Source organism: Diabrotica virgifera, chromosome 5, assembly GCF_917563875.1.
Source record: "Diabrotica virgifera virgifera chromosome 5, PGI_DIABVI_V3a".
Lineage (NCBI taxonomy): Eukaryota > Metazoa > Arthropoda > Insecta > Coleoptera > Chrysomelidae > Diabrotica > Diabrotica virgifera.
The window spans coordinates 52,948,625-53,236,982 of NC_065447.1; the positions used below are offsets into that span (position 1 = coordinate 52,948,625).

Here is a 288,358-nt window from a genome sequence, read left to right on the forward strand (position 1 = left end):
TAAAGCTAACATGGACCATAAGATACCTACGGCGAAGAACAAGCCGAATTCCGAAAAGTCACATACCTAATGTCTATACTACAATCACAATAAAGATGCACTAGAAATAAACAAATCAAGACACGTTGAATGTTACGAGCCGAGCAGCACTCCCAAATCATAATTTACAATATATCATAGGCGAAGTAATATAGCACTAAAATCGGCCTTACCTCCGAAAAATAAAACGACAAGGCGGATCTTAATTATTCTTTTTGCATTCGATTCTTGAATACACCAGGAAACTTTGTGACCCTAGCCATGAGATAATATTGAAAAACTGCATACAAAAAATGCATTCTTAAAGGGTATCTCAAACGAACAATATGGATATTAGGAGGAATAATAATATTACTAATTAGGAGGAATAATAATAAGTCTTGGTAAACAAAGATGTTTATTTTTATACATTGGTATTTTTTTCTTTCCTTTTAAAATTAAAAAAAGCTGTATCTTCGCCAGTCGAATGTATTTCTTTAACATTTTTGTTATCAAAGTTATTCCAAACTTGTTCTTCGCCACTACCAAATATGCAAAATATTATGTTGGTGATTAAAAATATAAAGAATGTAATCCAGAAAATTGTTCTCCATTCTTTCAGTGTGTGCTAAAACACAAAAATATAAAAAGTGTTATGTAGCATAAGAGAAACATGTTTATAGTGCAAAATACAGCCATTATTATTCCTCTTCATAAAGCAAGAAACCCATTATGAACAGCCAGCACGGCACAGCCCGGCACGGCACAGGACAGTCCAAATTCATTTGTATAGTTTTAAATGCAACGTAACCCATTATGAGCAGCCAGTCCGGCCCGGCACAGGCCAGCACGCAAACGGAACGGCCGAAATTCTCCGAGTAGAATAAAATCCGTTTGAAAAATCTAGTTGAATTATAAACATATTGCCTTACTACCGGTAGTCTCCAAAATGATTGAGAGACTCATAAAAGCCCGACTTATGCCCTTTCTCGTTGAAACAATATTTTATCACAAAATCAGTTCGGACTTTTAAATAATAAGAGTACCACTGATGCCATGTTTTCTGTACTACATGAGGTTTACCAAGCACTGTAAAATAATCGTTTTTTATGACAAAGCTTTTGATTGTGTAAATCACATTTTGATAAAAAAAAAAAATAAATTTCTACGGAATTCGAGGTATTTCTTTGAATTGGTTCCAATCTTACTTGTATAATAGGAACCAACTGCTTAGAGCAAATGATATACTCGTAGACTCTAGAGTAGAAAAAATTGTATGTGGGGTATAATAAAGTTCAGTATTGGTTCCTCTACTTTTCCTTATCTTTATTAATGACATCACTAATTTAAAAATCGATATAAAATTTTTTCCTTTTGACTACTACATTTTTTGACTTGACAACTATAACTTCTGATCTACTTCCAATAAAAACCTGGTCTGACACTAATTTACTCTCTCTTAACGTAGCCTAGGTATGATGTTACTAGTTTACTCTTTTTTAACGTAGACAAAACAGTAGCATTATCCTATAAAGGAGCTGTTCAACGCTTGCTTCTAATAACAGCCAGATCAGTACCGTTGATTCTGTAAAATTTCTTGGCATTTTTTAGACAGCAACCTAAGTGGTCTCTTCATATCGATTTTTTAAGTAGAAAACTAGCCTCAGCTTCAGTGGCGTAGCTGAAGATTGAGGGGCCCCCCGCGAGAATTTTTTGGGCCACCGTATTATACACATAACAACTAATAATAATATAATTACTAAAATTAATATAATTACTCTCAATGTGTAAATGAAAATATTTGTCCTTTATTTAATACGTGTTCATCAGATAGTGTTTATAATAGATTTTTTTGGGAATAGACATGAAAACCTCTTATACATGTCTCTTAGTCCGACTAACCTATTAGTAAGTTGTTTCAATTAATCTAAATTACGTTGTAAACATTAACTTTTGGTTTTGGTTTCTAAATGGTTTTGCAACAAATTATTTTTTTCGTCGCAGCCTGAGCTTATCGTAACATTTTTTATACGTTTTATCCGTTTATTTTTAAATTCCGATATAATACCCCACTAGTTCTGCTAAAGTTTAGGAAAACGAATTTCTCATTGCGAAGAAAACGAAGATTATAACGAGTTTTTTCAAAAAGTTGAAGGGCGACCGTTTACTCTGCCTTTTCAGATTGCAAAAGGTTTGATGTTAGATTAATAATTAAGTTAAGTATTCTAGATTGACTAGTACTAACCTTATAAAATGCTACTGCAATAAGAAATACTCTTCAAAATTATGTAAGTGTAAAAGGTCGTACGTATTGTTCAACTCTAACTGCCATAATGCGACAACATGTGAGAATAAACACTATTTTTTTTATTTTACCTAATTATTAAATTATTAAATCTAATCTAACAAATTACGACATTTTAATAGCTTATTGGGGTTTGACTAGTCAAACCCCGATTTCATAAAATTAAATTTCGACCTTTGCCTGACCAACTTAGTCTCTCCTAGGTTTGACTAGTCAAAGGCCGAAACTGTAATTTATTTCGGGCTTTGACTAAGACCGTCAGTCAGACCTGAGAATTGCCTAGTCAAACCTAGGAGTGCCTGAAATTCGGACTTTGACTATAACACATACATTTAAAAATTTCATTTAAAAGGCTTTCTGCTCTTTGGTCTAATATGCGAATAAATCCCAAAAAACTTTCAACAACTTCTCCTTTGAAAGGTAAATTATTTTCGTCGCAAGCTGTTTTTACATAACGGAAAATAAAACTATAGTCCTGTCGCCAGGGGGGGTACAACGGCCTTCTTAATTCAGATGGACTTACCCAAGTTTTTTTTATGTATTTTGACCCGTAGAACACGAATTTTTTGAGTAACAGTTGATCCGGATGTCGATAAGATTGTTATAAACAAAGAAGTTGAGGAATCACATAACAGCGATTTCTCGCAAAACAAAACATTTTTTTGTATTTTTTGGGCCATTCTAACCAAAAAATGTTCCTACAAATTTTTTCGTAGGATGCATAGTTTTCGAGATAAATCCGGTTGAACTTTCAAAAAATCGAAAAATTGCAATTTTTGAACCCGAATAACGTTTGAATAAAAAATAAAATAGCAATTCTGCTTACCGCCTTTAAAAGTTTAAGTAAAATTATATCTGTTTTGAATATTTGCATTGCTAAAAATTTATTTTTTGATTGTTAAAAAAAGCTGTAAACACATAGTGTTTCCCGTGCCTAATACATGCGTTTTAATGCATGCTACTTAGAAATAGCCCCGCTTGCACTTTTACCTCCTCTACGTACTCGTTCGATTTTAAATGAGAAATCATTGAAACATCACTCAAGCACTAGCTGTTTATAGCTTTGTTTTAACAATAACATAATACATTTTTAGCAATACAAATAATTAAAACCGATATAATTTGACTTGAACTTTCAAATGCGGTAAGCAGAATTGCTATTTTATTTTTTAATCAAAAGTTTTTCGGGTTCAAAAATTCCAATTTTTCGATTTTTTGAAAGTTCAACCGCGTTTATCTCGAAAACTATGCATCCTACGAAAAAATTTGTAGGAACATTTTTTGGTTAGAATGGCCCAAAAAATACAAAAAAATGTTTTGTTTTGCGAGAAATCGCTGTTATGTGATTCCTCAACTTCTTGGTTTATAACAATCTTATCGACATCCGGATCAACTGTTACCCAAAAAATTCGTGTTCTACAGGTCAAAATACATAAAAAAAACTTGGGTAAGTCCATCTGAATACAGGAGGCCGTTGTACCCCCCTGGCGACAGGACTACTAAGCTGATCCTGTTTTGAAATATTATCTTGAGTGGTATCAAGAATTATTGAATAAATAGAACTTTTTTAATTAAATTAATCAAATTTCAGTTTCCTGAGCCAGCAAATTTATAACTTCGTTTTGTATTTGTACTACATCGATTAATTTAGCTAAAACAGGATCATATTTAGCTAGTAAAAGAACCACCGACAAAAATTACCTTTTTGGGATTCACTTTCATCTAAACTATCAACATGTCCACGAAACGCTAAATTGCACCCAGAAAGAGTAAGAGTTACGTAAATTACTCGCTTCATTACTTCCTTCCAAAATTGCAAATTCCCTATTTTGATGCTTATTAGGAAAATATGTTTTGGTCCCCAATTTAAAGAAAGCAGAAGTATTAAGCTTGAAGGCTTTAAGGGGCCCCTCCTAACGTCGGCCCCCCACGCGCCTTGCGGGCCCTGCGGGCCTGTCAGCTACGCCACTGCTCAGCTTCCTAAACAATAAAATAGGTTTCGAAGGAAATCAATTTAGCATCTTCCAAAATAACATATTTTTTTCTTTGTTCGAGTCTAATCTTCCATATGATCTTCCTTTTTGGGGTTCTGGTATAGCTGCCCAATCCGATGTTATTTTTAAATTACAAAAAAGTCTTTATTCACTATTTTAAATTTTAGATTTAAATACATATCAAAATTATAATAATTCACGGATCTTAGATTAATAATAAATAACTTACGTTTTCAGTTAAGGTTCCTGCCAAATAGGGTGCGATTATTCCAGTAATTGCACCAATTCCATTAACCAATGCCATTAGGATTCCTGCATAATTCGGAGCTAAGTCTAGAGCGTTCACTTTTTTGCTACTATAGTATGCTCCTAAAAATCCCATAGCCATTGTAAACATGGTCACAGTAAAATATCGGTGACAACCGGAATAGGAAGCTGCCATGATAAATATGCCAGGTCCCAGAGAAGCTTGAAAAGAATTATTATTTATGATCCAGTAGTTAGTTCTCATATTATAATATTATGTAATATTCTAAGAGCTAGAGCCGAAAAATCATCGTCATGAGTAATATGGAGTTTGGCATGTGAAATGTGTCTATTGTATATTGATAATTATGACCCCTTTCAGGCTGACACCTCAGTGGATACAGGAAGTAGCAATAAGGGATGAAAGGGGAAAGTTAGTGTAGTATTTAAAGGTTCTCACCTCCTATTTTGTTAAACCTCCATCGATTTGCATGAAAATTGGTAACTAGTTAGAGCATACCCCAAGAAATAAAAATGATTTGGTGCCAACTTGCACTTTTACCCTGGGGGTGGATACCACCCCTTCTCGGGGGTGAAAACTATTTTATTAAAAATAACCCCACAAATCGATAGAGGGACAAATTATAAGTAAAATTTGTTACAAAGAAGATAATGCTGAAACTGTAAGTGTTGATCATAAAAGGGAAAAAATTCAACATGCTCTTGTGTTGGAAAAGAAACCCTCAAACCACTTAGAGAAAAAAGAAAACCTTTGATGATTGTAGTATAAATTCTTGAAATTAGGGAAGAACGAAGAAAACAAAGCAAAAGACATGAATAAATACAAAGAAATTAAGGGACACTTAACCAAGAAAATGCAAAAGGCCAAAGAGGGGTAGCTCTCCGACAGATGCGAGGAAAAAAAATTTACACAAGAAATCGAAGAAATGACAGCTCCTAGAAATACCATAAGAACGAATATATTTAAAACCGATAAAAAGAGGATATTATTACTGACGTGAAGGAGACATTTACGTCCAACAACCATTTCATGATGAGAGAAGAACAATTATAAGAAACTACAAAGGATACTGGACCACCAATATTATGAGAGGAATTCATATATGCCATCAAAAAAAAAAAAAACAAAAAATGGCAAATCTACTGGACCAGATGATATGACTATCGAATTATCAAGGTTCATTAATAAAGATGTTATTGATGTAATCGTTGAACTCGTTAATCTAATATATCAGACTATATCAGACCATACTCAGACAATGGCTGCAAAGTACTTCAAAAAGGTCAAGTGCAACAAACTGTAAGAACAATAGCGCTAATGATTCACATACTTTTGGAACATTTTTGAAAATAATACACAGCAGAATTGTTAAAATACTTGATTATGAAGTTATACTAAAATTCATAATCAACATGCACTAGAAATAAACAAACCACGACACTATAATGTTACCTAGCAGTAGCACTCCCGAATCATGATTTCCAATAGATAAACTTTGTAAATCATGATTTGGGATTTATACAATGTATGTACATTGTAGAAGAAGCGCAAGAAGAAATAGAAAAATTTGTCGAAAACAAGTTACAAGTTGTTATAAAAGCGAAAAAATTGACAAAAATAAACGAAACAATGTGCGTACTAAAACTGAACAACCGAGAAAAAGCAGACGTAATGAAAAATAAACACAAACTAAGACATGTCAAAGGCCAAAAAATATTTATACGTCATGATTTAATAGAACAAGAGAACAAAATCCAGAAAAGCCTACAAGAAATAGCAAAAGATAAAAGAAACCAGAACAAAAAGGTAGTAATGGGGTACCAGAAATTAATTATAAATGGCGAAAAATTTATATGGAATAAAAAGAAAAATACGATTGAAAGTACGAAGACTCTTAATGATAATTCAAAAAACTAGTGGAACATATACTGGACGGGAACATGGAGACGACCAGCATAAGAAAAGGAAAACGAAATATGATAAAAGGAAGAGCGAGCACATGGAAAATTGGAACATGGAATATTCGAAGTATTTACGGAAAAGAACATGATTTAATAGAGGAATTTGAACAAGCACAACTAGATATACTAACAGTATCGGAAACAAAGAAAAAAGGCAAAGGCGAAATTAAACTTAATAAAGGTCATTTAATGATATATAGCGGAGTGGAGAATAAACAAAGAGCTGCAGCCGGAATAGGATGCATAATACATGAAAAGCTAATAAATAGTGTAAACACATGGGAGGCAATTAACGAAAGAATATTAAAAGTAGAACTAACAGGCATACACGGAGAAAACTGGATAATATTAGCCGTATACTGACCAAGTGAAGACGAGAATTCAGCAATAAAAGATAAATTTTGGGATGAACTAACAAGAATTACAGAAGAATGCAAAGGAAGAATATTAATTGCTGGAGACTTCAACAGCAGAGTTGGTAAACAAGATCACAAATATAACACAGTAATAGGTACACATGGGGAAGATACGAGGAACAATAACGGCAAGAGATTGCTTGAATACTGTCAACTACATAATCTAATAATAACAAACACACTCTTCGAACATAAAAATATCCACAAATACACACGGGAAGTTATAAGCAGAGGAGAAAAATCAATAATCGATTATGTAATAGTGGAAAAAGACTATAGGGCAAACATTACCGACACCAAAGTACGAAGAGGTGCAGAAATCAATAGTGATCACTATCTGGTGGTAACAAAAATTAAACACTAAATTTTGAAGAACGAGGAGCAGAAATTAAATAAAGAAAGAAAAGTAGAATTTGAATCAATAAGATCTTACAAGTTGACAGAAGAAAATGTGAGAACTAAATATGAAGAAATAATAAATCGAGAAATTGAAAAAAGGCTATTAATAATGAGAGATGCAGATGTGGATCAGTTATGGAATAGTATAAATGAAATTATTATTGACGCATCCAAGGAGGCCTGCGGCGTAAGTAGAACAACTAGCAACAGGAAACAGACATCATGGTGGAATGAACAAATTAAATCAGAAACAAAGGAAAAGAAAAGAAGATGGAAAATATACCTTTCAAACAAAACAACTGAAACGTATGAAAAATATAAAGAACAACGAAAAATAGTAAAAAATATGATAAAAGATGCAAAAGAAGAAAGTTGGAAACAATTCTGGGAAAAACTAGAATCAGATAGTAAAAGTAACCAAAAGCTGTTTTATAAGACCATGAAAACGTTAAGAAGGGGAAAAAATACAGTTCAATTGACAATTAGAGACGAAACAGGAAACATTTTGACACAGGAAGAAGAAATAATGGAAAGATGGAAAAGGTATTTTCAAGAATTATTATCAACTGAAAATGAAACACCACATTATACCATTAACGTGACAAATACAAGAGAAACCATAGAAGAAACGCAAGACACTGCAATAACATGGGAAGAATTTACACAAGGATTGGCAAAAATGAAAAATGGAAAGTCACCAGGGCATGATAAAATAACAACTGAGATGCTAAAATATATGGGAGTACAAGGACAACACATATTATTACAATTAATAAACAAGATATGGAAAGCTGAAAGAATACCAGAAGAATGGAAGATCTCGTTGATACTACCCATATTTAAATCTGGAGATAAAAAAGAATGCAAAAACTATAGAGGCATAATGCTCTTATGCTCGGCGATGAAACTGTACGAACAAATATTACAAGAAAAGCTGACAAAGATAATCGATACAACATTAGCAGAAACGCAAAGTGGCTTTAGAAAAGGAAGAAGTGTGCAAGATCACATCTTCACTATTAAACAGATCATTGAAAAAACGAAACTCAGAAGAGCAGAAGCATATTTTGCGTTTATCGACTTACAAAAAGTGTTTGATCTTGTTCCTCGGCAAAAAGTATGGTCGCTCCTAGAACAAAGAGGAATAGCAACCAAACTAAGGAAAAATATCGAATGTCTATACAAAAATACGACGAATTATGTTATAACTAGAAACCTCAAGTCAGAAAATTTTATAACAAAAGATGGTCTAAGACAGGGAGGAGGACTAAGCCCAACATTGTTTACGTTGTTTATGGACGAAATAATTAAAAAATGTAGTCAGAAAACAAAACACCTATTTGTAGGATACAAAAACTTACAACCGATCGAAATATCAGAATGTGCTTTTGCAGATGACATCGTTATAATGGCAGCAAAAGAAAAGGACCTACAAGAAAACTTACAAACGTGGAGTGAAATATTAGAAGAAAGTGGCATGAAACTAAACCTAACAAAAACAAAAGTGATGGTAATAGCAGAAACTAAAGAAAACGTGAGTATACAGATCAATGGTATACAAATACAACAAGTTGAATGCTTCGAATACCTAGGTGTAAAAATTGAAGATTCAGGTCAACAAGGTTTAGAAATTGATAAACGTATAGAGAAAGCAATAAATTCATATTATGCAATGAACACAACTTTTATAGGAAAAAAGGAAATAGCGCAAAGTACAAAAATGAAAGTATTTAAGGCAATCTATAGACCCATACTCACCTTCGGTTGTGAATCGTGGACATTAACAGAGAGGCAGAAGAGCAGACTACAAGCGACGGAAATGAAGTACCTAAGAAGAGCGAGAGGAATCACAAGACTTGACAGGGTAAGAAATGAGCAGATAAGGGAGGATCTGGAGGTGGAATCAATCTTAGAATTCATAGAAAAAAGACAAATCAGCTGGTGGGGACATTTACAAAGACTAGATGATAGAAGACCGGTAAAAATGATTTGGGAAGCGAAAGTAAATATCAAGAGGAAGAGAGGAAGACCAAGAGAAACATGGGACCAAGCTATTGGAAAAGTTCTACAAAAGAGAGGCAAATCCTGGAAAGAAGCAAAAGTATTGGCACAAAATAGAAGTCAGTGGCGTAAATTTGTACACAATATCTAAGTTATTATTGTAATCCCGACACCAATAGGTAGAAGGGAATTTGATTATAGATATATATATATATATATATATATATATATATATATATATATATATATATATATATATATATATATATATATATATATATATATATATGTACATTGTAAATCAAGAATCGGAAGTGCTCCTCGTAACATTCAACGTGTCTTGGTTTGTTTGTTTCTAATGCATCTTGAAATAAACTGAACTATAGTAACACACTGTTTGCCAAGAATGCTTACTCTGCTTGAATGTACTGGTCCAGAGATGCATAGACATGAATCAGGACATCTACTTATGTTTTGTAGACTTTGGAAAAGGCATTTAATAAGGTTCAACATAAAAACCTGGTAGATATCTATATTAAAAAGTAAAAATATTGATAGTCATAATATAAAAATTATATCTAATCTATATTTGAATCACATGGCCAAAATAAGAGTTGACAACCAGAACACTCAAAATATAAAAATAAAGAAAGAAATCCGTTAGGGTTGCATACTGTTTCCAATACTGTTCAACGTCTATAGTGAAGCGGTATATTTAAAGAAGCTCTATCAGATTAGATAGAAGCTATATCTATCCACAGAGACATTTCGAATACCTTATCAGAAATACATGATCATAATCAGTAGATGTCAACATCCAATTGATTATTGAGGATACTGTGATTAAGAGTGATGCCTACAAATACAAACACATACAAACCAACAAAAGAAAGTAGATGAGAAGCAAAATAAGCTGAGAATAGAAACAAGGTATTGACATACGAAACAAAGGACATAGAGAGAGAAAAGCCCTGCATGTGAGCCCAGTCTCACATAGAATCGGAAGACATAATTCGTCATATGGATTCCAAAATGAGTCCCTTATAATAGGGCTGGATCCCACCTACCAAAAAAAAGTTTATTAATAGCAAGCTGAAAATTTGTTAATAGCTTAGCGGTGTCTAGTCGGACAAACTTTGATGACTAACTGTAATGTATATTTAGGATAGGGTAAGGATACTTTATTTTGAGAGGATTTATGGGTCGCCCCCAAAATCGATAGTGCCTAACTTCACGTGCAACTTTGATAGGAGAATTTAAAAAAAATATGCAGTGAAATCCAGATCCCGTAATTTTTTTAGCATTATGAAGTGAATACAAAGACATACATATTTTTATCTACTCTATGTCATATTATGTATAAGTTTTTAGTTTGTGAAAACTGTCATTATAGATAGCAGTGCGAGAAGGGTTTAAAGTGTGCGTGAAGTAACAACGTGTTTTAAATGGGATTTACTTTTTCGTCCTACACTCTAATCAAAGCCTTAAAAAATCTATATGAAAATTCTACATCACAAGTAAAAATTGGCAACACAATATCTACAAAGTTAATCGTTAACAAGGTCTGCGCCAGGGCTGCTGTATTTCACCAACTTTGTTCAAGATATATGTTGCAAAAGCACTAAACCAGTGGAAACGTAAATGCCACGGTATGGGTATAGACCTCGGAGAGGTTTGTTTATATACCTTACAATTTGCTGATGACCAAGTCATCATAGCTAATGATAAAGACGATCTACAGTATATGGCAAGAAAACTAAAAGGAGGAATATGAACAGTGGGGCTTGGGAATTAATGTGGAAAAAACTAAATACCTACCCATAGGAGCTGAGTTATCCAATATCGAACTAGAGGATAATGAAGAAGTCACATGCTGTAGTGAATACACGTAACTGGGAGTAATCTTAGATAGAACGGGAAAAGACGATGAGGAAATAAAGAAAAGGGTAATACAAGCTAGAAGAACAATTGGCTGCCTAAATGGAATACTTTGGAGCTCCGAAATAGGAATACAGCGAAAATACAATCTCTATGAAACATTTATTAAAAGCAGCTTATTTTACGGCGCAGAAACTTGGAGAATAACCGAGAACAACAGGAAAAAATTAGAAGCTGTAGAAATGGATGTATTTAGAAGATCGTTAGGTATATCCCGTAGGGAAAGAGTTCGAAATGAGGAAGTAAGACGATGAATTGGAATAGATGGTTACTTAACAACAGACATTGAGAGAAAACAGTTGATTTGGTATGGTCATGTTCAAAGAATGGAAGACACAAGATTGCCCAAAAAGATTATGCAGTAGGTACCAACAAACCGCAAAAAATGAGGAAGATCCAAAAAAACATGGAAAGAAGGAGTAACCAAAGCAATGAGTACAAGGGATCTTAGAGATGGCCAATGGGATGATAGAAGGACGTGGAAGTTAGGCATCGGACAACGTCGAAAGTCGTTCAAAAACCGATACATACATACATTTACTTTTTCGCACTGTTTTTGGCACAATTTCATATAATTAATCAAATATCCTTAACTTTCGCGTTGTCATGATGATGACATAATGAGCAATAAATTACAAAAAAAGTTTTGACAGTTTTGTGGTTTGAAAGAAGTTAGAATTTTTAAAGGTCAAAGTTCTAACAATTGTACAATAGAAATGTAATATTATAACAATGAAATAAAATATTATATGAAACTGTGCGTGAAGTACTTTTTGCGAACTTACGCGATGTATAGCACTCGCGCCGCTGTCGCTCGGGCTCTAAACATCGCGTGCGTTCGCAAAAAAGCATACTTCACGAACTGTTTCATAAATAACTATTTTTTGTAATTCCATCTTTAATTTACCCTGCACTTCTCGTAGACTTACTGCCGATAAGGTAGAGTCGTTATATGTTTTGGATGGCGCCCAGGATTTGCATACATTTTTGTCCCTGTTTAGGATTACGGTCCTTTTCAGGGTTTGCGGTTGAATGTGTTTGTGTAGGCCGTAAAAGCGAACAGTCCGCACAAGCGATGGGAAAAAGTGTTGTGTTGGCTTTCAGGATGCTGGACGGTATTTGTCCATCAGACTGTTAGAACCAGAGAAGAGAGAGTGGATGGAAATGATGTTCTTTCCAAAGTGTATAGTGTGTGTGTATGTGTGTGTGTGTGTGTACTGTCCATGCTTTGCCGTCGACCACAGACCACCTAGAAACCATTTTATACTGTAACAGGCATGCAAGCATGAAACTTTGCTGTATTGGAACACTGCAAGAGCACATTCTGGAGCGTGTCATCCTGACAAGTTTATGATTGTGAAAACTAGCAGGTTATTTTTAAGTTCATTTAATAGAAAACTTTATATAATATATGAAAAATGTTTTTCGGGCAGATATGTTGGGCATTTTAATAAGTCCGACACGTAGAACATGGCAAAGGACAGGAATTATGTTGGTGGTAAATAGCAGTCTGATTTTTGCGAGGCTTTAATAAAAGGGTAACAAATTAATTGGAAGTTCTGTCCGACAAATTACATATGACTTTTTCGTAGTTTGACCTTCGAAACCTGTAACCTGTTCCACAATTAAAACTTCCCCTGTTCTAATGTTCCCGTACATCAAAGTTGGTCTGACTAGACACCGTTAAGCTATTAACAAATTTTCAGCTTGCTATTAATAAACTTTTTCTTGGTACGCGGGATCCAGGCCTATAAGTGTTTATCTGTATGTATATTGAGTGCCTAAAAGTTCGGATCTTCTTAAAGTGTGTTTCAATTCTATCAAATCATTCGATTCTATATGTTATCGGTATAACGAGATTATTGAGAGGGTAACGCTACAAGTTATTTTTCCGTCATCAGTCTGTCATAAACTAGTAGTACCTACTACAATCAATTGCAAAAGTTATGGAAAAATATATTTTTTACGGATTTTGGCAGAAGATACTTGCAGAAAAAAAAAATGGTTCAAAGTCAGGTTCGAAGACTATCATTAAAAATGGTAGAAATAAAGGAAATATTTAATTTTGCTATCTTACCTATTGTGGTAAAAAATTTACGGGCCTTAGTCACCGTCATACGTTTCGAGGAAATTAACCAGTCGCAAAGCCATCCGGAGCCCATAGAACATAACCACATAACAAGGTATGGTACTGAATTCCAAATTCCGTTGTCTTTGACATTAAACTTTAACACGTCGCTCATGTAAGATGGTAGATCTGTTATCATCGTATAAAAGCCCCAGTCGTGGCCAATTTGAGCAATAACCAGCGCCCATACGGGTACTGAGGTGAAAATAGATCTCCATGGAATGCTGTGCGATTCTACTGATATAGATTCTGAAAACAAAATTGCGATATACAGTGCGCTGGAATAAGTGTTACCCCCCTTATTAACTCTTTTATTTTTAGCACTTAAGCAAAACGTTTGAACAGGTCGATTTTTAAAATTATCATAGTATATTATACCATCAATGTTACGAACTTTATGCGGTCCATCTTCAGGTGGCAGGCATAACTTTGATTTTTTTTTTAATGGAAAAGTACATCATGTGACACCTCATTTAAAAGTATCTGAAATACTGATTACTCGCATTTTTATGATTTTTGTGGGCGCAAAATTTCGGTCGAATTATTTTTAAAGGCAATCATTTTTTTCGAATCCTGAGAAAACTAAAAAGTATTTTTGAAAAATTTAAATGCAGAATGAAATATTACAGTACTATCAAGGGTCAAGAGTCCCTAAGAACTTTTATAATATTTATTTTAATAAGTCACAGGGGTGAAAAAAAGTGAAAACTTAGTCTGATTTTTAATTTCAAATATATAATTCAACAGAAACTTTTTGTTTAGTCTAAAGTACTTGAGCCCTCCGTAATAATGTAACATTTCATTCCGCGTTTAAATTTTTCAAAAATACTTATTAATTTTCTCAGAATTCAAAAAAAATAATGCGTTTAAAATCGACCGAAATTTTGCGCCTACGCTCTCAAATAGGAATAAAGTATTATACATTTTTGTAATCAGCATTTCAAAATGTTTTAAGCCTGTCACCTGAAGAGGAATCGCGTAAAGTTCGAAACATTGATACTATAATATACTTTTAAAAATTGACCTGTCAGAGCGTTTTGTCAGACGGTTTTAATCATTAATATGTGTTTTAACTGACGACATGCGATACGTGAGGCGGTCATGTCTTATTAGACAAGGCGAAAACGGCGGGTTCGTTAGAAAAAATATTCCCATGAGATTTTTTTGCATAATCACATTCGTGAGACATCCCAGAATAAGGTTCACAAAGTCGCCCATGTGAAAAGTGGTCCAATTTTTTTTTAATATTTTTTTTAATCAAATTGTAAAAATCAATATTTTTGGCCCGTACTAATTTTTGTTAGGTTTTTTGGACCATTCTGGACAAAAAAGGTCTGTCTCTTATAATTTTTCTCGAAAGTTGATCGTTTTCGAGTTAAAAACAATTTAAAATTAAAAAAAACGAAAAATGGCGATTTTTAAGGCTTAATAAATTGGTTAAAAGTTATTATTATAAAAGTCACAAACATGACTAAATCAAAGTTTAAAGCCCCCTACAAGATCCTGAAGAAATTTTTGTCATAATTTTATTAATAAGCTGTTATTTTTAAGTAATAATAATGAGCGCCAGCACGTATTAGGCGACCGTCTATGGTGAGTGCGAGAGAGATGCCATTCCGGCAGTATAATGGCATCTTACTCGCACTCACATTTACAGCCGCGTCAATACGCTCTTACGGCTTAGGCCGATCGTCCATTGGAAGCGTAGTCGCGCGACTCGAAGGTAGCGCGTATACGCCCGTATAGAAGCGACTAATCCTTACAAATAAAAGGCCACTAAACAACATCCACTGCAAACGACTTTGAACGACCGGGCTCGGCCGACCACAAGCGACTGATCCCTCTAGAATGGGATTAGTCGCTGGTAATCGCATGTTGATGCTACATTGGTTTGCAATAAATATATGTGCAGGTATTTTTGATATTGTATTAATTTTCGATAATTGTGTTATTTTCGATATGAAAATTGATAACGAAAAACTGATTAGTGCCGTTTATGAAAAGTCTCCGTTGTGGGACAAAACGTGAAAGACACAAGATATCATCCACGTGATGTTCAAAGGACATTGTGGTCGAAAGTTGCAGAAGAAATAGGTGCTAGTGATAAGAGTTTTTAATATTATTATTTTATAATACAATATAATTACAATGTCAACGAAAAATAAAAAAACAGAGCGTGGCACTTGCGAGTGCCGACAGAAGTGAATACTTCTTATAGTTTTAGGATTAACAAACTCTCGAAAGAATTTTTATTTGAAATTTTTACAATAATAAACATCTTACATCTAAACCAAGTAAATATAAAGTTCTTTAAATTATTTTTATTAACAAATTACTTAATGTTTTTTTTTATTTGGTGAAAAATGTAATTAAATACTGATAAAGTATAGTAAATATTTCGTGTAAATTTGAATCGCCAACAATATATGGAAGAGTCGATTCCCGCTAAAGGGCCATTGTACAAAGGTACAAACCTTTTTTTTTTAAGTTGTTAATAAATAACATACATATTTGTGTAATAAATTATTCCTTTCAAACTATGCTTTCTATGTATATTTTACACGCTATTCACAAAAATACACCTTCTTTTGATGATGACAGTCAGTTTGACAGTCGCGAACTAAGTAGTATACAGTCGTCTGCTGCAGTGGATGATACCAGTCGCTCAGTCGCATGATCGCACATACACGGACGTATACGCGCTACCTACGAGTCGCGCGACTACGCTTCCAATGGACGACCGGCCTTATTGTTAATAATTAAAAATAACAGCTTAGTAATTAGTTAATGACACAAATTTCTTCAGGATCATATAAGTGGGGCTTTAAACTTTAATTTAGTAACTTTCTGACTTTCATAATAATAACTTTAAACCGAGTTATTAAGTCTTAAAAATGGCCATTTTTGCGTTTTTCAAATTTTATATTGCTTATAACTCAAAAACCATCAACTGTAGAGAAACATTACAGGAGGTCTTTCTTGTCCAGAATGGTCTAAAAAACATAAAAAAATTTGTCCAGACCAAAAATAATAATTTTTGCAATTTGATTAAAAAAATTGTTAAAACAATTTGGACCACTTTTCTCGTGGGCGACTTCTTGAACCTTATTCTGAGATGTATTACAAATGTGATTATGCAAAAAAAATCTCATGGGAATATTTTTTCCAACAACCTCGCTGTTTTCGCCTTGTCTATATCACACCATTAAGATATAATTATTTCCTATATACAGTGCGTCCATAAAGTAACGCATAAATTCATTATTTCGTAAACCGGAGATATAAAGGAAAAATCCCGAAACAGGTCGATTTTGATTTTTAAATTCCGGTTTTTTGGCATATATATCATACTAGTGACGTCATCCATCTGGGCATGATGACGTAAGCGATGATTTTTTTAAATGAGAATGTGGGTCATGTGATAGCTCATTTGAAAGGGTATTTAATTCTCTATTCCCTAATATAAACATTAACATATTTATTTATACAAGGTGTTCAAAAAAACATTTTTTTATTTAAAATAATTGAGACAAAAAGAAGAATGTAATTTATTTAACTCAAAATACGTTTTACTGTTGTCAGAAAACAGGAAAAAATGTTTATTTGACAAATAACTATTGTTTTTCGCTTAAATTCAATGGTAAAGCTGCCACCCACCTGTCTGTTGGCAGTTTGAACATTTCGTTTGACAAATAAAATTTTTTGCTGTTTACTGACAGTAGTAAAATGTATTTTGAATTAAATAAATTACATATATTCTTCTTTTTGTCTCACTTATTTTAATTTAAAAAATGTTTTTTGAACACCCTGTATAAATAATTATTATGTTAATGTTCATATTTCGGATAGAAAATTGAATAACCTTTTAAATGAGCTATCACATGACCCCTATTCCTATTTAAAAAAATCATCGACTACGTCATGACGCCCAGATGGATGACGTCACTAGTATGATATATATGCCAAAAAATCGTAATTTAAAAATAAAAATCGACCTGATTCTGGATTTTTCCTTAAAGTCGCTGGTTTACGAAATAACGAATTTATGCGTTACTTTCTGGACGCACTGTATAGTGCCAAAAGAGCAGTGTTCAAAAAAATCTGTGTATTTTACCTCTCGATTTTAAAGAGCATCCACGTATGTGAACACACCAAATCCGTACTTACACTCAAGGAAATTCCACTCCTTATATGTGTCAAAATCAGAACTGTTTATGTTATGTGCGTTACTGTTTTTTAAAGTTTTGTTAACAGTTATTTTTTTTTTGTTAATTTGGTTTTGTTTCAGTTAAAACAGTTAAAACATATGTTAAAGGGCAAAACCACCTATTTTCTTAGTTTCTAAAGTTATCAGGGACATTTAAAAAGAAAAATGTTCAGAAAACATAAGACTATATTACAATTTCCATATATACCCACACTTATACTTTGTCCTCCCTACAGGATGTCTCAAACTTAACATAAGAAAAACATTTCTTTTCTTTCACCCGGTATACATTCAAAAAACTAAGTTTCAGTAGACCTTTGCCCAACTGTGTAAATACAAAAGAAATCTCTAAAATAATAAAGAAAATTAGCGGAATCCATTAATCTGTTTAAGAAAAAATCAACTATGAAAATGAGCATAATTTTCTATATCCCTAACTTATGCCTCGCAGTGTATATAAATGGTATTCAAAAAGCAATATTCACACCCTCATCTATCTCACCATTCCCAGAAGCGTTTATGGCTCGTCAGTCGGACTTTGTAAGAAAGACGAAAGCAGAGAATATTCCTTCCATATAAAGGTGGTTAATACAAAACCGTGCAGTCATACACAGACTAGTGTACTCTGGATTATAATATAGAAGCAACCTACCTGCTTAACATTAATCTCCCCCTTTCCGAAAGGGATAATTTAAAGACTTTAATACTGAAATTTGTTATATTGAAATTTCTAAGAATTTAGATTAAAAAACTAGTATTATTAAGGGAGGGCGGGAAAGGCAGTATTTGTTTTTATTTGACTCAGAGTTGGACCACCATCTACAGATAGCTATTTCTGCATCTCATGATTCATCAGTGTAGCTATGCAGTCACAACTCTGAATCAAAAATCAAGAAGCCTGTCTTTTAAGGGAAATCACCACGATGTAGTAATTGCACCTTTGAGACTCAAACTCAGATTTTTGAGTACTTGAAACTGTCTTTCTGCACTTTTTCCTAGACGAAAAGGGAGTAGATACGTGATCATTGTCCTTTCTGCTTTCTTCTATATTCGTCATATCCGTGCTTATAAATTGTTAAAGCCGGAGATTCAGAATATAACCAGAAAGCAGTTTCTTTCGACGAAAAGTCTTGGATTTAAAATATTGTTTATTGTTTTATTTCAATTATTTTAATTGTTTTATTACAGTAAACTTTGCATCTGGGTCTTTGAGTCGTCTTCCTCGTGGTATTATCAACTTTTAATAATAAATTATTAATGTCAATAAATCAATACTCAATTTAAAAATGCTTAATGCTGATTTACCACATTGGCTTCTCTTTTTGTAGCTGTACGCACATCATTAAAAATTAGAATTATTGTGATAATGATATATTTTAATATTTTATGATGTTCAAAAAAATCAAAACCAGGTGTTTTCATGCAAAAATCAAAACCTGGTGTTCCTAGTCACTCCACCAAGCAGTGGCGGCTCGTGAGTTTTACAATAGGGGAGGCTCTAACTATAAAAAATCTAGACAAATTTGCACTAGCAAAAAAATATACCAAAAAAAGTAATTTAAGGCTCCATTTGTTTTTGACCATTTTTATTTACATTTCACCTTACGGGGGCCCTCCCTCTTAGGAAGCGTTCAAGTATTACGTAACGCGATTTTTGAAGATTTTTGACCCCCCTCCCCCTACGTAACGCACTCTAATGGGCGTTTAACTATTGCGTAACGCAATTTTTAAAGATAGTACTATAGACAACATCTTTACTTTAAGAGAAATACAAGCTGAGAGCTATGAATATAATAAACCAACAATGGCACTCTTCTTAGATTTTAAGCAAGCTTTTGATAGAATAAAAAGAAAAGAAATATATAAAGCGTTAAAAAATCTAGAAGTTTCACCAAAAATAATAAGAATGATAAAGCTTACACTTACGAAAACAGAAAATAAAGTAAAAGTAAATAACAAACTAACAGAAAATTTCGAAGTGAAAGAAGGAGTACGACAAGGGGATCCGTTGTCATCACTGCTATTTAATGTAGTATTGGAAATGATAATAAAAGAGGCTAATATTAACAGATCAGGACATATATATCACAAAAAACATCAATGTTTGGCATTCGCGGATGATGTAGTAATTCTATCCAGAAGCAAGGAACAATTAAAAGAGGTAGTAGAACGACTAGAAAAGGCAGCTCGAGAAAAAGGACTTTATATAAATGAAACAAAAACTAAGTATATGGAATGGACCGACAAAAAATTTGAACAAGGGCAATATTTAATGATAACAACGAATGAAGGAACAATGTATAAATTTGAAAAGGTAGACAGATTTGAATATTTAGGGACCTTATTTTCTAGTAAACCAAACATCCGGGATGAAATACACAAAAGACTAATGTCAGGGAATCGTTGCATGTATGCACTCAATAGAATACTCAGAAGCAAAAATATATCCAAAACAGCTAAATTAAGAACGTATAAAACTGTGATACGACCAATAGTTACGTATGCCTCAGAAACTTGGACTATGACAAAAACCGAGCAATCAATGTTACAAGTATGGGAAAGAAAAATACTTAGAAGGATATTTGGGGGAAAAATAATCAACAATCAGTGGACACGAAGAACAAACAAGGAATTAGAAGAATTGTATAAGGAGCCTAATATAATTGCAGTTATAAGATCACAAAGACTTAGATGGTTAGGACATGTCCAAAGAATGGTCCAAGTTAGAATGCCTAAAATCATGTTAAGCGCTACAATAGGTGGTAAAAAGAGAAAAGGAAGACCTAGGACCAGATGGAGCCATGAAGTTAATGATGACCTGAAGTATCTCAATGCAACCAATTGGAAAGAAAAAGCGAAGAACAAGCAAGAATGGAGGAAGATTGTAAACCAAGCCATGAGCCTGCTTGGCTCGAAGTGCTAATGTATATATATATATATATATATATATATATATATATATATATATATATATATATATATATATATATATATATATATATTTGTACAAATATTATCGACCGTACTGTGTTAAATAGTAATGTTTGAATAACGGCAATTCGGTCAGTTGAAAGAAAACTCTATTTGTTTTAAGTCTCAATATTTCGTCACTATTTGGTGACTGTTTTGGCTTTTAGGAAAACCAAATGGAAAATATTTAATAATAATAACTTACCGAGATTTTCTTAGATTTTCTTCGTGTTGTTAAATGTTGAAGCACTATTTTCGGTGGCATTAAGGAAAATGAAGGATGGGATAAAAGAAGGGAACTTACCGAAAATATGTTGTCTGGTATCGTCAATTTGTCTCACGGAAAACACACACAAAATCAAATTAAAATTGTCAAGGTGTACTATACGTTCCGACCGTATGTATGTTAACGACTGACTGATTTAACATAAAGGACAGAAGATTATGCTTACTTAGAACTGTGTTGCCAAGACGTTCCCGAATTAAAATAAATGAAATATATATTCATATTGGCGCAAACATAGCCCCCGCCCTGAAAAACCCATTTTTCAGCCAAATCTGTATGCAATTTGTGCCGAAAACACAATAAAAAAAACTAGTTCCAAATAAATACTCAAAGGACCAGGCATAAATTAATATACCAAAATTTTCAGAGTTAATTACCGTAACTCAAAAAAAATAATCGAAAAAAAAATAAATAAATTCTAATGAAAAATACCTATAACTATATACAAAAGATATTACTGTAAATTTATTGATTCGGAAGAGGGCATAACTTCAAAACTGGTCGTGTAAATGTCCCTTTCGAAGTTTTTACAGTAACATTTCTAACAACTCCGTCTTTACCCGGATGAACCTCAGTAACAATGGCCAACGGCCAACAAAGTGTAGGTACATTGTCTACCTTTAAAATAACAACCGTTCCGATTTTAACATTAGGCAAATCTATATTCCATTTTTCTCTAGTTTGTAAGGTAGTCAAATATTCCAAACGCCACCTTTTCCAGAAATCTTGCACCATTCGATCGATTAACTGGAACCTATCTAACCGGTTTATATTTAAATCTGTTAAATCGTCGGCCGGCAAACTTCCTAACGGTGTTAAATTTAAAAAATGTGATGGAGTTAATACCGATATTTGAGATGAATCAGTTGGTCGACGACAAAGAGGTCTCGAATTTAAGATTGCCTCTATTTGAATTAATAGAGTATTTAACTCTTCATATGTTAACAACTGATCCCCTATGACCTTATAGAGATGCGACTTGGCGCTCTTTACATTACTTTCCCAAAGACCCCCGTGACTCGGACTTTGTGGACTTATAAATTTCCATTCCACACCGTTCAAATTTAATTCACATAACAGTGCATTTTGATATTCTTCCGAACTAGCAAACCGATTAATTTCACTTAAAACCGTTTTCGCACAAACAAAAGATGATCCCTGATCAGAATACAAAACCTTGCATGGGCCCCTTCTTGCTAAAAGTCTTTTAAATGCTTGCATAAAATGTGGTGTGCTTAAAGAACTCACCAATTCTAAATGAACCGCTTTTGTGCTTAAACAAACCGCTAATAAACAATACGATTTATGAACCGCCGCATTACGTTTTTTACCTAATGTAATATTTATTGGCCCAAAATAGTCAACCCCTACGTGTAAAAAGGGTTTAGTAGCAGTAACCCTCGATACCGGTAAATCTGCCATGAGCGGTGTCAAAATTTTCGGTTTATTTCTAAAACAACGATTGCATTTAAAAACCCGATTTCTTATAAGATTTCTTGCCCCAAGAATCCAATACTTTTGACGCAATAAAGCTTCAAGCAAATATGCCCCCGTATGCATATAAATTATATGATAAAAATCAACAATCCGTTCAACTAACGTTTCTTTTCCCGGTAAAATTAGTGGATGTTTTCCCGAAAAACTAAGGGATGAATTATTAAGTCGTCCCCCCACCATAAGTAAACCGTCTTGTAAAAATGGCCGTAATTTCTTAAGCTGTGTTTTACATTGTTTGTTTTCTTTTATCATTTTTATTTCAGTTTCAAAATGTTTTAACTGAATTAACTGAATTAAATAACATTCTGCTGTTCTTAGCGCAGTAGCCGTAATTAATTTTTGCACAGGAATTAATTTTAACAACATTAAAACCCGAACCGTAATCCGTAAAATTTTATGCCAGCTAGAATGACGTTCAACCAATTCAAGTAAGGGATGAATTTTTTCACCCTGCTTCTCCTCCTCAATAACCAAAACCTTAACCTCCGAAATATCCGATTCTAATATTGAAGAAGGCCAGTCCGATTCCCGTAATTTTATCCAACTAGGACCTTGTAACCAAAGTTCATGATTTATTAATTGTGAGGGTGTCAACCCTCTTGACAAGCAGTCCGCGGGATTATTTTTACCTTCAATATGTTGCCATGAAATATTAGGAAGGTTTTCTTTAATTTGCTGAACTCGATTAGCTACAAAAATATCTTTGGTATTTGCCGAAGTTAACCAACTCACCACCGTGGTCGAATCAGAATACGCAACTAGTTGTGAAATATGAGTAAGTTTGCTATAATTTTCAAATATTAATTTCAGCAAAGATGATAACAACAAAGCCGCGCATAATTCTAGCTTCGGAATGGTCATGGTCTTTTTTAAAGGTGCACATCTCGATTTTGCAGCAACCAGTCTCACACTCACTTCACCGCTAGAATTTACAACCCTTAAATAAACTACCCCACCGTAACCGTCTTGACTTGCATCCGCAAACCCCAAAATCATAATCGGAACATCCCTCATGGCTCCTACATGTCTAGGGACCTCAAATTTTGAAAAATCTTGCCATTCATTGGATACCTTTTCCCATGATTTTTTAATCGTATCCGGGGGTGAGTCATCCCAACCCAATTTTAGTTGCCATAACTCCCTGATCATTAACTTTAAATGCAAAATAAATGGAGCAATCAGACCAATAGGATCATAACATTTTGCAGTAAGAGATAAAATCTTACGTTTTGTACAATTTTTATCGGGGGTGGTTAACCTATAGTTCAAAACATCCCTCTGCGGATCCCATTGCATCCCTAAAACTTTAGTCTCCGATTTAAATGTAACCGAATTTTGTAAACGTTTTTCCAGCGGAATTTCTGATAACAAATTGTCCAAATTAGTCGACCATTTAACTAAGTCAAAACAACCACCTTTGAAGAGATTTACCGATTGATTATATAATTCTTTAGCTTCAATTTCGTCCGGAACACTCGTTAAAAAATCATCCATATATAGCCCCGAAGAAATATATTTTTTAGCTAAAGGATAATCTTTGCCATCTTCATTTATCAATTGCTGAACCGTCCGTAGCGCTAAAAAAGGTGACGACCTTAAACCGAACGCAACCACCGTAAATTCATACGTTTTTATTTCCTCGTTTGGATCAAATCTCCATAATATTCTTTGAAACCGCCAGTGATCTTGTACTAATTTTATTTGTAAAAACATCTTTTTTAAATCCGAACTCAATGCTACTGGAAAAAGCCGAAAATTTATTAATAAAGTGCATATGTCCGCCTGCAGTTTAGGCCCGCTATGCAATAAATCATTCAAAGAGACATCACTGTCTGAAGGGCAAGATGCATCCAATACGATACGTATAGGTGTACTTAAACTCTCTAATTTTATTACAGGGTGATGACTAATATAATAGGATAAGTCACAATCTTCTTTTTCCAATAATTTTAAGTATCCTTGATCCAAAAAATCCTGCATAATTTTATTGTAATCCGCACGCAAGCTGTCCGATTTTGTTAACCGTTTTTCCAAGGTTTTTAACCGATTTTCCGCCGAAACCCTTGAATTTCCCAAATTTTTTGGTGAACTTTTAAAAGGTAATGCAACAGTAAACCGGCCCGATATATCCCTGGAAACCGTGGTTTTATAAATATTTTCACATTCTATAGCGTCTAAATCCGGAATTTCCCGTTTTGGAACCTGCTCTAATTCCCAAAATTTTGTCAAAATTTGTTCAATCGATGTTTCTTCCCTTAAAGTGAGCAAATTTATGGGAGTGGAATATTCCGTATCCACCTGACCCATAATAACATACCCGAACGTTGTTTCTAAAGCCGCCCCTAAACCTGAAGAACTCAAAATCCGATTACCGCCGAAAAGAATAGGAAAAAACTGCGCACCGATTATGCCATCGATTGATTTAGGTTCAAAAAACTTATCGTCCGCTAATTGTAAATTTTTAAATTCCGATAAAGTTTGCAAATTTAATTTCGTTTTTGGCAATTTATCTGTAATATGATCAATAACTAAAGCTTGAACATCGTATTTTTTAGTCTGATCAAAACGCGAAGCGATAATAATGTCCGTTACTCCCCTTACCGACTGAGAGTTTTGTCCCAAACCTTGTACCGAAGAATTAATTTTTGTATATCTAAGACCTAGTTTTTTACAACATTCCGTGGTCAAAAGATTACACTGACTACCGTTGTCCAAAATAAACCGCGCCGTTGCATTTTGTAAAGGACTATTTAACACACATACCGTTACCGTTGCTAATAGAACCGTTTTTTCCTGATTTCTACTCAAAAAACTAGAATTTTGAAACGCACAATTAACTGAACCCGAATTGTGGTTATTGGAACCCGTTTCTGGAATACCGACACCAGAATTTGGTTGATTATTTTGATTATTTTCTTTCGCGCCCCTTATTTCCGGTTTTCCTGCGCATAAAAGAAAATGATGATTCTTGGCACACTGGGCACACGGTCTTTTTAAGCACTGTCTTACACCATGTGACTGGGAAAAACACAGAAAGCATAAATTATTATTTTTTACCAAATCGTACCTTTGTGTAGGATTCATAGCCTTAAATTTATCACACCTACCCAAAAAATGTGACGATTTTTTACATAAAACACAAAAAGGCATTCTGTTATTGTTTTTATTCTCATGCTGGCTTACAAAAAATGATTTCGAATTTTTATTTTTATGATAGCCACCGGAGCTAGCCTCTTGTGAGTCACTATTATGCAAAATTTTTGTTTGATCCTTAACAAATTTAATTAAATCCGTGTAAGTAGGAATAACCGTTCCGCGCATGTGATTTTCAAAAGATTTTACCGTTTCCCTGTCCAGTTTTGAGAGTGCATGATAAAGTAAAATAAAATCCGTTAAATCCGGGACATCCAACTTTTTTAAGGCATTAACCGAGGCGTCAAAGATTTCTAAAAAACTGTTTAGATTTTTTTCAGATTCCGATTGCAAGGATTTAAAATTAAAAATTTGTTGTAAATAAGTGTTTGCTAACAACCTTTTATTATGATATTTTTCTAAAAGTGCTTTCCATAACGTGTCATAATTATCCCCAGAAGTAGCTATTCCCGCACAAATACTAAGGGCCGATCCCTTTAAATGTGAAACCAAAAGCCGAGCCTTATCTGCATCCGTCAGCTGGAAATTATCGTGTACCAATGGTTTGTAAATCGAATAAAAAGTTTCCCATTCCTTTGTTTCCCCGTGGAAATCTGGAATAGTGATTTTTGGCAAAAGACTGTGTACATTACACTGTTGTTGTGTACTTTGCTGTAAAGTTGGATTTACAATATTGGTGCTTGGTTTTAATTTTGTATAAGCCGCCCTTGCTTCACAACACATTTCGTTAATAACAGACATCACCTGAAAATCTGGTTTATAGTTTTCATCAACGTCAAACCCGACTGCGTTGATTTCATCCAAAATTTCGAGAATTTCTGTCCTTGTCGAATCCATCGACTGATACAAGTTTGTGAATTTTTTAATGGTGTTATCCGTAGTTAAGTTTTTCGATAAGTCATATAAAGTCTGAATGATTGTATAAAGCGTTTCTTTTTTAGCCGTTAATATTTTAAATTGCCTTTCGTAAGTAGTCATTGTTACTGAAATCAATCCGCAAAATCAGAAAAAAAAACAAAGTCTACTTTAAGAAAACTGTAGCATATAACAAACCAGGTCTGAGTATAAATTTTGAATAAAATTAATTAATTATAGAGATTTGTTAAAAAACAAGCCTTCCGGGCAGTTATTATGCAAACTCTTTATTTTGTTTCGAACCGTGAATCAAATTTAGTATTTGTTTACAAAATAATTTTTATTCATACATCCGAATTTTTCCGTAACCGATTGAGTCGAAAAATATTCACGTTTGACAACACCGCAAATATTTAAAAACCTAACTTCTTTCACGCCCGAAGCCTAAGTTGTTCCGAGAAACAAAAACGATACAAATACAAAATCAGCAAAAAGTTATCACAGAGTTTTTTTTTTTCGATACGTGCCGACATTAAATTTTACCGAACAATTTGTTTCTAAATAAGAATATTATTATTTAATAATACAAAACTAAGCAAAGCAAACTGTAAACCTACGCTGAATATCCAAGCTCGAAATTGACCAATTATGTTTTGGCTTTTAGGAAAACCAAATGGAAAATATTTAATAATAATAACTTACCGAGATTTTCTTAGATTTTCTTCGTGTTGTTAAATGTTGAAGCACTATTTTCGGTGGCATTAAGGAAAATGAAGGATGGGATAAAAGAAGGGAACTTACCGAAAATATGTTGTCTGGTATCGTCAATTTGTCTCACGGAAAACACACACAAAATCAAATTAAAATTGTCAAGGTGTACTATACGTTCCGACCGTATGTATGTTAACGACTGACTGATTTAACATAAAGGACAGAAGATTATGCTTACTTAGAACTGTGTTGCCAAGACGTTCCCGAATTAAAATAAATGAAATATATATTCATATTGGCGCAAACAGTGACTTCTTCAGGAGAAAACTGCAAATTTATTAATATTAGACATGGACAAACTTAAATATTTCGATACTTACAACTATAAGAGTAAAAATTTAAATTTCTTTAACATTATTTTGAAAATTGATTTAGAAAATGACAGATTTTATTTTGACTTATTGGGGAGTTATGGTAACTGCAATATATTTTATATTAACAGAATGTTATCTGATATATACAATTTTTAGTGAATAGGTCAAAGTAAAAAAGGAAATTATAAATTTACGAAATTTTAAGGTGGAAAGGTAATAGTAGAAAACTAAGAAAGGACCTAGAGTAAGTTAAATTGATTTATAAAATGTAATTGATGGTACTTCATGAGTTAGTGTAAGACTGGTATTTAGAAATTTAAATAAAATTGAGGTAGATTAACTATTAGAAGATAAATTGGGTAATTTGTTTATTTAATATAAAACAAATTACCCAATTTATCTTCTAATAGTTAATCTACCTCAATTTTATTTAAATTTCTAAATACCAGTCTTACACTAACTCATGAAGTACCATCAATTACATTTTATAAATCAATTTAACTTACTCTAGGTCCTTTCTTAGTTTTCTACTATTACCTTTCCACCTTAAAATTTCGTAAATTTATAATTTCCTTTTTTACTTTGACCTATTCACTAAAAATTGTATATATCAGATAACATTCTGTTAATATAAAATATATTGCAGTTACCATAACTCCCCAATAAGTCAAAATAAAATCTGTCATTTTCTAAATCAATTTTCAAAATAATGTTAAAGAAATTTAAATTTTTACTCTTATAGTTGTAAGTATCGAAATATTTAAGTTTGTCCATGTCTAATATTAATAAATTTGCAGTTTTCTCCTGAAGAAGTCACCAAATAGTGACGAAATATTGAGACTTAAAACAAATAGAGTTTTCTTTCAACTGACCGAATTGCCGTTATTCAAACATTACTATATATATATATATATATATATATATATATATATATATATAATATCATTTTTAAAGATTTTTGAACCCCCCTCCCCCCACCTGCGTTACGTAATACTTGAACGGTCCCTTACCGCATGCTTGCATTGATAACTGAGATGTAGAATAGCTTTTGTAACTAATAATAATATTATTATTACTAAAAGAACTTTATAAAAACAGGATTAAATCTAAAATTAACGAAATTTTTCGAATTTTGAGTCATAATTACCCCACAACGATAGAAGTTCCTTGTAATTGCCGCGATTAATGGAATAATCATCACTTTCATCGTGTCTGCGAAAAGCTAATTCTTGCGAATCCAAATATAGTGTTATATCGATAAGTCTTTTTAAATTCATCCTATTCTCCAAAACCTGATAATTGTAAGTAATTATGGCCTCTTTTTGAACTGTATCTAAAGCAGTTACTATATTTTGTTTAGCAAAAAGTTTTAATTTACACAAAAAACTTTTTTCCTCTTAATAGACCCGGTTAACCAGTCCCATTTATTATACCAGTTAATATTAAATGCACGATTTTGACGATTACCTGAGGATTTAATAATAGTTAAATTTGCCTGTGGTCTTTCTAAGGTTTTAATAATATAAGCTTTATTATAATACATATACTTAAAGTATTAAAATTATTCATTTATATACATTTTATATAAACAAACAACGGTACGTAAATTGTAAAAATAACCTTACCAAGCCAATAACAACACAAATAAAAATATATGAAATACAAAAATTCACCAAACACTAATTAAAAGAAATAAAATGATAAAATCACACCAAGAAATACCCTGACTATTAACTTCTTTATAGAATATAAGTAAAACCACAAGTTAGCCTAATTCTGGTTTTGCCTCCCTTGGCATATATTTCTGGGTAGTTTGACGTAAAGCGATATAATATTACGTTTCTCTATGGAGTATTATTGTACGCATAGGAAACTATATCGCTGGTTTCGAAACGTTTGTCGTAACTTAGAACACAACGGAGTCGAGTCTGGCTTCTACCTCCCTTGGTAGGGATATGAGGAGCTGCTCACAGCGTACAGGTGGGCATATTGATGCATTCCAGATGCGTTTAGTTACAAAAGTGTGCAATAATTTTACACTTTCTATTAGTACGAGCGCTTGATGTTTCTCGTGATTCAAAATAAACAAACAGTGACATTTCATCAATAATTCTAGAAATATTATGTCCCAGATATGACATAAAATGTGTAAAAAAAATATGGGGAGGCTAAGCATCCGTTGCCTCCTCTGACGAGCCGCCACTGCCACCAAGTGGGGTGAAAGGGAACTGTATTAAAAACTATTGTGTTCCAATTCGTACATTTGTAGGGTCAATAGAAATAGGTAAAAAGTGTAAGGTGTAAAGTAACATACCAAATAAATATAAAGTTTGTATTGTTGGAAAATAGATTGTTGAAATGAAAAATATTTTTTAAACTCTAATTTGGCATTTTTCTCTGAAATACTATTAACCCGTTTCTTTAATAGTCTAGGAAACTTGTCTTTAGCTATTGTGGATTCATTCCTACCTGGTCCTGTTTTTCATTCGTCAACTATTTTGCTCCACATAATCTTCATGGGTCTTGTTGCGTCTTGACATACATTTAAACTTTTTGGCCAGCAGTTCTAATGTTTGCAGAAAACCATATAAATATTTATTTAAAATTTACGGAATCCACATTTGGTCCTTCGAGCCGGATGCTGATAATTAGTGCCCATAATAATTGGAAAAATTGTGTTCAATAATACCACGCATGGTTGAGAACCCTGATAGAAGTTTGTTTTGGATTGGAGACGATAGCTAACCGCTAGAAACACGTTTTGCAAGGCATGGTTCTTTCTATTCTCTTTGTGTGGATCAATATAATATGTATAATTTGTTGTTAGATAAGATATTGTTTCGTTTATACTTACTCTATGGAGATATTAGATAAAAAAGTTATTTCTAATATGTGGGGTGAATGGCAACATGGTCAATATTATGTTCCTATCCACCCCACATATCTCAAATTCATGAAGTGAACAGTAATAAATTATTGTTAACAAAAAAAGTTAACAGATAAATCAAAATATCTTCATATTATATTGTTGTAAAGGTTAGAATAAACAAAAAACAATACTCTTCAATCTATTTTGACAGACATTTTGTACTTACTGAGAAAGTTTTTTAGGATGATAAATATCCTCAAAATTAACGACTTTGTGATATATTCAGTGATAGAGACGTTGGTAGTAAATTTCCTGATATAGAGAAGAGAACGCATATTCTTGGAAGCTATTCGGATACCGTGAGTAGTCAAGGGTTTGCGATGTTTTGGCTTAATTGCAATTAAAGGAAATGCTTTATTGAAGATACAGACAAGCTTATCCAAAAAAGCACTGAAATTATTATCCACGTCCATAGCAGGAAAGCGCCACTCAGAGGTTAAGCATAAATTTTGGAAATTACGAAAGTTCCGGGTGGAAAAAATCCTGCCTAAACGTCGGGTTTTCGAGGAGGGTTTGCTCAAGATATTAAACTTCGTATAAACTGCTTCATGATCAGATAGTCCAGCATTAATAATTGTAGAGTGGACATCAAGGGGTGAAAAATCTGAGACAGTATAATCAATTATGGTAGATAAAGTTTTTGTAATCCTTGTAGGAGAATCAACGTGCATTGTTAGACCATACGATTCAAATATGTTGACCAAGGATATTTGTGTAGCACTAGCAGAAAAAAGCTTTATTTCTGTTTTTATAAAAAGTTTCTAACATTAAATTTAAGCAAGTTACGCTCAAAATAATGTTGGTCCCTTTTGTTTTGGCAAAAAAAATCGGGAAGACCACCCCCTAATTAACAACTTAAATGAAATTAATCGTTACCGCTCCACAAATTATTTTACTTATGTTGTGTTTATATGATCTGTAAGTTTCATCGATTCAAAGTGCTTATTTTGGAAAAAATTTGGTTTTAAAATAAAATTTTTAAATATTTTAATTTTGAAAAATATGCTTTTTTTTCAAAATAAATTAAAAATTGTTAGAGATAGCAAAAATCTCGAAAAACAAAAAAAGTCCACATTGCTTTTCTGAATATCATGTATTTTTTTGTTTTCCTGTTAGACAAAAATTGATTGAGATTTGGTGTTTCTAAATTTGCATACATTCGTGGTAAGTGACTCGTTACCCCTTTTAACTGCAGCCCTTTCAAAAATAAGGACTTTGAACAGATGAAACTTACAGATTATATAAACAATCCATACACGGGTCAAGAAACTTGTGAAGTCGTAACGATTAATTCATTTGAGATACTAATTAAGGGGTGATTTTCCTGATTTTTTTACCAAAAAAAAAGGGATTAACTTTATTTTGAGCGTAACTCGTTTACGTTTGATGCTAGAAATTTTTTTTATAAAACAAAAATGAAGCTTTTTTTAAACACTTTAAATAAATTGTAATGAGTTTTCCCCTAAATGTGCTTCATTTTTGGTTATTTCACGTTAAAATATTCCATTTGAAATTTGACGAATATGAACCTATTTTTAATTAGCTATAACTCTGCTTCTACTAGGTACAGAACCGTTGTATATACACCATTTTTTAAAATTTTTTACAGGCTATATTTTTGCTATAAATGTTTTTTCGAGAAAATACGTACTATTTGAGTTATTTGCAAAAAACCGTCTAAAAGTGTGGTTATTTTGTTGAAAAAATGAACATATTCACTGGCAAATAACTCGAAAATAATTATTGAATTAGTGAAAAAACTCTATAAAACAAAAGTTACTTAAAATTAGTCAGTTTATCAATTTCCGGACTTACTTTGGACGAATACTTTTTCATCCCCAAGAGGGGGTGAAAAGCACCCCCGGTGCAAAAGCACATATCGGCACAATATCACTTTTTTTCTTTGACTTGTTAGCTATGTGTACGCCAAATTTCATGTCAATCCAAGCGGTTCCTTAAAATTTAGAGGTTTTGCAATATTTTACCGTTAAAGAACGGACTATAAAACAGAGCGTTCAAAAGTGGAAGTAGTCCAGGGCGGATCTGTTTTGAGATGGACGTTGAGAGGTGACTCATGAAAGGAAAAATTCGATTTTTTTATTCGTTTTTTGATTATAACTTTAAAACTATTCATTTCTGAGAAAAGTTGTACTGACATAAAAGTTGCGTAATTAAATTTCCGACAATATACAATTGTTTGAAAATTTAAAAAATAGTCACCCTTGTTGCAAAATAGCAATAATTCCGAAAAAAAAACATACAAAAACAAGTATTCGCATTTTACGTTTTTCAACCATTTATGCTATACTTAGGACCTTCATATTTTACCCAGAAAAACTTTATGATATAGTAAAACAGCACTGTAAATTTCATTAAGATCGGTTTAATAGATTTTGCAAAATAAATTTTGCAATACAGCTTTCGCAAAAAAAATTAATTTTTTTTAAATGTTGTAGGACTGAAAATAAAGCAGATAGCAAGTTGAATTTTTTTTTGCTTGTAGAAGTGTACTGTACCTTTCCTTTGCAATTTGCAAAATTAAAATCGATTAATTACCACGGCGTCAGGAAATTTTTTAAATAAACATTAATTTTTGGTGCTACGCGCAGGACAGCGGTGTAGAATTCACACAAGTTTATTTCCACCAAAATTTCTTCCAATCTTTATCTAATATATTATTTTCTTACTCTATATTTTGTTGTATTTTAATATTTTAATTCCACAAAAATCAAACTAATTTTATTATTGTTTGTGAAATATTGTTTAAACAATTGCATATGTTTAAAAATAATAAACTTTTATTCTCTAAGTTAAAATATATCAACAAAGAAAGTTTTTGCTAAAAAAGTGGTATTTCAAAGGATAGAGTATGTGTTTTTATTTTGCAATAAACAAATTTATTTATTTATATCGAAATATAATAAAAATTAAAATGTATCAATCATTATCAAAGGTCATTGGAATGCCCAATCAGAGCAAACTCTCCGCTGTCCTGCGCGTAACACCAATAATTAATGTTTATTTAAAAAATTTCCTGACGCCGTGGTAGTTAATGGATTTTAGTTTTGCAAATTGCAAATGAAAGGTACAGTACACTTCTATAAGCAAAAAAAATTTCAACTTGCTATCTGCTTTATTTTCAGTCCTGTAACATTTTGAAAAAATGATTTTTTTTTGCGAAAGCTTGATTGCAAAATTTATTTTGCAAAATCTATTTAACCAATCTTAATTAAATTTACAATATTGTTTACTGTATCATACAATTTCTGTGAATGAAATATGAAGGTCCTAAGCTTAGTATAAATGGTTGAAAAACGTAAAATGCGAATACTTGTTTTTGTATGGTTTTTTCGCAATAATTGCTATTTTGCAACAAGGGTGACTATATTTTAAATTTTTAACCAATTCTATATTATTGGAAATTTAATTACGCAACTTTTATGTCAGTACAAGTTTTCTCGGAAATGAATACTTTTAAAGTTATAATCAAAAAACGAAGAAAAAAATCGAAATTTTCCTTCATTTTTTGACATTTGGATTATTTAAACAATGTTCCGGACCTTTTTGAGAGGGAGGATAACTCAAATATTATTATTTGAGTTATTTTCAAGCAATTTCTGAAAAAAAATTTTAGTCACCTCTCAACGTCCAAAGGTACTAATATTTTTACAGATGCGCCCTGGTCTAAAGGTAGTTACATAGCTATATAAAGTAAAATTATACTTCATTAGCTTATCATCTATCTTTAGCTAATAAAGATTGAAATAAATAAGTTAAAAAAAGAAAAAAATACCTAATTCACTTTTTAGGTAACTGAATTCCTCTTTGGTAATAAACGGGTGACTAACTGGATCCGAGTAGCAAAATATCTGCCAAAATATATGCCATATAATTCCCGCTGCTCCAAATACGTAAAAAACAGAAGTCCAAGTTCCTGTAGCATTAATTAAGGTTCCACTTATAAGGTTGCTCGATATCGTTCCTACAAAAAAGGTTATAGTTATTTGTTTCCTTTTAAATCTAACAAAAAATTATTACAATAAAAAAATAAGCTGCCTAATAGAACAAATTTTAAGCATGTTTAAATGGGATTAACTTACAATGAAAACAGCTCAAATTGAATACCTCGGTAGATCATAAGGAACAGCGAAAGATACGGACTGCTGCAACTAATCTTACAGGGAAAAGTAGAAGAAAAACTAGGACCAGAAAGGGGAAGGATTTCCTGGCCGAAAAATCTGTGTACATGCTGTACGTGGTTCAACACGACAACCACAAATCTTTTCAGAGCAGCAGTGTTCAAAGTACAGATTGCCATGATGGTCGCCAACATACGAAACGGATACGCAGTACAAGAAGAAGAATCTACAATTGATTGGATTCAAACTTCAAAATTCAAATTTATTGGATCGTCACACTAGTGTTTTACGTTTCTAGTTTACAAGAGCTTGCAAAAAATATGTTAAACTTAAAATTGAAAAGTAATTTAATTTTTTAAACAATATATACTCACGGACAAAAATATTGCATATTTTATCTTCAATCGTGATTTATTTTTGAAATTTGAAATGTTAAGTATTTTTTTATTTATTTATTTATCTATTTATTTTATTTATTTATTTATTTGATGCATTTTAATTTATTAGAGATAAATAAATGGTTAAAAATAGCTTTTATCACCGAATATGCAATATTGTAGCAAATTAACAAACATTGCATAGTATGGAAAGTGTGCTTTGGCGACTGAACAATTCTTGTTTTGTAAAAATGTCAGAATATGTCAGTATCCATCAGTCGACTGTTTCTCGTATAGTAAAGCGATTCAATGATACTGGGGAAGACAAACGGCGACCTGGTCAAGGACGACAAAGATGTACAACGCCAAGAGATGACCAATATTTAAGACTTAAATCGTTGCGAAATCGTACACTTACAGCTCCTTATCTCAAAAATGAATTACTGATCACAAGACAAGTTAATGTAAGTGTCAAAACTGTGACTCGAAGACTCAAAGAGGTTGGTTTGAATCCAAAACGGCCTGCCAGCGTTCCACTTCTTCTACCACGACATGGTTGCACTTTGCAAGAGCCCACGTTAACTGGAACGAACATCAATGGAGAAGAGTTCTTTTCACAGATGAAACGAGGATAACATTATGGAAGCCAGATGTACATGATCGAGTATACAGAAGGTCTGGGGAACATTTCGCAGAATGTAATCTTATACAAAATATCAGTTTTGGTGGCTGTTCCATAATGTTATGGGGTGGCATTAGTTGGGAGAGTCGTACGGAGCTTATTGAGGTGAATATTTGAATAAATGCTGACTGGTACATACGGTACATCCTTGAAGAGCATGTTTTTCCTTATGCCGGCTTCATTGGGTATGCTAACTTTGTGCTAATGCACGTACACATACTGCAGGAACAGTCATACAATATCTTGAAGATGTTGGGGTTGAGGCTCTAGACTGGCCACCAATGAGCCCTGATGCAAATCCCATAGAACATATATGGGACATCCTAAAAAGGCGTATACGAGCAAGAAATCCAGCTCCAAACTCAATTGCAGAATTAATAAATGCTGTACAGGAAGAATGGAATCGACTTCCGCAAGAAACCATCCAAGATATTCTGCGGAGCATGCAGGCAATCACTAGAGTTAGAGGAGGAAATACTAGGTACTAAATTGGTGCAATGTTGCCGTAAAAAATTGTTCTATTGTCGTTATTGTTTGTTTTTCTAATTAAACGTTATAAGCAAAATCAGACTATTTCATTAATTTCTCTACAAACTAGTTGTGATTCTGCAATATGCAAGTTTATTGACAATAAATATACGTAGGATAGTCCAGCTTAACTTATTTGGCAATAAAAAGTACAAAATATGCAATATTTTTGTCTGTGAGTGTATTATCTTCTTTAATTTTTATACATTCTAAGTTTATTTTCGCCTCAGGTTCGATTATTTTTCATTTTCTTCAGGACCTCTTTTATCCCTGATTTTAGTATATCGACCATTAATCTGATTTTGGGTGTAATTATTCTTTTTAACTACACCTAAAAAAAACGTTTCCATACCAAGCTTAAAACCATTACCGTGAAATGGGGTGAGATTGATCAATTTTAACTTTATTTGATTTATATTTTAAACGTTTTTGTGATTGTTCTATATTTAAACACTTCACGTGTTATATTAATATCTAAAGAGTAGTGATTTAACACTAGTTTTGTTTTAATTGTTAAGAAAATCAACTTATCTCATAAAAAAGGGTGATCAGTCTTAGACCCGTGACTGGGGTGAGATTGATCATGACGATTTTATAGCATGAAGCAGTAGTGCTTTTAAATAGAATATGATCAATCTTAACCCTGACTAATTTGGTCAGACCGTTTTTCGAATTTTTACAAAAAGGTGAGATTGATCATGCGGGGTGAGAATGATCACACTATTTGTATTGTACTATTCTTTATTTATACAAAAAAAAAACAGATTTTAACAACTACAAATGTAATTCAGAACAATTTATAAAAAAATAAAATTTGATTTAACATTCTTTTATATTAATTTCTCCGCGAAAATGATATTTTTGTATCCGATCAGAAATCGTCTCAAGTGTCGGATCTGGTAGTAAGACAACTACTTCCTTGAAGGAAACAGTGAATATGTCATTTTCAATTATTTTGAAAATCTTCCTCGATCCTTCTGATTTAAGGCCAAAAAACTTTTGACGAACATTCTCAAATCCATTGCACTTAGAGGATAATATACCCAATCTGCACACGTTAAAATGCTATTTATAATGGTTACTTCTTCTTCATATGTGAATACAGATTGTCCACCTGTTTTCTTAATCTTCCTTCCATGGTACTTGTTATTTAAAGTTCCGTAGGACAATTTGTATTTTTTGCGGCTTTTCTTAGCGATAATCCATTTTCCAATACATCGTGCAACGCCTGTAACTTGTTCTTCATTAAAATTGCCATACGTTTTACTGCCTAATTGTTTTTGTACGTTCTTCCCATTTTGATTGATATTCTTAAATCTGTAACAAAAATTATAAATTAATTTCTGAAACGTACGTAACGTGGGGTTAGATTGATCACTTGATCAATGTCACCCCATTCAATATTATCCGCCATCTTAAAAAAGCTGGCGTTAATTAAAATGCTAGATGCTTAAAATTATTATTACAGAACCATATAAAATAATTTTAGAACACTAGAAATAGCGAACTTACCTCTGTTCTTCCTCTACCATCAAAAGTACACAAACTATAAATATAGGCCAAAAATTATGGTTAATTTCAAAGCCACAGAACTTCTTCCCAATGCCAATTGCAAACTAACAACGACGTGAACTGATCATAGTCAAGATCCAAGAAATGAATAACGCCACGCCCAGAAACAATTTTACATTGTTGTCGGTTGTATCTACATATATGTGATACAACGACACATGATCAATGTTACCCCGGGAGATCAATCTCACCCCATTTTACGGTACTTTTATGTGGTAATTTTTCTAAAAACTTGGCAAAATAATTATTAGGTTAAGCAATGAAGCAGTAAAAAGCACAAAATCTACCAAATTTTTGCAGTTAAACGAATCTTACTAGAACTTTTTGCATTAGATTTGTAAGAGCTTTAGGAAACTTTGTTAGTGGAGTCACTGAAGGTGGATATGAACTATTACCTCCGATTTCGTTGAACCTTCATCGATTTGCATGAAAATTGGTGAGTGGTTAGAGGATATCTCAAGGAACAAAGGTGACATGGTACCAACTTGCGCTTTTACCCTGGGGGTGGATGCCACCCCTTCTCGGGGGTGAAAATTATTTTATTAAAAATAACCCCATAATTCGATAGAGAGACAAATTTCAAGCATAATTTGTTGTATAAAGATATTAAAATAAATCAAAACTTTTTAAGTTATTAAAGATCAAAGATTTTAATTTTTCTTGAGAAAAATGCATGTTTTTAACCAATTTTTCATCAATAACTCAAAAAGTGTAAGTTTTTACAAAAAACTTATTATTATCAAAATTGAATCTAATAAAAAATGAAATAAACCTCTTACTAGAAAAATCTTTTAATGTTAATTAAAAGTGAGTTATAGATAATTGAATGTATATTTTTTTCGGCGAGTAAAAACTATAAGTATTCAAGCTGAAATAACGGGACATTGATGCATTTTATAACATAAACTTATTAAACATTTGTCAAAGTTCTTAAAAATATCTATCAAATGAACCCCCCCAAATTTTTTTCAAAATTTATCTTTTAATCATTTTTCCAAAAAATGTTATGGTTTTTCTTTAATAACTCCGTTCGTGTTTACGATATCAGGTTCATCTAAAAACTGTTTGCAAGTTAATTCCAAGTGCTATTTAAGCACGTTGAACCTATTCTTCTAAACCCCTTACTTTTTTAAAAATAAAAGGTTAATTTGCCCCGGTTGCATGGTTCACACAGCACAAATTTAAGATTTAAACGTTTCTATCTCGGTTATTTTTCACCCTATAGAAATAGTAAAACAGGTAATATATTTGACACAGAAAAAACTAAAATTTCGTTATATATAATTTTTTACGTATATTGAGTATTTTTGGAGTATTATCAAAATAATAAGAGAATTACAATAATTTTAAAAATTATGATTTTTATAAATTATATCTTTTTTTTCAAAAATATGCACTCTAAACCGGTCAAAATGATCGAAACCATTACTTATGCTAATATAAAGAAGTTTTTGTAAGGATTTTTTCCTAAAAAATTCGAAACGGTTCTTTTATTTTCATTATAACTTACTACTTAAATTTGACGCTATTACCTTGTTCTGAAGCTCATTTGATAGGTATTCTGAAGTACTTTGACAAATGTTTAGCAGGAATATTTTATACATTGCATCGTTTTCCCGTTATTTAAGCTTCAATACTTAGATTTGAGTACTCGTCGAAAAAAATACGCATTCAATTGCCAATAACTCACTTTGAACTAACATTAGTTTAGTTCTTTATGTAAGGAATGCATTCAATTTTTTATTATCTTTAATTTCAGTAATAACAACTTTTTTGTAAAAGCTTATAGTTTTTGATTTATACGTGAAAAACCGATTTAAAACATGCATTTTTTTACGAAAAAATAAAATCTTTGGTCTTTAATAACTCAAAAAGTGTTGATTTATTTTAATAACTTTATATAACAAATTTTGCTTATAATTTGTCCCTCTATCGACTTATGGTATTATTTTTAATAAAATGATTTTCACCCCCGAGAAGTGGTGGCATCCACCCCCAGGGTAAAAGCGCAAGTTGGCATCATGCCACCTTTGTTCCTTGAGGTATCCTCTAATTACTCACCAATTTTCATGAAAATCTATGGAGGTTCAACGAAATCGGAGGTGAAAACCTTCAGTGACTGTACTATGTGAACAAAACTAATGATGAAACAAAAAATTGCATTACTGGACAATGCATTTCGAAGTGATGAAAAACGATAAATTTGTAATTCGGAAATAATTTACGGAAATGAGTTCAATTTTGCTACTTGGGGTGTTTGGGCACTCTGAACACGAATATCATGACGGCGATGGTCTCCAACGTATCTGGTGCCCAGAGTGGGCCTTGTCTCCTGGAGTTTTTTTTGGAAATTTGATACAAAAACAATGCAAATTCGTTTTTTGATGATTTTTGGGGTAGCTGAACACTAATATCATATCGACGATAGTCTTAGAGGCACCTGGTGTCCAGGATGGGTCTTGTTTCCTGGAGTTTTATAAAAAGTTAACACAAAATCACTGCAAACTCTTAACTTGGAGGATATTGGGATCTTTGGTCTTCGGATGGATCTCTGGATGGTCTCCGAGGTACTTTTTGCCCAAGACGGGCCTCGTTTTATGGAGTTTTGTGGAAATTTGATACAAAATCAGTCCAAACTCATTACTCGAGGGTATTTGGGGTCTCTGAACACTGATATCATATAGACGATGAACTACGAGGTACCTTTTGATCAGGTACAACTGATTTTGTATCGAATTTCCATAAAACCTCAGAAGATGATAATTTTCCTTGTCACTAAGTGCATCGGAGACCGTCATGACATTCGTAATAGGGAAGTTCAAAAACCCCCGATTATATCCTATTATTTCTGAAATACAAATTTATAATTTTTTATCAATTCGAAATGTCCTTGGGAAATGTATTTCCCTTGTTCAATAATTCAATTTTTATTTCGCCATCATAATAATTGTTCACAGTTTCTTAAGGCTCTTACAAATCGAATGTAAAAAGTTTCATTGGGATTCATCCAACTGCACAAATTTGGTAGGTTTATTGCTTAAATTTCTCAAATAAACTTTATTAGATAAAATTGTTCATACCAATTTGTCCTCCAGCAAAAACTAAAGTACCAATTTTAGCTCTTTCTGAAAGCGGAATCCATTTTGACAATAAATTGTTAAGTGCGGGATGCATTACTCCCTAAAACATTTAAATTTAACGATAGAGTTTTAGACACTAAATATTGTAGGTATAGGTACAAATAACAGTTATCTAAGTCAATGTCAGAATTTCCTCTTTTTGTATCATACTTATCATTATCATGAATTATATTTATATAGTGCAAAGTATTCCACAGTAGCGACGAGTGACTTTTTCTAAAGTGTTACCAAAACCAGATGTAAAAAATCTTATTTAAAAAAAAATATTTTGAACCTCTCAAATATAAGTTTTTTGTTTTCAATTCTGTGGGATAAAATTAAACAAATCACTATTCTCAAATTACATGTAATTATGTTATGTAAGTAAAAGGTATAACAATAGAAAATAAACAGATTATTCTACCATAAAATTAACATAAAAAATGAACAAGTAGGAAAAAGAACATATTTTGAAAACTGTTGTTTATATTTTAAGTCTTCCATTTTCAATATTCCCATTATTTTGCTCAAAATTATATACAGGGTGTCTGCGTAACTTGGAACCATATGGGAAACTTTTTTAATATCAAATTTACGAAAAAAAGTCATTCCTTATAAAGTGCTCTGCATAGTCTAAAACCTAAGTTGCAATCATCAGATATCAAATTTTGTCAACAGTATACGAGGTATGTCAAAAAATATGAATTTCGCTCAAGAGCAAACTACCTTTATATTTCAAAATATCAAAAAATTTTATTATGAAAAGTTATTTGTAATTAAAAACCATACTCAAATATACAATAACAGCCTTCTACTTGAAAAAAAAAATTCTGAAATTTTCCTAAATTACCGATTCCGAACATCATTTTTATTTATTAGACATGTAATAACTCATTTATTAATAAATTTAGGAAAAAAAGTTATTCTTCATAAAAATATGTGCATAGTCTAGACCTCAAGATGCAATCATCAGTTATGCAAGTTTGTTAATTTTATACGAGGTGTATCAAATAATATGAATTTAGAAAGAATTCTTTCTATATTCTTTCTAAATTCATATTATTTGACACACCTCGTATCAAATTAACAAACTTGGAAAACTGATGGTTTTATCTTGAGGTTTAGACCATGCACAAATTTTTATGAACAATAAGTTTTTTTCCGAAAATTATTAATAAAAGAGTTATTACATGTCTAATAAATAAAAATGATGTTCGGAATCGGTAATTTAGGAAAATTTCAGAAATTTTTTTTTCAAGTAGAAGGCTGTTATTGCATATTTGAATATGGTTTTTAAATACAAATAACTTTTCATAATAAAATTTTTTGATATTTGGAAATATAAAGGTAGTTTGCTATTGAGCGCAATTCATATTTTTTGACATACCTCGTATACTGTTGACAAAATTTGATATCTGATGATTGCAACTTAGGTTTTAGACTATGCAGAGCACTTTATAAAGAATGACTATTTTCGTAAAATTGATATAAAAAAAAGAATGTGTGTACTTTGTACGCACGTAAGAACATATTCTTCTATTATATAATAGGTAATTTAAACGAAGTAAATATATTTAAAAGGTTATTTGTACTTATTTTATTTAAAAATCAAACTAACTTTCTTATCTACCACTTTCAAAAAAGAAGAAGAAATCTATAAAAAAAATAAAAAAATAATAAATTTCTTGGGGCTCGAACCCACTTCACGTCTACCGCGCCGTACGAAAGTTGACGCCATTTCAATCTGCACCAAACTCTCGTATACGTCATGTGGGAATATACACAAACTAAACGTTTACACCATAAATTTATATGAATTTAATAAAATTATTAGTTTGATTTTTGTCGAAATAAAATACAACAAAATATAGAGTAAGAAAACGATATATGAGATGAAGATTTGTAGAAAGTTTGTTCGTAATCAGATTATGTAAACTAAAGCATTGCCTACTAATAGGTAACTACATTATTTTGTTTAGATTTTCCAAATAGATAGGTATTGAAACTATTAGGTATTTCCAACTGAAACATTTAGAATTACGTACCTGCGGCTTTTCAAAACTATTTAAAAAGTCACTATAATTATAAATTTGATTTTATTTCTGTCCACACATCAATAAAAACTAATATTATACAATATTTTTGTTTACCGATAACCTCCATATTGAACAATTATTGACAGATCATTTCAAAATTTCAACACCCAATCAGAGCCCGTATAACCACTAATACCATACTGTCGGTGTGCGCATGCGCGGGGATCAATCAAATTTTACCCTCAATCGATTCGCCGCTAAAGAAGAGTATCTTCAAAAAGTTTCCCATATGGTTCCAAGTTACGCAGACACCCTGTATAAAAAAAATGTACAAGGAGAATGACTTTTCAAGTACCTAGTTGATCGACTACGCAGCGACACTCTTCCATGTTTAAATGCACGCACATTGTAATCTGTAATAGGTACTAAACTAACGTTACTAAAACAAACAATGGTAACAATACTGATATACACAGCGCGCCCACACCGCGCCGTCGCTTGAGCTGTCGCTCCTTCAAAATTTTCAGAAACGAACCAATCCCGAGCGATAGCGAGGATCATCCTTCGTAACCACGATCAAAAGTGGTAACAACGTGCAACTGATTCACATAAAATCGTCAATATTTTCGTGCGTCTAGTTGGCTATTTACTGAATTAGGTACTATTAACAAATATTTCTGTTGGTAAAAGATATAAATGGAATTATTTCATAGTAGTCGTAAAATATTTATTTGCAAGATTTTTAACTGTTACCAATGGTAACAGTGGTTACATGGAAGCTTCTCCAGTGGTATTCTCCTCAGATTAATAGTAACCATAATATATCTATTACCTGTGCTAATCCTATTATACTTCTCCATACTACCAGTATTATCCAGTTTCCATTGGTGGTTACTATAACCCATGGTGTCATCAATGTTAAAACAGACGAACAGAGTATACTCAGTCCGAGAGAATTTTTTCCTCCAAATTTTTGAGCTAGCAAACCTCCTGGAATATGGCTAACTGCATATCCCCAAAAGAAAGAGCTAAGGATGATACCTTTTGTCGTTTCATCCCAATGATATAAATTTGTTGGGACCTATAAAATAGTCTCGTAAATTTAAGGTGTAGTGTAAACGTTAAAACTGACTAAAAAACATGAATTGATGAAATACATATTATGACGGTTTTGTTATAATAACAGGTGAAAATATACAAATATTAATACAACTTAACCTAAAGTGAAAATAAAAATAAACGGTGAGTTAATAAACAATATAAGAAATGACGATGACACGGTGATCCTTGCCAGTAGCAGACGAATTACAAAAGGCGATGGAAAGGAGTAATTCAGTTAGCGAGGACTACAGCCTAAGCCTCAATTTCAACAGGAAAAAAATGGAAGCTAATAAGCAAAAAGCAACAACCTGCTCGATAGTTACGTATAAACAACATACTAATTGACCATGTAGAATCTTATGTATAACTTGGCACAAACGTAAATTCAAAATGGGAACAGACCACAGAAATTAGGGCCGAGACTAGAACGAGCTAGAGCAGTATTTAACAATATGAAAAAGCTCTTCATAAGCATTGATTTCTTCCCCTAAAACTATGGCTAGTTAAATGCTACATTCTTCCGATCTTACTATATGGTGTGGAGGCCTGGATGCTAACAGAGACGCTCATGAAAAACTAGAAGCATAAGAAATGTGGGTGTACCGACGCATTCTTTGTTTATACTGGACCGAACATGTCACCAACATAGAGGTAATCCACAGAATCGGAAAAGAGAAAGAAATCGTGAGCACAATGAAACAAACAAAACTTGAATATCTAGGCCACTTATTGAGACACGGTATGTAAGTATACCGTCTGCTGTAATTGATTGTCCAGGGGAAACATTGGTCGAACAGGTCGAAACAGACAGGGCACTTGAAGAAGAAAAATTAAAAGTAAAACAAGCAATTGGACTTTGTAAGGACTAGGTTTTTACTTAAAGTGACCGAAAGTAGAACCAGAAATCCGTTTTTGAACTCTTCGTGTAACTTTTCATCGATTGATATACGATTTCACTAATTTTAAGTCAATATTCGAGCTCGATTTTTCAATACACGTTGATTGATATCGCATGTACTATTTCTGCGACCATAAGTTGTAATTTCCGGTTACATCCACCTTTTTTACCGGAAGTGATATAAAAGCTGGAAGTATACAGGGTGTAACGAAAATACAGGTCATAAATTTAATCACATATTCTGGGACCAAAAATAGTTTGATTGAACCTAACTTACCTTAGTACAAATGTGTATATAAAAAAAGTTACAACCCTTTGAAGTTACACAATGAAAATCGATTTTTTCCAATATATCGAAAACTATTAAAGATTTTTTATTGAAAATGGACATATGGCATTCTTATGACAGTAGCATCTTAAGAAAAAATTATAGTGAAATTTGGACACCCTATAAAAATTTTATGGGGGTTTAGTTCCTTTAAGCCCCCCCAAACTTTTGTGTACGTTCCAATTAAATTATTATTGTAGTACCATTACTTAAACAAAATATTTTTAAAACTTTTTTGGCTCTTAGTACTTTTTCGAAAAGTCAGTTTTTATCGAGATATTTTGAATATTTTTCAAATCCACCACATATTTGTATATGGTTAAGTACGATTATGGAGACTTGGTAATAATATGAAAATTTATGTATGATTTACATTTTTAGGTATATTTTGAACCGTATTAAAAAAGAAGTCATATCTCGATAAAAGTTGCCTTCTCGAAAAAATACAAAGAGGCAAAAAAGTTTTAAAAACATTTTGTTTAACTAATGGTATCGCAGTAATAGTTTAATTGGAGCGTACACAAACATTTGGGGGGTTTAAAGGAACAAAACCCCCATAAAATTTTTATTTAAACATATTAAAAAAGAAGCCGCAACTCGATAAAAACTGCCTTATCGAAAAAATACTAAGAGCCAAAAAAGTTTTAAAAATATTGAATTTAACTAATGGTACCACAATAATAATTTAATTGGAACGTACAGAAAAGTTTGGGGGGGTTTAAGGGAACAAAACCCCATAAATTTTTTAGGGGGTGCACAAATTTCACTATAATTTTTCTTTAAGATGCTCCTGCCATAAGAATGCCACATATCCATTTTCAATAAAAAATCTCTAATAGTTTTCGATATATTCGAAAAAATCAATTTTCATTTTGTAACTTCAAAGGGCTATAACTTTTTTTGTGTGCATATTTGTACTAAGGTAAGTTAGGTTCATTCGAACTATTTTTGGTCCCAGAATATGTGACTTAATTTATGACCTGTGTTTTTGTTACACCCTGTATATTTGTACTAGTCTTGCTAAGACGCGTCGAATAATATATCGCTTAAAATCCGAAAACCGAAAATCAAAGTCTCAAACAAAAAACAAAAAACACATTATCCGAGTCATTATTCGTTCTGAAGAACTTCTCTAGCCAACTACATAGACGTAAATTCTATTAACGTAAATCCTTACATCAAAGAATTAAAATACCTACTATTATTTAAATACTATGCAACTTAACATAGTAATTGCGTGAATATATTGCTCTATATTAAATCATATTGGCCTTGAACATACTGAAAAAGTAGATCAGTTGGCAAAATATAACATTTTCAGGGGCGAGGAAGTATTAAATGATATTGGACTTAAAAAAGAATGTATAACCATAAGTAAAGCCAAGCTCCAGATTAACTGGAAACTTCAATGAAATCAATACTGTCTAAATCGTCCAACAAGGTACACTTCTTTCCGGCCATGCCTGTTATCCAGCACATTTATATTAAAATCATTTTTTAATACAGTCGGATTTGTGCGAAAATTGCTATATAATAGAAAATATGCAAATATATTTTTTGCATGTAACAAGAATGTGATACAAAAGAAATATATTGAACCTATTGCAAAAAAACCAGTGGCGTAGCTGAAGATTGGGGGCCCCCCGCGACAATTTTTGTGCGCCACGTATTATAAACATTTACTAAAATATGTATAAATGACAATATTTGGCCTTTCTTTAATAAGTCTTCATCGGTTCGTGTTAATAGGTTTTTTGGGAATAGACATGAAAACCTATTATACCTTCATGTCTCTTAATCTGCAATATTACATCTAAATTTACATTGAAAACATTAACTTCAAAACTATTTTTGCTACAAGTTATTTTTTCGTCGCAGCTGAGCTCAGCGTAAATTTTTTTATACGTTTTTCCGTTTATTTTTAAATTTCGGTTTAATCTCCACTATCCTGCTATTCCTGCTGCTTCTGCTAAGATTTCGGATAACGAATTTTTCATTTCTCGAAGATTATCACGAATTTTTTCAAAAAGTTGAAAAACCGTAAACTCTGCCGTTTCAGATTGCAGAAGTTTTGATGTTAGTTGAATAAAGTTATGACTTGCCGTCATATTTTCAACATGTAAACAAGTCAAATCCACAGCTCAGATGTTACCTGGAGCAGATTAGCTAAATATTTTGAACATCCACATTTAATGTAGCATTTTAAACCGATGAGTTTCTTTGACGGACTTCTTTTACTGGACTTTGACCCACATATTTTTGTTAAATAAGATCTTGGTGGTTAGCATGCACATTGCACGTAAGCACTGATGATGACTGGTAAACCAGTCGAAAACTAGTTATGTGATTTTGATGTGGCCCTTTTGAGGGTTTTTAAATATACCTTTTATACAGGATTTTACTGTTTTTTGAATAAAGTTAAGTATATAGTAAATGTTACAATAAATGATTGAGAGTACGTCTGTCTTTTACTTCATTTACTTCATTTACAGTCGGAAAAATGAAAGAATACCCATGAACGAACATATAAAACACGCTGTATTTTCCTGTCACCGTGTCACACAAAAAATTGGCCAGCGCAAGTACATGTAATAATTATTGTTACATGTACTTGCACTGGACAATTTTCTTTGTGACACGGTGACAGGAAAATACAGCGTGTTTTATATGTTCGTTCATGGGTATTCTTTCATTTTTCCTACTGTAAGTATTTTATATTGAATAGTAATGTTAACGGCAAATTCAAAATTATTCATATGCTCTAATAATGCATTAGCTTTTAATTTTTCATAGTTTTTTGATAGGAATGAAATTTTCGTTATAAATATCATTACTTGTCGGAAAGCTCGACGCAAAGCCATAACAGTATGATGTCTGGATGACCACCGGGTTTCACATAACATTTTTAAGGTTGGCAAACGTGATGAATCAAAGTGATAATAGTACATACGTAGTACATTCCATCTTTTAATACTTGCACTAAAAAAACATATAATCTCTTAATTATGTCGTAAAAAACCAACTCCTGTACCTGTACACCAGCAACGGCATCATTCAACACTAGGTTCAGACTATGGGATGCACATGAAGATAGGAAACTGTTTTTTTACTGTCAGTTATGCACCTTTGTATATACACCTGTATACAGGGTGTTTCATTAATAATTGTCCATATAGTAACTGGAGAAACCTTAGCACAAAATACGAAGATTTAACCTAAAAGACTTAAATAAAATGTGGTTCCTTACTGAGTTACAGGGTGTTTTATCTAAAAATTTAAAAATTATTTTTGCTCAGCATTTTAAAACTATTCGACGTAGCCTTTTCATACTTGGTAGGAAGTATAGGTACTGCACACTCTACTAAACTACGTTAAACAAAACTTTTTTTGGCTATTACCAGAGGCGTACGACGGGGGAAAGTGAATGGTTGACCATTTCCAAATTCTACGCCACTAGCGGAATTTCTATTTTAGTCCAATATTTGGATTCTCCAATACTTTCTATGAAAATAATGTACTCTACATTCATAACCATAAAGTCATTACTTTTCGAGATATTTGAAGTTGAAAATTCAACGGCATATCTATTTTATATAATTTATTGTGCCCTTTCATTTTTAACATCAAATATCTCGAAAAATAATGATTTTATCGTTACGAATGAAGAGTATATTATTTACATAGAGAGTATTGGAGAATCTAAAAGTTACGCTAAAATAGTAGTTTTATCAGTGGTGTCGAATTTGAGAAAGGTCAACCATTCACTTTTCCCTGTACGCCTCTGGTAGTAGCCAGACACGTTTATTTAACATCCAATAGTAGGGTGTATAGTATCTACACTTTTTACAAGTATTGTAAGGATATTTGAAATACTTTTAAAGTACTGGGTACAAAATTATTTTAAATTCTAAATCAAACATACCTATTACATAAATATTAAATATTTGTATCCAGTACTTTAAAAGTATTCGACATATCCTTACCATACTTGGTAGAAGGTGTAGGTACTGTAGACCGTACTAAAGTATGTTAAATAAACCTTTCTGGCTACTACCAGAGGCGTACGACAGAGGAAAGTGAATGGTTGACCCTCCCCACGTTCTACGCCACTGGCGGAATTACTATTTTAGTGCAATTTTTCGATTCTCCAACACTTTTTATGTAAATATCATACTCTTTATTCGTACCGATAAAATCATTAGTTTTCGAGATATTTGAAGTTAAAAATGAAGGGGCACAATACATTAACCAAAATAGCTGTGCCGTTGCATTTTCAACTTCAAATATCTCGAAAATTAATGACTTCATCGTTACGAATGAGGAGCACATTATTTTCATAAAAAGTATTGGAGAATCCAAATATTGGACTAAAATAGCCATTCCGCCAGTAGCATAGAATTTGAAAAGGGTCAACCATTCACTTTCCCCCGTCGCACGCCTCTGGTAATAGCCAGAAAAGTTTGTTTAACATAATTTAGTAGTTTGTACAGTACCTATACTTTCTGCCAACTATGAAAAGGATACGTCAAATAGTTTCAAAATGCTAAGCAAAAATAATTTTTAAATTTTTAGATAAAACACCCTGTAACTCAGTAAGCAACCACGTTTTATATAAGTCTTTTAGGTTAAATCTTCGTATTTTGTGCTAAGGTTTCTCCAGTTACTATATGGACAATTATTAATGAAACACCCTGTATACACCACTCATAACGCTTGCCCCATCATACCTCTTTCCTCTGCAGTTGTGTACGGAAAGGTGCTTTGATTGTATAAATTTTAAAATTTCATTTACAGGATCTTCTGCACTTTGGTCTAATATGCAAATAAATCCCAAAAAACTTTCAACAACTTCTGCTTTGGAAGGTAAATTATTTTCATCGCAAGTTATTTTTACATATCGGAAAATAAAACTAAGCTGATCGTGTTTTGAAATATCTTGAGCGGTATCAAGAGTTATTGAATAAAAACAAATGTTTTCAATTAAATTAATAAATTTGTTTTCAGTTTCTTCAGCCAGCAAATGTATAACTACGTTTTGTATTTGGTGGCTCAAGTAATTTCTTTAAGTTATTGTTTTTATCGGTTAATTTAGCTAAAACAGGATCATATTTAGCTAGTAAAAGATCCACCGACAAAAAATTACCTTTCGGGATTCACTTTCATCTAAACTACCAACATGCCTACGAAAAGCTAAATTGCACCTTGCACCCGGAAAGAGTAAGAGTTACGTCATCATTACTTTCTTCCAAATTCCCTATTTAGATGCTTATTAGGAAAGATGTTTGGTCCCCAATTTAAAGAAAGAAGAAGTATTAAGCTTGAGGGCTTTAAGAGGCCCCTCCTAACGTCGTTCCCCCGACTTGCGGGCCCTGCGGGCCTGTCAGCTACGCCACTGAAAAAACCCGCATCTTCTTATGAACAAAATGTATCTCTGAACAAAATGTCAATCTTTAGGACTCTTCTAGGTTTTGCCCTGTAAATTGTAGCTTTATCTTAGGTCTAGTTTTAAGTTACCTTTCTTTTCCCCTGGTAATAATACCCTTTGTCCCGTGGTCTACTTAACTTTTGGTTAGTCATCCTGAACGATCCCTGGGTGTGAAAAGTTTTTTCAAACCACCATACTTTCAGCTACAAGACGCAAGATTGTAGGACTCTGTTCTGATTTTTCCAATGTATTGATTCTTATTTTCTTGTGGTGCTGTCTCCTTTAGTTCAGGTTAGCGACTACACTTGCAAATCTGTCCATATCCAATGCGGTTATAAACTATAAACGAAGATGTTCAATCAAGGCCTGTCCAGATCTGATATTATTAAGCCATGAAATCTGGCGCCTATCGGGACCCCGATTTCTTCAATCATCTCCTGGATATTCAGTTGCACGAGGTGGTACTTTTCGTTTTTCATTATGGGACCCAAGTAGCTAAATTTTCTAACTTTGACGATTTTTAGCAGCTCCATATCTGCATCTATTCTCCTCAGAACATTTTCGTTACTGGTGTAGGTTGTCCAAGGTATCTTCAAGATTCTCCTGATACTCCATGTTATAATAATATTAGGCACGTACCTTGAGATATGTAACTATGCTAAATAGGCCGGTCGAAACAAGAAGCAGGGGCGACCTAAACTCAGGTATCTAGATGATGTGAAGAAAGATTGAAGACAGATTGGATTAAGGGAATGGAGACACTCGACAGAGAAAGATGGAAGAATGTTTTAATTAAAGCAGATCAATATTCATAAAGGGCTGTAGCGTCAACTAATGATGACCTTGAGACACATAACCGACACTCCCACACCTTTAAATACTTAGAAAATAAATTAACATATATCTTACTTCTTCAGTTAATATTTGATGATTAGAATCTTCATCTGGACAAGCATCTGGATCGATATGTGCATTTTCTCTATATAGAACCATCTTCGTTATGGCAATATTAAGGCACACTCTTAGTGTGTATGCTATTACAGATGCAAGAAAACCCATAAAACCCAAAACATATCGTTGTTGTATATATTTCACTAAAAAATAAATATAAAATATTAAAATTAAATTGTGTCTATTAGTCACCAAGTAACATTGTAAAGAAAAGACACGTTATTTTTGAAGGTAAAGTGAATGCGTAATTGCGTATAATTTCCGCACCTCTATTAACACGTTATTATAGTCCATGTGGTGAGACCGCTCCCGTCTGAAAAACATTTCTAATTCGGCTTCTCTGCGGATTCATATTCAAAAATGTCCCCTTTAAACAAATCTGAAGGGTGCCGGACGGAAATTTTTGGGCAGAAATTGTTTAAACAATTTTTTTAAACAAATACATAAGATTACCTTTTATTGCTCCAAAAATATATTTTTAGGTTTTTTTGGGTCATTCCAAACAAGAAAGGTATCTCGTGATTTTTCTCAAAAATTGACAGTTTTCGAGTTATAGGCGATTTAAAACCTAAAAAATGCGAAAATGCGCATTTTCGAGGCTTAAAAACGCATATTTAAATTAGTATTTTTAAGGGTGCCAATAACTTGGATTAAAGAGGAGTGCACGCTAACGAACGCTGCTGAGGACGCCTGAACTGGTAGAAACAGCCTGTCCAGCGGGTGTGCAACCCTCTGAATCGAAAACAAGCAAAACCATCATTTATTATTTTTATTTCTTTACTCGGATTTGAGTCCTGAAAGTTCCTCTTCTGTCTTTTTTCCTAGACGAATGAAAACGGAATGTGATCCTTTCCTTTTCGTTTTCTATATTCGTCGTCTGCGGTCTTATTAATTGAAAAAGTCGCAGATTAAGGATGTACCAGAAAGAACTTTCAAAAGTCTCAGATTTAAATTACTATTTACCATTTTAATTTTTATTAAATTGGTGGATTCTGCATCTGAGACTCTTCAATTTGTTATGAGATGTCGTTGTTTTGCGTCCTAATGGGGAATTTGAATTATTTTTCAGATTCCCTTTAAAATGATGGTCCAGATGTTTTTCGATTCAGAGGAGTGCACGCTAACGAACGCTGCTGAGGACGCCTGAAATGGTAGAAACAGCCTGTCCAGCGGGTGTGCAACTCTCTGAATGGAAAACAAGCAAAACCATAATTTATTTTTTTTTATTTCTTTACTCGGATTTGAGTACTGAAAGTTCCTCTTCTGTCTTTTTTCCTAGACGAATGAAAACGGAATGTGATCGTTTCCTTTTCGTTTTCTATATTCGTCGTCTGCGGTCTTATTAATTGAAAAAGTCGCAGATTAAGGATGTACCAGAAAGAACTTTCAAAGTCTCAGATTTAAATTACTATTTACCATTTTAATTTTTATTAAATTGGTGGATTCTGCATCTGAGACTCTTCAATTTGTTATGAGATGTCGCTGTTTTGCGTCCTAATGGGGAATTTGAATTATCTTTCAGATTCCCTTTAAAATGATGGTCCAGCTGTTTTTCGATTCAGAGGAGTGCACGCTAACGAACGCTGCTGAGGACGCCTGAAATGGTAGAAACAGCCTGTCCAGCGGGTGTGCAACCCTCTGAATCGAAAACAAGCAAAACCATCATTTATTACTTGGATTAAAGTTTAAACATTCCTTTTCAAGATTCCGAAGAGTGATCGTGTCTAACTTCAGTTTAGACCGTAGTTTTTTAATTGTTAATTATGCGTGTCCATCCGGATTTTTGCCGGTGCGGCGCGCACTATTTTCAAAAATCTCCTATTTTCCTTCGAAAAACATTTTTTCTAGATTCTTTGTGACATTCTAAGTAAAATAAGTTTCTTGACATTTTTCTCAAAAGTTACTAGTTTTAAAGTTGTAAGCGATTTAAAATGCAAAAATGTGTTTTTTTGCCATTTTTCGGATTTTAAATCGCTTATAACTTTAAAATTGTTAACGTTTTAATTGTTACACATAAAGTGTTGTAATGTTAAGAAACTTATTTTATTAACAATGTCCCAAAGAATCTAGAAAAAAATTTTTCGGAGGAAAATAGGAGATTTTTGAAAATAGTGCGCGGCGCACCGGCAAAAAAACTGGATGAATACGCATAATTAACAATTAAAAAACTACGGTCTAAATTGAAGTTAGACCCGATCACTCTTAGGAATCTTGAAAAAGAATGTTTTAACTTTTATCCATATTATTGGCACCCTTAAAAATACTAATTTAAATATGAGTTTTTAAGCCTCGAAAATGCGCATTTTCGCATTTTTTAGATTTTAAATCGCCTATAACTCAAAAACTGTCAATTTTTGAGCAAAATCAAAAGATACCTTTCTTGTTTAGAATGACCCAGAAACCTAAAAATATATTTTTTGGAGCAATAAAAGGTGATCTTATGTATTTGTTTAAAAAATTGTTTAAACAATTTCTGCCCAAAAATTCCGTCCGGCACCCTTCAGATTTGTTTAAAGGGGACATTTTTGAATATGAATCCGTAGAGAAACCGAATTAAAAATGTTTTTCAGACGGGAGCGGTCTCACCACATGGGCTATTACACGCAGAATGTTTTTTTTATAAAAGTACATGCCCCGTCGCAGTTTGTCTCCTTATAGGCCAGGGTAATAAGACAAAAATGTACCCTGTTCGTGACACTTCAGAAGCCAGGGTACTGAAGCGTTTTTTCGACAAGTAATACCTATAGGAACAACTTGTACCTATTTCCTGCGTAGGATCTGGCGGCCATTTTTATTTATAAACAATTAACTGTCAAAAAATGGCATTTTTCCCTTTTTTTTAAAATCAATGGAAAACAATGAAACTTATGATTTATTTAGTACAAATATCTTTGAGATTATGGAAAAAGCTTTAAAATGACATATTACAATGTTTGATATACTCATTTATTGTTAATATAATTGCGAAAATTTCGGAATTGCAAAAGAAATTATTTTCGCAATAACTGCTGTAAAAATTAGTGTACAGGTTTGAAATTTTTGTCAAATGAGGGTTATTTGGTGCTTAACATGTGATAAAAATTTAAAAGCGATTGATTCAATTGTTTAAATTTTATTCGAATTGTTTTTCTCAGAGAGCATTTTTTTGCAGTAACATAAGTCAGAAAAAAATAACGTTAGAACCATTCCACAGGTGTTAAATGGAAGAGCATGAGCTATATTTTCAACTTGGTTTAGAGAAAGCGAATAAAAAATGCATTTATTAGTAATAAATAATTATGCAAAAGTATGTAAATCTTTCCTTATAAACTTTTTGAATAACTTTTTCCAAAAAAATTAACTTTTTTTACCCTGTTTTAAGTGCATAACTACCAAGTAATGTTATTTATATCATAATTGATTAAAAATTGTAATAAATATATATAATTTCTTACATAACAAAATAAAAAGTTTATAAGGAAAGATTTACGATACTTTTGCATAATTATTTATTACTAATAAATGCATTTTTTATTCGCTTTTTTAAACCAAGTTGAAAATATAGCTCATGCTCTTTCATTTGACACCTGTAAAATGGTTCTAACGTCATTTGTTTCTGACTTATGTTATTGCAAAAAAAATCTGGGATAAACAATTTGAATAAAACTTAAACAATTGAATGAATCGCTTCGAAATTTTTATCACATATCAAGCACTAAAGAGCCCTTATATAACAAAAATTTCAAAGCTGTACACTAATTTTTACAATAGATATTGCGAAATTAATTTTTTTTGCAATTCCGACCTTTTGTCGCAATTATATTAACAATAAATGAATATATCAAACTTTGTAATACGTCATTTTAAAGCTTTTTCCATAATCTCAAAGATATTTGTACTAAAAAAACCATAAGTTTCACTGTTTTGTATTGATTTGAAAAGAAAGGGAAAAATGCCATTTTTTTTGACACTTAATTGTTTATAAATAAAAATGGCCGCCAGATCCTACGCAGGAAATAGTTACAATTTGCTCTTATAGGTATGTCGAATATACCTGTCGAAAAAACGCTTCAGTACCCTGGCTGCTCGAGTGTCATGTAAAAATCCTTATTACCCTGGACTATTATACTAAAGCGGTTTAAAATTAGCCAAAAATTATTAAAATGTGTAAATTCTATTTCAAAAGTCTTTTAGTAGGTATTCCGTATTAGAATTAGTATTGTTTTTCTCTTGTTTTTGAATTCTGAATTAGATTTGATATTGTTATTCTGTATGATTTATTATTTTTGCTTCACCAGCATCACTATAATGAAACACATCGTCACCTAACTGGTCTAACGTACTATGTAAGTATGTACTGGGTAAGTGTTTCGGGAAAGGCCACATGGGAGAAGGTCTGAAGGACGCCCGAGAAAAAGTTGAAAAGATGCAGAAGCTCCAGAAGATCTGTAGGAGATGGAAGTGAGACCATGGAAAATATTAGCACAGGATTGAAACCAATAGAAGGCAATAGTAAACGCGGCAAAGACTCACGAATAGTTGTAATCCTATTGATGATGAAAAGTGACTTTTACATTCAATGTAAGACTTACTTTTTTAATATTTCCGTAATTTTTGTTGTATATATAGCTTTGCTCTATCATTCTGATGCTCTTCAATTTCTGTAATTGATATTAGCAAATTCTCACATTTTCCCATATTTAAAGAGATATTTGTAAAAATACATGAGATTCTTCATTATTCTTATTAAACAAATCTACACCATCACTCTCACAATATTTATTTTTCTACTTAAAAAATTGTATTAAATTTAACTACTGTAATAGTGTTCCTTTTATTTATGCAGTAATTGAAAAATTACTGTGGCATTGTTGATGTAATGATACGATATCTACAGTGATCCTTCAAATGTTTGCCCCTCAAAATTATTCTCTGAATTATTACATTTAAATTTTTAAAAACTAAACTGAGCAACTTGTTGATAGTTTTTATGACGTTTTAGTGACGTATTCTTCTTGTTGTTTCTTCTGTTTAAGACAGTGATTCTCAACCTGTAGGGCGCGCCCCCCTAGGGGGTCGCGCTTCTAGTAATGGGGGGCCGTGAGCATATCAAAGAAAAAACAAGAACAATATTGACTAATTTACTAAAATCAAATCAAAACAAAATTCTGAAAAAATGAAAAATAAAATACACATGAACACTGATAAGGAGCTATAGGTAAAGCGGCGTTCAGACACAGCGATAAGTCCACAGCAACTAGTTGCGAAGAAGTTGCTGTGATTTGTTGATGATTGAAACGCTATTTAGACGCTGCGATAAGTTGATGTGGATTTATCGCGATGTGATTGACCACAAGTTGAAGAGGGGAGCATTGTGTACATTATTTTAGACCCTTCAATGAATTATAACTTGTTTTCAACTCACTGTATAAATAAAAATAAGCACAACGGCAATGGTTTATTAATGCCATATTTTTTTATATATTGTCAAACTTTTTAGAAATGATTGATATTACGTATTTACTTTATATCTAATAAAGGGTGAGTTAAAACTCAAGTACCTACATTATTTTTTCAGTAAAAAAAATTTCTGAAATGTTCCTAATTTACCGATTCCGAACATCATTTTTATCCACAGAGAACGGCAGTTCTCACCAGTGGCGCACAACACCCCTACAAGCGACACTATATATACACGAAATTTTCGATTTTCTAAACCTGACTGCATTGAAAATTGGGCCACATCCCATCTTAAAGAATAGGAAAAGACTCGTCCATCCATATGTCATATCTCCATTTTGGTCCAAGGGTGTGGATTTTACGGCCCTTCCCATTTAGAGTCTGTTTTTCGTTCTCGTCCCCAAAACTACTAAAAATTTAAAAAACTTAAGCCCGACCTTTGCGGCTTCTGATAGCACAGATCATTACCTTTCCAACGCATGTTTAATTTTGAAAATCGGTTATACCATTCAAAAGTTATCGAGCTAAGAAGTATGACTTAATTTTTATTTAAAAAAGGGAAAATGTTTGTGGATATGTATGTATGTATGTATGTATGTATGTATGTGTGTGGAAAAGTTATACCGATCTGAATTTTTTTTTCTGTGTTTCAAGAGGGTGTGAGGGCCGATTCAGAACCGGTCTAATTTTTGACTTCTGACTACCGGTAAGCCAGCTAGAGGACTAGATAGATACAAAATAGCATATTTTTTGGGCGTATATATCTTAGGTTCAAGGAGAGACAGGAAAACCGCAAATACACCAAATTAATAGGGATGAGTTAAGATTTTAAACGGTGCTTAAGCGATCAACCTGAGACATACACACTGCTCACCATAGCCGAAAAACTGAAAAATTAAACGTTGAAAATTTTGGTTTTTCGACAATTACTCAAAATTTCAACCTACGAATTGCGCCAATAACTGAGCGTTTCTAGGAGGACTCAGGACGCGTCTAACGGTGTATATCTCATATCTGGGAAAATTCGAATTTTTTAGTTATAGGCTTCATAAGTATAATCAAATCTATTTCTTATGGGAAAAACCGTTTTTCAAGCTCAATAATTCCTGTAATACGTTCAGTTATCATACTTGATCTTGGATGCATCAGATACTACTTGTCAATACGTTTTAAAATTATATTTAGTGATCAACATCGGTTCAGCCGTTCAGAAGTTATAGAGCTCCAAAAGTATAATTAGTCGAGGAACTGAAACTTTTCACTTCGCAATTTTTAAAGAATGGATCGATTTGCTTGAAAATTTGAGAATAAGTAGTGGAGAGTCTAAGGATCAAAATCTGTATGATTCCGAAAGACGCTTTTACCATGGGGTGGTTGCCACCCCGTATCGAGGGTGGAAATTTTTTATTATATTTTGACCGCAAATGTTGGTAAAAACATTAATTGTAAGCAAAAAATGTTTTATATTTTTTTGATAAAATTAATAGTTTTCGATTTATTGGTTATCGAAATTTAGTTTATATCGAAAAAATCAATGTTATTAATCAATCATGGTTTATGTACTTGTAGTGGTTACGATGCTAGTTTGATTGGGCAATCCGAGTTCATTTGCCGGCCATAATTACATAATTATTAGGATGGCTGGGATATGAACTCGGATTGTCTTATCACTGGTGTCGTAAGTTCTAGATCATTTGGGAGAGATTGCGACCAAGGTTCTCGTTCTCAAAACTACCAAAAATTTCAAAAATATTAGTTCGACCTTTGCGGCTTCTGCTAGTACTGATCATTACCTTTCCAACGCACATCTAATTTTGAAAATTACCAGAGAACGACAGTTCTCGCCAGTGGCGCACAACCCCTACATGCGACACTATATATTATATACACGAAATTTTCGATTTTCTAAACCTAACTGAATTGAAAATTGAGCCAAATCCCATCTTAAAGTTTAGGAAAAGACTCCTAGATCCATATATTACTTCTTCATTTTGGTCCAAGGCTGTGGATTTTACGGCTTTTCCTATTTAGGGTCTGTTTTTCGTTCTCGTCCCCAAAACTCCCAAAAATTTTAAAAACTTAAGTTCGGCCTTTGCGGCTTCTGATAGCATAGATCATGACCTTTCCAACGCATGTTTAATTTTGAAAATCGGTTATACCGTTTAAAAGTTAGCGAGCTCAGAATTAGAACTCAATTTTTATTTAAAAAGGGGAAAATGTTTGTGGATATGTACATATGTATGTATGTATGTATGTATGTATGTATGTATGTATGTATGTATGTATGTATGTATGTATGTATGTGGAAAAGTTACACCGATCTGATTTTTTTTCTGTGTTTCAAGAGGTTGTGAGGGCCGATTCAGAACCGGTGTAATTTTTGACTTCTGACTACCCGTAAGCCAGCTATAGGGCTAGGTAGATACAAAATGGCAAATTTTTTGGGCGTATATATCTTAGGTTCAAGGAGAGACAGGAAAATCGCAAATAAACGACATCAATAGGGTTGAGTTAGGTTTTCAAGCGTTGCCTAAGCGATCAAGCTCAGACGTACACACGGCTCAGTATAGCCAAAAAATTGAAAAACTAAACTTTGAAAATTTTGGTTTTTCGACAATTACTCAAAATTTCAACCTACGAATTGCGCCAATAACTGAGCGTTTGTAGAAGGACTCTAGGCTAATCTAACGTTGTTTACCTCATATCCGGGAAAATTAGAAATTTTAAGTTATACGCTTCATAAGTATGATCAAATCTATTTCCTATGGGGAAAAACAGTTCAAGCTCAATAATTTCTGTAACAACTTTAGTTTTCATACTTGAACTCAGATGCATCAGATACTACTTGTCAATACGTTTCAAACTCATGTTTAGTGATCAAAATCGGTTAAGCCGTTTAGAAGTCTTAAGTTAGAAATGTATAATCCAATTAACTATTATTCCCGAAATGGTTTATGTAGTTGTAGTGGTTACGACGCTAAATTTGATCTGTAACGGATAATCTGAGTTCATTTACCGGCCATCCCAATATTTTTATTTATTCTATTTCGACTAGAAAAAAAATCTAGTATACATTCGATGGTCATTAGATCATTTGGGAGATAATGCGACAAAGGTGACCATTTATAAAGCTTGACGTGTAATCGAGAAAAATTGCATTCAACTTCATACATTTAATTTGTATATAACTTGAAAAACTCCTGATACAAGAATAAAAAACCGCTAAACGCCGTAAAAATGAGTGGCGCATACAATATTCCAGCTACAAAAGATCTGATATGAAAATTACGTGGCGCGAAAATGTATTTTCATTTTGATGCAAAACAAAATTCTAGTTTTATTTTAAAAGATTTTTCCATAATATTTGCTAAATTTGAAGTAAACGCGCCACAAAAGAGTAAATTTGATACAGTTTGAATTTTGAAACTCTTTTGTGGCGCGTTTACTTCAAATTTAGCAAATATTATGGAAAAATCTTTTAAAATAAAACTAGAATTTTGTTTTGCATCAAAATGAAAATACATTTTCGCGCCACGTAATTTTCATATCAGATCTTTTGTAGCTGGAATATTGTATGCGCCACTCATTTTTACGGCGTTTAGCGGTTTTTTATTCTTGTTTATTAGACATGTAATAACTCTTTTATTAATAATTTTAGGAAAAAAGTTATTGTTTATAAAAATCTGTGCATGGTCTAAACCTCAATATGCAACCATCAGTTATCCAAGTTTGTTAATTTTATACGAGGTGTGTCAAATAATATGAATTTAGAAAGAATTCTTTACGATGTGTGTCAAATAATATGAATTTAGAAAGAATTTTTTCTAAATTCATATTATTTGACACACCTCGTATAAAATTAACAAACTGGGATAACTGATGGTTGCATCTTGAGGTTTAGACCATGCACAGATTTTTATGAAGAATAACTTTTTTTCCTAAAATTATTAATAAAAGAGTTATTACATGTCTAATAAATAAAAATGATGTTCGGAATCGGTAATTTAGGAAAATTTCAGAAATTTTTTTTCAAGTAGAAGGCTGTTATTGCATATTTGAATATGGTTTTTAATTACAAATAACTTTTCATAATAAAATTTTTTGATATTTTGAAATATAAAGGTAGTTTGCTCTTGAGCGAAATTAATATTTTTTGACATACCTCGTATACTGTCGACAAAATTTGATATCTGATGATTGCATCTTAGGTTTTAGACTATGCAGAGCTCTTTATAAAGAATGACTTTTTTTTCGTAAAATTGATATTAAAAAAGTTCCCCATATGGTTCCAAGTTACGCAGACACCCTGTATAAGTATTTTATCTTTGAAAATGGTGGTCTTCCTTTTCTATACGTTTTTTTAGTTTTAAAAAGGAAAAAATAAGATAATTTTGCAAATATTGCAAATATTTTGAAAACATGGAAATAAATAATTATACGCTTTTATAGACCCCCTGTTTAAAAATAAATTAAAAATTGGTCCACTAGAAGATGAGTTAATTGAAATTTTCAAGTGCGTCGCTATTTTGAACGCGGGTTTTCATTTTTGAAACGGCTGAAATTGCTAACCCGCCACTGTCTCTCGTCATTTTTCGCTATTTTTAAAGTTTAAATCGACATTTTAACCAGATTGCAAGAAAAAGGTGAGACCCCCTGTTTAAAAATAAATTAAAAATTGGTCCACTAGAAGATGAGTTAATTGAAATTTTCAAATGCGTCGCTATTTTGAACGCGGGTTTTCATTTTTGAAACGGCTGAAATTGCTAACCCGCCACTGTCTCTCGTCATTTTTCGCTATTTTTAAAGTTTAAATCGACATTTTAACCAGATTGCAAGAAAAAGGTGAGAATTTATATCTACTAAGTACTTGAGAAAACAAAGGTGTTTGTTTAAAAACAGACCTCAAATTTTCATAACTTCGGAACTAATTAACCAGTTTTAATGTTTCTTTTAAATATGCGTTTTCGCTGAACTCTCTGAAGCATTTTTTGCTGAAAATTAATAATGGTAGGGGAGCCCAAGCGAAGATTTTTGCAGTTACTGGAGCGCGTCAGATTATCATATGGGAAGAAACCTGGTGCCCTGCAGATGTTAGTGATGTTGATTATAGTTACTTTCGAGTAATCGTTACAAATCGATACTTTTGTATAAAGTAATCATTTACAGTATTCGTTACTTTGATTACTTTTGTTACTTTTGTATTTGAGTACCGGTAATCATATCGAAAATCGTATTTCTCGGTAGACAGGTATTTTGTATAGTACTCCAGGCTGTGGGTGAAAAATAGGTCGATTTCAGGATATAATTCAGGAATTTTTGAAATCTATCAGGTGTGGTAAAGGACGATGTCAGGAATAACTTCTACTAAAATGTGACCAAAAATATTGTGAGCTTTTTTTGTTATTGCGATTTTCATTTGTTAAATTTGCAATTTTTAAAAATTTTTAATTTTGCAGCTTAGGATATTGATTCTAGGGAAAAACTTTTTAACAGAAAGTTGTAGTAAATTAAAAAAAACCTACATTTTGAGCTATGGTAAGTTTAATTTCGTTTATTGGTTATTGCAACACAGCCTGCGAAAGGTCCAAAATGGCCGTTTTTTACAATTGCGTTATTTATTGTACAAATAATTTATTTTATTTTTTAAAGCTTTAAAATGAAGATCTTTCAATTCCAAACATAAAAAAAAATTGTAAGGCCGGATTAACGAATTTGTTGCTTAGATATTATAAATTGTTTATTCCAAGAGGTCAAATGTCGAAGGCTATAACTTTTTGAAAAAAAAAAACGTAGAGAGTTGATGAAACATCCAATCTCCTTCTAAAGAGTTATATTTTCATATTCTGATGTAAGTAAATGCGTAAAATATTTTTAAACTTCTAATTTTTGGGTTTGAAAATAAGGGGGCAAATTTCGTTAAAAACATTTAGAGCTGAAGCGGCCCTTTACATCCTATGAGTTTTTAACTTACAGATTATTGTTGCTAAAAAGGAAACGAAGATTCATAAAAAAATAAAAAATTTCTACAACCAACTGAAGCCGAGATATTTGTTTCTTTTTTCTTAAATCGTAGTGCCTTTATTTACAACAATTAAGAAATTATTTTACAGTCATTGACTAAAGAAAGACTTATATTATCCTAAATTAAAAATAATTATAAAATATAGTTACATTTAATTATTAAAAATTATTTTTAAAATCGATGCTTTTGCGAGCGTCCGAATTTTGCAAATCGCCCGGCTCTCTTCAAATCCGCGCGCTCGGAAAATTTTTTCGTAACTTGTATTAAATTTTGACCGAAAACAATTTAATAATATTACCATTATAATATACAGTATATTTACCACTGTATTTGTTTTTCTTGATAAACTTTTATATGTGAAATCTCATTTCTGAAGAAATAATATTACAAAAATGATACATATATATGAAATATATAACTATATTTTTAATTTTTTCATTGTTATATAAATATAATAATAATAATGTTACTTCTTATTATACAATATAAAACTTTTTCTTCTTGTAGTGACTATCCGTTTTGAATGTTGGCGACCATCATGGCAATCTGTACTTGCACACTAAATCGGTACTGCTGCTCTAAAAAGAATTGTAGTTGTTGTGTTGAACGACGTACGTAAATTTTCTAGCAAGGTAATCCTTCGCCTTCCTGGTTCTCAGTTTCCAAATGGGGTTTGCAAAATTGCCATGATGGTCCCCAACGTCCAAAACGGATAGTCACTACAAGAAGAAAAAGTTTTATATTGTATAATAAGAAGTAACATTATTATTATTATATTTATATAACAATGCAAAAATTAAAAATATAGTTATATGTATCATTTTTGTAATATTATTTCTTCAGAAATGAGATTTCACATATAAAAGTTTATCAAGAAAAACAAATACAGTGGTAAATAAACTTATATTATTAAATTGTTTTCGGTCAAAATTTAATACAAGTTACGTAAAAATTTTCCGAGCGCGCGGATTTGAAGCGAGCCGGACGATTTGCAAAATTCGGCCGCTCGCAAAAGCGCCGATTTTAAAAATAATTTTTAATAATTAAATGTAATTATAGTTTATAATAATTTTTATTTTAAGATAATATAAGTCTTTCTTTATTCAATGACTGTAAAATAATTTCTTAATTGTTATAAATAAAGGCACTACGATTTAAGAAAAAATAAACAATTATCTCGGCTTCAGTTGGTTGTAAATTTTTTTTATTTTTTTATAAATCTTCGTTTCGTCTTTAGCAACAATAATCTGTAAGTTAGAAACTCATAGGATGTATAGGGCCGCTTCAGCTCTAAATGTTTATAACGAAATTTGCCCCCTTATTTTCAAACCCAACATTTAGCTCGGCTTCAGCTGGTCGTAGAAATTTTTTATTTTTTTTATAAATCTTCGTTTCCTCTTCAGCAACAATAATCTGTAAGTTAAAAACTCATAGGGTGTACTGGGCCGCTTCAGCTCTAAATGTTTGTAACGAAATTTGCCCCCTTATTTTCAAACCCAAAAATTAGAGGTTTAAAAATGTTTTACGCATTTATTTACATCGGAATATGAAAACATAACTCTTTAGAAGGAGATTGGATGTTACAACAACTCTTTATGATTTTTCTTCAAAAAGTTGTAGCCTTCGACATTTGACCTCTTGGGATAAACAATTTATAATATCTAAGCAACGAATTCGGTAATCCGGCCTTGCAATTTTTTTTATGTTTGGAATTGAAAGATCTTCATTTTAAAGCTTAAAAAAATAAAAAAATTATTTGTACAATAAATAACACAATTGCAAAAAACGGCCATTTTGGACATTTCTCATGCTGTTTTGCAATAACCAATAAACGAAATTAAACTTACCATAGCTCAAATTGTAGGTTTTTTAATTTACTACAACTTTCTATTAAAAAGTTTTTCTCTAAAATCAATATCCTAAGCTGCAAAATTAAAAATCTTTAAAAATTGCAAATTTAACAAATGAAAATCGTAATTAAAAAAAAAACACAATATTTTTGGTCACATTTTAGTAGAAGTTATTCCTGGCATCGTCCTTTACAACACCTGATAGGTTTCAAAAATTCCTGAATTATATCACGTTTTTTCACCCACAGCCTGGGGTATAGGTATTCCGATATAGCAAGTAATCATTTACAGTATTCGTTACTTTGATTACTATGCTTTTTCTCATGAGCATCTTTCAGTGCGTCACAGTTTTTCGATTTCATTCTAACGCATTAAATTGTATGCGACAGAAAAAAACGCACGTCGGTGATTACATTCCATCGGTGACATTTATAACATTTATTCTAGTTGTCAACAGATGGCACTATAATCGAAAAAAAAATTATTTACGAATTATATAATATATCTACGAATATAATCTGTACAATTTATAAGACTATACAAATCAAAGAAAATACCATTTTATAAATGCAATAAACACAATTGATTTGTTTTTATGCCAAATTGCAAATAAAATGTGACAACTGTTAGATTTAACTAAAATGTCATGTCACTAAAATGTATATTGTCACGGGCTTACCTTTTTCTCTATCATTTGTGACGCACTGAAAAATGCTCATGAAAAGAAGCATATGATTACTTTTGTTACTTTTGTATTTGAGTACCGGAAATCATATCGAGTATCGTATTTCTCAGTAGGTAGGTATTTTGTGTAAAGGTATTCAGTCACATTCTCGTAACACACTCGATAACACTCGTAAAATACCGGTCCCGTCCGTTACTCGCTGGGATACGATTGGTATTTTTTTATAAAAAGTAATCAAGTGTACTGGTTGTAGATACAATAGTCGTTACACGTTCTGATATCAGAGTAATCAAAGTAATCAAAGTAACGATTTGCCTCTGTGTATAGTAATCGTTACTTTCGGTATTCGTAAGTAACGAGTACTTTGTAACGAATAGTTACTTTTTCAACGTTACTAGCAGATGTACCTCTACCATATATTAGCTCTTAACCCAGGAGATATCGTTAAGGGGGGCCCGAAAAAAAAATCTATTTTTAAAAATACTCGAAATTGTCAGATTAAGATAAGGTAAGTTAAGGACATGCAAAACAGTGTATATTTAAAAAATCTGACGATTTGAGCGGGGTGTAAGGAAATGGGTGAGTTAAAAAGTTTCGCAAAAAAAGCGAATAATTCGCGAAATGAGCGTTAGATCGAAAAACTAAAAAATACGCTTTCAATATTTTTCAAAAATCTATCGAATGATACCAAACATGACCCCCCACGGAGAGGGGTGGGGGGTAAATTTAAAATTTTAAATACAAATCCGCGATATTTCGCAAAATAAGTATTAGATCGAAAAACTTCAAAATACACTTCATTAATATTTTTGAAAAATCTATCGAATGATACCAAAAACGACCCCCTACGGAGGTGAGATGGGGGGTTACTTTAAAATCTTAAATAGGAGCCCCAAATTTTTATTCCAGATTTGGAATCTTTGCGTAAAACTAAGCAACTTTTATTCGAAACAATTTTTAAATTATGGATAGATGGCGCTATGATCGGAAAAAACGATTGTTGGAAATGGAAAATTAATTAGAAAATGGGAAGTCCCCACTAAAATGGAAAACTTTACTTTTATTTATTTTTTTTATTTTAGGACCTACTCTTCACAACCCAATAGGTCCCAAAGCGCTCGAGTGATTGCACATTTAGCATACTTAGCTCCCCTACCATAACTTTCTTTCAAAATTTAGATTGCAAAATTATTGTGCGAAACCTACTTAATCAATTGTTCTGAAATTTTATATAATGTAGGTATTTTTATATTAACATTATTTTCTGCGTAAATTTTGAAGGTTCTGTGTGGTTTTTAAATGTCTCATAACGATTATTGAAAAACCATTGATTTTTGACCACACTTTAACGGTTTTTACTAATTTTGCAATAACATTAAATATTTTTTTAACTTGCATGAATTCTATCTTGTATGTAATTTAATGGGCTGGATAGCTCAGGCGGTAGAATATCTTCTCTAGAATATCTAGATATTGTGATGCTCCCAAGCCGGTCCTGTCATTCTGGAGACTTCGAATTAGCCGAGAGGGATTACCCTTTTTAAAGGTGCGGGGCAAATAAAAAACTTGTTTACCCATATTTAATTTATTCGATTCCTTCCAGAAAATACTAGGTTAACTGTATATGGTATAAAAAGAGAACATTTTTAATTAGCTCTTCAGTCATTGATAAAACCGTGTCGCTTAATTTTGAATGTCGTATTTTTGAATGTACGTTTTTAGCGGGATTTTTGACTTGTAAATCATTTGTAAATAGATAATTACATAAATGTACAATACAAATTAGACATTGTAGTATTTTTAATAAATTAGATATTAAGTCAAAAATGAATAACCATTTTCAATTTCGTTGCAACACGAAACTACAGCCGCATTATATCCTAGTCCACTCAGAGAGTACTGCAAGCACCTCTATCGGTTTCGAAACTTATTAGTCTCTCATCAGGAGGCACATATGCTGCCCTCTATGACCCAACCAGGACAAACCCCGGCGTGCAGTTACGAATTGCAACGAACGAAATGGCAGGGATACCCTAGCGGCAACTGCTAGCAACAGACTAAGTTTTCAATCTAATGGCACATAAAACAACATCAAAAATGTTACTCTACATCCTACCAGACTGAAAACAATGGGAGCCTTCTCTGGTTACACCTCCGAGGCTTCTACAATTTGCAAGACGTAACGGATGCTGAGACTAAAGAAGATGAGGGAATTTTACAATTTATAATTCACGTCCCATCTGTTCAGCGCGGTAAAGTTCCAACTAGAATGATTCCCTTCGTACTCCAATCAGATTAAACATGTAAATAAAAAATGAATAACCATTTTAAATTTCGTTGCAACACGAAACTACAGCCGGTGAGAGACTAATAAGTTTCGAAACCGGCAGGTTTGGATTGGACTAAGATATGATGCGGCTGTAGTTTCGTGTTGCAACGAAATTGAAAATGGTTGAAGGGAACCATTCTCGTTGGAACTTTACCGCGCTGAGCAGATGGGACGTGAATTATAAATTGTAAAATTCCCTCATCTTCTTTAGTCTCAGCATCCGTTACGGCTTGCAAATTGTAGAAGCCTCGGAGGTGTAACCAGAGAAGGTTCCCATTGTTTTCAGTCTGGTAGGATGTATAGTGACATTTTTGATGTTGTTTTATGTGCTATTAGATTGAAAACTTAATCTTTTAGATATTAAGTGTTTATTAAATTAAAGTGTTTGTAAATGAAGGAATATAAAAGTAAGTAATCTTTTAAAAATAAGTTAGTAAAAATAAATAATGTTAATAATGTAAACTCATGTAACAGTATTTTTAAAATATTTACAGGCCCCAAGTCGACTGTCAGAATAAAATAAGTAACTTGATTACCTAATAATAGGCGGTTGAAGCTTAGCACTGGATAAAACTGATAAAAATTCTAGATACTTACTATTTTTAAAACATGAAATTATTAGATCTTTTATATTATATTGCACTACGATTTTACTACTAAATATCTTAACAACTTAATATTTCAAATTACCAAAACAGCATTTTTATCACAGCAAATCAAGAAAAATTGCAAAATCAGTAGATAGTTATCTTAACTTTAGATTAATGGGAAATGTTAATAAGATGACACAAATATTACTTGAAAGTTCTCATAAAAATTGATAAAGCAAGTACATGTTTTTGCAAATCGTTGAGTACAAAATTCTATGAATGGTTTTAATGAAGACCCAAGAGGATGAAGACTTTGACTTTGTAAAAAAAGTTACAAGGTCTGACGAAGCAAAATTTAGCAAACATTATTGGACATGGATTATTTAATCGACATAATTCTCATTTGGTGCACAGATGATACAGAAACGTCACTGGGAAAATTTGGTGTGGAAAATAGGAACGAGCGCGGTGAAACTTTACTTACCCAGGCAACCGAATGACGTCAAGAACGTCGAGGAAACGTCAGTTTTTGGTAGAATATACACACGTGGTTGAACATTACGTCATATCGACGTCTTTTGTAGGTGATTTTAAATACGTAAGATTAATGACGTTAAAATACGTTTAAAAGACGTTTTCATTTCAGACAGCTTAAGTCTGACGGGTCTGACGTCACGAAATTGGGAGGAGCCACTTAAAAGTTACAAAACAAAGGTTATGTTTGTAGCGTCGTTTCATTTCATTGTTTGTCTTGTTGTATTTTGCCTATTTTGGATTCATTTAGATTTTGTTGGCTGTTTGTTTGTGTATTTCTTAAAACTTTTGTTTGTCTTTTGTGAATTTTATAAATTTACCACAATGCAAAATGATTATTTAAGGAAATTATTATTGGAAACTCAGCAGATGTTGGAGAAAGGTAAGTGAAACAATTTTTATTTACTATTCATTTTTCCCTGATATTTATCAATAATGATGAATGTTGCAAGCAATAACATTATTTCTTTTATTGTTTTAGATATTCATTAAAGCTGAAAATAATTGGAGATTTAGATCCATATACAATTCAGTCATCGGAATTGGATTTTACAGTAAAGTTAAAGTTATCCCAAAAATCACTATTATAGATGTTTATACATATCTGGTGGAGTCTCACAGTTACTACTCTAAGTAGCAGATGAAAGCATATAAAAGCCTTCAGGCACATAAAAGCCTTCACAACTGAATGTGTTTTGAAAGTTGGAGTAAAAATTGTTAATGATTTCTATATTATTGTTGGAAAGGTAAGCCTTTATTTTATTTATTCGCCATTAAGAAATATATGAATAACAGTATTAGTGTCTTTTGGATAAATCGGTTTTAAATATTAGATTTATTTACGTTTATATATCTGTATGAAACCAGACATATTGTCGTCCTAATTTTTAAACTGTGTAACTCCATATTTCTGTGAAAATGAGTTTATTACTGCCATTTATTTGAAAAAATCCCTACTCGTTTAAAAAAGGATGCACATGCATATTTTTACCAGAAGAGTAAATAGTGACATCTTCGTATACACTGTATCTCCCTTGCGGCAAATTTAGTACAAAAACTTTGTAACTCCCCAGTTTGTCATACCACACGACTGACCTCACTGTTTAGAAAGTGATATTTTCAAGAAAAAGTTGATGGTAAATAAAATATTAAATACACTCCTTAAACAATATAGGTTCAAATGTTAGTGATATGTGTACCTATCTATAAAATATTCCATTTTAGCATCCTATCTTTTAAAATGGGAGATACGTAGTATTCACATTAGTCATATTTAGAGAAATAATTTTTTGTGCCTCTGTAAAATGTGGATAAATGGAGTTACGCAGTTTACAGATTAGTTAGACGACATGTAATTGCTATGATAGAAAAGAGAAGATTAAACAGTCATGATTGTTTGTTCTAAAATTATAGGTTTATTCTAGCATCAGTTTCAAACGGTTTGAAACCATCAGCGAATAGTCGACCAGCGCGAGTAGCGGGGATAGCACTGGTGACTGTATTATGTTCTCTCACTGACCAACTGTTTGCTGACGGTTTCTGACTAGTTTGACTGTTTTCTAGAACAAACCTATTATTATATGAATGTCGAATGTCTGATTTTAAAATATTCTCAGTCATTGTAAAGAACACAAATACTCTAATAAAAATAAATTTTTGTAGTTGAAGCATTCCCACAAAGATAAAATATTTTTTTAGGTGAAGCATTCCCAAAAAGCTAATGCTAAACCACTAAATGCTTGGGTGATAGCCAGTTCCAATGGCATAGCAAATGCACATTGTTTGTGTATGGCCGGTAATAGTGAAGTTTGCAGCAATCTTATTTGCAACTGAGTATGCCCACAGCAAGACAGAAGAAGAAGAACCCAATGAATGTACAGATGTTACAGCTATGTACATTCTCTGATGAGAAACTAATGAGTTTTGAAACTGTTCGGTCAGAGTGCTTGTTGCGCTGTCTAAACGAACTGAAATATAAGACGGCTTTGGCTTCATGTTGCAGCGATATGAAAATGGTTAGTCATTTTTAATTATAATGTACTTCTTCATCATGAGTATTTATGTATAGGACTTTTCATTCACAGTCATTTGTTTCGAGCTTCTGTCATTATCACATAATATTAATATATCTACGTCATACGTTATTGATATATACCAATGATACAAACCAAAGACGTATGGCGTAGATATATTAATATTATGTGACACATGACAGAAGCTCGAAACAAATGACAGTCGATGAAAAGCCCTATTAGTCTTTTAAGTGTGTATTATCAGATATCACGTGTAAATTATTTTTATCATTTTAATTTGGTCATTACAGTCCCTTAATCAAAAAATATATTTTTCAGGTGTCTGTAGATCTTTTTGTATGCAAAAATTTGTAATAATTATTTAAAATCAATTTGAGGATTATAAGAGTATGGAAATATATGTGAGAACACAGACTGTTAGGAAGCTCTCATACCAAAAGCGATATCCGATCGATATATGTAACACGCAACATCCCATATAGTCCAGACTGTATCGTCGCCCCCGTTAGGTAAATTATTTTGATCCGTCTTTTTTTGCACAAACGTTTTTACTTAAAAAAAAGGTCCTTATAACAAATACACGGTGCCGGGAGGTGCCGCGGTCGGATAATTGTTTAAACAATTTTTTTAAACAAATTTAAAAAATCAATTTTTTCACTTCGTACCAATTTTTTTAGATTCTTTGGGACATTATGAGCAAAAAATCTCTTATGATTTTTCTCTAGAATTAATTGTTGTCGAGTTATACGCGATTTAAAATTTGAAAAACACGAAAATAGTTATTTTCAAGGTTTTAACTCTGTTAAAAATTATTATTATGAAAGTCAGAAAGTGACTAAATCAAAGTTTAAAGCCCCCTTACATGATCCTGAAGAAATTTGTGACATTAATATATTAAAAAGCTGTTATTTTTAATTATTAACAATGAGCGCTAACAGCGTATTGAGGCGGCCATCAATGTGGGTACGAGTAAGATGCACCATTGGACTGCCGGAATGGTGCATATTTTTCGCACTCACATTGACAGCCGCCTAAATACGCTTTCAGCGCTCATTGTTAATAATTAAAAATAACAACTTAGTAATAAATTAATGACACAAATTTTTTCAGGATCATGTAAGGGGACTTTAAACTTTTATTTTTTCACTTTCTAACTTTCATAATAATAATTTTTTCCGAAAATCGGTCAGGAATTTAGATATTTTTGAAAGAAACGTTCGATATTTCCTTATACTTAGCCATTGCCTGGAAATGAAAAATAACTGTACGAAAATGTTATTTTCCACCCACCTCTACCGAAAGTATACTTTTCCGGACCTGATTGTAGGGAGCAAAGTTGTACTTTTCCTCCCTAGGGAGGAAAATATTTTTCCTCAATAGGGAGGAAAAGTAAAAGTGGCGTCATAGTATTTCATTCATGAAATATAACTTATTGAACGCCCTGTGCAATATCTTTTTTTATTACTTAAGTATCTATACATTTTAACGTTTATTTATAAAACACCCAGTAGTTTGCAGAATAGTAAAAAACAGTAAATTGTTATTTTGATTTAACAATGTTTACATTAATAATTTGACTTATATTTGACAGTTGACAGTTATATTGTACCTACTTGTTAGTTTTAGTTTTAATAAATTTTGTTGGTTAGTTACATAAATAAATTAAGTAAAAATGAAAAAATGACTTGTTATTTGAGGAAGGTGGAAAAACCATATGTATAACATGGGAGTAAAGTGCCTTTTCCCCCCTTGAATGATTACTGCCCTCCGCTACGCGTCGGGCAGTAAACTTCATTCTCGGGAGGAAAAGTAGCACTTTCCTCCCTTGTTATACAAATAGCTATTCCTTACTATACATAAGGAATAGTATATTGTACAACAGGGAGAAATATGTCATTTTCTCATGTGTTGTATACTGTACTTTTTCTATGGATGCGGTTGTGTCATGACGTCATGAGTTTAAACTTCAAAATTGAATAATTTAGGTGCTTTTACGTATATTATATACATAAATTGAAATAAAATACATACACATGTAGTTATTTAATATTCTTAAAATTTATATATTTACCTTATTTATTTAAAATTCTAATTAACAGTTATTTTCGAACAGTTTTGAAAGGTAATTCCTGGTAAGTTTTGCTCCAACACATTTTATTTGACAATATTAACTTGTGCTTGTATTGCGCATGTTACCATGGAAACGGCGATCATATATCGTCGCCTTAGTACTATAACTTAATAACTCCAAAATTGATGTTTTTGAGATAACTAGTTCACAAGATGTATTTTATTTGCCTCCATATTGTGTAAAAACTTAATAGCTCGCTCCAAACGGGTTAAGTATTTATTTATGATTGACGAAAGTTGATAAAACTCAAATGCCCCTAACATTCAGTGCTAAAAGTTGACAAAGATAAGTTATCAAGCTATTATTTAATCGAAATAATCGTGAATACGACATACACTGAATGCTATAACTAGATAACTCGAGTTATCTAGTTGTAGCACATGTTTTTCTGAAACCATTGAGCTTACCACATAATTGCTATCTGTTTATTCGGTTCATTTTAATGCAAGAATTCGAGAATTGTTAGCAGATCTGGTAACCCCCATGGCAGGGGGCTAATTTTCAACAAAATAATGTATAAAATATTAGTTGTGTTAAAAAGTTCACTTATATGCAACTTGACACAACATGCGACATTACCAAATGTTAACATTATGGTAATGCTAAAAGTTGATAACTTTAATTTTTCATGGTTTTTTCCATATTGGAAAACAAATTTGCACCGTATTCCCAAATAGATCAGTTGCCAAAAAGTTAAGGAACAGTATTTGAGAGCCGCAGAGTGAATTCCGTATTTTACCAACATCATGGTAGCAGCACAAATATCTTTAAAATCTTTAAACTCGTTTATCTCAAAACTACTAATTTCGTGTTATCAAGTTATAGTATTAAGACGACGATATGGAAAACCGTACGAGAACCCGTGAGAAAAAATATTTCCCACTGCAATGGCCGACTTTTCTCACTGCATAAGAAATTGTTCGTTTTGAATGTATGTAAGTAGTGAGAGAAGTTGCACATTGTATAACATCCATAGAAAAATCTTTTTTCCTTACAGCAGATTCAGAACAAATGTATTATAAGTACTGTCAAAAATACGCAAATACGTCAAATTTGACAATTCAATATTTTTGTTTCTATAGTTACAAAACATGTACTTGGTGGCATCAAGAATATTTGAGTCAGAATATGTCTATTTGAAAATTTTAACATATTTATTTTAATATAATTTAAATGTTAGATTTTCGAAAAAATAGTATGTATACCTTGCAGGAAAAGCAACATTCCCGGACTCTGTATTCCCTTGTCTCGGCTTGCGCCTTGACAGCAATCTTTACATCGTCCGGGAATGTTAAGCTTTTCCTACTAGGTACACAATGTACTATTAACCGAGTTATTAAGCCTTAAAAATGGCCATTTTCTCTCGTTTTTTAACTTTTAAATCGCGTATAACTCGACAACAATCAATTTTAGAGAAAAATACAACCGACTTTTTTTGCTTATAATGACCCAAAGAGTCTAAAAAAATTATACCTACGAAGTGAAAAAATTGATTTTTTGAATTTGTTTTAAAAAATTATTTAAACAATTTTCCGACCGCGCCACTTCCCGCCACCCTGTGGATTTGTTATAAGGACCTGTTTTTGAGTAGGTTTGTACAAAAATACGAATCGGAATAATTTACCTCACGGGGACGATGACATAGTCTGGTCTAATATGTTTCAACGGTTAACAGGCATCCCTTGAACGCACTTAAACTAAAATTCCTAGAATTCCGATGCAACGGCGATCGGATTCTCAAGAAAAGGGCAGTAAAGAGTGCCCAGATGTGCAAATGTGTGTGTTTGGAATTAGGGCGTAGAATATAATTATTAGGGATAATAGGATAAATTTATTTAAGTTTTGAGATAATAATACGTTTATTTAATTCAATTTTTTACAATGATTTGTTTACAGTTTACTTACAAAATAAACGTAAAAAAGTCTTAAAAGGATAAACGTGCTTGTTGACTTATCTATCTAATGTTTACAGATTAATACCTATTTACAGTTTTTTGACAAATCATTTTTTTAGAGATTCTAACTATGTTGGACCACAGACGTTCGGATACAATTAGCGTCTCTTTGCAAAGACAATGACGTCGACTTTGCAAAGTAACAAGACACTTACTCAACACACACACTACACATTACATCTGAGTTAGTGATAAGTTATCCAATTACGTGGCTAAAGGTTCTAGTTCTAAATCAAGGCCAGAATCAGAGAAAAAAAACATGTTATTTTCTAGTATAATTTAAATTTATTAAATTGTTACACAGATCCCATTTTTCTTTAGTCCAAGTAGTAAATAATTTTATATGTTCATAATAACATAATCTAAATCTTTCTACTTAACGGTGCAAGGTGTTTAAAAAATAAATTTCATGTATCTATATCATATACAAATCGTCTCCACTCTTGTTTATTCTTAGCCCTTCGCTTCGCTTCAGTCCAAGTTGTGTTCTCTCTGTTCTACAATGCTGTTTCTTATTCTATCGCGTCTTGTAATTCCTTTTACTTTTCTTGGGTACTTCATGGCCATTGAGTTTATTCTACTTTTCGATGATTGTGTTAGCACCCAGCTGTCATTACCATAGGTAAGGATTGGCCTGAAGATCGTTTTATATACCTCTATCATTGTCCTCATCTTGCCTCATCCTTGCCTCATCCTGCTGCTTACTCCTTTTTTCCAATGAATGCTCTGTTTAAGCTGTAGTAGATTCTGAACGGCATGGTTATCCTTTCGTTGACTTCTTCTTCTGATCTTCCTCCATTTTATATTTTCACACCCAGGTATTTATATGTTGTTACTTGTTATAATTTCTGGTTATTTATCTCTATATTTACTTGTTTATCCTCATTTCCCATGACCATTATCTTTGTTTTCTCCATGTTTATTTTTATATTTCTTTCTTTAATAATATATAAAAAAACAATTTTTATATAAATAAAAATTTGTGATATTTTTAAAGTTAATGCTGACGGTAAAATATTGCAAAACCTATAAATTTGTAAAGAACCCTTTAAAATAACATGAAAATCTCTCATAGACATATGTAAGTAGGTAGCATGTGGGGCAAGTTTCATCCCTTCCCGAGGGTGAAAATTATACGTTCAAAATAAGGCCGGAAATGGATAAACTACGTAATTTTAAGCAATTTTTGTTCTATAGCATTTTTTCACTAAGTTAAAACGTGTCGAGTTTTTGAGAGTAAATATGTTCATTAAAAAAAAAACACATTTTTATACGGTTTCTTGCAAATAACTCAAAAAGTAAGTAATTTTATAAAAAAAAACACTCCTAGCAAAAATGTTCATGTCTGTTCATGTAAAACAATTGCTGGACTATGAATAATGTTAAATGCATTCAGTGGGTGCGTCATCGACGCATTTTTCTTTCTTTTCTCTGACATCTTCTTAACAATTGCCAAGCTACAATAACATCTTTTTCGCTTGAAGACATTTCAAATACTGATTGATATTCGGAAGTTCCAAAATTGGCACGCTCCTGTATTCTACATAATGATAAAATGTGTTATGGGACGTTATCTCTGTTGAGTATAAACAGATGTACGCTATTATGAACTGTGCAACATTTTACGTATGAATTTTATTGTATGTGTTGCATTTGGTCTGAGAGCTTCCTTATAGTTTTGTCCTATTTTTTATCATTCAATCGTCTTCCTTAAAATTTATAAATATAAAGCAGATAGTTTTCATTGAAAATCAATATATTTGGTCTTATTTGTATGTATTCATTTCTGACTAAAGGTACGATTCCGACAATGACTGCAGACGGCAACTGCAAACATCAGTTGCAGTTAGTTCTCTGCGTTATGGATGTTACTATTTACTTTGTACTATGTATCTGTGTGAGACTGATTCCGACATCTGACTGCAACTGCTGTCCCGCAGAACGACAGTTGCCAATAATTATGCAAATTAATAGTGCAAAATAATGACGTCTGTCATGGTGACAACTCTAACTGCCGTCTGCAGTCGTTGTCGGAATCGTACCTTTAAAGTGTGTGGTATAATTATAATAATTATATTATATTATATTACTTAAATGGCTTAAACTTAAGTTTTTTATTAAATTGTGACTTAAATGTTTAATTTGTTAATAAATTATTTATTAGTTTATATGTTGTTTCACTTTTGACACAGTAAATACTTATAATATGTATAAAAAGTGAAAATTCTATGTATGTTATGTTGCATTGAGGATATTGTAATTCTATGCATTTTAACGAGCCTTCCATTTGGTTTTACTTAAATGGAAAAATTGCAATACTAACAATGCCCATACGAATAATTGAATGGGTCTGCCGAATAACGTTGTAAGCGCCCCATGGTTTGTTTTTGAGAAGTCAAAGAAAAAGTTTTAATATTGTGATAATGGTGAGTTTATACATTTTAAGGGTTGGTAATACAGTTTTTAAATACAAAATACAAACTGTATTACACCTTTAAAATGTATAAACTCACCATTATCACAATGTAAAACTTTTTCTTTGACTTCTCAAAAACAAACCATGTGGCGGACCCATTCAATTTTTATATATTTCTAAAACCATAAAATAAAAAATTAATCTAAAAAACGACGCAAAATCGACGTAAAAACTACTTTTTTCATATCACGTATTTAAAACGTGAATTATGGTACGACAAATCGACGTATAAACTACGTTTTTCATATCACGTATTTAAAACATGATAAAATTTACGTGAATTGTGGTGAGACATATTCACGTGATTTTCGACGTCGAAAAAACGTGATAAACTGACGTCGTTTGGTGATAATTATGACGTCTTTTCAACGTTTTGTAAACGTTGTTTGGTTGCCTGGGTAGTTTCCTGCTAGAAAAAAATCTATTCCAAATGAACAGCTTCTTCTTTAAAAAATGACATCGGAGATGGACGTGGCAGAGCCCGAATGGAACAACTAGGAACGAGATCGATTTTATGATCACTGACAAGAAGCAAATCTTTAAAGACGTTACAGTTCTAAACCATATCATTTACACATAATGTAAATGGTATGGTAAAATAGACCTTGGGAAAGAGAGATACCGTATGATCAAAAAGACGTCGACAATAATTACCTGGACAGAGCCTAATAATATACATAATTGCATTTGAAGGACATATCAACAGGATTCTCGAAAGCAATAAGAATACAGACCTAAATGTTAACAACCTTAATGGCATTACAATAGAAGCTATAGAAGAGAGCCACAAGATACACTGCCAAAAGACATCACATAACAAAAGAGTAAGTCCCCTAACACAAGCATTAATGGAAGAGAGGAGAAAAATGCAAAGTAATAGAAGTAAAGAACACCATGAACTTAGAGACATAAGTAATAAAAGAATGTAAAAATCTATTAGATTAGGACGGACAACCGAAAACATAAAAATTAACAAATGTCAAAAAATAACGAAATTAAAGAATAGAAATGGAAATATCATCAACAGAGATGAATAATTACTAAGGGTAGTAGAAGACTTATATCGATACCTAAACTCCAAAACCTCTCAACTGTTTCTGTTCGTTTTTCATATTTTGGTCTCTTTTTATATAGTATATAAAGACCAAAATAATTTTGTAAACCGAACAAAGCCAGTTAAGAGGTTTGGAGTTTAGGTATCGATATATAGAACTATACAACAGCCAACAACACCATGTCAACAACCAAGGATCGGAATTTATGCCTGATATCTCAACAGAAGAAGTAAGGAACGCATTGAGGAAAATGAAAAGAAGTAAAGCCTCGGGACAATATCGCTTCTTCTTCTTCTTGTGCAACTCCTATCGGAGATTGGAAATTATCAAGGCTACCCTGACCTTGTTTACAGCTGACCTAAAATGTTCATTAGTGGTGCAGCCAAACCACTCTCTCAAATTCCGCAACCATGACATTATTTTACGGCCTGGATTCCGTTTTCCTTCTATTTTTCCTTGCATTATATTTTGAAGTAATGCGTATTTATGACCTCTCATCAGGTGACCCAAATACTCGAGTTTTCTTCGTTTTATCGTTAACAAAATTTCTGGGTCTCTTCCTATCCTTCGTATTACTTCAAGGTTTGTGATTATTTCAACCCAACTTATCTTCAGCATTCGACGGTAGCACCACATCTCGAAACTTTCAATATTTTTTATGTTGTTCTGTTTGAGAGTCCAGGCCTCTACACCGTATAGTAGCGTGTTAAATACGTAGCCTCTTAGCAGAAGAATTTTCTCATCTTTATGAAGGTGGCCCTGGCAATTTCGATACGTCTTTTTATTTCATTGTTTTGGTCTCCAGTTTCGTTTATTAGTTTAGTCTCCAGTTTAGTTCGTAACTTGATACTTTTTCAATTTAAATGCTATTTATATTAATATGTGCTGGTTGTGTCATGATTTTACTGAAGACCATATACTTGGTTTTTTGATATGTAATAATGTTTATGCCATAATTGTTGCAAGCAATATTTATGTTTGTAAGTAATCGTTGTAATTCTTCTAATGTTCTTGCAACTAGTACAGTGTCGTCAGCGTATCGAATATTATTTACAACCTCTCCATTGATTACGATTCCTTCATTTGTTTGCAAAAGGCTTCCTGCCAGATGCTTTCACTATATACATTAAATAGCAGTGGTGACAAAATGCATCCCTGTCGTACTCCTCTACGTTTTTCTATTGCTTTTGATATCTCATTTTCTATTTTGATGTTAGCTTTCTGATTCCAATATAAGTTGAGAATTATTCGCACATCTTTATTATCTATGTCTTTTCTTTCAAGAATGTCTCTTAGCCTATCGTGGCGTACGCGGTCAATATTATCGCTATAGAAGCCATAAAGATTGAAGGAGACAGACTTTTAATCAACATAAAGAACTGTTCAACTTATGTCTGCATCAATGTAAAACACCTACCAGATGGCATAGTGCACTTAGCATCTTATTACACAAAAAGGGTGTTCCAACAGACCTTGAGAATTACCGACCAACCAAACTACATCTACAAGTTATTCACAAGAATAATACCAATTATACTGGAAACAAAATTAGATTTTTACCAACCTAGAGAACAGGCAGGCTTTAGGAAAAACTTTAACACTAACGACCACCTCCGCTGCATTAAAGGAATTATAGAAAAATCCATCGAATACAACCGACCATTGGTCCTGGCTTTCGTAGACTTTTGCAAAGCATTTGATACTATAGAAATTAACAGCATAATGAGAGAGTTGAAAAAAAAAAATCGTATAGAATATCGGAACTCCAAACTGATAGCGAACATTATATGCAATAATGCAACCATGACCGTCCGACTACACAAAGATACCAAACTTATAAAAACCAAAAGAGGGATTAGACAGGGAGACACGTTATCTTTTAAACTCTTTACGGCTGTACTGGAACATGCTTTCAAACAATTTAATTGGAGTGGGCCTAAGGAATAAATGTCGACCGCGAAAGACTTTCCCACCCGCGATTCGCAGACAACATAGTTCTTATAACAGACAACTTAAAGAGATTAGCACTATATTTACTAAGTTAGATGTCGCCTGTAAGAAAGTTGACTTTAACGTAAATAACTGTCATAGAGCGAGTAGCATGGCTAAAGTGGAATTGAGCGGGCCATGTAGCGAGAATGAAGAAGAGCTTGTTGTTTATTGTTTATAATTTCACCTCACGAGCCTCGTTATTAAGGGATATATCGTTATTCAATGGAAACTAAGGTACATGCAGCCAATATGGACAAGCAGGCAATATGGCCACTTCCTTATAACTCGGTAACTACCTTGAATTTGAAGTAGATGGCGCAATAGATATAAACAGTATGTTCGCCAAATACGACAGTCGCTAGCTAGAGTAATCAGTCTTAAGCCGAAATTGTGAGTGTGTGCTGCATTACAGAAGAAAATAGTGTCTCGTAAGTGCGTCATTATAAAAGTGAAACTTATTATATCTCTTTTTACAGTAACAATCACGTAAGTATTTTTTAAGTAGATATTACGTTTAGATTGTGCAAAGGTACGACGATAAATGAGTGCAGTTATTTTTTGGATAAGTTTATGATAGTGCCTTATATTTGAAAAAACAGTTGATTTGGTTCATGTGAGCAATATGGCCATTATCGATAGACAGCAATATGGCCATGGCCATATTGCTATGTATTTACGTATTTTTTTATGGGAAATAAGCCACAATTTTACTAAAAAATGAATTTATTAACGTTTCGAAGCCCAAATCGGGTTTCGTTGTCAAAATACAAAATACTATTAAAATAAAACAAACATGTTGCTAAGTAAAAAAATTCTTCTAATAATTTATTTAATCTGACTCATTTATATTGGCAATTCAGACGTATATTATACATTTTAAAGTAGAAGACTTTAAAATGATATCGCCAATATTTATGAGTTGCGTTCCTGGGACGACTTTACTAAAAGATAGTTCATTCGATTACATGAAATCAATCCCAACTCAAGAATATCCGTCGCAAAAAAATCATAGCATGTGATCTGTCTTTAAAAAGACAACCAAATGCAACGATGACAGTAAAATTCTCGCGTTAGAGATTCCGTAGTAAATCACGAGGGAAAACCAGGAAAAAACCTCGTGATACTATCCTGACATCGTAAGTATTTGGCCTTACATTTAATCTACCTTCAAAAAACTAATACCAAATTCTGACTTTAATATGTTTAAATTATAAATAATATTAATATTACATAGATATACAATAAGTAATATTAAAATATAAAATTTGTACTAACTCGATATGTTATTGACTTACTAATCGTGGTATTTTCTTTCTATTGACTTCTTCTTTCAGTATGGGTAACCACATCCTACTGCATTCTACCGAGGAATTTTGGCTCTATCATATAAGGATTTAATGATTCCCTTTTTAACGTTGATGTTGTGATTTGATTTGTAATTGAGATATCTGTTGGTGTGTGCTGGTTTTTTGATCATGATCATGATCCCTTTGAATTCCCATTGAATCAAGATGATTCGGGAAAGGTTACAATTTCATAGGTCAAATTTATTTTTTATCGAACAAGACATCGTAAGTATTGAAGATTTGCTTTTTGGAATGATATCAAATTCTGATTTTGATCGAATTACTTTTAGTTTACAAATAATTTATCAAAATTCATACCATAAACAAAGAAATATGCATTTAAATAAATTTAATATTCTTTTAGAACAAAATAGTTTACATGCTTTTGATAACCTAAATAGAAATAATGACATATTAGCGACAGTTGTCAATCTATCAAATAGAAATTTAAATGCAACTGAAAATTTAGTATTGTCAAAAGGTTTAAACTATGCTGTTACTCATCCATCTATTCCAAAATTAGACATAATTAGCTCAGTGGAAAAAATATCCCAGTGTTTACCAAATCATGAAAAAGAACAATATAGGGTACTATGTAAACTTGAATTGGAAAAATCTAATAAAATTGAACAGAACATCAGCAACGAGGAAATGAAAGCTTTAAAAACTTTAAAAAATGATGACTCCATAACAATCCTACCAGCAGATAAAGGAAATGCAACTGTAATAATGGATAAAATACAATATGAGGACAAAATTACAGATCTAATTACAAATGGACCTTATACCAAATTAACGAAGGATCCAACGAAGACACTGGAAAACAAAATTTATAAAACTTTATTCAAATTTAAAAATGATCTAACGTACTATCAAAGAAAATTAATGACACCTCATTACAGTAAGACACCACATTTTTATGGAGTGCCGAAAATTCATAAAGCGAACATACCACTTAGACCCATTTGTAGTACCATCAATTCTCCTTGTAGTGAACTCTCAAAATTTTTATTAAATATTATAAAACCATTTGCAAATAATAATGACACATTTATAAAAAATACACAACATTTTTTAAACAAATTAACAAATATTGAATTTAATCCAAATAATATTTTAGTAAGTTTTGACATAAACAGTTTATTTACAAATGTGCCATTAGATAAAACTTTAAACATAATTAAAACGAAGTTAGAAAATGATAATACATTGACAACTAGGACAAAACTAAATGTATCAGCTATAATGGAGTTATTGACATTATGTACTAATAATACCTATTTTCAACTAAATAATGAATTCTATAAACAAAATTTTGGTCTAGCAATGGGCTCTCCTTTATCTCCATTATTGGCTAATATATTTATGGAGGATTTCGAAACTAATATCATTTCTAAACAAAATTTAAAACCCACAGTATGGTGGAGATATGTAGATGATGTGTTTTCAATATGGCCTCATAGATCAGAATTGTTGGATACATTCCTGAATATTATAAACGATCAAGAAGAGACAATAAAATTTACAATGGAAAAGGAATACAATAACACTTTGCCTTTCCTCGATGTTTTAGTCTCAAAGAAGGATACTGGATATGAGACTCAAGTGTATAGAAAACCAGCACACACCAACAGATATCTCAATTACAAATCAAATCACAACATCAACGTTAAAAAGGGAATCATTAAATCCTTATATGATAGAGCCAAAATTACTTGTTCTAACGAAAATTCATTTTTAGAAGAAAAACAATTTTTAACATCTGTTTTATTAAAAAATGATTATCCTTTATCGTTTATAAATAAGGAATTGACAAGATTAGATCGAATAGAACAGAACAACTTAGAACGAGATCCTACAACATTCACAAGAAATAATACGAGGAAAATAACAATACCATATATAAAAGGACTATCCGAGAAACTTAAAACGATAGGAAATAAATTCAACATTTCAACAACATTCAAAACAACAAACACATTGAGATCTATTTTATCTAAAACTAAACCTAACAATGAACAAGAAAGAACAAAGAATTGCATTTATAGAATACCTTGTGAATGCGAACAATTTTATTTAGGTGAAACATCAAGACCATTAAACGTTAGAATAAGTGAACATCAGTCTTATATTAAAAACAGAGAATTTGATAGATCTCAGATATGTCAACACGCATGGGATAATGAACATAGAGTTCAGTGGAGAGATTCAAGTATAGTCCTGAAAGAATCAGATAGTAAAAAGAGAAAAATCAAAGAAGCGGCTCTAATTATGCTAAATGAAACCAATTGTGTCGCAAATTCCTCGGTAGAATGCAGTAGGATGTGGTTACCCATACTGAAAGAAGAAGTCAATAGAAAGAAAATACCACGATTAGTAAGTCAATAACATATCGAGTTAGTACAAATTTTATATTTTAATATTACTTATTGTATATCTATGTAATATTAATATTATTTATAATTTAAACATATTAAAGTCATAATTTGGTATTAGTTTTTTGAAGGTAGATTAAATGTAAGGCCAAATACTTACGATGTCAGGATAGTATCACGAGGTTTTTTCCTGGTTTTCCCTCGTGATTTACTACGGAATCTCTAACGCGAGAATTTTACTGTCATCGTTGCATTTGGTTGTCTTTTTAAAGACAGATCACATGCTATGATTTTTTTGCGACGGATATTCTTGAGTTGGGATTGATTTCATGTAATCGAATGAACTATCTTTTAGTAAAGTCGTCCCAGGAATGCAACTCATAAATATTGGCGATATCATTTTAAAGTCTTCTACTTTAAAATGTATAATATACGTCTGAATTGCCAATATAAATGAGTCAGATTAAATAAATTATTAGAAGAATTTTTTTACTTAGCAACATGTTTGTTTTATTTTAATAGTATTTTGTATTTTGACAACGAAACCCGATTTGGGCTTCGAAACGTTAATAAATTCATTTTTTAGTAAAATTGTGGCTTATTTCCCATAAAAAAATACGTAATTATAAAAATGCCACAAGGAAATAGCTTCAGAACAACATATTGCTATGCATACATTTTCCTAATAGCGTATGTATCATACCAGTTTTTTTGTAATGTTTTCTCTATTGTTTAAGGAATAACGATGGGTAGTATTCGCTCTAGAGGCATAAGAGGGCAATGGAGTGAAGAAGACAACCCAAGCGCTTCAAGCTGTGAACGCGGGTATGTCAGTAAATAGGGCCCGTACAACTTATAATCTACCAAGGAGAACCCTTAGGCGCTATGTCGAGCAAGGTAAGACAGGAAAAGCCGCCATGGGTCGTAAACCCATCTTAACTCAAGAACAAGAAGCTGAATTAAGTAGAAGAATCATTCGGTTATCCGAAGTAGGTTACCCCACAAACCATACATACTTATAGACGTTTCACGACCATGTTAATCTTTCGGATCGAATTAACGCCATCTCTTGATTGGAATGGGAACTAAATTGACAAATTTTAGTTATGTGAGAATTTCAGATTATAAATTTTGTGGTATTTTTGAAGAAATTTCGCAGGAAATTAAAACAACAGAAAGACAATTCAATGTTTTATTCCATATTTTACTGAAAACTTCAAATATTCCAATTTGTTTTCAAAATGCTAAACACTACTCTATGTGTCACATGAAAGCACTGATGTGTATCGAGTTGAATGAAAATTTTTGAAAGAATCTTGTACATAGGATGATTGTTTAGATAAATATTACCTTATATCTTTTACAAACTTCCAGAATATATAGGTCCGAAATGTTGATGACACACTTGTCCATTGGAATAAACTGTTTCAGGATCTATTATATTGTTTTTTTAATGTGGAGAAACACAACACGGGATGATCAATGTAAACTGAAAATTCTACTCATAAATATGGAGAGGTTAATACACTTATTAAAATTGTGATTAAATCTAATTAAAAACGTAACACCACTATAATAAAATAATTAAGCCACAAACTGTAAAATAAAAAGTAAATAACAAATTAATTTAATTGTCAACTGTCAGTTGTTAAATAATGACAAAAGAATTGACTGACAGCGACATCTCTGGATTGGAATGGTAACTAATTTGCTGTCTTGACCTTGACAATTTACGTGAAACGTCTATGAGTATGTATGGTTTGTGGGTTACCCGCTAACTGCAAGTGTACTTCGTCGATGTGTTTACCGGTATACCAAGTTGAATAATATTCCAAATCCTTTTAGAGAAGAAAAAGAAAAGGCTGGGCGATATTGGCTAAAGGGATTTATGGAAAGAAACCCTCAAATTCGAGTTAGAAAAGCACAAAATCTAAATCCGGCAAGAGCCCAAAAACTAAACAAATTCATTGTGAAATATTTCTCCACGCATCCAGACGAACGTTCAATTAGTAAGATGCGTTTTGGAGGCATATTTTCAGCTGTTTGGGATAAAACAATGACAATGTCAAATATTAAAGCAGGCTTCAGAACAACAGGGATATATCCTCTAAATCGTGAAGCAATTCCAGAGATTGCATTTGCTCCAAGCACTGCAAGTCAAAATCAGGACCAAGAACCTCAACAGCAACAGCAAATGTCTCAAGAAACAGTTCCATCTAATATATCTGGTTTATTAGAGAATAAGGAAAATAATGTCGATCGCTCAATTTCTTTAGAAGCTGGTCCATCCACATCTGGTGTAAGATCACAAAAGAGAAACGGTACTAGAGCCAGAACTTGTACCCATGATGACAGCAGCAGTGATTCAGACAGTCATTTCAGTGTACACGATGAATCTAGTAACTCTTATTCTGACGAAGAAATTGTACAAGATCCTGCCTTGAACGAGAACAATAAATATCTAGAGCACCAAAACCACAATGTAAAATTTTAAATGAGTCTTGGTATTGTAAACTCTGCAGGGAAGATAGACAAGCAGATATGCGCTTATGTGTTAAATTCAAGGCTTACGTCCATGAGGAGTGCATGGGACTCACTAAAGACGATGTCATAGAATTTTTCATGTGTCCAGATTGTGGATAAAAATTTCATTTTTATGAATAAAAAATTTGTTTTTGCAGTTACCCTATATTGACCTGTCATAATAAATTAATTTTTGAGCTTATGTTATTATTTTGACCTTTTATTTCAATTATTCCCGAATAACATTTTTTTGTAATTCTGTACATAATGAATATTTTGTATGGCCTTATTGCCATACACCCGGTTGGCAATATGGCCAACTCATATTATATCTTATATTACTCATTATTTTTGTAACGGTTCTTACGGTTGAATTTTAATTACTTAGAATATCTGTCTAATGATGTAGTTTATACTATAGCATATCAAAAGTTTAGAAAAACTGAAAACATTATTATGTAAAAAAATAAAACGTATTAGCATGGCCATATTGGCTGCATGTACCTTACAATTTTTTTCAAAATTTAAAAAAAATCTAAATATCTCGTATCATTTTTTCGTATACTGTTCTTCTTTTATTTCTTATACTTTCTGCTCTTGGTGTTCTAATTTGTTTTCTGTTCTCACTCTGTTATCCACGTATCTTACTAACCTGGTCGAAGTTTCCATCAATTTCATCATTATTTCTAGTTTGTTATTGTGTGAACTATTTGTGTATTTGTTGATCTTATACAATTTTTATGACAACAAATAATATCTCTTCTTTATCCTACTCATTTAGTGCAGTCACTGAAAGTTTTCAACTCCGATTTCGTTGAACCTTCATCGATTTTTATGAAAATTGGTGAGTAATTAGAGGATACATCAAGGAACAAAGCGCTTTTAACCTGGGGGTGGACGCCATCCCATCTTGTGGGTGAAAATTATTTTATTAAAAATAATACCATAAATCGAAAGAGACAAATTCTAAGCAAAATTTGATATACAGGGTGTCCAGAAACTCTACCGACAAACGAAGACAGGAGATTCCTCAGATAATTTTAAGACAATTTAACCCAATTCATCTAGTTCGAAAATGCTTCTTAAGGGAGCTAGAGCTCTTTGAAGATGGCGTCATGAAATTAGTTTTTCTTAAATACCTCCAGAACGCTTCTATTTAGAAAAACGAAAATTGGTATGCTTATTTACTTTTCAGAGCTGAATCGATTCCATCCATTGCAAATTTCTAGTACCGGTCATAGGCGTCCGTTTTGGGCAGAGCAACGGGTATTTTATCGCATATCTTTTTTGTCCTTAACTTTTATGCATTTTTGACACCGGATTATTAAACTGTGAGGTATTTTAGTACTAAAAAGTACTCTTGATTTAAGTCGGTAGGACACACCGTTTTCTAGAAAAATCGATTTGAAGGTTTTTCGTTTTTGGAATTTGAAAAAAAATTGAAAGAATTTTTCAACAAAAAACGAAGTATTTTACCAACATAAAGTAAGAGTAACTTTTAGTACTCGAATACCTCATAATTTAATAATCTAGTGACAAAAATGCTCAAAAATTGAAGACAAAAAAGTTATGCTATAAAATAACTGTTGACCTACCCAAAACGGACGCCTATGACCAGTACTAGAAATTCGCAATTAGTGAAATCGATTTATCTCTGGAATATAAATAAATGTACCAGTTTTCGTCTTTCTAAACAGTTTTTTTTTTGAATTTTTTTTTTATTAAAATAGCGAAAAATTTTCAAATCGATTTTTCTAAAAAACGGTGTGTCCTACCGATTTAAAACAAGAGTACCTTTTAGTACTAGAATACTTCACAATTTAATAATCCATTATCAGAAATGCATAAAAGTAAAAGATAAAAAAGTTATGCGATAAAATAACCGTTGCCTTACCCAAAACGGACGCCTATGATCGGTACTAGAAATTTGCAATGGATGGATTAGATTTATATCTTGAAGATAAATATGCGTACCAATTTTTGTTTTTCTAAATAAAAGCGTTCTGGAGGTATTTAATAAAAACAAATTACAAGACGCCATCTTCAAAGAGCTCTAGCTCCCTTAGGAAGCATGTTCGGACTAAGTGAATTGGGTTAAATTACCTTAAAATTATCTGAAGAATCTCCTGTCTTCGTTTGTCGGTAGAGTTTCTGGACACCCTGTATAAAGGTACTAATATAAATCAATTATTTTTAAGTTATTAAAGATCAAAGATTTTATTTTTTGTTAAAAAATGAATGCTTTAAAGCTGTTTTTCACGTATAACTCAAAAACTATAAGCTTTTACAAAAAGATATTATTACCAAAATTGAGAATAATAAATGATTTAATACACTCTTCACTTAAAAAGCTAAACTAATGTTAATTGAAAGTGAGTTATGGGTAATTGAATGTAAATTTTTTTGACGAGTACTCAAATTGAAGTATTAAAGCTAAATAACGGGAAAAGGATGCATTTTATATGCATATACCCACTTTACATTTGTCAAAGTACTTCGGAATACCTATCAAATGAGCTCCAGAAAAAGTTAATGGCATCAAAATTAAGCAAGTTATAATTAAAATAAGAGAACCCTCTCGAATTTTTTAGGAAAAAGTGAAAAATAAAACATACGCCATTGCTACAAAAAATAAAATTTATATTAATCTTTACAAGAATTTCTTTGTATTAGCACAGTAGAGAGCGGAATATATGCAACACAACATTACCAAAATATGCGCATATATATATGCATTACTTTTACTCAGAGCTGGATTTAAGGCAGTGGGGGCCCCTGGGCAGAATTGGTGTGGGGGCCCTACCTCCTACCATTAAAAAAATGTTGATCTACTTTTATAAATATATTTTTAAATAATAAAAAATACAAGAGCTGTACCTTGCTACAGTAAAATATTAAAAATAATAGTAAGATGTATGGTTAAAGTCCGGGAACTTTTCGAGATATTTTAATTGAAATTTTCTTGGTTATGTGGGACATATCTAGTTGCATTAAGACATCGTGGCCAATGCTCATTATAGAGAGATGATTCAAATACTCTTGGCCTATCGTAGACCGAAGTCGATTTTTAATTAACTTAAATTTTGAGAATGATCTCTATCCACTGCAGTTAGTTAGTATCAGAACTAAATATAAACAAAGTGTCACCTCAACATTTGGAAAAGCATCATTCATATTTTTTTCTTTTAGCAGTTGGTACATTTGAAGTTCTTTGCTTATATTTGATGAGCTGATTCCCTCTTTAAATGAATTGAAGAATCTTACAAACTGTACCAGATGGGCACACAAGTTTTCATCTAGATGATTGCTATAAATGTTGGCAAGTTTAGTGAGTGAGCTTCAATTTCATTGAGAGTAAAATTTTCCAATTTTCCAAAATGATGTAAAAATCCAAAATTGGAATGAGTAGACAGCCTCTGACATAAAGAGCTAATGAAGTGATCTATTATAGCGATAAAATTTTGAGTTCTAAACTTCTCTGATGTTCTCATATCTTTCGAAATTGTCACGTCTTGACTGTATAATTTATTTAAGTGATCTAAGTGCTGCCACTCCTGAATTAAGGTCAATATTTGGATCTTGAAGAATACGACTTATGCTGTTTGTCCTCCCTAATATCCTCTCTGTTTCCAGTAAACACATTCGATTATAGGTACAAACCATTTGCAATGCTACGAGTATTAAATTGTTGCTCATAGTCTTCCGACATTTTGGATAATGCTCCTTTAATCTGATTATAACCTTTAACTAGTTCTTTTGCGGCATCGCCTCCATGATCATCTAGTAGTATTTGTTCTTTTAGTAACAATAATATTTTTGCCACGGTCTGCGTTGCTGTCGCTTAAAGACGCAGCTTTTAAACATTCTGTTAACAAGCTGTATACCTATAGATATATGTAGAAGACGTGAAAAATACATATTGTTAGTTCTTCTAAGTTGCAGTTGCAGCTTTTGAAACTAAATTTAGAGAGTGGGCGACACAAGGAATCCACAACTCCAAGATATTAAGTTACGTATCCATACGTAGGTGCTCCGTGCTCGGTGTAGAACCTCCACATAGTGGATACGTTGGTGCTCGCCCCACGGCTCACCCTCTTTTATTTGGATATATATATGGATATGTACCTTTTTGTTCTATAATTTTAGCCTGAACACCATTGTATTTTCCACTGATTACTGACGCATTAACGTAGGACGGTCTCCTACAGTTTTTCAAATCGATATCATGTTCTTGGAAAAATGTCATTAGAGAATTAAATATATCTTCTGCTTTATGACCGCGATTTGGCAAAAATATGGTAAACCTTTCAAGAGGACTGAAACCTTCTATGTAACGAAATATCACAGTTAATTGATTGGTATGAACTGAATAATATTTTGACTTATTATTCCTTGAAACTATTTCATTTAATATCTACGTTTTGACCCATCGGATGTACAATTTCCTCACATAATATGGTTGATGAACGATAGTTGACATGTCCGCTTCCAGGATTTGAATATTTATTAATATGGTGCTTCAAAAATTGATCATATTCAGCTAATAACTGGAGTATTCCCAAATAATTTTCATTTTGTAGTGATGAACTCGACAACTCATTTTCGCTGCGAAATGCTAAATCTCGTTCATAAATAAACTTTATAACACTAAAATTAGTCTTTGAGTATTTTCTAATAATTCTTCATTGCTTCTGCCTGTTTTGCTATTTCAGTATCAATAATCAATACAATATGCCCAATTCTTTCGTGTGCTTTAGACATTTCGTGATCCATAAGCCTACTATCTGCATGTTTCCAATCATTTCTCTGTGGCTAAAATGTGTACGAACACTAGATAAGAATTTACAAACGAAGCAATACACTCACCCGGTGGAAGGTGAAAAACATAACCATGAACAATGTATTATATTCACCTATTCTCCTTCATTTTATACTTGAGATACATTGTCGATGTCGAGTTCTTATATCTCCTGTCAATATCTGTTTAAATGAACCTCTTATGTTTTGCTTTGTGGAGGCCCCCGAAATGTTGGGGCCCCGGGCAGCTGCCTAGCCTGCCCCCCCTTAAATCCGGCCCTGCTTTTGCTACAAATATGCAGGTATTTTTTCTAAATTTGTCTAAATATGCAAATGCATATTAAAAATACTCAAAAATAAAACAATATATTAAGTCGTAAGATCTTCAGAAAAGTTGCCTTCAAAAATACGTACAACTTTCCTCAAACAATCGAAGCCCTCATTTTTTTCTAAAACATTTTTTAATTTATTTCTAATTGTAATCCCTGTATTTCCGGGAATTTTTTGACAATGAGCAGAAAAAGTGTTAACAAGATTAACCGAATCACTTAATTGTAAATTCTTTTGTTCTAATGACTTTATTAGATCTGGTAAAAAACTAAAATTAACTTTTATGAACATAAGTTCTTTAGCAATTTGTACGTTACTTAAAGAACAAAGTACGTTACTTAAGCTGAAGAACAAAAACGGAATTGTCTACAATTTGATGGATTTTTGTATTTTGATGCTTCTCTCTATGTCCGTCTTATAGAAGTAAAAGCGAATTTGTCGAATAAAAACACTCTTTCCAGAAAAATTTCTTTTGTGGGACATGATGCTTTTGTTTGTCAGTTCCTCATTTAAAAAATGAAATGTGAAAATAAATGTAACTTACGATTTTGGAACAGGCCTTGCAAAATACTTTGTCTCCACTTAGCTTTAACTCGGGAAAACACTTTATCCAAGCATTTTTTTGAATAGTAGACATATTTAAATTTAATATATACCAATCACTTCAAAAACTACTTTAAACAAATGTTGGCCGGAAACTGACAAAATAATTATTAGACCCTTAAAAGCAGATAGGTACCTACGACTTGCTACGCTAATAAAATAATATTTTTCTGAGAACACCCATAATTGTTAAATTCAGGTAGTAATGGGAAAGTCCAGATGAGCGATAGATAGATAAATAACGAGCTCGTTCATATAGAAGTTATAAAATTCCAACTAAGAGAGGAAAATTTTAAACTTTTATATAATTTATTTTTAAAATATGCAAAATAAATCGTGTTTAGCTTAAATATGCAATGTTGTGTTTGCTGTCTGAAAATATGCAATATATGCATCTATATGCACTTTGCATATATTCCGCTCTCTAAGCATAAGTAATGATTTCAACAATTTTGATCGGTTTAGTATGCATATTTTTGAAAAAAAGAAGATATAATTTAAAAAAATCAGAATTTTTAAAACTATCGTAGTTTTCAGTTTCTTTTGATCCACGTCCAGGGTAAAATCGCAAGTTGGCACCATGTCATCGTGTTCCATGAGATATCCTCTATAACCACTTACCAATTTTCATGCAAATCGATAAGGGTTCAACGAAATCGGAGGTAATAGCTCATATCCATATTCAGTTACTGCACTAATCCTGTTTCCCATTTTTCTTTTCCCCTTTCATCGTTGAAATAATCTTAATAATATCTCGATAATATTTTGATTGTATCATTTTATTTTTTGTTGACTGGTTCACTCTTTGAATTAGATTATTATAATATGTAGTTACCGCGTTCCATTTCTCGGGTGTTGTCTGCTCAAAGTACTTTGTACTTTATTGCTCAAGAAAGTCCTAAAGTTAAACATCTTCTGTTATATTTGAATGATTTTATTAATAAAAATTTTAAATCAATATAAAAAAATAATAAATCCACATTGCATCATTACAAAAAGTTTAAATTACAAGCTAAATAAGGTAAAATTATAAATTAAATATGTTTAAAACAATATGTAGTAAAGAAAAGAGAGACGTTCTTACAAAAAATTATTTATTAATCAATATGGTGGTATGGAGACGATATTTATTGTCGTTTTCTGTGCTACTTCGATTGATAACTTACTTTGTTTTTCGGTAGATGGCCCTAGTTCATCCGTGACGTTTCTTTCTTTGCAATTCGGAAAGGCCCAAAGTGTGGTACGTGGAAGAATCTGAGAGAGGAGGATATGGGACTACTGATGAGGGGGAAACAACCCCCGAAACCGGTGTAGACTCTTCCTGCACTCTCAGATTTGACCATAGTATTATGCAGCTGCTGCATTTTCGTGTTGAAAAGAAATTGAGAATGTTTATACATTTTTAATTATTTATTTTACAACTGACGACCGGTTTCGCTGTCTATACTTTGCACAGCATCTTCAGGTTCCGGTTAAAGTAAAATTAAATGTTTCCGGTATATGGAATGAATATAGTAGTAGTCAATATCATACCTTTTCTGTTCACTTTGCTAAAAGAAGGGTTGGTAGAGGGATAGATTTCACTGTAATAAATTAACAAAATATTGTCAGGATCTTGAGGGGAGTGAGGGTGGAAGAAAAAATTCATTTGTTCAATTTCAATTTTTTCACAATCAGATCACAACTATTGCATACCCGACCAATCTTGTCTAAAAATTGCACACCCAATTTTTACATCTATAAGTTCTTGAACATCCTGAACAACATTTAATAACCCTATATAAATAAAATCTATACAATTAATAAAAATAACATCAAATTATATATAACTAACAATTTTCTTTTTTCTCGGTTTAATGTCGTATTTTCTTACTAGTTCCACCATACCAGGGCCGGATTTAAGGGGGGCAGGGCAGCTGCCCGGGGCCCTCACATTCCGAGGGCCCCACAAAGTTCCAAACTTAAAAAAATCAGCACATTATTCACATAGAATAATTTTTGTCAATCAATTAACTGTAATATGGAAGGTTTCTCTCCTATTAAAAATGTATTTTTGGCAAATTACGGTCATAAAGCAAAAGATATATGTATTTAATTTTTTAATGATATTCTTGCAAGAAGATGATATCGATTTGAAAAAATCCAGGGGACAGTCCTACGACAATGCGTCAGTTATGAGTGGAAGATACAATGGTGTTCAGCTAAAATTTAGATAACATAATATCTTGTCGCCCACTCTCTAAATTTAGTTATTAAAGCTGCAGCTAAGTGTTGTCCTGCTGCTATAGAATTCTTTGATTTCTTGGAAGGACTGTATGAACCCTATGTATTTTTCACTTTCTCTACATATAGATACAACTTGTTAATCGAATGTTGAAAAACGTATTTAAGCGAGAGCAACGCCGGCCGACCGTGGCAGAAATATTATTGTTCCTAAAAAAGGAATTAAAGGCGGCACTTAAATCAATTAAAAAATTTATATTCTTTTAAGGAATATTTCAGAGCCTGAAATGACAACATCAGAGAAATTTAGGACTCAAAATTTTATAGCTGTTATAGATCACTTCATTTCCTCTTCAAGTCATATAGGCTTTCGGCCATTCATTTCGGAAATCCATTCATTCCAATTTTGGATTTTTACATTATTTGGAAAATTTAACTCCCAATGAAATTGAAGCTCACTCACTGAAGTTTACCGACAATTATAGCAATGATTTAGATGAAAAACTAGGTGTCGAACTAGTACGATTTGTAGAATTTTTCAATTCATTTAAAGAGGAAATCGGCTCATCAAATATAAGTAAAGAACTTCAAATGTACCGACAGTTAAAAGAGAAAAATGTGAATGATGCGGTTCCAAACGTTGTAGTGACACTTCGTTTATATTTAGTTATGATGGTAACTAACTGCAGTGGAGAGAGATCATTCTAAAAATTTAAGTTAATTAAAAATCGACTTCGATCTATGTAGGTCAAGAGCGTTTGAACCATCTCTTTATAATGAGCATTGAACACAATGCCCGCAACTAGACATGCCCGACATAATCAAGAAATTTTCAGTTAAAAACTCTCGAACAGTACCCGGACTTTACCCATACCATAGTCATAACAACAATTTGTCTATTGGTAGGAGGTAGGGCCCCACACCAATTCTGCCCAGGGGCCCTCACTGCCTTAAATCCGGCTGTGAACCGTACTCCTCTCAAGAGTTTGCCAATATTTTTAGTACGTTCTTTAAAGGTGAAATATTGCAAAACCTCTATATTTTAAAGAACCACTTGAATTGACATGAAATTTGGCATACACATAGCTAACAAGTCAAAGAAAAAAAGTGATATTGTGCCGATGTGTGCTTTTGCCCTAGGGGTGAGTTTCACCCCCTTTTGGGGGTGATAAATATATGTTCGAAATAAGTCCGGAAATGGATAAAATGACTAATTTCAAGCAACTTTTGTTCCATAAAGTTTTTCACCAAGTTAATAGTTTTCGAGTTATTTGCGAGTGAATATGTTAATTTTTCTACCAAATCACCACGTTTTCAGACGATTTTTCGCAAATAACTCAAAAAGTTAGAATTTGGTCGGAAAAAAATTCTTATTAAAAATATAGCACGTAAAAATGTGAAAAACATGGTGTATATATTAGGTCACTATACCTAGCAGAAGCAGAGTTATAGCATAGCTAATGAAAAATAGGTTCATATTCGTCAAATTCCAAATCGAATATTTTAACGTGCCATAACCAAAAAACGAAGCACTTTTTTGGGGAAAACTCGTTTTAACTTTTTTAAAGTGTTTAAAGAATTCTTATTTTTGTTTTTTAAAAAATTTTTTAGCATCAAAAGTAAACAAGTTACGCTCAAAATAAAGTTGGTCCCTTTTTTGGTAAGAAATCGGAAAAATCACCCCCTAATTAGCATTTCAAATGAACTTAGCATTTCAAAATGAAAAAAGCATTTTTTTCAAAATTAAAATTTTTAAAAATTTTATTTTCATACCAAATTTTTTCAAGATAAGCACTTTGAATCGATTATACTTACAGATCATATAAACACAACATAAGTTAAGTAACTTGTGAAGCGGTAACGATTAATTTTATTTAAGTTGCTAATTGGGGGGTGATCTTCCTGATTCTTTTTTGCCAAAACAAAAGGGACCAACTTTATTTTGATCGCAACTTGCTTACATTTGATGCTAATTCTTTTTTTAAACAGAAATAAATCTTTTTTTAAACACTTTAAAAAAGTTGTAATGTGTTTTCCCCAAGAATGCTTCATTATTTGGATATTTCACATTGAATTATTCTATTTGGAATTTTTCGAATATGAACCCATTTTTCATTAGCTATAACTCTGCTTTTGCTATGTATAGAGACCTAATATATACACCGTTTTTGTCACTTTTTTATAGGCTATAGTTTTGATAAGAATATTTTTTTCGACAAAATGCTTACGTTTTGAGTTATTTGCGAAGAACCGTCAAAAACGTGGTTATTTTGATGAAAAATGAACATATTCACTTGCAAATAACTCAAAAAGTATTGATTTGGTGAAAAAACTCTATAGAACAGAAGTTGCTTAAAATTAGTCAGTTTATCCATTTCGGGACTTGCCTTGGACATATATTTTTTCACCCCCGAGATTGGGTGAAACTCACCCCCAGGGCAAAAGCACACATCTCCACCATATCACTTTTTTTCTTTGACATGTTAGCTATGCGTATGCCAAATTTCATGTCAATCCAAGCGGTTCTTTAAAATTCACAGCCAAAACCTTGAAAGAATGTACTATTTGTTAATTTATTACAGTCAAATCCATCCCTCTACCAACTCTCCTTTTAGCAAAGTGCAGAAAAAAAGTATGATATTGACTACTACTGTATTCATTCCTTATACCGGAAATATTTAATTTTACTTTAACCGGGACCTGAAGATGCTGTGCAAAGTATAGGCAGCGAAACCGGTCGTCAGTTGTAAAATAAATTGTTTGTAAGAACGCCTGTCTTTTCTTTACTACAATAGTATGGACTCACACATGCAACCCATTCATTATTTAAAACAATTTCTTCATAAAACATTTTTGAATTATATAGTAGAGGATCAGATATAAGGTCGATTTGCACCGATCTGTTTAATGGGTAAAAATTATTGGATATGTAATTTAGCATGTTAGCAATTACAAAAAACAAGGGCTGCCCGATCTAATCTTGTTCTAACTATAATTAATTATTAATTAAAAAATGTCGTTTTTTTATTAATTAAAAAAAATTTGACCCGGGCAGATATTATTTCAAATTTTTTGGATCATTCTAAACAAAAAAGATCTTTTGTAATTTTTCTCTGAAGTTGATCGTTTTCGAGTTATAAACAATTTAAAACTGAAAAAAGAACGAATGATGACAGTTTTTAAGGCTCAAAAACACAAGTAAAAAATATCATACATTAATCATCAAGTACCTATATAAATTCAAGTTCAAACCTTTTTCTATCAGGTTTTGATAAGAATTTTAGCCATTTTTATTCTAAAACATATTTTTTAATTGTTAATGAGGAAGGATTCTTATGGCGAGACGGGCATTAACATATAAAAACAATGTTTCAGAATGGAATAAGTCCAAAAGACTTATCAAGAACTGATATAATAAGGTTTGAACTTGAATTTAGAAACTTCGTAATTTCAAAAATATTATTTTATACTTATGTTTTTGAGCCTTGAAAATTGTCATCTTTCGTTCTTTTTTCAGTTTTAAATTGTTTATAACTTGAAAACGATCAACTTTAGAGAAAACTTACAAAAGACCTTTTTTGTTTAGAATGACCTAAAAAATCTGAAATAATATCCGCCAGGGTCGAAAATTATTTTTTAAATGTATAAAAAATGTCATTTTTTAATTATTAAGTAATTAATTATAGTTAGAACAAGATTAGATCGGGCAACCCTAGTTTTTTGTAATTGTTAACATGCTAAATTACATATCCAATAATTTTTATCCATTAAACAGATCGGTGCAAATTAACCTTACATTGTCGTATCTTAGACTAATAGCACAAGCGATAATCTTGAACTTATGTAAAAAACAAAAATTTGGAAATACTTTTAAAATATGAATCCATCTATATGTTTACAATTTTTCTGTTTTTTCTGTTGACTTAATATCAATTGCCACATCGGAACTGGTATTTGAATATTTCTTCATCATCTCATATTTTTCAGGATCATTCCATGGTTGTATTTCAGCAGTACCCCATATACAATAGATAATTGTTGTAATGGTATAACAGCCAAACGTCATCCAAAATACAATTCTCCATTCCAATAATGTATGCTAAAACAATACTATATTAAGCAACGAGCATTTAATGGTGGTCATTATGATGAACATATAAACACCAGCAAAACCAAGTTAATGATCATCAGCAAGCAAAACATAACTGGAGCAAATCTGTGTGTAAACCAAATGAGAATTGAACGTGTCTCACAATACAACTATTTGGGAACTATAATCAGGCCCGGCCCTAGGGATTTTGCCGCCCTGGGCAAGATAGGCGACCGCATCCCACCCCCGCTTTGGTAGACCCATGACTCCCCCCCGCTTTGGTAGACCCATGACTCACCACCTTCCTTCAGCGACCGCCAACTTAAATCACGATTGTACTTTTATTGACTTTGTGCTAAATTATTTAGTACGCCATTTTCCACTGTATTTGAATGATACACGCTTAAAAATACATATATTTGCAATATTTTCATGAAATTTTACTATATTACTATTATTATATTAAAACATGCTTTAATATCCAAAAACTCACTATGCATATCCATAATTACACACTTACTTTTCTAAGTAAGTACTACTCTTTTTATCTTGGCACGAGAAAGACTTTTAAGTCTTTAATAATTCTCAAAGATCCAGGGATTCCGCGGATTTGTGTTCAATAGAGATTGTCGCTAGTGAACTCAAACGTTCCTGGGGACATAGTTGATCTTAAGTAATTTTTTATTAATTTTAGCTTTGAAAAGCTTCCCTCTCTAGAGGCCACTGTCACTGGTAGGGTTACAAAACTCTTCGAAGCAACACTAACGTTGGGTGCGAAATAAAAATCATACTCTCTAATCATTTTCAGTGTCTCTAGAGGTGTACTCTTGAGCTTCACAATCGTGGAAAATACTTTGAGTGTATATTTTAGATCAGCATAATTTAAATCTTTTGACTCATCAAAAGTTAAAGCATCACTTAAAACATTTATCTGATAAATCACTAGCAGTCATATGCTTAATTTGGTTTATGTCGTACAAAAACTCAAAAATTTCTCCATGGCTATTAATTTGCTGAAATCTGTCACAAATAGAAGTCAACATATATATCGTGTCTCTAGATCATGGTCCATTCTTTCATTATCAGCTTCATAGCAGAATTGTCTTTTCACTTTACTCTTTCTTGATGTTAGTGTGCCTCTGATTTTCGGGTTTTCAATTTCTAACTTTGATGGAACTCTTTTGCGTCTGTCAAATAGTCCTAGAATTTTAAATCACTTCTGAGAAACTTAAAATGGATTTTGGTTTTTCTAATAAACTGACAGCTTGATACACTCAAATTAATATCAATACTCTGCAGTGATTTGCTGACTACGTTGATGTGAAGTAAAATGTCATGCCATACCTATTACCACAGAGCAATGAAAAGTAAAATCATGTGTTTTATTTTTAAAACAGCTTGCCTCATGAGCAACCATTTTATCGTTGGTTTTATTGACAGTGATTTCTACAACAGCATAGATTTCTTCCAGGTAGATTTCTTAAATTTGGTATCTGATCGGAGTAATTGAATCAATTCTCATCTAGTTCCCATCTACATAGTTTCGGACAAAGGTTTCAATGTTATGCTAGAAAGATTATTTTTAGTATAGCCCAACGATGAATAGATGGTGAAAAAAAGTTGTAAATTTTTGTGACTAAGGAAAAGAAAGAAACTGCAATCTGTGAGACACCAGCATCGTTCGCGACTTAGTTGAGTGAATGGCTAGAACATGGGTCAAAAACTTCTTCCCTTTCATGTTTGCCCCATTATCATACCCTTGTCCTCTCATATCGTCCAAAGGTATTCTCAGTTTCAGTTCATTCAGTTTTTGCAAAATAACTTATGTCAGCTTAGCAATAAGCTTCAGTCAGATTTTTCAAATTATTATATCCATTTTCAGTAAATTTAATTTTAAATGAATTCAGTGAATTTAATTTAGTTCTGGTCCCATTATTATTATGCGAAGAAGAAGGCAGTGTTGTCGATTTCCCGTCGAATAAACCTTCCATTTGTTATTGCTTCGCTTAATTTTTTATAATATTAAAAACATAATTTATTATTTCTTCAATTTCAAAAATTGGCTGTCCTCTTAAAATTGCCGCCCCTAAATTCGCCGCCCTGGGCGGCCGCCCAGTTCGCCCACCCCTGGGGCCGGGCCGGACTATAATCAATGAGTCGTGGGACAATACTCAAGAGATTAAATGTCGCATCGGAAAGGCAAAAAATTAAAATCTTTACTATGAGCTCTGTGTTCAAGAGCCATGACATCACTCTAAAAACAAGAATAAGGCTCTTTAAATGTTACGTGTACTCAGTGCTTCTATACGGAGTAGAAAGGTGGACATTGAAGGCAGAAACTCTATCGAAACTTCAAGTTTTTGAGCTATGGTTGTACAGAAGGATCCTGAAGGTACCATGGACAGAAAAAGTCACCAATGAAGAAGTACTACGGAGAATGAACACAACCGCAGATTTAGTCAACATCCTGAAGGGCCATAAGCTGCAGTCCTTGGGACATATAATGAGGAATCAAGACAGATACGTGCATTTTACAAGGTAAAATTTAAGGAAAAGTGCCCCAAGACAAAGAAGAATATTCTGGTTTGCTAACCTAAGAGCATGGTATAGAAAGACCTCAACACAACTATTCCGTATAGCAACCAACAAAGTCATCATAGCCAGAATGATTGCCAACGTTTGGAACAGACAGGCACCCTAAGAAGAAGAATTATGATGCGAATATGGGTGGTAGGACATGAGCCGGGTAGTGGCGAATGTTATAAATATAGAATAGGAGCTTCCTAATGGCAATTATGAAGCTCGTAATGCGAGTGGTATATATGATTTTTTCTACGTAAAAACCGGAACCAAATATTCGACCTCGACTTTTCAATACGCGATAATTGATATATCACATGTATTATTTCTGCGACACTGATGTTTTATTGGACCCCGCCTGAAAATACAGACCACTTTCGTGACATCATTGACCACAATCTGCAACAAATCAACGACGAAACACAGGTCGAAGTTCTAAACGAAAGTATCGTAAATGCGATTAAAGAAGCGGAGAAGTTGTGTTATCCTAAAAGAAAGAAAAAACATGAAAAAATAAGTCTGAACACTAAAAATCTTATAGAAGAAAGAAAAAGGCTGAAGGACAGGTATAGCACAAACTACGCAGAACTTACTCATACTCAACTCAGTAAAACAATAAATAAAGAGATCCGAAAAGACATAAGGCAACATAACATGAGAGAGGTTACAAGGGTGGTAGAGGAAAATAGAAGTCTGAAAGTTCTAAGACACAACATGTCCACAGGAAAAAAGAACATACAAAAGTTAAGAAATAAACTAGACGACATTGTGACTGATAAGAAAGAAATAGTGAGAACAGTGGAAGACTTCTACAGACAACTTTATGAAACAAGTGAATCCGATGAAAGACGTCCTTTACCAAAAATAGAGAATCAAGGCTCAGAGTTAATGCCGAATATAACTATTGGCGAAATTAAAAATGCACTTCAAAAGATGAAAAACAATAAATCCCCAGGTGAAGACAAAATAATGACTGAAAGCATAAAACTAGGAGGAAATAAACTTTTACTAGCAATTGCTAAATTATTCAATAAATGTCAGTGCGAAGCGATAACACCGACGCAGTGGAACAACGCAGAAATCGTCTTACTCCATCAGAAGGGAGATATCAGCGACCTTAGAAACTACCGACCCATGAGCTTGCTGTCACAAGTATATAAGCTATTCATAAGAGTTATTACCAACAGACTAGGAAGTAAGTTGGATTTCTATCAGCCCAAGCAGGTTTTAGAGCAGGATATGGCACAAATGATCATTTACAAGTAATTAAGAACTTAATAGAAAAGAGTGTTGAATATAATAAGCCATTAGTCCTGATATTTGTTGACTACAAAAAAGCTTTTGACACCATAAGTCATCAAAAAATGTTAAAAATCTTAACAGAGTGTCGTATAGGTCATCACTATATAAACATGATTAAATAAATCTATCAAAATGCGACAGTAAGCGTGAAACTGTCAGATAAAAAGATCAACGCATTTAAAATAAAACGCGGAGTGCGACAGGGAGACACAATTTCGCCAAAATTGTTTACAGTATTAGAGCATGTGTTTAAGAACGCAAATCTGAGTGAAAAGGAATTAATATCAACGGAGAAATAAATAGTCATTTTAGATTCGCTGACGATATTGTTCTTTTTGCTGACAGCATCAATGATGCAGTATTGCAACTGGAGAAACTATACCTAGCCTCCTTACAAGTTGGATTAAAAATCAAACATACAAAAACGCAAATCATGACAAATCTTTTGTTAAGCGAAAAGATTTCAGTAAATGGCATGCCTATTGAAGAAACCACCTCTTATAAGTACTTAGGGCATGAGATACGCATAGGAAGAGATAATCAAACGTGCGAACTAAGCCGCCGCATAGGACTCACTTGGGTGGCATTCGGCAAGCTGAGCTATGTCCTTAAGTCAGAACTGCCTATGTGTCTCAAAATAAAAGTCTTTGATCAGTGTGTGTTGTCAGTACTTACCTATGGTGCAGAAACTTTAACAATAACCAAGAAAGTAAGAAATAAAATTTGTGTTACCCAAAGAGCCATGGAACGCCCAATGCTAGGCATTTCTCGTCGGGATCGAATTACGAACACGGAGATAAGACGGAGAACAGGAGTAACGGATGCATAGAAAGAATGATGACCCTAAAGTGGAACTGGGCTGGACACATAGCTAGAATGTCGGATAACAGATGGACACAGCGAATAATACACTGGAGACCAAGACAAGAAGCATATCGAAGTAGAGGTCGTCCGCCAACCAGATGGTCTGATGACATAAAACAGATCGACAAAAACTGGATGCAAACACCACAAAACAGAAATGCATGGAAAATACTGAGGGAGACCTATATCCAGCAGAGGATAGATCCGGGTTGAACGATGATGATGATGATGATGATGAATGTTTTACTGATTACAATTTTTTAACCGGAAGTGATATAAACACCGGAAGTGTAGGTGTATTTATTCTCGTCTTGCTAAGGCGCGTCGAGTAATATATCGCTTGTCCTATTTCGGTGACTATAAAGCAGTGCAACTCTGGAACCAAACGTCCGAGGTTAAGCTACTCACCTTTAATACCAACCGTGAATGATAAACTCTCATTCGGCGCTTCATTTGTCATTAGGTATGTCAATTTTAACAACGTAGGCGTTATATTTGGGACAGAGAGAGGACAGTGGACAGAGACTAATATTTACATGTGAATAAGCTGTTTATAGAAGATTCCTATTGACTGATAACAGTAGTAATTTACCCTGAGTAATGACAAGCATGAATCCGGAAGTATATATGTATTTTTGTTTTTATGTTTTTTGGGGTTCATAGGGGGTAGTGAAGCGCAACATAAGATGCTGTTTCTAGTTAGCATTCTCTATCCTCTCCTACTCAATCCCTATCCTCACCTCCACGAAGTGCAGCTTGGGCTATACGGGGGAACCCTGGAAAACCTGAGCAACCTTGCTGGAGATTGGGTAACCAACCCCAATAGAAGGCAAGGTCAGGGCCGACGAGGAAGGGAGAAATGGTCCTCCGAAGAGGGGGTTGGTGAGCAAGGTTAGCAGCCTACCTACTGTAAAAACAATCAACGCTCATAGAACCGAACAGAAGCCTCAGAATTGGACGGATACACAGATGACGACCCACGCAAAGAAAAGGACAAAGAGACCAAATAAACTACGAATTGGCACTTGGAACATCGCATCGTGGAACAAAAGGGAACAGGAAGTTGTGCAGGAATTGGAGCTCCATAACAGTGATATATGTGCCCTGAATGAAACAAAAAAGAAAGGGAAAGGAAATGTCAATAAGAACAAATTTATGTTCCTGTACAGCGGAGTAGATAAAAATAAAAGAACACAGACAGGAGTAGGCCTTTTAATGCACAATAAATATAGCAGCAGCATTCAAGTAATAAAATACATCAACGAACACATGATGCTGGTTTGCCTTATACTTCACCACACGACACTTAATATTATCCCTGTATATGCCCCAGATAACAACAAAAACAAGGAAAAAAAGATGCTTTTTATGAACAGCTCCAAGATCTACTGGACACCACAATAGCCGGCAGTAAAACAATAATTCTCGGCGAGTTAAACGCCAGAGCCGGCAACAAACCTGTGGCTGGAGTTACACAAAGATTTAACGAAGAAACGCTCAACGACAACGGAGAAAGACTCTAGAACTTTGTTTATTGAATAACCTCCGAATTAACAACACATAGTTTGACCATCCAATACAGCATAAGATCACCTGGCCAGATACAAGAGGACGTAACTCTATGATTGACTACATTATAACAAACAGACAAATACACTCCAGGGATATAATAGATGTGCGCACTCTATCGTCCGCCAATGTAGGATCCGACCATGGTCTGGTACTAGGGAAAATAAATATAGAAATCAACGCACAACGCAAGCGAATTACAAAAGTCGAAGAAAAGTTAAACATAGAAAGCTTAGAAGACGAAGGGACACAAAACTTGTATAGAAACAGACTAACAGAAAAGCTAAACAGCCATAACCTAGAGACTAAAAAGGATATAGAAGAAACCTGGAAAACTATTAGAAAAAGTATCCTACAAGCAGCAGAAGAAGCTTTAGGTAAAAGAAAAGTCAACAGAAATAAACGGAAATACAAAACTCCATGGTACGACGAAAGGGTGAAAGCACTAGCAAATCAAAAGAAACAAGCTTTCCTAACATACAAAAGAGTGAAGACACCTGAGGCACGAGACGACTACGTGACAATCAGGAATAGAGTAAACCAAGAAATAGATAACATCAAAAAAGAACACTGGGAGAAATTTACCAAAGATATGGAATACGACCTCTATGGATCCCAGAAAAAGGTGTGGAAGATGATAAGGAGACAAAAAGCAGAAATGAATGAATTTGTACAGATAGATAACATTACGGAGACACAATGGACTGAACATTTCACGAAATTATATGGAGAAGGAGAAGAAGAGAACAGAAAAATAAACATTAATGAAACCCACGATAGAGTACTAATATCAGAAGAAGAGCTACAAGAACGAATAAAAACATTAAAAAATAGAAAAGCACCTGGTCCTGATAAGATAAATAATGAACTGCTAAAATATGGAGGAGGAACACTACTCAAATGGCTCCTAAAATTATTTGTCGATATAATAAATATCGGTCTCCTGCTACCGATACTCAAAAAGGGAGACTCGAAAAATCCTGAAAATTATAGAGGAATTAGTCTGATGAACAGAACATTAAAATTGTTGACGGCAGTCATAAAAGATAAAATCGAGGAAAAAGCGAACATGGCAGATGAACAACAAGGCTTCCGGAAGAACCGCAGCACAATAGATGCAATTTTTATTATCAGGCAAATAGTAGAAAAGTCTATTGAATGTGGAAACCAGCATACATGTGCTTTGTAGATTTAAAAAGTGCTTTTGACAGGGTGAGGCGAAATGATATCTTAAATTTATTACAAGCTGAACAAATAGACCACTAGATAATAAGGCTAATTAATGAAATTAACAAGAACAACAAGACCAGAGTTATAATGTCAATGGTAGAAACAGAACGCATAGAACTAAAAGGAGGAATCCGCCAAGGAGACTCGCTCAGCCCATTGTTATTCAATATGGTGATGAATCAAATAATTCACGAAGTAAGAAAACGACATGGATACCACATGGGAGCGCATAAAATCACGATACTATGCTATACCGATGATGCAGTACTAATTGCTGATAACGAGGATGATCTACAAAGGCAGCTCTACACAGCAAATAAACTTAATATGAGAATATCAGTGGAAAAAACTAAATGTATAGGTAGTGATAAGTAAAGAGCCGCGTAGATGCAAGTTAGAAATAGACGGTAAAATTGTAGAACAAGTAATGAAATTCAATTACCTAGGAGTAGAGATCACTAGTGACAGGGATATAAGAACAGAGATCACAACACCAGCAACAAAAGCGGCAAGAGTAAGTGGTTGCCTCCCAGAAACCATAGGGAGAAACAAATATCTGACCACGGAAAGCAAAATAAAAGTATACAAGACAACAGTAAGACCTATCCTAACATATGCAGCGGAGACAAGGACCAATACAAGAAAGACGAAACAACAAATCAACAATATCGAAATGAAAGTACTAAGATCAATAGCGGGCATATCATTAAAGAGACAGACAAAGCAACAGAAGTATACGAGAACGATGCAAAATTCAAAATATTAACAGGTGGATAAAAACAAGAAATAAAAACTGGAACGGACATGTAAACCGAATGGAACCAGATAGATTAGCAAACATCTGTAAAAACAACAAGCCGTATAGCAGAAGACCCGTTGGAAGGCCGCCGAAAAGGTGGAAAGACAATGTACAGTCAACAACAACTGAAACAGAATAAGAGGCAGACAAACAGGAGTAATCCTAGTCGCGCGAAGAAGAAGAAGAAGGAGAAGAAGAAGAAGAAGTTTTTATGTTGTTAGTGCGTGGAATAATATATAGTTTGTACTATTTCGGCGACTTTAAAACAGTACTTCTGATTGTAACTCTAAAACTGGAAGTATGAGGTCAAATTTCTCATCTCTAATACCATATTTGGGGTTTAAGCTCTCATTTGTCACCTAATTTGTCATTATATCTCTTTTCATAATGAAGGAGTTATATTCGCGGACGGACAGACATGCATGAAACCGGAAGTATATATTTGTTCTCGTCTTGCTAGGCCGCGTCGAGTAATATATCGCTTGTACTAATTCGGTGACTATAAAGCAGTACTTCCGGTTGCAACCCTGAAACAAGTTTTTCTTAGCTCAAATATTTCTTATCTTTAATACCATGATTGGGATATAAGCTTTCATTCGATGACTTGTCATTCTATGTGGTATGATGGAGTAGTTGTGTTTACAAAGTCTCTTGGACAGACGGACATGGATAATTTAAAGGTTTCACATTATTTTCGAAATGAGCGAAAAAAATATATTAAAGTAGGAGAGTAGAAATACACTAAACAGCAAAATTAACGCACAACCTTAAAAATGGGATATTATTGATATCTTGATTTTCTAAACCTGTTGTCCGAATTTAGTGATTTTTTTAGTATGTTATAGCCTTATTCTTTAAGAATATCGATGTAGTAATATTGTTGCTGGACAGGTGAATGTCATTGTATATCAGGTGTAACAATCATAAAGTTCGGAACACCCTGTGGAATATTCTAGCATTTAAAAAATATTTAAATTAAATCTAACTTGTAGCCTTACGCTTTCTTAACATTCTGTTTTTTGACTCATTCTTTTATGTTGGATAATAAAAAAGTTAGGTACGTTAACAACCAGTCACGTTTTTTCTTAATAAATCCTCATTTTCTGCTTAGTTTAATAAACGAGCCTAAAAGAGGCTATGAGAAATTAACAATTTGATAGATGCCAAATTGCTAACAGTTAAAAAGATCTGGCTTGTTGTGAAAATTAGTTGATTTATTATTTAAAATTTCAATTAGGTCCGTAATTTTTTTTTCTTGTTTGGTGACAATGGAACGTACTACATGTAATTTGACCCGTGATGAGTGGGTTCAAGTAGTGACCTTACACAGCGAATGACTTAGCAACCATGCTATGGATAGGATGTTTTTTGCATTATAAAAATACATATTATCTCTTTTGCTTGAACCCATTCACCAAGGGTCAAATTTCTTTGTGTAGCATTTCTTTGTGTAGCACATTCCATAGGAAAAAATTACGGATTTAATAATTGAAACTTTAAATAATAAATCTACTAATTTTCACAACAAACCAGACACTTTTTAACTGTTAACAATTTGAAATCTATCAAATTGTTAATTTTCCATAGCCACCTTTAGGCTTGTTTATTAAACTAAGCAGAAAATTTAGATTTATTGATGAAAATCAACGCTAGTTGTTACCGTACCAAGGCTAGTTGTTAACGTACCTAACTTTTATATCATCCAACATAAGAGAATGAATCAAAAAACAAAATTTGAAGAAAGCCTAAGGCTACGATCATGTTTTAATTTTAATATTTTATACAAGCTAGAATATTCCACAGGGTGTTCCGAAATTTGAGAAAAAAGCACAGTATGATTTTTACACCTGGTATACAATGAAATTTACCTGTGTAGCAATACTATTACTACAACTATATTCTTAAAGAGTAAGGCTATAACATACTAAAAAAATCACTCGAATCGGACAAGAGGTTTAGGAAATTCGAGACATCAAATATGTCCTATTTTTAAGGTAGTGCGTTAATTTTTCTTCTTCTTCTTGTAGTGCCTATCCGTTTCGGATGTTGGCGACTATCATGGCAATCTGCACTTTGCACACTGCTGCTCTGAAAAGATTTGTAGTGGTTGTGTTGAACCACGTTCGTAGATTTTTCAGCCAGGAAATCCTTCGCCTTCCTGGTCCTCGCTTTCCCTCTACTTTTCCCTGCAAGCCAGTTGCAGCAGTCCATATCTCTCACTGTTCCTCATGATGTGACCGAGGTATTCGATTTTGGCTGTTTTTATTTTGATTAACAGCTCTTTTTCTCTTTTCATTCTCAGCAAAACACCCTCATTAGTAATGTGGTCGGTATAAGATATCTTCAGGATTCGACGATAAAGCCACATCTCAAAAGCCTCAATTTTCTTGCAGGTGGCGTCTGTGAGAGTCCACGACTCAACTCCGTACAACAGTATAGGAAATATATAACATCGTAGTAATCTGACTTTTATGGGTATCGACAAATCATGACATTTGAACAACTTTGCCATTTTTTGAAATGCAGATCTTGCTTTCTCTATCCTACATTTGATTTCTATAGAATGGTCCCAATTTTCATTGACGTTCGTACCAAGGTAGGTGTATGTTTTTACTCTTTCTATTTGTTGACCATTCACACTAATTCGTCCAAATTGCTGTTCATTCTTAGAGATCATCATACATTTGGTTTTCTTAGTGTTTAGTGAAAGTCCGTATCTCTGACTGACTTCTGCGATTCTGCTCATTAACTCCTGTAGGGCTTCAGAACTGTCAGCGAATACCACAGTGTCGTCTGCGTATCTTATGTTATTGATACATTCTCCGTTAATTCTAATTCCGGCTTCAACATCATCCAATGCTTCTTGCATTGGGGAAAGATGAGGAAAGATTTCCTCAGAGTAGATGTTAAACAGCAGTGGGGATAGTATACATCCCTGACGGACCCCACGTTTGATTTTGATATCCTCGGATTCTCCTGCCTCGTTCGGATAGATGATGTTTGATTCCAGTACAGATTGCTGATAATCCTTAAATCACAGGTGTTTATTCCAATATTGGTTAATATCTCCATCAGCTTGTCGTGCTTTACTGTATCGAACGCTTTATGGTAATCAATGAAACATGCATAAATATCGCAATTCACGTCTCTACATCGTTGAAATAGCACTTGTATACTAAATAGAGCCTCTCTTGTACCCACTGCATTTCGAAAACCAAACTGTGTTCGGCTGATTTTTTCTTCGCACAGTCTATATATCCTTTGATGTATAATTTTTAGAAATAGCTTTAAAATATGGCTCATTAAGCTGATGGTTCGGAAATCACTGCAGGATACGGACTTTGTTTTCTTTGGTAAAGCAACAAACTTCGACTTCAACCATGCTTTTGGTATTACTCCGCTTAAATATATGTCGTTAAATATTTTGGTTAGGCGTTGAGTACCGTCGGTGTCAAATAGTTTTATGAGTTCAGCATATGCATTGTCAGGTCCAGGAGCTTTGCCATCTTTTAGTTGTGATATTGCTCTTTCCACTTCACCTGATGTGATTGGTAAGTGGTCATCACATATGTAGGATGAAGGTTGTTCGGATCTAGTATCATCAAAAAGTTCCTGTATGTATTTTGTCCATATGCAGATTTCTTGATTTCTGTCTGTGATGATATTCCCCTGTGGGTCTCGCAATTTGCTAGCTGTGTTGGATTTCTGAAGACCAGCTGCTTGTTTCACCTTTTTATGCATGTTAAACGTATCATGTTTTTGCTCTAACGACTCTATCTCTTCACACTGTGATTTTAACCAATTTTCTTTGGCCTTTCTTATTTCAGTTCTTATTTGTCTCTGAATCGTGTTGTACATTATTTTGTTGTTTTTTGATTTTCTTCTTTCTTCCATAAGTTGTAGTATATTGTCGTTCATCCAACTTTTTCTCATCTCTTTCTTTTCTATTAGATGTTCTTCTCTGATGTTGTTAAAGGTTTCACATATATTTTGGAGTGATTCTTCGGCATTATATGTTTGCTCCATATTAATTAGCTTCTCTGAAAGAATCTGTGCGACTGTCTCTTTTGTTTTCTTATCTTTTAGTATTCTCATACCGCACTTTTTGTTGCTGTTCTTTTTTGCAACCTTCTTGAATCTAAACCTAAATTTACCAACAACAGGAACATGATCTGATGATACGTCAGCACCGGGGTAACCCTTAATTTTTCTGCTCAGTGTATATTGTTATTTATGGCGCAAGTCATTTTCAGCATAAATACTTTTCAGCAAATTTTTAAGGAAAAAAAATTTCATGGTTATTTAAATGTTTGAATAATCAAAAAAGAAATAAGTACACTTACATTTTCTGTGAGAGCCCCTGCTAAAAACGGTGCTATTCCTCCTGCTATAGCTCCCATGCCGTTGACAACTGCCATAACAATTCCTGCATAGTTTGGCGCAAGATCTAAGGCGTTTACTTTAAAACCACAATAAAAGGGTGCTTTGAAAGCCATGGCTAACGTAAACATGGTAACAGTTAGATTTTTGTCACATCCAGAGTAGGAGGCAGCCATTGAAAATACTGATGGCCCCATAGAAGCTAAAATATATGCATTCTTATTTAAATCTGGTCATGCAGAAAATACTTTCCGTTACCAAATTAGTTTCAATCGTATCGAATTTTAATTCTAGTTGCTAGAAACAAAGAAAACGCCTAACAAAGATACTATAAAAAATTGCTAACCAAAAACCGGCCCCAATTTAAAGAAACAGAAAATCTAAAGCAAGCTTAGATCATGTTTACACGGTCGAAGAACTAATAAAAAAAACATGACCAAAACTAGATCCGTCTATCTGGCTTTGGTAGATCTTAATAAGGCCTACGACTCAATACCTAGAACCGCTATTTGAAGCAATGGAAGGCATATAATTCCATGAATATTTACACGAATATTGGCAAGAATGACAAAGTAGCTGTCACAACGGGCAATAGGATATGAAGTCCGTTTCAGACGTCAAACGGGCTGCTCGATATCCCCTACCCTGTTTAAAATTTTCTTGTAAAAACCATGAAACCATAGAAAAGAAAGTGCAAAGGAATGGATATGTCAGTAAGAAATGAATACCAAGATACCCTAAGGGTATCTCACAGATAACTAGAATACCTTAAGAAGGCCTATGACTCAATACCTAGAACCAAGCTATTGGATCCAATGGAAGACACCGAAGTTCCACGAATATTAAAAAATCAGGGAAATCACTCAGCAAGAATAACAAAGTAGCTGTCACAACGGGCAATAGGATGTGAAGTCCATTTAAGACGTCAAACGGACTGCTACAGGGCTTCTTCACATCCCCTAGTCTGTTGAAAATATTCGTGGAAAAAACCCTGAAACCGTGGAAAAGAAAGTGCGAAGGCATGGGTATACCAGTAAAGAATGAATATCTGTATAGCCTAAGTTTTGCAGACGTACAAATAGTGATCGCACAAGTCGAAGATGGTCTCAATAGCCTGGAATATACAAAGAATGAAATGGACATACATAAACCTAAAGAAAACTAAATACTTAACAGCGAAGAATACAGAAATAAAACAGCTGAAAATAGACGAACGTAAATAAATCAAAGGAACATACAAGTACAGTGCACAGATTCTAAACGTGCCTGTGGGGGATGGCGTCCATGTGCCGTATTATAGTCGGTGTATGAGAGAGAAAGTATTTAGGTTTCATAATATCAAACAATGGAACAAGTGAAGAAGATATAAAAAATAGATTAGGACAAACAAGAGACTGCATACGAAAATTGAACTCATTACTATGGGAAAACATCAGTATAGAAACAAAAAGTAAAATATTGTTATGAAACTTACTTTACTATTTTATTATTTATGTTTTTAGGCACTAAGTTTAATTTAAATAAAGGAAGACTTACTTTATATTATTTTATTTTACATCACTTATTTCAATTTATTTAAATACTTACAAATAACTCAAACTAACACATCTAATTTATTTACAAACTCAAATTTATGATTTTACTAACTAAACATAATAATTCCGATAACTAATACATTTAAAAATACACGGCGCACAACTCGATTCGAATACAATAATATTATTACGCGTCGATCACTGACTGGTCTGCTGAGGTAATTTCTCTTCTTATATACTTTGGTAGCGCTCGTCTCGAATGCCGTGGTAAGGACTCGTATTCTCTTGTAACGACCCGAATCTTCGATCAGAAATAGGCCAGATTGTGAGCAGCATTATAAATAGTGACACATTGCCCCCTCCTTAAAAGATGGTTCCTCCTGGAACCTTGTCGGGACTGGAACTGGATGCTGGTATCTGCAACTAGACCCTCTTTTACAACTCCCAGTTGTATAAAAGTGACAGGGGACTGTCTTCGCTCTGCACCAGTAACTATGCGGATTGCAACAGACTAACACCTGGACCTCGGTGTCTTGAAAAATTTCTTCTTCCATATTTCGGATAACTCTCCAGTCTAATTGGCTGCATTCTAACTTTGGCATGGCTAACTTTTGCACGTCGGACTCCAACACGTGCTCTCTCAATTGAATTAATGCATCCCATACATCTTAGTAGGTAGGTTGGTCATGGGCAGTGTCTTTTGTTACCAGATAGAATAGGTAACGTGATGCATCTTGGAGTTTCAATGCTTTGCCAGGAACTGGCAGTTGGCATTGAAGTTCTGCAACTCGACCAAACTTTCTTCGAAAGGCAGATGCCAACCCTCGTGCGTCTTTGATACCGGCTGGGATGGTATGGGCCAGTGAATAGTCATCGGGAAGTGCGAGTAGATCTCACTTTTCTTCAGTGGTAACACCACGTCTTTCTTTACCGGTACCTCCGTAGGCCCCCATGAACTCTTCAAACGTGAGGTCAGGTACGGCACCAACCGGTTATGGTGGACTATCATCGGCTTTCTCCTAGGAATCTTGCCTATTCGGTAGATAACGTCATTAATTTTCTTGACAATGAGGTACGGGCCTTCCCAGAACTGCTGCAACTTGGGGGAACAACCTGTTCGCTTCTGTGGGTTATAAAGCCAGACTTTGTCGTTCTCCTTGAAAGATCCCTTCTCGGCTTGGGTATCGTATCGTTTCTTTATTCGGTCGCTAGCGATCTGAAGATGGGAACGGACCAACTCATGTATATCGTCCATTCTTCTTCGCAATTCATTCACATAATCCTCACCAACCACATCTTCTCCAGCTCGACATCCAAACTCTAGATCACAGGGTAGACGCATCTCACGTGCAAATAGGACTTTTGCTGGTGTTTGGCCCGTTGATTCATTAACAGCAGATCTATAGGCCATTGCGAAGAACGGAAGGTACTGGTCCCAGTCTCGCTGATGATTGGACACCATCTTTGTCAAATACTTGCCGACTGTCTTATTCATATGCTCCACCATTCTATAAGATTGCGGGTGATAGGCCGTGGTTCTTGTCTTCTTCATGCCTAGTCTATCACAGATTCCCTGAAATAGATCGCTCTCAAAGTTCCTTCCTTGAGCACTATGGATCTCCAGAGGCACTCCAAATCGGCTGATACAGTCTTTGATTAGCACATCTGCAATAGTGGCGGCCTTCTGGTCCGGAATCGCGTAGATCTCAACCCATTTCGTAAAGTAATCCATTACGACCAACATGTATTTGCATCCATTTTCACTTTCTGGAAATGGCCCGGCGATACCCAAAGCTATTCTTTCAAACGGACTTCCAACATTGTACTGCCTCATAGGAGCCTTTCGTTTTCGGCAGGATCCGTTACTTGATAACACCATGACAAGAAGTGTCCTGACTTATGGGTGTAAAAATTGGATAATAAACAAGAAAACTAAAAACAAAATGATTACAACAGAGATGGAATTCCTGAGAAGGAGCTGTAGAGTGACAAGGGGCAAGCGCGGCTCCTCCTTAGGGTCAATTGGTCAATGACCCCCCTAAAATAATCTCATAAAAATACCAATTTTATTAAAAATATCTTTTATCTAAAACTTCACTCTGAAATATAAAATTCTCTCTCAGCAGTCTCCATTGGCAAAACAAATATAATAGATATAATAACGTCGCGCCTCGCGCTATACACAAGCCCGTGGCTGGGCCGTATTTTAAATTGTCTATATACAGTTCTTATGGCTTATGGACAAATGCATGTAAAATAGAAAAGAGACGGCAGATAGCAATTTCGTGGGCGAGAGTGGGAGTGACCTTTCCGTCGTATACCTCTAGTAGAGTCGACGGCCTCACGTTTAGTTAGAAAACAAGATGAGTGTTGTTGACGAAATAATTGCCTTAAAATCTGCTGGAACACTAAATTATGAACGGCGGCTTGAGAAAAAAGAAAGTGGTCGACCAAAACCAAACATGAATTTAAAACAAACAACAAAGGATAGGGGTAAGGACATTCAAAGATATTTTAAAGAATCAATGTACAATTTGTGTGATTGGATTTGTGGCTGCAGTGTGAGAAATGCATTTTTTTGCTATCCGTGTTTACTGTTTTCGAATGACGCTGTATGGGCGAAAAATGGAGTAACTGACATTAAGCATTTAAAAGTGAAAATTACAAAACATGCCTCTTCAACTACTCATATAAATTCATCAATGAGTTACGCAAGTTTAGGACGTGTTAACATAAGACAGCAACTTGATAGTGTATATCGTAAATCTGTGCATGACTTTAATGAATTGGTATCTAAAAATAGGTATATTTTAAACAAACTAATCGACTGTGTAAAATTTTGTGGAGTTTTCGAAATTGCATTGCGCGGTCATGACGAAAGTGACAGCTCCAATAATCGTGGAATTTTTCTGGGCCTTATCGATTTTGTTTCTGAACTGGATTTAATGTTTAAAGAACACATTGAAAAAAGTACAGTATTTAAAGGAACATCGAAAACAATTCAGAACGATATTTTAGAATCAATGTTAGCCATTGTGCATACTCATATCATGAAGGAGATTGGCCAGACAAATTTTGTGGCCATTCAAGTAGATGAGACCACAGACAGCTCCAATAAAACGCAGATGATTATCATATTGCGATATGTATTAACTGGTATTGTACATGAAAGATTTTGGAAATTTGTTAACCCCCTAGGTACTACAGCACAACATTTAACTAATGTAATATTGGAAGAACTTCAATTATTAAAAATTAATGAAGCACCTGAAAAATTGATTGCCCAAAGTTACGATGGTGCATCAGTCATGAGCGGTAAACTGGGAGGAGTACAAACAAAAATTAAAGAAATATACCCAAATGCACACTTCATTCACTGCTATGCCCATCAATTTAATCTTATCCTCCAAAAAGCGGCGAGTCAACACAAACCGATAAAAATATTTTTTGCAAATTTACACGGATTTTCGTCCTTTTTCGGCCGATCTCCAAAACGTACGATGGTTCTGGATAGAGTGGTTAAAGTAAGGCTACCTAAAGCTGCGCCTACTCGATCTCGATGGGCTTTCAATACAAAATGTGTTGAAATTGTATACACTTATAAAGATGATTTAAAATCTTGCTTAGAGGAAATTATTGATGAGGAGCAAGATGGTAACAATATAAATCAAGCAACTGGTTTAAAAAGACATTTGGAAGATGAGCATTTTTTATTTTGGTTAAATTTTTTCCATAAAATAATGCCCCATGTTGATATATTGTTTAAACAATTGCAAATGCGAGACATTGATGTTATATCTGTCAAAAATTGTATCCTGTCTTTTAACAACAATATCCAAATAATTAGAAATACTATTTTGGAATCAGAAGTACCAAGCACATCAACAGCAAAAAAAAGAAAAACTACTGCAGAGGATCCAAAGCGACGAACTGCACTTGAAATTTGTGATATTATTATATCTGAAATAAATCACAGGTTTAGTTTCAATGATCATCTCATGATTTCACAGTTATTCTACATAGAGAAATTTGAAGCATACACTACCAACTTTCCGCAAAATATTTTAAAAATGGTGACGGCTAATTATCCCACAGTGAATATTTCCAAACTAAAATCGGAACTTGAAGTCTTATATTGTCGTGAGGATTTTCGCAATAGTGCTGGTGCAGTAGCCATACTTCAGCTTTTTATTAACATGAATTTGTCTGAAACATTTTCTGAAGCAGTGAAGTTATTAAATATTTTGTGCACACTCCCTATGACAACCGTGGAAAGTGAGAGATGTTTTTCTACTTTAAAAAGAGTAAAAACATTCCTGCGTAATACGATGGGACAACCTAGACTTAGTGCCTTGTCTATGCTGAGCATCGAGAAAACGCTTGTCAAGAGCATTCCAAATTTCAATGAGAAGGTCATAGACTATTTTGCAGAACTAAAGGATAGAAGAATTGACTTAAAATATAAAAATATTTAAAGTAAGTTTCGTTTTAATAAATTTACAATTTATTATACTATAAATATTCCTATCTATATATCAGTCAATAACCTGTTCATACCATTTTTCCTATATTTTTTAAAAGATTTACTCTAAAAAAAGACAAATTTAATTTTCGGAAAACTAGGGTAAATAGTATTGAGTTTTATCTAAGTCTGTATTTTTTATCTAAAATATAAATGCTAAAAGATCTTTTAAATACTTTAAAAAATCAACAGTTTGAAGTTTTCAAACCAAAATGACCCCCCTGAAGATTGACCCACGAGCCGCCGCTGACAAGGGGAGATAGAATAAATAACACAGAGATTAAGAAAAGGATGGGAATGAACTTAGATATAATAGACTATATAGAACAGAAGAGATTAACCTGGTATGGACATATCAAAAGAGCAGACAAAAAACGGCGGATAAACAGAATAACAGAGTGGAGCCCGATAGGAAAAAGGAGGAAAGGCAGACCCCGAAAACCTTTCAGAAATGATGTGGAAGCAATGGAAAGAAGAAACCTGCAGAAAGGGGACTGGCAATACAGAGAACTGGAGAGAACGGTTGAGTGAAGTAATACAGTGATAACTGTGGAAATCCTTAGTATGTACATATTTCGTTTGGATTGTATTGCATTGTCTTTTTTGTTTAGTGCATTTTTTGTATTTGCCAGTAAAATATATTTAAGCTATCTAAATAACAAATTATTAGGCAAAGTTTTTCAATCCTAATAGACATTAATAATATGGAAAATTATTAAAAATATTACTAAAAGATTTTTAAATTGAAAACTTATTGGTCCATTTCCCTGGTGACACCTCCAAGGTTTCTACAATATGCAAGCCAGATGGATGCTGCAGTGAAGACAAAAGGGAAGGAATTCTACACTATGCAATTCACAACCCCGTCTGCAGCTTGGTAAAGTTCCAACGGAAAATGGACCTAGTTACTCTATAGGAGTAATACTAATATAAAAATAAAAATTTATACCATTTTTATTCTGAAGCTATTTTCTTGTGGCATTTTTACAATTTTAACTATTTAGAATGGGAAATAAGCCACAATATTATTAAAAAATGATTTTTATTAACGTTTCGACGCCCAAATCGGGTGCCGTTGTCAAAATTTTTATTCAGTTGCAATGCGAAGGCAATACAATCTTATCTTTCACTTAGAATACGGAGCGCAGTCCAGCACTCTGAATCGACGATTTTCGACTCTTATTGGAGTCTCATCGGAGAGACGTAGGCCTGCTGCTCTATACTCTAAGTGACCAACACTGAGAGTTTATCCCCCACACCCCGCAACTGACGTGAATGGATTAGGTGACTAGCGTCATCTGGCAATTGAAAGGCAAAGTTTTTCAATTCTAATAGCGACATTAATAATATTGAAAATAATTAAAAATATTACTAAAAGATTTTAGTTGAATTTTCCGTTGGAACTTTGAACTTTACCAAGCTGCAGACGGGGGCTGTGAATTGCATAGTGTAGAATTCCTTCCCTTTTGTCTTCACTGCAGCATCCATCTGGCTTGCATATTGTAGAAGCCTTGGAGTTGTCACCAGGAAAATGGACCAATAAGTTTTCAATTTAAAAATCTTTTAGTAATATTTTTAATATTTTTCAATATTATTAATGTCGCTATTAGGATTGAAAAACTTTGCCTTTCAATTGCCAGATGACGCTAGTCACCTAATCCATTCACGTCAGCTGCGGTGTGGGGGATAAACTCTCGGTGTTGGTCACTTAGGACTTAGAGTATGTATGGAGCAGCAGGCCTACGTCTCTCCGATGAGACTGCAATAAGACTCGAAAATCGTCGATTCAGACTGCTGGACTGCGCTCCGTATTCTAACTGAAAAATAAGATTGTTTTGCCTTCGCATTGCAACTGATAAAAATGGTATACATTTTTATTTTTATATTAGTATTACTCCTATAGAGTAATTAGGTTCATTTTCCGTTGGAACTTTACCAAGCTGCAGACGTGGGTTGTGAATTGCATAGTGTAGAATTCCTTCCCTTTTGTCTTCACTGCAGAATCCATCTGGCTTGCATCTTATAGAAGCCTTGGATGTGTCACCAGGGAAATGGACCAATAAGGTTTCAATTTAAAAATCTTTTAGTAATATTTTTAATATTTTTCAATATTATTAATGTCGCTATTAGGATTAAAAAACTTTGCCTTTCAATTGCCAGATGACGCTAGTCACGTAATCCATTCACGTCAGTTGCGGTGTGGGGGATAAACTTTCGGTATTGGTCACTTACATTATGGAGCAGCAGGCCTACGTCTCTCCGATGAGACTCCAATAAGAGTCGAAAATCGTCGATTCAGAGTGCTGGACTGCGCTCCCTATTCTAAGTGAAAAATAAGATTGTTTTGCCTTCGCATTGCAACTGAATAAAAATGGTATACATTTTTTTAACAAATTATACTTACAGATTATAGTAAACAATTTCCTCGCGAATGTGATTTTCAGGTATTTCCTAGTAATAAGAAAGTCACACAACCATCCTGAGAACATTGAACAGATCCACATTACCAGATAGGGAATCGAATTCCAGATTCCGTTATCCACAATACTGAATTTTAAGACGTCACTCATGTAAGTAGGTAGATCAGTGAGCAACGTGAAAAATCCCCAGTCGTGGCCTAATTGTGCTGCCACCAAGGCCCATATGGGTGGAGAGGTCCAGATAGCCTTCCATGGAGTAGGTTGTCTCTTTTTTGAGACTGAATCTAAAATGGGGAAAATATTTACCCGTTTGTAACTATTTGTTAGTAATAAACTAAAAATTATAAAATACTGGTTCTTTATAAAATTTCGGTTCTAAAGTGGTTTTAAAAATTAAATTTTTAAATAAAAAAACTGTTAGGCCCATAAATGGCCGTTTTGGTGTGTAAATTTCCTCTTCACGACGGATTTGCTGGAAAATTTGAATTAACTTCTCTTGCTTCTCTTATCGTCTACTTGACTTTTGGACTTGAGCCCAGGGTTGCCTTTAGTTGGGTGATGAAAGCCATCCCTTCTCCGGGGTGAAAAACATACGTTCAAAATAAGTCCGGAAATTGATAAACCGACTAACTCTAAGCAACTTTTGTTCTATAGAGTTTTTTTTACTAAGTCGATACTTTTTGATTATTTGCAAGTAAAAATGTTAATTTTTCATCAAAAACACGCTTTTAGACGTTTTTTGCAAACAAATCCAAAAGTAAACATTTTATCGAAAAATTTTTACAAAAATATTTTTACACTTAGCAAAAATTTAGCTTATAGAAATAAAAATGGCGTATGTATGAAGTCTGTACACTCAGTACTACCCAGTAGAAGCAGAGTTGTAGCTCATGAAAAGTAGGTTTCTTTTTAACAAAAAAAAAAACTGTATTAAAGTGTTTAAAAAGCTTTATTTTTATTTTTTTAGCATCAAAACTAAGCATATTACCCTCAAAATAAATTTAATCAATATACTAGTCAATACTTTATGTATTGATTACATGATCTCTAAATTTAACCGGTTTTAAAATGCTTATTTTTGAAAAAAAAAGACAGATTAAAAGAGATGAAAAAGTTTATATTAAGAATCGGGTTTTGTAGTTTTGTGCAAGTTAAAAAACGAATGGCAGCTTTGAAAACCTTAACTAGAAAAGAATAGTTGGTGATAAATCGATTACGAATTTAAGATATAAGACTTACTCCCTCATATTTTTATTCTCTAAAAGTGACCCTCGCATAATACGTGGAACATGTCATGTAGCTACAAGTTATTTTTTTTCAGTGCGTCATTAAATTCGACATATAGGATTTTAAGAATGTCGACAATCATTGCACAACATTTTAATTAAATATGACTGTTGTCAGAATATTTATATTTATAAAAACATCAATATTTATACAAATATTTGCCAGATAATTAATGTGTAAACTATTTTAATGTACAAATAAATAAATATAAAATCAAATTTCGCTATACAACGTCCGAATATACCAATGACATAAATTATTTATATTTACGTCGCTGAAAAATATTAACCTAGAAATTACAATTATCATTTTAACCGCTGATATTGTAATAGTACTGTTACGATCGATTATTTTTGTGTCAAATTATCTTTATTCGCAATATTAATTGGTTATCTATTTAGTGTATGAGTAGAGGAGTAATCGCCAACTAATTATACATCTATAAGTATAGGGTCGTTTTAATATGCAAATACCCGTCAACGAATACATAATTTTCAAAGTTGTATGAAAGTTGTATGTATAATAATCAAGGAGCTAGGTTTTTTGTGCCATTTCCAACTCTAATGCGTTAGAGAGAATTCGGTAATCTATGACGCATTGAAAAAAGGGTTTGGGATGAACTGTATTTTTAATTGTATGTCCTCGTTTTTCTAATTGGCGTGTTGTGTTTAACATAACCTAACAATATAAGTAATTTATTGGGCACTAATTTTTAACAAATAAAACATGATACTAACCTATTTTGGTTTTTAAATATTCGAGTTCTTTTTCAGTTATAAATGGATGCGTGCTTGGTTGTGAATAGCACAGAAGTTGCCATAAAATACACCATATCACCCGTGCGGTACCAAAGAAGTAAAAACAAGAGCTCCAGTTCCCTGTTGCTTTCATTAAAGCACCACTGACTACATTGGTTATTATTGTTCCTGAAAAACGTTACATTTTAGCTAATATGAATTTACTTCAATTATTGTTTACATGCGTCTTTCCCTCAAGGGGCGTAACAGAGGCCCCCGCAGCGTAAAGCTTGCGGAGGGCCCCAATCGAGTAGGGGCCCCATCTTGTCGTCTGATATTATGTACAAATCTGTTATAGGGTATATGATTTTACTTTGTGTGTTTAAATTTAAAAACGTAAATTTCTAAATAGGCGTATTCGGCAAGTGAATCATCTCATATCTAGAAACTTAATCCTTTCCGGTCTCAAGAACTTTTATGGGTGGCGACAATAAACTATAATGCTTTGTACGTGAGTATTGAAAGATTTGAGAATTGCAATTTGTCGAATTTTAGAACAATATTTCTAAATCTAGAAATGGGCTTTCTCTTTAATCTTTATCTACCTGTTTAGTTTTCGATACAATTATCCAGAGGCGTAACAGAAGCCGCTTGCAGCATGAAGTTTACGGGGGGCCCCAATATGTCAAGGGACCCATCTTGTCTAATATATGTAAACATGTGTTGTTATATTATTTGCATACATACGTTTTTTAAGCAGTGTAGTATTGAAAATGAAGTTTTCCATCCGAATTAATAAAATTGTAGATATATTCGCTGATAGTAGATAGTGCACGAAGAATGTTGTTCATCTCATAGAATAATACTAATGTAATCATTTAGTAATTTTTTTCTATTTTGTTCTATACCAATAAAGATGAAAAATGTAAGTCGTCATAAACAATCCATGAATACACCAATAGCTCAGTAAATGACAGTTTTGGAGTAAAATTATCAGCGTCACAACGGACGTATTTGCTTGACAATTTGGATTTAGGTTCTAGTTACACTCCACTTCAAAGTTGGATTTATGCCGTTGGTTGAAAAACATACGTTTAAAATAAGTCCGGCAATGTATAAATTGAGTAATAAAACGCAACTTTTGTTCTATAAAGTTTCTTTATCTATGTTAATAATTTTCAAGTCATTAGCGAGTGAAAATGTTTATTTTTCAACAAAAAAAAAACAATGTTTTCAGACGGGTTTTCTGCAAATAATTCAAAAATAAGTATTTATCGAATTAAATATTAGATAGGTATCGAAAAAATATTTGTAGCAAAAGTGTAGCTTATAAGATACAAAAAAATGGTGTACTTATTCATGAAGACTATCGACACAGTAAAAGCACAGTTGAAGCTCATGAAAAATTATTATTATTCGTCCAATTCCAAATCGAATATTTCAACCTAAAATAACCAAAAAATGAAGCAATTTTCGGGAAAAACTCATTAAAACTTTTTTTAAATGTTTCAAAAAAAGCTTTATTTTTATTTTTTATAAAAGTTTCTAGCACCAAAACTATACGAGTTACGCTCAAAATAAAGTTGGCCCCTTTTTTAGTAAGAAAATCGTGAAAATCGGCCCCTATTTCGCACCCCAAATAAAATTTATCATTAGCGCTTTACCATTTACTATAAATATTTATTGTTTATATGATCTGTAAGTTTGACCGGTTCGAAGTTCTTATTTTTGAAAAAAATTGGTTTCATATTAAAAAAAGTTTTTTATTTTGGAAAAATGCCTTTTTTTCAAAATAACTTAAAAAGTATTAGTGATACGAAAAATCTCACAGAGTAAAGATATGTAGGTCTTGCTTTTATAAATATTGTGACTCTATTTTGGTTTTCTGTTAGACAAAAATTGGTAAAGATATGGCTGTTTAAAATTTGCATATATTCGTGATTAGTGACTCGTTCAAGCCCTTCAACTAGAACCCTTTTAAAAATAGGCACTTTGAACCTATAAAACTTACAGGTCATATAAAAAAGTTAGGTAATTTGTAAGGCGATAATGATTAGTTTCATTTGGAGTGCTAAATAGGGGGAGATTTTTTACAATTTTTTTACTAAAAATGGGATTAACTGTATTTTGAGCGTAACTGGCTAAGTTTTGATGCTAGAAACTTTTGTAAAAAATAAAGCTTCTTTTAAACACTTTAAAAAGTTCTAATGAGTTGCCCCGAAAAGTAATTAATTTTTTGGTTATTTCACGTTGAAATATTCGATTTACAATTTGACGAATAAAAAAAACATTTTTTTATAAGCTAGATACATTTTTGTTAACCATATTCTTTTCGATCGAATACTTACTCTTTTTTACTATTTGTGAAAAATCGTCTAAAAACGTGGATTTATTGTTGAACAATAAACATTTTTACTCATAATTAACTCGAAAAGTCTTAAGTTAACCACTTCGGTGGTGACACTGAAAATTACACGGTATCGCCATATTTTACGTTGATTTACTGGGCTGTAACACATATAGGTATTTGTTACACATGTCGCATTTAGTAATGTTTTAAAGGGGTGCCCCGACGGAGTTTGTTACACCACTGTTTCCCTCAAGAACCAATAAATACTAAAGCGGAATGAAAACCTGTTAGTTAAAAATACGCATAGTATATCACTTATAAAAGTTCAGGTTAAAATAGAGAGTAAACGCGTACCCGGAAGAAGAAGACACTCATGGCTTCAAAACTTACGCCGATGGTTTGGACTAACATCGATCGAGTTATTCAGAAAAGCTGCAAATAAAGTTAAAATTGCTATGATGATAGCCAACGTCCGCAACGGACAAGGCACATGAAGAAGAAGAAGATAAAAGTATAGTATTTTCCAGACCAAATGACAAAAGTGTCATTCGTAAATTTAGCAAGGTGCAAAGACTGGCTTGCTTTAAAATCACAGAGGCTCTAATAGTGTCACACTAGTATGCGAGTTCCAGATTAATAGTAAATACGCGGCAATATAAGAGCCGATGAACGTACTAGAAGAACATCAAGTATAAAATACAGACTGTGGTCTAAAGCCAGCTGTGAAAGTGCCAAAAAACACCGAAAAATGCATGAATCTAAACACAACATAACTTTCACTTAGAAATTTTCCCAATCAAGCACATGGCAAAATATAATGGACAAACAAACGCTAATAGGACTAAAGTTCTGCAGAAAACAATAATTGGAATCAGCTTAGAACCATAACAGGTTTCTTTACTGGACATGCGCCAGTTAAGGGACACCTCCATATAATGGGAGTATTTCATGTAGACTTAAGCGGCAGACTGTAACATAGAACATGAAACAGTTGTCACAAGTAAGCATGTGACATCCGTACTTATTTATAACAACAGTCAATCATATTTTGCATGACTGCGTTGGGCAAATCCCAGATGGCAAATATTTTTGGAGACTACTTAGGGCCGGTATTTCAATAGCTACTTAAGCTTTTGCTTAGCTAAGCCTGTGTCAAAAGTTAAGAAGCTTAAGCCGGGTGCCGTATTTCCATCATTTCCTTAACTAAACTGATGCTCAACTGTAAAGTTAATTGGTTTAGTACCTCTGAATACGTCAAAATACCAAAACTAACTGTTCTGAGGTAAAAACCACTACTGTTGACGTTTAATTTTATCTTGTCATCGGTATCAATGTCATTTACTTCACTTAATTTTGTGTACATAGTGCATGTGTTGTTAGTTTATTTTATTGCCGATATTTTCTCTGGTTATATTGTTATTGTTATTTTGCATAAGCAATAGATCCGTCTTTGTAATTTTGTTTATTGGATATATTCCTTAAAATGTCAAATTCGAATGTAAGTTTATTTTTGTAAAATAAATATACCTACCAAGCTGTAGAAATAAATAATTTTCATGTGCCTACACCTTCCAAAAGTAGTGAGAATTTTAATAATCGTTATTACGATTAATAAATTAATAGATTAATAGATTATTTAATAATCTAATAATAACGTTATTACTCAAAAGTTGGTTTTCAAAATAACTCTCTAATTAATAATCTATAGAAATAACCTCAAAAAACAGAAAACAAATTTTAAGCAAAGGCTTAAACCAACTCGTGCGCGAGCTTAAAATTATTTGGTTTAAGCCTAGGCTTAAGCCTCAAATTGAAGTGGAAATACAGGCATCTAAGCTTAAGCAAAGGCTTAAAGTAAGCTTTGGCTTAAGTGAGGTTGGAAATACCGGCCCTAAGTGACTCCAAACACCAAATGGTACCAATGTTCTGGAACTCTAGAAGCCGGTACAGGTTTGTAAAATTCTATAATGGGTATCACGAATGAAAAGATGATGCGCAATAAGCCAACTGGCTGAAGCACCCCCAGTTTATAACACAAGACAAAAAGGGACAAGAAGGCTAACTTAAGGGAATACTAGGTACATATCTTAAAAAAAATTGAATATCTTTTTTTATTATCCCGGTTCTTTTATAGCGTTCTCCGCCTTCCAGTTCCTAGTTTCCAGCTTCGTCGGTCGTTGCATTCGCCAGGGTTCGCCAGGGTTCCATTCGCCAAGGTTCCTTTCCAAAATAGGTATCCAAAATAGTTTCTGCCTTACTTTCTTTCTTCTTTCCCTTGGCATCCATTTTAAAATTTGTTTTGATAGAGAGGCGTCGTCCATTCTTTCTATATGACCATACCAGATCATCATCATTTTAATTTCATCTATGATAGTTGACTTGGCTCCCATTAATATGTCTGATTTGGTCATTTTCTATTCTTCCAAGCCTTGATTTTCTTCTTCTCCAGAAGTCCATTTCCAATGCAAGTAGGCGTCGTTCCAGGGATTTAGTTAATTGCAATATTTCACATCTATAGAGAGAGAGAGCATTATACTTTTAAAGATGGAGTTAAAGATGATATGGTGTCTTTGATTTGATAGTTCTTATGACCATGGATTGAATTAAATATCTAAGTTTTTAAAATCACATTGGTTGCTTAGATTAGTTATAAATTTGATTAACCTTTTTTACTTCTATATATTGAAAATGAATAGGTTAGTTCTTTTAACAAAATACTTCAATCGAGAGTTTATGATAAAAAATAAACTAAATCAATTTAACTTCAACAAATTTATCAGATCTTGCTAATAAACAAGACTTGTTAAAATAAAAATTGTTAAAAATCCTACCATTACTTTCCACATAACAATGATGTTCGCATCATGTTCAAAGCATATACTACCAACATTCGTCGGAGTATATTCGTTTTAGTGTATGCGTAGTACAAGCATAGAATGTACCTTAAAAAATATTCTAAATTTCATGTACTTTTGCATATACTCCAAAGAATATTCTCGTACCGAATATACTGAGCACATTCGTGTATGTACTATCTCGTAATATTCGTAAAAGTTTATTCTTAGAATATACCCTTATCGAATATTCTTAACACATACTTATAAGTAGATACTTTTAAAATAGGTATCTAAAAAATAATATGTATGTATAGGAAGTAGGAAGAATAACTTCGTTATTTTTTTTAATAATAAAATTAATAAAATTTATGTATGTAGTAGTATTGGACGAATTTCATTTCAAAATTTTTGTATGGTAAAAAAGTTTAAACATTAATTGTATTAACGTTTATTATTAAAAATTCGTTTTAATAATTGAAATGACTTTACAATTTCGAGTTTATCATGAGTATTTTTACATCGTTGGAATTTGAATTTAGGTACACTCAATTCAATATGGGCCATTCCAGCACCAAAACCCACAACCAAAGGCTTTGGTGTTGCCAACCATCGAGTAAGCATTTTCCGTCAACTTACCTTAAAAACTCCCACTTTTATAAAAAAAATTTTCTCCTGTTTACAAAATCTGAGAAGATAGGTATGTTTAATTATTTTCAAATGTTTTGATTATTTTGAAATAATTTTTAAATAATTAATAGTTGACTTTTTCCTTTTATCACCTTTTATGTTAAAAATTCCCGCAAACAGGGAACTTTCCCTCCGTTTGGCAACACTAACCACCGATACCGATGCACCGATGTTTTGTTCGGTGACCAAACAAACTGCAAACGGCCACACGGCCAGTCTTTTAATACCTGGATAAGGATTAGAGATAGGAAACAATGAAACGAAAGTAAAATATGAAAACGAAAACAGGCATTATTTGTATATGTATCCATAGATAAGAGGGTGTCTTATCTATGCAGTGTTAAGGATGAAGACGAATGATAAAGTACTATTAGGACTAAAAAACATACATAATCTCTTTATTTTGTTTGCGGTGCTTCAAAATATAATCTATTTTGGTAATTCAATATTACTTAAATAGTAGGTATCTAGGACATATGTATAAGTATATAAATTTTAGTTACTCATACATAGTTTAGTTTAGCTAAATATTATATAATAATTTATATAAATAACTAAAATTTATAAATAATATGTACTTACTTTTTAAGAAATATTGTAGAATGTAGATACTGACTACATTCTCATATGTAATTAGAATATGTAAATATAATAGATATTTGGTAGAACCAGTAGAACCTAAGATGAGATTAGGTGATGCTGAAAACATACTACTTCTGAGCAATATAGCACTTTCTTAGAACATTCTTTAAAATATATTCTTCCCATACAAAGATGTGCGGTAGTACGTTCTAAGTTTATAAATATGTAGAAAGTTTATAGCACTTCTATGGAATGTTCTAAAAAGTACATTCTTGGTATATACTGAAAAGAAGTGCGGTAGTAAGTACACTCTAAGTGTATACATAGAACGTTTAAGTACTGTAATGTAGTATATACTCAGTATCTGCTCTGCACATTCGCAATGGTCATTACGCATATTCTCGGTATGTACTTTTTCTGAAAAGTATGTTCTATGAATCTACTAAGAACATAAAATTGTTATGTGGGTTAATAATGGTAGGATTTTCTTAGAAAATCATACGTCAAATAAAACGTTAATCTGACGTATGATCATTCATTCATATGAAAAACATAAAAACAAATTAATTTGTAAAGACAAAAACCATTAAGTATATAATTGTAAATAAGTGTTTTAGGTCGATTAACTTTTAGTATATATACCTACTCCATGCAAAGATAAATGATTAGGTGTATTTCACAATATAGTAGGTAGATAACAATCATAAGTAATTTTTTTGATTTTGCCGCGTCTCAAAGATTGTACAGATAAAAAAGGACAAGATAATATCAATAGTGTCTATTTTTATCCTTTTTTGAGTGGTCATATCCTTAAAATATGATTTTATCTCTGAGTTTTTGGTTTAAAAATAGTATCAATGAGTAATAGGTACAGATGTTATTGTTATCATTGTGTAAAATTGGTCTGATTACGTTTAAGGGTCTTTTTTATTATTCACGTAAAGATATCCAGTAACACACGTGTTACAAAAATATTTCTTATACTTAATATATTTTTTAGTTTTTATTCTTTGAACAGTAAAATTTCAGTTTTTTATACGTTGAATGTTATTATTAAATGTCGTAATAAGATGTTCGCAACCCCACAAATTCGTAACGGCGTTTTTCGTAACGCCTTCAATTCATAACGGCGACACTACGTAACATCGACACTTCGTAACTATAACTATTCGTAACGGTATAATTCGTAACGTCAAAATTAAATTATTCTGTTTACTGTTGTTAATGTGGAAACTAACTTTTATTACAGTTGCAATAATTTGAAATTAAGTTTTATCAACTTAACAAACCAGAATCAGGATAAACATTTTTAACATATTTCATATTTTGTGACATTTTGAAATTTTTGAAAGTTTTATTACTATAAGTCAGCGGTGCTCAAACAGTCGACCGCGATCGACCGGTCGATCGCCAAAGTTTTTGAAGTTGATCGCGATTCACGGAAAAAATGCACATGGAAAATGTGGAGACTGCGCTTACTTGTGTATAATATGAAGTGTCATGCACTTCATGAAGTGCATTATCACCCAAGTAAAATGAAGATGAAAAACATATTTAATTACAACTCTCTGTAGTTACAATCTTTTATCAAATAGAAATGTGAAATATAGTATATTGTAAAACAAGTGAGAAAAAAGACATATTTCTCACGAGGCAGAAGTTTGTTTGTACGAGGCGAGTGCCGCAAATTAAGCGAGGGAGAAATATGTCATTTTCTTATGTGTTGTACATTGTACTTTTTCTATGGATGCAGTTTTGTTAAGAGTTCAAACATCAAAATTAAGTAATTTAGGTGCTTTTAGGTATATTATATGCATAAATTGAAATAAAATACATAATATACAGGGTGTCCCGAAAAGAATGGTCATAAATTATACCACACATTCTGGGGTCAAAAATAGTTCGGTTGAACCTAACTTACCTTAGTACAAATATGCTCATAAAAAAGTTACAGCTCTTTGAAGTTACAAAATGAAAATCGATTTTTTCAATATATCGAAAACTCTCAGAGATTTTTTATTGAAAATGGACATGTATCATTCTTATGGCAGAACCACCTTAAAACAAAATTATAGTGAAATTTCTCCACCCCATAAAAAAATTATGGGGATTTTGTTCCCTTAAACCGCCCCCAAACTTTTGTGTACGTTCCAATTAATTAATTATTGTGGTACCATTAGTTGAACACAACGTTTTTAAAACTTTTTTGCCTCTTAGTATTTTTTCAGTAAGCCAGTTTTTATCGAGATGCGGCTTCTTTTTTACTATATTTACATAAAAAATTTATGGGGGTTTTGTTCCTTTAAACCCCCCAAATGTTTGTGTACGTTCCAATTAAACTATTATTGTGGTACCATTAGTTACACACAGTGTTTTTAAAACTTTTTTGCCTCTTAGTCTTTTTTTGATAAGTCAACTTTTATCGAGATGTAGCTTCTTTTTCAAAATATACCAAAAAATTTAAGTTATAAATAAATTTTCAGATTATTAACAGGTGTCTATAATCATACTTAACCATATACAAATATGTGGTGGATTCGACAAATATTCAAAATATCTCGATAAACACTGGCTTATCAAAAAAGTACTAAGAGGCAAAAAAGTTTTAAAAATATTGTGTTTAACTAATGGTGCCACAATAATAATTTAATTGGAACGTACATAAAAGTTTGGGGGGTTTAAGGGAACAAAACCCCCATAAAATTTTTATGGGGTGCACAAATTTCACTATAATTTTTTTTAAGATGTTGCTGCGATAAAAATTCTTCATGTCCATTATCAATAAAAAACCTCTAGGAGTTTTCGATATATGAAAAAAAATCGATTTTCATTTTGTAACTTCAAAGGGCTGTAACTCTTTTTGTGTGCACTATTGTATATAGGTAAGTGAGGTTAAATCAACCTATTTTTGACCCCAGAATCTGTGGTATAATTTATGACCAATCTTTTCGGGACACCCTGTATATGTAGGTATTTAATATTCTTAAAATTATGTCATTTATTAAAAATTCTAATTAACCCGGGAGCAGTCGCGCTGACTTTTGTTACGTAAGCAGTCGCGCGTAGAGAAAAAATCTCACAATACGAATTTAAAACAAATTTCTATTTTATAATATTTTTATTTATTTGTTATGCTAACTATATTTCTAACAATTTTAAAACTAATTGGCTCTCACCAAAGACATAAATTCCACAAAAACAAAATAAAAAAATAAAAAAAAATTCCTGCGCAATACTACAATCTTTCTCAAGGCACTTACGAGTGGAAATTTAGGTTGCAAAAGTTTTCATCAAGTTATCACGGAAAAGGATAAAATGTTAGATTTTTTCTAACGGCGCGACTGCTCCCGGGTTAAGAGTTATTTTTGAACAGTTTTGAAAGGTAATCCCTGGTAAGTTTTGCTTCAACACATTTTTTTTTTGACAATATTAATTGTGCTTGTATTGTGCATGTTACCATGGAAACCGCGATCATATATGGAAAACCGTACGACAACCAGTGAGAAAAAATATGTCTCACTGTAATAGCCGACTTTTCTCACTGCATGAGAAATTTTTCGTTTTGAATGTATGTAAAAAGTGAGAGAAGTTGCACATTGTGTAGCATCCATAGAAAAAAGTTTTTATTTTAATTTTTTTACTAGCAGTCGATCACTGGACGCTTGCAGTTTATGTGGTAGATCCCATGCAGTGTAAGTCTGAGCACCACTACTATAAGTGATAATTCAGGATACAAATTTAAATTTACACAAAAATAGCAAAAATATGTGTATGAAATATATTTAAAAAGAAGTGATCTTAAAAAAAGTAATACGTGGCGGTCTCATAAAAAAAATCACGCAGTATTCGAAGAGAATCCCTGACCGTTTGACAGGTTGCCTCGTCCTGCTGTAACCATTGTTGATATTAAGCTTGAATCATTTTAGAGATATTTTCCGTATTACATAAAATAGCACTCCATGAAAAAAATTTTTTGTGCAAAACTGAGAACCATTCTGAAGCACATAACATTAACACGACATTCACATACGTGATAATGACGTTCGGAAACCACTCAGTACTTTTCGTGTTCAGGGACAGTAGATAGCATATATTAAAAGGTGAAAGAACATTATATAGTCCAGAGAAATAAGGTTTTTGTCGGAACACTTGAGCAGCCAGGTTGCAAATAGATTTTTTGGGTACTATATACCTAATACATTATAAATACAAAAATGCGCGAAAATTACGATTAATTATTATAAATACGAGAAATTTAGTTATTAACAAATAAGGGTCAAAAATGGCAGTTTTTTCGTTTAAATCGCTACAGGTAAAAATAGGGTAATTATATAAGTTATTTAGAGTATTTGTACTTTAGCAGATTAGCCACGGTTTAAACTGGCTCTTTTTTAATTTTGATCCGATCATTTTTTGCTTCGGAAATTGCAATATAAAACTAAAATTTCAAAAATAAAAAATGTGCTATAACTTTTGCAAAAATAGCCTTATGACTTTCATATTGCACGAAAAGTTGAGTCAAGCATTTCATATAATACACAAAAAATTTTAAGACGATTCGTCAATTAGCTTAAATTTTATTCAATTTGTTTATCGCAAAGAGCTTTTCTTTGCAATGTTATTGTTCAGAAAATAATATTGACATAGCAATTCTGTGGAAACCACATGCAAGAAGAATAGTTATATTTTCAAAGTGTTGAAAAAAATCAATAAAGAGTCGTTTTTATCATTCCGAAAAAGTTTAGAAAAATAGATTCATTTTTGGCTTATAAACAATTTGAGTAGCTTTGTTAATATTGACTATAGAGTAAATCAACTTTAGGATTTCAAAAGCTGGTATTTTTACACGAATTTTCAGAAAAAAACTTTTTGCTTAGCTTAATTAGGCTCAAAGTTAGCCACTTTTATTATTTAATTCGCAGTTATTTCTATATACATCAAATTCTCCTGTAGCAGTGTTAGTTACCATACTCCTCAGAAAGGGCTTGGCCGATGTTTATGAAATTTTCCACCTACAGTGGAACCTCGATTATCCGTCTCTCCATTAACCGTCACCTCTGTTAACCGTCAGGGTCGGTACATAAGTTGTATTCACTACATATAAGTAAAAATTAGTCATAAATTTATTTTGTTTGAGCATTGCGATAAGTCGATAAGCTAAACGAAATTAGCTGAAATGTACAGTTTTGCTATCACCATATTTTTAAGGCTGAATTAACTGTTTTGTTTTCGTGGCCTAAAGATGACATAAAAGAATGTTTAATTTGTGATGAGGACGCAAAGCTATTTCGCCAAAGGACCCCACATTCTGGGAAAGGCCCGATGGCAAAAGGTCAGTTGGTCGACCAAGAAAGAGATGGAAATACGCAGTAGCCAGTGACCTACGCAAAATGGGAGTACAGCAATGGGAAATAGCTGCTCAGGACCGACAACAATGGAGGGAAATAGTAAACGCGGCCAAGACTCACATAGAGTTGTAGACGTAGAGCCAAATGATGATGATGATGATGACGCAAAGCTATCCATTGTTGACAGATGATGAAATCTTTAAAATGGCAACAGAGGCGGAGGAAGCAGATTCAGAAGCTGACACAGACTTAGAATTTGACGGTGGCGATGTCGATGATACTATTGCAACTGACAAAAATTGGCGTAGAGAAGCTGTATCGCACATGCAACAATTCATCGAGTGGTATTCCCGACAAGAAGAAGCCAATAAAGTAGATTACATGATGTTACGCCGATTAAGAAATTCAGCCGTTGCAAAATGTTACGCAAGAGTAAAACAAACAAAGATTCAGAATATTTTAAAACAAATTGATTCGATTGTACGAACACAAGTCTCTCTTATATTGTCAAACAAAACATACAAATAAAATTTGAGAGCTGTATTATGAATGTTTGATTTTTTTTATTGTTCTGTTAACCGTCTTTTCGATTATCCTTCATACCCTTGGTCCGGTGCCCTGACGGATAATCGAGGTTCCACTGTATATCCTATAGGACGGAGAAGAGGTTTTAATCTATTTTTTATACCCATAAGTTATAAGGGGGTTGCCCCCTGACATTTTTTTTATTTTTTTGAACAAAATTTTCTATTTTAATTTTATATGATGTAGAACTAAAAAATACATACAACCCTTAATTTTCACTCTTTTATCACCAACCCCTATTTGTTAATAGCCATCTACATATTTACATCTATAAAATTCTCCTGTTACAGTGTTACTTTCCATACTCCTCCGAGACCGCTTGACCGATTTTTATGAAATTATATATTATATTCGGTAGGTCTTAGAATCGCTCGTAATCTATTTTTCATATCACTGAGTGACATGGGGAGTTCCCCCTAACATTTTGTAATGTTAAGTGGGGATGTCTGTACATAACGTACTCTATAAGACTACGAGTACAACATACAAATTAAAAAAAATATGATCAAAATCCACCAACAAGCTCCGGTTATATTAATCGCAGCATATTTTTGCAGAATCAGTTTCATTTTTTGAGTGCACGGATTTTATTAATTCCCCTCCACCGACCACGAATTAATTCCGTTCGGACGCCATTTTTAAAACTTTATTAACCACTCTGTTGAGGTTCAAAGTTTACTCAAACATTTACACATAAACTATATATCTTTAACTTCAAAATAGCTCAAGTTAGGCTGCTTAATTGTTATAAACAAAGTAGCCGTCAATTAAATAAAAAAAGTGGCTAACTTTGACCGTAATTAACCTAGGTAAAAATATTTTCTTTAAAAATTCGTATAAAAATACCAGTTTTTCAAATCCCATTGTAGTTTTAGCCTATAGTCAATATTAACAAAGTTATTCAAATTGTTTATAAGCCAAAAATGATTCTATTTTATTAAAATATTTTCTGAGTGACAAAAATGACTTCTCAATAATTTTTTTAAATGCTTAAAAAATATGACTATTCTTCCTTCACATTGTTTTCACAGAATTGCTATATTATTATTATTTTCCGAACAATAACATTGCAAAAAAAAGCTTTTGGCGATAAACAAATCGAATAAAATTTAAACTAATTGACGAATAGTCTTAAAATTTTTTGTGAATTATGTGGACTGTTTGATTCAACTTTTCGTGCAATATGAAAGTCTTAAATTCATTTTCGCAAAAGTTATAGCAAATTTTTTATTTTCGAAATTTTAGTTTCATTTTGCAATATCCGAAGCAACAAATGATCGGACCAAAATTCAAAAAGCGCTATTTTAAACCTTGGCTCAGTTACTAAAAGAAAAATATTATAAATAAGATATTTTACACTATTTTTACCTGTAGCGATTTAAACGAAAAAACTCCCATTTTTGACCCTTATTTGTTAATAACTAAATTTCTCGTCCAAACTGTGACGGGCATTTTTGTATTTATAATGTATAGTACCCAAAAAACTCATTTGCAACCTGGCTGTTCAAGTGTCCCGAACGCATCTAAACATTCCGTATATGTATTTGGAACATAGGAGTTTTCTATTGGTTCGTTGCAGCACGCGGTAATATTTTAACCAATATTCGGCGAGGTTCCAAATGCATATACGGAATGTTAGTCGGTCCCAAATTGATATACGGAATGTTAAATATCGTACACCGAAAAAGATAAGTTTTTTTTAGAGTCTTTTAAAAGGAGATTGATTTTAAAATACTTGTTACTCTATTATTAAATAAAAATAAAACAATTATAGTATTTGGAATGTTATTTGGTGCGAAATTCATATGCGGAATTTTAATTATTCGTAGACCAAAAAATGGGACTTTTTATTAATCAGTTAAAGGAGACTGATTTTAGAATACCTATTTTATTAACGTATTATTAAAGAAAAATAAAACAATGATTAGGTACTTATTTGGTGCGAAATTCATAAATGGGATGGTATAGATTTGAGAGACATATTTCTTTATTTGACTAAGGTTTCGCTTTCTCAGAATTTTTAATGACTTGCACGTGTTGTTAAGTATGTTTAGATATGTTTCAGCTATTCAATTATTCAATTCTGTTGAAGTTTAGGGCTGTGTGCTATCCTTAGACAAGGAAAGAGAGGTGCTATCAGACGAAAATTAAAATTAACTTGGTTATAACGTTTGCGGTTGTGTTTTAAATATTATTTATTCTATAAAATATTGTATATTTAGCATTACGCTATAATTACTATTTCCGCTAATTTTATTATCTTATTTCTTTCATTATTCTTTCTCAAAAACGAAACAACGTTAGTATCTTTCGCGGTACCTGTTCCGTACTTGTCCAGGATTACTTCGCATGCGCACTTTAAAAAAGAGCGTTCTTTTTATTAAAGTGCGCATGCGATTTTTAAAGTGCGCATGCGAAGTAATCCTGGACAAGTACGGAACTGGTACCGCGAACGATACTGTTGTCATTCGAAATGCACATTCAAATACCAGGGCTTTACCCTGTCACAGCTGTTTCTCGTCTATGCGGCAACAAAGTGCACCCTCATTAATTAAGTACTTTATCAGACAATTATTGTGTCAACAACCCACCTAATGCATCGAGATTGTTAACTGCAATAGTAGACGCCAGACCATAAATGATTTATCGTTCGGTCATCTGGACAACTGGTCATCTGGACAACGGGAAGAAAGATAACAAACCGTTTGTGGGTTTTCTATATCAGTCACTAGCCAAGATGTGAACGATAAACACATATACCGGCTCGACCTTCCGAGAGACTAAAAACGAAACACATTTTCGTTTTAACAATAAAAATTACCATTCGTTTGTACACATTATTTCTTGGTCGTTTTATTACATTTATTTTAATTAAATTCCGCAACTCACCCATCGGAATGTATATTTACATAATAGATTTGCCAAAAAGTTTTAAATACATTGTAATCAATGAAAATAAGTACCGAGTCGACATTAGAAATGAAGAAGACATGAATAAATGGCTAAATGAATACAAAAGTATTTTTTTTTCAAGCTGGAGAGCTACACATACGAAAAAAAATACTGCTCACTATTTATGCAGGTAAGTTCTTATAATATAATATTTGATGAAATATAAATAATAATATTTTATATACATACAGTGCACTGGAATAAGTGTTACCCCCTTATTCACCTATTCACCCATAACCAAAACGCTCAGACAGGTCGATTTTTAAAACAATAATAGTACTTATATTATAACATCAATGTTTCGAACTTTACGCGAACCCTGTTTTATTTTTATTTAATAATACTGTAACAAGTATTTTAATATCAATCTCCTTTTAAAAGACTCTAAAGAAACTTATCTTTTTCGGTGTACGATATTTAACATTCCGTATATGAATTTGGGACCTATCTTTTTCCGTGTACCTACGATATTTAACATTCCGTATATGAATTTGGGACTGACTAACATTCCGTATATGCATCTGGAACCTCGCCGCCTATTGGTTAAAATATTACCGCGTGCTGCAACGAACCAATAGAAAACTCCTAGGTTCCAAATACATATACGGAATGTTTAGATGCATCTGGTATATTTTTGCCTTATTTCCCTGGTGTAATATTTTATTGAACCTTCGATTAAATTTTAGGTATGTGGAATGTATTCGGTACACTAAATAAAATGTGATTCAAATCTCCTATTTTCTACTACTCAGTACATAGATTTGAATTAAAAACTTTAATTCTTGAAAGATGTACAGTGAAACATTCATGTCCAAACTTCATTCTTACTAAGATTATTATTATATATTCGAGGTATGAAAAATATTTGTCTGTAAAAGTAATAATGTCCAATAGGTCGTACATATCAGCAAAGAAAAACATGATAGCTTGAAAGTTTTTTAATTACAGATATCTTTTATTTCCTGGTATTAATTATATACCTATTACATCAACTTTTACTGGTGTCGATAACAGATAAGTTAATTTCCGTACTTGTCACTCTTATCAATGATTTTGTAAATCAATACATTCATAATGATTCACGGTATCCATAAGAATGTATAAATTAATTCCTTATTAGTAAAAAACAATGGAAAACACTTATCAACAGACATCATAATCAATCAGCCAATTGTGTCCACTACTGGACATAGGCCTCCTCAGTTTTGTCCACTGTTCTCTACACTGGGCTATTTGTAGCCAGTTTTTCTCTAATTTTTTTACGTTGTCGGTCTATGTAGTCGGTATTTTATGTAGTCGGTGGTCGTCCTTGGATGCTTTTATAGTTTTTTGGCCTCTACTCCATAATTCGTCTTGTCCGCCGTCCATCTTGTGTTTTAGCTAAGTGTCCTGTCCACTTTCCCTTAATAGTCGTGATTCTTTCCATGACGTCCCGAACTACTGAGCGTTGCCTGATTTATTGGATTGTCAATAATGGTACTCCAGAGAAATAAGCAAAATTTAAGGTGGACTCAGGGCTATTATGGTAATGACAAGAGGAACTCAATAAACTGACGGAACATTGTAGTGTCACACTGGTATAGGTTCCAGGTCACAGGGGAATTACGGCAATAATAAGAGCTGATGCATTTGTCAGAAGACCGTCAAGTACAAAATATTTCGGTCCAGAGCTGGCGTGGGTACCATAAAGCATTCTCCAGCACCGGGAAAAACTTGGATCAGAACAAAAAGAACAAAAACAAGCAAGAGTCAGTTGGTTCATAACAGGTTTCCTCACTGGACATGCGCCAATCAAGGGACATCTACATACAATGGAACTATTTCATAAAGAAAGCAAACCTTGTAGCAGAGGACCTTGAATAGTCAACCATATCTTGCATAACTACAAGGCATTAGATCGCAGATGGCAAACATTTCTAGGAAAGACTAACCTACACTTACTCAAATATGTGGTACCAACCAACTAGACCTGTTTAAGCTGGTAAAGCTTATAGAGGTCTGGAACTATTTCAACATATAATAATTGTTATCAAAATTTAATAAATATCTTACCAATTAAAGATCCAGAAAACACCAAAGTCCCTAATTTTGCTCTTTCTGACAATGGTACCCATTTTGACAGAAGTGAATTAATTGCCGGATGGCTTGGACCCTAGAAATAGTATTACTTTTGTTAAAGTATGAATTTTTGTATTTTTAAAATTTTTCTAATAATTTAATTTTCTCTGACTCATTCATATTATTTATAATTCAAATATACACAGAACCAAACTTATATGGAATCATCTGATACTTCTTATCATTATGTGCGAATTTAAAAAAACGAATAAACTAAGTCAAACAATATTTATTTTAATAGTTATTTATGATATAAGTGTTAAAAGTACACGTTTAAGTCACGCATGTGAAAGTTTGCAGAATGAGCGAAAGCGAGTTCTGCAATTCACATGAGTGCCTTAAAAATGTACTTTTTAACACGCATCGCATATCATACAATATTTTTTCTACAAACGTAATTACAGGACAATATCTACAAAAACTTTTACTTGAACTTGACTGACATTCCAATTTTATATTTTTTGGCATTACATCAAAATTGCATATACGGTCAATACGAACTGCAGTGCCTTAAATTTTTTTTAAAGCACTAGTGCCGTAAAGTAGCATTTTTAACGCTCGTATGGAGTGCTAAAAATTGCATTTTTAACACGATTGTAGAAAAACCAATTTAACAACAATTAAATAGAACAATAAAGTATTTAAAAAAACAAATTAAAACTAGTTGTTTTTAAAGTCAATAGCATAAAAAATTTCAATGTAAAACTAATAATGTTTAAATTGGTTTTATTAATTTTTTTTGTTTTTTTTTTGGTAGTCATTGTTATCACCTCTAGTCCTTATGCAAGCTTCAGTTTGCGTGGGCACGCTACTAATTAAATTATAAACATTTTGTTGTGGTAGGTTGCTCCATCCTTCAAGAGCAGCTTGTACTAGCCGTGCGGTGTTTCGTGGATTATCCCGGCGAGCTCTAATTTTTCTTTTAAGCTTATCCTACAAATACTCTATCTATAGGATTAAACTCGAGTGAGCAAGCAGGACACTCCAAAAAAGGGATACCTTCTGTTTCAATGATATCTCTAGTCACTCTAATGGTGTGTGGAGGTCCATTATCACGCAAGAAATTTTCTCCTGTTGCACCTCTTCAGAGCTTAACTACAGGTTATCAACATACCTGTGAGCAGTTAAAGTTGATCGGATGAAAATTAAAGGAGTTTTTTACGGATTCCAATTCCTCTCCAGAACATTACACTTCCCCTTGTATATTTGTGAACAGATCTGGTAGTTTTCGTTCTTGTTTGCCTTTCTCGACCTTTAAGTACACGATTACGTGGGTCATCTGATTTTACACAAATCCTGACTTTTTCTGAAAATAGCATATTTTGTCAATTCCCAATGTTCCAGTTTTGGTGGTGAAGACACCAATTTAGGTGATCAATCTTGTGCTGCCTGGATAACTCGGGAACCCACAACTGTCTCCTGCTGTATACTTCTTAGCACGAACTCTTCTTCTTATAGTTTCAACTGAAACAGTTACACCTGTAGCTTCCAAATGCTGCCTTTGGAGCTGCAGGTGAGAAATAGTTGGGTGTCTTCCAGCTGATTGGAGAATTAAATGATCGTGGCGAGCCGTTATTACTCTTTGGCGACTTTCCCTTGCTTTATTTTTGAGCTTTTCTAGTTCCTGTTACCTAGCATAGGTTTTGGACAGAACGCCCTGCATTACGTCTAGTTCTACAGCTATGTCCCTCTGAGAACATTACTTGCTCCACAAGACCAATAATCTGTAAGTTCTATAATAATTTATATATTTATCTGTAAGGTCTATATAAGTAAGTTCTAGATAATAGACTAATAATCTATAATTGTAAGTTCTATAACCCCACATTAGGCATATTTTCGTTTTTGGAAGCAAAAGTAAGTTTATTTATTTTCGTTCAATTTTCAACTTAAGCAAATAACCTATAACCTATATATAAATATTTTCAATAAAAACCTTTATTTTTCGCAACAATAACAAGTTTTTTCAAAAGAAATAAATATTAAATTGAAGAGTCTCAGATGCAGAATCCACCAATTTAATAAAAACTAAAATGGTACATAGTAATTTAAACCTGAGATTTTCGCGTTGAAAGTTCTTACTGGTACATCCTTAATCTGCATTTTCAATTAATAAGACAGCAGACGACGAATATAGAAAACGAAAGGGAAACGATCACATTCCGCCTTCATCCGTCTAGGAAAAGGACAGCAGAGGAACTTTCAGTACTCAAACCGAGTAAAGGAAATAAAATAATAAATGATAGTTTTGCTTGTTTTCGATTCAGAGGGTTGCACACCAGCTAGACAGGCTGTTTCTACCATTTCAGGCGTCTTCAGTAGCTTTTATTAGCGTGCACACCTCTAATAACCTCGCTAATAAAAGCTACTGAAGACGCCTGAAATGGTAGAAACAGCCTGTCTAGCTGGCGTGCAACCCTCTGAATCGAAAACAAGCAAAACTATCATTTATTATTTTATTTCCTTTACTCGGTTTGAGTACTGAAAGTTCCTCTGCTGTCCTTTTCCTAGACGGATGAAGGCGGAATGTGATCGTTTCCCTTTCGTTTTCTATGTTCGTCGTCTGCTGTCTTATTAACTGAAAAAGTCGCAGATTAAGGATGTACCAGTAAGAACTTTCAACGCGAAAAGTCTCAGGTTTAAAGTACTATGTACCATTTTAGTTTTTATTAAATTGGTGGATTCTGCATCTGAGACTCCTCAATTTGTTATGAGATGTCGCTGTATCGCGTCTAATGGGAAGTTTGAATTATTTTTCAGTTTACCTTTAAAATGATAGTGGAGCTATTTTTCGATTCAGAGGTGTGCACGCTAATAAAAGCTACTGAAGACGCCTGAAATGGTAGAAACAGCCTGTCTAGCTGGTGTGCAACCCTCTGAATCGAAAACAAGCAAAACTATCATTTATTATTTTATTTCCTTTACTCGGTTTGAGTACTGAAAGTTCCTCTGCTGTCCTTTTCCTAGACGGATGAAGGCGGAATGTGATCGTTTCCCTTTCGTTTTCTATATTCGTCGTCTGCTGTCTTATTAATTGAAAAAGTCGCAGATTAAGGATGTACCAGTAAGAACTTTCAACGCGAAAAGTCTCAGGTTTAAAGTACTATGTACCATTTTAGTTTTTATTAAATTGGTGGATTCTGCATCTGAGACTCCTCAATTTGTTATGAGATGTCGCTGTATCGCGTCTAATGGGAAGTTTGAATTATTTTTCAGTTTCCCTTTAAAATGATAGTGGAGCTATTTTTCGATTCAGAGGTGTGCACGCTAATAAAAGCTACTGAAGACGCCTGAAATGGTAGAAACAGCCTGTCTAGCTGGTGTGCAACCCTCTGAATTGAAAACAAGCAAAACTATCATTTATTAAATAAATATTACTTTGAAATACATGGTGATTCCATATAAGTTTGATTGTGTGTATATATATTGTACATTTTAAAGTAGATGACATTAAAAATGATATTGCTACATAGGCGTAACCAGGATAATCCTAAGGGGGGAGTTACAACTACTGGAAGGTCTCCGAGGGGTATGGTGTTAAGCGTATAGAGCTCAAAGTACATCCCAATGGGGGGGGGGGTTATAACCCCCAAACCCCCCTGGTTACGTCTATGTATTGCTAATATTTTTAAATTGCATTTCTGGGACGATCTGATTGGAAGATAGTTCATTCGATGAACATGAAATCAATGGTAACTTAAGAATATCCCTCAGAAAAATGACAGATTCCGTGGTAAGTCATGTGAAAAAAAGAGGAAAAAAACCTCATCATTATACTATTCCAACATGGAAAGTATTTGAGTTTACTCGCAATATTAACACCAAATTCTAATTTTATATAAATTATTTTAAAACAAATGATGTTTTGATCCTCGGTATGGTATCGGCTTGCTAATAGTGACATTTTCTTTCTATTGATTTCTTCTTTTAATATGGATAACCAGATCCTACTGCATTCTGCCGAGGAATTTGCGAAGCAGTTGTTTCATTTAACATAATTAGCGCCGCCTCTTTGATTTTTCTCCTTTTACCCTCTGTTTCTTTTGGGACTAGACTTGAATCTTTCGACTGAACTCTATGTTCATTGTCACATGCGTGTTTACACATTTGAGGTCTATCAAATTCTCAACATTAATATCACAAGAGAGGGAGAATAAATTGACAATAATGAGAAAATTTGTGACTATTGTCGATTGGAAACAAGTTTAAGAAAGAAAATGGAGCAATATTTTCTTATTTATTTTTACTATCGTGTGATATTCGATAGATTATTTTTTAATACTTACATATAAAATTCAAGTCTTTATATAAAACATCACAATCCCAATTAATGTAACACACATTTTTCAACTTGTCAAAGCGAACAGCACAGTTTAGCAAATATTTATACGAAGATGTTAATAACATATTAGTTAAAATTATTTATAAATACGGTTTTATTTATAAAATACTCTTACCGAAGTAAACTCGAGCACTTAAAATTGTCCTCCTCGTGACAATTTGACATGATATGCAGAACTAAAAGTATATTATGGATATTTTCGGGATTATGGGGATCGGTACAAAGTTTCGGCTCCAATGCTATTTATATGGGATCCATTTTTTTCGAATCCTGAGAAAACTGATAAGTATTTTTGAAAAATTTAAACGTAGAATGAAAGATTACGTTTTTACCGAGGGCCGAAAGTCCCTGAAAACTTCTATGTCTATTTTAATAAGTTGCAGGGGTGAAAAACTAAGAGAAAATGTAGTGTGATTTTTAATTTCAAATATCTTGTTTAAAATAAACTTTTTATTTATTCTAAGGGACTTTCGGCCCTCGATAATAATTTAGTCTTTCATTCTGCGTTTAAATTTTTTTAAAATGTTTATTAGTTTTTTCAGGAAAAATGGACACCATGTCCGTGGAGATATTTTCCAAATCGAATATTCATTGTCTTTGTCATACAACGCACTGAGTCGAATAGAATATGGTGACAAGACAGTGATAATTTTAAATATTTGAGATGGTATCGGAAATATTTTGAGTTGTTGATTAACTAATATTGATAGTGTATTTGATAAATAATTGATTTAAAACGTGAGCTTAATAAAAAGTTATTTATTGGTTATTATTTATGGAAGATCCAGATATTTTGAGCAAAAAGAAATAGTGGGAGTGGCCTTGATAGACCTCACATCGGCCTATGATACGATAAACCACAGAAGCTTGCTAACTAAGATCTATAACACTGTGCTTGACTATGACCTGGTAAATATCATTAGATCACTGTTATGTAATAGACGCTTCTACGTTGTGCTAAATGGAAAGAAGAGCAGATGGAGAACTCAAAAAAATGACCCACCTCAAGGAAGCGTTCTAGCGCCGTCCCTATTTAACATCTACACCAACGACCAACCAATGCATCCCCAGACTGAGAGTTTTTGTTTACGCTGACGACCTTGGTATCGCCGTAAAGGGGAAAACACTCACACAAGTAGAGTCAACAATGGAAGAGGCTTTAAACATGATGTCAACTTACTACAAACAAAACTCATTACAGCCAAACCCTACTAAAACATCAGTATTCCATTGCATCTCAACAACCATATGGCGCATGAAAAACTGAATGTTTCTTGGGAGGGACAAGGAACATACTGATAGGCCCAAATATCTTGGAGTGATACTAGACTGGTCACTAATGTATAAATTCCACTGTCGGAGCACAAGACAAAAGGTTTCTACGAGAAACAACCTTCTCCGGAAACTTGTAGAAAGCAAGTGGGGTGCAAACCCCCAGGTCTTAAAGTCAACATCTGAGGCCTTATGTTTCTCAACAGGGGAATATGTTTGTCCCGTCTGGGGTAGATCTAGACACGCCCAATAAGTCACCACGGCCTTAAATGAAACATGTAGAATAATTACCGGTTGTATGAAGCCTACCCCTCTGCCCCTACTGTACCGGGCAGCTGGATTCGCATCACCAGACGACCGTAGATGCGCCTTACAATATGTGGAGAAGTTCAGGCAAACTTTCGACGAAAGGCACCAATTATACGGGTTTGACGAACCGCCAGGAACCAGTCGACTTAAATCTAGGAAAAGGTTTATGAGAAATGTCAGCGTCGAACCACCCGAACTGTTCTCCCTACATCCAGAACGACCTAATGGAATGAACCTGGACTGAAGAACCTGGCGAACACTCAACCGCATACGTACAGGTGTTGCCCCTGTAAAACAGAACCTTATTAAAAGGGGCATCAAGACAGATAACGACGCACTTTGCGAATGTGGGGAAATACAGAACGTAGAGCACCTAAGAGTATGCAGACTTTGCCCATCACAGTGCACCCTCGATGATTTATAACTCGCAAATACAAAGGGTGTAGACGTAGCATACTAGGCAGAAAAACTGTAGTCAGATCCAGACACGAAAAAGTAAAGTAAGGAAGATCAAAGCAGAAAATACACCAGGATATATTCTGTGATCCAAATATTTTGTTGTTAAAGATGATCAAAATTGTAAGCGTTCCATAGTAACAATATATTATTAAAATTCACTTTATCGCTTTTCCTCTATTCAGGATTGGGTATTAGGTAGTCTTTGTTATACAGTATATAAATTATTACAATCACTGAATACACAGTTAGAGAAAAAATTATCATAATAATTAACTGAATTAATAATTATTTAAGCAATTATGCTAGTAATAGTAGTTATGCAAGAACATTAAAAAGCCATCTCTTTAAAGTTAATGATGACATTGTCAAGTAATGTTTACATATCCATACCGGTGATAATGTTACCTACTAAGTACACGTAATTTGCCGTGTAAAGACAGAAAAAGTAGGGATAGCCGTAATACATTTGCGCCTACACTCTTAAATGAACACCTAATTGTCAAAACTAGGAAACTGGTTGCAATTAAACAAACAATCTACTTAAAATTATTCCAACTGTAATAATGTACGGTAGAATATTACCGCTGTAATAATAATCTGAGTGAACAGAATTAAACACGTGATGAAAAATCTTACTACACGATTGGAAGTTAAAATCGTTAAAAAATAATATATATATATAAGAGATAATTTGATAGATCTTAAGATTTGAATGAATTTTGTTCACAAATTTGAAATATTTTGAACTCACCTGTGAAAATCCAATCAAAAATCTCAAAGCTGTCACAACTCTCCAGTCTCCATTGGATGTAACAGTCAACCAAGGGGTGATAAATGTGATTATTGAAGCCACTAAAATTCCAAATAGAAGAGTATGCTTTCCTCCAAATCGTTCTGCTAGCATTCCTCCTGGTATGTGGGTAAATATGTAACCCCAAAAGTAAGCGCTGAGAATGATACCTTTGGTACTTTCGTTCCAATCGTATGTTTCTTTTTTATGCTGTAACGAATAAATGAATGAAAAGACAACTACTAATAGATGGGGTCTAGAAGTGAATTTAAACAAAACCGAATACATGTGCATTGGAGGAGAACAAAAAGATATCATATTAGATGGCATCACCATGATAAAGCATTGCTACGACTTTAAGTATCTAGGTATCAATATTTTGCACAATGCAACATTAGACAAAGCCATAATAGAAAGAAATACGTCAAGTAGAAACGCCATCATAACGTTATGCAGTATTTTATGGGACCAATCTATCGGCAAAAGAAAATATAAAGAGGATATATGAGACCATTGTGAAAACTAACTCTATACAGATATGAGGTATGGCCGCTGAATGAAAAAAAAACTGGCAACGCTGAGAGCAACGGAAGTAGATTTTTGGATAAGCGCAGCAGGAAAATGTAGAATAGAATGGATTAACAATGAACGCATTAGAGAAATAATGGTAATTAAACGAACAATCAAGGATGACCTATCAACAAAGCAACGTATCTGGGTGGGACATACAGAAAGAATAGATGGAACAACGAATACCGAAGGAAATGCTAAAATGGCAACAAGAAGGAAAGAGAAAACGAGGTAGACTTAGAAATAGTTGGAGCGAAGGAATAGACAAAGAGCTGGAGAAAGAAACATAATAGCTTTTGTTTAATGAAAGATCAGGATTTAGAAAAATATTGCATGACCAAGTGCCTGGGATAGGGTCTAGTCTTAGAAAGGAAAAATGAAAATAATAATTTTAACACTTACTTCTAACTGACCCAGAAGGGTATTGTTCACTTTTATTGTAGCACATGTATTAGGATCACCTTGAGTCTGTAGTGACGGTACCATCTGTGTTATCGCAATATTCAGTACCACCATGATGGTGTAATTGGTAAATGTGGCAAAGAATCCCATAAGTCCTAAAACGTACCTCTGGGGTATAAGGTTTACTAAAAATAAAGAAGAAAAGTTGTAAAGAAAGTAGTTCATTATAACAAATAGTAAAAGCACTACTCATAAAGAATTATTTTTGTAAAAAACAATGAGAAATCTTAGATTCGAAAATCTAAAACATCTATCGTTGGAACCAAGAGTCGGTGACAACCTGAATTCGTACCTTCTAAAATCTGCAAGACCAAGAGGGGTGTTAGACAAGGATGCGTGTTGTCACCTGACTTATTTAACATTTATAGTGAACATGTCATGAGGATGGTTTTAGAAGAATGGGCCGGTGGAATAACAGTAGCTGGTAGGAAAATCTCCAATTTAAGATTTGCTGATGACACTACACTTATAGCAGCAAATGAGCAAGAAATGTTTGATCTCCTGCGAAGCGTTGAGTAGAAAGCAATAAAGTTGGTCTAAAAATCAATAAAGCTAAGACAAAAATAATGGTGGTCGACAGATCCGACACTATTCAACTGACTAACATGTTACAAGAATACCAGATAGTAAACACATTTGTCTATCTCGGGTTTTCTTCTTCTTAAAATTCTCTCTCCTATCGGAGGTTGGATATCATAATGGCTATGGTCACTTTGTTGGCTGCTGCTCTGAACAGTTGTAATGAACTACAGTTAAACCATTCTCTAAGGTTCCTCAGCCAGAAGATGCGTCTTCTTCCTATGCTTCTTCTTCCTTGGATGCTTCCTTGCATAATAATTCTCAGCAACTCGTATTTTTCTCCTCTGGTAATGTGACCCAAATATTCCAGTATTATCTATATAAATCTGGGGTCTAGTATAACTAAATATGATAACTGTGAAGCAGAATTTCGGAGACGTATTGGTACGACAAAAAATGCGATGAGTCACCTAACTAAAGTTTGGAAAGACAGATCTATCTCTCAAAATATCAAGATGAGACTGGCGAATGACCTTGTATTCTCAATATTTCTACACGGGGCAGAGACTTGGACTCTTCGCGCATGCGAGCGCCAAAAAATTGATGCCTTTGAGATGTGGTGCTGGAGAAGAATGCTGCACATACCTTGGACAGGATAGTGGAAACGCTGAAGAACGACAGGATAGTGGAACAACAGGAAATACAACCAGGAATATTCATAGCGAGAGCAATTATTTCAAGTAATAATCCGTACATCAAAATTTTGAACACAACCTACGAAACAGTAAAAGTAGAGACAAATGCAATCAAAACATTAGACATTAAATTATTCAACATATATAGACTGATCAACGACAGCAAGGATAGAAAAAATGAATTACGGGAATCACTGAAGTTAGACATTCCAGAATACATACGCGATAAACTAGTATATTTATGCGAAGATTATTCAGATATATTCGCCCTAAGGCATGACATGCTAACATGTAACAACTTCTACGAACACAAACTGAGAGTTAAAAACCAAACTCCGGTATATATTAAAAACTATAGGACACCTCATGCACAAACAGAGGAATTAAACCGACAAGTACAAAAACTATAGTCCAGGGCGCATCTGTTTTGAGATGGACGTTGAAAGGTGATTCAAATTTTTTTGCAGAAATTGCATGAAAATAAATCAAATAATAATATTTGAGTTATCCTCCCTCTCAAAAAGGTCCGGAACATTGTTTAAATAATCAAAATGTCAAAAAATTAAGGAAAAATTGGATTTTTTTTTCGTTTTTTGATTATAACTGTAAAATTGTTCATTTCCGAGAAAAGTTTTACTAACATAAAAGTTGCGTAATTAAATTTTATACAATATAGAATTGGTAAAAAATTTTAAAAATAGTCACCCTTGTTGCAAAATAGCAATAATTGCGAAAAAACAGTGCAAAAACAAGTATTCTCATTTTACGTTTTTAAACCATTTATGCTATACTTAGGACCTTCATATTTCACCCAGAAAAACTATATGATATAGTAAAACAATACTGTAAATTTTATTAAGATCGGTTCAATAGATTCTGCAAAATAAATTTTGCAATCCAGCTTTCGCAAAAAAAATTCATTTTTTCAAAATGTTACAGGACTGAAAATAAAGCAGATAGCAAGTTTAATTTTTTTTTAAATATAGAAGTGTCCTGTACCTTTTATTTGCAATTTTCAAAATTAAAATCGATAAATTACCACGGCGTCAGGAAATTTTTTAAATAAACATTAATTTTTGGTGCTACGCGCAAGACAGCGGTGTTCAATTCACACAAGTTGATTTCCACCAAAATTTCTTTTAATCTTTATCTAATATATTATTTTCTTACTCTATATTTTGTTGTATTTTAATATTTTAATTTCACAAAAATCAAACTAATTTTATTATTGTTTGTGAAATATTGTTTAAACAATTGCATTAATGTTTAAAAATAATAAACTTTAGTTAAAATACATAAACAATAAAGTTTTTGCTAATAAAAGTGTTATTTCAAAGAATAGAGTATGTGTTTTTATTTTGCAATAAACAAATTTATTTATTTATACCGAAATGTAATAAAAATTAAAATGTATCAATCATTATCAAAGGTCATTGGAATGCCCAATAAGAGCAAACTATCCGCTGTCCTGCGCGTAGCACCAATAATGAATGTTTATTTAAAAAAATTCCTGACGCCGTGGTAGTTAATCGATTTTAATTTTGCAAAATTGCAGATAAAAGGTACAGTACACTTCTATACGCAAAAAAATTTCAACTTGTTATCTGCTTTATTTTCAGTCCTGTAACATTTTGAAAAAATGATTTTTTTTTTGCGAAAGCTGGATTGCAAAATTTATTTTGCAAAATCTATTAAACCGATCTTAATGAAATTTACAGTATTATTTTACTGTATTATAAAGTTTTTCTGGGTGAAATATGAAGTTCGTAAGTATAGCATAAATGGTTTAAAAACGTAAAATGCCAATACTTGTTTTTGTATGTTTTTTCGCAGTTATTGCTATTTTGCAACAAGGGTGACTATTTTTTAAATTCTTATCCAATTCTATATTATAGGAAATTTAATTAGACAACTTTTATGTTTGTACAACTTTTTTCGGAAATGAATACTTTATAAGTTATAATCAAAAAACCAAAAAAAAATCGAATTTTTCCTTCATTTTTTGACTTTTTGATTATTTAAACAATGTTCCGGACCTTTTTGAGAGGGAGGATAACTCAAATATTATTATTTGATTTATTTTCAAGCAATGTCTGCAAAAAAATTTGAGTCACCTCTCAACGTGCAAATGTGCTAATATTTTTACAGATGAGCCCTGGTCTACTAAGAGACCAAGGAATAATAGAACAGTCCACATCAGAATACAACAGCCCAGTAGTGCTGGTACCGAAAAAAGCTATAGATGGAAATAAAGCATGGAGATTATGCATATATTTTAGACAACTGAACAAGAAAATAGTCACTGATAAATTTCCTTTACCAAGAATAGACTCGATATTAGATCAACTAGGAAGAGCAAAATGGTTTTCAGTTATAGACTTAATGTCAGGTTTCCACCAAATACCATCAGAAAAATCATCTAGGAAATACACATCGTTTAGCACGGAAAATGGAGCATTTCAATTTACCAGATTACCTTTTGGAATAAACGTGAGCCCGAATAGCTTTTCAAGGATGATGTCAATAGCATTTTTAAGATTAACACCAGACAAAGCATTTCTTTACATGGACGATATAGTAGTAATAGGAATATCTGAAAAACATCACCTAGACAACCTGAAAAAGACATTCGAGACATGTCGAAAATTCAATTTGAAACTTAACCCAGGAAAATGTCAATTTTTTAGAAGAGAAGTAACATATTTAGGACATGATCTTTCTCAGGAAGGAGTATCACCAGACAAAGCGAAATATGTAACGATTGAACAATACCCGACACCTAAGACAGCGGAAGAAACAAAAAGATTCGTAGGATTTTGTAACTATTATAGACGTTTTATTCCAAATTTTGCTGAAATATGCAGACCACTCAACAGATTATCGAGAAAAGGAGTAGAATTTTTTTGGTCAGAAGAATGTGAAAAAGCATTCAATAAGCTTAAATCATCTCTGCTGAAGCCACCGTTCCTAAAATATCCAGATTTCAATAAACAATTCATCCTAACAACAGACGGATCCAACGAGAGTTGTTCAGCAATTTTAAGTCAAGATTATAACGGAACAGACCTACCAATAGCATACGCATCAAGAAGTTTCAATAAAGGAGAATGTAATAAACCTAAAATCGTTAAGGAATTACTAGCGATTCATTGGGGAATTAATAATTTCAAATGTTATTTATATGGAGCATCAACATTTTTAGTAAAAACGGATCATAAACCACTAACACATTTATTTGCGATGAAAGAACCAACTTCGAAACTTACAAGGATCAGATTAGATTTAGAGAAATACGATTTCGAAATAGAGTATATAACAGGGAAAAATAACTACGCAGACAGTCTTTCAAGAATAACATTACATCAACTAAAGAACCTATACATAGACAATACCCATATATTAGCTATAACACGAGCTCAAGCAAGAGAAAAGAAGAAAGAAGCAAGGCAAACGAAGGCAGAAAGTGAACTCGCACTACAGCCAGAAGCCCCCAAACAGACAGTAAGGAAGGTACTAAATAATTTAGAGGCGCATAGACTACCAATTTTGTCTTTTGGAGCAGAACTAATCTCACCAAGGCTGAGCATTAGGGTCAAAAACAAAATAAAATGCAGCAAGAGCATAGCCGCAGGATTCAATCATTTCGATTTAAACCAAATGTTGGCACAGCTTGATAAGCTGGCGGTAGAGAATGCAGTACGTAAAGTAAAAATATACGTAAACGATATTATTTTTAAAGTGTGCACAATTGAGGAATTTATTAAACAAGGAAACAAAATATTGAAGAATGTAGAAATATACATATGTGAAGTACCAGAAACAATAGAAAATGACAAAGAAAAACACAGGTTAATAGAAGAATATCATAATCACCCGATGTTTGGAGGACACGTAGGAAATAATAGACTAATAAAGAAGCTAAAAGCAAGATTTAGATGGAAAAATTTGGAAAAAGACGTAAGAAAATACGTCAAACAATGTCATAAATGTCAAATTAACAAACCGAAAAGAACACATGTCGAAGAATTCGTGATATCGGACACTTCTTCCAAACCATGGAACATAGTATAAGTACATAGATACGATTGGTCCATTCACTAAAAGTAGCGAAGGTAATAGATACTGTATAACAATGTTATGTGAACTTACTAAATACGCGGTCAGTATACCCGTGTGCAATAAAGAAGCAGAGACAATAGCCCGAGGAATTTTTGATCATTTTATACCAACATATGGACTCATGAAGCAAATAAGAACATACCAAGGCACAGAGTATAAGAATGAAGTAATGCAGGAACTAACAAAGCTACTAAAAATAGAGCACAACTTCTCAACGGCATACCATCCACAGTCCATTGGAAGTTGCGAAAAACTGCACAGAACATTACCCCTAACGCGTATCATGGTTACACATCGTTTGAACTGTTATATGTCAGGAAGGTTAACCTACCAGAAGACCTTACACAGGAGATTCAACCATGTTACAATATAGATGCTTACTACAATGAGTTACGCTACAAACTACAAAGCGCACACGAGAGAGCTAGAACCTTCTTACTAAAGCACAAAAAAGAGCGACAAGAAAATAATAAGCTCAAAGCAACACCACAACACTTTAAAATAGGAGACCTAGTCCTGGTAAAAAGGGAAGAGAATGGTAAGTTTGATAGTCTTTATATAGGTCCCTTCGCAATAACAGAGGTAAATAACGTTAATTGTAAGTTCAAAACAGAAAACAATAAAATCAAGGAAATACATAAGAATAGATTATATGCTTACTGTCCGAGGACACAGTGAGTGACAGTGAAACGGGAACAGTGTTGGTGTAGAACATTTTTTGTACCTTACTTTATTTACCAATTAGTTATAGGAAATAAATATTTAATTTTGTATCGATTAAAACACAGTAAACAGTTGGTGGCGATATCAAACAACAATTTTCTTCCTTTCATGTAGTCAGAAAATTTCCCGAAGGGGATGGATGTAAGGGTTTATCAACATCCAAAATTGAGATCAACACATATTCATTTAATTCTTAAATGTACTAGAAACAAAACCAAAACATACACATTTGTTTACATTTTAGTAGGTCACCTAGATTTGTTAGAAGCACCAGTCGACAATATTGCATAGTCAACTAATTCATATTTTCGTAAGTCATGGTCAAGCTGAGTCGACAATATAAACAAACTACATGTTACAAGTTTGTTTATATAAACATGAAGGCATGGTGATTCATTCTAATTCATTCGTATTATTAAAAATATCATTCTTAATCCAGATGCACTAGCAGATGGTTTTACCGTGAGCACTTCAACTATTTACTGTGGTCTTTATAGTTGGTAATAAACAAGTAGTTATAAATATTGTTTAATTCAGCAACCCCTATTGGTAGGGGGTAACTACCCCCAACTACCCTAAGATGTTTCCCGAGGATGCATACCCGCATAGAATGATTGATATGGCATATTTGTGACTACTCATTATTTGCTTTCCAATTGCAAAGAAATTCTACTCCATTTACAAACAAATTCTTCTGAAAATACAGTAAATATTTTGTTTTTGTTTTGTTTAAGTTAAAAAATACCAGCTTACTTTGTATATCCAGCATTTAGAATAAACACTTAGTCAGTTTTAAGGCATGTATCTACTATGTTTGCGCTCCTCTTGCGTTCCACGCTCCTGCAACTGCCCCACATAGTGGATACGTTGTCCCTTCCCGGACCGTACAAGAGTGCGCGCTCCGCCTCTTCGCTCCAATCGGTGGCGTATCCATTGGAGCAGTTGCAGGGAGCGCGGAGCGCAAGAGCTTCGCGGACATAGTAGATACGTGCCTTTATACAGGCATACCTGTTTTTGGTTTCACCCATTTGTGCACCCCATTATGAACTCTCTCCGGATCTAACAAATCAATCAAGCTTTTTTTAAAAAGCTTCTTTTAAGTATTTTCAATATTTATTTAAAAAAAAAAATGATCACAAATTTAAAATAGTTATTTATGAAACAGTTCGTGAAGTATGCTTTTTGCGAACGCACGCGATGATTAGAGCACGAGCGACAACGGAGCGCGTTGTCATGGTGATGACATAATGAGCAATAAATTACGACAAAAGTTTTGACAGTTTTGTGGTTTGAAAGAAGTTAGAATTTTTAAAAGTCAAAGTTCTAATAATTGTAGAATAGAAATAAATTCCAGTGACGAAGAGTTACAGTTTTTTTATTTGTTCATCATAGAACAAATATTGTATGAAACTGTGCGTGAAGTACTTTTTGGGAACTTACGCGATGTATAACACTCGCTCCGCTGTCGCTCGTGCTTTAAACATCGCGTGCGTTCGCAAAAAGCATACTGCACGAACTGTTTCATAAATAACTATTAATTGTTTATTAGCTCAAAATTCAATAATTATTAATGAATGACCCTAGGGTTTCCTAATTAACAAATTATAATTTTTTAAAAATGCATCTAAAATTTTGAATGCCCTTCCATATCTCATAAAATTTTCAACTATTTGAAAAATTAAATTTTGGACTTTATCATTTTGAAAATTATTACATTTTTTCAAAAGAGTTATTGAAAATATTGTGCACAAACTATTTAATCGATTTTATTGAAATTTTCTGATTTTATTGAACATCTTATTAGGACTTTTTCACCAAGTATGAAGGACCTGTACTACAGGTATAACAAATCAAATTACAAAAAGCTTTTTTCAACTATTTTTTTGTGTTTTGTCATGTTGAAAATTATTCTAAAACCAATAGTTGCTGAGATACATGGGAATAATTTTTTAAATATAATCATTAATTTTGAGAGCCCACTTTTGAGAACCCATGCATAGTGACATTATTATTTTTAGTGATACTTAGAAGATTTATGTGAAAAACTACGTTTATATCCCACCCAAAAAAGTCATTAAAGAGTCCGTCTGGTCTAGTGGCAATACTGGTTATTAGGGGAGAGTTGGATAAAACGGGATAGTCGGATAAAACGGGATACCTAGCCTAGAGACCCAACTAGTGCTGCTATCAATCGAACAATAACTGGAACTTGTTACCAGTCGTCATTTCAACATTCTCAGTTCGTTTTAACTCGAGGCCACTATTTGATGAAAAGTTGTTGTGTTTAGAATTGTTTGACTCTATTTTTTTGGCTCTTCGTATTTTTAAGTGCCTTGTTTTCTACATTATACTGCCTACATATATAAAGATATAATTCCGGTGACTATTACATTTAATTAACCACTCATTAACGAATATTCTCATGTGTAGACTATCTAATTTTACTTTCACATTTAGGTTGCAGCCATTTTTGTTTTTAAAAATGTCTGAGTTGGACAAAACGGGACACTTATAAGTTGGATAAAATGGGATACAGTTTCATTATGTCCCGTTTTATCCATCTATTATTTGTTGGCCTATTAATTTTTTAAATAGAGATATGAAGCGTCTTCACATATCACAGAAAAGAACAACATATTTTTACGTGACTTTTCTTCTGATATACGAATCAAGTCCTAAATAAACGCTCTTATTTCCCATTTTTGCAATAAAACATAAAATATTTTGCATTCTGACTACTGAAGATATTGTTCTTTCAAGGCTAACTTTTGCTTTGCAATTTTAGGTCTACTTAATTATACTTTTTAGATAATTTTATACAAAAAATTCAATATTGCCAACCTATCCCGTTTTATCCAACCGTGGTATGCTAAAACGGGATGTGTAAGACTTTAATAAATATTTTTTTTACCATTTTCCAGTCATTAAAAAGAGCTAAAAATATTTTTGTGTGCTTCAATAAATGTTGTACTACATAAATGTAGTAAAAATAAACAAGAATGGTATCCCGTTTTGTCCAACTCTCCCCTACTCTCTAAGTTCAGTCTTCTGAAGCTGAAAGAGTATTTTAGCGTGGCTATCAGAAGGTTTTAGTACCATTTTTGCTTGGTGTGAGCCTAAAATTATATTGCATCACTAAGCTGCACTAAACTGCTTTTTCCATTTTAAGACATCTTCTATATCTTTATAATATAAAAATATTTTTTTTAATACTTTAATGCCAGGCTTGTTTTTTTTTGAAAATATTTTTAATCATTTGGAAAATTAGCTTAGATATCAATACTTACATAATATAGAAATTTTCATCTTCAATTTGTTATTACCTAGCTAATACTTAAATAAAGATAATTCTCACTTGTTCAACTAAAATGCTCGCAGAATTGAAAGTTTTGTTTTTTATTGAAAAATCGATATAATTACCATACGTAATCTGGAAACTAATTTGATTATCTATATTTATTTCATTAATGGTGACAATATTTGCGTTGTCTGCTACGAATCACAAATCGTTTGTTTAATCTGATAATTATACATAGATGACCCAATTACATGATCAATAACACTATTTTAAAATCTAAAAAAAAAAAAATAAAATTTAAAAGTTTTAATTGATAAATAACGGAAATGTATTTCAAAATTTGATATTAGTATGAATTTTAATATTTTATTAATATAATAAGTCTTACAGTTTTGAAAATTTTTGGGATGCTTTTGAATGTTTCGTTTAACGAAAATATAAGGTCTGTTATTAGTAATATTTTTTCATAAAAAAATTTCAAAAAAGCTGAAACATCAAATAAAGTTATTTTCAAACTTAAATTGCTTCAATTGTGGCTCATTCCCAGATAAAATAGTACACAAATCCGGTATGCCAGTCACAAACTTCCAAGCCTGAAGCCTCATCATGAAGAGATGGAAAATCAGGAGAGATAGAAGAGTACGGGAGGGGGAGGGGGAATGAGAGCCACCTAGGAGATATTTTTATTTAAACTATACTATAAGTAAGTTTTTAAACAAATTTGAAAAATTTTATAAGAAGGTTTACATGCATATTTTTCTTATATGTGACATTTAAAAAAAAAACTAATTATAATAGAATTTATTTTAAAAATTAAAAAGAAAATTATTTGGCTCTCATTACCCCATCATGTGGGTGATGAGAGCCACCAGTTATTTTAATAGTAAAACTAAAGATAATTTCTACCAAATGCCATATAATAAACGGTGTGTGTGTGTGTGTTTATGTTTTATTGGCACTGGTTTAAGCAACCAACTGGCCAGTCAATGTGTTTTAAATTCTCTCTTTTACAAAATATATGCTTAGTACCTAAATTTAAAACTATTACTACTACCTACTAAGTTTTTTTTACTCTGTTTTTTTATTTTTTTTAATATATTTTTTAACAATTTTTTTTGTATTATATTTTTTATTTTTTTTATTTAGTTTATTTTCTTTTGTTTTTATGTATTTTTTGTATAATTTTTTTTACTACGCTAAGACCTAAACACGATTCAATCTCTCGGAGGTTTAGATCTTCTTAGTAACTTTTTATTTTATTTTATTATTATTTTCTTTTATAATTTTTTTTATTCTTTTTTTTCAGAGCTTTAATTTTAAACAATTAACATGGTTGTATAAAATTTTATAAACATCTAGATTGTTTGATTGTAAAAGGTATATAAGATTAAAAGGAAATTGTACATTAACTTGAACTAGATTGGTATAGAAATTTGATATTTCAATAAAATGTAAAGGATATTCTAACATCATGCTGTAGATCAGCTAGCTCTCCACATAAACATTCATCATTATCTACAAGTCCTATTTATAATCAAGTATATTCAAATGGGAAATAAGCCACAATTTTACCTAAAAATGATTTTATTAACGTTTCGACGCCCAAGTCGGGTGTCGTTGTCAAAATATTTTGTAGACTTGGGCGTCGAAACGTTAATAAAATGATTTTTAGGTAAAATTGTGGCTTATTTCCCATTTGAATATATTTGACTATAAAAATGCCACAAGAAAATAGCTTCAGAACAACAGTCCTATTTCTCTTTTGTAGACTGGAGTCAGAAAGTCTACATATAATAAACTAAATCTAAGGAAAATGATAAAAACAAGAACAAAAATGATCAAAAACTCTAATTCTGCTTCTTCATTTTCTGGTCATCATCATCTTTGGGTTTTAAAACTCTTCGTGAGTCATTGCCGCGTTTAATATTGTTTTCCATTGGTTCCGGTTCTGTGCTACTATTTGCCATGGTCTCACTTCCATCTTCTCTAGGTCTGCTCTGACTGCATCTCTCCACCTTATTCTAGGCCGTCCCGCCGGTCTTATACCGTCTGGTCTTTTCCAAAACACATTGCTAATCAGTCTGTCGTCATCCCTTCGTACCACGTGGCCTGCCCCATCTTAGTCTATTGGCTTTTATGTATCTCACGATGTTTCCCTGCCAGAAGAGAGTCTCTAATTCATTGTTGTATCTGCTCCTCCATTCACTTGTCACACTGTCTCTGCAAGTACCATATATAACTTGCAGGATTTTGCGTTCCCATACTAAAAGTTTATTAATTTCTTTCTTTCTCAACGTCCATGTTTTTTCATTTTCTGATGATGAAGCAAAAATCTGTCAATTTAATTTTTTTAGTGGTTTTATCATTTTTTTGTTTGCTCTTTCTACTAATTGTTTGGTATTACCATATTGTACCACCACCTTAGTATTACACCACTTTACAATATTACTACCACCTTGGTAAAACCATTGTATTTACCACATTGGGGTAATGGGAGTTACAAGGGCTCTCATTACCCCAAGGTGCATTTTTTATTTAAACTGTTTAAGCATTTTATGCAAAATTTCTCAGAAAATCAGATGTGATGCAATGAAACTACATACTTTTAAGAATCTACAGTAATAAACTAATTTCAATGTGACAAAAACCAGCAATACTAACGGCGCCAATAGTTACCACGTGTCGCTAGAACAATATTGCACAATTTCACTCAACTTCGGAGAAAACTTTAAAACGAACTGATTTAAATAATCGCAATACCTATGATCCACCACAACTCAAGATCAACCTTAGAGAGCGTTCAGCAGTTATGTTAAGGTATTCAATATTCAATCCCTAAAAATAAGGTGGCTCCCATTACCCACTGGCTCTCAATACCACCATCTCCCCTAACACCTCAATAAAAAAGGATGTGTGTGTACTTTGTAGAAGTTATACTTCTATTATATAATTTCAAAGAAATAAATATAATTAACAGGTTATTTGTATTTTATTTAAATATTAAACTAACTTTCTTACCTACCAATTTTAAAAAAAAATTATTAAAACAATACCACAAATTAAAAAAAAAAGAATATGAATCGTCCGGGATTTGAACCCGGGACCTCTCGATCTCCGGTCGAACGCGCTACCACCGAGCTAAACTGCCTTTGCTTTGACAGGTTACAAGATTTCTCATACTGACAAATTTAATAGACCAAGTGAAGTCTACAAAAATACTTTAAATATACTTACTATTATTATAAAATATCTTATTCCCGAGGAAGACAAATCCAAAGACACAAAAATTATAATAAATAATACATTTACTAAAAACACTAATATATCCTTTTAATGACTTATTTGCGCTGACATCGCTGATACATATATATATATATATATATATATATATATATATATATATATATATATATATATATATATATATATATATATATATATATATATACAGGCTATACACTCCGTGCGGAGTTGGAGCCACTCTTATTGAGCTCATTGACTCATTTATTGTGGTGAGTCACTCCACATTCTTTCTTCTCTCAAGTTAACGAGTCTAATCTAGGGTTCCTCTTTGCGTCCTCTGTTATTTTCCTCCATATATCCCGGTCCTGTATTTTCTGTCTCCATCTTGGCACTTCCAATCTTTTTATGTCCTCCAATACCTGGTCTTCCTTCCTGCTTTTTGGTCTTCCTTTCGCCCTTGTTATATTTGGGTTCCACATTGTAACTTTTCTTACATCTTTTTCTTCTCCCATTCTTCTTAAGTGTCCATACCACCGTAGTCGCTGGGTTTTTATAGCTTTCACTATGTCCTCACCTCCTAGTATGTCTCTTATTTCTAAATTCAAGAGCCTTTCATAATCTCCGTACACTGTTTTCTTTGGTCCATAAATTCTTCTTACCATTGTTCTTTCAAATATTTTTAACATTTTTTCTTCCCTCTTTGTTAGGCTCATGGTTTCTGCCCCATATATCACCACTGTTCGAATTGCTGTTCTGTATACTCGGATTTTCGTAACCCTGCTGATTTTTTTGTTTTTTAAAATACTTTTGTACTTATAATATGCTCTATGACCCGCTTGTGTTCTGTTGGTAATTTCTATGTTTCTTTCATTTTTGTTGTTAATTGTGACTCCTAGGTATTGAAAATTACTGACTATTTCAAAATTATAATTCCCGATTTTTATATTTCTTTCCTCTGTATCTTTGTTTTTCCTCTCTATTTTCATGTATTTAGTTTTCTCTTCATTTATTGTTAAGCCTCTTTTCACCGCTTCCTTTTCAATTTGTCTGGTTATGTCATCTAAGGTTCTTTTGTCTCTCGTCAGCACCGCTAGGTCATCAGCATATGCTACTATCTGGACTGAATTGTTGGTGATCGTCCCATTGAGTTTGCACGTCTTAATTATGGCGTCTAAAGTTATGTTAAAGAGCGTAGTTGACAGCCCATCTCCTTGTCTTACTCCTGCATTGTATTCGAATTCTTCTGTTGTTCCTTCCTGCGTTAATACGGATGCCTTTGATCCTTTCATCGTCATTTCCACGAGTCTTATCATCTTTCCAGGCACTTCTATATTTCTCATATCGTTTACTACTTCTGGCCTCTTAATACTGTCAAATGCTTGCTTGAAGTCAATAAAGAGGATATGCAGCCACATGTCATATTCATAGAATTTCTCGACTGTCTGAGTCACTATGTGTATGGCATCTACGGTAGATCTTCCTTTCCTAAAACCATTTTGATAATCCCCTATTTTTATATCTGTATGCTCCATCAATCGTTTATTTATCATTGTGGTCAAGATCTTATAAACCACATTTAGAAGAGTAATGCCTCTGTAGTTTTCACAAACTTTTGGGTTTCCTTTTTTAAATATCGGAATAATTAACCCTTTTTCCCATTCTTTAGGCATTGATTCTTTTATCCAAATCTGTTTAATCAGGTTATACAATCTTTGCTGTATTGCTGTCCCTCCATGTTTAATCAACTCATTAACTAAACAGTCTGTTCCCCTGCTTTATTTTGTTTTAGTTGGCTTATCACTTCGTTAAATTCTTCTGCCGTTGGTATGTTTTGTTCAGGCCGTTCTTCTTCTGTTATTTCCAAAACTTCATCTTCATTTGCTTGTATGTTTTCTTGCGTTAAGAGATTTTTGAAATAATTTTGCCACTCTTTCTTTTCTATTGTTGCCATATTTAATGTTTTATTTTGCTTGTTAATATATTTATACAGCTTGCCGTTGTTTTTTGTGTCTTTTTCCAGTGCATCCATGGTTTCTTCAATCCACCTCACCTTTTTGTGTTTTATTAGTTTTGTGGTATCACCTCTGATTTTTTGGTATATTCTGTAATTATCTGTGCATCCCGTTCTTAACCATTTGAGTCTTGCTGATTTTTCTTCTTTAATATTTCTTCGCACTCATTGTCGAACCAGTCATTCCTTTTCTCTACATATTTTCTTCCTAGCACTGTATTTGCTGTGTTTTCTATACTTCTTCGTATATTTTCCCAGTCTGTTTCAATGTTTTCATTTTCTACATTTTCCAATAGTTGTTGTTCCATTTCTTGTTGATATTGCCGTTTCTTTGTTTTTAACTCTTCTATTCTCCATCTTTTCCTTTTGTTTTCTTTTTTCTCCATATCTATCATTCTTAGCTTAAGCTTTGCTTTTACAAGGAAGTGATCAGATCCCACATCCGCGCCTCGATATGACCTTACATCTTGGATCATTCTTGTTCTCTTTTTATTTATTAGAACATGATCAATTTGGTTTCCTGTATTTCTTCCTGGAATAAGCCATGTTATTTTATGCTCTAGCTTGTGCCGAAATTTAGTACTTACTACAAACATATTCATATCTGTTGCTAGATTGCCCATTCTTGTCCCATTTTCATTTGTTGTGTCATGTGCTGTTTCTTTCCCTGCTACCGATCTCCAATGTTCCTCTTTACCCATCTTTGCATTGAAGTCTCCTAGAATTATAAGTGTGTCATGATTTTTAATTTCCTCACAGAGCCTTTCTAGAGCTTCATAAAAAACATCCTTCTCTTGATCATCGGCTTGTTCTGTGGGTGCATAGATATTTATAATTGAGATATTAGCAGCTCTATTCTTTATCCTTAAATAAGATATTCTTCCATTTACTTTTTTAAATTCTAATACATATTCTCTCCATCTTCTACTTATCATGAAGGCTGTTCCATTTCTACCTTGTGTATTTTCTCCTCCGTAGTACATTGTGTAATTTTGCTTGTCGATCCTGCCTTCTCCCTTCCACCTCAATTCTTGCAATGCTATTATGTCTATCTTATAATCTCTCATTTCTTTTGCTACTTCTTCCATTTTGCCCATGGCTGGCATAGTTTTTATATTCCACGTTCCTATATTTATTAAACCTTTCAATTTTCTATTTCTATTACTTTTCGGTGCTCTCTTATTCGTTTTCCGTATCCACGCCTGGTCATTATCCTGTACATCCACCCTTTGACCATCACTTGCTAGTTTTTTGGGTCTGTTTTAGTAAATTTCCTTTGTTGTTCATTTAGCCGATCACTCTCTGGGGATCGTTCACTTGTAGAGCGTTTGTAGTATTTTTCTTTTTGTTCTTGTTCATTAAAGTTTTCCACTGTATAGCTCTTGTCATTTACAATTAATTTATTTTGTCTGAGATATGCTCGTTTTCCATTTTCTCTTGCTTCTCTGAGATATGGTAGCAGCATTTTTCTTTCTTCTTGCACCTTTTTTGAGAAGTCATCAGATATCCAAATATCGGTGCCTATTAGCTTTTTTGATTTTTCGAACACATGTCTTTTCTTTGCCCAGTTTTGCAGCTTTATTAGAATTGGTCTGTTTTTGTTTGCTTTGAATACTCCCAGTCTACATATTTCTGTGGTGTCAGTTTTCACATTGACCTCTGCTCCGATGTTGTTGAAAACTTTCTGTACTTTATCTTCCACCTCTCTCTGTGTTTCGTTATTTATGTCTTCTATGCCAACACATACAATATTATTTCTTCTTATTTCTTTCTCTACTATATCTAGCCTTTTTTCTTGATTTTTTATTATTTCTTTTAATTTTTGATTTTCCCTTTTGAGACCTATTATTATTTCCGAATTTTTATCCATTTTTTCCTCCATCGTTGTTAATTTCGCCTGGATTATCGAAAACATGTCTTTAATCTCTTCCATGTTATCGATTTCTTTGTGCTTTACAGCTGGCGCCAGAAAAAAAACACCCTCGGTTCAACCCCGCGGAAGAGTGCTTTCTACCTAATGAACGTTTTGACTATTATTTTGAATTTTTTAAGCCCTGACCTGTTTAGATCTCAAAAATTTTGAAGTGATTATTTTTACTTTTGTACGACGGTTTTTATCTCTATTATTACTAATCACCTTATCTTTTTATGAATAAATTGGGATTTAATGACATGTAATTTGTATTAATTGCTATTTTTCTACTGTTTCTACTGTTCTCTTGATCATAAAGAAGTATAAACTTTAAAAAGCATAGTTCATCGGGACAGATGATAGCACCCTGAAGGGTCTCTGCTTATAGTGTAGGCAAAGATCCTGCCTTGCATTTCGACGTTGGGTCGTCAAAGGCTAGAGGAATAAAATTTTGATTAAACATTACCTGGTCCTCCTGGTTAGGGGTTAAGGCAGTGGGTCTGCAGCTCATCACTAAAAAATATCAATTGATCCACAGTCTGCTCCAAGCATAGATTTTATGTTCATTACTGAGGTTTTCCATCTTTTCCATCTTTTCCGATTTGATTTTTGTGTTTTTTATTTGGGCTACTCCACGTTGATTTTCCCAGTTAAATTATAGAATACGTTCTCCTCAGTTGTTTTTAATGCCCAAGCAAATGGCAATAACATTTTCAGTTTTCCGACCTTAGCGTTAAAGTCTTCATGTAATCATACTTATATAGGTACTGGCTCCTGTTCTTCAAGAAGTTTTCTATCTTATAAATGTCATCAATGTCTTAATCTGGGCCATCTGTTGTTAGCATATATACCTGAATTATATGGAAAATTTCTGGTTTTCCTTCTGTTATTTATACGAGTTTATTGTTAAGATACTGTTTTATATTGTCTGATAATATTGCCTCTTTTTTAATATTGGTAATTGATTTCACTACTATACTTACAAAACATGCAATATTTTACTTTTAAATTAGATTTAACTGAAGAATTTGTTATTTATGCTTGTATAAAGTCTAAAAGGAATACTTTATGTTTCCGTCAAAAATGATCTAGGTTCGAACCTTTAGCAAAATAAAAACAAGTAGAGAACTAAATAAAAACCAAATATAATCACACTTTAGACCCTATTGCAACGTCATAAGACGTTGCAAAAACATCTGAGACACCTGCAAAAACTTTTAAGAAATATTATATAAACACATTTTTGATAAGTTTTGAGTACTTTCTATTTTAAGACAATCATAAATATAATTTTAAATATTAGTACATTTTGTTTTAAATACTGAATGAGTATTATTGCATTATACAAACATTAATCGATAATAATTATATTAAAATCACCAGTATAATTCAAATGTAAATTAAATAAAATTATCTCAAACTCAAACAATACCAATTAATTCTTAAGAGCAAAGCCATTACGAATAATTTGTTAAAATCATTACTCCAGGGTAATAAGCTAGAAATAGACCATGTTCGGGACACTCAAAGATCCAGGTAGCTGACTACTTTTTTAGATATTGTATACCTATAGGATGAAAACCTACCTGTTTCCTGCCTAGAGTTCGCGTCCGTTTTTTAATTATTAACAATTTAGTGCAAAAATCGCGATTTTTTCGATTTTTTGCACTCCATTCAAAAGCTAAATAGTTGACATAAAATTACAAAATTTAATTTTTTAGAACATTAAAAACCTTCAAAATGCCGATTTTTGACAGTTAAAAGGTTAATTTGTTGCTACGCAAACTGCAAAATAAGTGAAAATTGTTATTTGTTAATAACTTTTACTAAAACTACCTTAGAACTTTAGTGTTTCACCCAAAGTTGGGTATTAAGGTACTTAACAAACACTCAAAATTTGAGACCGATCCATTAATTAGCTTAAGAGTTATTCTAATTGTTTATCCCAGAGACCTTTATTTTGCAATAACATAAGACAGAAAATAATGAAGATAGGGCAATTCTGCGTATGCCAAATGAAAGTAGAAAACTGATGTACTAAAATGTACAAAAAAAAGATAAAAAATTATCTAATATAGTCAAAAATCCTAATGCAAATTTGTGAAATTTTGTAGTTTATAAACATTTAGAGTAACTTTAAAAATATTGTCCGTAGAAAAAATCATTTTACATATTAGAAAAGCTGGTATTTTACACGAATTTTTAAAAATGTAGTTCAATTGGCGACTAGTCGTGGTAAGTGAAGGGGGAGCTGGGAGCAATTCTGCGTATGCCAAATGAAAATAGAAAACTGATACTATACCCCATTCCACGAATATACGACCCTCTTGGATTATCGCGACGAGTATTTTACTGTGCAAAATATGAAGAACGAAAGTAAATTGCAAATTATATTGTTGTTTATTGGAGTAATTATTAGAGCAAAATACTTTCGTACTTTTTATGTTGCACACTAAAATATTCGTTGTCGCGATAATCCAAAACAGTCATATATTCGTGGAATACACCATATAGAAATGTACTAAAAAACGATAAATAATGATCTAATATAGTCAAAAATCCTAATGCCAAATTTGTGAAATTTTGTAGTTTAAAAATATTTAGAATAACTTTAAAAATATTGTCCGTAGAAAAAGTCATTTTACATATTAGAAAAGCTGGTATTTTACACGAATTTTTAAAAATGTAGTTCAATAGGGATGTTCACAAAAAATTAAAAAGTCATTTCAAACATGTAAAACGGTTAAGAAACACCCTAGGAATAATTGTCCAAAATTTCAACAAAATTGAAAAAGCCTTTATATAAAAAATCTTTATTAGAAATCTAGCATTATTTTAAATTTCAAGAACGCTTCTCTATTGGCCTGACGTCACTAGTTGCATACCCCAAGCGCGCGCCATTCTCATAGTGTTACTGTTTACCTGTTTGACGTTTCAGGTCATTTTATTTTGTTCTCTTCTTGTTTTATCAGGGTTAAAGTGGAGTTTTATAGTGAATTTGTTTAGTTTAAAGTGGATAGACTGTTTGTAAGGACATATTTTGGGTTTTACAAAAATAAACAAATAAAATGGAAGAAGGTTTTCAGAAAGCCGATTCGTATAAACTACCGACTGTACTGTAGATGTAACAATGGTGTATGATTTATTGGCATCTTGTAAAAAAATAAATCTACCACAGCTTTACTGAGTGTATATTCCATATAATTTTCCATGTCTTCTTTAAGCTAAAAAAATAAATGCTTAATAGTCCACAAAAAAAAATAGAGAAAGTTGTATGCATGCATTGTACGCATGCATATTGTATACATACATTGGCTGGTTATTACTTTACCTTGGTTAGGTGTATTAAAAATATTTTTATTCTTCATGTGCCTTGTCCGTTGTGGACGTTGGCTATCATCATGGCAATTTTAATTTCATTTGAGGCGTTTCTGAATAACTCGATCGATTTTTGTCCAAATCGTTGGCGTAAGTTTTTAAGTCATGAGTGTCTTTTCTTCCGGGTCCGCGTTTGCTCTCTATTTTACCTTGCGTTATCAGTTGGAGTATACGATATTTATCATTCCTCATGATATGACCGAAATATTTAAGATTTCGTTTTTTAATTGTAAAAGAGATTTTTTTTGTTTTCCCATTCGACGCAATACCTGTACGTTGGTGTGGGTCGCCCAGGATATTTTGAGGATACGTGGGTACACCCACATCTCGAATGCCTCTAGCTTTTTCATTAATGTTTCCATTATTGTCCAGGCCTCTGCGCCATATAGCAAGACCGGAAATAATAACATTTTAGCAGCCGCATTTTTAGTGGGAGAGATATTATGTCGCAATGGGTGAAAATATTTCTCATGCATGTTGTTAAATGTTGCTATGTCCTTTTCAACTCTAGATCTTATTTCGGTTGTTTCGTATTTCGAGTTGACAACTGTTCCAAGGTAAAAAATATTTTTGAACTTGGGTATTATACATTTTCATTTCAACCAATCTATTCACTAAATTATTAATGATTTTAATATAATATAAAGTCATACCTACATCCACATGTAGTTATTTCAAGGTTTACTTTTACTGTATGTATTATTAGAATCCCGTTTTTAGGAATATCCCAGTTTAAGGAATACAAATTTGAGGTCCCGAAACTTTTTCATTTACTCTTTAAGGGGGTAGGTGCAAAATCTTGGTCCAATTCTATTTAAATTCATTCATTTTTTTCGAATCCTGAGAAAACTAATAAGTATTTTTGAAAAATGTAAATGCAGAAAGAACAATTACATTATTACCAAGGGCCGAAAGTCTCTGGAAAACTTCTATAATGTTTATTTTATTAAGTTAGTTCTTTAAGTTAGTTATTTTAAGTTCTAGCTGCAACAAACCATTTCTTTTTCTGTTTGAAATTGGCTGGAACGGTAATAAAAATCTTGTCAGAACTGTTTTTTGATGTATTTACACACCCAGGAACAAAACACCACTTATTTGGCTTTATTTTTAATAATTAAATACGTAAAAAAATGCGCATATTCAAATACACTGAGTAAATAAGTATACAAAACTAGTCGTCGATCAAAGACGTTATGACTGCTGACGTCACAGACCGTAGCCTCGCTGCAGGGTACCGTTTTTCTAGCCTCCAAGAAAATCAACATTATGAACTCATTTATCTTAAAAAATATACATTTTTAAACAGTTTTATGATTGTTACGTTTTTATATACCTTGTAATCTATTGAATTTAACTATATTTAAAAATTAGTGAACATCCCTATTGGTGACTAGTCGTGGTAAGGAAGGGGGAGCTGGTTCAAAAACTAAAAAAAGCAACTTTAAACTGCTATCATTTTCTATATCTCGGGATCTCCTGAATATATTTTGATCGTTCTTTTTTTAATTTGTATGTAATTTTTCTGTACATTACAAATATGCAATTTGTCTAGACATTTATTAATTAATAAACAGTCTACTTTGTTTAAACAATTTTTGAAAAAATAATTTTTTCCCAAAAAATCCATGATTTTAATCATACTATCCCTATTAATCATAGAAAAAGTTAAGGTATACTTTAATAAATAAATTATTTTCAATAAATAATTATATAATAAAAATCATTTATTTATTAAAGTGTACTTTAACTTTTTCTGTGATCATTAATGATACTAATAAATTTATAAACAAATTGCATATTTGTAATGTACGTAAAAATTGCATACAAATTAAAAAAGAAAGATCAAAATCCATTGAGTTGATCCGGAGATACAGCAAATTAAATTGGTTTGAAATTGCTTTTTCGGTATTTTAACTGGATTGGTAGGTTCCCCCTAGTAATCGTTTGCACTACATTTTTGAAAAATCGTAGAGTGTGCTGTGAAGGTATAATGTTTGTGCAAATTTTATAAGAAAAAATACAAATCCCCTTCTTTAAAATGGCATTAATGAGATTCTTTAATTATTATAAACAAATTAGCTGTGAATTAAAAAAAAAAAACATATGGCTAACTTTGTCCCAACTGAGTCCAGGCTAAATTTTTTGAAAATTCGTGTTAAAATACTGTCTTTTCAATATATAAAATTATTGTTTCTACAGACAACATTTTTAAAGTTAATCTAAATGTTTAAAACTACAAAATTTTAAAAGTTTGGCATTAGGATTTTTGACTATGTTAATTATTTTTCTACGGCCTTGCTAAACCAGCCACTTTCCCGCACGCATTTCGTTTCCGAAAGTTGCACTTTTCCGCACGCGGCGTGCGGAAAGTAAATTTTCCCGCACGGCGTGCGGGAAAGTAGAATACCTTGTAATATGGCATTGTAATATATTATAATACATACAATAAACTAATATTTAGATATTATTTACTAATTTGTTTCTAATGTATCTTATTGTGTTCATGTTTTAATGAAATTAACGCAACAATTCGATGAAATAAAATTATTTTGACATAATATTTTAAAGTCAAATCAGTAGACAATTACAATGGCTTTGAATCGTCGTCATGGAAACCAATATCGTCGTCGTGGTATCCCATTATATTGAAAGTTTGGCTTTGACAACCTTGTCAAAGAATTAATTTGTGTATTTTCACTCCTAAATAAAAATTGATATTATGACTATTTTTTGTGGCTTTTTTCCAAACGTATGGCCCTAGAAAAAATATTGTTCCTAACTCATGCGGCAAGTGCTCGACTCGACTGCTTGCCCGAACTCCGCTATCGCGTCGTTTGGGTCAACGAGAGTCTCGTGCGTGAAAGTATCACTTTCGGCACTAGTTAGGAAAATAACTATTTCCACCTACCTCTACCGAAAGTATACTTTTCCGGACATGATTGTAGGGACCAAAGTTGTACTTTTCCTCCCTAGGGAGGAAAAGTAAAAGTGACGTCATGGCATTTCATTCATAAAATATAACTTATTAACACCCTGTACAATATCTATTTTCTATTACTTAAGTATCTATACATTTTAACGTTTATTTATAAAACACCCTGTATTTTGCAGAATGGTAAAAAAGAGTAAATTGTTATTTTGATTTAACAATGTTTACATTAATAATTTGACAGTTATATTGTACCTACTTGTTAGTTTTAGTTTTAATAAATTTTGTTGGTTAGTTACATAAATAAAGTAAAAATGAAAAAATGACTTTTTATTAATTTGAGGAAGGTGGAAAAACCATATGTATAACATGGGAGTAAAGTGCCTTTTCCTCCCTTGAATGATTACTGTAAACTTCATTCTCCGGAGGAAAAGTAGCACTTTTCTCCCTTCTTATAAAAATAGCTATTTTTTATCTTTTTTTAATACATTTTGATACTATCACTCTTCTACTTTCATTTGGCATACTCAGAATTGCTCTATCTTTTCAGGTTTTTCAATGTTCTAAAAAACTGAATTTTGTAATTTTATGTCAACTATTTAGTTTTTGAACGCGAACTCTAGGCAGGAAACAGGTAGGCTTTCTTCCTATAGGTCTACAATAACTAAAATAGTAGTCAGCTACCTGGATCTTTGAGTGTCCCGAGAAAATACTTATTACCCTGGACTACATCTAAAATCATCATCATCCAACCTTCTGCATTTAAAGTTGAACATAGGCCTTCCCTAATTCGTTCCAGTTATGTCGGTCTACAGCTTCTGCAGACAATTCACAGTGATTCTTTTAACCCGGCAGTGGTCGCTAAATAAGATTTTCTCTGACGGTTTCAGAAAATTGCACACAACTTTTTTTCTGGGAAATTCTAAGCGCTGAGGTTCCTTCTAATCTCCTAACTATCCCTTCTCGACAATCTAATAGACTCGTCCGCTCAGATAATGACTCAGTTGATGTAGTATCACCAGATTGCCGATTCAATGCGCTTCATGTGAGAGATTCTCTCATCGCGCGACCCCCGGCTCCCCCACTGTGTATAAAAATTAATTTTATGTTGGCACTTAAAACCTGAAATAATGTAAAAAAATTTAATTATTGTCATCAACCAATTTGTATAGGGCATTCTTGTTATACTTGTGTGCTGTGCCGTAAATTATGAATATTCGGAGATTGATTAATATCGGTTTAATTCCGATTATTTTTTTTTGTATTCTATTATTATCTATATTCTGTTATATCATTATTTTCGACCAAGTGCCAGAGACTAACGAGTCTCGCCTGAGTTAAGAAGAAGATCATTATTTTCTTATTATTAGTTAATAAAAAAAGTTTAAAATCTGTTTTAGAAATTTTATTTTGTAAAAAAAGGCAAAATTTGGTTATGTGAGAGAAAATCTCACGCGCGACCACTCGCGAAATACTCTACCTAGCGACCAATTCCGGGTTAACGTCGTATGTCAGATCGAATTGATGATCTAGATTTGCACACTGAATTTTTTGGTCCCCCATCCTTCATTCATTCTGGCCCCATGGCCCGACCAGTTGCACTTCAACCATGAATGACTATGTCATCTGTATTTTATATAGTTATTATTGTAATACACAAATTATTTGGCTTCAAGGCCATAGTTTCAACCTTTGTCCAAAAATAGACGAACGGCATTTTTTAAGTAAACACTTATGACAAACACTTCAAACTATAATAAAATTAAGATGAATTGATCAATCGGTGAGTATCATATTTATATTGAGTTAGATAATACAATCAACTCCGCCGTTGCCTGGTCCCAAGTCCAGGATGAGAAAGGAGGAGGGTTAAGCAAGGGACTAACTATTCCTTCTTGTAAAAAAAAACATAGTTATGAAAACGAAGCACATGCCTCGAATAAGGACGGATCTTTTAAGACGACAAAAGCGACGACAAAGGACAATGAATATAGGAACCTGGAACGTACTAAGCCTATATCGGCCTGGAGCCCTAAATCAGGTGGTCAAAGAACTCGAATCCAGAAACATGGACATAACTGCCTTACAAGAGATTAGATGGTCTGGAGAAGGCACACTAAAAACTAATAAATCAGTAGTATTTTTCAGCGGAAGAGAACGGGAACATCAATTCGGCACTGGCTTTATAGTCAGGGAAAGTCTTGTGGGGTCAGTCTTAACTTTCAAACCCGTTAATGAAAGACTCTGTTATATCAGACTCAAAGGACAACTACATAACTATTCCCTAGTTGCTGCCCATGCGCCGACAGAGGAAAAGAAAGAGCATATAAAAGATAACTTCTATGAGAAACTAGAGGAACTGATAAATAATCTACCCAAACAGGACATGCATATTATCTTAGGAGATTTCAATGCAAAGATTGGGAAGGAAGCAGCGTACAAACCAACAATAGGTAGCCATAGTCTTCACGATGTCAGCAACGATAATGGAACAAGGTTAATAGACTTTGCAGCGTCCCACAACCTACTAATAAAATCGACAATGTTCGAACACAAGAAAATACACAAACAAACATGGGTCTCCAACGACGGCGTCACAAGAAATCAGATCGATCATGTTCTAGTAGATGCCAGGAGGGGTAGTAACTGTCTAGGCGTAAGAAGCCTAAGAGGAGCTGATGGAGACACGGATCATTTTCTGGTAAAAGCGAAGATAAGGACAAGAATAGCGTCCAAAAAAACACACAAGAATATACCAACACAATTATGGAATACCGAAGTTCTACGTAATAAGGAGACAGAACAGAAATTTCAAAAGACTATAAAAATCGCTCTAACACAGACAGAAGACTATAGCAACGTAGACTCAGCTTGGAAAAATATCAAATTAGCTCTGACAAGCGTATCAGATGAAATACTTGGACACGAAAAGAAAACAACAAAAAAATGGTTCGATGATGATTGCCTGAACTCCATAACAGCAAGAAATATGGCTAGAAGGAACGTGCTACAAAACCCCTCGCACAACAACAATGAAATGTATAGACAAAGAAGAACAGAGACAAGAAAACTAATGAAAAGAAGAAGAGGGAGTATCAGGAACAAATAATCAGAGATATAGAAGAAAATAGAAAGAACAAACAAGCGAGACAGTTCTTCCAAGGAGTTACAGATATCAAGACCGGGTACCAAGCAAGAACAGGAAACTTCCTTCAAAACGACAGCGAGCAGCTTATCACTGATGACAAGGAAATCCTAAAAACTTGGAAGGAATACTTCTATCAACTATTGAACGACCAATCTAGCAGAAATACATCAAACATAGGGGTACATACAGCTGAAATAGAAGACCAATACCCGACATACGAAGAAGTAATACAGGCAATCAAAAAACTTAAAAATAATAAGACACCAGGTAGCGATGATATACCCGCAGAGTGCTTAAAACATGGAGGAGAAGCGTTGTACAGTTCTATATACAAGCTAATTCAAGACATTTGGCGAGAAGAAACAATGCCAGATGAATGGAAAGAAGGAGTTATTGTACCAATACACAAAAAAGGAAACAAAAAGCAATGTATTAACTACCGGGGAATAACACTCCAAACACCACCTACAAGATCCTTGCAAATATCCTGCTAGAAAGAACCAAAACATACACAGAAGAAATCGTTGGAGATTATCAATGCGGATTTAGACCGGGCCGCTCTACTATTGACCAGATATTCACAATAAAACAGATAATGTAAAAATGCTGGGAGTTTGATCGTGAGCTTCATCAGATGTTCATAGATTTTAAACAAGCATTTGATAGAGTATGCAGTGCTAGACTGTGGACAGCGATGCAGGAACTTGGCTTTCCAAAAAAACTAGTAAGGTTGATACGGATGTGTATGGAACGGTTACGATGTAAGGTGAGAGTTGGACAACAATACTCGGAGACATTTGAAATAAACTTTGCTTTTCAAAAAAACTAGTCAGTTTGATAGGGATGTGTATGGAATGGGTACGATGTAAGGTGAGAGGTGGTGACATTTGAAATAAACCATGAACTAAAACAGGGAGATGCACTTTCACCACAACTCTTCAACTTAGCTCTGGAGCACATAATCAGAAATGCAAGGATCGAAAAACCGAATACAGTATTTCATCGAGAAGGACCAAACTTACTACTGGCATTTGCAGACGATATCGATCTAATAGGAAACACACGATTAAGGATGAAGGAGACTTTCGTGAGGTTCGAGAAGGAAGCAGAGAAGATGGGGCTCCAAATCAACGAAAACAAGACGAAATATATGTATATGAGCCGCAATAACCAAAGCAGAGACAGAATCGGTCAGAACATCAGTGACTTTAACTTACTGACTAACAATAACTGAAGACAATAACGGATCACAAGAAATAAACAACAGGATTCAGGCCGGCAACCAATGTCTTTTTGCCCTCCAAAACCTTATAAAATCGAAACAACTAACAAGACGTACGAAGATACAGGTCTATAAAACAATCATACGACCCATTGTGATGTATGGAAGCGAAACGTGGACGATAATAAAGGCAAACGAAGAGAGACAATGTATTTGGGAAAGAAAAATCTTAAGGAAGATCTTTGGTCCTGTGCTGGATGGGATGAAGCATCAGGACAATATAGGATAAGAACTAACAAAGAGCTCGAAGAACTTTACCCAGACGCCAACATCATAAAAGAAATGGAGTCCAGAAGACTCCAATGGGCAGGAAAACTCAGAAGACATTCTGACGAAAGAACAGTAAGGCTGGTATGGGAAGAATGGAACCCATACCAAACTCATCTGGAAGGGGACCACGTGGATGCCTCGACTCCGGTGGCGAGATAATATAGCAGGAGACCTAAGCACTATGGGCGTGGAGAATTGGATGGAGGTTGCTCAAGACAGAAAACAGTGGAGGTCTGTTGTCGAGTCGGCTAAAACCCACGAAGGGTTGTAACGCCACGGAGTAAGTAAGTAAGTAAGATAATACAATCGTCTGGGATTAATAAAGGAGATCACGTTGCTTAAAGAAAGTATCCGGAGTTTTATATTTTTCCTAGTTTTAATAGATTTCCTTTTTGTAACATTTTAAGACAAAAGTAATGCATCCAGTAGGTTGTACCGATAGTAGGATATAGACAAAATCGTATGACAACACCATCTGTCAAATATTGTTGGTTGTAAACAGACTTAAGATTTGTGAAACAATGTCGCAAGTAGAAAAAAGAAAAGTGGTGGAATATTTGTACATATAGAAAGGGTGTCCGAAACTTTAAAAAATTAGTGCAATTGACTAAACTTGGAAAAAGTGCAGTGTATGAGACAATAAAGAAGATAAAAAATGGTATACTTATGAGAAATAGACCGGGTAAGTTTCGGGTAAACCGCGTAAGATTCGGGCAAACAATTTAAATGCTTTAGTGGCTTTAGGACGACAAAATCCGCGCCTAGGGTTTCGAAAATTAGCGAACAGATTTGGAACTCAACGAAGAATAAAAGTGTGCCCAGAAACTGTCCGCACGTCACTGAAAAAGAAAGGATACATATCAAGGAATCCAAAAAAAATCCCTACAATATCACTTCTGCAAAGGCAACGAAGAATAGATTGTTGTCAACGATTTCGAGAAGATAACTTTAATAATGTCTTTATATCTGATGAAAGTTTTTCCAGCTTGGTGCAATTCATCTAAAAGTCCTATCAAGAGAAAATGTTACCGTTCAAATTTCCAAATTTCCCACTAAAATAATGGTTCGGTGAGCAATATCTCAGCGTGGTGCTAATATTGTGATATCCTAAATGGTTTTCTTCTTGAAACGGCTCATGTTTTATATCCAGAGGGGAGGCGTTTTCAGCAAGATAATGCAAGATGTCATACTTCTGCTTATACTTAAGCTTGGATGCAAGAACACGAATTGGCAACAATTCCGTGACCAGCTGCATCTCCAGATCTTAGCCCCATTGAAAACATATGGGGACTGATGAAGATTGAAGTGGAACGAGCAACGCCACGAGATAAAGAAGGTTTTATTCGGCCAGTTTTACAGGCCTGGAACACCATTACCGAAAATTATGGCCTTGATCTAGTTTCGGGTGTACCTGGACGTTTAGTTAAGTGTTTAGATTTAAATGGAGGTTGTGTAAGTAAGTAATGAGATGAATTATTTGTTGAAATTTTATATTTCAAGTGACATAGTCCATTGAAATGTTACATTTAGGGTTGCATTTCGTAGAGGAGTCAATTTTATTTTTTTAATGTATAGGGGGGTTCAGTAGCAGCTTAAGTTCAAGATTTTGGGGTCGCCACCCTTGTCCCCCGGCCGCCACATTGGAAAAAGGGGTACAAAGGGCTATCGCGCTGTATCTCCTAAACTAGCAATCCTACAGAAAATTTAATTACACATAAAATGTAGCATAGTAAATTTTCTACAATTTTATATCTATTACTTTTTATCTTCAAGTGACCAACAAAGAAGTTATAAACAAAAATAAGAGAAAATTTTGTAAGACGTTTCCTTTTGGACGTTATAACTTTTTTTCCGTTCATTTTACAATAAAATAACATCATAGCGATTTTGTAGAGGATTTTTCAATGAAAAATTTTCACTATAAAGTTGTTTAATTTTATTTATAATCTAGGTTTTACAGCGCTCCAAACTTGACCAGATTCTCGAATTCTCATAGGAATACAATAGAAATAATATTTTTCTATCCATATAATATTAGGCGAACGGCATCAACCGTTATGCCGACCACGAAAATCAAATTTAAGGTGAATGTCCAATTTTGGTCTATTTTTATATTTTAGAGGTCGCTGAATCCGAATATGAAGTTTATTTTTATCTAGATGTAGTGGAACATGCTCAAAAATCAAATTTTATACAAAATATCCAAAAATCAATTTTGATGATTTTTCAAATTTACCTCGCTGTATTTTTGGTCGCTGTAAATATTTTCTTTTGAAAATTTTACTGCGTCATCTCTGAAGTATGTAGATAACAATTAATTTGTCCAAAATGTTTAAACACATTAAAAAAGAAGTTGTTAATTTTTAAACATTTTGTCATCATATTTCGTTAGTTTCATGTTTACTTAAAAAAGTTGAGTGACAAACTTTTTAATTTATAATTTTAACCAACACAACAATAAAACATATTTCATGAAGAAGTTTTTTGGAAAATTTTAAGTCAAAATATACAATAGGAAAAAAGTTATGTTACTTCATATACAAACGGCACACTCCAAAAAACGCTTAAATCTCGAGATCCTGACCACGGTGTGGTGAATGGCTAATTTTGATCATACTTTATGATTTTGATATCAAAAATTGTTTTATGCTCTTCTTAAGAATTTTGCATTTTGCGGTTGCGTTATTCTTCTTCTGAACCGGCGAATTTCTCCTCAAACAAGTTCTTGGGCCTTTTCTATATATGCTTAGGGTTATAAGTTTTATAGTTTGGAGAAAGGTCAAAAACAGATTAATAATAGCATAGGAATGTTAAAATCATAATAAATTGTATGAATAAAAAATACATATAGATAGAAAAGTAAGCCTAACTTTTGTTTTTATTGTATCCCTATGAGCATTCGAGAATCTTGTCAAGTTTGGAGCGCTGTAAAACCTATATAAATAAATAGAATTAAACAAATTTATAGTGGAAATTGTTCGCTGAAAAACCCTCTACCAAATTGCTACAGTGTTATTTTATTTTAAAATGAACTGAAAAAAAGTTATAACCTCCAAAAGGAAACTTGTTAAAAAATGTTTACATATTTTTGGTTATATCTTTCTTGTTGGTCACTTGACGATAAAAAATAATAGAAAATTTAATTTGCTCCATTTTGTGTTTAATTAGATTTTCCGTAGGGTTGGTAGTTTACGAGATATAGCGCGAAACCCCTTTGCACCCCATTTCCAAGATGGCGGCCGGGAAACAAGGGTGGCGACCCCAAAAACTTGAACTTAAGCTTATATTGATCCCCCCTACACATTTAAGAAATAAAATTGACTCCTCTAACAAATGCAAGGTATGGCTTAAAAAATGCAACATTTTAATGGAGTCGTAGAAATAAATGGCGTAAAATTATAATTCTGCTTTCTTTTTTCCCGATACTTTCTAGGCGGACTATATTTAGGCATCACACTATCTAGCTACGGAAAGCTCGAAACTGAAGTGGAAGATCAGGTGAATAAAGCAAACAGGTTGCCTGAATGAAACAATATGGAGAAATAAAAACATCGGAAAAGAAGTGAAAGGCAGAATTTACAAAACAGACATCAGACCAATAATGACATACACGGCAGAAACACGACCTTATACAGAAAGGACAAAAATAATGCTAGAAACAGCAGAGATGAAAACACTTCGAAAAATCGATGGTAAGGATCGACTGTGGGATAGAGCTAGAAGTTCAGATATATGACAGAGATGCAAGGTGGACGTTAATAACTGGACGAAAAACAGAAGAGTAGAATGTAATGACCATATAAGCCGAATGACAACAAATAGAGTAGTAAGGACGGCGAGAGACGGTTCTCCAATAGGAAGACGATCAGTGGGAAGACCACGAAAAAGATGGAACGACAACTTACTGGTGGCACATTGAAAAACAGACAGAGTCATGTCTACATAAAAAAAAAGAAGAAGAAGACGTTGTTACGTGTATCATTCATTTTACAATTTTTATAGTAATAATACTCCAGCTGCTATATTTTTGTAGCGATTGGATGTTAATACAAGTTTTACGATATAGGTACACGGTGTAATAAACAGTTAGGACTTAAATTAAACTAAATTTGTTACAAAAGAGCTGGACTGAAACTAACCCAACTTAGTACAAAGCCCATACAAAAGTTACAGCTCTTTGAAGTCTGATGTCGGGCCACCTCGCCGGATAGCCCAACCTAATTTTTAGGTTGCGTTTTGAAACATATAGTCCATGTGGTGAGACCGCTCCAGTCTGAAAAACATATCTAATTCGGTTTCTCTGCGGATTCATATTCAAAAATATCCCCTTTAAACAAATCTGAAGGGTACCGGGCGGAATTTTTGGGCAGAAATTGTTTAAATATTTTTTTTAAACAAATACATAAGATCATCTTTTATTGATTCAAAAAATTAATTTTTAGGTTTTTTGGGTCATTCTAAACAAGAAAGGTATCTTGTGATTTTTCTCAAAAATTGACCGTTTTCGAGTTATAGGCTATCTAAAATCTAAAAAATGCGATAATACGCATTTTCGAGGCTTAAAAACTGTGTCTTGAAATTTTTTCAAAAGTTACTAGTTTTAAAGTTATAAGCGATTTAAAATGCGAAATAATTATTTTCCTAACTAGTGCGGAAAGTGATACTTTCACGCACGAGACTGCCGTTGACCCGAACGACGCGATAGCGGAGTTCGGGCAAGCAGTCGAGTGCGGGAAAGACACTTTCCGCATGAGTTAGGAACAATATTTTTTCTAGGGCCGTACGTTTGAAAAAAAACCACAAAAAATAGAGTTATATTGTCCTTTTCATGATCATTTTTCAGTGCGTAACAAATGATAGGAAAAAGTGTAGGTCCGTGATAATACACATTTATGACATTTATTCTAACATGACATTTTAGTTAAATCTGACAGTTGTCACATTTTTTTGTTAATTTGGAATTAAAACCAATCAAATGTGTTTCTTGCATTTATAAAATGGTATTTTCTTTGATTTGTATAGTCTTATAAATTATACAGATTATATTTGTAATATTATTGTCTAATTTAAAAAAAAATATTTTTTTTATTATGGCGCCATCTCTCGACAACTAGAATAACTAGAATTTAATGTTATAAATGTCACCGACGAAATGTAATCACCGACATGCCTTTTTTCTGTCACATACAATTTAATGCGTTAGAAAGGAATCGAAAAACTGTGACGCACTGAAAGATGATCATGAGAAAAAGAATATCAATTTTTATTTAGAAGTGAAAATACACAAATTAATTATTTGACAAGGTTGTCAAAACCAAACTGTCAATATAATGGGTTACCACGACGACGATATTGGTTTCCATAACGACGATTCAAAACCATTGTAATTGTCTACTGATCTGACTTTTAAATATTATGTCAAAATAATTTTATTTCATCGAATTATCGCGCTAATTTCATTAAAAAATGAACACAATAAGATAAATTTGAAATAAATTAGTAAATAATATCTAAATATTAGTTTACTGTATGTATTATAATATATTATATTGCCATATTACAAGGTATTTTACTTTCCCACACGCCGTGCGGGAAAATTTACTTTCACGCACGCCGTGCGGGAAAGTGCAACTTTCGGAAACGAAATGCGTGCGTGAAAGTGGCTCTTTTAGCACGGCCGTAGAAAAATGTGTTTTTTGTCATTTTTCGGATTTTAAATCGCTTATAACTTTAAAACTACAGTGGTACCTCGACATACGAGGGTAATTCTTTCCGTATCCTTGCTCGTATGTCAAATTGCTCGTATGTCAAAGCAGTTTTCCCCATTGAAATTAACTGAAATGTCATTAATCCGTTCTAGTCCCAAAAAAGTCACTTTAGTTGTTTTTGTTTTTAGATAGTGTTTTTAAATAAGGAAAATGTTTTTACAAGAGGAAACATTTATTTACAAATAACAAAAATTCATACATATTCTGTAAAAACATAAGAAGAAGTGAGGTGCTTATCGAAGCACTTAATTTTCGTCAGTGGTCTTCGCATTTTTCGTCACACTTTGCTCATTTTCATCTGCAGCTCGTTTAAAAAACTGTCCAAAGACATTTGTTTCTTCCTCCCTTTCATAAATTGCTTGTGCCTTCTCACATATGATGCTTTGTGTTAAGGTTCCTCCTTAAATTTACTTCTCTGTCACCCAAACCATCATTAGTTTCTCCATCTTTTCATGGAGAGAGGTCCGGAGCTTGGAAATTATTGTAACGCCCTTAGCTGGCATTATACCCTTTATTACCTACTTCAAATTAGAAGTAGGTAGTCAAAAGGAGGCATGAATTTTAATAAAAAGCGGTTGCTCGTATGTCAAATTTTGCTCTCATCTCAAAGCAAAACATCGCTCACTCGGCGGCTCGTATCTTAAAACACTCGTATATTAGGGCGCTCGTATATCGAGGTACCGCTGTATTAACTTTTGAAAAAAATGTCAAGAAACTTATTTTATTTAGAATGTCCCAAAGAATCTAGAAAAAATATTTTTCGGAGGAAAATAGGAGATTTTTGAAAATAGTGCGCACCGCACCGGCAAAAAACCGGATGGACACGCATAATTAACAATTAAAAAACTACGGTCTAAATTTAAGTTAAACCCGATCACTCTTCGGAATCTTGAAAAGGAATGTTTAAAATATAATTCAAGTTATTGCCACCCTTAAAAATACTAATTTAAATATGAGTTTTCAGGCCTCGAAAATGCGTATTTTCGCATTTTTTAGATTTTAAATCACCTATAACTCAAAAATTGTCAATTTTTGAGAAAAATCACAAGATACCTTTCTTGTTTAGAATGACCCAAAAAACCTATATTTTTTGGGGCAACAAAAGGTGATCTTATGTATTTGTTTAATAAAAATTGTTTAAACAATTTCTGCCCAAAAATTCCGTCCGGCACCCTTCAGATTTGTTTAAAGGCGACATTTTTGAATATGAATCCACAGAGAAACCGAATTAGAACTGTTTTTCAGACGGGAGCGGTCTCACCACATGGACTAATATAGATTGTACTTTTGCTTTATTTATTCATAACTTGATAATTTCATCATAACTCACATCAGGGATTTTGGTTAGGCGTTGAAATTAAGAAGTGTTGCTGGCTAGATGGTTGGCAGTTCCCAAAGTCCATAAAAGAAAAAAAAAAACTCACATTAGGTCGATACCGTAAACAAAAGACCTTGTCTAAATAAAAAATTGCTTTAAATACTAAAAATGTTACATATCTGCTGTTCATTTGTTCATCTCTGCTGACTCTACGGGATCGAACAACATAGTATAAGAGCTGTGAGACATTTTTGAGTAGGTATTTTAGGCAACCTGAAAATTTTTCAGGTGACTCTTCCCTGATAGCCTAATATAAAAATGCCGGTCTGGCTGGAGGGTAGCGGTTATTTTCCCCAAAAATCCCCCTCAAAGTTAAAAATAAGGGTAAAAATTGTTATTTCAAAAAAGGACCACGCAACACTTCTTATGGAAAAGTGGTCCCGGTCAAATTTGATGAAAGTTTGGTCAATGATTCTTCTTGATGTGTAGATTAAAAAAGTCCATGGCACCTGGGTCTGAATAACTACTATTCTCGAGTTACAGCCTTCTGAAGTTATTGGATTCGGGTGCTCAGTTTACGTTAAGTGCACTAATTCACGGTCAAGTGAACGAAAATGTTTATTATTAGAAGAAGAGAAACTCATGTTCGTCGTACATACTTGCGTGTTGTATATGAATTTGTGGTCAAAAATAGTTGGATCGTATTTTAGTCTTCAGAAAACTGAAGAAGTGCGGTATAAAATGTGCTGCTAGATCGATATAAGCATTATCATGTTTTCATGAATGCTTCTCAGTTATGCAATACCAGCAAAACTGCAGTTCGGCTTTATCTTTAGAAAACTACTGAACAGTGGCGGATTTAGGGGGGATAGGGGTAATCCCACCGGTAACATGTTCCAGAATTAATGAAATAACTTTAACGAAAATGAACGAGATGGAGCCATCAAAACACATTTATAACCAAAGAGCGGATAGTTTGACGAAAAGACGTTAGCCCAGAGCACGGGCGCCCATATAAAAATTTTTAGGGGGGTGGCAAACGTGAAGATGTTGCACATTATATTTTGTATACTTTGAATAACCATATATAATTCAAAGCACCCGAAAAGCCAGGGGGGTCACGCCCCCCCTGCCCATGGGTATGGGCGCCCATGGCCCAAAGTACGATTTAAGGACCAGAGAAGAGGAGTTACGGGTATTAAGAGTACGAAATTGGAAAACCAAGGCGGAGGATAGAATGGAATGGAAACTGTTTCTCGAACAGAACGAGGTCCACCAGGGGTTCTACAGCCAATGATGATGCAAGGCTGTGATGATGAGCTTTTTAATACAAAATATTATGGAGAATAATTTTGTAGGGTTATTTTTATAACAACTATAATATTCTTACTTAGGTATAATCATAATATAGAAGAAATGGTCAATGGAGAAGGCTTCATAATCATGATTTTGATAACTTTCCTGTTTTCGACTTAGACTACCTAAAAGACCTTACGATTAGGATATATCAAATTAAACTGGCACCATCTTACATACAAGATAAAATAATAAGAGAAAATGACGAAGAGTTTTAAATTGATGAGAATATGGATAAACCGGGATTCATAAGAGTTCGAATATTTTCTAGGTTTCGGCAAGCTACAAAACACCAAGTATTCATTTCCTATACGATTGATGAAGATAATGATGAAGATGAGCCTCTAGAAGAACCGATTAACGGGTACTACTTTACCTGTCGATCTGGTGAGAGAACTGTAGGTACTTGTGCTCATATCACCAGTGTGTTATGGTTTTTAGGTTTTTAGGCTTTGCAAGACATCAACCCAATGTTAAGTATCCTGATAGGTCGTTAGTTAACACGACGTATGATGCATCTAACCGAAATCAGCAAAATGTTAACATACGAATAGTCGAAGATGATTTAAACTCGATTTTTCCATAGACAATTGTAATTAATATTTAACATTTACAAACTACCATTTACTTTGTTTTTTTTGTATTGAAATCAAGTCCATGTTCTCTACCTGTCTTATATCTGATATCCGGGACAAGTTTCATGTTAACTAATGTATTTTTTTATGTTTCAACAATTTTTTCTTTAATTATTCTGGAACATGTTACGAGTGAAATTACCCCCATCCCCCTAGATCCGCCACTGTTCAGTAGTTTTCTAAAGATAAGGCGGAACTGTAGTTTTGCTGGTATTCCATAACTGAGAAGCATTCATGAAAAAATGATAATGCTTATATCGATCTAGCAGCACCTTTTATACCGCACTTCTTTAGTTTTCTGGAGACTTTTCGGAGGTTTTCTGAAGACTAAAATACGATCCAACTATTTTTGACCACGAATTCATATAAAACACGCAAGTATGTATGAAGAACATGAGTTTCTCTTCTTCTAATAATAAATATTTTCGTTCACTCGACCGTAAATTAGTGCAGTTAACGTAAACCGAGCACTCGAATCCAATAACTTCAGAAGGCTATAACTCGAGAATAGTAGTTATTCAGACCCAGGTGCCATGGACTTTTTTAATCTACACATCAAGAATTATCATTGGCCAAACTTTCATCAAATTTGACCGGGACCACTTTTCCATAAGGAGTTTTGCCTGGTCCTTTCATTGATATGACTTGAAAGTAAATTTAAATATTAAAATGTAAAGAAAATAAACAGGCCAGGCGACTTGAGGGCAATTTTAACTCTGCAAGATACTTGCATAGGCGCCCCAGGATTATTTTCAGGGGGTGCATCTGAACTTCAGAAGATTTCATTTGAATCTGTACATACTATTAACGAGTATAAAATATACAACTATACATGCATAGATATGTACATTCCTTCTGGACAGGGAGGTGCAATTGTTATTTTGACAGGGTATTTTTTAATCTTAAAAATTTTTCAATTGCCATTTGATCAAACAAATTACGATTGCATATAAATGAAAAGCGCTATAGGTAAGCAGCAGTGTGAGAAAGAGCGTATACCGATAGCTGCTGTTTGCGTCCTCTGTTTTAGCTGAGCGAGTCCGTTCGCTCGAGAAAATCACGTGACCTGGCGATATCCATGTTGTTGTGCCTCGAAACGTTAGAGTAATTATTATATATTATAGTTTTTTAAGTAATTTTTCTTAATTAAAGGAAAATAATACGTACTATACAATAGATTTTGCAAATAGGATAAAAAAAAATTATTATCATAAATATGTAGGTAGAAAAGTATAAAACTATAAACTATATTAATTCTGTGTCCGAATCTTGTACTTCTTCTTCAAACTCCTCATCTGAGCTTACTATTGATTCCTCTCCTAAATGATCTGTAAATAGTTGTAATATGTATTTAGAATTAGTTCAAAATTAATCAGTGATTAATTAATTGAGTTGCTACGTATTCTCTGTCCTTTGTTGCCAAAACTTGCCATTGTTGAGATGTGGTGTTATCGACTAATGTAAAAAATAGCATGGACACAACACTTAACAAACACGGAAACATTAAGAAAGATGAAAAAGGCAAAAGAAATACTCAACACTATAAAGGAAAGAAAAATGGGCTAAATAAATATACATTCTCTTCTTCTTCGTCAGACTCCCCTCGAGAATCAGATTCTTCTACCTGATCTGTAAATAGTTGTACATAATATGTATTTAGAATTAATGAAAAATTAATTAGTGATTAATTGATTGAGTTGCTACGTATTCTTACTTATATAACCAATGCTTAATACTTTTCCTTATATAACCAATCACATTACGTTTTTTATTTCTTAGTATATGACCAAAGTAGCTCATGTTTCTTTCCTTTATAGTGTTGAGTATTTCTTTTGCCTTTTTCATCTTTCTTAATGTTTCCGTGTTTGTTACGTGTGTCCTTGATATATTTAACATTATCGATAACTCAACAACGTCTTTCTTGAGATGCGCCCGTGATTGTCCAGGCTTCGACTCCGTATAAAAGGACGGAGAATACGTGGCAACTCAACTAATTAATCACTAATTAAATTTTAATTAATTCTAAATATATATTACAACTATTTACAGATCATGTAGAAGAGGAATCTGAGTCTCGAGGGGAGTCTGACGAAGAAGAAGAGAATGAATATTTAAGCTCAGATGAGGAGTTTGAAGAAGAAGTACAAGATTCGGACACAGAATTAATTTAGTTTATAGTTTTATACTTTTCTACCTATAATATTTATAATAATAAATTTGTTTTTTCTATCATATTTGCAAAATCTATTGTATAGTACGTATTATTTTTCTTTAATTAAAAAAAAGTTACTTAAAAAGCTATAATACACAATAATTACTCTAACGTTTCGAGGAGCAACAACATGGATATCGCCAGCTCACGTGATTTTTCTCGAGCGAACGGACTCGCTCAGCTACAACAGAGGACGCAAACAGCTATCGGTATACGCTCTTTCTCACATTGCTGCTTACCTATAGCGCTTTTCATTTATATGCACGCGTAATTTGTTTGATCACCTGGACGTTGGAAAATTTCACCAAAAAAACCTGTCTTTTTTAGAATATTTATTTTTAATATTAAAAAATACCCTGTCAAAATAACAATTGCACCTCCCTGTCCGGAAGGAATGTACATAGCTATGCATGTATAGCTGTATATTTTATACTCGTTAATAGTATGTACAGATTCAGATGAAATCTTCTGAAGTTCAGATCCATCCCCTGAAAATAATCCTGGGGCGCCCATGCAAGTATCTTGCAGAGTTAAAATCGCCCTCAAATCGCCTGGCCTGTTTATTTTTTTTATATTTGAATATTTAAATTTACTTTTAAAGGCACGTCATTGATATTTTTTGTAATAACAATTTTTACCCTTTTGTTTAATTGGGGGGGCGATTTTTGGGGAAAATAACCGCTACCCTCCAGCCAGACCGGCATTTTCTTATTAGGCTATCATGGAAGAGTCACCTGAAAAATTTTCAGGTTGCCTAAAATACCTACTCAAAAATGTCTCACAGCTCTTGGACCAACAGGTCTTTTCTATTGTAAATTTACATATTGTTTATTTGACTTTAAACTGTATCATGCCACGTTTTTGGTTAATACAATGCTATTTTTACAAAAAAGTAACAAAATAAAATTTAAACTTTTTTATCTCGTATACTGTGCGGACAGATGTATTGGAACCGCATCTTGCAGGTAACAGTGGTCATCCAAAGTTAATACAAACGATGAATATAAGTTTAGATGCTCAAGAAAAAAATCACTGTAGCAGCTATTGTATACTATTACTATTATTGTATACTCCAATGGTAGTAGCTGTTAAATTAGAAGTATCTACCATGATGAATTGAAAATGATTCAAGGAACATTCCCAGCACACAGGTTTGAGCCCAGTTACGTGATGATTACGTTAAATTTACGGTAAATTTCAACGAATACGTAACTCGGTGATTTATGACCGGAAAAGAACGTATTTCAGTGCCAAATCATTCACCTATATATTAGTGCTTCCTTTATACATGATTGACATTAGAAAAATATAAAATCATATTGACGAATATAGTACATTTTTTGTATAGTAGGTGTGAATGTCGGTTACATCGCAAAGGTACGTTTATTTCACGTAATAATCACGAAATAGGAATAACTTCCTTTGGTTAAATTTTGAGAAATATTTTGGAAAACAAAATTTCACAACGGTGTTGGATAAATACGTATCGTTTGAATTTTACTCACTGTATTTTATGGACGTCGAAAAATTAGATGTATTTCGCGTAAAAGTAATGTAAATAATACCAATATTTAAACAAAAAGTTTATGATTTCGCTTTTAAAATCACTTAGCATAACTATTTCAATCCAACCTTGATTTGAAGCTAATTTTGCTATTTGTTTCTTTAAAAATATCACAGGAGCTAAAATGATGTTGAGTCTAATTTTCAAATCGCGCGCTGTGATGACGTACTACCAAGCCTTTCTCTTCCTTTTAATACTATCACGTGACTGCGGTACGTGACTAAATTAATCGATTTATTCGTTTCAATAAAATTATTTTTTTTATATTATTCTAGTATTGAAATAGATTTTTAGTAAGACCAATTAGTTAATAGTAGAAGAAATGTAGAAACAAAAAGAAAATACGTAATACCTACTAATTTAAAGTAAGTAGAATGGTTTAACTGTAATTTAAAAATAATCGATTTTTATAATCGATGATCATAACCTCTAATCTAATATCAGCTTCTCACATTTCTCACAACAAAAAGTGAAGTGAAAGTGAAACGTGAAGAGCTTTATTTCCCTCGTTTTATTTTAGGCGGGTTTATTTATAATAATGTCTTTCTTATTAACGTTTAGCTCACTGCTCGAGGGTTGAAGTGCCGATGATGCAATTAGAAAAACCAAGAAAGTGTCCTCCTCGAAATAAAAAGTGACCTGTGTTGTGTTTTGTGTTGGCAAATTTTTTAATGTGTCTTTAGGTTGGTACCATTTTTGGTTCATTATCTTGTATAATAATTATACAAGACAAATGTTTTAAACTTTTAGAGACAAAGTCTCTAAATTCTACTAAATAAATACATTGTTAATACTTTATATGCTTGTTTTATTTATATCATATGAGGATAATAATTACGTGATTCATAAGTTAATTAAGGTCGAATTATTTATGTGAACCGAGGACTTATCTTTCACGTGAATACTAATATATACATTCCCTAAAAGATACGTTAATCAACACGTATTTTCAACGTGAATTTCCCGAAACATTTTATTGCTATTTAAGGTAAATAACACGTCTATTGAAGACGAGTTGATCACGTAATTTAAAGACGTATTTTCAATGTGATATTCCAACCAAATTTTCACGTGAAATTCAAGTAAGCAATTTACGTATATTAGTGACAAATGTACTTTAAAATTCACGTAATTAATACGTCGGTCTGTTTGCTGGGTTAGCTTCATCCATATCACTTAACACCAGTGTAATGTAATGAAGATTTATCTATAAAAGTTAGGTGTTGCAATGTTCGAAAATACTCTAAATGTCAATTTAACTTAAAATCCTTCTTCTTCTTGTAGTTCCCTCTCCTATCGGAGGTTGGCTATCATCATAGCTACCCGTATCTTATTGGCGGCGTACCGTATATTAAAATCCTACTATCCCGTTAAGAACCACCATCGATACCAAACTTGAGCAGGGCATTATTTAACTCCGTGGCAAATTTAAATGTTTCATAATAATTTGTGTTAAATTTTACATACACTCTAACTAGATGTTCTTGTGGTCTTCTTGAACCTTTATTGGTGTGAAAGTAGTGCGAAAGAGTAGTGTGAAAAACTCCAGCCAAGGGGTGATTATTTATGAAAAAATATTGACAGTTTACTATGTAAGCGTGTATTGAATTTTTTTTACAAGCTAATGATTTATTTCTGATATCAAAAGATGTTGTCAATTGTTCTATATAGTAATTGTTTCAGATGACTCGAGAATTGCTTCTTCTAGTTGTAAGTTTGTACTTCTTTAGGGAAGTTAGCTGTTGTCTACTAAATTTACTATTTTGTTGTAAATTTTGGTGAATGTCTGACAAGAAAGATTTTTGTTAAACATTGAACGAGGAATTTAAAAATGATTTTAATTTTAAATATCTTTGTGTACCATTTTTTTAACAATTTAGTGTATTACCCATATACGCGTCAGTGATGAATATTCTAGTGTAAATTTTCTAGTGTAAAATGTTTCAGCACGTTAACAAATTAAAATTTCAGAACGTTTTTGATCTCATCAGGCCATCATCACTGAACAGTTCATACATTATAATACAATTTATTGTCTCAAAAGTTAAAATTGTCGCTTCAATTATAATTTTTAAGACATTTAATATATTATAATCTAAAGCAGTGTTTTTCAATCTTTTTGATTTCGCGACCCCTTTACAGGTTGAAATATTCCGGCGACCCCCTGGTGTCATATAAAGCCAAAGAAATAAGTTAATTAAAAACTACATACGTTAGGTAATAATTTTTTCCAATTTTGATACATTTAGCTGTTATTCACGCAGGCCAACAATTAAAGAAAAAAATAACATTTTGCTTTGCAGTTTGACGAATCTACAAATGTTTCCGACTGTGCACAGTTTGTAGTATTTGTGCGCTTTGAAGCAGATATCATGGAAGAAATATTATTTTGCAAAGCACTTCCTGCAAACACTACTGGCCACTGTTTGTACTGTACGATATGTTTTTAGAAAGCACTTGCGACTACAATATATTATATTGATTGGAAAAAATATATCGCTATTTGTAGCGATATATAGCGCTAAAGCTATGACCGGCAAAAATAGCGGACTTATTGCAAATTGCAAAATAAAAACGACAATGCCAAACATATCCTGGACACACTGTTTTCTTCATCGACAGGCTATTGCTGCTAAGGTAGTACCTTTTGATTTACATGACATGCTCAGGGAGGTAATTTGTAAATTCTATCAAAGGTAAAGCTTTGCAAACTCGGCTATTCACAATCGTTTGTGAAGATATTGGCTTGTTTCGTCAAAATCTCTGTTATCACATAGTCAGGTGGCTATCCAAAAGAAAGGTATGCCTAGATAAGAGTTCTGTAACTGAAAGCTGAATTGTTAATATTCATACATGATGCAAAATCTAAATACGCTTATCGTTTTTCTGACCCTATTGGCTTTTGAAATTTAGATCTTTTTAGCCACTTTAACAATTTGATCAAGAACCTTCAAGGAAGAGAAGAGAATATTTCCACAGCTAAAGATAAAGTAAAAGCATCTCACGAAAAACTACGTTTGTGGTCAACCTCTCTGCAAAACAAAATATTTGAGTCTCTTCCATGTGTTCAGAAGACTGATGAAGATAATGCAACAGACCAAAGTTTTGCAGTATCGGCTCACATTCCTTGCATCATTCAGAGCATGCATAATTTACAAGAGCAACTTTTGACATACCTATTTTCCAGACTTGCACTCTGAAGCTTACAATGGGAGTATAGGGATTTTAAACCTTCTTTTGGACAAATCAATACATAGATCTGGCTGATGACACCAAAAAAAAAATTAAAGAATGTCTTCTAGATTTAACTGCTGATGGCATGCTTAAAATGAAATTTTATTCGTAAAGTGTAGACGTATTTTGGATGAAAAAAAAAACATCAATATCCAGAGCTGGCAAGGGAAGCTATTAAATTATTAGTGCAATTCGCCACTTCATATTGTGTGAACTGACATTTTCTTCAATGGTAGACATTAAAACTAAAAAGAGAAATAGACTGCAATTAGACAATGATTTTATTATTAACCTTTCAAAAATAGCACCACAATTTGATAAACTTTTGAAAAACACACCAGCACATCCTTCCCATTAAAATTGTCTTTTAAGAACCTCAACTTTTTCTTTCAGTCGGCGACCCCCCGAGAAAGACTTCGCGATCCCCCGGGAGGTCGCGAACTACAGATTGAATAACACTGATCTAAAGGTTACTACACCTTTTCAAGTGGCTACTTTCAATTGTTAACAATATGTTGATGGTCTCCAAAAATGTTTTGAAATTTTAATCCGATTGGAAAATTTTTATTTTTCTAAAAAGATTTTTTTTAAATATAATACCATTTTACACTAGAATCTGTTTAATTCACTGTTTTTTAGAAAATGGTATATATAGCCAACCACTGGGTGTTCCCCCTTTGAGAAGTAAAATTCTTAGTCCAGTCGGGATATTATTCACAGCTTCATAGCAGTGTTATAGTAGAGTTTTCAAATGCATCCAAGTTTCTGTAGATGATCATGAATTTGGTCTTTTGGTATTAATCTCTAATCCCATTCGCTTACTGTATTCTCCGATTATAGTGACAAGTTGTTGAAGATCTGCTATATTGTCACAAATTAAGACAGCATCATCAGCATATCGCATGTTGTTCATCAATACTCCATTCACTTTGATTCCCATCACTGCATCTTCCAAAGACTCTTGAAATATGGCTTCCGAATAAATGTTAAATAAAAGAGGGGAAAGCACACATCCCTGCCGAACACCCCTTCTTATATGTATGGGTTTGGATATAGAATTTTCTATTTTTCATTGTGCTGCCTGATACCAGTACAAGTTTTCAATGCATCTTATATCTTTTTAATCTATATCAAGCTTCTTAAGGATCTTGTGATGTTGGACACGATCAAACGCTTTCTCATAATCTAAAAAGCACAGGAATATGTCCTTCCTCTGATCATAACAATTTTGGACCAACACCTGTGTTGCTACTATTGTTTCTCTTGTTCCTAAACCTTGCCTAAACCCAAACTGAGAATCACTGGTGCCCCATTCATATTTTTTGTATAATCTTTGATGTAGTAAGTTTAAGAATACTTTCAGGTGTGACTCATCAGGCTAATGAGTCTGTGATCCTCACATCTTTTTGCATTGACTTTTTTTGGGTAGGGGAACAAATGTAGAGAGCAACCACTGTTGAGGATAGCAACCAGTTTCATAAATAAAATTAAATATTTTATGTAGTGCTGAAATTGCCCTTTCATCCAGTAGTTTAAGTATTTCTGAAGGGTTTGCATCTGGTCTAGGTGCCTTATTGAAAAAATTAATTGTCTTATAATAAGTCGTTATAAATTTTACATTTAGTCGTTAATATGTAAAACAAATGTTGGATGGTTGTCGTACTTCAATACGTCATTTCATATTTGACAAGTACTACAAAATTTATGCTGTAAAATCTGGATATCCGAAAATATTTGTATATGTAAGTTGGCTGAACAGTTTCCAAAATGTAAAATTGTAAATTAGTTTGGAGGTCTAAATGTCACAGTTTCCACCATTTATATAACCGTAACTGAATAAGTACCATGTGTACCTAATGTTCGAATTGGCTGGTGGAAGCCAAAAAATACCAATTAGGAAAAATAACTCAAAAATTAGGTCGTAGATATCGTGTAACTCACATGACCGTTAATCGAGGACTAAGAAGGAGAGGACCTTAATATCGAAAACGGAAAAATTCCCGAATAACACTGAAAAATAATTGAGCAGAATGCCAAGATATTATCGTGCTTTGTAGAAAAGTTTACGATAATGGCTGGTAAGCTGAAAACGAGAAAAGTCGCAACAGCGGATGAAAATAGACTTTTAAATTTAATTTTTCTACAACCGTGTTAAAAATGCAATTTTTAGCACTCCATAGGAGCGTTAAAAATGCTACTTTAAGGCACTAGTGCTTTAAAAATTTTAAGGCACTGCAGTTAAAAGTGAATTGTCAAATTGTGAAACGTCAAAATATTTATATTTAATTTATTAACATTAATATTAATAGTACAACTTGTTAATGTGGTTTGAAAAATTTTAAAACAAAAATAATATATAAAAAAAACACATAATAAAGTAATAACAAAAAATAATAAATAAAAAAAAGAAAAAGAAAATAGAAACAAAAATAAAAAAGAATAGAAAAAAAAAGAAGTAAAAAAAGTGTTCCGCACAAATTAAAATATATGTTAAAAAAACAATAAAATAATTAAAAAAAACAAATAAAAAAAAGCTACACAATGTACCAATGTATCTATAAAAATAATATTGTAGAATGTACTTATGTTTATAAGAAATTTATGACTATGAATCTGCAATCAATCACAAACAAGTCTGGCTAATTGGCTCTGCCAAAGCCATTTTTCAAAAAAAAAAACTTGCGCCATTTGAAATAGGTGGTTTAAAAGGTTTTTTAAAATTTAATTTAAACTGTATTACTGCATTTTTAACACGTTTGTAGAAAAAATAAGATTATGTAACGGTATAATATTTTCGCTAAGAATTTTTAGACATTTTCCTCGAGTGTAGACAACCAGTTCTACCTTTTACGGGTCATAGGTTTCATGGTTTCAGCAATTAACAAAAATATTGTATTTTATATATTTATAACGTTTGTAGAAAAAATATTGTATGATATACGTGTTAAAAAGTACATTTTTAAGGCACTCATGAACGACGTTCTACACCTTCGTTGCGGGGTATGCCTCTCAGAGGAAAGGGGGGAAACTTATATGCAAGCGAAAGTTGGTAACAATGCATTTATAGCAGAATACTCAAATCATATGTTTCATTACTGAATTTTTTATAAAAATAAATTATAATAAATTACGGAAATTACGGAATAAATTACGGAATTAATTATAATAAATAAATTAAAAATAAATGGTACGGTAAACAATCCTCATTTTTTAATATGTTATTCCTTACAAAAAAACCTTTAATTAAAGAACAAATAATTAAAAATCGTAAATTTGGGTCAAAAGTTATTAACTTTTTAAAAATTCCCTTAAGAGCCCATGTTAAAACTTAACTTTGACTCTTAATAGTAATTAAACGGCACGGTAAAACAATTTTTAAAAAATCAAGTCTTAGTTTTTTGAAGTAAACTATAACATACCTACTAAAATTTCATGCAAATCCTTAATTCTTTGCCGAAGGTGTAGAACGTCGTTAAATTGTTTTTGTATTTAATTATTTCTTAAGGAACTCTCTCTTCAGTCTTAATCCATCGGAGGGAGTGTAGTGGTCGTCGTAGCATCCTGTATGATGCGTCTCCATAGATTTCTGGCTCTGTTCATTTATATTACGTACATCATGGATAGGTCTTTTGAAACTTCCTGTGATCTGCTTAATCCATTTTGTTGGAGAACTTCCTCGTGGACTTTGCCCTTCTACCTTCCTTTGAATGATAAATTCTTCCATATTGTATATGTTTTATCTTATGATATCTCCAAAATATTTTAATTGTTGTAGTTGGATTATCTCACAGATTTTTAGCTAGATATATTTATTTTATGGTTGGTCCATGGAACTCGCAAACTTCTGGTCCAGCAGACCATTAGAGTGGAGTATATCTTTCTCCATTCTAGTTGCCTTAGTGTCTAAGATTTGCAGTCATATGTCAGTAGGTACTGGAAATATTAATGAGTTGACCAATTTCACTTTTAGGATTTTTGAAATATGGGTATTTTTATATTCTGGTCATATTTTCTATAGCAAACTTAGCTAGATCATATCCACGAATCTCCTCCGAAAGTGTCCCTGTGTTTGTGATCAATGATTCCCCGATACAATAATGGATATACAACATCAAAACAGTCAATTTTGGTTACATGTGGATGATTGTTGTGTTGCATATCCACTCATTATTTCTGTCTTTGCTACATTTTTAATCCCAGACCAAACTTTTTATCTCTCTCATTTAACCAGCTATATGAAATCAGTTAGGTCATCTTGGCTGTTGGCAAGGAGGGCTGTATCGTCTGCAAAGCATAGGTTGTTTATTTGGCCATTTATTGAGTTGCCTTTTTCGCATCTTTCAAGCGCTCTTGTCGTACTATGCTCTCCGTAAGAAAAGGATACTAGAAACATCAGAAATAAAAACCCTTCGAAAAATCGATGGTAAGACACTATGGAAGAAAGCTAGAAGTACAGATATATGATGGAGATGTAAGGTGGAGAACGTTAAGATCTGGGTAACGACAATTTACTGAAGGCACATTGAAAAGACAGACAGTTAGGTATGTCTACAGAAAACGTAGAAGAAGAAGAAGTAAATATTAAAGTTGTAGAGATAGTATACATCCTTTTCTGGCACCATATTCTGAGTGGAATTCATTTGCACGCATGTAAACCACTTTTACTGATCCACTTGTATGCTTGTATATATCAGTTATGAGTTAAACAAGATGTTTGGTACGCCCACTTCTTAATTATAATCAGCCATAAATGATGCCATTTGACTTTGTCGACCGCCTTGGCGCAATATATGAAGCGAGTATATAAAGGAATATTAAATTCTCTGTACTTATCGATTATTTGTTTTATATTCAAAAGGTGTTCTCGTATTCCTCGACCTTTGGCAAATCCGGTCTGCTCTTCTGGTATCTCTTTGGAGAAAAGTTTCCAGCCTCTCATTGATGATTTGAGCATTACCTTGCTGGCGTATAAGATAAAAGAAATAGTTTTATATTTATAGTTGTCGCACTTACGGTATTTACGCAAGCTGCCTCTTTGTATATTGTAATAATTATGGATTACGTCCAATCAGCGGACGATTGTTAGCAATGATAAGGTGTGATAAGGTGAAACATTTATGTTTTGATTTCTTTTGTTTCCTTGAGCATTTCTGCTGTTACTATATATCTGGGCTTCCTGCCTTATTTAATTTAAGTTTACTGATGAAATGTTATGTTACTAAAAATATTGTTTGAATATCTTACCATGTTATTTAAATACTTCGTTAATATTTTTCGGAAAATTTTTGTTATGTATGTTATTTTTAGTTTAAAGCTATTTTAAGTACTTATGTAATCAGTCTGTTTGCTTGACTACGCATCCTTTCTACTAGTACGTGCTTTTCAATAGTTTTGATGCCGTTAAATGCAGCCTATTACTTCAGTTTAAGGCTGCATTGTTATCAGTTTATACATATAACCTTGTTGGCAGGCCCGCCGAGAGGGCAGTAGAGCCGGAACATTTTACCAATGCATTGCGATGTAAGGGGTTCGGCGTCGATCAAAGACATGTTCGTGCTCGAAAAGCGTCTCCATTGTAAATATATTTACTATTTTACTTTTTTTGCTCTTTGCTTATTGCCGGGGCCAGTTATTCACCTTTTTCTGGGATCAGCTCATCCATCTCGGCGGCCCTGTTTATCCCCTCCCTCGGCGGGAGCACAGTATAAAGAGGGACAGTAGAACCACTCTCAGAAAAAAAAATTTTTTTAGTACAACATTAAGTGAAGTAGTCCGGTGCCAGCCACCGGAGGAAGACGTGCCAGCAGCGGAGCGGAATACCAGCGACACAGCCAACGAAGTAGGAGTGGCTCGACTGTGAACTTCTCAGTTCAGTCTTGAATGTAAGCAAGACAGCAGTTGAGCGCTTCTCACTCTCTGAGGCGAGAATTAGAGGCAAAGGCCGATCGACTGGATGTGGTGAAACCTAGGGAATTTGATTTTATTGGATTCTCTGCGACGCCACAGCTAGAGATCGGTTAGCAGAAAAAGTAAAGCGGGCTCGACGTGAGCCCGCTACGGGATTTCTACTGTGCCTCCGTAAGGGTAGACACTGCAAGGTGTAGTTCTTTGGAATCTACATCGGGCAGCCCCGGCCCCTAGGTCAGTAGAACGAGAACATCAAGAGGATCCCGTACTTAGTTCTGTCTGGGTACGTGAACAACCACGATGGGGACAGGGGGAAACCAACCCTGAAGCCGAGCTGGTGTCGGGCCAGTCGGCGGAAAAAAGGTTCGCCAAAATTAGAGATTCCCCCCCCCCCAGACGATTGATCGAGCTAGGTCTCGATCACCCCCCCTATGGCCACTCCGCCAACACATGAAGATCCACGCAAAGTGGTTCTTAGCCTATTACAGAAAGAACAAACAGATGAAAGCGAAGAGGAAACCGAAGAAGATACCGAGATGAAATCCGAGGAAGACTCCGAAGAGGACACCGACACCTAGGACACGGAAAATGAAGCCCCCAGAAAGGCAGAGAGAAACAACTCCCAGAGAGAAAGAGCAAAAAGGGCTGAGAGGAAGGTGGCCTTGCAAAAGCTCGAAACCCTGTTTGCAGATCAGCACGATAAGATAAAAAAGCATGAAGAAGAGACAACCCGGCATAGGGGCGAAAAGGAGCGACTAACTGCCGAAATCGAGCGACAAAGAGAAGAGATGGCGAAGATGTTATCCCGGATGGACGACCTGCTGAAAGAGTTGAAAGAATCTCGGAAACTGATAGAGAAGCAACACCAACAGGAGAAGCAGCCACCAAAGCTACCGAGGCCACAACAGGACAAAAACCCAGCGACCAAAAAGCCACCGCCGGCTGAAGAACCCACCACTGTCGCGAGGACCAGAAAGCCAGCCCCACCCCCCAGAGCAAACCACAGATGGTGAGACGCCTACCTTGAGACGCTCTGGCGATTCAGAGACAGAAGACATGGAAACAAACGAAGAAACCACCGTGTTGCCCGAACAACAAGCAACACCTCGCAGAAAGCCGCCTGTAATTAAATTACAGAGCGTGAATGAGACAGGGGCTATCCTCACCATAGCCCAAAAATTAAAAGTCTACACGACAAACAAAATCTCCAGTAGTGGCAAAGAAACACTCATCCAGGCGAAAAGCCTGGAAGATTATAAAAAAAAATGGTGAGGATAATAGAAGAATACGCAGAGGCACACAAAGACAAGAGGCTACAATGGGTAGCCTTCCCAGTAGAAGTGGATATAAAACCCAAAGTGGTTTTAAGAGGATTTCCCTCAAACACCATCAAGGAGGAAATCCAAGAAGAGATGGAAGTACAACACCAAATAGTCTGCCAAGCAGCTAAGAATATGACTACAAGAGCCGGCCCCAAAAGGAAACTACCGATGTTCGTACTGACTCTGAATCGCGAGGACGTAGAAAAGGCTAAGCATCTGTGCCACATGAAGGTAGTAGTAGAAGATCTACGAAAAGCGACAGGGCCAACGCAGTGCTTCAACTGCCAGGGCTTCCACCATGCACAGAACGCGTGCCACAAAGACCCCAGATGTGTGAAATGCGGAGAAGATCACCCCTCGAAGCAATGTAAAAGGCCAGAGAAACAAAGGCAACCTGCGCCAACTGCCACGGAAGCCATCCCGCAAGCTACAGAGGATGCCCTAGATGTCCAACCTGGAGCAGACCACCACAACAGAGGCCACAACAGCAGACCAACAGACGACAACAGGCAACCGGAGTCTCCTATGCCAAAGCCACACAAGCCAATAACCAACAAGCCACCACAGCGATCCTCCCAGACGAAGACTACCTAGTCAGACTAGTCACCAACATAGTGACCAAGGTAGTCCAAGAAGTCATCCAAGATACCAGACAGACGATCAGGTAAAACCAGTATACAAACAAAAAAACCAAAAAAAAGGCGTAAGCCACCAAAAAAATCATAAAAACAAAAAAATCATAAAATTCTTGAGTTCCAAGCCATTGGACCGAGCTCAGTGGGGCTTGGTACAATGACTTGGGGCCCAAGCAAACAATTTTAGTTCCGCGGATAAGTAAGTAAGAAAATAAAGGCATAGAGCGCATCACGCTGGCCTAGTTTTTGCATTCGATTAGGGTACCACATTGGAATCTTATTACCCAGGATTCCATTGTGAAGAGCATTTGGCTACGATAGTTGTGCCCCCATCGCGCATCAGCGTGCTATAGGGGGAAAGGGATGGCCTGGGGCATTGGAGCGAGGTGGGGTGATCCCTGTTTTTAAACTCGGGTTAAAACACCTCGCCCCAATGAATTTGTTACACCCGAATGTACTTTTTTCGAAAAGGTGGACATCTCCCACAGGTCGGGTTGAATCCAATTGCTTGCTTGCTTGCTTGCTCTCCGAAAAATTGGAAGTAAAATCTGTAGTCGCGCATGGTGACCGCGCAATGTTCTTCAAAGGACTGAAATTGGTGCAAATACGATTTCCTTCAATTTCTTCTGTATAATTTTTTTCGTCAGATCGACATTTAGCGTATTAAGGAAAATAATGAGAAATCATAATTATTGAATTATATCGTTTATTATTAAGAGCACACAGTAGCGATTAACAGGTAGCAACAAACGCTGTCCAAGATTGCGAAAGTTCTGCGAACTTTCAAAAGTGAGGCAACAGTGCGTCGGTAATTCGACACTGACAGTGACGTTTACTATCAAAAACAATAATTTTTATACACATAGGCGCGAAATGTTGCCAACTCAATGACGTTTGATTTCTTGTTATAAAAAATCGATTTTTAGTATTTCCAATTTGACACAAAATCTAGGCACGGGATAAAAAAGTTTAATTGAAGAAAGTGTATTTTTTGTCTTTCTTAATGGCGGTACAGGCTCCTTTTTTGGAGCTAACAATATCTATCTCTCGGATACTAACATATTTCTGAAATTGGGCTCTGTACCGCCATTCTTTATTATATTACGAATATGTGTCCCAAATATCTCGACAAAATATTCAAAATTAGAGCCGCAATCTTCGAACGCGTTTGTTGCTACCTGTTGATCGCTACTGTTTGCTCTTAACTTTATGACATGAATTCACATAAATAAAAATGGAGAGAATTATATTTTATACAATTTATCTCTTTTATTTTTTTATCTCGACAATTTTAATGGTACGGACTTAAATTGTTGTAATGGCGCTTTTCTATTGTTGTAGATTATTGACTGTGAAATCGGGATATCGATCTTTTTTTTTTACCTATTTGCCTTTATTTCTTGCCTTCTACTATTTCTGATTTGAAGAATCTTTTATCTTTCTTCATAGCACGTTAAATGACCGAGATATTCTAGTTTGTGACAAATTATGGTTATGCTTATTTACCGATATTTTATCGTTCGTGTCAAAACTTCTTCAATAAAAACTCTGTCTATCCGAGAAATCGTTAATATTTCGAACACCTCGAGTTTTTTCATCGATGAAAACCAGTGAAATACAATGTTTTTAAATGTATAAATATTTGTGTGTATTTTAAATTTTAATTCTAGAATATTTTTAAATTATTTACATATTAAATAAAATTAAAATTATAAAAACTTAAAGATAAAATATGTTGGTCTTATTATTTTAAAATCGCTTGATACGAGCGATGCATTTTAATATATCTATTTAAACAGATTCTTTCTTTAGATCATCACTAGAGCTCTTTGTAGGACACTTTTCATCTGAACCACAACTCGAAAGATCATTCCATGGCTGCAACTCTCCACTACCCCAAATGCAGAATATAATGCTGGTTACGACGTAAACTGCCCCGGTGATCCAAAATACTAGACGCCATTGCAGCAATGTGTGCTAAAAAAAGATTATTTTGTTAGAAAATTATATATTTAGTGTAGGAAACAGAGGTTGAACCTTGCAAAATGGACACAAGTCCGGTTTGATTTTTTTTTTCTGGTATATCAAGGCGTGCTTATTATAAGACTAAGTTTTTCTTAAAAAATTTCGCCCCGGAACCCTCTTTTCACCCCTTTAAAGAGGGTAATTTGTGGTTTTTGCGGAACGTAGCCCTACCTGTACCTTTTGCAAAAAATTTATTTTATAGAAATATGAAGAGGACTATATTTTCTACGATTTATTTCCCAACAGCATATGTTTCACCCTATTTCTGTCATCTAGCTTCCAAGTAACAAAAGGCCTTAAACAAGGGTGCTGCTTATCTCCCATTCTTTTCAATATATGTACCGACGGTGCTCTCAGACTTTGGAAGCAGAAATGCAGTGGTATGGGTATACCAATCGGAGACATAACATTATACACTTTGAACTACGCAGACGACCAGGTGGTAGTTGCCCAAGATAAGGAAGACTTAGAATATATGACAAGAAAATTGATGGAAGAATACAGGAAATGGGGTTTAGAGGTAAACATAAGGAAAACACAATATCTACACATCGGTAACCAAATACAACAAGAGGACCTAGATCTTGACGGAAGTGACTACATCAGGGGTTGTACAGAGTATATATATCTAGGGATTAAATTAACAAATAGTGGAAGAACGGAATCCAGTATAGATGATAGAGTGACGAAGGCTAGAAAGGTTACTAGAGCCCTAAACCCTGTCTTATGGCAACATAACATAAATTTAAATACAAAAATGAGGATTTACGACGCTATTCTGAAACCAATTTTAACGTATGGCTCCGAAGTGTGGCAAATGACAAAAAAATCAGAAAATAAGCTGCTTACTACTGAAATGGATTTTTTTAGAAGATCTGCCAGAATATCGAGATGGGACCATGTTCGAAATGAACAGATCAGAGAAAAAGTAGGTAAGCACAAAACAATAGTGGACGAGGTACAACGAAACCAACTTACTTGGTATGGACACGTCCAACGAATGGGAGATGAAAGATTACCAAAAATTACAATGAGATGGATACCGCCAGAAAAACGGAAAAAAGAAGGCCACCGACCTCCTGGAAACAAGGAATTACAAAAGCTATGTCAGAAAGAAATCATCAAGAAAGAGACTGGCTAGATCGACAGGCTTGGCGATTGGGTACCGGAAGGCGTAGAACGCTATAGAACCGGTTATATATATATATATATATATATATATATATATATATATATATATATATATATATATATATATATATATATATATATATATATATATATATATATATATGTTACACTTGAAGTTTCCGCGGGAGCTATATGTGCTTTCTGTTGTTTTCCGGGTTTGACTCCGCGTTGAATAATTTTGGTTTTGATAAAAACAGTTTACTTCAAGCAGCAGCGAGAAGCGGAACTACCTGACTTGACAATGGCAAGTGAGATCTTGCCGAAACGTCGTCAAAATAATGGTTTTTATCAAAACCAAAATTATTCAACGCGGAGTCAAACCCGGAAAACAACAGAAAGCATATATATATATATATATATATATATATATATATATATATATATATATATATATATATATATATATATATTAATGTGATATTCAAAGATCGGTGTGCTCAAAGCAATTGATTAGATAATTAATTAATTAATTAAATTTAATTTTAATGATGCACTTATGATTTAATCACACTATTTAATGCTCTAATCTCAGGGTTTTATATTCTCGTGCTTCCATATCTCCTTTGCTTTACATATGATAAATAAGGTCAAAGACTAACGGAATAAAACACATATATGGTACAAAAACATCTATTGAAATAAATTCACCCTCAAAATATCCTCTAAAAATAATATCTCCTATTCTGATTATTGAAATACTCCTACCACTATCTAAAGTACTTATTGAAATTTGCGTTATGAATAATTCTACAAAAAAAAATAAAACTGTCTCTCGGATGATGAGTTGTCCAAATTCTTGTCTCTAGTCGCCTACAATTTACTCTTAGCAGCCCCCTATGTAGTCAGCAATCTCGCAACAAACTATTGCAAGCCTATTGTCATCAATGACCCCCTACAGATGCACGTATCTTTCAAACAACAATGCTAGCCTTTTCTCCTCTCAATAAACTGAATCTATTTCTCGTTCCGGCATGCAACGGTGACTCTTGGAATATAAGTAGAACAATATAACTTACAATGCTTTACGTGATGAGCCTCCGTCAGGACACTTATTTCAACAAACTCACAGCTATTCATTTATCTGCCTTACTACTTCAGGAGACTCTCAGAGATCACCACTATTCGACTTGACGATCATTTAACAACTATCGTCTAGAATCACATTCGTTTAAAGGCCAGCACTAAACAGTAACGTTAAAAAAATTATTCTACCGTAAAATTAAATTATGTAAAAAATTATGAAAGTCCACTGACAACGATTCCAAAGAATTAAATTCCAAATTGTCAATGTCAGATTCAACACCAACTTTTCCTACCATTAGAAATTTCCTAAAACTAATTACATGCCAATCGGTTTTTAAGGAGATTACATTCATTTAAATTTCTAAATACAATTGTTCCCTAACCCGGTCTCATTGTCCAAACACATAACCACTTCCTTATCATACTAACTGTACAAAGAAAATACTTAATCCCTATTTAAATTTTGTTTACCTACGGCCATCCAAAGATAATTGACTTTCATTTCTTCGAAATGAATTTTGGTATATTTTTATTATATGTTTTAACTTTTCTAAAATATTAAGGTCGAAACCATATTAATTCAAATTTTACATATCTTAACAACTCCCCGCCATTTGATTTGCCGAAAAACTCTGTTATTTATTTAAATGACACAAGTTTTTTTTAGGATCAAATTATTCCATTATGTTACCAAACTCTACTCATGATACTTATAAATGTCGTGAATGTTAAAAATACCCCGTATCTTGCCTGTCTCTATATGCGCTAATTCATAACTATTTACCCCATTTTCCGTATTGACCCTATATGGACCTTCAAATACCGGCATCAATTTAGCACAAATACCATTTTGTAAATTGGACACCCTTAGTGCCCTCACTAAAACTTTATCCCCTTTCTGGAATGTAACCGGCCTTCTTCTTCGGGTCCTCTCTTGCCTTTGGAGATATTTCTCTCCACTTCGTCTCAATCTTCGTTGAACCACCTCGATCACTTTTTCGTATTGTCTGGGGGCGGTGTCTTCCCACGGTCTCGTAGGCATTGTTCCTTTCATTACATATAAAGGCGTCTCCTTGGTAACCGTATTTGGTGCACAGTTCAAATACGTCTCTATTTCAAACACTTTTCTGTCCCAATGTCGATGATGTTCTTCCGCAGCAATTCTTAGAAATTTTGTGACTTCTTGTATAAAACGCTCTGATGGGTTGCTCTGTGGATGTCGGATGCTTACAAATTTTGTATTTATGCCTCTCTCTCTTAATTCCCCTTTAAAACGGTCGTTCCTAAAGTATGTTGCATTGTCCAACAAAATATTGTCTGGTCTTCCCACTGTTTCGATAAAATCGTCTATCTTCCGAAGTATTTCAGCTCCTTTCGTGGTTCTACATGGGTACAGTTTTAAATACTTTGAAAAAACATCCACCATAACTAATATGTGTTTATTCCTCTGTGTTGTTGTTATTAAATCGCTCAACATATCAATGGCGACAATATCCAGTTTCTTCCGAGCTATGACGTTTTTTGTGATGTTTTCGTTTTTGAAATTCTTACTTTTACACTTTCGGCATGTCTCGCAATTTCGAGTCATCTCTTTGGCTATTGTATAGTCCTTTCGACAAATGTAGTTCTCCCTGAACATAAGCCACACCTTCCTGCTTCCAATGTGTCCGTTGTCACAGTGTAATTTTGCTAAAACTTCTTTTGCCATCTGTTCCTTGATTACATATAGTTCTCTACCATCGACCCTCTTAAAATATAAGTTATCCTCTTGTTCGACCCTTTGCTTTTCTCTTTCATCCAGTTGTTCCTGATTTTCCCTGATCTAAGCCAAAGAAAATAAGCCTGCTTCTTCTCTCATTATGTTCATGCCAACGTGGAGAGTTTTGTGGTCCTCTTTGCGGAATTGTTCATCTCTCGTCAACGCATCAGCCAAGATATTGTCAGTTCCTTTGATATATTTAAATTCAAAATCATACTCTTGAAGTAAAAGAATGCCCCTATGAATTCTATTATTTACCAGCCTATTTTTCATTATATGTATCAAAGCTGCATGGTCTGTTTCAATGGTGAATTTTGCCCCTAGTAGGTAAAACCGTAATTTATTTACACAAAATAACACACTGGCGAACTCTAATTCAGTAACGCTGTACTTTCTCTCATATGTTTTGGTTACACGGGAGACAAAACAGATTGGCACCTCTACATCGTCTTGGATCTGTGATAACACCCCTGCGAATTTTGTTATGGAAGCATCGGTCCGGAGAATGAAAGGTTGATCATATCTTGGGTGGTGTACTCTTACAGCTGTGGAGAAAGCTCCTTTTAAATTTTTGAAAGCCATTTCTTGTTCCGTTCCCCATTTCCACCTAACATTTTTCTTAAGTAATGCTATCAACGGTATTTCTTTTGTGCTGATGTCTGGTATTAGTTTTTTGAAATAGTTTACCATTCCCAAAAATCCCCGCAATGTTTTTAAATTGGTTGGCCTAGCGTAGTTATTTATAATTTCGATTCTATCTTCTGCAAGACTAATCCCTTTTGTGTCTAATTTGAATCCTAAATACAGTATTTCCTTTTGGAAAAACTGACACTTTTGAATATTTAATTTCAATCCCGCTTGATCCAGTTCTTCTAGCACAGTGTGAATATGTCGTAGATGGCTTGTTATATCTGGTGAGAAAATTAATAAATCATCTATGTAATGTACAACAAATTCTCCATGCCTATTTAAGATTGTGTTCAATGCGCGAACCAAAGCAGCGCATGCACTCTGTAGGCCAAATGGTACCACCCTAAATCGGTATACCACTCCGTCGATCGAAAAAGCGGTATAATTTCGACATTTCTCTGCCAAAGGTATTAACCAAAAACTATGTTTCAAATCGATTTTGGAAAAAATGTGTGACCCTGTGATTCGTCCAAATATGGCTTCGATGTTCAAAGGCGCTTCGTATTGCGCGATTGTGTGTGAATTAATGTTTCTTGCATCTAAACATAATCGCAAATCACCACTCGATTTTTTAACGCATACTATCGGGTTGATATATGGAGAGTCACATCTTTCTATCACCTTGTCTTCGATCATTTTTTCAATTTCCTGTCCGACGCTTTGCCTGTATTTATACGGGATTGGATATGTCTTGGATTTAAAATTTTCTAAGTTTTTAACTTTAAAAGAATGTTCATAATTTTTAGCCACTCGGCTTTCTTCATTAATCAAATCTCCATAATTTTCTAGAATCTTCTCTACTTCCTTTTCCATGTTTTCTCCACATTTTAATTTTCTTTCATCCTCATTTTGTTCGCATGTATTCACTGTCCATAATATTTCTTCATAAAATTCTGGATTCTCGTCCATTATTGCCATTTCTTCTCTGTCCTCATCCTTTATTTCTTCTTCTGTTTTTTTTTATCTTCAATTTCCATTTGGTATCCCGAGCACCATGTTTCTACTGCTTTCATTTCTCTTATGAGAACTTCCTTTTCTTCCTGCTTCCTTTCTGTTTTATCGTCGATTGCCGACAATTCTTCCGTACCTTCGATTTCCTGTCTTTCTCTTGTATCCACCTTGTTTTCCTTCTTTCTTTTTGAACTCTTCTTCTTTTTCTTCCTTCTTTTTTTTTTTTGGTTGATTTTTTTCTTGTACTTTCGGTTTTTCCTCTACAGTCATATTGATTTCTTTATGTTTTTCCTGTTCATTTATCTTTTCAACAATTATTTTCCTATCTATTTCCATTTCTTCTTCTATGTTGTCTGGTTCTGCTCTGATTTCCAGTTTATTCTCCGAAAAATTTATGGTGATATGTTTTTCACTCAATTCATCAATTCCCGCTATCATATCATGGTTTAAATCTTCGATCACCACACATTGCATAATATAGTATTTGTCTCCCACTCTGATCCGCACTCCCAAACCTTCATTTACTGTCGTCAATTTTTTGTTGTTTGCACCCACTAAAGCAACCCTAGGAATTTTATACACAAATCTGTCCAAATTTAATTCTTTTACTAGTTTCTTATTGATTAACGATATCTCCGATCCAGAATCAATCAAAATTTTAATCGCTTTATGTTTTATAAATGCATCTAAGAATATTAAATTTGAATTAGAACTTTGTCTTTCATTTCCCGCCAACTGTATAAACTCTCTCGGATGACAAAATATACCGGAGAGTTGTTTATGTTTGTTCAGTGGATGCTTTATTGAAAATCCTGTCTGGATTCATTGCATACATCTTCTTCCTCGTTTTCTATTGTTACATGATTTATCTCCCTTCTATTTTGTCGTTGGAAATTCTGATTGTTTCTACCGTCCCTTTGTTCGTTCGTATTCCTAGTCGGAGGATTTTGTGCATCTCTGTTTCTGTTGTGATTTTCATATGTTCTATTTTTTGCGTGATTCCTGTTATCATAATTTTGTTGTCTATTGTAATTTTGGTATTCTCTCGGCCTATCTTCGTTTGTTGATTGGGCATGTCGGTTTCTCTGGTCATAATTTGATTGATACCTTCTTGCCGGTCCATTATATTGTTCATGTTGTCTTCTGTTTCGCATTTCTCTTCTTTTTGCTTCCCTTACTTGAAGGAATTGGCACAAACTATCAATATCTTGATAGTTTCTCAAAATCACGTGGTCCTCCGGCGTTTCTTCGAAATGTCTGCTTATCATTTCTACCAGTTGTTCGGTAGAGTATTTGTAGTCTAGATATTTGGAATTGTTATATATCTGCAAAGCATATCTTTCTTCCGATATTCCCATTTTCTCGTGATATCTTCCATTCTGTAGCTCTTGGTTGATTTCCCTCTGTTTAACTTTCCCCCAGAAATAGTTGAGAAATTTATTTTCGAAATCTGTCCAATTTTCAAACTCATCTTCTTTACTTTCATACCATAACGCTGCTCCTTCTTTCAGATGGTTTCTAATTGTTTCTTTGCAGTCGTCAAAATATCTAATATGTTGCAATTTGGTTTTCAAATTTTTAACAAATGGTACTGGGTGTGTTTTTCTAATATCCCCTCCAAATTGTATTTTCGCGTCGCTTGTACCAAGGATAATCATTTCCCTTCTTTCTCCACAATTCTGTTGATTCTTGAGTTCCGCAATTTGTTTTTCGTTTTGCTTAAATTTTTCTTCTATTTCTCGCCTGTCTTCTTGTATTGCATTTTCAAATTTGCTTTCTAACTGTTCTAATTCCATCTTCTGCACAGTCTTAATATCCTTCATTTTAGTTTCTATTTCTTCTCGTTGCATCTTCAGTTTCCTTTCTGTTTCTTCTCTAACTTTTTCTAAACAGGCTTTCACTTCATTTTCATATTTTTCCAAACGCTTTTCCAATTTGCCATCATTCTCTTCCAATTTCTGTTCTATTCTCTGTGATATTTCTCTTTGTGTTTCTTCCATTTTTTGTTGTGTTATTTCCATGGCTCGTTTTGCTTCCTGTTGATTTTTCTCTATTTTTTGTTGTGTTTCTTCCATGGCTCGTTTTGATTCCTGTTGATTTTCTTGCATTGTCCTTTTTGTTTCCTGTTGATTTCTATCCATTTGTTGTGATTGGAGTTGCATCAGTTGCAATAGTTTCTCTATTCCTGTTAATTCCTGTTCTTTTCTCTCCATAATCGTTGTATCTCCTTCATTACCCAATCCTTCTTCAACAATTTTTTCCTCTTCTCTGTTATTCTCTCTGCTTTCTTGCATTTTGCTTTGCCTCCTTGTGGTCGACATGTTGTTTCTTTTTGTTACTGTTTTCTTTGTCCCCGCCAAATGTGAAATTTTACAACACTCTATAAGTTGCAGAACACGACAAATATTTCTCCCCAAATTTAATAAATTTTCGCCACAAATATCAAATATGCAATCAGTAAATTTCAAAATAAATATCAAATGTACGATTGGTAAAAATATTAAATAATTCAATAGCAGTAAATATCAACTACCTACGATCAATCCATAAATCAAAAATATTTTTACACCTGGAAAAATTGTCAAATTATCTCTGGATCACCTGTAGTTATTCCTTATCTCTTTCCCTACCATCAAATGCAAAGCTGCGATATTTTTTAAGCCACCACGTTCTGGGCTCCAGTTAATGTGATATTCAAAGATCGGTGTGCTCAAAGCAATTGATTAGATAATTAATTAATTAATTAAATTTAATTTTAATGATGCACTTATGATTTAATCACACTATTTAATGCTCTAATCTCAGGGTTTTATATTCTCGTGCTTCAATATCTCCTTTGCTTTACATATGATAAATAAGGTCAAAGACTAACGGAATAAAACACATATATGGTACAAAAACATCTATTGAAATAAATTCACCCTCAAAATATCCTCTAAAAATAATATCTCCTATTCTGATTATTGAAATACTCCTACCACTATCTAAAGTACTTATTGAAATTTGCGTTATGAATAATTCTACAAAAAAAAATAAAACTGTCTCTCGGATGATGAGTTGTCCAAATTCTTGTCTCTGGTCGCCTACAATTTACTCTTAGCAGCCCCCTATGTAGTCAGCAATCTCGCAACAAACTATTGCAAGCCTATTGTCATCAATGACCCCCTACAGATGCACGTATCTTTCAAACAACAATGCTAGCCTTTTCTCCTCTCAATAAACTGAATCTATTTCTCGTTCCGGCATGCAACGGTGACTCTTGGAATATAAGTAGAACAATATAACTTACAATGCTTTACGTGATGAGCCTCCGTCAGGACACTTATTTCAACAAACTCACAGCTATTCATTTATCTGCCTTACTACTTCAGGAGACTCTCAGAGATCACCACTATTCGACTTGACGATCATTTAACAACTATCGTCTAGAATCACATTCGTTTAAAGGCCAGCACTAAACAGTAACGTTAAAAAAATTATTCTACCGTAAAATTAAATTATGTAAAAAATTATGAAAGTCCACTGACAACGATTCCAAAGAATTAAATTCCAAATTGTCAATGTCAGATTCAACACCAACTTTTCCTACCATTAGAAATTTCCTAAAACTAATTACATGCCAATCGGTTTTTAAGGAGATTACATTCATTTAAATTTCTAAATACAATTGTTCCCTAACCCGGTCTCATTGTCCAAACACATAACCACTTTCTTATCATACTAACTGTACAAAGAAAATACTTAATCCCTATTTAAATTTTGTTTACCTACGGCCATCCAAAGATAATTGACTTTCATTTCTTCGAAATGAATTTTGGTATATTTTTATTATATGTTTTAACTTTTCTAAAATATTAAGATCGAAACCATATTAATTCAAATTTTACATATCTTAACAATATATATATATATATATATATATATATATATATATATATATATATATGAAAAAACAAAAGATGTAGATCTTTGAAACACACTCAGTGATCAAAAGATCCACAGGTACTGGTTTGGACGACCACTCGTACGAAAACAAACAAATGAAATAGAGAATGCGGAAAAATCCCCTTACGAACAATTAATCTTAATTAATCCCCTTACAATTTACAAAATCCCCGAAGTAGTGGATGTGTGAATTGTTCGTAAGGGGATTTTTCCGCATTCTCTATTTCATTTGTTTATATATATACAAGAATAAAAACCCGCTAAACGCCGTAAAAATGAGTGGCTCATAAAATATTCCAGCTACAAAAGATCTGATATGAATATTACGTGGCGCGAAAATGGATTTTCATTTGATGCAAAACAAAATTCTAGTTTTATTTTAAAAGATTTTTCCATAATATTTGCTAAATTTGAAGTAAACGCGCCACAAAAGAGTAACTTTGATACAGTTTGAATTTTGAAACTCTTTTGTGGCGCGTTTACTTCAAATTTAGCAAATATTATGGAAAAATCTTTTAAAATAAAACTAGAATTTTGTTTTGCATCAAATGAAAATCCATTTTCGCGCCACGTAATATCCATATCAGATCTTTTGTAGCTGGAATATTTTATGCGCCACTCATTTTTACGGCGTTTAGCGGTTTTTTATTCTTGTATCAGGAGTTTTTCAAAGTTATTTATAAATTAAATGTATGAAGTTGAATGCAATGTTCCTCTATTACACGTCAAGCTTTATAAATGGTCACCTTTGTTGCATTATCTCCCAAATGATCTAGTGTCCATCGAATGTACACTAGATTTTTTTTTATTCGAAATAGATTGAAAAAAAATTGAGATGGCCGGTAAATGAAGTCGGATTGCCCGTTGCCAGATCAAATTTAGCGTCGTAACCACTACAACTACATAAACCATTTCGGGAATAATCGTAAATTGGATTATACTTTTGTAGCTTAAAAACTTCTAAACGACTTAACCGATTTTGATCAGTAAACATGAGTTTGAAACGTATTGACCAGTAGTATCTGATGGATCTAAGGTCAAGTATGAAAATTGAAGCTACTACAGGAATTATTGAGCTTGAGAAACCGTTTTTCCCACAGGAAATAGATTTTATCATACTTATGAAGCCTATAACCTAAAAAATTCAAATTTTCCGGGATATGAGGTATACACCGTTAAATTCGTCTGGTGTACTTCTATAAACGCTAAGTTATTGGCGCAATTTGTAGGTTGAAATGTTGAGTAATTGTCGAAAAACCAAAATTTTCAAAGTTTAGTTTTTCAGTTTTTCGGCTATACTGAGCCGTGTGTATGTCTGATTCTGACGGCTTAGACACCATTTGAAAGCTTAAGTCAACACTATTAATTTGATGTATTTGCGGTTCTGCTGGCTCTTCTTAATCCGAATATATATACCCCCAAAACATATGCCGTTTTGTACCTACCAAGTCCTATAGCTGGCTTATGGGTGGTCAAAAGTCACAAACTACACCGGTTCTAAATCGGCCCTGACTCCCTCTTCAAACACAGAGGAAAAATATCAAATCGGTTTAACTTTCAAACACACATACATATATATCCACAAATATTTTCCCTTTTTTAAATAAAAATTAAGGCACATTTCTAAGCTCTATAACTTTTGAATGGTATAACCGATTTTCAAAATTAGACATGCGTTGGAAAGGTAATGATGAGTACTGTTAGAAGCCGCAAAGGTCGGACTTAAATTTTTGAAGTTTTTGGGAGTTTTGGGGGCCAGAACGAAAAACAGACCTAAATAGGAAGGGCCGTAAAATCGACACCCTTGGACCAAAATGGATGGTTGACATATGAATGGGTGAGTCTTTTTCTGAACTTGAAGATGGGAGTTGGCACAATTTTCAATTCAGTCAGATTTAGAAAATTGAAAATTTCGTGTATATAATAGTGTCGCGTGTAGGGGGGCGTATTTCTGCGCCACTGGCGAGAACTGCCGTTCTCTGGTAATTTTTTCGATATAAAACTAACAGCTTCGATAACCAATAAATCGAAAACTATTAATTTTATCAAAAAAATGTATAATGAACATTTTTTGCTTATAATTAATATTTTTACCAGCATTTGCGGTCAAAATATAATAAAAAATTTCCACCCTCGAGATGAGGTGGCAACAACCCCATGGTAAAAGCGTCTTTCGGCATCATATAGATTTTGATCCTTGGACTATCCACTACTTATTGTCAAATTTTCAAGCAAATCTATCCATTCTGTAAAAATTGCGAATTGAAAAATTTCAGTTCCTGGACTAATTATACTTTTGGAGCTCTATAACTTCTGAACGGTTTACCTGATGTTGATCACTAAACAGGAATTTGAAACGTATTGACAAGTAGTATCTGACCAGCATCCAAGATCGAGTATGATAACTGAACGTATTACAGGAATGATTGAGCTTGAAAAACCGTTTTTCCCGTAAGAAATAGATTTGATTATACTTATGAAGCCTATAACTTAAAAATTCGAATTTTCCCAGATATGAGGTATACACCGTTAGACGCGTCCTGAGTCCTTCTACAAACGCTCAGTTATTGGTGCAATTCGTAGGTTGAAATTTTGAGTAATTGTCGAAAAACCAAAATTTTCAAAGTTTAATTTTTCAGTTTTTTGGCTATGGCGAGCAGTGTGTATGTCTCAGCTTGATCGCTTAAGCGCCACTTGAAAGCTTAACTCAAACCCTATTGATTTGGTGTATTTGCGGTTTTCCTCTCTTTCCTTGAACCTAAGATATATACGCCCAAAAAATATGCTATTTTGTATCTACCTAGTCCTCTAGCTGTGGCTGAGGGCTCTGAATCGGCCCTCACACCTTCTTGAAACACAGAAAAACAAATTCAGATCGGTGTAACTTTTCCACACACATACATACATACATACATACATACATATCCACAAACATTTTCCATTTTTTAAATAAAAATTGAGTCATATTTCTGAGCTCGATAACTTTTGAATGGTATAACCGATTTTCAAAATTAAACATGCGTTGGAAAGGTAATGATCTGTGCTATCAGAAGCCGCAAAGGTCGGGCTTAAATTTTTGAAATTTTTGGGAGTTTTGGGGACGAGAACGAAAAACAGGCTTTAAATGGGAAGGGCCGTAAAATCCACACCCTTGGACCAAAATGGAGAGGTAACATATGGATCGACGAGTCTTTTCCTAAACTTTAAGATGGGATTTGGCCCAATTTTCAATTCAGTCAGGTTTAGAAAATCGAAAATTTCGTGTATATATAGTGTCGCTTGTAGGGGTGTTGTGCGCCACTGGTGAGAACTGTCGTTCTCTGTGGATATATATATATATATATATATAAATTGTCGCACCTGGAATTTAGGGATAGGGGACTAAAAAAGCTGAGATCCATATTATTAGAAAATTCTTATCCCATAGGGCTTCTAAACAAACTTATTTTTGGTTCTCCTTCTTGTCAATCAGCTGACGGACGAAATTGTCATAATAATGAAGTCCGACAACTGACAGGCAACACATCAGTAGTACCACCCAAAATAACTTTTGGTTCCTTGCCCTACATTCCTGATCTGACACCGAAGCTATTCAACATTTTCAAAAATGTGAATGGCTTAAAAATCGCAACAAGGAATGTGAAAACGGTGTCTATGTTATACACAAAAACTAAGGATCCCTTCACTATGCAGGAATCTTCGAATGTTGTATATTCTATACCTTGTTTCAATTGTAACAACGTGTACATTGGCGAAACATCTCGTAATTTCCATAGTAGAGCCATCAGTCACCGTAGTGACATAAAAGTTAACAAAATAAATGCATGTGCACTAACAGAACATGCTATAACATTGAAACATGAGTTCAATTTCGAGGGTTCCTGTATTTTGGCAAGGGAAACAAACCACTGTAAACGCGTTTTTGTGGAAATGTGTTGCATAAAATCTAGCAACTCATGTATAAATAAAAAATCAGATATAGAAAAACTTAGCAACATATATTGTTATCTACTTGCGCAACACTAAAAACCAAAACATAAAAATACTTGTTTGTTTTACAAAACACACATGGACGTATAATGAGTTGCATACTCTTAAGTACAGTTAGTGAATTTGAACACACCTTGTATGGGCCTCTGATGTTTTAAAAAGAACCACAATAATCATAACACTTAATTACTTTTTTATTTGATACTTTTTAATTTGATTGTTTCTTCTTTCTGTTCTCTATGTGTCAGAGTTTTTGACTTACATTATCAGTAGGTTAACATGACAGAATAATTATTGTATTTCTGCTAATTATTCAAAAATTTTAAAATGTATTGTGTCCTTTGTTTTCTGTTTTCAATATTTGTGTTAATTTGAAATGTTGAGCATCATCAAGCTTCTCTTTAATAATCTCAACGACTAGTAGGTTTACTAAAACAATGTAATATTTTAAAATACTTACATTTTTGTTTTATATTACAGAGTCTTGATAAAGGGGTCAAACAACCCCGAAAGCTAGACAAAAAGTCAAAAGAGTGTTTCTTTGATATCCTGGCCAAACTTCTGACTGCAACCCTAATAAACCACTTGTTTGTTGATATTGACAGTCACTAATATCCAGTATTTCTTGTATATATATATATATATATATATATATATATATATATATATATATGTTTCACCCACCGTCTAGTGGGGGTGGGGCCCCAAAATTGACAAGTTTTTAAAAAAGATGTTTTTAAAAAAAATATTTTTCCCTAACTGTAATGGAAATTAAGAAGAAATCCTGCGGCAATTATTCACAAATAAGTGACTGATTTTTGGTATAGGTGTCACTTAAGGGTAATTGCCCTTTTTTAATTACAGGGTGTTACATTTTAAAAAACCCCTTTTCATACCATCTGAACCGTTTATGCTAGAGAAAAAGACTTTCAGCGATTACCCATTTACTGGTACTATTTACAAATTTGTACAGTGCACCCTCATTTTTTCCCCGGAACCACCCCAAAAAAAAAGAAGAATTAATAAAGAAAGTGATTTTCTTGGAATCCTTCACACACAATGTCCTTTATTAATGTACTTTATATGTCATTCTGTGCACGTTATTATTACCCATGCATGGATACCAAAAGCGATTTCCTAGTGCAACCCCTGTAGCCAAAAAAAAAATAAATAAAATGAGGGGTTGAAAAAAAATGTTTTTTTGCTTTTTGATCTATATGGGCATATGCTTCATCAATAGTGTTTTTCAAAAATATATATGGTTATTGCAACATCCCTGCGGAAACCACTCCAAAAGTTAAAAAAATAAATCTAACACCTTATGATATGTTGTCAAAGGAGCCTTCGCAGCTACGAGTTATCAAGTAGAATGCGAATGACTGCTCCTGCATTAGTAAGAACTACAAGACCAAAGAAGCTTAGAAGCATAGTACAGAGTTTCATATCTCTGCTGATGTCAGTACCCTTAATATTAATGAACATTATTGTTAAAATAAACTTACATCTTCAGTCAAAGCGCCTGCCAAATAAGGTACTACACATCCGGTTATAGATCCAATACCATTTACAATGGCCATAAGAATACCGGCATGATTGGGAGCAATATCCAGGGCGTTAACTTTAAAACCGCAATAGAACGGTCCGGTTAAAAATAAGGATATCGTAAACATGCCAACAGTAAGAGCTCTGTCACATCCTGCATAAGAAGCGGCCATGATGAATATACTTGGACCAACAGCAGCTGAAAAATATAACATATTTCATTAAACAAAACAGCGTGTTTCAACATATAACAAATATTTAATTTTAAGTTTTAAAACATTCGAACGAAAATACTAGGCTGTTTAAAGTATTCTTGTCGATGTAACTCGAAGAATTATTTTACGGCATTTTGTATTTCTTTGTTCAACTGAAAATAATTAGCTACCTTTTAAAGCCATTTTCAGTAGACCAAATATATGATAATTGCAGAGCGATAAATCTGAACTATAGGGTGAATGCTCTAACATCTTCCGTTTCTTTCGTTGTAGATTTCCTTTTACTACTTTAGCGATACAATGCTGAGCATTGTGGTGTCAAATCGTGGTGTCAAAATGACACTACGTGAGAGCTTTTCTGGACGTTTTCTTCATATTGCTGGATAAAGCTTGTTTAAAATTTCACTATACAGGGTGCCCAGAAACTCTCCTGACAAACGAGGACCGGAAATTCCTCAGATAATTTTAAGAAAATTTAACCTAATTCAGCTAGTCCGAGAATGCTTCCTAAAGGAGCTAGAGTTCTTTGAAGATGGCGCCTTTTAATTAGTTTCTTTTTAATACTTCCAGAACGCTTTTATTTTAAAAAAACGAAAACTGGTATTACGCCTATTTATTTTCTACAGATGAATCGATTCCGTCAATTAAGAATTTCTAGGTCCGTTTTGGGTAGGACAACTGTTATTTATCGCATAACTTTTTTTGGGTTTTACTTAAAAGCATTCTTGACACAGGATTATTAAATTGTGGGTATTATAGTACTAAAAGGTTCTCTTGCTTTAAGTCTGTAGGATGCACATTTTTCTAGATTTTTCACAAATTTCCCAGGTTCACAAAAATAAATTTCAAAAAACGGTGTATTTTACCGACTTAAAGCAAGAGTAACATTTAGTACTAGAATACCTCATAATTTAATAATCTAGTGTCTTCTTCTTCTTCTCTACGTGCCATCTCTGCGACGAAGGTTGGCAATCATCATTGCTATTCTAACTTTTGACACTGCAAGAGTTCAGTTCAGCTGCATCCAAACCATTCTCTGAGATTTCTCAGCCAGGACATTTTTCTCCTACCTGTGTTAACTTAAATACTCTCTATGCCTACCTAATCTAGTGTCAAAAGTGTTATAAATGCTAGAAACAGAAAAATTAGAGATAGAGAAATAAATAAAAGATAAAAAATGCGATAAAATAACCATTGCCCCACCTAAAACGGACGCCTATGACCGGTACTAGAAATTCGCAATTGATGAAATCGATTCACATCTGAAAGATTCACTAACGTACTAGTTTTCGTATTTCTAAATAGTTTTTTTATTGAAATATTTTTTCAAATCCAAAAACCGAAATTTTAATTTTTAAATCGATTTTCTAGAAAAAGGTGTATCCTACTGACTTAAACAGGAGCACATTTTAGTACTATACATACTATACAATAATAATCCAGTATCAAAAATGCCGGAAAGTTAAAGACAAAAAAGTTATGCGATAAAATAACCATTGCCCTATCAAAACGGACGCCTATGGTTTCCGTGTCCGTTTTGGGTAGGGGAAATTTTCGTTTTTCTGCATATAAGCATTATGGAGGTATTAAAAAAAACTAATTACAGGACGCCATCTTAAAAGAGTTCTAGCTCCCATAGGGCCTTAGGAAACATTGTCGCACTAGGTGAATTGGATTAAATTGTCTTAAAATTATCAGTAGTAATTGCATAAGAGCTCTAAAATTATTGAATTTTTCCCGAGTGACACTTTAACAGTTTTAATTTCACGAGCCGAAGGCGAGTAAAATTCTATATTAATTTTAGAGATCGAGTGCAATTTGTTGCGATTATTTTATGAATAAAACTGTTCAAAACAGGAGCACATTTTAGTACTATACATGTATATACACCGTTCTTAGGCGTCAACGCCCTTCGGTAGGGATCTATGGGGGAGTATCACCGAGCCGCAAGCCCTTATCCCTTGCCGTACTGCTCCCTCATAGGTCGATCAGATGCCCGCATATTCCAGTCTAAGCGCCAGATTCATATTTAGAATTTTATACTGACGCGTTAGCCTTTTTGTTTTTCCGATGGCCTGGCTTGGGCTTGAACTCTCGTACCTCACAGCGAAGTGAAGTGCGGGTCAGCCGCTAGTCGCACTGAGCTACCGATCGATATAGTACTATACATACTATACAATAATAATCCAGTATCAAAAATGCCGGAAAGTTAAAGACAAAAAAGTTATGCGATAAAATAACCGTTGCCCTATCAAAACGGACGCCTATGGTTTCCGTGTCCGTTTTGGGTAGGGCAAATTTTCGTTTTTCTGCATAATATAAGCATTATGGAGGTATTAAAAAAAACTAATTACAGGACGCCATCTTAAAAGAGTTCTAGCTCCCATAGGGCCTTAGGAAACATTGTCGCACTAGGTGAATTGGATTAAATTGTCTTAAAATTATCAGTAGTAATTGCACAAGAGCTCTAAAATTATTAAATTTTTCCCGAGTGACACTTTAACAGTTTTAATTTCACGAGCCAAAGGCGAGTAAAATTCTATATTAATTTTAGGGATCGAGTGCAATTTGTTGCGATTATTTTATGAATAAAACTGTTCAAAACCAAAATTTTATTGTAATTTATTTATGTAAGTACAAAATAGTACAATTAAACACACAGTTGTTATAATAGGGATTTTCATTCACAGTCATTTGTTTCGAGCTTCTGTCATATGTTGTATAATCTGAGTATAATATTAATACACACGGATTATACAAGATATGACAGAAGCTCGAAACAAATGACAATCGATGAAAAGCCCTATTATAAATATTAATTTGATGGTTGAAATTCATAACTTTTATCATTTTTAAAATAATAATTGTCATTAATGTCACTAAATGTATTTTTTCGTAGCAACGAAGGGCATCTGACGTAATATACTTGACGGGAAATTATCAAAAATTATCGGGTATAATATCACAAGAGAGTGAGAATAAATTGAAAATAATGCAACAGTTTTTCGAAAATTTGTTGTCTGGCAATAGACACGAGAGTCCGCAGGGCTCGAGTGGCTATTGCCCAATGACAACAAATGTGAGTAAAAATGAAGCATTATTTTCTTATTTATTCTTACTGTCGTGTGATATTCGTAAGATTATTTTTTAATACGTATATTATGGATATTTTCTTAACTGTGACAGTTGTCAAAACTAGGAAACTGGTTGCCATTAAACAGAAACAATCTACTTAAAAAAATTCTATCGGTAATTTTATACAGTAGATAATTCTCAGTATAATTTTAATCTGATTGGACATAATTAAACACGTGATCAAATATCTTACTATACGATTGGAAGATAAAATCATCAAAAAATAATCAATTTAATTTAGATTTATGTAGCTTTCTATTGGCCAGAATCTCCTATGAATGAAATAATCTGGAGGAATCTCCGGTCTTAGGAGAGTTTCTGGACACTCTGTATAGGTTTTCGTTAATATGCACTCTAGATTCTGTAAATTCTATTAACAAAGGTCCCTCAAGATTGAAAAAATATTACATGGCCTTTTCCGCAGAAGGTTTGGAGATACTCGTATTTGGAATAATTGTTAACAACAAAAGAATAATTAAAATCGCAGTCAAATACAAATGAGAGGAATTGATCAGTATAACACGTACAAAGATAACTAATATTTCACAACGTCAGTTAAGCGATTACAATTGTTTCAAGGCTAACCTGATCAAAACCTTTTTAAGGCATATTATGGCCTCTCTCTCTCCTATGGTGCTACAGCCCAAGCCAGTCCCTGGTCTACCCTAGCGTCCGTCTCCAAAAGTCTCTATCTCTGGCTGATCTCCTCCAGTTATCCACTCTCTATATTTTTTTGCCATCGGTTCTCACTTCGTCTATCCACCTCTTCCTTAGTATTCCTACTGGTCTACGTCCCAACATAGTTCCACTAAGTGTTCTACTAGGTATTCCTTTATTATCAATTCTTATAAAATAACTTCGTGTGACGGTTTAGAGTCAGAAAAAGGACACGAAGAGACCACGTTCATAGAATGGATGATAATATACTTGCATATATTGCAAAGGAAGAGAAATTGAACATCAGCAGACCACACAAAAGCTCCTTCAAATGCTGGAATTATGAAAGTTGGACATTCAGATAAAAATTTAGGCTACAACTTTGAAAAAACAAGACATTCAGCCCTGTGATGAATCACTCACGTTAAATATAACGTAAAGTTATCCTGTAGTTAAGTTATAATCCTCGAATCGAATTGGGGTGATGTATCATATTTAACTTAACTACTTGCATTATTTCTTGACAGGTCTTAACTTATCTGATATATGAACTCTCAAGTTATGAGACAACTATGTAGTTATGGAAGGATGTGTAAGGTTAGGTTAATCTTTTGACTGAAATTAAAAATATCAAAAAAATAGACCTTAAATAACAATTAAAAGCACGTAGGTAATAATATGATTAAAACAATAATTAAAAATGAAAAGTAAAGCTAATAATTTAAGAATAGAGGGGTAATATAATTTTAAAAATCATACAAATATCAAATCGAGATATATAATTGTTGAATATAAGTTGAAATTTATAAACATAGAACCATACTTTTTGTAAATGCACTGGAATGACTGGAATAGTGACACAAAATGTATCAAACTAAACCAACATATTTTGTACAAAAACTTAAAAAAAAACGTCGTTATTTGAAGCAAATTTTTTATATCACAAAATTTGAGGTTTTTACTTTAAGATACTTTAGTATAATGAATTCGCTCTATCGAGATTCACTTTGACACTGACGTTAGTAATTTTTTTTGGTAAATTCAGTTGCCAGAAGTGATTGGAAATTACTACACAACCAACGCACCTGCTCATAGCCAATAGAATAAATAGTAAACAGACACAAAAATAACATAAACCTTACGCTAATCAATAATTACTTATTTATACCATTATAATGTATTGATAACAAATGAGAAAATTATTACTGTACAAAATAAAAATATTTTGTAGAAATAAACTCCTCAAAATTTTATGAGATTAGTAGACACTCCCACTATTTCTAATAATTCTTTTTTTTTTCAATGAAAGATTAAGTTGATTTTAGCAGTTAATAGCGTGAGGTAGGAATTTTTGTGTTGTATGTTTCCTATTCCGAATGTGTCAAAAAAAATCTCACGAGAGCGAATGAAGTATATCAAAAGTTTGGTTGCTAATTGTATCAAATTGGTACAATTGTACCAACACTGGCAACGCTGCTTTTATGGTTATCTTTCGATCCTGTCATTCCTGTGCCATGTTCCGATCAATCTCTCGCACTCACTCCAACTTATACTATTTCTACATAAGGTTCTCTTTGTCACTTCAAACTTTGTTACTCAAATGATATTTCTCTTTTAACGTTTTAGAAATAACTCAAATCATAAATCAAAACGGTGACGGATACGTCACACGAAATTTGCGTAAATAGTTATGGAGATAGTTATCCGTCATAGTTATCTTAACTTTAACGCAAACGAAGATAACTTCGGTCATCCATCACCGGGCTGATGGTGTTAAAATAAGAAGAACAAGAAGAAGTATTTTTTATCATTTTTAACCTACCTCACAGTGGCGTAGCGTAGTGGGGGCGGCCCGCCCCGGGCGGCACTTTTTAGGGGCGGCAAAATTTAACAATAAATAATAAAAATATTTTGTAAATATTTGAACCATTTTATATTTTTATCGCAACTACAAATTCGGACCGATTGAAAGGAGCACGGAATTTTTCATTATTAATTACTTATTTTGTGACGAATTCGATGAATTCCTTTTCTTTGAATGATATTTTGTAGTGACTGGCAAGAACGTCTATACTGACTTGTCGAAATTTTCCGTTTATGACTAACAATCACCACAACTTTTTTCGGCAATTTAGAACGTTGCTATTCTTTTTTTTCTTATCGACACATCGTTGGGAAGTTCTGATAGCAGCTACAGGAAAAAAAAAGGATTCAAGACAAGCGGTGGAGTGCAAGAGGCGATGCCGTAAATGTGACATGGCATCATTACAAAGACATTCTCGTCACTTTGGAAAAACTGACAGAGGCACGTGAAATCTTAAACACTAAGACAGATGCAGGTGCTTCACTAGTTTCGATGCAGTCATTTTCCTTTCTTTGTTTTTTGGGCCTGTGGCAACCGATGCTACATGCAGTGAATGATGCACAAAAATATTTACAAACAAGGGGACTTGACATAAGATTGTGCGCTCAGAAAGTAAATGCTTTGCAGATGATATTGACAGAGAAAAGAGAGGAATGAGCAAATGCCGCTGTAGGTAGATTATGCAAAAATATGTGTGAATAACTTGGAGTTTCCATAAAACCTCGGAGGCGCATAACAAGAAAGCATATTTTTGATGACGGAACTAGAGGTGCTAACTTGTCTTGTGAAAATGAGTTGAGACGAAAGCTGTTTTTTTCGTTAGATAGAGATAGAGTTATTGAAGAAATTCGTGAGCCTTTTCAACAGCAACAAGATTTAAAGGATAAGTTTGTTTATCTAACGACGGCTATATTATTAGATCCAGACAACACTGAATGTAATCTAGACTACGCATCTGACGAAATTGACGAGCAGGGTTTCAAGCTGGAAAAACTTCGACTGCGGACTTTCGTTGCTGCTATAGGCAACGAAATTGATTAATGCAGACTCGCTTGAAATATTTAAATTTATTGTTAAATCCAAGGTGGAAGATACTGTGCCCAATATTTTAATAATGTTCCGAATATTTTTCACAGTTGCTATAAGCAATGCCAGCTGCGAGAGGAGTTTTTCAAAATTGAAATTGATTAAAAATTATTTAAGATCGACAATGAGTACTCCAAGGGTTTGCTCACTACGGAGAGCAATGGATTGTATCCTCGCTCTCTGGTATTTATATTCGTGAATTCTCGCATATAAAATAATGTATTTATTTTACATAGCGATCGAAACTATATTATCGATCGCTATGTAAAATAAATACATTATTTTAAATGCGAGAATTCACGAATATAAATCCCAGAGAGCGAGGGTCGGAGCGAGGATACAATCCTTTGGTCTCCGTAGTGAGCACACGCTCAGACTAACTAATTTGGCTATTTTGTCTATTGAGCAAGAGGTGTGTGATGCGATAGACATTGACGGTGCAATAAAAGACTTTGCTCTTAAAAAAAGTAGACGTATAAATTGTTAATTGAAGACGGAAGTTTTGTTTTTAATTCTAACAAATACTGATATTACTTTTCAATACAAATAAAAATATAACATTATAGTATCGTTTTAGTTCTAATTAAAAATTTATTTTTAATTAGAACTTTTGTCGATCTTCAAGGTGTACCTAATCTTAAGTGATAGGTACCGGTACCTAAGTTATATCAATGTATCTAATTAGTTAAAGTAAAAGAATTTTTGTATTAATAAACGTGATTGTAAAACTTAGATAAACTTTTTTATTTAAAATCCAACCTGTATAATGCAAAATAATGATAACTGTTCTCGCCGAAAAGTTCTCTATAATTAATGTATGTAATGTATAGTATACTATAAATTAAAATACCTAAATAAGAGGGCGGCAAAATTGTCTTCCGCCCCGGGCGGCCGACACTCACGCTACGCCACTGCTACCTCACGAGAAAAAGAATATTTTCCAACTTACCTAATGTTGTGAAGACTTTTCTTGCAAATGTAACCTTAATGTACCCCTTAGCTACCATCCAATCACACAATTTTCCAGAACTCAAAGAGCATACCCACATCACGATGTATGGTAAGGAGTTCCATAGTCCGTTATCTTTAATATTAAATTTCAATACCTCGCTCATATAAGTTGGCAATTCTATTAAGATTGTAAAGAAGCCCCAATCGTGCCCGGCTTGAGCAGCTACTAATGCCCACACTGGTGCAGATGTCAACATTGCTTTCCATGGAGTGGGAGGTCTTGTTGTTGATATTCCCTCTAAAAGAATTATAAAATAAAGGAATATGAAATATAGAATACTTTATTTAAAATCTTTATTTATATTCTGTTAGTTTTGCGCTCATTATGAAAATAGAAAGGTGGGACATTTACGTTTTCTTTTTTCTGTTCCTCTTCTCTGGGACATTGGCTATCTTCAAGTCTATTCGAACTTTATTAACAGCCGTTCTAAATAGTTTGTTTGTGGTGCAACCAAGGCTCTCTCTTAAATTTCTAATCCTGGACATTATTCTGCGGCCCGGACTTCTTCCTCCTTCAACCTTTCCCTCTATTATATTTTGCAAGTATGTATGTGCATTTTTATCACTCTAGATGGCAGCAGTAGGGGAGAGTTGGACAAAACCGGGTAGGTTGATAAAATTGGGTACCCCTTAATTCTTCTAACTGGCTGCTGCTATCTATTAGACAATGTTAAAATTAGTGTCCCTTTACCACCAACAGTCGTGTGTATTCATTTCTACCTCATTTGAGTAATCTGTGCCGGAGCAGTAAGGAAACTTGATTTTTAAGGTAAGTTTCTAGCTGTTTTCTCCTCTAATGAATAACTAATGGCCATTTCAAAATTTAATACATGTAACCTAGTATATTACCTTTAATTTGGCCAAAAATTTTGAATATTATTTCATAACTTAAAAATTTAAATAACATTTAATGTCTTGTTTACGAGTTTGACAAAACCGGGTAGTCCGAAAATCGACAAAACCGGGTATCCGATTTTATCAGACCTGTTGTTACTTCCAGTTTCTGCAGTGGTTTTTTGCTTTTAGTTAACTACAACATGTGGTTTCTTCTGTTGAAGAAGCTAATAAGAGTAAGAAAGCTAGTAGGAAAAATATAAAAAATCTCCAGTCGTAAAAAAATTAAAACTAAATGAACTGGACCAAAAAAAAAAGAAAAAACTTGGTAAAAAAGGCTGCACCAAAAACAACATTTTGGAGAGTTTAAAGGAAGAAGGTAATAATGACGATGCGTGTCTATATTACAATTAACTATTTTCAAATTATAATGCAAAGTAAGGCTGGATAAAATGTGTGTCTTGCACCAAATGGGCTTTGACGCCTGTAGTGCCTATGATGATGTAGATGAAGTTTTTATTTGTGGCTTCTGTTCATAGATTTTCGATTTTTGTTCAAATACTTTTAATAAATATTTTATTTTCTGCCCATTAATCTTTTTACATGGTAATTAATTTACTACCCGGTTTTATCATACCCGTTGGACAAAACCGGGTATTTTGCAATATTTTCATAAAAATAAAAAAAATTTAAAATCTAAGAATATTTTCAAAAATTGACATTGGCATATTAAACTTAAGTCATTTGAGAATATTTCAATCTGCAGCATACATTTGCTACTCTCACATAGCAAAAGATACAGACGGTTTTTGGAGTGGTACCCGGTTTTGTCCAACTCTCCCCTATTCCAATATTCTATTTTGTATGGTATTACTTCTGGCCTTTTGTCCCTTCGCATAATTCTTCATTTGTGACTCGGTCAACACAAAGTATTCTTAATATTCGTCGATAGCACTACACCCCTAAACTCTCAATGCTTTTTATATTGTTTTGTTTGAGAGTCCATATTTCAATGCTGTACAACAAAGTATTAAGCACACATGATCTTTAACATACTAATTCTTAAAGGGAGACTGATATCACGATTATTAAGCAGTTTCTTCATTTTTATGAAAATGAAGCAAGCAATTTCAATATCTCTTTTATCTGGATATTTTAATCACTTACCTGGTGTGATCATAGTTGTCAAGTATTTGTAGTATTTACCGATTGAATGGAGGGAATGTTTGTATAATTAATTTCATTTTTGACTAAAGATCGTATACTAGATTTTCTTGGATTAATCTGTATATGTTAATTATTGCATACTCTATTTATATTTTCTAGTAAAACTTGAACCTTTTCCGGTGTTCTTGCCACCAGCCCATACCTAATGTTAGTTATCACTTCCCTATTGGCGATCATTCCCTTATTTGCGCTTGATTAATAGGTGAGGCAACGAAGCATTAAACCTAGGAATTTTGTGGAGTAAGATGAATCGTCATGCAACTTTTTGCATTCGATTCGAGAGAGTGTCATTCAATTTTGTGAACTAAATTTATCTCCGGCAAAAATTTTTGTGCATAAGAAAATGCATTTCCAAAGTGCATCTCGAAGAGATGGAAACTAAAAAATTTAAAACTCAGGAAATATTGACGGAAATGAGTTCAATTTTTATACTTGGGGGTTTTGGATAGTGTTGCCCAAATGCAAGACCAAGACGAGACTGGGACAGTCTTGGTCTTGGTCTTGCGCCAGTACACCTGGTCTTGCTCTTGGTCTTGGTATTGCGCTCCCGGTCTTGGTCTTGGCCTTGGTCTTGCAAGTCTCGCAGTTGCCCATTAGCCCATTGCATATCTTAGAACAACGTAACAGAGAGGTACATTTTAAGCTTGAATATCATAGCCATAGTAAAGACTAGCCAAATTAATAAATATCTAAACAACTGACAACTGGTGGGGTTTGAACCCACGATCTAAGTGATCTCTGACTATGTTCTAACTAACTAAAGTTAAAACTACCTCTTAAAACCCACAAAATTTCATTTGCATATCTCAACCGATTTTAGAGCAATAAATAAATCGTCAGTTTGTAAGAAAAATTTCAATCCCTCCCTATTTGGTAAACAAAGCATTTATAAAGTAAACGTTTATGAAGTAAACTGTCATTAGTTTTTCGTGCAGAATTACCCATTAAAGTTTACCATACTTATTTAAAAACATTCTGTATTGATGAAAAACATGACTAGTTAAAAAAGCACCTAACTTTTTTATTATCCAATATAAGTGAATGAATAAAAAACATAATGTTAAGAAAATATGAGGCTTTAGTTGGGCTTTAATTTCAGTATGCTATCATTGCATGCTAGAATAATAAGTTAGCATAATGCTAGAATATTCCACAGAGTGAGAAAAAAAACAGTTTGATGGGTACACCCGGTATACACTGACAATAATTGACCTGTCTAGCAACAATATCTATTCTTACTGCGATATTTATAAAGAATAGAATAAGACCAAATATTAGAACAATCACTTAAATTTAAATAACAACAGGTTTAGGAAATTTGAGACATTAAAAATGACCCGTTTTTAAGGTGGTGCCATGGACGTATAAATAAAAATGGGTGGTGCGTTAATTTCTTGGAGAAGTGTACCTATATCGTTAAAATAATATTTCGGTATTATGTCTACACGATATTCGGCATTTATCTCTATACTTTTGCCTGGTTATGATACTTATAAATAATAGCCGCGCTGTTTTGGCAAATTTTGTTTAGCCGAGTGACCTCATAACACAGAACACAGGACACAGTCAGCAAAAACAATACATAATAGTCTTACTATAATAATGTATACTGATAAAGATTTCTGGTGTTTAGAATCCTAGAAAACTAATAATGAAAAAATTATTTATGTAAATTTATATAAGTGCTAAGGTGACATATCTTTAAAAAGTTTGGATAAGATATTCGATATTACTGTAGGCGTCGCAACGCAGGAATGTTGTGTGTTGTGTTATATGAATATGATTAGAAGACGACTATTCTCAAAACCAGGACAATTATTAATTTCAGAGCAAAGAAGTCGGCTGCTGAGTCTGAGAAAGAATGTATGACTAAAAAATTTTATTTTTACATTATGATAATGACCTCTGAGTACATGTCAAATGAGTCGAGTGTTCTTTTAATGGATATTTTGATTCGCTATGTATGTTTATGGTATTGTTCGTAATGCGCATAAGTCAAATTTTCAAAATTTTTCTTACAATTTTTTTGTTTCTCATAGAGTATCTAAGAATATAGCCGAACTTATATACTCCCTAAAGCGACCCTCAGTTCTAACTGCAAGACGCAAGAGTCTCGCAGGCTTAGTCTTGTTCTTGCACGGTAAGTCTTGGTCTTGGTCTTGCTAAAATTAGGCGGTCTTGGTCTTGGTCTTGGTCTTGCGAAAACGCAAGAACAAGACCAAGACTGCAAGACCAAGACCGATTTTGGGCAACACTAGTTTTGGAGGTCACTGAACATGAATTTCATGACGACGATGATCTCCGAGGTACCTGGTGCTCAGGGTGGAACTCGTCGCCGGGGACGATTGAATAATTCTCGAAATGAAGATTGGATCGAAAAACTCAAAAATTCAATATTTTTCAAAAATTTATCGAATGACTCTAAACACGACCACCCACTCCACCCGCTGGAGGTGGGGTGGGGGTAACTTTAAAATCTTAAACAGGAGCTCCCCTTTTTTATTGCAGATTTGGATTCCTTACGTAAAAATAAGTAACTTTTTTTCGAGACATTTTTTCGGCTAATGGATAGATAGCGCTATAATCGGAAAAACACTATTTATTAGCGCCATCTATCAACAATTTAAAAAATATTTCGAATAAATGTTACCCCTAACCCGCTATTTGATTTTAAAGTTACCCCCAACCCCACCTCCAGTGGGTGGAGTTGAGGGTCGTGTTTGATGTTATTGATTAGGTTCTTAAAAAATATTAAACACGTATTTTTTAGTTTTTTATTTGGAAGTGTATTTCTCGGGATATTAGACTGTTTCTTTAATTTACCTATGGTATCACGATAAATCATTTTTTCCGAATATAGCGCCATCTATCCACAATTCGAAAAAATGTATCGAATAAAAGCTGCTTATTTTTACCAAACTGAAATAAAAAATGGGTGTTTCCATTTAAGATTTTAAAGTTACCCCCCCCCCCCCACCTCCAGGGGTTGGAGTGGGGGGGTCGTGTTTAGTGTCATTAGATAGATTTTTGAAAAATATTGAACACGTATTTTTCAGTTTTTCGATCCAATCTTCATTTCGCGAATTCGATCGTCTCGCGAATTATTCGATCGTCCCAGGAGACGAGTTCCACCCTGGGCAGCAGGTATCTCGGAGACCATCGTCGTCACAAAATTCGTATTCAGTGACCTCCAGAACCCACAATTATAAAAATTGGACTCATTTCCTTCATTATTTCCTGAGTTCTAAATTTTTCATTTTCCATCTGTTCGAGATGCACTTTGAAAATGCATTTACTTATGCACAAAAATTTTGCTGGAGATCAATTTAATTCACAAAATTGCCTGACACTCTCTCGAATCGAATGAAAAAAGTTGCATGACGGTTCATCTTACTGCACAAAATTCCTAGGTTTTGGGCTTCTTAGTGCTTCGTTGCTTTCTGACAAAATGTGTTCACTGTAGACGTAAAATAGTGGACACATTTATTGCGCGGACAATACAAATCCCTGTCTCACACCCTGTGTTACTTTTATTACATCTGAAACTTCATCGTCTATTCTTAGAGTTGCTCGCTGATTCTAATATAAATTCAGGATTATTCGTAGATCTTTATTATTTGAGCCTTTGTTCTCAAGAATATCTTTGAGTAAATCATGGCGAACCCTTTCAAAAGCCTTTTCGAAATCTATGAAATATTCTCTTGATTATTAAGATTTAAGCATAAGATTATTAAGATTTAGCATGTCTATGTGAGATTATTTAGAGCAAATAGAGCTTCTTTAGTACCTAGCCTTTTTTTAATCCTAACTGAGTCCCGACAATACGAAGTTCCAGCTTTCTGTAAACACGGTTCTGATTTATTTTTAGAAATACCTTAACTGACTCATTAACAAGATTGTTCGGTGATAGAAACATTGGGTGGAATGCATAAAACGTAGTACTTGCTAATGCTTCAAGTATGTACTACATTTTTGAAGATTTTACTACACTTACAAAGCATTATTACACTTACAAATGCTTTGTAAGTGTTTTAGTACACTTACAAAGCATTTAAGGCTTTTTAAGTGTGTTAAAATCTCCAAAAATGGAGTACATACTTGAAGCATTAGCAGGTACTACGTTTTATGCATTCCACCCATTATTTGGCATTAGCTGTTTTCGGTATTGTAAGGAATGTGGATATTAGCCATCCTTGGGGAATAGTACCAGTATTTTATATGATGTTAAACAAATGTAATAATGAGTTTTAATAGTTCTATAAGGATTGCGTCGGAACCGGTTGCTTTTATATTCTTGGTATTTTTAAAGACCGGTTTTCCTATTTATTTATGGAAAGGTGTTGCTATTGTCTGAAAATGGTTCATTTATATTTCCAGTCCACCTTTGTAGTTTATTTTTTAGATCCGTGATCATCTTTCTATCTCTGTCCTTAAGTATACCTGCTTTTGCTTTTAGTTATTTTTGTACATAATGAAACTATCGTATTTTCTGTTGTAGTTTTCCATTGCTTTTAATTAAAATACCATATTGGTTTTAATTTATAATTCTCTGGGCATTTTTATTCTTGTTTTTGTCTAGTTCTTTGTGTTCTGAAGGACGGTTTTTTACTTCTGGCCATTGGTCCTTCAACTTCAATATTTCTTGTGTCACCCACACTTCGATTTTCTTGCGTGCTTTGGTTTAGATATTTTTGCCCACTGCTTTTATCGTTGTATTTATACAATTTAACACTTCTTTCATGTCAGTTTTATTATTTATTTTATTTTTTATTTTACTGAAATTTTCTTTAACTTCTTTTTCTACATCCCTTCTGATGTTCTCATTTCTGTTTAGTTAGGTATAACGATTTTACAGTAGGTTTTCTGATCTTTCTTAGTTTAGTTTCAGTTATAGAAACTGCAGAATTTTGAGCCAACATCTGCTCCAGAATAGGTTTTCGTACATTTGATAGTGTTACATTCTTCTCATTATAAATATAGTCTCTTTGGCTTCTCATCATTTTTTCTTGTGTATGCTGTGGATAGGTGCATATGTATAGTATATGCGGGAAGAGAATATTAATTGCCACAAATACTTTACAGTGGATCAAAGAAAAATAGTATATGACTAGTATTTCTGTTTGTTCTTGGTCCCAACTCAAACTAATTAGAGATAAACTATCTATTACTTTTAAGAATTTAGTAATTGGGAAATTCTTTAGATATACATGCATATTATATTATTATTAAAATAAACATAAATACCTATTTCCTTTTTCAGATAGATTTTTTCCTTTTCTCCAATGAATGGATGTTGTTCCGGTGAGGAATAACAAAGAATCTGCCACAATATATACCATAAAATACCTAATCCTCCAAAGAGATAGAACACCGACGCCCATGATTTTGTAACGTGTATTAACGCACCACATATGGCACTACAAATAATTGTACCTAAAATATAAGTTATACTTATTATGGAAACTTTATAAAATTGCTTATTTAGCAAGTACTTCTAAGTTTACTGAAGATGGTCTAATAAGACCGAAAACATTCGATCTGAACAATTTGGACAATTATAGTCCAATAGGGTTTTAATTTAATTTTCATTAAATATAATCAATTACACTAGAAGTGTCGCTTCATAGCTTCAAGTTTTTAAAAAACTTGAAGCTCTGATTTATTTATTATTTACTTTTAAACAGTTGTTGGTTGTATACAACCAACCCCCGAGAACTTTCCCAATTTAAGCGTACTTTTTATACGTACCCATTTGACTCCCACCATACACCAAGGTACCAATTGTTGCTCTTTCTTGTAATGGAACCCATTTGGCGAGAAGTGAATTAATTGCTGGATTACTGGTACCCTAAAAAATAATTATTATTTTTTAAGCATGTCTTCATATACAGTGTGCCAAAGCCAAATGTAATAAATTGACTATTTCGTGAAAGGGCGATTTTGGAACTAAATCCCGAAACAGGTCGATTTTTGCTTTTAAATTATGATTTTTTGGCATATACATCACACTAGTGACGTCATCCTTCTGGGCGTGATGATAATCGATGATTTCTTTTAAATGAGAATAGGAGTCGTGCGCTAGCTCATTTAAAAGGTAATTTAATTCTCTATTCAGTAGTATAAACATTAACATAATTATTTATACAGGGTTTCCAAACAAAAATTTTTTAAATTAAATTAATGGACACAAAAAGAAGAATGTGCGTAATTTATTTAATTCAAAATACATTTTACAGAAATAAAATGTTTATTTTAAAAATAAACATTGCTTTCCGCTTAAGTTAAATATTCAAACTGCCAAGAAGTAGGTAGTTTGCAGCTATCACTAAAAAAATCGTCGATTACGTCATCACGCCCTGATGGATAACGTCACTATAAAGTATGAAATATATTTAGTACGTTCGTTAACGGTAAAATATTGCAAGAACTCTAAATTCTAAAGAACCGCTCCGATTTAAATAAGCTCATCTTATCCTTCTCTTCAAAAGTGATATGACTACAATGTGTGCTTTTTATTTTTAAGGGGTGAAAACTACCCTTTTTTACCAAAAATTAAAAACAGCCGATATAAGCGTTATTTCAATCTAAATTATGTGTAGGTACGTTAAATAGTATGTTAAATATACGAATTTGATTTTTTCTCATATTGAAATGTATTTTATAGTTTATAACTATTTTTAAACCCTTAAAAACTACCCTCTAAATAAGAATTTGTATAAAAAATATTTTGTAACTTTAAATTAGGTAATGATGTATTTTGTAGTGATCTAAACTTTATTTTTTGCACGATTGATCATTTTTGACTGTTTACTGTGACAGATTTTACGTCAGTAGGTGACATTTACTAGCAACTCGACGGTAAGTAATCCAACTCGACGGTAAGTACTCCAACTCGACGGTAAGTACTTCACTTACCGTCGAGTTAAAAATCTCTTAATTTTAATTTATTTTTTGAAAGAATAAAGAAAACTAACCAATTATTTATTAATATTGAAACTTCTTAGGCCTATAGCCAACATTTTTTCTCTTCAAATACGCGATCAAAGTTGAAAACTTGGAAATATCAACGCCATCATAAAGAAAAACGGAGGATTTAATCATTGAATATTCTGCCCAGAGGCTTCCAGGAGCTTTCAACTGCATATGTCTTTGAACGAAATATGCCAATAAAGTCTTTTCTTCGATTCTTAAATTCTTGCCTTCGCACCATTTTTTAAAACTTTGGTAGGTATTTTGATAACGGATTTTGGATTTTTCGGGAATAATTGCGGAACACCCTTCTTCCCAAGCCCGTTCAATTTCTTCAAATTCACTTTCGCTCATATTTTAATTTATAATAATCAAAATTGTACTTAAAATTATTGACAACTAAATAAAAACTCAATTCTCCATTTTTGTTTTGCACCCTAGTTACTACCTAACAACCAAAGTATCTATCTTGATAAAATGAATGAAACTAGTCAATATGATAGTCCAGAAAGCCACTGCGCATCCGCTAGGAAAAATATTCTAATTCGGATTTTTTGCACAATCTTACTCAAAAAGGACTCCTTTTAACAAATTTGCATGTTGCCAGGACCAAAAGGTGGTCAAAAATTTTTTAAACGTTTTTTTTTTGTTTTTTTCCTAAAATTATTTTTTTTTGCATGAAAAAAGTTTTTTTAGGTCTTTTGGATCATTCCAAACAGAAAAAGTAATTAGTGACTTTTCTCTAAAAATGATAGTTTTTGACATATAAGCGATTAAAAATTGAAAAATTGCGAAATCGGCCATTTTTAACCCTCGAAAACTATGTGAAAAACTGAAAATTTTAATGTTGCCAAGGCAGGTAGATATTCTTTAAACATCGATTGATGAAATCCCGAAGAGTTTTTTGCAATACAATATTCAAAACTCCTTTGTTTTTTAATTGCTAATCAAGCGTGCGCGACACTATTTTCCACCGACAGTATGGTGCAAATGAAAGGAATAAATTCGTTATTTCGTAAACCGGCGACTTTAAGGAAAAATCCCGAAACAGGTCGATTCTTATTTTTAAGTTATGATATTATGGCATATATGGTATACTAGTGACGTCATCCGTCTGGACGTGATGACGTAATCGATGATTTTTTTAAACGAGAATAGGGGTCGTGTGCTAGCTCATTTGAAAGGTTCTTCAATTCTCGATTCAGTAATATAAACATTTACATAATTATTTATACAGGGTGTCCTTCTACTTCTTTTTTGTCAAATAATTTAATTTAATAAAAATTTTTTGGACACCCTGTATAAATAATTATGTAAATGTTTATATTACTGAATCGAGAATTGAAGAACCTTTCAGATGAGCTACCACACGACCCCTATTCTCGTTTAAAAAAATCATCGATTACGTCATTACGCCCAGACGGATGACGTCACTAGTATACCATATATCGATGGCTTAACTTGCAAATCGGCTAACTCCACTTTACCGGTAAGTAGTTTTAATGAAATAATATAACTTTTTGTGAGAAATATCCTAGTTATAACATAATATGTTGAGGATGGAGTTGTTCATTTTTAACGTAACTATTTACTATGTGAATTGAGGAGTTACCCAATATACCAATTCTGTGATTTTAAGAAGTTTGTTTGTGTTCCTGTAAAGTTTTAAAAAACGGAGTTAGCCGCTGTGCAAGTTAAGCCATCGATAAGCCACAATATCAAAACTTAAAAATAAAAATCGACCTGTTTCGGGATTTTTCCTTAAAGTCGCCAGTTTACGAAATAACGAATTTATTCCTTTCATTTGCACCATACTGTCGGTGGAAAATAGTGTCGCGCACGCTTGATTAGCAATTAAAAAACAAAGGTGTTTTGAATATTGTATTGCAAGAAACTCTTCGGGATTTCATCAATTAATGTTTGAAGAATATCTGCCTACCTTGGCAACATTAAAATTTTCAGTTTTTGACATAGTTTTCCAGGGTTAAAAATGTCCGATTTCGCAATTTTTCAATTTTTAATCGCTTATATGTCAAAAACTATCATTTTTAGAGAAAAGTCACTAAAGACCTTTTCTGTTTGGAATGATCCAAAAAACCTAAAAAAACTTTTTTCCATGCAAAAAAATAAGTTTAGGAAAAAAACAAAAAAAAAACGTTTAAAAAATTTTCGACCACCTTTGATCCTGGCAACATGCAAATTTGTTAAAAGGAGTCCTTTTTGAGTAAGATTGTGCAAAAAATCCGAATTAGAATATTTTTCCTAGCGGATGCGCAGTGGCTTTCTGGACTATGACGAAAATGTTTAATTTTATAATTTATAATGGTATCAATCGTGCAAAAAACGTTATAAGCATGTCGAACGTTAAGGGTAACCGATCTCAGACAATAATTGGAGTCGTCGCACCGCTCCTCCTCCAAACAATTGTCTTCGATCGGTATAAAACCCTTACCGTTCTCCATACTTAATATACTATTATGTTTGCAATTTAGTTTATTAAGTATTTAATATTTTCAACCCTTATAAATTACCCCTACAAATAGATTTATTAGATCATTCACTCACGGTAAAATATTGCAAAACCTGTGAATTTTAAACAACCGCTTGAGTTGACATGAAATTTAGCATGCACATAGCTAATAAGTTAAGGAAAAAAAGTGATATAGTACCGATGTGTACTTTTGCCCTGGGGGCGAGTTTCGCCCCTTCTCGGGGGTGAAAAAATATAGGTCCAAAATAAGTCCGGAAATGGATAAACTGACTAATTCTAAGCAAAGTCAATACTTTTCGAGTTATTTGCGAGTTAATATGTTCATTTTTCAACAAAAGAATCACGTTGTTATACGGTTTTTCGCAAATAACTCAAAAAGTAAGTATTTTATCGAAAAAATATTCCGAGCAGAAATATAGTTTATGAAAAACTGAAAAAAAATCTGTGTATGTATGAAGTTTGGAGACCTAGTAGAACCAGAGTCGTAGCTAATGAAGTTCCAAGATACGGGGTGTTGAGATTTCTCTTACAAAGTGAAGATTTATTGATTGCTCTAAAACCGGTTGAGATATGCAAATGAAATTTGGTGGGTTTTAAGGTAGTTATTACGCATTTAGTGACAAACTTACTATTAAGAATTTTATATTCACCATTGGCGCGCATACGGGTACTATTCTGAATTAAATAAAAATAGTACGCCACTGAGGAATTTCAAATTAAAAAGCAATTTTGAGTTATTTATTTAATTTATGACAGAAAATATATCTTTCCTTTTTTTCATACGATGCGCCTTTTTCATCAAAAAAAAAAAAACTACTTATATCAACGCTTAAAAAGTATTTTACCTAGGTAAGTTTCAATATGGTTTTTTAACGATAACTTCTGTAATTTTGTGCTTATTTTGTGGAGAATTGTAAGTGCTAAAAGTATTCAGAAGCTGGACTTTCTGAAGGTCTCTGATTTTTAAAGCATGCGATTCAAAGAGCTTAGAAAACTGCTTCTCACACTTAGGTGCAAACTTAAAATATAAATATCTCACTCAGTGTTTACCATAGAGACAATAAGAAAACTGAATAAGTTTTAGTATAAAAAATACTACATTTTAGTGCTGACATATATTTTTCAGATTTCTTTTAGTTTTCAAGTAATTTTGGAAAAATGGAAAACATTTATAAAATATCAAAAAATAATTTAATACTTAATTGACATTTTTTTCAAACCTAAGCACTTTAAACTGGTTAAAATCTCAGAACACGTAGTCAGGCTATAAATAAACCTAATTGTGTGTGGAATAATGTTAATTTTTATTTTTGTGGAAAATTCACTAATTTAAGTAATTATTCTTTTGATTTTTCAACGACATAATCGTTTTGTTTTTGTAATAACTCAGCCATTTTTTATCCAAATCACTTTTATCATAGCACCTTTTAAAGGTATCAGTAACATATTTAAAAGATGTTTCCATATTTTTTTTCTAAAAATCTCTATTTCTTGCGTTATTTAATGATAAAATGTTTGATTCAAGGTTAATTCGAAAAAACCTCGATTTTAAGTAGGCTGTAACTTAGGTTGTGTTATTGCCATAATAATTTAAAGAACACCACTCCATTCACTAATTTAATAGATTTCTTTTCGATTATAATGAGTTTTTCGTAAAAATGCATAATTTTAGAGATATTTTTGAAAATCCACTCAAAAACATGCATTTTTCATGTAGGAAATCATCAATTTCGATCGTGAATAACTTGCTAAATATCAATTTATCGAGAAAGTCGTATATAAGATTTTTTATTCAGAATTGAGATATCTATCAATTTTCGAGGTTATTTTGAGGTTAAATATTTCCACCACCGAGAAGGGGTGGTATCCACCCCCAGAGCAAAAGCACATATCGGCACAATATCACTTTTTTCTTTGACATATTATCTATATTTGTGCCAAATTTCAAGTTAATCCAAGCGGTTCTTTAAAATTTACCGCAAAAACCGTCAAAGAATGGACTAATTTCAAAAACTCATAATTTAAAAATAAAAATCGACCTGTTTCGGGATTTACTTCCAAAAGTGCTTATTCACGAAATAATGAATTTATTCCAGTTGGCTTTGCCGCACCGTATAATAAATAATATATAATTTATTTATTATAATATATATGTTATAGTCAAAGCCCGAATGTCAGGCACTCCTAGGTTTGACTAGGCAATCCTCAGGTCTGACTGACGGTCTTAGTCAAAGCCCGAAATAAATTACAGTTTCTGCCTTTGTCTAGTCACACCCCAATCAGCTATTAAAATGTCGTAATTTGATAGATTAGATTTAATAAAACGTCATTTTTAATTGTAATGTTTATTATTTTTATATTGTCGTAATTAAAATACGTGTCAAAAAATGCCTGTAAAAAATTAGTGTTTATTCTCGCATGTTGAGACATTATGGCATTTAGAGTTGCACAATACGTTAGACCTTTTACACTTACATGGTTTTGAAGAGCACTTCTTATTGCAGTGGTATTTTATAAAAATCCTTGTCCTCCAAATTTAGAATCTTTTGTATTAATTTCTCTTAGAGACAGCTTAACGTCTGGAACATCGTCGAAATTAGGAAAATTCTTTTTGCATTCTCTTATTTGATTTCTTGAAATAAGTGTGTTTATTGTTCCGAATTTCGTACCAACTCTATATAAACCGTCAATTACTGTTTTATTTTGTATGATACTCAAAATATTTCGAGCATCTCCTTGGCACGCGTTGGAGCATGCGTTGTGCACAGAAAGAAAAGATTAAAATAAATGCGATTGAAGTTCTTCATGCCCAGGCTAATGCTATGAAACAATTAAGTGAAAAAGAATTTGCTCCAATTTCGATCGAAAAAACTGTAACAATGCCTATCCCCAGCTTTGATTGAGCCAAAGAGGATGCTCGCAATATTTTGAGTAGCATACAAGATAAAACAATTGACGGTTTATATAGAGTTGGTACGAAATACGGAACAATAAACACACTTTTTTCAAGAAATCAAATAAGAGAATTCAAAGAGAAATTTCCTAATTTCGAAGATGTTCCAGACATTAAGCTTTCTCTGTCTCTAAGAGAAATTAGTTAAAAAGATTCTAAATTTGGAGGACAAGGATTTAAAAAATGCTACTGCAGTAAGAAATGCTCTTTCAAATTACGTAAGTGTAAAAGGTCTAACATATTTTGCAAGTCTAAATGCCATAATGCATCAACATGTGAGAATAAACACTATTTTTTTTATTTTAATTACGACAATATAAAAATAATAAACATTAAAATTTAAAAAATGACGTTTTATTAAACCTAATCTAACAAATTACAACATTTTAATAGCTGATCGGGGTTTGACTAGTCAATCACCGATTTCATAAAATTTAAATTTCGACCTTTGCCTGACCAATTTATTCTCTCCTAGATTTGACTAGTCAAAGGCCGAAACTGTAATTTATTTCGGGCTTTGACTAAGACCGTCAGTAAGACCTGAGGATTGCCTAGTAAAACCTAGGAGTGCCTGAAATTCGGGCTTTGTTTATAACATTATACATATAAAATATATGTAAACAAAAATATTATTTATTCTAGATATTTACGTTGGTTATTCAAGATTATGGTCGTAATTACTAATCGATTTAATCCGTTCCTTCTTTGTCTCCAAATTTTTCTGCCACTCTTTTTAGTAATAGTATTCAAACATTATAGTTTCACTTTAAAGCCCTTTAGACTTGAACCATTGTTCTTGAACTGTTCTTTAAAAAAGTAGTTTAGAGACTCAGATCAAATATCTACCACGCGTTTTAGGTAAAAGGTGATAGAAAAAGAGGTGTACAACAATAATTAGGTAAGCATAAAGTTAATTACGGATTTCTGTTTAATAGCTGTTAATATTTTAAAAAATATATGTATTACCAGGGGATGCTAAGGATTTTTTCTGAAACGGGGCTGGTAGGACAAATAAGTTGATAATGAAATACACGGATGTAGATTGAGAAAAATGTTGTAATTGCCTCCACCATTTTTTAGAATAGAGTAATGCACCAAAATTTAAAAATCAGCAAACAGAAAACTGTTCTGAATCTGTTTTCTTGTAGCATGTTTAATTTAAATAAGATATGGTTTAAGATATTAAACACCAATTGTCACAAACCCACAAAGAGTGATGAAGATAGGTAAATCGCCTGAAGATTGGACAAAATCACTCTATATCCCCATACACAACAAGAAAGCGAAAGATATATATAGAGCAACTATAGCACAATTGCTTTCATTACGCACTGCAACAAGATACTTTTACACATACTTGTAGAGGGGATAAAGTCCTTTTATTTATTCTCTAGTCGCCGTCTCAACTTCGAAGGTTGGCAATCATCAGAAGGGTTTTTACTTTAGAGACCCTTGTTAAATAATTCCTTGTAGTTACATCCATACCATTACCTAAGGTTTTTCAGCCATGACTTAGGTCTGCTTTGTATGGATCTTTTTTTCTGGATGTTTCCTTGCATAATAATCCGGAGTATTAGATATTTATCTCCTCTCATCACATGTCCCATATATCTCAGTTTTCTACTCTTAATTATTAGAAGTACTTCTCTTTCCTTATGCGTAGGTCTCATTACCTGTACGTTGGTTATTCTATGTGTTTATGAGATCTTCAGTACTCTTCGTTAGATCCACATCTCGAAGTCTCCTCTCGTTCATTTTTTTCAGTGCCCACGTGTCCATCCCGTAGTATAATATGGATCGCTCAGAGCTATCCGTAATGTGGTACGCTAAAATGTGGTAAGCATAGACATTTCACTGGAAGCTACGTATGCAAGAAAAACCACATCCAATAATTGCTTGCGTATTCAAAACTAAAACATTGAGACTGCTTTACACAGAACATCCCAAACAATGTGAATATTTTTTGCGAATATTTTTATTGAATATTCCAGGTCCCGCGTCTTTAACGCAAGATTTAAAGTTCTTTTGACACGTATCCCAATGATACCCTCAGATAGCATATCATTCAAAAGGCTTCAATTCCCTATTTGATCAGCTTTCGCAATTACAATTAACATATCTCAAGGCAAGATAATATCTGTTTGGGACTTGGATATGGAGAATCCATATGTCAATTATACAGTATGGTGCAAATTAAAGGAATAAATTCGTTATTTCGTAAACCGGTGACTTTAATGAACAGTCCCGAAACAGGTCAATTTTTATTTTTAAATTATGATATTTCTGCATATACGGCATACTAGTGACGTCATCCATCTGGGCATTATGCCGTAATCGATGATTTTTTTAAATAAGAATAGGGGTCGTGTGATAGCTCATTTGAAAGGTTATTTAATTATATATTCAGTAATATAAACATTTAAACATTTATACAGGGTGTCCAAAAAAATTGTTTAAATTAAATGATTTGACAAAAACAAAGAAGTATTTATGTAATTTATTTAATTGAAAATAAATTTTACAGCTGTCACAAATCGGAAAATTTTATTTTACGAACAAACGTTGCATTTCGCTTAAATTACATGTTCAAACTTCCAAGGGGGATATGGCTGGCGGGAGCTGGCTTGAACTTTGAATTTAATAGAAAAGTAATGTTTATTTGTGAAATAAATATTTTTTTCGGTTTTTGGATAACAGTTAAATGTACTTTGAATTAAATAAATTACATTAATTCTTCTTTCTTTTTGTCAAATAATTTAATTTAAAAAATTAATTTTTTGGACACCCTGTATAAATAATTATGCAGATGTTTATATTACTGAATAGAGAATTAAATAACCTTTACAAAGAGCGAACACAAGACCCCTATCCTTATTTAAAAAAATCATCGATTACGTCATCACGCCCAGATGGATGACGTCACTAGTATGACATATATGCCAAAATATTGTACCTAATTTAAAAATAAAAATCCACCTGCTTCGGGATTTTTTCATAAAGTCGCCAGTTTACGAAATAACGAATTTATTCCTTTCATGTGCACCATATTGTATATTGCATGTTCACGTGTTGGTCAATCATTAAATTTATTAGCAAAAAACATATTAAAAAAAATTTAATAGGTATAATTTGAAATAATATAATTATTTGGAGTAAAAATTAATCTTTTCATACGTCATGTATGGCATTTAATTCATATAAAAGTTAACAATAAGAAATTTTAATATTATATTGTCAATTGTACTTGAACTTGATAAAAATAATGTATAAAAATCAACATTTTTTGGCGGCTTGTGTTTCATTATTATCACACATTTTATTTTTTGATGCTAATCTCTGACAGCTTTAACGCATGGACTTCATGATATTTACTTATCTGTGTTATAGTATGTTAAGTATGGAGAACGGTAAGGGTTTTATACCGATCGAAGACAATTGTTTGGAGGAGGAGCGGAGCGTCGACTCCAATTATTGTCTGAGATTGGTTACCCTTAACGTTCGACATGCTTATAACGTTTTTTGCACGATTGATACCATTATAAATTATAAAATTAAACATTTTCGTCATATTGACTAGTTTCATTCATTGTATCAAGATAGATACTTTGGTTGTTAGGTAGTAACTAGGGTGCATACCAACAATGGAGAATTAAGTTTTTATTTAGTTGTCAATAATTTTAAGTACAATTTTGATTATTACAGTTGAGTCCGCCAGTCTTTACCCGTGCGTCATTAATACCTGAAGAGATAAAACACATACTTTTTATCTAGCATCATTCTCTTCCACGCATGAAACTCATGACAAACCAGCTGCCGTTTGTTATTAAGTAACAACACATGTTATTTTTATGAACCATCTAGACTCAGTGCATTGAAAAGAGATAGGTACACAAAAAGACGATTCGGTATGTTTTCATATTTTAAGCACAATTTGTTTGACGTTTCTGCTTTGTTTACTTTTGTGGCTGTCAATCAGTTGAATTTTTTGCGGTTTTTGTCGAATTTTTGCGTTTTGAAGTTTCTTTCTATTACACAAACAGTTGTTTTCACAACTAATTTTATATTGGGCTTTGAAATTTTAAGGTAAATAATTATATTTTGCCAATTAATATTTAAAACATACAAAGCTAACTAGTCCAGAAAGCCACTGCGCATCCGCTAGGAAAAATATTCTAATTCGGATTTTTTGCACAATCTTACTCAAAAAGGACTCCTTTTAACAAATTTGCATGTTGCCAGAACCAAAAGGTGGTCACAAATTTTTTAAACGTTTTTTTTTTTGTTTTTTTTTCCTAAAATTATTTTTTTTCATGAAAAAAAGTTTTTTTAGGTTTTTTGGATCATTCCAAACAGAAAAGGTCTTTAGTGACTTTTCTCTAAAAATGATAGTTTTTGACATATTAGCGATTAAAAATTGAAAAATTGCGAAATCGGCCATTTTTAACGCTCAAAAACTATGTGAAAAACTGAAAATTTGAATGTTCCCAAAGTAGGCAGATATTCTTTAAACATCGATTGATGAAATCCCGATGAGTTTTTTGCAATACAACATTCAAAACGCCTTTGTTTTTTAAGTGCTAATTAAGCGTGCGCGACACTATTTTCCACCGACAGTATGGTGCAAATAAATTCGTTATTTCGTAAACCGGCGACTTTAAGAAAAAATCCCGAAACAGGTCGATTTTATTTTTAAGTTATGATATTGTGGCATATATGGTATACTAGTGACGTCATCCATCTGGACGTGATTACGTAATCGATAATTTTTTTAAACAAGAATAGGGGTCGTATGCTAGCTCATTTGAAAGGTTTTTCAATTCTCTATTCAGTAATATAAACACTTACATAATTATTTATACAGGGTGTCCAAAAAGTTTTTATTAAATTAAATTATTTGACAAAAAAAAGTAGAAGGACACCCTGTATAAATAATTATGTAAATGTTTACATTACTGAATAGAGAATTGAAGAACCTTTCAAATGAGCTACCACACGACCCCTATTCTCATTTAAAAAAATAATCGATTACGTCATCACGCCCAGACGGATGACGTCAGTAGTATACGATATACGCCACAATATCATAACTTAAAAATAAAAATCGACCTGTTAAGGGATTTTTCCTTAAAGTCGGCGGTTTACGACATAACGAATTTATTCCTTTCATTTGCACCATTCTGTCGGTGGAAAATAGTGTCGCGCACGCTTGATTAGCAATTAAAAAACAAAGGCGTTTTGAATATTGTACTGCAAAAAACTCATCGGGATTTCATCAATCGATGTTTAAAGAATATCTGTCTACCTTGACAACATTCAAATTTTCAGTTTTTCACATAGTTTTTGAGCGTTAAAAATGGCCGATTTCGCAATTTTTCAAGTTTTAATCGCTTATATGTAAAAAACTATCATTTTTAGAGAAAAGTCATTAAAGACCTTTTCTGTTTAGAATGATCCAAAAAACCTAAAAAAAACTTTTTTTCATGCAAAAAAATAATTTTAGGAAAAAAACAAAAAAAAAGCGTTTAAAACATTTGTGACCACCTTTTGGTCCTGGCAACATGCAAATTTGTTAAAAGGAGTCCTTTTTGAGTAAGATTGTGCAAAAAATCCGAATTAGAATATTTTTCCTAGCGGATGCGCAGTGGCTTTCTGGACTAAACGTCATTCAAACAGTAAAGAAATGATTGTGTTTAGATTTCCGTCAAAGTGAATAAAATAACAAAAATAAAATATGTTACTGAATTTTTTTATAAATTGTTTATTTATTTATAAATCAATAATAATATAAGAATTTATTAAGCTACTTCAAATGTAGCTGTAATTCTGCACAAAAATTTTGAAGCAAAACTTACATTTGACATTCTATATATTATTTGATAACGTCAAATTTTATAATAAAACCTGTAATCGGAACAGTAGCCACTTTCTGTCAGTTGTTGTTGTGTGAAATATATTTCCGACTTATTTCGTATGCTTTAAATGATGACGCACGGGTAAAGACTCGCGGACTCAACTGTATATATTAAAATATGAGCGAAAGTGAATTTGAAGAAATTGAACGGGCTTGGGAAGAAGGGTGTTCCGCAATTATTGCCGAAAAATCCAAAATCCGTTATCAAAATACCTACCAAAGTTTTAAAAAATGGTGCGAAGGCAAGAATTTAATAATCGAAGAAAAGACTCTATTGGCATATTTCGTTCAAAGACATATGCAGTTGAAAGCTTCTGGAAGCCTCTGGGCAGAATATTCAATGATTAAATCCACCGTTTTTCTTTATGATGACATTGATATTTCCAAGTTTTCAACTTTGATCGCGTATTTGAAGAGAAAAAAATGTTGGATACTACTAATGTATGCGATTCTGCAGGAGTTTCTGTTAGAAGTGAAACCACAGCCCAAACAAGTGGGATTTCATTAAATAATTTAACAAATTGTACCATAAGTTTCAATATTAATAAACAATTCGTTAGTTTTCTTTATTATTTCAAAAAATAAATTAAAATTAAAAGATTTTTTAACTCGACGGTAAGTGAATTACTTACCGTCGAGTTGGAGTACTTACCGTCGAGTTGGATTACTTATCGTCGAGTTGCTAGAAAATGTCACCTACTGACGTAAAATCTGTCACGGTAAACAGTAAAAAATGATCAATCGTGCAAAAAATATTAATGAACATAATATTAAGAGCACACAGTAGCGATCAACAGGTAGCAACAAACGCGTTCCAAGATCGCGGCTGTAATTTTGAATATTTTGTCGAGATATTTGGCACACATATTCGTAATATAATAAAGAATTGCGGTACAGAGCCCAATTTCAGAAATATGTTAGTATGTGGAAATTACTCTATAACTAAATAAAATATTGTAAAAAGGAACCTGTACCGCCATTAAAAAAAAACAAAAAATACACTTTCTTCAAATAAACTTTTTTATCCCGTGCCTAGATTTTGTGTCACATTGGAACTACTAAAAATCGATTTTTTATAACAAGAAATCGAACGTCACTTACTTGGCAACATTTCGCGTCTATGTCGTGTATAAAAATTATTGTTTTTGATAGTATAAGTATAAACGTCACTGTCAGTGTCGAATTACCGACGCACTGTTGCCTCACTTTTGAAAGTTCTCAGAACTTTCGCAATCTTGGACCGCGTTTGTTGCTGCCTGTTGATCGCTACTGTTTGCTCTTAACCGTATAATAACCAAGCCACAGCTCTGTTAGACATCGCTTAAAGACAATTTATATTTATACCTGCACTATTTGCTAGTTTGCGATGGAATTCAAAAGAGATATTTTACCCTAAGAAGACATGGTGGATACTTGAAAACTACAACTGCCTCATGGTCGTATTTAAAATATTTGCCAAAGGTGCATTTACGTACAACTCAACTTAATAAATTGTGACATTTATTATTGCGATCCCTGGTATCGGTCTTGTTATTGATACAATTTTGATTTTTCTTTTTGTGAATCATCTCCAATATGCATCATTTTTGCAGTTCTGATAGTTTTCTAAAATCTGTACACTCAAAGAAAATCTTCTCTTTAAGAAATTAACCATGCTTTTGAATTTGATATAAATGGTATTTTTCTACAACCGTGTTAAAAATGCAATTTTTAGCACTCCATACGAGCGTTAAAAATGCTACTTTAAGGCACTAGTGCTTTAAAAATTTTATTGCACTGCAATTCGTATTGACCGTATAGACAATTTTGATGTAATGTCAAAAAAATATAAAAATGGAGTGTCAGTCAAGTTCAATTAAAAGTTCTTGTAGATATTGTCTTGTAATTACGTTTGTAGAAAAAATATTGTATGCTATGCCTGTTAAAAAGTACATTTTTAAGGCACTCATGTGAATTGCAGAACTCGCTATCGCTCATTCTGTGTTCAAAATGCAATTTTTAACACTCCATACGAGCGTTAAAAATGCTACTTTAAGGCACTAGTGCTTTAAAATATTTTTAAGGCACTGCAGTTCGTATTGACCGTATAGACAATTTTGATGTAATTTCAAAAAAATATAAAAATGGAATGTCAGTCACGTTCAAGTAAAAGTTTTTGTAGATATTGTCCTGTAATTGCGTTTGTAGAAAAAATATTGTATGATATGCGTGTTAAAAAGTACATTTTTAAGGCACTCATATGAATTGCAGAACTCGCTATCGCTCATTCTGCAAACTTTCATATGCGTGCCTTAAACGTGTACTTTTAACACTTATATCATAAATAACTATTAATAGTCCATTAAAATGTTACATTTTTTAGGCCGTACCTTGTATTTCTTAGAGGAGTCAATTTTATTTCTTTAATGTATAGGGGGGATCAGTAGAAGCTTAAGTTCAAGTTTTTGGGGTCGCCATCCTTGTCCCCCGGTCGCCATCTTGGAAATGGGGTGCAAAGGGGTTTCGCGCTAAATCTCGTAAACTACCAATCCTACGGAAAATCTAATTAAACATAAAATGTAGAAAATTAAATTTTCCATAATTTTGTTTCTATTACTTTTTATCGTCAAGTGACCAACAAAAATGATATAACCAAAAATATGTAAATTTTTTTTAACAAGTTTCCTTTTGGATGTTATAACTTTTTTTCAGTTCATTTTAAAATAAAATAACATTATAGCAATTTTGTAGAGGATTTTTCAGTGAACAATTTCCACTATAAAGTTGTTTAATTCTATTTATTTATATAGGTTTTACAGCGCTCGAAAACTTGACCAGATTCTCGAATGCTCATAGGGATACAATAAAAACAAAAGTTAGGCTTACTTTTCTATCTATATATATTTTTTATTCATACAATTTATTATGATTTTAACATTCCTATGCTATTATTAATCTCTTTTTGACCTTTATTCCCACTATAAAACTTATAACTCTAAGCATATATAGAAAAGGCCCAAGAAGTTGTTTGAGGACAAATTCTCCTCTTCAGAAGAATGATGCAACCGCAAAATGCAAAATTCTTAAGCAAAACTTAAGCAAAAAAACGATTTTTGATATCAAAATCATAAAGTATGATAAAAATTAGCCATTCACCACACCGTGGTCAGGATCTCGAGATATAAGCGTTTTTTGGAGTGTGCCGCTTGTATATGAAGTAACAACTTTTTTCCTATTATATATTTTGACTTAAAATTTTCCAAAAAACTTCTTTATGAACTATATTTTATTGTTGTGTTGGTTAAAATTACAAACTAAAAAGTTTTTCACTCAACTTTTTTAAGTAAACATGAAACTAACGAAATATGATGACAAAATGTTAATAAATTAACAACTCCTTTTTTAATGTGTTTAAACATTTTGGACAAATTTCATTGTTACCTACATACTTCAAAAATGACAAAGTAAAATTTTAAAAGGAAATATTTACAGCGACCAAAGATACAGCGAGGTAAATTTGAAAAATCATCAAAATTGATTTTTGGCATTTTTGTATAAAATTTATTTTTTTAACATGTTCCACCAACTCTAGATAAAAATAAACTTCACATTCGGATTCAGCGACCTCGAAAACATAAAAATAGACCAAAATTGATCATTCACCTTAAATTTGATTTTCGTGGTTGGCATAACGGTTAATGCCGCTCGTCTAATATATAGGGTACATTCCATGTCAAATCACTCAGGCAAAAAATTTTGGATCTCCGATTTGTCCGAAAATTGGTATATAGCTTCTGCGGGACGTAAAAATAAGATATTTAAGGTCAAAAAATCTTCTTCTTCTTTTTTCTCAAAATGTTATTTTATGCGATTTTACAGTGATTTGGTGTTTATTTAAACAAATTTGCATTTTCTGTCGTAAAGTATCGATGAAAAACATAATATTGTAATAGAAGGGACTCAAAAATGTCATTATATGGCATTATAACAAGTTATTTTGAATCAAAACAAGTTTTTGATCAAATTTTATAGTGTAAAAAACGTTAAAATTCCTCCATTCCCAAAATACATTATCATCGATTTGGCTGAAAATTTGCCCACAGATAGCCAAAAGATAGGACTTTAAGTGGTTAGAAGGATTTGAATTATATTACAATACCAAAAAAGTTACATGCAGTAATATCAGACTCAAAAGTATATATTAGCCCAGTCGGGATAGCATTTGACCTTGAATGCCGAGCTGCCCAAAATTTTATTTTTCTGATCTTTAGGGGAGTCAATAGTAGCCTAAATTTAAAATCACGAATGAATTCCTCCGTTACGTTAGCAGCCATCTTGATTTTAAAGGAGAACCTGTTTTGCTCAATATCTCCGCCATTTTTAAATTTTCGACAAAAATGGTAGGAACTGAAATTGTTACAAATAAATTGTATTTACAATTATTACAATTTCTTTTTAACAATTTTTGTCGTGAGGTCGATATTTTCGAGTTAATTGTACTTACAGTAGACGCCTATATTTTTGACTATAATATTGCATCTAACTTTTTTAGTATTATAATATCATTCAAATCCTTCTCACCACTTAAAGTCCTATGTTTTGTCTATCTGTGGGCAAATTTTCAGCCAAATCGATTATGATGTATTTTGGGAATGGAGAAAAATGTAAAAAACGGTATTTTAACGTTTTCTACACTATAAAATTTGATCAAAAGCTTGTTTTGAATCAAAGTAAGTTATTATAATGCCACATAATGACATTTTTGAGTCCCTTCTATTAAAATATTATGTTTTCCATTGATACTTTACGATAGAAAATGCAAATTTGTATAAATAAACACCAAATCACTGTAAAATCGCATAAAATAACATTTTGAGAAAAAAAAAAAAAGAAAATTTTTTGACCTTAAATATCTTATTTTTACGTCCCGTAGAAGCTATATACCAATTTTCAGACAAATCGGAGGTCCAAAATTTTTTTTGCTCCAAAATTGAGTGATTTGAAATGGAATTTCTATCTATAGATAGAAAAGCATTATTCTATATGATAGAAAAGATTATTATTGACATTATTTTTCTATGAGAATTAGAGAATCTGGTCAAGTTTGGAGCGCTGTAAAACCTAGATAATAAATAAAATTAAACAACTTTATAGTGAAAATTGTTTATTGAAAAATCCTCTACAAAATCGCTATGATGTTATTTTGTTGTGAAATGAACGTAAAAAAAGTTATAACCTCCAAAAGGAAATTTCTTACAAAATTTTCTCTTATTTTTGTTTATAACTTTTTTGTTGGTCACTTTACCATAAAAAGTAATAGACATAAAATTGTAGAAAATTTAATTTGCTTCATTTTATGTGAAACTAAATTTTCTGTAGGGTAGCTAGTTTACGAGATACGGCGCGAAAGCCCTTTGCACCTCTTTTTCCAAGATGGCGGCCGGGGGACAAGGGCCTCAACCCCAAAAACTTGAACTTAAGCTTCTATTAAGCCTCCCTAGACATTAAAAAAATAAAATTGACTCCTCTAAGAAATGCACACTGAATGTAACATTTCAATGGACTATAAGTAATGTTTATATATTTAAGGTGATTATTTTTTTCACCTGTCAAATTCTGACGTTTTTGCTTTTTCAGCCAATCACCACGCGTCGTTCTAGCCAATCATTGAGTGTAATACTGATAAAACAGCCTCTTCCTTGATAAAACAGTCTCTTCCCTGATAAAACTTAAGGTACCTACCCTAAATTTCACATAATACGTTACGAACGACATTGGAAAATCTCATATTAGTTATAAAAATTGTGTTTTTAATAATTGTTCATTTTCGATTTAAACAGTTTTTATGTATTAACAATTTAATAAATAAATTGGTTCATTTTTAAATCATAAAATAATTTATCTATAACCTACTTAAGACATTGATTCTAGTTGTCTTAAAAATATTTCACAGATGCCCGTATTTACTAATAATACATATTGGTTCACAAAATAATCTTTTCAAATACCACTCGTCCTCTAAATTTTGCTTGATAAATTTTTTCGTTTTCATACTTAAACTTCTTTATTTAGGGTAAAATCACTCAAACAAACCGAAATGGATAAAGTCACTCGTCCTTCGGACTCGTGTTTTATCATTCGGTTTGTTTTCGTAATTTTACCAAATAAAGAAGTTTTCGTGAAAACAAAAAAAATTATCGATAAAATTTAGAGGACTCGTGGTATTACCTTTGATTATTGAACAGCACGATAGCCGAAACGTTTAAGCAATCATAAATTGTTGTCTATAACAAATTGACAAATCCATCTTTTAAAAACTGTCTATACAGGGTGTCCAGAAACTCTACCGACAAACGAAGACAGGAGATTCCTCAGATAATTTTAAGATAATTTAACCCAATTCACGTAGTCCGAAAATACTTCCTAAGGGAGCTAGAGCTCTTTGAAGATGGCGTCATGTAATTAGTTTTTCTTAAATACCTCCAGAACGCTTCTATTTAGAAAAACTAAAATTGGTATACATATTTACTTTCCAGAAATGAATCGATTCCATCCATTGCGAATTTCTAGTACAACTCATAGGCGTCCGTTTTGAGTAGGGAAACGGCTATTTTATCGCCTAACTTTTTTGTCTTTAATTTTTAAGCACTCTTGAGTCTGAATTATTTAATTGTGAGTTATTCTAGTACTAAAAGGTACTCTTAGTTTAAGTCGATAGGATACACCGTTTGCTAGAAAAATCGATTTGAAAATTTTTCGTTCCTTGAATTAAAAAAAAAAAGATACAAAAAAAAACTATTTAGAAAGATGAAAACTGGTACATTTATTTATATTCCAGAGATTAATCGATTTCATTAATGGCGAATTTCTAGTACCGGTCATAGGCGTCCGTTTTGGGTAGGTCAACAGTTATTTTAAAGCATACCTTTGTTGTCTTTAATTTTTAAGTATTTTTGACACTAGATTATTCAATTATGAGATATTCGAGTACTAAAAGTTACTCTTGCTTTAAGTTGGTAAAATGCATCGGTTTTTTTTTAATTTTTTTTACCTTTTTTTTTCAAATTCCCAAAACTAAAAACTTTCAAATCGATTTTTCTAGAAAACGGTGTATCCTATCGACTTAAAGTAAGAGTACCTTTTAGTACTAGAATACCTCACAATTTAATAATCTAGTATCAAAAATGCTTAAAACTTGAAGACAAAAAAGTTATGCGATAAAATAACCGTTGCCCTACCCAAAACGTACGCCTATGACCGGTACTAGAAATTCGAAATGGATGGAATCGATTCATTTCAGGAAAGTAAATATGTATACCAATTTTCGTTTTTCTAAATAGAAGCGTTCTGGAGGTATTTAAGAAAAACTAATTACATGGCGCCATCTTCAAAGAGCTCTAGCTCCCTTAGGAAGCATTTTCGGACTAGGTGAATTGGGTTAAATTGTCATAAAATTATCTGAGGAATCTCCTGTCTTCGTTTCTCGGTAGAGTTTCTGGACACCCTGTATAAAGTATATATTTTATAAAGTAATAAATACTACACATACCTGTCCAAATCCAACAAAAATTCTTGTAAGGATCAATACTTTCCAATTACCATCAGTTGCAGTGAGAATCCAAGGTGTTAAGACTGTCATTATTGCTCCTATTAAAATTCCGACACCTAAAATATGTTTACCACCAAACTTTTCAGCTAACATTCCACCAGGTAAATGAGTAATTATGTAGCCATAGAAAAACGAACTAAGAATTAGCCCTTTGGTACTTTCGCTCCAGTCATATACCGGATCATTTATCTAAAAATAACAATATATTCGTTCATAGACTTAAGAACTATAAATGCTACAAGCAATCACACGATGATAATTCGATACTCTATCACGGATATTCTGAGGTTTCCTTACGTTTAGAACTAATCGTCTTATAAGTTTATGAATACCGCACAAGATTAATTTTAAGATTAATTTGTTTCAAAGCCAAGGGTAGTTTTTTTCTTAATGTACCGTTTTTTTTTCGAAGGTTATTTATCATCAAAATATTTGTATTATGTTTACAGCTGCACTAAAAAGCTATCTAGACTAGCAACTAAACTACTCTCTGAGATTGCGCAATTTGATATTCGTCGCCTTCCTACATTATTGTTCCCTGCTGATATTCTGCAGAAGCTGGTACTTTGTTCTACTCATGACGTGGCTAAGGTATTGTAGTATTCTTTTGTTTATTTGTTTTTGTTTCAAAATTGTCACGAGTTGGCTGTGCCTTACTCTATGAAATGCCTTTTCATAATCTATAAAGCAGGCATGCACATATTTATTCACGCCCAAACAGCGTTGCGTTAATATATGTTTAAGCAGAATAAAGTCTCCTCCATTGCGAAATCCGAACTGTGTGTTACTTGTGCTAAGATCTAATTTTTTGTAAATACAGTTTTGTATAATTAAATTATTATTAATAAATTAAATTTTTTTTAAGTTACCATAATGACAGCATATCGTATTAACTGCTCTGGATACTAGGCCGATGAATATGAATAATGAATGGGCGGATAGGTCATTGTGACATTTGGAGACAGGCTATAATGGGAGTGTTGTCCTGCTCATCCGGAGCTCATCCACTCTGCCTGTAGGACCCGAATCTGTGATTGGGTTGCTCATCAGTACTGGTCGGTGTAATCTCAAGGAGCTTCTTTTGCGGAGGTTTGAGGACTCCTGGACCAGTTGTGGAGGTATGAGACAGGCTAGGCTATACATAGTGTGGCAATCCAAAAGTCTTACAGCCCAAGTTTTTCTTCTGGACCGTCGAAAATGCTGCCTTGTGGTCAGTATGCTCAACCGTCACTATAGACTCCGAGGGCCCCTTTATCTGCTTGGATTAACGGAGGCCCCACGGTATCGTATATCTGATCAGGAGAAAGAAAACTCCGCACATGTTCTCTGGAAGTGCCCAGCATTGGCTTATCAGATGTGGCAGATCTTGAGTTCGGTCTTTATGCAGCCGAGCTAGGTGAGGGAGTTGCCCTTGAAGAGATTTCTGAACGATTGGACGTTAAGGGCGGCAGGAGGAGTTCAGATTTGCAATCCCTGCTGATTCTGTCAGACATGGAAGCCCGGTGTAGCCTGGGTCCCAGACACGCCGAAGACCAGGTTCTTATAGACCTAGTCCGTGTGATAGAGGTGATACAATGGAGTCGCCGTAGGAGGTCTACGTATCTGAAGGGCTCACAAGTGCGAAGTGGGTCCTGGCTCGATGTACCGGGGCAGGACCCTACATAGTGTATGTATGTACATACACCATAGTTCTACACATGTATATATCATAGTTCAACTTAACTATAATTGTGGTTTTATTAATTGTATGGTGAATTTTACTAACCAATACTTACTTGAGTTGTACTATTACCACTTGTACTTCCGTCATCACCGGGACATGCATTAGGATCCACCTGTGTAGCTGCTTGTTGGAGAGTCATTTGTGTAATGGCAATATTCATCACAACCCTAAGCGCATATGTGTTAGTGGTTGCCAAAAAACCCATAACTCCAAGAACATACCTTTGAGGTATAACGTCCACTAAAGAAAAAGAATTATATAAAAAACAAGCTGAAAATGCATTTTATAACAATTACTTTGTTTACGGTTAGTAAAAATTATTTTTATATTTATTACTACATATATTATATTTATATAATAACACGTAATTTAACTTCGTAAGTGTTAGAATTTCACCCAACGTGGCTGGAAGCAGAACTGGATGTATATATTTGAACTCGAACTCTTATAGAATAGAATAGAATAGAAATATGCTTTATTGTCACTGAAAATTATACAAATTTTATGGACAAAGCTTAATTAAAGTCAGAAAAAATAAATAAATAATATCTAACAATAACAATAACAAATACAATTTTCTGAAATTTGATAAATCGTCAATATAAAAAAAAATATACATCAATACAAAATATAAGTTAATAAAGTAAAGAAAAAAAAAACAAAATCGATATATTGCAACAATTTATAGAAATTGCAAAGTGAATATACAACAAAGTAAACTATTTATAGACATAGGAACTAATAAGTTTAAGCTGCTGCATGTGACACCCAAATATAGATAAGTTTGGTTACTTGTACATTACTTTAATTTCTTAGTTAGTCATTAAGAAACTCTTCTACTGAATAATAATATGGTCTTTTAGATAGATGAGCTTTTGTCATTTTACGGAACTTGGGCAGAAATGTTGCAGATTTGAGTTGTAAAGGAAGATGGTTGTATAGTTTTTTTGCGGAATATAATATAGATTTCTTTACTAACTCAGAGGACGGGATCTGTAAATAGACATCAAAATTTGAATTTCTGGTGGAGTAGTTATGACGAGGCCTTGCTGGAAAGACATGCATGTGTTTACGAATTAAGCAAACAATTTCTAAAATATATAAAGATGTAAGGGTTAAAATGCCGTGATCTTTGAAGTAACTTCTGCAATGTGTTGTTCTTCTGAGGCCAAACAGATACCTTATTGCTCTTTTTTGTAATTTAAAAATAACATCTAATTGAGCAGCTGTACTAGAACCCCAAAAATAATAATAATAATAATAATAATAATAACGTTTATTCACTTGAAAAATATACACATATAAAAAAATATATAATTATTATGATGCAATATAATATCTATGTGTTTTAGATATGTTGTTATGTATTCAACGCAAACAAACCATAGAACCCATTAAAACAATTAAGTTGTGCATGGGCCATTTTAGTATAGTTGTGTTAGATATACAACATAACAATTATTTTATTGTGTTGGATATAATAATAATTTTTTTTAAGAAGTAAAATTTTTACATGCAAGAACAATACAAATTAATATAAACAAAAAGAACATGGTATGAAGTGAAGTTCATCAATTTTTGAGCGTTTGTTTTTTATTTATTTTTTTTTTGTGTTTAATTATAGGTTTACAGGTTTATATTATTTATTTATTCAAAAAGATGGTTAAACATTTTTCTAATATTTATTTTTAGATACGTCTGAAATATGCACTTTATTAATTTAAAGGAATTTATAGTAATTAAGTAGGTTTTGTATGTTTGAGGAAGCAAATTATATATTTTTATTTGAAGGTATTCAAAGTTTCTTTGTCCAACTATTTTCTTTGTTAAGTTTGTTCTAATAAAGGACTGAGATCTACTTCTGGTATCGTATGTGTGTTCTAGTGGTACAAGTAACTGTTTATTTTTATATAGATTAGTGAACATTGCAAGTACAAACAATTGCCTTATATCTAACACTTGAGCTTCAATAAACAGATCGTCAGTACTGTGCCCTAGTTTTTTATTGTAAATAATTTTTAATATTTTTCTTTGTATAATGTTCATTTGCTTTAGGTGCGTATTTGCAATGCCACCCCAACTAAGAATTCCATACCTTAGACGTGACTCTACTAAGGAGAAATAAATAATTTTTAAATGATGAATATCTAGTATACTTTGTAGATATCTAAATTTATATAAAAGACATCTTAAAGTTTTGCAAGTTTGATTTATGTGCTTATCCCAGCGAAGATATGAATCAATCTGAATTCCTAAATACTTTGTACTACTTGCACTGTTAATCATCAGATTTCCTATAATTAACGAGTTATAATCGGGTAAGCCACTTTTATAACTGGTAAATGGGACATACAGTGTTTTTTCAATATTTACCGTGAGTAGTTTATGACTGAATATATCTATAATATTTCCTAGGTCCCTTTCCATTTTAAGCTTTAAATTGGTCCAAGTGTCAGCAGAGTATAGGATCGCAGTGTCATCTGCAAAGCTTAAAATGTCGCCTTTAGTTTGGAAAGTCAGTATGTTATTTATATATATAATAAATAAAATTGGTCCTAATACCGTTCCCTGTGGTATACCAAAGTTAATGTTCCTTGTACTACTTTGTGTCCCTTCTATTCTCACTACTTGTTGCCTGTCCTTTAAATAACTGTCCATCAAATTATATGCTTTCCCTCTTATACCTGTGTCTATCAGAGTATCTAGTAATTGTGTGTGACTTACTGTATCAAAAGCCTTTGCCAAGTCTAGGAATACACAAGCCGTTGGTATGTTGTTATCAACTATGTTATATATTTTATTTGATAGATATGATATGGCATTTTCCGTGGAGAACCCTTCTCTGAAACCATACTGTTTATTTGATATTAATTTGAATTTTTCTAGGTATTTTACTAGCTGGTTCTTTAAAGCTTTTTCTAAAATCTTACAAAGTGAACTAATTATGGAAATTGGTCTATAGTTTTTTGTTAATTTAGGATCACCTTTCTTGTGTATGGGGACAACTACGGTTTGCTTTAACTGTTCGGGCCATTTTCCTACAGCAAAAATGCTATTTACTAAATGTGTAATGGGGCGAGTTAAAATATGCCCCAGTTCTTTTAGTACTTCTGATTTTATGTTATCCATTCCTGGCGCTTTGTTGGATTTCAGTGAGTTTATTATAATTTTAATGTCATTTTCATTAACATCTGCTAAAAAGAAGGAATTCAATGTAGTACATCTTTTTGGAGGTTGAGATAAAGGTTTTATTATTTTTTGCGCGTATTTTTCTCCGACTGTGGAAAAATAATCATTAAATTCTTCAGCTATCTCATCAATGTTCGTAAGAGATTGGTTATTTTCAGTAACTATTTCTTTGAACTTTTTGGTATTATTTTGTTCGTTATTACAGTTATTAACTATTTTCCACAGATTTTTGGAACATTTATTATTTTTAATAATTTCTTGTCTGAAATAATCATTCTTTGCAGCTTTAATAACTATATTCAAGTGTTTACGGTATCTGATATAAGTTTCCTTTATCTCTTTGTTACCTGACATATTTATATGTTGTTTGTATAGTTTATTTTTTTTATTGATGGAGTTTACTAATCCTGCTGTAATCCATTTTTTTCTTTTAAAATTATAACGTTTTATTTTAATGGTGTCAGTATGTTTATTTATGTAAGACGTTAATATCTTTATTAAGTATTCCGTTAAATCATTAATATCTTTTAAGTTATAATATTCAGTCCAATCACAATCTTTAATGTCCAATTTTAAGTTGTTGTAATTTAATATTTCTTTCTTTCTGTTGGGTAGATTATTTATAATATTTAGTGGCACAGTGACTACAGTTGCCTTATGATCTGTAATATTTGTATCTAGAACAGCTGCCTTGCAATCGTTTATTGGATCTTTGGATTTAAATTTTACAAATACGTGATCCAGACAGTTATTTAGTCTTGTTGGTTTATTTATTAAAGAATTAAAGTTGTATTCAGAGAGAGTATTTAAGTAGTCATTAGCATTATCATTATTTTCTAATATGTTTATATTAATATCTCCAACCAGAATATGACAGTCCGCATGACATGATTTTGTTTGTTCTAGATATTCCTTTAGGTGTGACACGAAATGTTCTACATTCGTTGAAGGTGGTCGGTAAAGAGCAGTGATTAGTATTTTTTTGTTATTATTACATGTTACCAGCATTTGTATTACTTTATGTTCCCCTACTTCTATAATTTTTGTACAGTGATCAAGATAGTTTTTGAAGTATAGTACTGTTCCATCATTTTTATTAATATTTCCTTGGTTGTAAATTATTTCGTACCCTTCAAGCTTATGCCAACCAACGTCGCCAATACGAAATGCTTCCGTTAACACGATACAGTCAAAGTTGCAATCTAATTGTTTTATCAAAATTTCAAATTCATTAAAATTCCTGTAAATGCTCCTTATATTTTGGTGTAATATTTTAAAATGTTGATCATCACTTTGTAAGTAAATTTTTAAATTTGATAAGTTATTAATTTCTTTTGTTTCAAAAGGTATGTGATTAATGTCCCTAATGTATGTATCCATAATATATATGTACAACAAATTATTCCTTATATGAAATATGTTATAATACGATACAAATATAAAATAATTCAAAAGAGTGAGGAAAAAATATTAGAAAGAAATAATTAATTAATAAACTTCACTTTTTCTCCTGTTTCTCAATGACAGAAATTGCAATTTATAAGTAAATCTAAATTACAGTAATCTAAAATAATAATCTGTAAATCTAAAATAAAATATGGTATATAAATAAATCTAGAATATATTAAAATATAGTCTCACTGGATATGTGAATTAAGCAAACTAGTTTACTTTTTAATTATGCTATGAGAAGTGGAAGTGGAGTTATTTCTCTTTTTATTGTCTTGAAAGCGAGTATTGGGCTTGCTGGTATTTTTTGAAGATGATGGTGTTGTATTTAGGTCACTCTTCTCTTCTGGTTTAAATTTCGGCTTTTCGGTATTTCCTGGTAGTGGGTTGTTTTCTACACGGGTGTCTGTCTCTAGTTTTGGTGTTGATGGAGCACTATTTGAAAGTCTATCAGTGCTTACTTCTTCAGCTTCAATTAAGTCTTCAATGGTATAGGGCTGATTATTTACGTAGAGTTTGCCGTTTTTTATGTAGCTGTTTTCTTTATTCTGCTGTTTTGCTAGGAATAAATTTTGTCGCAGTATTTTGGATTCTTGTTGTTGTTTCTTTGTTAACACCGGTGCAATGGAAATACCCTTTTTTTCTTTTAATTTAAAACAGTTCTTTAGGATAACTCTTCTCATCCAATGGTTTACAAGATCTATTTTTAATGGGCTGTTGTATTTATTTCCCAAAGTATAATAATTATTGATATCAGATGGTTTAATTTCAACTTCTACTAGGGAAAATATGCGCAAACAAATATCTTGAATGGTTAGTTTGTTTACAGATGTGTGTAGTCCAAAGACTACAATACTATTTTCGTTGCTGTTTATTTTTATTTGTTCAATTTCTTTCTTTAATGTTTGATTTTCTTGTTCTAACGTATTATTTTTCTTTTTCAAGTCTGCAATCTGTATTAATAATCTACTTTCCAGAGCCTCTATTGTATTTTTTATCTCTGTTCTATTTTTTCTAATTTCTGATAATACTTCATGAATTGTTATGTTGTTTTCGTTTTCTCCCATTATATTTAATATTTACAGTTTACAGTGTGTGGTCACCTTTATTACAATGAACTTTAATAATTACCTTCGGTATAAAAACGTTTGGTAAATAAAAACTTAGTTCAGTAAACAAATTCTGTATAATTTTATAGATATTTATATGAGATTTTCTTTATTTCTTCGTTGTTAACTTGTTATTCAATTTTAATTTTATTTCAGGCTCTTACTTGTAATTGGTATTGGTATATTGTTTATTGCTTTAATTTTAATTTAATGTGTACATACCAGAATTTTATGTTTTGGGAGAGAGAACACTTCTAAACGTCTTGTTAACAACACGTGGCCACACACAAAAAGGAAGACCATATCGAAGATGAGACTCGAACAAGGAAAAATATGTTAGTTTAGAAGATGCTAAATTGAGTTCTTTCGAAACAGATCTTATAGCATAGCAGGCTGAGGCGAGTTTCTTACTTAACAAATCGATATGAAGGGACCATTTGAGGTTATTGTCTAAAAAAATACCAAGAAATTTTACAGAATCAACGGTAGAGATCTGGCTGTTATTAACAAGCAGGGGTTGAAGAGCACTTTTATAGGATAATGCTACTGTCTTATCCACGTTAAAAGAGTAAATTAGAGTCAGACCAGGTTTATATCGTAAGCAAATCAGAAGTTATAGTTGCATGAAGAGATGCAATAGTTGAGTTGCTCCAAGTGATACTGGTATCATCAGCAAAAAGAAAAATTTTTCCATCGATTTTTAAGTTAGTGATGTCATTTATAAAGATAAGGAACAGTAGAGGACCCAATACTGAACCTTGTGGTACTCCACATACAATGTTTTTGGGACTAGAGTCAGTATCATTTGCTCTAACTAGTTGTTTCCTATTATTCAAGTAAGATTGGAACCAATTCAAATAAATACCTCGAATCCCATATAAATTTAGTTTTTTAATCAAAATGTCGTGATTTACACAATCAAAAGCTTTGGCATAGTCACAGAAAACAGTGGCGGTATAAAGATTATTGTTTAGTGCTTGGTAAACCTCATGAAGCACAGAAAACAAGGCATCAGTGGTACATTTATTAGTTAAAAAACCGAACTGATTTTGGGATAAGATGTTGTTATCAATGAAAAAGGACATAAGACGGGTTTTTATGAGTCTCTCAATAATTTTTGAAAGTACCGGTAGTAAGGCAATACGTCTATATTTGCAAGCATTAGATTTTTCACCACCCTTATGAAGGGGAATAATAATGGCTATCTTTAGGCACTTTGGGAATTTGCCTCTTTCAAAGGAATCATTAATTAGTGAGACGAGGATTTCCAACACATTTTCTGTGAGATTTGAGAAGATTTTTATGGATAGTCCATCAGTACTACAGGATGATTTGCTTTTGATACTATTGATAGTTTGGATCAGTTCAGATATATCGATTGGTCTTAAAAATAATGAATTCGAGAACACTCCTGAATTGGGAAGATAGGAAATAGGATCTTTTTGTGGCAAAATAGTAGAAGTTATATTTTTACTCACATTAACGAAATATTCGTTTAGATTTTCCGGGTCTGGAAGGGCAAATGTTTGAACTGCGTGAGTTCTATTTCGAAGATCGTTTATTATGGACCAAGTTTCTTTTGCAACACTTTTAGAGCTTTCCATACGATTTTGATAGTAGGCTTTTTTAGCTGATTTGATGAGTGTTAGATAGGTTACCCTGTACTTGGTGATATATTGGGCGACAGAGACGTTGGTAGCAAATTTCTTGATATACAATAGTGATCGCATATTTTTGGCTGATATGCGGATACCTTTGGTAGCCCAGGGTTTGTGATGTTTTGGCTTAATTGAAATTAAAGGAAATGTCTTATTGAAGATAGAGACAAGCTTTTCTATAAAATCGTTGAAATTATAGTCCACGTCCGCAGAAGGAAAATGCCACACAGAAGTTAAGCATAAATTTTGAAATTTATGAAAATTCCGAGCGGAAAAAATCCTACCTAAACGTCGGGTTTCGAGGAGGGTTTGCTGAAGATGTTAAACTTCGTAAATACTGCTTCATGATCTGATAATCCCGCATTAATAATTGTAGAGCAGACATCAAGGGGTGAGAAATCTGAGACAATATAGTCAATTATGGTAGATGAAGTTTTTGTAATCCTTGTAGGAGAATTAACGTGCATTGAGAGACCATATGATTCAAATATGTTGACCAAGGACATTTGGGTAGCACAAGCAGCATCATAATTAATGTTGAAGTCCCCGCATAGAATTTTTCTGCTTCTATGGGGCAAGTCATCTAACAACTTCTTCGTGTAACTTTGCGTCGATTGATATATGTTTTCACTAATTTTGAGTCAGTTTGCCAAACTTCCAGTCATAACTTTTTAACCGGAAATGACATCAAAACCGGAACTAAATATTCGAGCTCGACTTTTAAATACGCGATGATTAATATGTCACATGTACTATTTCTGAGACTCTAATGTGGCACTTCCGCGTATACCCTTTTTAATCGAAAGTGATATAAAAACCGGAAGTATTATTACTCTCATCTTGTTAAGGCGAGTCGTGTAATATAACGCTTGTACTATTTCGGCGACTTTAAAACAGTACTTCTAGTTGCTTCTCTGTAACCGGAAGTCCGAGGTTAAATTTCTAACCTTTAATACTATCTTTGGGTTTTCATTCAACATCTTATTTGTCATTCTATATCTTTTAATAACGGAGGAGTCTTGTTCACATAGATAGACGGAAGGACAGGCATGCTTGAAATCGGAACAGAACTATATATTTAAAAAATGAATAACCATTTTCAATTTCGTTGCAAAACGAAAATACAGCCGAACCATATTCCAGTCCAATCAGAGAGTGCTGCAAGCACCTCTACCGGTTTCGAAACTTATTAGTCTCTCATCAGGAGGCACATATGCTGCTCTCCCTGATCCAACCAAAACAAACCCCAGCGTGCAGTCCCGAATTGCAACGAACGAAATGGCATAGATGCCCTAGCGGCAACTGCTAGCAAAAGACTAAGTTTTCACTCTAATGGCATATAGCATATCCCACCAGAATGAAAACAATGGGAACCTTCTCTGGTTACACCTCCGAGGCTTCTACAATTTGCAAGCCATACGGATGCTGAGACTAAGGAAGATGAGGGAATTCTACAATTTACAATTCACGTCCCATCTGCTCAGCGCGGTAAAGTTCCAACGAGACTGGTTCCCTTCATACTCCACACAGAGTAAATGTAAATAAAAAATGAATAACCATTTTCAATTTCGTTGCAAAACGAAAATACAGCCGAACCATATTCCAGTCCAATCAGAGAGTGCTGCAAGCACCTCTACCGGTTTCGAAACTTATTAGTCTCTCATCAGGAGGCACATATGCTGCTCTCCCTGATCCAACCAAAACAAACCCCAGCGTGCAGTCCCGAATTGCAACGAACGAAATGGCATAGATGCCCTAGCGGCAACTGCTAGCAAAAGACTAAGTTTTCACTCTAATGGCATAAAGCATATCCCACCAGAATGAAAACAATGGGAACCTTCTCTGGTTACACCTCCGAGGCTTCTACAATTTGCAAGCCATACGGATGCTGAGACTAAGGAAGATGAGGGAATTCTACAATTTACAATTCACGTCCCATCTGCTCAGCGCGGTAAAGTTCCAACGAGACTGGTTCCCTTCATACTCCACACAGAGTAAATGTAAATAAAAAATGAATAACCATTTTCAATTTCGTTGCAAAACGAAAATACAGCCGAACCATATTCCAGTCCAATCAGAGAGTGCTGCAAGCACCTCTACCGGTTTCGAAACTTATTAGTCTCTCATCAGGAGGCACATATGCTGCTCTCCCTGATCCAACCAAAACAAACCCCAGCGTGCAGTCCCGAATTGCAACGAACGAAATGGCATAGATGCCCTAGCGGCAACTGCTAGCAAAAGACTAAGTTTTCACTCTAATGGCATATAGCATATCCCACCAGAATGAAAACAATGGGAACCTTCTCTGGTTACACCTCCGAGGCTTCTACAATTTGCAAGCCATACGGATGCTGAGACTAAGGAAGATGAGGGAATTCTACAATTTACAATTCACGTCCCATCTGCTCAGCGCGGTAAAGTTCCAACGAGACTGGTTCCCTTCATACTCCACACAGAGTAAATGTAAATAAATTTATCCACCATTTATCCAACAGGTGCATATCCACCAGAATGTTTTCATTCTGGTGGGATATGCTATATGCCATTAGAGTGAAAACTTAGTCTTTTGCTAGCAGTTGCCGCTAGGGCATCTATGCCATTTCGTTCGTTGCAATTCGGGACTGCACGCTGGGGTTTGTTTTGGTTGGATCAGGGAGAGCAGCATATGTGCCTCCTGATGAGAGACTAATAAGTTTCGAAACCGGTAGAGGTGCTTGCAGCACTCTCTGATTGGACTGGAATATGGTTCGGCTGTATTTTCGTTTTGCAACGAAATTGAAAATGGTTATTCATTTTTTATTTACATTTACTCTGTGTGGAGTATGAAGGGAACCAGTCTCGTTGGAACTTTACCGCGCTGAGCAGATGGGACGTGAATTGTAAATTGTAGAATTCCCTCATCTTCCTTAGTCTCAGCATCCGTATGGCTTGCAAATTGTAGAAGCCTCGGAGGTGTAACCAGAGAAGGTTCCCATTGTTTTCATTCTGGTGGGATATGCTATATGCCATTAGAGTGAAAACTTAGTCCTTTAACTATATATTTGTTCTCGTCTTGCTAAGGCTCGTCGAATAATACATCACTTGTACTATCTAGGCGACTTTAAAAGGGTTGCTACTCTAAAACCGGAAGACCTAGGTCATATTTCTCACCTTTCAACTCTTGGGTTATAAACTTTCATTCGATACCTCATTTGTCATTCATAATGTTATTTGTTTTTCATAATGCTTCAACGGTCCTTATTGAATAAAACTGAATATGTATCGCCACGGAGACTAACTCTAACTGTCAACAATAATATCTAAGACCCATACCAGTAATATTATAACCATGGTATGGCTTACTAGTCCTGTCGCCAGGGGGGGTACAACGGCCTCGTTAATTCAGATGGCCTTACCCAAGTTTTTTTTATGTATTTTGACCCGTAGAACACGAATTTTTTGGGTAACAGTTGATCCGGATGTCGATAAGATTGTTATAGACCAAGAACTTGAGGAATCAAATAACAGCGATTTTTGGCAAAACAAAACAATATTTTGTATTTTTTGGGTCATTTTAAGCAAAAAATATTTCTACAAGTTTTTTAGTAGGATGCACAGTTTTCGAGATAAACGCGGTTGAACTTTCAAAAAATCGAAAAACTGCAATTTTTAAACCCGAATAACTTTTGATTAAAAAATAAAATAGCAATTCTGCTTAGCGTCTTTGAAAGTTCAAGTCAAATTATGTCGGTTTTGATTATTTGCATTGCTAAAAATTTATTGTGTTATTGTTAAACAAAGCTACAAACAACTAGTGCGTGAGTGATGTTTCTATGATTTCTCATTTAAAATCGAACGAGTAGGTAGAATAGGTACTAGTGCAATCAAGACTATTTCTACGTTACATGCGTTAAAACGCATGTAAAAGCACGGGAAACCCTACGTGTTTATAGCTTTGTTAAACAATAAAAAAATAAATTTTTACCAATGCAAATAATCAAAGCCGATATAATTTGACTTAAACTTTCAAATGCGGTAAGCAGACTTGCTATTTTATTTTTTAATCAAAAGTTATTCGGGTTCAAAAATTGCAATTTTTCGATTTTTTTAAAGTTCAACCGCGTTTATCTCGAAAACTGTGCATCCTACGAAAAAACTTGTAGAAATATTTTTTACTTAAAATGGCCCAAAAAATACAAAATATTGTTTTGTTTTGCCAAAAATCGCTGTTATTTGATTCCTCAAGTTCTTGGTCTATAACAATCTTATCGACATCCGGATCAACTGTTACCCAAAAAATTCGTGTTCTACGGGTCAAAATACATAAAAAAAACTTGAGTAAGTCCATCTGAATTGAGGCCGTTGTACCCCCCCTGGCGACAGGACTATACGCCATACTACGTATGTTAATAAATATCATTAATTGGTGTCTTTGCACTTAGTCTGTATTTATACACAAAAGCCTATATCAATAACACGTATAGTTCAATGTCGTGTTTACTTATTGTTCGTGGTCTTTTAAGGTTATTATACAAGTTATAACAATGATACAATTTCAGAATTTAGGTGTAAAATTTTAAGATGTAAAATTGTATTAATTATATTATGAGGGTAATTAGACTAGTGTTACGGTCTTTTTTAAACTTTCACAATTCATTCAGGTATGTTAAACTGAAAGATATTTAAATACTTTTAACCCCCTGGTTACGTCTATGGTAGTTCCTTTAACACTAGAAGCACCAACATTTCTGCATACCTAGAAGCACCGCAGCGGTCAAAATGACGGGTATTAGAATTTTCTATTGCCAGCCGTTTTTGAATTCTTTTTTACTTGATAAAAACCTATATTGAGTTAATAACTAATAATAAAAGACATATTTAATTAATTTAAATTAATTATTTAATTATTTAAGCACGATTTATGCAGTAGCAAAATTTTTCAATTTTGCTTGTACAAGACCCACACAAATTTTATCTACATTTATGTATATGACAAATTTCACATGTTTTTCACTTTCACCTGCTACGTCTTCTCTGTTGTTTTTTGTGGTGTTGAATCGTGGACCTTGAACAAAGAATATGTGCAGAAAATTGGGAGCATGCCAAATGTGGCTATATCGGAGAATAGCCACAAAAGAATCGGAGAGTCACAAATGAGGAGGTCCTCAGAAGAATGTAGAAGAACCGAGAGGTACCATCATCAAATCTCGAAAGTTCGAATACTTTGGACACATTATGCGAAATGAATCAAGATATACCCTTCTAGAAGCCATCCTGCAAGGAAAATATTTGGAAAACGGAGCCCAGGAAGAAGAACATCCTGCGGATAAGATAAAAATTCCCATGATGGTCGCCAACATTCATCACGGATATGCACATAAAAAAAATAATATGCTCAAAAATATTATATGCCTAAGTGAATACATAAATATAAGCTAGTGAAGCTACTAATATAATATAGTTGCTAACCTGGTGTACTAGCGCTATTGCAAAGTAACTCCCATCCTATAGTGTCGATGGAGGAATTCTCTAAACTGCTTCCGCGAATTCCTCTTACCTGGTTGGTAATAATTCCTAAAGAGGTATTGAAGTCAGCATTCGAAGTTGAAGCAGAAGTACTGAGCATATCCTCAATCTCAACTTCATCTTCAGAATCGCTACCCGATGAATGTCCTTGATCAACTTTATCAGGCACATACTCGTCTTCTTCATTATTGGATATATTTTCATCACAAAACTCCACTTCATATTCATTATCTGACAAATTCTGTAACCACTCAAATAGTTCTGTAGTTCTGTAACCACTCAGTCAAATATCGACGAGACATGATAACAACAGAAAAGAGAAAGATCACAATAAAAAATCAAAATACATATTGAGCACGCACTTACAAAGAGTATACTCAAATTACATAATAACAAATGTTTTCGACGCATTTTATATATAAAATAACTAAAAACTTCCCAGAAAAATAGAACAAAATGTAGAATACCTTGTCATTACTACTCAATTTTTCTAGACAGACATTAACTATATTCAAAATGTAATTATACTGTAAAAGTACATAAAAGAGAGAAATTATAATCCTCAAATAAATATTATTAAAGTCCTAAATTATAAATTTTGTAAAATAAGTATAAATGAGTAATACAGAGGGTCAAAAAGAGAAAGCAGTCAAAATGACTGCTCTGGTGCTTCTAGGTAGACATTAGCATATCTTAAAAAGTGATTCCGCTAAGTAGCTGTAAAAGATAAATTATAATCTTCAAATAGATCTAGGAAAAGTCATAAATTATCAAGTTTCTAAAATAACTATGAATGAGTAAACAGAGTGTCAAAAATAGAAAGCAGTCAAAATGACCGCTCTGGCGCTTCTAGTGTTAAAACAGTTGGTTTGTTCGCAAAAAGGTTCTGTTCTGTTGATTTGATTAGGAATGGTTTGAGATTTTAGAAATAGGCTGTCTTTCTCTCGTTCACAGGTTGTGCATAGGTTCTTGTCACGTAACTAAATCAACCGTGGTTCCGTGCTCAGATGTTCGTTTTGAGTGATGGACTCGAATGACATTAAGGAAACGCGGTTGATATCCGGTATCTTTGATTGGGGCTTGACGACATCGGCCATAGGAAAGTGGAGAACTTTGAAAATCCCATTCATTAGCAATAATTTAGCTGAATTTATGAAAACTCACCGTTATTTGAAAGGCTTGTGCCAGTGACGGATTTAAAGCTAGTAATATTTTGTAAGCTAGTGAAAAGTTTTAATTAGTTACTGTGACATAACCTTTGCTTGGGACTCGCTGCTCGACGCTAAGGTAAGGTCCTGGTAACAACCCCTATCCGTTGGCCACATACCACCACAGGCCAATTTCCTGAGGACACAACTTGGGACTCGTGGCTGTCCTAACACCCAATACCACCAACTAGTAGCTAGCACCTAGTTAATTCAACCAGAGTCATAACAACTGGAAATCCCACCTACGACACCGTGAGCAAGAAGCTCTATTTTATGTACACCATCTATCCTATACTGTGTCTATATCTACTACTTTGTTCAGACCTAAGTCCTTCCTGTTACCCTCGCTGCCTGTACACCAGAACATAGCGCTATACGAAGGTATTAATCTCAACACAGTAAATAGAGGGTATTATATCTTAATTGTACTTAGTTAATTCCACAGGTAGACTTACAAGAAGTAGGTATTTCACACTTCGGGGTATAAATTTATTATTCACCTCATATTTGATTATATTAAAATAGCAGGGTTACGGTATGTATATCTGATTCTCGCTTAATGTAGGTACATTTTACTGATCCGAGTGTATCCTATATTCATATTTACCATATTACTAGGTACTTATTAGGGTGTATAAATGTGATAAGTTAGGTCTTTTAAGCCTCAACAGTACTGTATATTTGAATTGGCGAATGGGCTAATGCTGGTTAAACCAAATTTTGAGCGAACTGTAGGGATCTTCTTCTTCTTCGTCTAGCCATTCACGTCCACATCTGAACATAAGCCTCTTCAAGTCTTCCTTTGCATTGTTTTTTGTTGTACGCTACGTGTAGCCAATTTTTCCCGGCAGTTCATTTCAGATCACCTGTCCATCTCATAGGAGGTTTGCCTCTGGGTCTTTTGTGTTCGTATGGTCTCCAGGTTAGAATTGTTCTGTGCCATTTGTTAAGATCGCTGCTAGCTACATCCCACTGTAGGTATATTATAACAAAAAAATTCTTACCTTATTTAACTGGTAGGTGTTGATGTCTTCAGTTATTACTAAGGTGAGAAAAGAAGGATAGAAAGTTAATTTATTTTTTAGTATAACAACTGAAACCGGTGTTATGGTGACATTTGTTAACTGTCTACGAGCTGTAAACTACGTGTACGGAACGACGACTTAACAGGGAATGTGTTCTTACTATTAACGAAAGGTAATTAACGAAAAAACCGAAAAAATTAGTACAGGATCTGGACAAATAATTAGACCATGTACTTCGAATAAAATAAATATAATGAGGCCAAAACCATATTTATTTTATAGTTAATAGTTTCAATAGTCATACATTTTCTTATATTTTGTGGCAATTCCCCTATTTTGTTTCATTTTATGTTTTTCACTTATGTATGTTCAATAAATATTTGTAGTTATAGGTTGTTTTAATGCTCAGAAATAACCAGGTCACCTTCTACTAACCCATAATAAATCCCTGAGATGAGATAGAGAGATTAACTGAATTTTGTATAATATATTAATATTCATTTTATTTATTCAGCAACACCTCTCGATATTTATTTTACTTAACACTAGGGCTACTACACTTAGCCCAGTAAATGAACGGGAAATGCGGCGATACCGTGTAATTTTCAGGGGCAACTCCGAATTGCATGAAAATTTGGATTTAGGTTCTACTTACCCTCCACTTCAAAGTTGAAGTTGTGCCGTTGGTTGCTTTTACTTGGGGGGTGACAGTCACCCCTTCTCGGGGGTGAAAAAACATACGTTCAAGATAAGACCGGAAATGGATAAATTGACTGATTTTAAGCAACTTTGGTTCTATAGATTTTTTTACGTAAGTCAATACTTTTCGAGTTATTTGCCATTGAAAATGTTGATTTTTCGACAAAAAAACGTTTTCAGACGGTTTTTCGCAAATAACTCAAAAAGTAAATATTTTATCGAAAAAAATATCCTTAGCAAAAGTGTAGCTTATAAAAACCTAAAAAAAATGGTGTATCAGTAAAGTCTATCAATCAAACAAAAACAAAGTTGTAGCTCATGAAAAATACATTCTTATTCGTCTAATTCCAAATCGAATATTTCAAGGTGAAATCACCGAAAAATTAAGCACTTTTCGGGAAAAACCCATTTAAACTTTTTTAAAGTGTTTATAAAAAGCTTTGTTTTAATTGTTAACAAAAGTTTTTAGCATTAAAAATAAACGAGTTACGCTCAAAATGAAGTTGGCCCTCTTTCTTTTTGTAAAAAATCATGAAAATCTCCCCGTGTTTAGCTCCCCAAATGAAATTAATCGCTACCGCTTTACAAACAATTTAATTACCTGTCTATTTTGTATATGATCTGTCAGTCTCACCGGTTTAAAGTGTTTATTTTTTAAAGGGTTATAGTTGAAAAAGCTTGAATGTGTCACTAATCATGAGTATATGCAAATATTGAACAACCATATCTTAACCAATTTTTGTCTTACGGAGAAACAAAATGAAACTAGCATATTTATAATAGCAAAACCTACATTTTTTTACTCCTTAAGATTTTTCTTATCACTAATACTTTTTAAGTTATTTTGAAAAAATGAAATTTTTCAAAAATTTTTAGAAAATTTTTTTTATTATAAAACCAAATGTTTTCAAAAATAAGCACTTCAAACCAATCAAACTTACAGATCATATAAACAATACACATACAGTTCAAATAAATGGTAAAGCCAAACGATTAATTTCATTAAGGGTGCTAAATAGAGGGACGTTTTACGATTTTTTTACCAAAAAAAGGGACCAACTTTTTTTTTTCAGTGTAACCGGTTTATTTTTGATGCTGTAAACTTTTGTAAAAAACAAATAATAAACTTTTTTCAGATACTTTAAAAATATTAATAAGGTTTTCCCGAAAAGTGCTTCTTTCTTCGGTGATTTCGCGTTGAATTATTCGATTTGGAATTAGACGAATAAGAACGTATTTTTCATGAGCTAAAATTTTGCTTCTACTCAATTTGTGGACTTTACTGGTACACCATTTTTTTCTTTTTTTTTATAAGATAAACTTTTTCTAAAAACATTTTTTTCGATAGAATATTTACTTTTTGAATTATTTGGGAAAAACGGTCTGAAAACGTAGTTTTTTGTCGAAAAATCAACATTTTAAATCGCGAATAACTCGAAAAGTATTGACTTACGTAAAAAACTTTATAGAACAAAAGGTACTTAAAATCAGTCAATTTATCCATTTCCGGCCTTATTTTAAACACGCGTTTTTCACCCGCCGAGAAGGGGTAAATGTCACCTCCCAAGTAAAAGCAACCAACGGCACAAATTCAACTTTGAAGTGGAGGGTAAGTAGAACCTAAACCCAAATTTTCATGCCATTCGGAGTTACCCCTGGAAATTACACTCCAAAACGGTCATTTATTGGGCTAACTATTGCTTTAATTATTTTCCTATCTCTGCCTATTAGATCTCTCGTAAACTTTTAGCGAATGTTCTGAAAAAAATGTCTTTATCATGGTTTCGCCTGTCCTTATCATGGCGAATTTCTTCACCATTTCAAAGATTTATGAGCTGCCCACTTTTTAGTGTCCGTTTTTGTTACTGCCGTTTGAACGCCGCAGAATGGCTCCGGGCTCCGTTGCAGTAAATGGCATTGATGAGTTTTGTTTGGCCATTTGATTTGCTTTTTCATTACCCTTATGACCCTTGTGCACCGGAACCCAGGCTACTGTAACCTTGCTACGGTCTTCTAGTTTATTTGGGACATCCATTCAATCTCTGACTATTAGTTTAGAATTGATCTCTACATAATGGACCGTGATAGTGTGACGTCAAAACGTCAAAAGGTTTCCAAACACGTTGTGTCTAGGTATACGCTAACGTGTACGCAAATAAAAAAGTTAGGTAGAATTAAACGTCATAACAAATATTTTTCTATCAAACAAACACTAAACATATCAAAATAGCGTGTATCAAAATATACAGTCATTGCCCACGCTAAATAGTCACTAGCTTGATGAAGTTTAACTTTTTTATTTGCGTACATTTTAGCGTGTACCTAGACACAACGTGTTTGGAAACCTTTTTTTGACGTTTTGACGTCACGAATATCGCGGTCCATTGAGTGCCTTAAGCGATACCCTGGCGTGTTTGTATAGGCTTTTCATCGATTGTCATTTGTTTCGAGCTTCTGTCATGTGTCACATAATATTAATATATCTACGTCATACGTCTTTGGTTTGTATCATTGGCAATACCAATAACGTATGACGTAGGTATATTAATATTATGTGACACATGACAGGAGCTCGAAACAAATGACTGTGAATGAAAAGCCCTATTAGTCGGCATGAATTTAATGGCGACAGATAAAGTCCGATCATTTTTAAAACAAATATTTTTGTACTTAGATTTTTGTTAGGAAATAAACCATGTTTATATGTTTATAAGATTACAAAAACTGATAAGAGGTGACATTAAGAAACTTTGGTTACAATATTAGTAGATAAATCTTGCTATCTAATGGTATTTGAATATTGCACATATATCAGGAATGGACATTAACCTGGGAAAAGTACATGAAACGAATGACTTCGACCAAAAAAATGTTCATCATTATAGTGATATCTATAGTATTTTTACGACTTTTATTTACAAATATTTTTACAACTATTCTTCTTAATGTACTTACAGACCCCGTAGTATTAATAAGTAGGTACTTGCTGGGACTCTTAAAATTATATGGGTGAAGAAAAAATTTAGTTGTAAAGAGAATAAGCTGATCTATAAAAACACTATTTTCGCGATTATACTAGGTATAAGTGAAAAAAGACAGATCCGTATCCAAAAATTAATGGACTCAACTCGAGGTTGTATCGTCTTCTCCACACTCCATTCTCACTCACTGCTCCATAAATTCGCATTACTACTTTTCTTTCGAAACATTTTCGAAAGGATATTGAGTCCAAAATAGCACATATTAGTCGTGCAAATTCTGGTGTTTATCTCTTCGGTAGTGTTATTTTAGTGTTGACGAGCGCTTTAAGATGTACAAATTCGTTAATTAATTCATGAATTCGACCGTTACTTGATGGAAGTTCATTTTATCTAACAATAAAACACTGAAAACGTTTGTTTTCTATACTTCCACAAAATTTATTACAACTATGTGACTACAGCTGTTTCGGCAGACTGCCTTTCTCAAGTGATTTAGTTTACAATGGTTTGCCTATTTAAAGTCTTTAACTGAAGAGGTTGAAGAGTGGGGAGCTGTTTGTCTCGAGTTGGTCATTCAGAATTATATCTGTATTTTTCAATTTATTAATTTCCATAGATTCTAATAAAGATAGCTTAATGCCTTTATTGTGAATATGCAGAATTTGAAACTGTTCATTAAAAGAATGATTATGATCTAGAAGGTGAAGTGCGTATGTAGAAGTGTCTGTTTTTCTATTGTTGAAAGCCCTTTTGTGTTCTGATATCCGTTTGTCAAAAGTTCTGCAAGTTTGACCGATGTAAGTTTTCGGACAGTCACCACAAGTTAGTTTGTAAACACCACTCTGTAGTTGTTTTCTCTTTCGGCTCTTATTGTTCTTAATATATTTGCTTAAGTTGTTGTTAGTTCTGAAAGCTGGTGTTATTCCTTTCTTTTTTATGTATCTGGCTATTTTTGTTGTTATCTTGCCAGTATATGTGATAGAGCAGAAGGTACTGGGTTCTTTCTGTGGTGGTGAATAGACTAATTTCAGGGCTTTCTTATGGAGTTTTCGGTTTAAAATTTTGTTTGTTCGTTATAGCCATTGTTTACTGCTATGTATTTGTTTAATGATGTTCAGTTTTATCTCGAAGTTACTTTTTGACATGGGAATTTCTGTCAGTCTATGTATCATGCTATGATAGGCTACTAGTTTGTGTTGTGTAGGATGGGATGATGAATTGTGTATAGTTGTGTCAGTATGGGTAGGTTTATGATATACGGAGAACTCATGTACGTCTAGAAAGTTTATGGACTTATTCTGTTCTGTTTCTATTGTGAACTCAATGTTACTATGAAGTGAATTAATGTATGATAGAAATTGGTCAAGTTGCCTGTTAGTTCCTGTAAAGCATACTATTATGGTAGATGGTGGATAGATACGTGGATGATATACTAGTATGCTTTACAGGAACTAACAGGCAACTTCACCAATTTCTATCATACATTAATTCACTTCATAGTTACATTAAGTTCACAATAGAAACAGAACAGAATAAGTCCATAAACTTTCTAGACGTAATACGGACGTAACAATTACCAGACTACACAACAAACATGAGTTCTCCGTATATCATAAACCTACCCATACTGACACAACTATACACAATTCATCATCCCACCCTACACAACACAAACTAGCATCCTACCACAGCATGATACATAGACTGACAGAAATTCCCATGTCAAAAAGTACCTTCGAGATAGAACTGAACATCATTAAACAAATAGCAGATTCTGCATATTCAAAATAAAGGCCTTAAGCTATCTTTATTAGAACCTATGGAAATTAATAAATTGAAAAATACAGATATAATTCTGAATGACCAACTCGAGAAAAACAGCTCCCCACTCCTCAACCTCTTCAGTTAAAGACTTTAAATAGACAAACCATTGTAAACTAGATCACTCGAGAAAGGCACTCTGCCGAAACAGCTGCAGTCACATAGTTGTAATAAATTTTGTGGAAGTATAGAAAACAAACGTTTTCAGTGTTTTATTGTTAGATAAATTCGTTAATCTGTACGATGATGTAGTCTTCACAAGTGGCCGTAGGCTTTTTGGCTGCGTGCTTATTTTCATATAAGTATTTCGTTTTTTTTTGTCCTTATTATGAACCCCATTTTGTAGCCGTAGTTATTTTCTTTTAGTGCAATATATGCCTGTTTTAGATAGCTTTCCGTTCTCCCAATAGTATTAATAGCATCAGAATAGGCAAGGACTTGCTCTGATTTGTTATACAGTGATGAGCGTCCTAATAACCAGCAAAATAACGCGAAAGATGGAAAACATATTAAGTTGTGAGATAAAAAGAAATGTACATATTATATTGACCTGATAGTTACGATTTATAACATACGTTTTACTTTTTTCAGAGTCAGATTAAACATAATACAGGGGGGAGTGTCTGCTTGACGCAGCCCGTTATTTGTGTTCAGAGGATCAGTCAGTACCCTCTGGGTGCGTACTCTATGTTCAACTTATGGAATTTGTTTAATATTAAATATCCAGAAAGACCCATAACCATCAACAGTAAAATTCAAAATAAATTTCAAAAATAAACTAGAAAGGTCGAAAATACACCCAAAACATGTTGTTCCTCTGTAACTGAGATATAATGATAAATGTTTTACTTGCTTTTAAAAAAATCGCATACTTCTATTCGTAAGGTTAGTTATAATATTAATATTACCATAATCCTAGTACATGGTCAATTACAACTAGAAAAATGGTATTACTGTAAAATCAAATTTATATACGAATTAAACGATTACAATCCAGATAGAGGAATAGAATTTTGTTAAAAAATGATGAATAACTACCACCCAGACCTTCTGTTGGCACTGAATATTATTTTTTTTCCATGAAGCCACATTAAAACGGACTTAAAATGTGGTCTATCACGTCAGATGACAAGTAAAACTAAAATACGATTATTCAACAGCAGCGTGAAGACTGTGCTACTATATGGAGCAGAAACTTGGAAACAGGGCCCCCGCAACCATATGTGCAAAGTGTGCAAGGCACACGGGCGCCATCCTTTAGGGGCGCCAAAACAGAGGGTCAAAAATTGCAAAATTATTTACAAAAAAATCAAGAAGCAAAAATTAATTTTAAAACAAAAGTTGAGGAATTAAATAGTTCAGTTTTACTTTGTTTGGATGGCATATGGCATTATTAGTCTCTCTATAGATATAAAATAAGAAATCCGGCTATAAAAATACCAAACACCCATTCTGTAGATAACAAATACCAAACTATACCCTGATTTTGTGGAAAAATTCCAGACATAGTGCAATAGTGTGTGGGCGGTAATTCGATCTCATCGATAAGCGAACGATTATGTGGCGCTCAAATGATAATTCGACAAGATTTAAAAGTCGCATACCTATCAAATAACTAATTAGACCGAGCTATATCGTCGCTCCCGTTATCGAAATTATTCCGATTGGATTTTTGCACAAACTTACTCAAAAAGAGGTCCTTATAACAAATCCACAGGGTGCCAGGCGTTGCCGTGGTTGAAAAATTGTTAAAACGAATTCACAAAAATAATGTTTTCATTTCGAACAATTTTTTAGATAACTTGGATCATTCTGACTAAAAAAGGTCTCTTGTCACTTTTCACTAAAATTGATTGTTGTAGAGTTATACACGATTTAAAATTTAAAAAATGCGAAAATGGCCATTTTCAAGGCTTAATAACTCGATTAAAAATTATAATTATGAAAGTCAAAAAGAGAATTATAAAGTCAAATCAAAGTTTAAAACCCCTCCATGAAGATCCTGAAGAAATTTTTGTCATTATTTTATTACAAAGCTGTCGTTTTTAATTATTAACAATTAGCGCTATAGTCCAGGATGTATCGTTGCCCATGTTAGCGATACGTTCTTATAACAAATTCTGAGGGTTCCAGGCGGTCCCTTGGTCGAAAAATTGTTCAAACAATTTTTTAAACAAATTCACAAAAATAATTTTTTTACTTTGAACAATTTTTTAGATAATTTGGGTCATTCTGAACAAAAAAGGTCTCTTGTGATTTTTCTCTAGAATTGATTGTTGTCGAGTTATATGACCATTTTCGCATTTTTCAAATCTTAAATCGTGTATAACTCGACAATAATCAATTTTAGAGAAAAATGACACGGGACTTTTTTACTCAAAATAACCCAATAGACCTGGATCCTGCGTACCAAAAAAAGTTGATTAAAGCTAAAAATTTGTTAATGGTTTAACGGTGTCTAGTCGGATAAACTTTGATATATGGGAACACTGGAGCAGGAAACGTTTAAAATGTGGGACAGGTTAAAAATTTGAAACGTCACACTACGAAAACGTCAAATGTATTTTGTCGGACAGAACTTCCAATTGATTTGTTACCCATTCATTAAATTCTCATGCAAAAAATCAGACTGGTATTTATCACCAACTGGGTATTTTAATAAGTCCGACACGTAGAATATGTTAAATGACAGGAGTTATGTTGGTGATAAATAGCAGTCTGATTTTTGCATGAGAGTTTAATGAAAGGGCAACAAATCAATTGGAAGTTCTGTCCGACAAAATACATGGGACGTTTTCATAGTTTGACGTTCCAAATTAAAACATCCCCTGTTCCAGTGTTCCCTTACATCAAAGTTTGTCCGACCGTTAAGCTATTAACAAATTTTCAGCTTGCTATTAATCAATTTTTTTCTGTGGCTTTGTTATAAGGGACCTCTTTTTGAGTAAGTTTGTGCAAAAAAGCGAATCGGAATAATTTCGCTAACGGGGGCGACGATACAGACCCGACTAAATGGACAAAATTTGAAAATCGCGGTACTCTGGGTTCGTCATCCACAAAAGGGTGGGATGTTGTGGGTGGGGTGAGAAAAAATATTTTTGGGTTAAGTTTAAACCCTCTAAGTGTGACAAGATGGTCCAGCAGAATTTATTCAATAAAGCCCCTTAAACCTTATTCAATTAAGGTTTGCTATGGTGTTATTTGTACCCATTTTGCTTTATTTAAAGCTTTAAAGATTTAAATCGTTACATCTCCATATAATATTCGATATCTAAAATGCTGCTTTACATGGGCGTCGCCAGGCATGGGCAGGGAGAGCCCATGTGCCCAGCTATTAGCTGGGCACAAAAAAAAAGAAAAGATTATAAGGCCATAAAAAGCTGCTGCATATTCATTAAACAAGAGAAATATCCAGTGCCGGATTTACCACTAGGCCGACTAGGCCGCGACCTAGGGCCGCAAGCAAAAAGGGGCCGCAGCGTTTCGTAAAAAAAACTTTTTTGGTAAAAAAATTTTACCAATTGAATTGAAATCAGTAAACAATTTTTCAAATAAGAGAATGGCTATTCTACTAAACACGTGGTACGGTATTTTACAACGTTTTGACAAGAGTAGCACAACATTAACTGCTACAGACTTGAATGTGACTTGCAACATACAAATCTCTAAAGGAGTATGCATTGAGTCTGAGAGACAACTTTGATTCCTATGAAAAAAGAGGAAAAGAGTTGTCTAAAAATGAAACCTATATTCTTGAAATAAAAAGACGCCCGAAAAGAAAAGCTCTCCCTGGCTAAGACAAAGAAGATAAATCCACTGAACCCCACTTTAATGGCAAAGAAAACTTAATGATTCAATGTTGTAATTGACACGCTTTATTCAGAATTAAATGAAAGGTCCGAAGTTTATTTCAGTCTTAATGAAAAATATTGATTTAAAACAACTTATCATCAATTTCCAATGAAGAAATCGGGGTAAACGTTTCTATTTTGGAGAAGAATGTGTACAGTTTAAAGGCTTTGTTGAAGGTATATTTGATGAAGGAAGAGAACTGATGACAACAAGATTACCAAGCCTCCGAGAAATACACTTTTGGAGTACCTATCTGAAAATCATTCATGAAAAACAGTTAACAACATTATTTCCGAATATGGACACGGCTTTGCGCATTCTAATATGCATGATGACATCTAATGCATCTGTTGAAAAGAATCAAAAACTACTTGAGTAACTCGACTTCTGACGAAGATTCCAGATTGTCTAGTTAGCCCAGTTTTGTTTCAAATGCTGAGCTTTTTCAAGGCTTAGACTTTAAAAATTTGATTAAAGATTTTGCAGCCAAAAAACTAGAAAAGTGAGTTTTTAGAGTTTAGATATGATATTTATTATAAGAGAATAATGAATAATGAATTTAACGATCTAGAAGTTTATTTGTTGTATTCTTATGCCTGGTTGCACCAACAAATCTTAAGCTTAAGGTGTGCATTCAACTCGGCTTTTTTTAGTTTTTTGTTGTCATCTGTACTTTTCCCTCCGAATGAAACAAATGGTATTTAATTTTAACAATTAACTATAATACTAATTATTTATAATATAATCATTTTAGCAATATTAATAATTTTACAAATAACTGCTGTTTGCTAACATTTTGAATTATAATATATGTTCTCTCTTCTTCTTAAGGTGCCTTCACTATTACTGAAGGTTGGCTATAACTACAGCAAATTGTTCTCTATCTTGAGCGGTTTTTAGTATCGAAGGTGTGTCCATACGTGTCAAGTCTCTCACGTTCTTCAGCCAGGAGCATTTTCTTCTTCCTGAACCTCTTCTTCCTTCCATTTTCCTTTCCATTATGAGTCGTAAAAAGTTGTATCTTTCTCCTATGTAAATTATTTCCTGGATAACTCGTTTTTCTGTTTTTTACAATATTTAGGAATTCCCTGTCTCCATTCTTCTCAGCACCTCGTTGTTGGTCAGGTGATCTGTCTAAGAGATCTTCAGCATCCTTCGAAAAACCAACATCTCAAAGGCTTCTATAAATATAGAATTCTTTCTATAAATTTTCTTTTTCGAAATTTCTATAAACATAGAAATTGTTAGAGCTGTTTTGGGGTTTTAGCCAAACCAAGATTATTTAATTAGTAAATACATTTCAACCTATTTATGTCCGTATTCAAATAGAACATTAGAGGCATTTTTATTCATTTCTGTTATAGGTACTTTGTATTACCAATTTTAAAAAGTAAAATTAAAATAAACGTTTTAATTATTATTATTATTATTACGTCTTTAAGTCTTTACGCTTTAATTACATAATCGTGAAGTTATCGGGGGCCGCTCGGGGTAATTTGGCCAAGGGCCGCAAATACCCTAAATCCGGCACTGGAAATATCTCCAATATATTATAAAATATCGTACTAAGTTCAGTCTTTGTATTCTAATTGACGTAAGTCAAGTAGGTACGTATGTAATTATCTATAATCATAGAGATTAATATCAGAGTCTCTATTTGTTTAGATAAGTTTCGGTTAAATTAAAGTAGGTATCATACGCATATGGTAATATTCTAATTTGTAAAGAACACATAGGATTAACAATTCGAAGTTTTCTTTTCGCAGAAATAACTCAGTTAGGAGTAAAACTAATACATAAGAATTCGCCGTAAAACGAAAGCAAGAGACGTATTATATTTCTCATTAGCGATCATCAGAGAGTGTATACAGGGTGCGCCAAACCTCTGGTCTTCTTTGATTACGGCCAAACTATGGGATATACAAAAAAATATTTTTAACGAAACTAATGTATGGGCCATTCCACGAGCATACGCCTGTTTTAGATTACTTCGACAACGAATATTTTACTGTGCAACATAAGAAGTACGAAAGTAAATGGCGCTAATAATTATTCCAATAAACAACAATGTAATTTGCAATTTACTTTCGTTCTTCTTATTTTGCACAGTAAAATATTCGTTGTCGAAGTAATCTAAAACAGGCGTATGTTCGTGGAATAGGGTATATATCAAAACTGTCTATAATTTAAAATTATTTTCGATTATACAGGGTGAGTCAGAACGACGGTACGCACCAAAGTTTTGTTTTTTTAAATGGAACACTCTACATATTAAATCATTTTTAAATATAGTTTTTAAGAATATGGAAAATTTGTATAAGGTCTTATAGGCCTAAAGTTAATAATTTTCGAAATATTTACATTTTTATTGAGAAAAATGGTAATATTTATAGGGCAGTGGATTATGTTTCCAAGGTAATAAAATAAAAATTTAAGTGGTAGGTCAAAGTATTTATAATATTGTGTCATTTTTAAATAATTTAATATCTTTTACTTATAGCCATAAAATATACAGTGTGATCACTATTTGCAAATACAAAATTTTCTCATTTTTTTTAATGGAACACGCTGTATATTAGTATTGCATTTTGTAGTACATATTACAACCTTTCTATTGGTATGAGGTTGTATGTACATAGCATGTTTGGTTTTGTAAATATTTAAAAAAGTTTTTGTAATATATTTTGTAAATATATTACCAGCTATTGTGACACCATTTAATACTATTTATATTAATAAATAATTTGGCTGATACATTTAATATTCATTTGTTTCAAAGCGTACTTTATAATTATTATGTTCTCAAGATGTAAGTAAATTTAAAAGGTAAATTAAAAGTTTAACTGATCCTACTCGTAAATACAATATAACTAATAATTAATTTGGTACAGGAAAGTTGCTGTGGTAGAAAAATTACTAGGGTAGATATCAAATTTGGTTGATTATTTAATTTAGTAACTAATTTATGCATTTATTAGTATGGTAAAATATTTTTTGTAAAATAATTTTAAGTTATTAAATCAATTGAATTTTACTAGTATACAATTTATTTTAATCTTTAATTACGTTTTTATTTTCATATTTGATATTTTAATGTATGTTTCTAAAACCACATTATAATTTTTTTTGCAAAAAAATGTTTAATAAAAAATCCGCAAAAACGTAAAATCTATTATAGTTTTTTTAAATATCTACAAAACGAAACATGCTAGGTACATACAATCTTATACCAAAAGAAAGGTTTGTAATATTTACTACAAAAGGCAATACCAATATACAGGGTGTCCCATTTAAAAAAATGAGAAAATTTTGTATTTGCAAATAGTGATCACACTGTATATTTTATGGCTATATGTCAAATATGTTAATTTATTTAAAAATAACAGTATACTAAAAAAACTTTGACATGTCATTTAAATTTTTAATACCTTGAAAGCCTAATTTACAGCCCTTTGAATATTAGCATTTTTCTCAATAAAAGTGTACATATTTCGAAAATTGTTAACTTTATGCCTATAATACCTTTTATAAATTCTTAATATTTTTAAAAAATATATTTAAAAATGATTTAATATATATTGTGTTCTATTTAAAAAACAAAACTTTGGTTCGTACCGTCGTTCTGACTCACCCTGTATAATCGAAAATAATTTTAAATTATAGACGGCTTCGATATACATTAATTTTGTTAAAAACTTTTTTTTGCATATCCCATAATTTAGCCGTAATCAAAGAAAACCAGAGGTTTGGCGCACCCTGTATATTACACTCAAACTCCGAATTCGGACAATGTCCGAAATTTTTACTCACTTCGCGATGTGGACAACGTGAATTACCCACGTCGCGGAGTGAGCATATTATTCGGACATTGGCCGAAGCGAAATACCCAGAACGCGTTGTGGGTAAACGAAAGTACTCAATTGCCGAAATAAACACGTTCACCGGATATTAAGCAAAACCAGAATACCCATAACCAGACGTGGGTAATCTGTTCAGAAAATATTCACTTTACTTGTTGGCACAAGAAATGCTACCGTGACATTTACAATTGCATTTTATGTTTGATTTTACAGATTTGCAAGATATGCCCGAACAGTTCTTCTTGAATCCATATCTGATGAAACCTTGTTTGGACCCGGATGACATCATTGCTTCTATACGGACATTGAGTTATTCAGGTACTTCAGCGTTTCCCAACCGGTGGGTCGCGGGCGGATTGCAGGTGGGTCGCGGTGGGGCTTTTACAGTAACCGAATAACGTACATACAGTGAGCACGTAAAGGTTGGAATAAATTCATTTTCTCGAGAATGGATGACTTTGGAAAAAAATCCCGAAACAGGTCAATTTTTATTTTTAAATTACGACTTTTTGGTATATATATCATACTAGTGACGTCACCCATCTGGGTGTGATGACGTCATCGATGATTTTTTTAAATGAGAATAGGGGTCGTGTGATAGCTGATTTGAAAGGTAATTAAATTCTCTATTCAGTAATATAAACATTAATATAATTATTTATACAGGGTGTCCAAAAAAAATTTTTTGGGTTAAATTTAGTGACATAAAAAGAAGAATGTATGTAATTTATTTAGTTCAAAATACATTTTACTGCCCTCATAAAACTGAAAAAAAATGTTTATTTGAAAAATAATCATTGCTTTTCGCTTAAATTAAATGTTCAAACTGTCATGAGGCTGGTGGGTGGCGGCTTTAATATTGAATTTAAGCAAAAAACAATATTTATTTGCCAAATAAACATTTTTTCCTGTTTTCTGATAGCAGTAAAATGTATTTTGAATTAAATAAATTACACACATTCTTCTTTTTATGTCAATAAATTTAATTAAAAAAATTTTTTTTGGGCACCCTGTATAAATAATTATGTTAATGTTTATATTACTGAATAGATAATTGAATTACCTTTCAAATGAGCTACCACACGACCCCTATTCTTATTTAAAAAAATAATCGATGACGTCATCACGCCCATATGGGTGACGTCACTAGTATGATATATATGCCAATAAGTCGTAACTTTAAAATAAAAATTGACCTGTTTTGGGATTTTTTTCCAAAATCGTCCATTCTCGAGAAAATTAATTTATTCCAACCTTTACGTGCTCACTGTATATACATATAATCATGGGTGGGGATGGGTCGCGAATATGAAAAAACATCGTGGGTCGCCAGACATAAAAGGTTGGGAACCACTGAGGTACATCGATGTTATTAATAAATTTATTAGGAGCTACCTGGAACTGGTTTCTAGAAAACTGTTTGTCCAGAACTCCATGTACCAAAGGTATAGGAATCATCGTTCTTATTTATTACAATAGCAATTACATTCCTTGGAGCTAGTCGGCCCCGGTTGATATCAGGAATTAAATGTTTACCAAAATGTTATCGCCTACTGAAACTGTTTAATTTTCTTTCAGTAAGCTTTAACATTCTGGCTGCCTGACTTTTTAATGCAGTTACACAGCTTTCTCGTGTTGTGTATATTGGTCTATTCGTTGCTAACAGAGGGGATAGTGGGGGAGACATGTCTCGACCTGCACGTCTGAACCGTAAGAAACTGATTTCGGCGTTTGCGCAAACTAGAAATACTCACAACCCGACGTGGGTAAAATAGATTATCCACGTCGGGTTATGGGTATTATGGTTTTGCTCAATCTCCGGTGAACGTGTTTATTTCGGCAATTGAGTACTTTCGTTTACCCACAACGCGTTCTGGGTATTTCGCTTCGGCCAATGTCCGAATAAAATGCTCACTCCGCTACGTGGGTAATTCCCGTTGTCCACATCGCGAAGTGAGTAAAAATTTCGGACATTGTCCGAATTCGGAGTTTGAGCGTAACATATATGTTACAGTTCAAGTCGATTCTCAGTTTGAGTTGACTATTCCTAGTTCGAGTAAACTCCAACTAAAACGAGCAGTAAAAGTTGATTTGAAAAATTTAATTCAATTTTTACTAGTTTGAGTTGACTATTCCTGCATCGATTCAGTAAATGTTGATTATAGTCCAGGGCGCATCTGTTTTGAGATGGACGTTAAGAGGTGACTCAAATTTTTTTGCAGAAATTGCTTGAAAATAAATCAAATAATAATATTTAAGTTATCCTCCCTCTTAAAAAGGTCTGGAACATTGTTTAAATAATAAAAATGTCAAAAATTGAAGGAAAAATTCGATTTTTTTCTTCGTTTTTTGATTATAACATTAAAAGTATTCATTTTCGAGAAAAGTTGTACTGACATAAAAGTTGCGTAATTAAATTTCCTACAATAAAGAATTGGTTAAAAATTTAAAAAATAGTCACCCTAGTTGCAATATAGCAATAATATTTACGTTTTTCAACCATTTATGCTACACTTAGGACCTTAATATTTCACCCAGAAAAACTTTATGATACAGTAAAAAAATACTGTAAATTTTATTAAGATCGGTTCAATAGATTTTGCAAAATAAATTTTGCAATCCAGCTTTCGCAAAAAAAATTCATTTTTTCAAAATATTACAGGACTGAAAATAAAGCAGATAGCAAGTTGAAATTTTTTTTGCTTATAGAAGTGTTCGGTACCTTTCATTTGCAATTTTCAAAATTAAAATCGATTAATTACCACGGCGTTAGAAAATTTTTGAAATAAACAATAATTTTGGTGCTACGCGCAGGACAGCGGTGTTCGATTCACACAAGTTGATTTCCAACAAAATTTCTTCCAATCTTTATCTAATATATTATTTTCTTACTCTATATTTTGTTGTATTTTAATATTTTAATTCCACAAATATCAAACTAATTTTATTATTGTTTTGTGAAATATTGTTTAAACAATTGCATATGTTTAAAAATAATAAACTTTTATTATTTAAGTTAAAATATATGAACAAAGAAAGTTTTTGCTAATAAAAGTGTTATTTCAAACGATAGAGTATGTGTTTTTATTTTGGAATAAACATATTTATTTATTTATATCGAAATGTAATAAAAATTAAAATATATCAATCATTATCAAAGGTCATTGGAATGTCCAATCAGAGCAAACTACCCGCTGTCCTGCGCGTAGCACCAATAATTAATGTTTATTTAAAAAAATTCCTGACGCTGTGGTGTTAATCGATTTTAATTTTGCAAAATTGAAAACGCAAGGTACAGTACGCTTCTATACGCAAAAAAATTGTCAACTTGCTATTTGCTTTATTTTCAGTCCTGTAACATTTTGAACAAATTAATTTTTTTTACGAAAGCTGGATTGCAAAATTTATTTTGCAAAATCTATTGAACCGATCTTAATGAAATTTACAGTATTATTTTACTGTCCAATAAAGTTTTTTAGGGTGAAACATGAAGGTCCTAAGTGTAGCATAAATGGTTGAAAAACGTAAAATGCGAATACTTGCTTTTGTATGTTTTTTTCACAATTATTGCTATTTTGCAACAAGTGTGACTATTTTTTAAATTTTTAACTAATTCTATATTGTAGGAAATTTAATTACGCAACTTTTATGTTAGTACAATTTTTCTCGAAAATGAATACTTTTAAAGTTATAATCAAAAAACCAAGAAAAAAATCGAATTTTTCCTAAATTTTATGACATTTTGATTATTTAAACAATGTTCCGGACCTTTTTGAGAGGGAGGATAACTCAAATATTATTATTTGATTTATTTTCAAGTAATTTCTGCAAAAAAATTTAAGTCACCTCTCAACGTCCAAGTGTACTAATATTTTTACCGATGCGCCCTGGTCTATTATACGAGTATAATTCTCACTTGTTTTTTTTTTTTGATGAATGTGCGTCCCTTTGTTTCGACCGTTTCAACTACTTATAGCCCAATAAATGACCGCTTTGGAGTGTAATTTTCAGGGGCAACTCAGAATTGGATGAAAATTTGGATTTAGGTTCTACTTACCCTCCACTTCAAAGTTGAATTTGTGCCGTTGGTTGCTTTTACTTGGGGGGTGACATTTACCCCTTCTCGGGGGGTGAAAAACGCGTGTTTAAAATAAGGCCGGAAATGGATAAATTGACTTATTTTAAGCACCTTTTGTGCTATAAAGTTTTTTGCGTAAGTCAATACTTTTTGAGTTATTCGCGATTTAAAATGTTGATTTTTCGACAAAAAAACTACGTTTTCAGACAGTTTTTCCCAAATAACTCAAAAAGTAAATATTTTATCTAAAAAAACATTTTTAGCAAAAGTGTAGTCTATAAAAAAACGAAAAAAATAGTGTACAAGTCTACAAATTGAGTAGAAGCAAAGTTGTAGCTCATGAAAAATACGTTCTTATTCGTCTAATTCCAAATCGAATAATTAAACGCTAAATCACCGAAGAAAGAAGCGTTTTTCGGGAAAACCTTATTAATATTTTTAAAGTATCGAAAAAAAGGTTATTGTTTGTTTATATAAAAGTTTACAGCATCAAAAATAAACGAGTTACACTGAAAAAAATTTTTCCCTTTTTTTTGGTAAAAAAAATCGTGAAATCCTCGCTCTATTTAGCACCCTAAATGAAATTAATCGTTTGGCTTTACCATCTATTTTAACTATATGTGTATTGTTTATATGATCTGTAAATTTCATTGGTTTGAAGTGCTTATTTTAGAAAACATTGGGTTTTATAGTAAAAAAAAAATTTCTAAAAATTTTTAAAAAATTTCATTTTTTCAAAATAACTTAAAAAGTATTAGTGATAAGAAAAATCTTAAAAAGTAAAAAATGTAGGTTTTGCTATTATAAATATGCTAGTTTCATTTTGTTTCTCCGTAAGACAAAAATTGGTTAAGATATGGCTGTTCAAAATTTGCATACACTCGTGATTAGTGACCCATTCAAGCTTTCTCAATTATAACCCTTTCAAAAATAGACACTTTAAACCGGTGAGACTAACAGATCATATAAAAATAGATAGGTAAGTAAATTGTTTGTAAAGCGGTAGCGATTAATTTCATTTGGGGAGCTAAACACGGCGAGATTTTCATGATTTTATACAAACAAAAAAGAGGGCCAACTTTATTTTGAGCGTAACTCGCTTATTTTTAATGCTAAAACTTCTGTTAACAATTAAAACAAAGCTTTTTATAAACACTTTAAAAAAGTTTAAATGGGTTTTTCCCGAAAAGTGCTTAATTTTTCGGTAAATTCACCTTGAAATATTCGATTTGGAATTAGACGAATAAGAACGTATTTTTCATGAGCTACAACTTTATTTTTATTTAATTGATAGACTTTTCTGATACACCATTTTTTGGGTTTTTTATAAGCTACACTTTTGCTAAGTATATTTCTTTCGATAAAGTATTTACTTTTTGAGTTATTTGCTAAAAAACCCTCTGAAAGCCTAGTTTTTTTGTCGAAAAAGCAACATTTTCAATGGCAAATAACTCGAAAAGTATTGACTTACGTAAAAAACTCTATAGAACAAAAGTTGCTTAAAATCAGTCAATTTATCCATTTCCGGTCTTATCTTGAACGTATGTTTTTTCACCCCCGAGAAGGGGTGACTGTCACCCCCCAAGTAAAAGCAACCAACGGCACAATTTCAACTTTGAAGTGGAAGGTAAGTAGAACCTAAATCCAAATTTTCATACAATTCGGAGTTGCCCCTGAAAATTACACGGTATCGCCGAATTTCCCGTTCATTTACTGGGCTATTATCATGATTTGAACATATGGCCAGGAAATGAAGCAGAAAAAATTGCAAAACCTCGCAATTTTTTCGTCCAGCATCGATTTGTACAAGAAATTTGGGATTAGATTTATTTTA

At 33.1% G+C, this 288,358-nt stretch overlaps 3 protein-coding genes across 8 annotated transcripts in view; all 3 read right to left on the minus strand.

Annotated features, from left to right (window-relative positions):
• Nucleotides 1-419: 419 nt before the first annotated feature.
• LOC126885732 (putative inorganic phosphate cotransporter) lies at nucleotides 420-68,633 on the minus strand. Of its 6 annotated transcripts, none has more exons than XM_050652502.1 (8): nucleotides 68,489-68,633; nucleotides 51,525-51,709; nucleotides 43,696-43,944; nucleotides 40,789-40,888; nucleotides 34,204-34,392; nucleotides 13,378-13,677; nucleotides 4,547-4,785; nucleotides 420-646 (listed from the first exon to the last, which is right to left on the minus strand). In XM_050652502.1, coding segments are annotated over exons 1-8 (1,467 nt in total). In that variant the 5' UTR covers nucleotides 68,490-68,633; the 3' UTR covers nucleotides 420-442. The 6 variants fall into 6 exon arrangements, with proteins under 6 accessions (XP_050508459.1, XP_050508458.1, XP_050508461.1 ...); XM_050652501.1 differs by lacking the exon at nucleotides 68,489-68,633 and adding an exon at nucleotides 65,557-65,728; XM_050652504.1 differs by lacking the exon at nucleotides 68,489-68,633 and adding an exon at nucleotides 56,138-56,317.
• A 24,911-nt stretch (nucleotides 68,634-93,544) lies between these two features.
• Nucleotides 93,545-157,273, minus strand: LOC126885733 (putative inorganic phosphate cotransporter). Its single transcript, XM_050652508.1, has 8 exons — nucleotides 157,176-157,273; nucleotides 147,773-147,957; nucleotides 146,762-147,010; nucleotides 139,563-139,662; nucleotides 122,170-122,358; nucleotides 120,130-120,429; nucleotides 111,632-111,870; nucleotides 93,545-98,953 (listed from the first exon to the last, which is right to left on the minus strand). The coding sequence occupies exons 1-8, from the start codon at nucleotides 157,192-157,194 to the stop codon at nucleotides 98,750-98,752; spliced, it is 1,485 nt and encodes a 494-aa protein (XP_050508465.1). The 5' UTR covers nucleotides 157,195-157,273; the 3' UTR covers nucleotides 93,545-98,749.
• Nucleotides 157,274-199,999: 42,726 nt separating this feature from the next.
• LOC126885734 (putative inorganic phosphate cotransporter) overlaps nucleotides 200,000-288,358 on the minus strand; it is a 102,071-nt gene continuing 13,712 nt past the window's right edge. Inside the window, exons 2-8 of the mRNA XM_050652509.1 lie at nucleotides 254,143-254,330; nucleotides 252,308-252,556; nucleotides 232,204-232,303; nucleotides 231,700-231,888; nucleotides 224,333-224,632; nucleotides 216,387-216,625; nucleotides 200,000-201,287 (exon numbers count right to left, since the gene is read on the minus strand). Coding sequence (XP_050508466.1) covers nucleotides 201,102-201,287; nucleotides 216,387-216,625; nucleotides 224,333-224,632; nucleotides 231,700-231,888; nucleotides 232,204-232,303; nucleotides 252,308-252,556; nucleotides 254,143-254,330 — 1,451 coding nt within the window. The 3' untranslated portion in view covers nucleotides 200,000-201,101. The remainder of the gene's footprint in view (nucleotides 201,288-216,386; nucleotides 216,626-224,332; nucleotides 224,633-231,699; nucleotides 231,889-232,203; nucleotides 232,304-252,307; nucleotides 252,557-254,142; nucleotides 254,331-288,358) is intronic.

Excerpts from the sequence above, each read along its gene's own strand:
- LOC126885732 (XM_050652501.1), bottom strand. The coding sequence starts at position 65,608 with ATGCTTCTTTTCATGAGCATTTTTCAGTGCGTCACAAATGATAGAGAA. Across the intron at positions 34,393-40,788 it reads TTTTGCTGGAGGACAAATTG|GAACGATATCGAGCAACCTT; the intron begins GTATGAACAATT and ends CCTTTTTTGTAG. Across the intron at positions 13,678-34,203 it reads TTACCTAAAAAGTGAATTAG|AATCTATATCAGTAGAATCG; the intron begins GTATTTTTTTCT and ends TTTTGTTTTCAG.
- LOC126885733 (XM_050652508.1), bottom strand. Across the intron at positions 139,663-146,761 it reads TTTTGATTGGATTTTCACAG|GGTCCAAGCCATCCGGCAAT; the intron begins GTGAGTTCAAAA and ends TACTATTTCTAG. Across the intron at positions 111,871-120,129 it reads GAAATTGTTTACTATAATCT|CTTCTATGGGGCCATCAGTA; the intron begins GTAAGTATAATT and ends CATATATTTTAG.